The 272,780-nt window shown below is 40.9% G+C and overlaps 3 protein-coding genes across 3 annotated transcripts; 1 reads left to right on the forward strand and 2 right to left on the reverse strand.

Moving 5' to 3' along the window:
* Positions 1 to 79,506: 79,506 nt before the first annotated feature.
* Positions 79,507 to 176,218, forward strand: EFR3A (EFR3 homolog A). The gene is made up of 23 exons (XM_061171748.1): positions 79,507 to 79,758; positions 115,608 to 115,684; positions 117,880 to 118,007; positions 119,246 to 119,396; positions 124,046 to 124,167; positions 129,019 to 129,168; positions 130,855 to 130,992; positions 133,248 to 133,326; positions 135,554 to 135,689; positions 137,441 to 137,608; positions 141,623 to 141,737; positions 142,983 to 143,034; positions 144,397 to 144,569; positions 145,044 to 145,119; positions 149,676 to 149,837; positions 150,473 to 150,604; positions 151,796 to 151,863; positions 152,835 to 152,962; positions 161,088 to 161,179; positions 164,709 to 164,757; positions 168,247 to 168,350; positions 168,865 to 168,914; positions 173,464 to 176,218. The coding sequence occupies exons 1-23, from the start codon at positions 79,749 to 79,751 to the stop codon at positions 173,567 to 173,569; spliced, it is 2,466 nt and encodes an 821-aa protein (XP_061027731.1). The 5' UTR covers positions 79,507 to 79,748; the 3' UTR covers positions 173,570 to 176,218.
* Positions 176,219 to 180,574: 4,356 nt separating this feature from the next.
* OC90 (otoconin 90) lies at positions 180,575 to 212,456 on the reverse strand. The gene is made up of 17 exons (XM_061171733.1): positions 212,424 to 212,456; positions 211,993 to 212,094; positions 207,920 to 208,007; positions 202,549 to 202,614; positions 201,193 to 201,249; positions 198,784 to 198,958; positions 196,540 to 196,652; positions 194,486 to 194,614; positions 194,292 to 194,333; positions 192,982 to 193,032; positions 190,600 to 190,647; positions 188,693 to 188,746; positions 187,405 to 187,710; positions 186,908 to 187,024; positions 186,111 to 186,282; positions 183,371 to 183,477; positions 180,575 to 180,867 (listed from the first exon to the last, which is right to left on the reverse strand). The coding sequence occupies exons 1-17, from the start codon at positions 212,454 to 212,456 to the stop codon at positions 180,575 to 180,577; spliced, it is 1,953 nt and encodes a 650-aa protein (XP_061027716.1).
* A 5,120-nt stretch (positions 212,457 to 217,576) lies between these two features.
* Positions 217,577 to 244,725, reverse strand: HHLA1 (HHLA1 neighbor of OC90). Its single transcript, XM_061172257.1, has 16 exons — positions 244,647 to 244,725; positions 243,493 to 243,552; positions 240,483 to 240,542; positions 239,545 to 239,625; positions 238,953 to 239,036; positions 238,500 to 238,583; positions 233,413 to 233,496; positions 231,705 to 231,761; positions 231,508 to 231,600; positions 228,786 to 229,037; positions 226,689 to 226,937; positions 223,866 to 223,934; positions 223,458 to 223,532; positions 221,897 to 222,053; positions 219,181 to 219,263; positions 217,577 to 217,620 (listed from the first exon to the last, which is right to left on the reverse strand). Exons 1-16 carry the CDS (start codon positions 244,723 to 244,725, stop codon positions 217,577 to 217,579), a joined length of 1,611 nt encoding a protein of 536 aa, XP_061028240.1.
* Positions 244,726 to 272,780: the final 28,055 nt, after the last annotated feature.

Consider the following 272,780-nt stretch of genomic DNA (forward strand, 5'->3'; position numbering starts at 1 on the left):
GCAACCCAGAATTGCAGATGGCGCCCACCCCAAAAGCCCATGGTGGGAAGACAGAGGCAGAAGGAGGTGGCAGTTGTGCAAGGAGGTAGCCAAACAGCAACAGGTAAGAGAAGGGGGAAAAAAGTGAGACTTTAGACTCAAAATGCCCTGAATACTTCCTGTCGGTCACAGATGACACATGGATAATGGGGGGAAGCGATGAGTAAGATTGTAAGGAAAGACTGAGATCACTGTCAGGGAAATTAACAAGGTTACATTCTGTAGCCCGGAAGGTGCTGGTGATGTTGATGGTGGTGGTTGTCATAGTGATGGGGGTGGTGGTAGAGGTGGAGTGATATTCACCATTGCTAAAATATTTACTATGATCCCCGCATTGTATTAGGCCCACGATTTCACTTAATTCTCACAACAACCCAATGAAATAGGTATTATAAGTCCCATTTTACGGATGAGGGAACAGACTCAGAGAGGTCATACGACATGTCCAAGTGTACACAGGTAGTAAGTAGAAAAAGAAGAATTTAAACCCAAGAGCATCTGACCGTAAGACCAGTGTTCTTAATCACTGTGCTTCAATGCATCTTAAGCTCTCAGAAGCCATCACTCCCCACCTCTGTCCGCTGCAATGTGCTTCTCACCCCCCCCCCACCGCCCCGGGCGTGATGAACAATGTAGCACCTTGTGTTCTTCCAAGTTCACAGTGGTTTTCAACACACTGTCCCCTATACCTGTGGTTTACAGTCTTTCAAATAAGAGAAATAATTTTAACATCAAATTATTTGGCTGATCCCTATATGATTGTACTTATCTTTTGAGTATCATTAACCAGGAAAATACATGAAAAAGAGCTACTCTAATAGTACATAATTTAAACTTCATGAATAATCACAACAGCATCTACCTGTATTTGAAAATAGTCAATCGTACAGTTAAGTCAGAAACATTCCTTATCAGGCCATTAATTGGGACTTTCTGTATGCAGGAATTAGCCCATACTTTGACTTTGGAAGGATGCCAACCACTTCTGGGCATTATCTCACTAGTTCCTTGGGAACTTGCTGTGAAGACTGTGAAAGCATGTGGTGTAGACCCACCCAGGAGCACCAGTGGAGTCCATGGTGTACCAGCACAGGAAAATTCTGCTTCTCCCTTCTCGCCCCTGGAGCTTTTGAAGAGACCCTAATACTCAACAAATGTTTTGGCATGCCCAGGAATCAGCCTTTTCATCCCAGCTCGTTTATTAACAAAATATGTGTATCTGTGCTCCTGGCACCAACCCTCCCAGGAGCTCAGTTTCCTCACTTGGAAAATGAAAGCCTTGAGCCAGACCTCTATGGGTCCTTTCAAGGTACAATGTCTGATGCTATTTATACTTTTGCATCCAGTGTATTTCCCCAACCCTGCTTCCTCATAATCTCCTGCTATTTATCATCAAAAATAACCAGTATGTTAAAGTGCAATGAAAAACTTCAAAATGAGATTTTTCAAAATATAATGTTCTACCAGAGAACTCATCAATAATACCACTGTCTTATTGAATCAGTAGAAGAGTTCATCATCCCTTTCCTAAAACCAGTCTGAGTGTGAAAGAGCAGTATATTCATTTTAAGTAGCTGTTTTGACTGTTTTAATGTCATGGCCTAATTTGTCTCTCCAACTGTAAGAAGACATCTTTAAACGGCCTCTAGGATTCGGGTCAGGACCACCCTCCTGGGAATGGAATGCTTCTCTTTGCACAGAAGCCCAGGTGACGATCTGCCTCATGGGAAAAATTCACAAGATTTTCAGCTTTCCATTCTTTTTCCTCAAAACCCTCAGTCAAATAATCCAGATTCATTGTGCAATCCACCTTCAACCTAATGCTAGCCTGAGCGGGCAGTCGGATAGAGCAGAGTTGTTCAAAGACAGTCTGAATGTTAAAGACAGGCACTGAGAGTCAATATTTACAAACATTTAAAGCAATCTGATATTATCACACTATCCTAGTGTATGATCATTTCCCTAGTGATTCATTCTTTATTGTAAAGTAGAAAAGTATTGGTCCAGAGAAAATGGGAACTTAAAAACAAAAAAACGAACAAAAAACCCCACTCCTTCACTACCAGTGGTTTGGAAAGCACTGGGTAGAGGATACTCACACATAATTGTGAAACGATGGAACAATCGTTGCAAATCACATTTCACTCACTCAACGTGTTTATTGGTTGAGGGCATGCTGGGTGATAGGAGCACAGGCTCTGAAGTCAGACTGCATGGGTTCAAATCCTGGCTCTGATACTTACCAGCTAGGTAACCTTGAACAAGTTCCTTAACTATTCTTGGACTCAGTTTTCTCATCTATATAATAGGTATATTAACAGGACTTACATAATATCTCTGAAGATTAGATGAGACTTGGCACCATGTAAGAAACAATGGTTGATGGTAAGGAGGAGGAGTGAAGCATTCTGCCAGGTGCTAGCTTGGTGGCTGAATAAACCATAGCCCATGTCCTCTACAGGCAGACAGTGTAAGCAAAGAAATGCCGTGAGTGGGTAGAGAGCTGGAGGAGCTGCAGTGGGTGCATGGGGGAGTGAGAGAGAGAAGAGAAAGATAACTCTGCTTAATGGGTTCAGGGTAGGCTTTTCATAAAAGTAAATTCACCTGAGTAGGAATGAGAAAATTAAGGATAGTCTTCCAGGAAGACTGGGGGAAGTGGGTGGGGGAATTCCAGGCAGAGAGAATAGCACGTTCTAAGGTCCAGGGGTTGAAACATAATGGTGGGATCTGAGACCCTCACTAGTTCAGTGTGGCTGGATTGTAGGGGAGGGGCAGAAGTGGTGAATCCCTCTAGAAAAGGGGTCACCGGTCTTCCTTGTAGTTTTCCCAGCACTTACAACAGTCCCTGGTACATGGTACTCAATAAATGTTTATGGAATGAATGGGGCTGAATGTCAGGTGTGCCATGCTGAGAGTTTGGGCTTTGCCTTGAAGTTGATGAGAAGCCATGACAGGGTGAAGAGGGGAGTAAAAGGGATGCCCACCATGCCAATTGAAAGACAAATCAGAGGTGAGAGAGATGGGGTTCAGGGAGTCCAATCATGACAACTCTTTGAGATGGATTTGTATTTCTTTTTAGCTCCAATTTACAAATGAGGAAACAAAAGATTAGAGAATCCAATGACTTGCTAAAGGACCCATAGATTTCACAGGATCCAGGTCTGCCTGACTCCAAACCCCATGTTCACTCTCACTTAGTCCAGACAGCCCATCCCCTGTTCTTTCTGGTCATACTGACAATCCTGTTTGCAGCAAGTGGATTTAGGTCTGGTGATCTAGTCCCCAACTCACTTTCAACTCAGAGTGATATAAACACCAGAGAGAAGAAAAAAGATGGTGATGTGTTTTCAGCCCTTAGAGAGAGAGTGTGTGTGTGTGTGTGTATGTGTGTACATGTGTGTGCCTGCATAGCCTCCTGTTTGAACAGTAGCTACAACCCCCAAAACATTCCGACAATGGCAATGGCACCTGCGTGCACACATACCAACATATACACAGAGGAGGAGATTTTTTGGTTGCTCAGAGACATGCCTAAGAACAACTGAGCCTGAGTTGTTTGTTTCCCAAGTAGAACAGAAAGTCCAGTGTTCCCAGAAGGAGATGAAAAGAGGTAGAGATTTGGAAAAGGGTGAAAAGGAAACAGACTAGGACACCCTCCAATGAGAAGGAAGTTGAATAGGTTGTGACAAGGCTAATTGTCAGTCCCTGGAGGCAACAGAAAAGTGCTGAGAGCTGGAAGCCACTGGGACCCTGGCTTTCTAAGCTCAACTCTGGTCCTGACTCACTGTGTAATCTTGAAGAGGTGCCTTCATTTCTCTGGGACACTGTAGTCTTTACAGGTGAACTAGTAAGACAGGGTAGGGCTCATGGTCAACTAGTAAGCTATCTGGTCATGGCTATAGAACAGTAGAGGGATTTAGAAATGGTAGAGATCATCTGGGACTGGGCTTATCAGAGAAGACTTCCTGGAGGAGGTGGCATTTACAGAACTGGAAGGACTCAAGCACACAGAAGGGAAGAAGGATGCTCTAAATGGAGATGACTGCATAAGGAAAGCCATGGAGAGTGAAAATGTATGTGCAGAAAGCAGAGAAGAACACATATCCAATAAGGGGTTAATATCCAAAATATACAAAGAATTCATACAACTCAGTATCAAGAAAAACCCCCAAACAATCCAATTTAAATATGAGCAGAGGACCCAAAGAGACATTTTTCCAAAGACATACAAATGGCCAACAGACACGTGAAAGGATGCTCAACATCACTAACCAACAGGGAAATGCAAATCAAAACCACAATGAGCTATCACTTCACACTTGTCAGAATGGCTATCATAAAAATAACAACAAATAACAAGGCGTTGGCAAGGACGTGGAGAAAAGGGAACTCTAGTGCACTGTTGGTGGGACGGTAACTTCGTGCAGCCACTACGGAAAACGGTATGGAGGTTCCTCAAAGTTAAAAATGGGACTACCATATAATCCAGCAATTCCACTCCTGGGTACTTATCCAAAGAAAACAAAAACACTAATTCAAAAAGATATATTCACTGCAGTGTTCATTGCAGCATTATTTACAAGAGCCAAGATATAGAAGCAACCTAGGTGTCCATCAATAAATGAATAGATAAAGAAGATGTGTTATATATACACAGTGGAATATTACTCAGCCATAAAAAGGAATGAAATCTTGCCATTTGCAACAACATGGATGGACCTAAAGAGTATAATTATGCTAAGTGAAATAAGTCAGACACAGAAAGACAAATACCATACCATTTCACTTACATGTGGAATCTAAAACACAAAACAAGTGAACAAACCAAACCAAACCAAACAGACTCATAAATGTGGAGAATACAAAAGTGGTTGCCAGAGAGGAGGGGGTGGGGTATGCAACATAGGTAAGGGAATTAAAAGGCACAAACTTCCAGTTATAAAATAAATAAGTCATGGAGATGTTTGAAACAGTATAGGGAATATCGTCAGTGGTACTGTAATAGCTTTGTACGGGAACAGATGGTAACTAGGCTTACCGTGATGCTCATTTCATAATGTATTTAAATGTTGAATCACTATGTTGTATACCTGAAAGTAACATAATATTGTAGTCAACTTTATTTCAATTTAAAAAAGAAATAAAGGAAACAGAGAAGAGCTGGCTTTGCAGGAGCAAAGGGTGTGTACTGAGAAGACGCCAGAAAACAGGGAGACTAAGCACGGTGGAACCAGATGACAGGCAGCATCAAAAAGGACAGACAGAGACGTTTGGATTCCGAGGAAGTCGCACCACATTGCTCAACTCCAAAGGCAGCATCCGCATTGCAGGCTGTGACTGCCCTGTGCGCACAATGCAAGGGAGTGGCGGAATCTGCTTCCTGAAGTTGTACAGCAGAGGCCTGAATAGGAGACCCTACAGGGTCCCCATGGTTTCACTGAGCACCTACTATGCACAACATCCTGAGCTGGGCACGTGTTCCAGAACCTGGGAGAGTACAAGGCACATGCTGCTGCTGTACCACGTGCCCCTTCGTCCCAACCCTGATCCACCACTTTCACCTGGCTAGCCCTCCCCCTTCCTTCCGCTCCCAGATATGGCTTCTCTTCCCCCAGAAAGCTTTCTCTGACATCCAGGTTGGGTTTATTCATTCAGTCCCTTGACAGACTTTTGTTGCTCCCCTGCTAAGTGCCAGATGCTGTACTGGGCACACAAGAGGTGCCCCTGCTGGGGGCTCCCTCAGCATCACATGACCCCCCTGTATCATAGCACTTATCATAGCACTTATGTGTTATAATAGTGTATTCACTGCTATATCTCTTCTACTAGACTGTGAACTCCTTTAGACCAAGGACTCTATTTTATTAAACTATGCCCTTCTAGAACGTCACCTGGCATATAGTACCTGTTCATTAAATGTTAGCCAAAATGACTACTGAATGAAGGGGTGAATGAATAAAGGAATAACAGATGAGCATGAAATCTACCAAAGGACTTGCATGTACACAGCTAACAGTGGGATGGGCTGAAACAAGAGAAGGCAAGGACAAGGAGACACAGGGTCACCTTGGTCTCAAGATTCCAGATGTGAACATCCGTGATATGGGGAAGGGCCATTTTGACATCCCTCACATTACTCCAAAGATGCAAATAAGCCCGAGTCTCGATATAATGCAGTCCTTAGTCTGTGTTGGGGAACAATGGACCAAAGTTTTTAGCTATATGTTTGGGGGAGGAATTGTGTTTGTGAATCTAAACTTTTAAAAATGAATAACCTGATGTAACAGAAAAAGCAGAGCCTTACTGCTGAGGAAGGCTGAACTAGTGCCAAACTTTTTCTCTACCACTTATTACTGTGTGATCTTGAAAGATGACTTTATCTCTCTGAAGCTCCATTTCCTTATCTGCAAAAAGAAAACAATAATGGAACCTAGGAAAGAAGTTTCTTGTGAAGATGAAATGGACTCATGCCTGAAAGGCCTCAGCTTGGTGCCTGGCTCCGAGAAAGTCCTCGGTAGATGGTGGTTGCAATGGTGATGGTGAAAATTAAGACGGAAGGGGAGGGGGGGCAGAAGAAGAAGGGGGGGGTGGGGAGGAGCAGGAGTGGAGAAGGGGGAGGAAGGCCATGGAGTTGATGTGCAGACTAAGATTCCGTATTTCAACCTGCCTAGCACATGCCTGGCACGGCAAAGCATCTCAATACCTGTTAGTCATCTTTCCCTTCTTCCTCCTTACATAGGTTACAAGATATCACTCCTGAGACTGAGATCCCCAGAGCAAAGAAGAAAAAATTTGTCAAATTGTTCTTCAACCTCACAAGTTCTGAGACAGAGGCAACGCCACCACCTACTGCCTAGCAGAGGCACTGCCCTTGGTCCTCCAGAGCTGACAATAAGTGCAAGAGCAGGGGCTGTGGACAGAAGGATGCCATGCAAAACATCGCCTCCAAAATGCTCTGCCCGTTCCCTATCTCGCCACTTTCCCTCTCTCCTGAAAACATGCGTGAAGCAGACAAATGTTCCACAGATTCAGTCATCTCTACAGAATCCCACTTTCCAGATTAATATCTGCAAGGGGAGGGTCAGGAAAAGGGTGGAAGCCACATCCAATGAGATTCCTGAGCCGTGTCTCCAGTCCTGTCTCCCTGTTTCCTAACCCACAGTCGTGCTAACCACAAACACTACCTGGCTTTTAGGGGTTTCTGGGCTCTTTTCCAGGAAATCACCTGCTCACTCCCTTCCCCTATCCTTCCCTGTGGAAATTCTATTCATCTCTCCAGCTCTCATTGGCTTCCCTTCCTTTAAGACAACGCCTCAATGTCTTAATACAGCCCAGGAGGCCCCAGGAGAACTTTGCACTTGATGCTTCCCGAGCCCCCCTTTCCCGGCTTACTGATGGACTTACTCTCACTCATTCTGAGGGGTTCATTGTAGATGTCACAGCTGAAAAGCCTCTCCTGGACCACCCACCCTGATAGGGTTAGCATTACTTCTCTACTTCCACAATCATCATGTTTTGGAGTCGCTTATGCTTATTTCTCTTCCATGAGACCATGACCATGAACTGTGTGTAGCAGGGTCTCTGTATCATTCACTCTTCTATGTCACACAGAGCACAGAAGCCCTTCAATTAATATTTGTTGAAAGAGCAGAAGAATTAATCAATTAATTAAATAATCAACAAACCATCGAGTGAGTAGAATGCCTGTTCTAGTGATGTCTCTGGCGCTTACTAATGCATGACTTTTGGCCAGTCTCTTCATACCTCTTGCCTTAGTTTTCTCATCTGTGAAATTGCAGTAGTGAAATCTACTACCAGGGATACAGCAGTGAACCAAGCAAAATTCCTGCCCTTGGGAACTTACATTGTAGAATGTTGGAGAGGGACAGATAATTAACAAACAATTACAATACAAGATAATTTTGCAAGCCCACATGAGGGAATAGACCATTCTGGGATTAGGGAAGTCTTCCCGGAGGATATGACAAGCAAATATATAGAATGACAAATGATGAATGAATGCAGGGCAAGAAAATAGAGCAGGACAAGGGTCATGGTGACTGCCACACGGTGGGAGGATGTCACATCATGTCAGAAGTGGCCTCACTTGTAAGGAAGTGAGGATGCAATAATGCAATTAATTGGGGACAAGGCTTGCCAGGCAGAGGGCAGTGCAAGTGCAAGGTATTAAACCAGCCCAGGTGATGGTATCCACTGGAGTCCCTTTTATTCTTTCTCTTGCACTTTGTCTTTCATTCACTTTCCCAGGAAAGGATACAAGAAGCTCCTGCCAAAGATACAAACTGCACCCAAGAGCAACTTCTATCCTCAGACTCTGACGTCTTCCTACACAGCCAGCTTCTTGAAAATCAGGAAGATAACCTGCAAGTGCCCTTTGTCTCTTCTTACTTCACCCCTTGAGGCGGTGACCATCCAGGATTCAAGGATGACCCCTGGCTATTGCTCTGGCAACCAGCAGGTTCAGGGCTGGCAACTTAGGGCTTGGTGATGCCTCTCATTGAGATGGAGAAGAGGAGAAGAAGCAGAGTAGAGAAAAATGACGAGTCCTGTGTCCTTTTCATCTATCATGGACTGTCTTACGATTTGTTAGAAATCAATCAATAAGGATATGAAGGAATCCATTTTTTGTGTAGTTGAAAAGACAAAACTTACCTGTATAAATAATTCGAGGACATTTTGAAGCTGGACATTAGTTGCAAAAGGATATGTTTGCTATTGATGACAGGTACAAGGGATGCAAAAACACTTGAAGTTATGGGAGCAGGAGTAGTAAGGTAAAAAGATGGGACCATGAGTGAGCTTTGAAGATTTAGTTGAGTGGCAAAAAATAAGGGGATGAGAAAATTGTGACCAGGTACACTATCTAAACAAAGCCACAGCTGCAAGAATGAGGCAGATGTGCTTGAGAAGCACTCAAAGAAGTGTATAAAAATTGCCCGTAGCTGTGGTCCAGGGTGCACTGACATTGAAGAAATCATAATACTGAGTGAACATAAATTCTGGGAATAGAAGTCGTACAAGATGGGCAACATCGTTTTTCCTGCAGGGTTTGGTAGAAAGAACATGCATTTTGGAATCAGATAAGCTCATTTTCATATCCTGGGATCATTGCTAAAGAGCTTTATGATGCCAGGCAAATGAATTAACCTCTGTGAGTCTCAAATTCCCCTTGTGAAAATGAGAAAAGCAATACTTAAGTTGCAATATTCTTTGGAATGAATGAGATGGTACAGAGTAAATGCTCAATATATGTTCATTCCTTTCTGGTGCTTTTTTAAATTAATTTTTGTTGGAGTATGGTTGCTTTACAATGTTGTGTTGGCCTCCACTGCACAACAAAATGAATCAGCCATACGCATACAGATATCCCCTCACTTCTGGACTTCCCTCTCATTCAGGTTGCCACAGGGCATTAGGCAGAGTTCCCTGTGCTATACAGTATGTTCCCATCAGTTGTCTATTTTATACATAGTATCAATAATGTATATGTGTCAATCCCAGTCTCCCAATTCCTCCCACCCCACCCCTTTCCTCCTTGGTATCCATACATTTGTTCTCTACGTCTATGTCTCTATTTCTGCTTTGCAAATAAGATTATCTATACCATTTTTCTAGATTCCACATATATGTATTATTATACGATATTTGCTTTTCTTTCTGGTGCTCTTTTTGAGTCTCTATTCATCTAACTTACCCAAATGAAATATTTGAACAGGGTATCTGGATTCCATGCAATATGGAGCTGATCCCAATGTCCATTGACACTAAAGAAGTTTTTCAAGCTCAAGGGTTGTAGAAAGAAACCACGATGAAGTAATCTATATGCAGGGCTGATAGATAGATAGATAGTTAGATAGATAGACAGAGGTAAAATTGTAATCTTGAGCATGAATATGCTTTAAAAATTGCAAATAGCATATGAGAATGTGAACCTGGTATAAATCACCTGCTGGTTTCTCCTCATGAACCTGTACCCTTAGTCAGTATGAGGAGGGCACAGTCTGCCCAGGTCCACGTCCATTTCTGCTGCTGCCGCTGCCCTACATCTCCCCAACTGCTACCACGTCCAGGTGTCAGTACGGAGTCCAACTGCCTCAGAGTCAGCCCTGAAATTTACAAGCTTTCTGCAACTGCGGAAGGAAATATTTTATTGCTCTTGCCTGACTGTCATGGTTAAGTGAAATAGCCTTGCTCTTCATTTCTTTCTTTTTTCTAAATTTATTAATGTGCTTATTTAATGCATTCCCTTTGATCACTATACCTATTCATATTCACCCAACCACACGCCACCCCACCCCACGGGCAACTATGTTTTTTGTGTTTAAAAATTTTTAAACACATACTTTAGCATATGTATGTTTCATTAATGGACTACATGATGACACATTTGGTCATTTTTAGCTCTTCTGCCTCCTTCTTGACTTCTATCACTAGGCTATAAGCATCTCAGAGATGGGCCCAGGTCTTATTCATCTTTGTCTCTCCAGGATTTAGAACAGTATCTGCAGAGTAATTCTCAAAAAAGTCATATAGATTCAGATTCTACAATGTTCCAGAGACCTAAAGATTACACACCTATGAAATATTTACAGCACAATTCAAGATGATTTAATTATGCCTGCTGACACAACTTGTGAATGCATTACCCAAACTCTGTACAGCCTGGATATTAAGAATCAAGCTGGGCTCCGACAGAGGACCTCGGTACAGTGCAGTGATTATTATTCTTCTTATAAATGTTACCACTTGATTTCTTCACCCCAACCTTTGTTCCACATCAAGTCACCTAGGGTTTCAAGGCAAGAATGCTGGAGTCCTAAGACCCATGATTAAATCCCGCCTACTAGCTCTATCAGACAGCTTTCTTAACTTCTTTATGTGGCCAGACCTTAAAAAAGAGGGAGGAAGAAAAGACACAGTATTATTATAAGGATTTGTGTATAACAGAGCTGAAACATCAAAGTAAAAAGTTATTAGGGATCCCTAGAGTAAAGTGTTAGCTACTTTTCTCAACTCTCAAGGACCATGTCATGAATAAGTGTGTGTCTGGGAGTGAGTGTGGAAGGACAGGGGTGTATGAAGTATATGGGCCTGATACTCTGCTAGTACACACTGCTATGACCACACAGGTTGTAAATATTGAAAAATTTCCAGACTAGTTGATAAGTAGCCTCCAACCCACCCCATGTTCCTAGCCCAAAGTCCTTTATCTGTCCCCTGGGGTCTTCATAGGCTTTCAGGCCTTCCTGCAACTCAGCAGTGCAAGTTCTCCAGGACCTGTTCAGGTGCCAGTCTTCCTGCTTCTGTTCCAGTTAATCATGCCTCTGCTGAGCTGGCCGTTGGCTATTTTAGACACATGTGCGTGCAAGTGTGTGTGTGCACATGTCACAGTGCCTCTGTGAATCTCTCTGCCTTTCTCCCTCACTCTCTCTGCTTCTTTCTGCACAAGGATTCCATTCTTCTCTAACACAAGGATTCATGTACTTATTCTTTTCTTAAATTTTTTTAAAAAATTTTTGGCCGCTTCACACAGCATGTGGGATCTTAGTTCCCAGACCAGGGATTGAACCCTCGCCCCCTGCATTGGAAGCGCGGAGTCTTAACCACTGGACCACCAGGGAAGTCCCTTCATTTGCTTATTCTTGGTTGTTCCTCACTTACACTCTCAGCTTGCCCAGAGCCATCATAACCTCGCCATGCCCTCGCCAAATCCTGACCCATCATTTCAGCCCCTATAGCTAACTTCCAGGTTCAAATTCCTGGTGGCAGTTACCCAAACTGACCCAGTTAGGTTTTCCATTCAAAGTCACTTCACCGACTCCCAGACACCTTGACCTGGCCAGCAAGATAGCAGGGGGATGGGGGGACAATGGTTCAGGCTCCCTTGGAAGGGTATGGGGGTGGTGTTGATCTTCACAGAACGGAGAGTTTTTGTAGGCATTAATTCTGAATGAATTCGTCGGAGTTCACCTGAAAGGGTCTGGAACATGATAGAGAGCCAATAAATCATTTCTGAAACTGATTCTGTGAGAAGCTAAAAGTTAGTCGAAGACCAGTTGCACCACCTGCCACTTGGGACATTGGGTTTCATGGAGTCTCTGGGCTTTTGGATCTTACATAGCAGAGGGGAGGAGTAGAACTGCTGCTTGATGGGACTGTTGTGAGGCTGAAATAAGAAATGCCGTGTGTGTGTGTGTGTGTACGTGTGTGTGTGTGTGTGTGTACGTGTGTGTGTGTGTGTGTGCGTGTAGTGGTGAAGGATTGGGAGCAAATCACTCAACTGCTTACATCAAACCCTTCCGAAAAAGTGGAGTGGGGATTGTTGGAAAATGGAAGTAACACATAGAATCTCAGGCAAGACCAACCCTGGTATGGATTGGAGAGGGACCCTCACCTGAAGAGAGGCCTGTGAGGCTTTCTTTATTTTTATTGAACGATAGTTGGTTTACAAGGTTGTGTTAGTTTCAGGTGGACAGCAAAGTGATTCAGTTATATATTTCAGACTCTTTTCTATTATAGGTTATTACAAGATATTGAATATAGTTCCCTGTGCTGTACAGGAGGACCTTGTTGGTTATCTATTTTATATATAGCAGCGTGTATCTGTTAATCCCAAACTCCTCATTTATCCCTCCCCCCACCTTTCCCCTTTGGTAACCATGTTTGTTTTCTATGTCTGTGAGTCTGTTTCTCTTTCGTAAATAAGTTCATTTGTATCATTTTTTAGATTCCACGTATAACTGATATCACATGATACTCCTCTTTGTCTGACCTTCTTCACTCAGTATGATAATCTCTAGGTCCATCCATGTTGCTACAAATGGCATTATTTCGTTCCATTTTGTGGCTGAGTAGTAGTATTCCATTGCACATATGTATACCGCATCTTCCTTAACCATTCATCTGTCGATGGACACTTTGGAGGCTTTCTTTCAGAGCAATGCCATAAAATGTGGGTTCCACCCTAGTTTCACATTCCTATAGGAAGCACCTGATTGGCTCAGCTTTGTCTCTTTCTCTAAACCAATCGGCCATGGCCCAAAGACAGCAGTTTTGGGAGGGAAGGAGTAGGAAGATACAGCTTGATGGCTGGGGCAATTGCTGTGGATGCAGATCAAATGACATGAAATTGGCTCACTCTCTGACACGTAATAGGCATTCAATATATTATTATTGTGTGATAGTGCCATGAAAATTGTGAGGAGCTCAATATTTTCCTGTATGCCTATTACATTGCTGACCCTGTGCTACATTCCATAGGGGAGAGAGAAGTAGAAGACATACCCTATCCTCAGGGATCTTACAGTCTTGATGAAAAAAAGGATAATACATATCTAAGGGTTTGATTCTATAATACAGATCACAAGTGTCAAAAGAAATAATGGAATACCTTTGAAAAAGAGACAGGGGTGGTGGTAAATGAAAGAAAATTCCAAGAGACAAGTAGACGTTTTGTAAGAAAAATAATTTGGAAACAATTGATTTTGAGACTAGACTGGAAAGTGATTTTCTGTTCCTTTTCCTGAGAAGTCTCATACCCATAATAAAAATAGACTTATTTATAAAGCCATTGATTGCCTTGTGTATACAGCTAAGAATATAAAATAGGAGAAGGGTGCGTTCCATTTCGACAAATGCAGAAATAGTAAGGAAATGTCCTCATCATTTCTCCACTGCTCCCTCTGGATCTTTTCTGTTCTCTCTGACTCACTGCCTTGCCAAGCAATTTAGTTTTATCCCCACAAATGAAGCAATTTACATGATTTGAGTTTGGCTTTGTTTGTGTGTTACTGAAAAATCTCCTATACCTTCACCATCCATTATCTTGAACAATATCATAAGGATATTTGAAAATAAATTTAAGAAAAATATATCACAGGGGCTTCCCTGGTGGTGCAGTGGTTAAGAATCCGCCTGCCAATGCAGGGTACATGGGTTCGAGCCCTGGTCCGGGAAGATCCCACGTGCCGCAGATCAACTAAGCCCGTGTGCCACAACTACAGAGCCCGCATGACACAACTACTGAAGCCCGCGTGCCTAGAGCCCATGCTCTGCAACAAGAGAAGCCACCGCAGTGAGAAGCCCGCGGACCACAACGAAGAGCAGCCCCCACTCGCTGCAACTAGAGAAAGCCCAGGCACAGCAACGAAGACCCAATGCAGCCAAAAATGAATAAATAAAATAAATAAACTTATTTAAAAAAAGAAAAATGTTATCACACACACACACACATCCAAGATCAGACTGTAGTATTAGGAGATAAATTTACGTTCCCACTACTCTAATTCAGGCTCTTTGCCTGTTCATAAAATGGGAATAGAAATAACTCTTAATATGATAAAAGGGCTGAACTTTGATTATGCACCAGCCTGTGGATTTTTGTTAGGGCTCTGCCTCTGACCTCCACTTTATATTCTATCTCGTGCAGGCGTTTTAATATTGCTGCATCCTGCTTTCCTGCAGCAAGAGGCAATTTCATAATGAATGGTCCTGCAGTGCAGCAAGACCAAGGATGCCTTGGACATGACATCTTCAAAAGAGGTGGCTGCTGCACAGCTCAGAGGCTGGAGGGGTCTGTGTGTGTGTGTGTGTGTGTGTGTGCGTGTGTGCACGCTACACTGAGACTTATTTAAAGCTCTTTCTTCAGGGCTGGCTGGTCCAGGAAGAATAATTCTGACCCTGTCTTTCCTTTATTTTACCAAAAGAAAAATGCCCAACATTTTTCATGCCTTATCCTAGGTATTTGATACCTATTAACTCATTAAATCCTCAAATCAACTCTAAAAGGTACATATGATTGCTATCACCATTTTACAGATGAGAAAACTAAGACACAGAGAGGTTAAGAAAATTGTCCAGATAAAACAGCTGGTATGGTCTAAAGACACAATCTGAACTCAGGTAGTTTGACTCCAGAGCTCACGCTCTTAATCCCTTCACTCTCCTGGAAGAAGACATTTGGGGGGCCCGTCTACACGGACACCAGAAACCAGCAGGTTATTCTGAAAAAAAAAAAAAAAAATTCAAAATACAACCACAAATTAAAATACTCAATTTCAGATCCTTGACTCCAGACAGAATGGCTACACAGTTCAACTTGATCTGGAACTACAGCCCTACGCTCTTCTTGCCCCTCTGCCTTACTTGCTATTAATGAACTTGACTCCCATTTGCACCAATGAACTCCCTGCCATATTGACAGAAGAGCTGTTATCTCCCCGTATTCTGCAGAGAAGTGACCTCATTTAGGGCATAATGACCCTTTGTGGCTGTCATGGTTATTATTATTATTATATCTTTATGAAGTGTACATTGTGTGCCAGGCTCTATTCCAAGCACTTTACATGCATTAGGTTATTTAAACCATGCCACAACTCAATGTGGATTACTATTGCTATCCTCATAGTACAGTTGAGAAATCAAAACTCAGTGTCTGAGGATGAAATGAAATGTTGCTAGTAAAGCCCATTGCTCAGTGCCTGGTGTATGATAAGCACCCAAAATTGTAGCTGTTGTTATTCTCACCATCATTATCATTTATCGTTATTTTCTTTTTAATATTGCATTAACTGGTCTTTACATTGCACATAGGAGAACGAGTCCAGGTTAGAACTCAAATCCATGTGCTTCCCAAACCTATGCTCTTCATCATCCCATAAAGTCTGTGTCCAGAAATCAGCAGCCAAGTTGTGAGAGAGCTGAGAGCCAGTACATCTGAAGAGAGCTTAACAGATAGGGTGTGTGCAGCTGGGTGTAGATAAGAGACTCAGGGAAGTAGAAATCATCTTTTGTGTATTCTTTTTCGCACTGGAGGACCTAAATGTGACCAATGGTCAAAACTTGGGAGAGGCAGATGTTTAACTCTACTTAGGGTGCATTGTCACATCCATTCCAACCAATAATGGAATGAGATTTCCTGCACAGTAGCCTGTGCTCCTGTCCTTGGAAATCCTGAAGCAGAAGACATGCAGCCATCGTGAGAGGCTCTGGGAAGAATTTCTGGAAGGTGATGCCATGGAAGAGTGAACCTCAATTCCCCCTCATACAAATCTGAAATTCTACAATTTATAAAGACCCCTGTGCAGCCTAGGAAATTCCCCCTTCTTTGTCCCAGCTCAGGCATCAAGTCTAAAGCCTTTTCTGTTGTTCTTCTTCCATTCCAGCCCTTTCAAGTCTCAGGACCTCAGAAATTAACTAGTAAATTAATGATGTTAATGTATCTGGTTTTCAGTGGATTGATGCTACTCCTTCTAGTGAAAATAAACAAAACAATCAAAACCATAATTGAATGAATAAAATACATTTATTAAAGAAAATTAGAAAATAGAAGGAAGAGGAGAAAAAGATAATTCACCCATAATTCTTGTTAATATGTTGACACATATTTTTCCAAATCTTTTTGTAATTTCGCAATTTAGAAGACAAATTCTTGAGATACAGACATGGCTCTAAATATAGGAATAGTCTGTATCGTGACAGACTGAAGATTGTCCATACTTTCCTTGCAGTACGCCAAATGTTGAGCACTTAATTCTGTGCCAAGCGTTGTATCAGATATTAGCAACATACAACCAAATAGGTCATCAAGATCCCTTCTGCCAAGATGTTCACAGTCTAGTGCAGGAGCCCAACAAGTAAACAGAGCCCAATAAATGTATGTGTGTAATAAGAGTTGTGGTAACAATAAGCACATATAGTTTTATTCGGGCTCCTAAAAAATGTTCATGCTAACACAAATAATGCTCATAATCACAGTAACTAACAGATTTCAAACTTTTTTACACTTATTTTAGCTGGTTTCAACCTTAAAACAATGTTAGAAGTTGGTAAGCATTTTTATTTTTATCTCCATTTTAAAAAGGAAACAAGATATAGGCACCTCTATGTTCATTGCAGCATTATTGACAATAGCCAAGACATGGAAGCGACCCAAGTGTCTATCTATAGATGAATGGATAAAGGTGTGATATATAGATATGATACACACACACACACGCACACACAAAATAGAATATTACTCAGCCATAAAAAAGATGAAATCTTGCCATTCATGACAACATGGGTGGATCTAGAGGATGTTAGCCTAAGTGAAATAAATCAGACAGAGAAAGACAAATACTATATGATTTCACTTATATGCAGAATCTAAAAAGCAACAACAACAAGAAACCAAACCAGACAAAATGAAAAAAGAGAATACAGAGAAAACAGGTAGTCACCAAAGGGGAGAGACATTGTGGGGACAGAACAGGTGAAGGGGATTAACAGGTACAAACCTCCGCTTATAAAATAAATAAGCCACGAGGATATAATAAACAGCATAAGGAATATGGTCAATGATATTCTAATAACTTTATATGGAGACAGATGGTTACTAGACTTATCATGGTGATCATTTCATAACGTATGCAAGTATCAAATCGCTATGGAGTATACCTGAAATTAACATAATATTGTACATCAACTGTATTTCAATTATAAAAAAGAAAGATAATAATCTATAATGGAGAATTAGGTATTTCAGATTATTATATATATAACAATCACTTTGCAGTACACCCGAAACTAACACAATATTGTAAATCAACTATACTTCAATTAAAAAAATGAAAGGAAAGAAGGAAGAAGAAAAGAAAGAAAGAAAGGAAAAGAAAGAGAGAGAGAAGAAGGGGAGAGAAAGAAAAAAAGGAAACAGAGAAATAAAATGGAAAGATTGTGGGCTTTTGAAACAACCAGATTACATCCAACTTTAGATTCTGGTGCTGACTAGCAGTGTGGTCCTAAGCTGATCACTTAGTATATTTACCTACCTCTCAGGGTTTACAAGTAATATCTGTAATGTGCCTGACACATGGTGAGTATTCCCTAAAATACATCTTTTCTTATTGACCAAAGCTCAAAATAAGTCAGTGACTTGCCCAAGGTCACATAAGCAGGAACTCTAAATTCTCTTGATTCTAATCCCGGCTTCCTCTGGATGTGTCAATTATAGCATTTAGGTAATCGTGTATTGCTGGCAATGGACAGTGCCAAAAATAGAACAGGTACCCCATATTTATTTATATCTAAATATCTATATAGATGCATTTTGCATATTGTTCTTTGTTTTTATTCTTTGTGCCCAACCAAAAAAATTACATCAAAATTGTCTTATATTTTTCCCAGTAAAAATCTATTGCCCAAATCCTGCTTCACATTCCATGATGTCAACACTAGAGATTACAATTAGATCAGGGAATTAGAACTCATTACACCTGTGGAAAAATCCATCCAAAAACCTGCAAAGTTACTCTGCTCCTAGGACATGGCCCATTTCCCTTCCAGGCTATGAGTCTACTCTCCCATGGACTGAGCTGAAGGGCCCCCCAAAAACCTCTTAAGATACCAGTTTCACATCTGTTTCAGTTTAGTGGGCAGTGAGTCCCTTCCACAGAAGATGCTCAACTTCCTTGGCCCCTTTAAAATAAACAAAGCAGGGCTGATGTAGAAAACAAAGGCAGTGAGGGAGAGAAAACTCTCAGTGGAGCAGGGAACTGCCTGATGACCATGAGTCAGCAGGGTAACAGTGTTGTGTAACATGAAGGCATGATGCTAAAATGAGCCACAGCATCTGAGAACGACCACAGAATCTGGAGCTGCAAGGGATCTTACAGCAGTCTTTTTCAAAAAAAATTTTTTTTGATGCAATCCACAATCAGAAACACATTTTATAATTGCAACCCAATACACACACATATATAAATAAATGTACAAATAAAACTTTTATGAAATAATTACTATCCTTACCATGTGAAACATTCTAATGCTGCCTATTCTAAACCATTCTATTCTTCCTGCTTCCCAATAAATTAATTTCTCAAGATGCTAATGGATCATAACATGTAGTTTGGGAAAAAAAAAAAAACAGATTTGGAGAATATCTCATTCAACCCCCTATGCAATGCCCATGAAAATTCTGAGTCATGTCAGTATGGGGTACTCCTTAATAATGTCAAAGTCATTCAAGACACTTGAGTTTACAGATAATGATGCAACAATAATGGTATTCACCAACCGTTTTGAGCACTTTTCTACACACTAGGTCCTACACTTGTACTCCTAATCTGTACACTATTTTATCCTCACAGATGGTTCTTTATATGAGTCTATTATCACTTCCAGTTTACAAATGAGGAAACTGAGGGCGCCACCAAAAGCTAGTGACTTCTCACAAAGGGCCGTCTAACCCACTGGGAGCTCAGTTGCTTGCAGTTGAGAAGACTTTGGGCAGCAAGCCTTTTGTTGCATTTGCTTTACCCCTTAGGTGTCATTTTATCCTGGCACTTAAGCCCCTTTTGGTCTTGCCCCAGCTTTCTGTACCAGGAAGTTCATGTGCATGCGGACCCAGGGCTGGTCCTAGATGATAGCCCTGATCCAACAAAACATCCCTGGAACTGTATCTTCATGCAGTTCACTCCTCCATCTTCAGCCTGTTGGCTTTCATTATCAGGGTCAAAAATGCTACAGCAATCCCAGGCACCATAATCTGACTTGACTTGCATCTAAAGCAGAAAAAGAGGAAAGGGAAGGTAAAAGGCTTTCTCTTCATTATTTCTAAGCTGGAAGACTTTTCTCTGAACGATCTCAGAATTCATCTGTTTGCCTCTCATTGGCCAGATCCTAGTCACCAGCTCACCTAGGATCAGTCAGGTGGGCATATTGCCACTTGTCCAAAATCATGATCCTGTTGGTAAGGAAGGGGCCATGGCTGTTGGGAAGGCAGCTAATAGTGTCCGCTACAGTGACTTTTGGGGATCTGGATTGTACTCAGCTCATCTATCTCCCCACTTTCTCCCAAGGTTGAAGTCCCACTCAATCTTTACTAAACTTTTTTTTAGCTCTTTCTGTGTACCACATCTTGCTAATTTTAAGTCCTTTACTCTTGTTCTTCCCTTTGCCTGGAACATTCCTTACCCTACCCCTATCCTCTTCTGCCTTGCTCATCCCTACTCTTGTCTGAGGTCTTGAGTAAATGTCCTCTCTTTCAGGAAACCATGGCTGAGCAATGGTCTGGGTGAGGTGCCTCGCCTACCTGCTCTCTGCTCAGCTGAAATTTACTGAGTTCAGAGGTCATGTCTGCCATTACATTTCCTGTGTCCTCAGTCCCTACCAAGGTACCTGGTTTTTTATAAATATTTATTGAATGAATGAGTAAAAGTCACAGTTGTTAAGTAGAAAGGGCACTATATTTTAATAACTAATTTGAGCATGAATATCAAATATTCATAAACCACATAATGCAATTACAGGAGTATTTATCTCAATTTTATTCTATTTGAAAACAAGATTCAAAGAGATCAAGTTACATGTTCAAAGCCACATAGCTGTGAAAGGTAGAGACAGGATTCAAATCCTGGTCTGATTCTAGAATCCAGGGATATTCCACTCCACCACACTGGTGCACAGTGAGAGATACTACAACTCTAGCCCTAACTTGTGGTTGAACCTAGATAGGGGTGGACAAATATTTTCTGTAAAGGACCAGATAAAAAATATTTTAGGTTCTGAGCCACATACAGTCTTTGTTGTAACAAATCTACTCTGTTGTCATAGCTTGAAAGCAGCCATAGACATTATGAATGTGTGGTTGTGTTCCAATAAAAATTTATTTACAAAAACAAGTAACAGGCCAAATTTGGTTCACAGGCTATAATTTGGGGACCACTGACCCAGAGTAATTCAGTTCCCTTGACTTAGCTTTGGATTCTTCATAAATAAATTGATGGTTTGACTTTGATGCAACTTAGGTGACTTTCTACTCCGAAACTCAACTATTAATTATTGTTCTGAAGCCAAGAAAACATCCTGTTTTACTCACATTATTAGCAATAGGAAGGATACAGTATAAGGTTTTATTCAATTAAAATATAAACATAAAAAATTAACATGTGCTCTAAAAAATATTAAAAAGAAGTACACAAAGAGTAAAGTGAAGTGTTTGCCAACATAAACTAAAAGAACCAAGAAAGGAAAAGTTTAGCTACATATATATTTTTATGTGAGACCTTTTCTTGCTTTGGCATTTATGATCTATTGGATAACCTAACACTTCTTTAAAATACAATCTTTCTATTTTTAGCCTCTACCATCTCTTAGAATATAAGTTCCATAATTCTAGTCTTTAAACATTGATTCTTGCTTTTAGAAGTTTGTAATTCACATATTAATAAATGATTGTGAATATGGTCATTCCTTATAAATCTTTAGAAATCCATAAATAAATATTTACTTACATCATAGGATTGTTGTATTAAATAAGATGATGTACCTGGCACAAAACCCGACAGGAAGGAAATGTGTCATACATTGTGATTATTTGGGGGATTACTGACATTATTAAAGTGAGTTTTATTTGATATTGATGAAAGAGGCAACGTCTTATTCATTAGAGCTGTGGTCCTTAACCGGGGGACAATTTTGCCTCCCAGAGAATATTCAGCAATATCTAAAGACATTTTTGGTTGTCACAACGAGGGGTGCTTCTGGCATCCAGTGGGTAGAGACCAGGGATGCTGGCAAACATTCCCCAGTGCACGGAACTACACCCCACAACAAAAAAGTAGCACTATTTTCAGTAGTGCCAGGGTGCAGAAACTTTGCATTACAGTAACACCCTGTGCCTGGCACAGTTCCAAACATAACACAGAGTAGGTTGTCAGTAAATGTTTGTGACTGAGTGAATGGATAACTGAATGAGTGAATGGATAACTGAATGAGTGAATGGATAAAACCAGTCACCATCATGATAATATTTTGCTTCTGCCTTGTATCAGTACTTTGCTAAGGAAAACTGAGTCTATTGAATCCATACTATTTAATTGACATATATATACACTAGATTATACGCTTCATGTCAGCTGAGACACTGTATGTATTGTTCAAAGTTAAGCCTCCAATGCACAGCACAGTGATGACACATAATGTGTGCTCAATAGATAGCGGATGAATAAGTGAGTAATCAAAGAATAATTGAGGGTAGTTCCCTTTGCCTATTATACTAAATTCATTCATTCTACCATTACTTTTTTAAAAAATTTTTTTAAATTTTATGTTGGAGCACAGTTGATTAACAACGTTGTGTTAGTTTCAGGTGTACAGCAATCAAATAGCACAGGGAGATCAGCTTGGTGCTTTGTGACCACCTAGAGGGGTGGGAGAGGGAGGGTGGGAGGTAGACACAAGAGGGAGGAGACATGGGGATATATGTATATGTATAGCTGATTCACTTTGTTATAAAGCAGAAACTAACACACCATTGTAAAGCAATTATACTCCAATAAAGATGTTTAAAAAAAAAAGACCATTACTTATTGAACTCAGCCATGTCCCACCTCTATCCTTAGAGCTGAAATGATGGGATTTCCTTTTCACCCTCCATCCCAGCCCCATCCCCTCCTTCCAAGAGCAGCTTTGCATGTCAACATAAAATTCATGTCATTCTGTTTTTCCACAAACAGGAAAAAATATCTGTAAAGCAAACCCCAGCAGCAAAGTACAGCCCTGCTTGCTCAACACGGACAGGCTGTGTGCATTTTTATGGGGTAGAAATAAATATGGAGATAATTATGCAGAAGGAGCTGAGGCAGACAAGACAGGAAGGCCTGCTGAACACGTCAGCACACAAGAACCGGAGAATTCTGCTGAGCTCCAGGCAGCAAAGGAGACTTCAGGCCCCCGAGGGATGAAATGAGTGTTGTTCAGTGATGGAAGAGGCAGTTAACACAAAAGGTTTTTTGTTTTCTGGTTTTTGTTTTTGTTTTAAGCCATTGCCTTAAAGGAAGAAAGAGAAACATTTAGAGAATCATCCATTCTAAAATCTCCCTTCTGGGAGATTCTTTCCCAGGAAATATTAACCTTGGATTTATTAACCCTTGGTTGCCTACAGATGTCCTGGAATCCATAACGTTTATGTAAGGTTATTTTTTCAGATCTCTATTTTTCTCTGGACATCTGTTATTAGATTCATGATGAAACAAACAAAAGGGTTAGTAACCACTTAGCCACTGCTCTAGAACCCTTTAATTGTATCAATTAATGTTTTTGACTACTTAACACATGCCAAGTACCGTACTTAAGAATTGTGCATGTATTTTCTCCTTGAATTGGAAAAATAACCCTATGAGGTAGGCATTTTTATTGTCCCCATTTTCTGAGGATTAAGGAGGTGATTGGACTTGACTGAGTGTGGAGGCCAGAACCCCAGCAGTTCCAACCTCACCTCCCACATTTGCTTCAACGATAACTCGATGGTACCACTGCTGACATGGGTGGATTTCATCAGACAACTACCTACGTGGCTTTGGGTGAGTCATTTATCTCCTCTGAGCCTCAGATTCTTCATCTATAAAATGGAGTTAGGAATGATAACCATTCCATCAGGTTATCATAGAGGTTACATATAAAGAGTTTAGCACAGTGTGTGTCACATATAAAGTAGGAAATAAATGGTAACTCCAATATCCCACTACTGAATTTCCTACTACTTCGCTTTACAGATAAGGAAACCAAAGCCCGAAGAGAGATGTGACTTTCCCAAGGTCACAAGTCCAGGTGAAGACCATTCAAGGACTGAATCTCAAGTCTCCCACTAACGATTAGGGGTAATTTCTGCTGCACTTCATCTCATCCAGCATCAGGGAGAAATCCCTCTGCCCTAACGTGACAGGGGCCACGCAGAAGTAAGCAAATCCAAGGACCATCGGAAAAGGTGATCCTCAGTCCAAACATCACTATGAATATCTGCAAACCATTTAAAATGACATTAAGCAGCTACACTCTTTTTTTCTTTTTTAGTTTGTTCACTGGCGGTTGATCTGAGTGAAATAACGAAAGGGAAGAGAAGTTGGCAAGGGAGAGATTGGAGTTCTGTCTCTTTATCAGAAAAATCCTGACAAAATCACTACCTACATCATTCTTTCCACAGAATAGCATGAAAGGATCAAGCAGTCATCGGTTTTGAAAGGCAAACCCTAGCGCCAAACTGAGTGAGCGGTGTGACCTTGAGCAAGTGTCTCAGCCCCTCTGACTCTTCACGACACTCAAGTGTAAAGTGAGGTGAGGTGCTCACTTGACAGTGTTGGCAGAGGAGTTGGATGAGATCGTAAGACACTTTGAAAACAGTTAAAGTCAGGCTCTGAAGTTCAACAGGAATGAGTTCGAATCCTGACTCACCATTTCTTCGCCACGTGACTGAGAAAGGCACCTCACCCCTGTAAACCTGATAATCCTCATCTCTAAGTTATAACATTAGTATCTACATCATAGAGTTATTGTGAAGATACAGTGCACTGATATGCATGTAGAGAACTTGGTAAATTGCCTGGCAAAAGTTTAGGAGTTTGACAAATGCTAATGAATAAGTATAGTAAATTATTGTCCAGCATAATTTTTTACTGAGCAAGACTGTTGCTGACGTCCTCTGAATTGATCTGTACATTCATCCATCAAGCATACATTGAGTAACTACCCTCTGCCAGGTTTTGTGCAAGATTTTACACACTGCCTTTAAAAGTCTAGAACTCATACTTGAAAAGAAACAATACAGAATTCAGGAGGACATAAAAAGTGTCTTAAGTATTTGAAGAACTATCACATAAAAGTAGTTTTCGTTTCCACATTTCCAGAGAGGAAAATGAGGGCCAAGTCATGAAAAATTAAAAGATGGAACATTTTCATTTTGCAGAAGAAAGATTTTGCTACTGATTAGATCCATCTAACAATAGAACTGTTAGTCTTGAAAGATAGAGAGCTTCCCATTATTGGAAACAATATATTATTTATAATATAAATAATAATTTATATTTTAATATAAACAATATAATATATAAATAATAATGATATATATTATATATTACATACAAATAATATAATAATATATATAAATAATATAAAAATAATATTTCATTGTCTTCCATCCCCCGCCGATGGACATACTGGGTTTCCAAATATGTCATGCCATTTCACATGCATCTCTGGGACTTACACATACTCTTCCCTCTGCCTAGAAAGGTCTTCTCCCACCACATACACATGGTCATCTCCTAGTCAAGGTGTGAAGTTCCCCAAAGTTATCCTATTCTCTGTGATCCCGTGAGAAGTTGTGCATCCTCTACGAGAACATTTCCATTGCTCTAATTTTTGTAATCTATGCCATACTCATTTGGCTATTTGGGGAGCCAGGACTATGTCTCACTCCATTTTGTGTCATTTTAGAGGCTGATAGTCTGCCTGCACATAAGATCCTCAATCAGTTAAGTGCTGAATGATAACTGGTAAATAACTGTATCTTGAAAACATCAGAGAAGAAAGGTTTTAAATCATCTTAGACCACTTCTACATATGATCTATGTCAAATAGGCTAGCCCTTTGCTGAGAAACATACACTCCAAAATCTCAGGAGTTAAACCCTATTAGTTTATTTCTCACTCATCCAGGATTATCTGTAGGTTGGGTAACTCTACAGGGCACCTGTGCTCTGTGCTGTGACTCAGGGATCAAGGATGCTTCGTGTTGTGACTTCACCATCCCAAATCAAGGCCTCCATGATCTCCATGGCAACAAAAGAAAGATGGGAAAATCTCAAAGGTGTTTTTTTTTTCTTTCCTGCATCATATAGAACTAACAAACTTCACTTCCACTCACATTTCTAGCCAGAACTAGTTCCATGGCCTCATCTAACCTCAAGGGGAACTGGGAAATATAATTTTCCATAGGCCTAAAAGGGAGGAATAAGAAACAGGATTTGCTGAACTCAAAGTGTCATCTCTGCCACATGGTCATTGGGAGAGAGTATAACACATTTTTAGAGTGCTATTAATGTTTGCCACCGTTCAAAAATAATGAATTTGTGCAGTCAAAAGAATGTACTGAATTTATTGAAATTACAGTTTATCCATGTACTAAATATTATGTAGCAATTAAAAGTTATATTAGAAAAAAGCTTGATACAATATTAACAGAAAAGTGTTAAAAATAATATATACAGCATGTCTTCACTTTTATCAAAGAGTAATATATATGTACATATACACAAAAAAGACAGGAAGGTTACACACCAATGACATAAGTCTGGTTATCTCTAGACGGTGGTATTACATATGTTTCCATTTTCTTCCTTGGGCTTTTCTCTATTTCCTATTCTTTTAAAAGATTTTTTGATGTGGACCATTTTTAAAGACTCTATTGAATTTGCTACAATATTGCTTCTGTTTATGTTTTGGTTTTTTGGCCCCAAGGCATGTGGGATCTTAGCTCCCCGACCAGGGATTGAACCCGCACCCACTACACTGGAAGGCGAAGTCTTAACCACTGGACTGCCAGGGAGGTCCCTCTATTTTCTATTTTTTACAAGAAAGAATTATTAATTTTGTTATCAGGAAAAAAGGTTTTCCTCCTAATTTACCAAAATAAGGTACCTGCTGAGCCAAGAAACTATTAAATCACTCAAGAGTGGAATTATCTTTTAGTGCTTTTTGTCCCTATACTCCTATGGACTCATGAAATCCATCCAAAGAGAGCAGGACTTTAGCCTTCTCCTAAAATGATAGGTCTAAAAATAATACCCTGCGGAGTTAAGACTTCACATGTGAGAAATGCCAACCCTAAATCTAAGAGGAAAAATCACCAGGTTGTGAAAACAGTACAAGCACAGGCTGTGCCAGGTGCCGGGTGAGGGACCAGGGACCCAGCAGAGAGCTTGCAATGGGTGCAGCAGCCATCAATCCCACCCAAGAAGGCATGTCTAGAGCCCTGCAAAAAAGTCAGGAGCTCGGGTGTACTTTGAGACAAGGGAAAAGAATACAGGAGAAAGGCTGAGTCTACCCTCAACCACCAGTTGAGACTCTACCAAGAGAGAAGAGACTCACAGCTCATCCCCTACAGCTCCTTCAAAATGCAGATGCAAAATAAGTAAACTCAGAGAGGTGCTGTGACTTGCCCAAGGTCGCACAGCAAGTTAGTGCCTCAGCCAGAACTAGAATGTCTGTTTCTTGGCTCCCAGTTTTCTGCTTGCTTTGGTTTGTTTGTATTTTCCCATTACACTTTACTACTTTCAATACCAGTCAAAAGTTAGATGACTCGGTCCTTGTGTAGACTGCCACAAATCATCTCTGTGACCTCGGACAGAAGTCCAATCTCTCTTGGCCAGTCTAGAAATAATGACATCTGCCCTACTGGCCCAAGTTTGTTGAAGGTGAATTGAAATAATGGACCAGAAAGTACTTCTAATTGTTGAAAGAGATAGAGACAAAGAAAGGAAGAAAGAAGGAGGGAAAGAAGGAAGGAAGGAAGGAAGGAAGGAAGGGAGGGAGGGAGGAAGGAAGGGAGGGAGGAAGGGAAAGAGAAAGGGGAAAAAAAGGAATGAGAGAGGGAGAGAAAAAGGGAATGGGTTATTATTACCAGAAATATACCTATTTTCTTTTTTTATTAGCTAAATGCCAGCTGGTCAGGGTGGTATGGATACCTGAAATAACAGAATTAACAGCATCATGACCTGGATATGCTGCTAAGCTAAAGAGGTCAAAGTGCTGAATTCTACTCAAAGTAGCGAGATGCTGCTAAATTGAAATGCTTCCTCATTGTTTAGGACTTAAATTCTCATGACCTCTTGCTTCCTGTCACCACAAGTGTATTCAGCGAATACACAACTTTTAGTGCTAGAGGAAAAGGTCGGCTGTGAGAGCTCTCCCTTTGAGTGTGTGGTTGTCTTGCACAAGCTTCCCAGAAACTGTGGTTAACATTACATTTCTCAGAAAGCCCCGCCACCCGCCTCCTGCTCCGTGTAAATCACCTTCTCCTCATTAGGCGTAGCAGGAGCTTAACTAAGGTCCAGTTCACTGGGCGAAGGTTAGAATGCAGAATCGTGGTTCCTCTTAGACATCATCTTGTTAAATATGCAGGTTTTATAACTTTTATTCTCTGAATTCTAGTCCCAAATATTGTTCCATCAACTCTTTCTATAATTTAATTTTCATATACATGCTTCATACAATTTGTCTTATTCATGATGAAATCATCTCATTCATTTCTAATTTAGCAATGCAGTTTAAGTGACATTTTGGCAACACAGGAGTTACACAAATGCAGTCTGTTTTGAGCAGTATTAAAATACCATGTATAGTTTACCTAAAGAACATTATTTTACCAGCCAATCAATGTTCTTAGGTCCATAGTCACAAGCGCTATAGTTAAGAAGGTTAATATTCAGTTTGTAACGTGCGGGTGTGTTGTTTCGACCCTCCGGGAAGTCTGATAACCTCAAATCACTGAAGAGAAGAAAAAGTCTGAAATGGTCACTACTGGATCATGGTTTTCAGGCCAAATGCTCACCTGAAGCTTGGTCTCCAAAGACAGAATTATCTTTAAGATGAAGATCCAGAACCAGATAACAGGTGACTTCCTGAGTAGAATCAAAGGTTCTTCCCTGGCCAGTACACAATTCTGAACCTGTTTCCCTGGAGTCTTTGTATTACCTGCTTCTTATCATATTTACCTTTTTTCTTATCTGAAAGTGCATAGTAGGTTGCATAGTGGCCCCCAAAAAGATATGCCCATGCCCCAGCAGCTGTGAATGTGACGTTATTTGGAAAAAGGGTCTTTGTAGATGTAATTACATTAAGAATTTTGAGATGAGATCTTCCTGGGTTACCCAGGCAGGTCCTAAATCCAATGACAAGTGTCCTTATAAGAGACAGAAGAGAAGGAGACACCGAGGAGAAGAGAGAAGGCCGTGTGAAGACAGAAGCAGAGATTAGAGTGATGCTGTCACAAGCCAAGAAACACCTGCAGCCACCAGAAGCTAGAAGAAGCAAGAAGGGGTTTTTCCCTAAAGCTTTTGGAGGGAGTGTGGCCTGCTGACACCTTGATTTTGGACTTCTGGCCTCCAGAACTGTGAACACATTTCTGTTGTTTTAAACCACCCAGTCTGTGGTAACTTGTTGTGGTAGCCACAGGAAACTAGTACAGGGTGAGACCCCAGATCTGGGGGAAAACAGGACGGTGGTAAAGTCTCGTACCTGAATTAGAAAAACAGACTTGGGCAGCCTCTCTCCAAAAACTACTAAAGTGTGTCTCAAAGTCTCTTACCTCTGAATCTGGCACCCGGGATTCAGCAGGGAGCATCTATTCCATGGTCCTAAGAATGGACACAGTCACTCTGCGTCAAAGCACCAAACTGTGGTTTCTATCAGCATGAGGTCTGGAAACCAGGCAGAGGAAAATGTCTGCTACCTCTGTGCCTGGGGATGAGAGATATCTAGCAGGCAGGAGACACAGAGATTAATGAAATGTAGATTTCTTTCAAGTTCTTGGTGAAGGTACAATAAAGGTCCACAGATCTGGCTTTGAAATGAGCCGTCAAATGGACAGTTATATTAGGAGGAATGTGCTTTTTCTCTGAAAAAATAGAAAAATAAGTCCCTTAGCAAGAGCCCCAGGAAAGCTTATTACATTCATAAAATATTTTTCTTTCCTTTTCAGTGCTTGGTAAAGATTAAAATGAGAAGACAAATGGTACTTCATTGCTTGTTTTTATGTGTGTGAACCAAAAAAAAAATACTGTAAAGATTCAATTAAAAAAATAAAGTTTCTGAAAGAACTATGTAATCTGAAGTTCCCTGGTACAGACTCATAATTTGGAGGTGATACACAGAAGGCTTGCAGAATTACTAATTAAAGAAATTGGCTAAAAAGGAATCATACTTCCCTGAAATGGTTCTGAATCATCAAGTCTAGGGGCTGAAGAAGGGACGCAAGAGATCATTTTGTCATCTCCCAAATCAAACACTAAACCAGAAAGATCCTTGTCTGTTCTTTTCCATAAGCCTCCAGAAAAGGAAAGAATTTTCCTTCTCCCTTGATAGTGTAACCATTCGGTGAGTCACTGAGTCAATATTGAGCATTTATTTAGCACCCAGTTCGATATTAATTGGAAAGAATAAAATTGTTCTTGGCATGACTTGGGTAGGCAGGAGAGATGAGACATTCCGGGAATTCAGCTTAGTAAAAGTTCTCAAGCCTTAGTCCTTGTTGTTCCCATCTTTTATCGTTTTATTAGCCTCCATTCCTTCGTCAGTAAAATGGGGATAAAATATTGCCCACTTCACACAGCTGAGGAGAAGATTACAAGAAAAACACGGGCTTTGACGTCAGACAGCTTTGACCAAGATTTAGATCCTAGCTTTGCTCTTTTATTATCTGTGCCATAAGGTCACATCTCTGACTACCTCTCAGCTAGGTTTCCTCATCTGGAAAATGAATGAGCAAAGTCCTACAAAGGGCTCTTGTGAAAATCAGAGATACTTTACACAATATGGTGTACACACATCTAATACATGAGTTACAGTTGTTAATGAAAAACATTGATTGCCATATCGGTGAACAAAGGATGCTGCAGCCATCAAGCCACTGCAGCCACCTCCAACTGTGCACCCTGAGGGGATTCAGGATGGAGAAAAGCAGAATACTAGCCCTAGATAGTTAAGGTGCACATCAAAGGAATGATTTCAATGAGCCCAGACTCTTGCATCTTCCCATACATAGAAAAGTGCTAAATTCATTAACTTGAGATATCTGGTTTTCTTTAATTAACAGTTATCGTTTGATGATCTGACTACCTGACCTTTGTTGCAAAAACTGCTATATATCCAGGCTCCCCACTTTACCTCTTGAGAGTAGTCCCTCAGAGCTACCCGAGAAGCTGTGTCCTGGGCTTAAGTCCTCAGTTTTGTCCACCAAATAAAACGTAATTCTCAACTTTTAGGTTGTGCATTTTTTTTCAGTTGACAGAGTTGCTGTCGAAAGCATTTCATTAACTGAATTCTGTGTAAATTGTAGGAATCCCTGCCTCCATCCAAAGCTTCCGTTGTCATCCCATGGAATTGTTGTATTGAACAGTCCCAACTTGGTTGGATACAAACATGAGTTTTCTGGTCTCCGTTCACTGCCCCTTCCCCCCACTCCTCAGCTCTTACAACCACTGGGCACCTCAGAGCCTGTTGCTGCTGGCGTCCTCCTGCCCACCTGACAAAGCATCGGATGGGACAGCGGCAATCTGGTTGTGGTGCAAAAGAAACTCACACATCTTTGGAAGCCAAACAGTGGAAGAAGAAGGCAGCTGCACCACCACCCCTCTGACTGGAAGTTCTTTCCTCCTCTCTTTCGCCCGCTCCCATAGGCTCAGGTGAGATCAACAGGCTCACTGCCTAAGCAGACATCCAACCAGGGCATGAGATGCCACGTTCTTCCTCTCCTGCCAGCATCTCTGTTTCTACGAAGGTTCTCTGGAGCCCTGTACCATTTGGAGTGGGGAGAGGAGGGGGAGTGTAAACACTCCAGCCCCTTCAAGTCAATCCTCTTCCCCTCTGGCACTGTCTTCTAAAGGATGCTGAGGGCTCCTTCCTCCTGCCCACCATTTTTATTTATAGAGTGGGAAAATGATGGGGGTGACAAGGACAATGGCAGTGTGGCAGGTCCAATCGAGCTACCTCTTTTTTTTTTCTTTTTACCTTTATTTATGGAAGTATAGTTAATTTACAATGTTGTGTGAGCTACCTCTAAATACGCCTGAAAGAGATGTCCTGGCCCCAAATTCTGCTGGCACCTTAATGCTTTTCTTTTTTCCTATTTTCTCTTTGTTCTTGGATTTAGGTGTTAGCCAGCAATCTATTCAGGATCCTGTGATACTTGACTCACTCTTAATGCTCTCAAGAAATGTCACCTATGTCGAGTGGACCCAACCACAAGTCCTAAACATTGTGGCACTATCAATATTCTGCTTTGGAAATGGAAGAGGGATGGACATGAAGGGAAATTCATCTAAGGAGTCCTACATCTGACATGTCTATTTTTTTTTTTTTTTTTTTTTTTGGCTGCCTTGGGTCTTTGTTGCTATGCACAGGCCTTCTCTAGTTGAGGCGAGCGGGGGCTACTCTTCGTTGTGGTGCGCGGGCTTCTCTTGTTGTGGAGCACGGGCTCTAGGCATGGGGGCTTCAGTAGTTGTGGCACACGGTCTCAGTAGCTGAGGTTTGTGGGCTCTAGAGTGCAGGCTCAGTAGTTGTGGCTCGCGGGCTCTAGAGCGCAGGCTCAGTAGTTGTGGCGCATGGGCTTAGTTGCTCCGTGGCATGTGGGATCTTCCCGGACCAGGGCTCAAACCTGTGTCCCCTGCATTGGCAGGCGGATTCTTAACCACTCCAGCACCAGGGGGAAGCCCAATGACATTCCTATTTTTTACTAAAGATTCTTACATCTGAAATTCCTATTTCTTATAAGGTCAACATTATAAAGCAATTTTCTTTTTTTTTCAGCCTTTTTTTTTTTTTCAGCCCTGAAATAATACATTCAGGGCTAACCTGTATTTGGCCCCAAGTCCACAGAGACACTTAGATTCTTTCCCATTGTCTACTCTCTTTGGTCAGGTTCAACAAATTTAGGTTGAGAAAGCATTTGTTGGCAATTCAATGGACTGTATGCTTTACCAAATTTTAAGTCATTAACTCTTTCTCCTAACTTTCAAGTCCTTATTTCTTGCTCTCTGATCAAACTGCTAACAATTACTCAAGCTTTTCCTTATTTGAAGACACTTTCCTAGAACACCTCAGAAAGTTCTAGCAGCTTTAGATTTGTGCTACTATAGTACTTTGCACATAGTTGTATTAAAGCCTGTTAACCTTGATTTTTAGTTACTTGAACATGTGTCTTTCTGCCCCGACAAGAGTCTCCCTCTCTCACTGATGGAGAATGGTTGTCACGGTATACCTGTTACCTAGCATATGCACTAGGCCTTCCAAAATATCTGTTGAGTGGTCCTCCTTATTGAAGAGAAATTCTCATCAAGAAAAATTGAAATCCTTAGCAAAATCCAAACATACTGCATTTCAATTTCTCTATCACTCTGTCACAGAAAGAGAACAGACTACTTTGATGATATCGATTCTCTACAAAGCCCTGCTGGTTTTCACCCAAAACCCTGTGCTTTTATGGCTGCTTAGAAATTGATTTCTGGTGAGATATTCAGTTTGTTTGTTTTGCAGTATGACGCGTTGATGGATCCGTATCAGGCCACACTATCCTGTTTCTCCTTTTGTGAGAATGGACTTTAAATTGCTCCTTTCATTCACTTTGACCACCTACCCCAATCTTCATGAATCATTTACAATCATTGCTAGTGGTTGTGATATCCCAACTGGACCTTGGGGAAACTTAACCTTGCTGATTAAAACGCATCCCGCTTACGTAAAATGTAACCAAGATTTCCCCAGGCCATACCAGCACAGTGGTTAAATCATGGTCGTCCTAACACTAATAAAAAAGTATATTTCTGCTTCACAAACTCTGAGACTCCCATCTGATTCAAATTCCTCCCCACCCAGCACTCCTGCATATCACTTAGGATGTCTCAGATGTTTGCAGACGCATCCTCTGGGCTGCCATGGGGACCCACCAAGTTCCTCCTCTCTTGCTCTCCTGCTTTGATGTGTCCTATTGTTGCTGGTCATGAAACCATCATGAAGCTGCCTCATGTCCTCTGTGGTTCTGTTAACACCCACTAAAGAGTGGCATCGTCTACCACTCTTCCATGTGAGAAGAAAGCTAGTTTACCTGGATACCAGGTGGCTGAGTTTGCACTGTGTTTGAGAGTAACTCATGATGTGAAAATGCCCCATTCCTGTGCAGCTCTGTCACAGCAGCCACAAAGCCTTAGGGACTCCACATCTTACAGTGTTTCTGCTGAAACAACTCTTTCAGGTTTTATCCTCAGTTCCCTTTCCCTAGGTTCAGGCGAGAATGTAGTAGTTTGGCCAGGAGCAATAGCCATGGGCACTATTCAGAATGACCTTGCACTTCTTTACAAACCATTGTATTCCAGACAAAACTCTTTGTCCAAACTCTGTCTTTGCTCAGGATGATGTTGTCCCCAAGAGACCTCTAGTCTGTCATGACAACAGAATGCTTGTGGATTCATTCAATTGGCCTTTAGACATGCCCGCATATATCTGCATCATAGAATGACTATAGTTTGGGATCAAGCTCATGTCCTCCTTACATTCAATAATAGAGAACTAGCACCTACACCTCTACGTTGTGTCATCCTAGTCTCCCATACTACATGCTGCCCTGTTCGTAGATTATAGAAGACATTTAAAATTATTCTGTTTCTGGGACTGCTGTTACCTGGTCAGCTCAATCAGATTCCAAAAGAACTTATTGAGCACCTCCAACATGCCAGGCATCTGCTGGCACTAAGATTGCAGAGATAAGTAACACCAGAACCATCTACTCCGGGGTTTCCTAGTCTACTGGAAAGATATAAATAAATATTTACCATGCAGACTAAGAATTTTTATGATAGGGGTTAAGTACAGGTGCCATGAGAGCACAAAGAGAAGTGCTTTTGTTAGTCTGTGGCTCGGAGGAGGCTTCCCAAAGGGGATAATGCCCAATTGGAGTGCTGAAGGAGAAAGAGACACCCCCCCCCGCCCCCGGATCAGGATGGAGGCTGTTGAGAGTGGGGAGAACAGTGTGAACTCAGATGCTGAGGCACACAGCCTATGGTGTTCTTGGGGAAACTCCAAGTAACTGGATATGACTGAATCATAGGTGAAGGCTTAAGGGGGGTGGTAGGAGGTTGTATCTATTTGCAGCTGCTAAGGTTTTAGGACCTTATCTTTATAATTAGTTTAATCCCCAGCTCTAGACCATCAGGATTTGTATCTTCTCTATGTGGTTTTCCAAAAGGAAACAATCCAATTAATTTGTTTGTCCAAAGGTGTAGTTCCTCCAAATAACACAAATAGAGAGATGGCAATATTAAATATATTAGGATTGACTAAACATTGCAACAAAAATCAAGTTTGCTTACTCACCTCATGGTCCAATACAGTAGACAGGGAGCTCTGTTTCACAGTCATTTATGTACACAGGCTTCATCCATCTTGTGACACAACCATCTTCAATTATTTCCAAGAAAGAGAAAGAGAGCATAGAGGATTACACAGATGGAAGGTATACGGTTAAGTATGGCATATATCACTTTTGTACACATTCTGATGTGCATAACTCAGTCACATAGCCTCAATCTAATTGCAAGGGAAACTTGGAAATATAGTCACTCCTCAGTACCTGTAGGGGATTGGTCCTAGGACCCCCTAAGGATACCAAATTCCACAGATGCTCAAGTCCCTTATGTGAAATGGCATGGTATTTTCATATAGCCTGTGCACATCCTCCCGTATACTTTAAATCACCTCTAGATTACTTATAATACCTAATACAATGTAAATGCTATGTAAATAGTTGCCAGCTTGGGAAATTCAAGTTTTGCTTTTTGGAACTTTCTAGAATTTTTTTTTCTGAATGTTTTCAAGCCACCGTTGTTGTAATCTGCAGATGCAGAACCTGTGGATACAGAGGGCAGACTGTGCGGTCTTCCTCAGCACCCAAGATAAAAGTGAAATGGTTTAGGCTGAATACATAACACTATTTCAGACACATTAAGGAAGAAAGACTAGGTCTGACGACTGCCTTTTCTAAAATTGATCACTGACACAAGGGAGCAAAGAGAAACCACAGAGTTATTGCTGTGTTATATCTTTATATTGAACACGAGGCCACTTCCATGTGATGAAATCAGGATGGACACACCATCATAGGCATGGAGAATAGTAGATGACAAACTTTTGTACTTTGTACCTCGGTATTTATGTGTATGAGCTAAACATCTGAAAGAGGTCTTGCAATCTACTAGAGAAAACTAGAAAATGGAGTATGCAACTCTCTAAGCTCTAAGAGTTTGTGAGTTTTACTAACAAATACTGTAGTCTGAGAAATGGCCTTTCATATTTTCCCTTCTGAGTCTAGACTTTTAATACTGTTGTCAATTTTTTTCCATATAACAAGATGTCAAATTCCTAAGAACACTTGACAACACCCATCTCCAAGGACTCTTCCTCATTGGCCATGGTTGCAATTGAATCAAATTAAATTTGGGAGAAAAAAGTACCTGTTTATCTAGGAGCAAATATCTACCTAATAACAGAACCCATGTAACATTTACACATAGATCTAAAACGTTAGCATCTTGGGGGAAATGATAGAAAATGAAGAAGGTCATTTTGGTTCATTACATCAGATTCTTGCAAAGCTTCAGAGACTTTTGAGCTAATTCCACGTTTTTTCATGTTTACCATTTCACTTCCTAGCTACATTTTGTGTAGCCATATATCTTTTCTTTAAGACCCATTAAAAAATCACAAAACATCTTCTTATAAAGTATTACATTTTATACAGGAATATAAAGCAATTGAATAGTTGTGGAAAGGCATTAAATCTCAAGAAATACCTCTACAACGCTGGTTTGAGAGTGGTATTAAAACTCATCTTACAGTGGTCATTTTGTGTAGGAATTTTGAGTCCCAATATTCTTATTTTTTTCTGCCCTTCACCTTCTACCCTTTGATAATTATAATCATTAATATTATTATTTTGACAAACAGGTTAATACAAGTCATTTTCTTACTGTGTTGGCACAGGGATCAAATGAGATAAATACACATAATCATTTTTGAAGTAGGAAAATGTTGCAGATGTTATATTGCTTGGTCTTGTACAGGCAGGAGTGGCCCTCTATCCACTGTCCTGTGTGCATTTCTCCAGGACAGTCTTATCTTCTTGGTCTGTGATTATCACTATGATTATCTATCATATAGACAGGACTCTGTGATTGAAATGTTGTTTGTGGTTGGTTGGCAGGGGCAACAGTAAGAACACAGAGGACATGCACGGTAGGTGGGCTAGGCACCAATATGGCATCAAAATCAACCCATACACCATCTGGAGATAGAAAAGCAGTTTTCAGTATCTTCCATCTTTAGACAGGAAGACATTGAACACCTCTCAGCCAACTTTCCTACCTCAGCCCATCGGTTGACAAGGAGAATTTCACTTCTACCCCAGCTCCAGAAGTGTTGGAGAGAATACATCTGATCTGGTCTATCTCTTTATTTTTACCCACACAGGAGGCTGCGAGATTAGAAAGAGCATCATATGTTTTAGACTATAGCTACCTAGATGCCAACAGTAGCCTCCTAACTCATCTTCCTTCTTCTACAGTTGTTTCCCTACAGTCTATTCTCAGCATCCAGAAAAATCCTTTTGAAATATTAAGTTATTAGATCTTGACTCTGCTCAAATCCTCCTATGGATCCCAATTTTAGAGTTCCTTGTAATTTCTTTTTTTTTTTTTTGGCCATGCATGTGGAACCTTTTGCATGTGGGACCTTAATTCCCAGACCAGGGATCACACCAGCACCCCCTGCATTGGAAGCGCAGGTCTTAACAACTGGACCACCAGGGAAGTCCCTAGAGTTCCTTGTAATTTCTTACAGTAGCCTCTACAAGGCCCTCCATTGTCTGGGCCTCTGTTATGTCCCTGATCTTGTTTGCTCTCCCTTTTCTGGCCACCACGGCAACCTTATTCTTTTTTAAATATTCCAGACCTACTCCTACTTTACAGTCTTTGGACTAGCTGTTCCCTCCATCTGAATTATTCTCCTTCAGTTAAGTGCATAGCCCACTCCCTCATCTCCTGCAGGTCTTTACTCCAATGCCACCTTCTTCATGAGCTCTACAATGACCACCCTATCCAAAATGGTACTTGTCCCCCTCAAATGTCATATTACATTACCAAGTTCTACACTCTCTGTTTTCTGTAGCACCACCACATAACACTTTCTAAAATCTATTTCTTACCCTTATTATTCATTTTGTTTCCCTCTCCCTGGAATATAAGCTCTTAAAGGAAAATAATTTTAGTATCTTTTATTCACTGATCTATCCTAAGCACTTAAAACTGCCTGGCACGCTTGTCGAATGCAAGAATGAACTTGCAGATGCATTAATGAAAGTAAATAGGAATTTGTGGGTAATGGGAATAGCACTGAGGCAGGAAGGAGCCTGGGGAGAGAAGTGTCCAGTGAGAAATGCCTGGGAGTAGAGAAGTCAAAAGATTTTAAGAACAAAGGCACATAAAATTAAATGTCCTATTGTTTGCATCACTGCTCTATAGCCCTCTCTTTGGCGGTCAAAAAACATGGCTGCAATCTGTGTATCTTCTTTGGAGAAATGTCTATTTAGGTCTTCTGCCCATTTTTGGATTGGGTTGTTTGTTTTTCTGATATTGAGCTGCATAAGCTGCTTATATATTTTGGAGATTAATCCTTTGTCAGTTGCTTCATTTGCAAATATTTTCTCCCATTCTGAGGGTTGCCTTTTTGCCTTGTTTATGGTTTCCTTTGTTGTGCAAAAGCTTTTAAGTTTCATTAGGTCCCATTTGTTTATTTTTGTTTTTATTTCCGTTTCTCTAGGAGGTGGGTCAACACATGAAAGGATGCTCAACATCACTAATCATTAGAGAAATGCAAATCAAAACCGCAATGAGGTATCACCTCACACCGATCAGAATGGCCATCATTAAAAAATCTACAAACAATAAATGCTGGAGAGGGTGTGGAGAAAAGGGGACCCTCTTGCACGGTTGGTGGGAATGTAAATTGATAGAGACACTATGGAGAACAGTATGGAGGTTCCTTAAAAAACTAAAAATAGAACTACCATACGACCCAGCAATCCCACTACTGGGCATATACCCTGAGAAAACCATAATTCAAAAAGAGTCATGTACCACAATGTTCACTGCAGCACTATTTACAATAGCCAGGACATGGAGGCAACCTAAGTGTCCATCGACAGATGAATGGATAAAGAACATGTGGCACATATATGCAATGGAATATTACTCAGCCATAAAAAGAAACGAAATTGAGTTATTTGTAGTGAGGTGGATGGAAATAGAGTCTGTCATACAGAGTGAAGTAAGTCAGAAAGAGAAAAACAAATACCGTATGCTAACAAATATATATGGAATCTAAAAAATAATCGTTCTGATGAACCTAGGGGCAGGACAGGAATAAAGATGCAGACGTAGAGAATGGACTTGAGGACACGGGGAGGGGGAAGGGCAAGCTGGGACGAAGTGAGAGAGTGGCGTGGACATATATACACTACCAAATGTAAAATAGATAGCTAGTGGGAAACAGCCGCATAGCCCAGGGAGATCAGCTCGGTGCTTTGTGACCACCTAGAGGGGTGGGATAGGGAGGGTGGGAGGGAGACGCAAGAGGGAGGAGATATGGGGATATATGTATACGTATAGCTGATTCACTTTGTTATATAGCAGAAACTAACACAACATTGTAAAGCAATTATACTCCAATAAAGATGTTAAAAAAAAAAAATTGGCTGCAAATTCTTTAACATTTTCCCACAGAGAGGTGGGGTCTACGTTCCCTCTCCTTGAAAAAGTGCAGGCTTGTGCATGGCAGCAGTGAGGCTATGCGACTTCTGGGGCTGAATCATAGAGGATCTTGCCATTTCAGACTGGTTCTCTCAAATGTTTGCTCTGGAGATATGCCCACTTGGAATCCAGCCACCATGCTGTGAGAAGCACAAGCCACATGGAGAGGCCAAAGGGAAGGTACCCCGGGGGACCGTCCTAGCTGGGCACATGCTTTGAATCACCCATGGGAGTGAAGATGCTTCCAGATGATGTAGCCCCCATGCCCTCACCAATTGCGTCACCCCCAGTAGAGGCCTCAGATGCCCAAGCCTGGAGAAGCCATCTCTGAATTCGACAGTGCACTGTTCAAATTCTCCATTAAAATAAACCCCAATGAGCATAACAAAATGACTGTTCTTTTATATCACTAAGTTCCAGGTGGTTTGTTACTCAGTAATATAATAGTAACTGGGACAGCCTCCAGCCTCCAAAGTCACACCAATGACCTGTGTGACCGGATGCACACCTGGGGAGATTCGAGTCAGTGGGGGCAGAGAGTAATCCAACAACCACAGAAAGGGAAACTCTAATTTTGAGGCCAAGAGACTTCCCGGAACAAAACCTCAGGCAGGAGTGAATGGGCAGATTACAGAGCTCCAGAAATTAGCAGAAATTGGAGTGGGGAAGCAGAGAACTGCCCACAGGTTGTGAGGCAGGGGCTTGAGATAACCAGTGGCAGATGGACCTCACCCTGGGTGGGGGCAGGAAAGTTGAGGGCCTTTGTATATTAATGCTGATTATATTTTAGTTCTCAACTAGGACCCAAAGTATAGAATGTCACGTGATCACCCCAATACTCTAGAACTGGGTCTACCAGTGGACCTTCTGTCTCACACTGGGACTCTGGGATTCCTTCCCATTCTTCTCTCTCCCTTTCCCCCCCACATCTCCTCCTGGGGACAAAAGAGCAAAAGTAGCCAAGTGAGCAGCTTTGGACCCAGCTCTGTGGGTCTGAGTTACAGCAACTCCACTTTGCAGCTATGAATTCCTAGGCAGCTTATTTCACTTTTCTGAAACTGTTTTCCACATTGGTAAGTGGGGATTATATGAGTAGCTATTTTATGGGACTGTTCTGAGGCTGACGAGTTAACCTATGGAAAGCAATTTAAGCAAGGGCACACAGTAATTCCTCAATGAATAGTAGCTAGTCACCTCATCACTGATCAAATTCTGCTAAACATGCTTCTTTTTTTTTTTAAGAAAAAACTAGTTGTGATTTTTATTTTATGATGCCAAAATAAAACAGGATTATTTCACAGTTAGAAAACACATCTTAACAAAAACGACTATAAAACACATGTCTCAAGTGTGAGGGTGGTATATAATGAGAGAGTGAAAATGAGTTCTCCATATACTCACGTTGTTGTAGAGTCCTTCGGAACCAGCAGTACAGAGGGTATTACATTTTTTAGGATTATGTGAATTTAGCCCTGAGAATACGGAACTATTTAATCAAAGTTCCAAAGTGTGACATCTCAAATGCTCCCTAAATTCATCAAATGAGTGCTTCAAGTATAGAAATTATCTCAACATGATCATTTCAGCTCTCCCTTATATTTGAAAACCAGAACTATAAAGGTTTTAAAAAGCTATTCATGTCTGTTTCCAATAATAAGACTCTTTTTATTGTAAAACGAAAATAAAACTTAAAATATTCGTAAGGACTAATTTACACAGAGCATGGTTTTTTGTGGTATAATAATATATTCTATGGGAATGTATTATACCAGGATCATCATCAGTAATGATATAGAAATAGTTAAGATTGTGTTTATGAGCATAATTTTCAAGATCAGAAGTCAAAAATTCCCAGTGAACGAAATGATTTGGCCAGGGCCGTCTCCTGAGTCTGTGACCAGGGGAAGGCAGTATTTTGTTTCCACAAAGCCAGTCTACAAATTAACCTTTAGCAAGTAAGCCTTCCTGTAATACTTTTTTTTTCTTTTTTTTTTTTTTCACATCTTTATTGGAGTATAATTGCTTTACAATGGTGTGTTAGTTTCTACTTTATAACAAAGTGAATCAGCTGTACATATACATATATCCCCATATCTCCTCCCTCTTGCGTCTCCCTCCTACCCTCCCTATCCCAGCCCTCTAGGTGGACACAAAGCACTGAGCTGATCTCCCTGTGCTATGCAGCTGCTTCCCACTAGCTATCTGTTTTACGTTTGGTAGTGTATATATGTCCATGCCACTCTCTCACTTCGTCCCAGCTTACCATTTCCCCTCCCTGTGTCCTCAAGTCCATTCTCCACATTTGCGTCTTTATTCCTGTCCTGCCCCTAGGTTCTTCAGAAACTTTTTTTTTTTTTTTTTAGATTCCACATATATGTGTTAGCACACAGTATTTGTTTTTCTCTTTCTGACTTACTTCACCCTGTATGACAAACTCTATTTCCATCCACCTCACTACAAATAATTCAATTTCATTTTTTTTCATGGCTGAGTAATATTCCATTGTATATATGTGCCACATATTCTTTATCCATTCATCTGTCAATGGACACTAAGGTTGCTTCCATGTCCTGGCTATTGTAAATAGTGCTGCAGTGAACATTGTGGTACATGACTCTTTTTGAATTATGGTTTTCTCAGGGTATACGCCCAGTAATGGGATTGCTGGGTCATATGGTAGTTCTATTTTTAGTTTTTTAAGGAACCTTCATACTGTTCTCCATATGGCTGTATCAATTTACATTCCCACCAACAGTGGAAGAGGGTTCCCTTTTCTCCACACCCTCTCCAGCATTTACTGTTTGTAGATTTTTTCATGATGGCCATTCTGACTGGTGTGAGGTGATACCTCACTGTAGTTTTGATTTGCATTTCTCTAATGATTAGTGATGTTGAGCATCCTTTCATGAGTTCATTGGCAACCTGTATATCTTTTTGGAGAAATGTCTATTTAGGTCTTCTGCCCATTTTTGGATTGGGTTGTTTGTTTTTTTTGATATTCAGCTGCATGAGCTGATTGTAGATTTTGGAGATTAATCCTTTGTCACTTGCTTCATTTGCAAATATTTTCTCCCATTCTGAGGGTTGTCTTTTCGTCTCGTTTATGGTTTCCTTAGCTGTGCAAAAGCTTTTAAGTTTCATTAGGTCCCATTTGTTTGTTTTTATTTCCATTTCTCTAGGAGGTGGGTCAAAAAGGATCTTGCTGTGATTTATATCATAGAGTGTTCTGCCTGTGCTTTCCTCTAAGAGTTTTATAGCGTGTGGCTTTCCATTTATGTCTTTAAGCCATTTTGACTTTATTTTTGTGTATGGTGTTAAGGAGTGTTCTAATTTCATTCTTTTACATGTAGCTTTCCAGTTTTCCCAGCACCACTTATTGAAGAGATTGTCTTTTTTCCATTGTATGTTCTTGCCTCCTTTACCAAAGATAAGGTGACCATATGTGCGTGGGTTTTTCTCTGGGTTTTCTATCCTGTTCCATTGATCAATATTTCTGTTTTTGTGCCAGTACCATACTGTCTTGATTATTGTAGCTTTGTAGTATAATCTGAAGTCTGGGAGCCTGATTCCTCCAGCTCTGTTTTTCTTTCTCAAGATTGCTTTGGCTATTCGGGGTCTTTTGTGTTTCCATTAAAACTGTGAAATTTTTTTTTCTAGTTCTGTGAATAATGCCATTGGTAGTTTGATAGGGATCGCACTGAATCTGTAGATTGCTTTGGGTAGTATAGTCATTTTCACAATGTTGATTCTTCCGATCCAAATATGGTATATGTCTCCATCTGTTTGTGTCATCTTTAATTTCTTTCATCATTGTCTTATTGTTTTCTGCATACAGGTCTTTTGTCTCCTTAGGTAGGTTTATTCCTAGGTATTTTATTCTTTTTGTTGCAATGGTAAATGGGAGTGTTTCCTTAATTTCTCTTTCAGATTTTTCATCATTAGTGTATAGGAATGCAAGAGATTTCTGTGCATTACTATTGTATCCTGCAACTCTACCAAATTCATTGGTTAGCTCTAGTAGTTTTCTGGTAGCATCTTTAGGATTCTCTATGCATAGTATCATGTCATCTGCAAACAGTGACATCTTTACTTTTTCTTTTCCAATTTGGATTCCTTTTATTTCTTCTTCTTCTCTGATTGCTGTGGCTAACACTTCCAAAACTATGTTGAATAATAGTGGTGAGAGTGGGCAACCTTGTCTTGTTCCTGATCTTAGTGGAAATGGTTTCAGTTTTTCACCATTGAGAATGATGTTGGTTGTAGGTTTGTCATATATGGCCTTTATTATGTTGAGGTAAGTTCCCTCTATGCCTGCTTTCTGGAGGGTTTTTATCATAAATCGGTGTTGAATTTTGTCGAAAGCTTTTTCTGCATCTATTGAGATTATCATATGGTTTTTATCCTTCAGTTTGTTAATATGGTGTATCACATTGATTGATTTGCGTATATTGAAGAATCCTTGCAGTCCTGGGATAAACCCCACTTGATCACAGAGTATGATCCTTTTAATGTGCTGTTGGATTCTGTTTGCTAGTATTTTGTTGAGGATTTTTGCATCTATGTTCATCGGTTATATTGGCCTGTAGTTTTCTTTTTTCTATGACATCTTTGTCTGATTTTGGTATCAGGGCGACGGTGGCCTCATAGAATGAGTTTGGGAGTGTTCCTCCTGCTGCTATATTTTGGAAGAGTTTGAGAAGGATAGTTGTTACCTGTTCTGTAAATGTTTGATAGAATTCACCTGTGAAGCCATCTGGTCCTGGACTTTTTGTTGGAAGGTTTTTAATCACAGTTTCAATTTCAGTGCTTGTGATTGGTCTGTTTATAATTTCTATTTCTTCCTGGTTCAGTCTTGGAAGGTTATACCTTTCTAAGAATTTGTCCATTTCTTCCAGGTTGTCTATTTTATTGGCATATAGTTGCTTGTAGTAATCTCTCATGATCCTTTGTATTTCTGCAGTGTCAGTTGTTCCTTCTCCTTTTTCATTTCTAATTCTGTTGATTTGAGGCTTTTCCCTTCTTTTCTTGATGAATCTGGCTAATGGTTTATCAATTTTGTTTATCTTCTCAAAGCACCAGCTTTTAGTTTTATTGACCTTTGCTATTGTTTTCTTTGTTTTTATTTCATTTATTTCTGATCTGATCTTTATGATTTCTTTCCTTCTGCTGACTCTGGGGGTTTTTTGTTCTTTCTCTAATTGCTTTAGGTGTAAGGTTAGGATGTTTATTTGAGATTTTTCTTGTTTCTTGAGTTAGGATTGTATTGCTACAAACTTCCCTCTCAGAACTGCTTTTGCTGCATCCCATAGGTTTTGGGCCATGGTGTTTTCATTCTCATTTGTTTCTAGGTATTTTTTGATTTCGTCTTTGATTTCTTCAGTAACCTCTTGGTTATTTAGTAATGTATTCTTTAGCCTCCATGTGTTTGTATTTTTTACAGATTTATTTCCTGTAATTGATATCTAGTCTCATAGCATTGGGGTCAGAAAAGATATATGATACAATCTCAATTTTCTTAAATTTACCAAGACTTGATTTGTGACCCAAGATATGATCTATTCTGGAGACTGTTCCATGAGCACTTGAGAAGAAAGTGTATTCTGTTGTGTTTGGATGGAACGTCTGATAAATATCAATTAAGTCCATCTTGTTTAATGTACCATTTAAAGCTTGTGTTTCCTTATTTGTATTCATTTTGGATGATCTGTCCATTGGTGAAAGTGGAGTGTTAAAGTCCCCTAATACTATTGTGCTACTGTCAATTTCCCCTTTTATGGCTGTTAACATTTGCCTTATGTATTGAGGTGCTCCTATATTGGGTGCATAAATATTTACAATTGTTATATCTTCTTCTTGTATTGATCCCTTGATCATTATGTAGTGTCCTTCTTTGTCTCCTATAATAGTCTTTATTTTAAAGTCTATTTTGTCTGATATGAGAATTGCTACTCCAGCTTTCTTTTGATTTCCATTTGCATGGAATATCTTTTTCCATCCCTTCACTTTCAGTCTGTATGTGTCCCTAGGTCTGAAGTGGGTCTCTTATAGACAGCATATGTACAGGTCTTGTTTTTATATCCATTCAGCCAGTCTATGTCTTTTGGTTGGAGCATTTAATCCATTTACATTTAAGGTAGCTATCGATATGTATGTTCCTATTACCATTTTCTTAACTGTTTTTGGTTTGTTATTGTAGGTCTTATCCTTCTCATGTGTTTCCTGCCTAGAGAAGTTCCTTTAGCATTTGTTGTAAAGCTGGTTTGGTGGTGCTGAATTCTCTTAGCGTTTGCTTGTCTGTAAAGCTTTTAATTTCTCTGTCGAATGTGAATGAGTTCTTTGCTGGGTAGAGTAATCTTGGTTGTAGGTTTTTCCCTTTCATTACTTTAAATATGTCCTGCCACTTCCTTCTGGCTTGCAGAGTTTCTGCTGAAAGATCAGCTGTTAACCTTATGGGGATTCCCTTGTATGTTATTTGTTGCTTTGCCCTTGCTGCTTTTAATATTGTTTCTTTGTATTTAATTTTTGATAGTTTGATTAATATGTGTCTTGGCATGTTTCTCCTTGGACTTGTCCTGTATGGGACTCTCTGGGCTTCCTGGACTTGATTGGCTATTTCCTTTCCCATATTAAGGAAGTTTTCAACTATAATCTCTTCCAGTATTCTCTCAGTACTTTTATTTTTCTCTTCTTCTTCTGGGACCCCTATAATTCGAATGTTGGTGTGTTTAATATTGTCCCAGAGGTCTCTGAGGCTGTCCTCAATTCTTTTCATTCTTTTCTCTTTATTCTGCTCTGCGGTAGTTATTTCCACTATTTTGTTTTCCAGGTCACTTATCCAGGTCACTTCTGCCTCAGTTATTCTGCTATTGATTCCTTCTAGAGAATTTTAAATTTCATTTACTGTGTTGTTCATCATTGTCTGTTTGCTCTTTAGTTCTTCTAGGTCCTTGTTAAGTGTTTCTTGTATTTTCTCCATTCTATTTCTGAGATTTTGGATCATATTTACTATCATTACTCTGAATTCTTTTTCAGAGAGACTGCCTATATCCTCCTCATTTGTTTCATCTGGTGGGTTTTTTACCTTGCTCCTTCATCTGCTGTGTATTTCTCTGTCTTCTCATTTTGCTTAACTTACTGTGTTCGGGGTCTCCTTTTTGCAGGCTGCAGATTCGTAGTTCCCATTTTTTTGGTGTCTGCCCCCAGTGGCTAAGGTTGGTTCAGTGGGTTGTGTAGGCCTCCTGGTGGAGCGGACTGGTGCCTGTGTTGTGGTGAATGAGGCTGGATCTTGTCTTTCTGGTGGACAGGACCACATCCAGTGGTGTGTCTTGGGGTGTCTGTGGCCTTAGTATGATTTTAGCCAGCGTCTCTGCTAATGGGTGGGGTTGTGTTCCTCTCTTGCTAGTTGTTTGGCACAGGGTGTCCAATGCCGTAGCTTGCTGCTCGTTGAGTGGAGCTGGGACTTTGCTTTGAGTTGGAGATCTCTGGGAGAGCTTTTGCCATTTGATATTACATGGGGCTGGGAGGTCTCTGGTGGAGCAATGTCCTGAACTCGGCTCTCCCACCTCAGAGGCTCAGGCCTGACACCTGGCCTGAGCACCAAGACCCTCTCAGCCACACGGCTCAGAAGAAAAGGGAGGAAAAGAAATAAATAAATAAACAAATAAAATAAAATAAAATAAAGTTATTAAAATAATAAATTTTTTCAATATTATTAAAAATTAAAAATTAAAAAATGAAAGAAAGTAAGTAGAGAGCAACCAAACCAAAAAACAAATCCACCAATGATAACAAGTGCTAAAAACTATACCAAAAAGAAAAAGAAAAAAACAGACAGACAGAACCCTAGGACAAATGGTAAAAGCAAAGCTATACAGAAAAAAATCACACAAGGAAGCATACACATACACACTCACAAAAAGAGAAAAAGGGGAAAAATTATATATGTATATATAAAGGAAGACAGCAACCAAATCAATAAACAAATCTACCAATGATAATAAGCTCTAAATACTAAACTAAAATAAACATAAAACCAGAAACAAATTAGATGCAGAAAGCAAACCCCAAGTCTACAATTGCTCCCAAAGTCCACAGCCTCAATTTTGGGATGATTCATTGTCTATTCAGGTATTCCAGAGATGCAGGGTACATGGAGTTGACTGTGGAGATTTAATCCACTGTTCCTGAGGCTGCTGGGAGAAATTTCACTTTCTCTTCTTTGTTCGCACAGCTCCCGGGGTTCAGCTTTGGAGTTGGTTGTGCCTCTGCATGTAGGTTGCCTGAGGGCATCTGTTCCCTGCCCAGACAGGACTGGGTTAAAAGAGCAGCTGATTAGGGGGCTCTGGCTCACTCACGCAGGAGGGGAGGGAGGGGTACGGATGCGGGGCGAGCCTGCAGAGGCAGAGGCCAGCGTGACGTTGCACCAGCCTGAGGTGCGCCGTGTGTTCTCCCGGGGAAGTTGTCCCTGGATCAAGGGACCCTGGCAGTGGTGGGCTGCACAGGCTCCTGGGAGGGCAGGTGTGGATAGTGACATGTGCTTGCACACAGGCTTCTTGGTGGCGGCGGCAGCAGCAGCCTTAGCGTCTCATGCCCGTCTCTGGGGTCCGCGCTGATAGCCATGGCTCGCGCCCGTCTCTGGAGCTCATTTAGGTGGTGCTCTGAACCCCCTCTCCTCGCGCACCCCAAAACAATGGTCTCTTGCCTCTTAGGCAGGTCCAGACTTTTTCCCAGACTCCTTCCCGGCTAGCTGTGGCGCACTAGCCCCCTTCAGGCTGTGTTCACACCGCCAACCCCAGTCCTCTCTCTGTGATCCGACGTCCGAAGCCCGAGCCTCAGCTCCCAGCCCCCGCCCGCCCCGGCGGGTGAGCAGACAAGCCTCTCAGTCTGGTGAGTGCTGGTCGGCACCGCTCCTCTGTGCAGGAATCTCTCTGCTTTGCCCTCCACACCCCTGTTGCTGCGCTCTCCTCCGTGGCTCCAAAGCTTCTCCCACAGCCACCCCCCTGTCTCCACCAGTGGAGGGGCTTCCTAGTGTGTGGAAACTTTTCCTCCTTCACAGCTCCCTCCCAGAGGTGCAGGTCCCATCCCTATTCTTTTGTCTCTGTTTTTTCTTTTTTCTTTTGCCCTACCCAGGTATGTGTGGCGTTTCTTGCCTTTCGGGAAGTCTGAGGTCTTCTGCCAGCATTCACTGGGTGTTCTGTAGGAGTTGTTCCACATGTAGATATATTTCTGATGTATTTGTGGAGAGGAAGGTGATCTCCATGTCTTACTCCTCCGCTATCTTGAAGGTCTGCCAACATGCTTCTTAATAATCTTTTTTTCCAGTTTTATTGAGGTATACTCGACAAATAAAGATTGTATATATTTAGGGTGTACAACATGGTGATGTTTAACATGCATATATATTTTATTGGGAAATGATCACAATCAAGTGAATTAACAGGTATATCACCTCACATAGCTATAAGATGAATAAGTTCTGGGGATCTAATGTATGACGTGTTGACTATAGTTAATAATGCCGTATTATATACTTGCAAGTAGATCTTAAGTATTCTCACTACACACATAAAAAAGGTAATTTAATCATTTTACAGAATGTGTCCCCTCCACTCCATTATTTCCTTCCTTCTTGTCCTGTTGCAATTCACCCTCCATTATGCCTCTGGTATCATCTATCTGTAGAGCAGGTTCCCATCAAATTAAAAACAACAAAGGATCCCATGTTGTCTGAGAAGGCTACAAAGTTTTCCCAATTTTATGGCCCAACATTTCCAGTTTTCTCTCCTACCACTTTGATGCCCATGGCCTTTCTTCTAAAGACACTGACTTTCTTCCACGTATTTGTTTTCTCAGCCAACAATGCCCTTTGCCCCCACTTCCCTCACTCTTTAAAGCAGTCATCTATGAAGCCATGTTCATGATAAGGTGTGCTGAAATCTTAATGAGAACCCAGTGGCAGAAACCTCAATTCTAAGAATTTTGTTCTGTTTCATTCTGAAGTAAAAGGGGGGAAAATGACGGAAGCAAACCCACATCCAGGAAATTGCTGTTAATTAGTGTTTTCCAGGTTCTTTTTTTTTTTAAATAACTTTTATTCAGTTTAATCATTGCTGCCCAATCTCCCTCAGCACAATGAATTTTTTTAAATAAATTTATTTATTTTATTTATTTTATTTTTAGCTGCATTATGTCTTCGTTGCCACACAGGCTTTCTCTAGTTGTGGCGAGCAGGGGCTACTCTTCGTTGCTGTGCGCAGGCTTCTCATTGCAGTGGCTTCTCTTGTTGCAGAGCACAGGCTCTAGGCTTCAGTAGTTGTGGCACATGGACTCAATAGTTGTGGCTTGCAGCATCTAGAGCACAGGCTCAGTAGTTGTGGCCCATGGGCTTAGTTGCTCCGCGGCATGTGGGATCTTCCCAGACCGGGGATCAAACCCGTGTCCCCTGCATTGGCAGGTGGATTCTTAACCACTGCGCCACCAGAGAAGTCCTCCTGGTCTTTGTCTAAGAGCAGTTTACTACCTACTGCAGGGCTACCCGGACCAACCCTTGTCCTTTACCTTTACCTGCCAGCCTGCAGCTCCAGAGAAAATGTCCCTCCACAGCTTAACAACTGCATCTGTGCCTCTAATTCTCTGGAGGGTGGGGATAGGCAAGAGAGGGGAAACCAGTTTAACAAAATGCATCATGGTAATAAGGAAAATGTTGATATTACAATTGTTGGTGCACATGTGTATCTTCCCTACCCTCACCTCCTTGACAGCTGCCCAGATAACACATGCATAACAGGAGAGCACACACCCACAAACACACACACACACACACACATACACACACACACATACAAGTGGGACATTATCATTCCCTGACACACTATATATTGGTTGTTGTTGTCTACTGTCTGCCCCTATTCTCTCTCTCACTAAAATGAAATTCCCTGGGACTTGGTTTTTTGTTCACTATTATATATCCAGTGCACAGTATAGTAGTAACACATAGTAGGTTCTGGACAAATATTTAATAGATGGATGGATGACTGAATGGTGGAAACAACTCACTAAACGTATAACAGAAGTTTCCTGCTTCTTAATTACATTAGCTTAAGTCAGGACTTAAATCTTCTAATGAATGAGGGATGGATGCATGGATGCATGGATGCATGGATGGATGCATCGATGGTGGAAGACCTCACTCACTAAAAATCAGTAGAAGTTTTACTATTTCCTAACCTCAGTCTTAAGTCAGGACTTAAACCTCTGTGGACTTCAGTATTCTCATCTGTAAGAAAAGGCACGAGAGCATTTTAGAAAAAAAAAAGGTTACAAAAGAAAGAATTAACTCTCTTCATACCTCCATGCCCAGTTGTACGCCATCATCTCTGTGGAGACTTGACTCTTTCCTCTAGACAGCATCTGATGGTCCTCTAATTTCCATCTATAATTTCCATGTATTGTTATTACAAATGATCACTGAGATCCAAGAATGTGCTGTGGAAAAGAACGGAATTTAAAGACTGATTGAGAAGAGACGACCTAGAAGATTAATGGGGGCCAGAGGAGAATGCTAGAAACACACCAGGGGGCATTAGAAGAAATTTTTGACGTGATTAAGAAAATTCATAGGAAGAAAGGAAAATAGAGAGCAAAGTGGTAAATGCAGCCAAATGTCTGCACTTCTAAGGTGAACAAACTATGCAGGATGCCATGCCGGAGGTGGGTCTCAGGATTCAGCACCGTGAAGCAGAGGGACCTATAGTTGCTCACTGATGTCCTAGTTGAAGAGGAACAGTGCCACCCAGTGTTCTGAAGCTTGCACCCACCTAGCTTTCAACATTTCTCAGGACTGAACGACTCTGAGAATCTCTCAGCTAAAACATATTTGGAGCTGAAGTATAAACAGTTCATTGCCAAGTACAAATGATCCAGTGATTCATTTTCCACTTTGAGAGAGGGAAGATGGACTGGGAAAGAGAAAGAGAGGGTACGAGGAGCTTGAGCGTTCCAATTATACAGCCCTGCAGAGATGGCAAAGAGAGGCAGTCAACACAGAGAGCAGGGCTCAGAGGCTTCTAGTTTGGCAGAGGGCTGCCATTCAGCTGGGCAAGGATAAACAGAAAGCATGTATTAATCTATCAATTGTACTAAGGTGTAGGGAGCACAGGGTAGCAATCCCCACAGTAGAAGTAAACGTCAAGGTCTGTGGGAACAGAGAAGGGAGCAATTAACTTGACACTAGGAAACGATGCCGACAGCCAGGGTCCTCATCCCAGCTCTACTGTTTCCTCGCTGTGGGCCCTAAGACAAGTTACCTTAAATCTGAGTCTCAGGTTCCTCTGTGAAAATGGGGATGGAGATGATGACCACACCACATTGCAAGGATTGAAGAGCTTGATGTATCTGAAAGAGGCTAACGTGGTGCCTAATGTCTACAAATATTCTCTACATGTGATTTCCTATTACAGAAGAAACTTCAGAGAAGGTTTCATTGGAAAAGCAAACTTTGCAAAAAGAGGAAGACAAATACCATATGATATCTCTTATATATGGAATCTAAAATATGACTCAAATGAACTTATCTAAAAAACAGAAACAGACTCAGACACAGAGAACAGACTTGTGGTTGCCAAGGGGGAGGGGTGTGGGGGAAGGATGGAGTGGGAGTTTGGGGTTAGCAGATGCAAACTAGTATACATAGAATGGATACACAACAAGGTCTTATTGTATAGCTCAGGGAACTATATTCAATATCCTGTGATAAACCGTAATGGAAAGGAATATGGAAAAGAATGTATGTATTTGTATAACTGAATCACTTGGCTGTACAGTAGAAATTAATACAACATTGTCAATCAACTACACTTCAATAAAATAAATTTTTTTCAAAAGTGACCTTTGAGCTACATCCTAAAGAAGCCAGTGTTCCATTTTCTTGGGTGAAGAACTGTTATCCTCCTTAATTGAGGGAATAGCTCAAGAATAGTGAGGACCGAGGTAACTTTTCCCCCCACCAGCCAGATACGTGACTATTGCAAGAGGTCAGTAGGTGACAGCTGTCACAGGCAGGTCACCCAGACATCCCAAAGAATGAGCAGGTTACCTCCAGGTAGAGATGGCAAGCACCCTTCCCTGCAGAGCTGCAGTTAGAGATTGGAGCCTCCAATCTTGAGTCTGTGTGTCCGAGGCTATCTCATAAGCTGTGGCCAAAAACTGAAGGTCAGGGAGGTATTTATCACAGCAATAAAGGTAATTCTTGTGCTTTAGGAGGGGATCTGCTGCTTTTCGGCCTCGAAAGCATTGTTCCTGGAGAAGAGGAGGCTTATTCTATCCCAAAGATACAGCTTCTCAATAACACCTGTGTTTTCCTGGCTTGTGAGCAACACATATTTAACTATTTCTCAGCTCTAACCTTGGAATTTGCAGATTCTTCCAAGTCCGATCAACAATCACAGCGGCACTTCAGGTGAGAGGAAATAGGTATCTTCTGTGAACATGAAAAGTGTTTCTTTCCCTCCACACAGCTCAGTGGAGGAAAACGCTTCTGCGCGTCTTTATGCTTCGCTTACAGCGCCACCTAGCGTCCTGAAGCAAGTGCTTTCCTGCTTAGGAGATACTTTCCCTTTAGGAATTTTGCAAAATCCATGCATGCTCTTTCACCAACCAAGAAAAATAGAGATCAGCACTGAACTAGGCATCAGAATGTGCCAAAAGAAGTGGAGTGCAACACTCAACCTAAGAAGACTTTTATATCTAGTTAGAAGGGCAAGGGGAGAGATAGCAGAGCAAAGGAATACATTTACGAGTATGTTGTTATTAAATTTAACTCCATATGAAAATAATATTTGAGCACCAACTCTGTACCCAGCATTGCAAGGTACTGGTGATACTGCAGTGCTGAAGAGGATACAATTCTGCCTTCGAAGAGCCAACTTCAAAACAGACAATTAAAATACAGAATGACGAAATATGTGATCAGTTTATAAAGGGTGTGGGAAGGAGCCTAAAGAAGGCACACCTTTGAGAGTCTGAGAATAGGGTCAGGGGAGTCTCTGGGTTGAATATTTAAAAAGCTAGTCAGGTAAAGGCAAAAAGAGGGAAGGGGAGAGGGGTTTAGGTTGTTGGTTTAATAGGTATATTTAAGAGTATCAACCAAATCCAGGGATTGTCCAAGAGCCGCCTAAATCACAGATGAGGTGAACCCCCATGGGCACAGCTTGTGCTATACCCCTCCCCGTCGTCGCAGCCAGGGCTGAATGGACTAGGAGTGAAAGCCTTACCCAAGCTGAGCTGGGAATTTAGAACTGAGAACGGGCAGATTCCAATTGGGAAGAAACGTGATGTATCATTCAGGGAGGTTAGGGAGGTGTGGAGCAGCCATAATTTGCTGTCAATAAAGCAGCAGAGAAATAAAGTCTGCAGGAGAAGAAAGACATAGCTCCATTCCTGTTCACCACCACTCTGCTACCATCATGTGTCCCCTGGATGATTGTAGGAGCCTCCTAATAACTGTCCCTGCTTCCGCCCTTGCCGCTCTCTATTTTACAAAGGTGGGTGATCCGGTTAAAACTTGAACCAGACCATGTCACTTCTCTCTTCAATTGTCTGATAGCTTTCGATCTCAGAGTAGAGCCATAGTGTTTAAAATAGTTTTTAAAAAGCTCACATGACCTGCCCCAGGATCACCATTATGTCTCTGATCTCATCTCCTACTAAGTCTTCCCCTTTTATGCCCTCAACCAGTCTCCCTGGCCTCCCTGCTGTTGCTCAAATGTGCCGCCTCAGGGCCTTTGCATGTGCTCTTTCCCGAGCCTAGAAGCTCCTCTTCCAGAGATCCATGTAACTTACTCATTCACCTCCTTTAGAATTTACTCAAGTATCATATTTGTAGTGAAGTCTTTCCTGATTGCCCAGTTAAAAATTAAAACACTCTGTAATATTCCCTACCCCTGCTTTATTGAAGGATAAACAGAACTTGTCACCACCTGACATACTACAGATTCTCATTATTTATATTGCTTATTGTCTGACTTTGACCACCACCACCTCCCACTCTCATTACAATATGGGAAAGAGATTGCAATGAATTAATAAGCTAATTAGTTCATTAGTGGAGTACATGTGAACACTGAGAGGAGTCATAGAGAGGGAGCTCTTTCTGGGTCCTGGATGATCTTCTATCTCCTAGTTCCTCTGCACTTGACCTTGTCACATGCCCGCCACTGGCTTTTGGGAAACACACTTACATCTTTATAATTCTTCTTTTGTTGCTTAAAATAATCTCAGTTAATTTTTGTTCTATTTGCAGACTAAAAAGTCCTAACTCATTCAATGAGAGAACAGCCTTTGAACTTGCTCTATCTGGAATAACTTTTCCCTGAGATATTCTTAAGCCTGCCTCCCCTGCCTCATTTAGGTTTCTGCTCCAGTGTCTCTATGATAGAGGTCTTCTCTGACCACCTTATCTAAAACAGCGGTCTTCTAGAATAGATCTTGTGCTCTCACCACCAAAAAAAAAAAAAAAGGTAACTTTGTAAGATAATGGATATGTTAATTAGCTTGATTGTGGTAATCAAGGATCAAGGTATATGCCTATCAAAACATCACACTGTGCCACCTAAATATATACCATTTTTATTTGTCAATCATTCCTCAATAAAATTGGAAAAATTAAAATAAAATGACACCCCCATCACACTCTATTCCTACCCAGACTTGACTTCCCTTCATAGCACAGAGGGCCAGTCTGACACATATTTATGTGTTTATTACATCCCCCAGTGGAATGTAAATGCCGGGAGAACAGGGTTTTTATCACTGGATCCTCAGTGTTTAGGTTAGTCTAGGACATAGTTGACACTCAGTAAATGTGTGTTCATCTATTCCACAAATACCTTTAAAATGCCAATCCTCATCCCAGGTGCTGTGGAAATGTGTGCCTTCCAGGAAGCTACATTCTCACGGGAGATTTTTGTTGACTATGAAATGCATGAACTCCAAGGTGAGGAATGGATGGAGCCTGTGTTGACGTGTTGCTGGCCCTGAAGGCTGAGACAAGAACAGAAGTCGGAGGCTCCCTGGGAGGGCCAGGCGAGGTAGAGAGGGCTTGGGTTGTTGCTTCCCCAGCATCCACCTCCCACACACCCCAACAGGATGCAGATTTTCCATTGGCAGCAGCACAGGATTTGGGCAGGATTGACATCAGATCAAGGGGGCAGGCCTGGCTAGACCTGAGCAATCAACACGTGACCCCTCGGCCACCAACACTGGTTTTCAGAAGAGCATGTGACTCAACCTGATCCAGTAAGGCAGGAAGAGATGTTTGCTGGAGTTACTGGGAAAGAAGTTTCTCTCTTCCATGGGAGCTAAGAGAAAATTATTCTCCTTACTATGGACAGCATGGTTGAGGCTGTGTGTTCCAGAACTCTTGCAGCTAATATTGCTTCCATAAGCTAAAGGGTTAACAACAGAAGATGGCATGGAGAGGACAAAGTCACATACAGCGAATGGCAGAGTCCAGAGAAAGACCCTGATGACATCACGAACCCATAGATCAAACTATGCCTGAAGCATTTTCCTGACATTTTTTCCTGACATATTTCCTGACATTTTCTGTCTTATGAGCCAATAAACTCCCTTTATGACTTAAGCTAGTTTTAGATTTGTCAAACTATAAAAGTAATACATGCTTGTTGAAGCACAAGAAATAATAGAAAGATACATAAGACAAATTTTATAATCAACTTCTATATTCCTTCTCATCCTATCCTCTGAAATATCCAATATTAACAGATGGATGTTGCTATTGGGTTAACATGTGTCCCCCCCCCCCAAATTCATGTGTTGAAGTCCTAACCCCCCAGAACCTCTGAACGCGACTGTCTTTGGAGATAGACTCTATAAAGAGGTAATTAATTTTAAATGGGGTCACGTGGGTGGGTCCTAATCCAATATGACTGGTGTCCTTATAAGAGATTAGGACACAAACACAGAGGGGAGACCATGTGAAGACATAGGGAGAAGAAAACCATCTACAAGTTAAGGACAGAGCCCTCAGAAGAAACCAACCATGCTGACACCTTGATCTTGGACTTTCTAACCTCCAGAATGGTGAGAGAATAAATTTCTGTTGTTTAAGCCATCCAGTCTGTGACACTTTATTATGGCAGCCCTAGTAGAATCATACCTATTTCTACCTTTCCATACCTTTCTCTTTGCTTTCACATATACACCTACAACATATGTACACATAATCATGAGTTCACTGTTTTTACAAAAAGAGTCATACGATACTCGTTATTCTGCAAGATGCCTTTGCCATAAAAAACATGGATATTGCTAAAAATCAGTTGTGGTCAATCTATTTATATCTGTTTTCTAATCTTTTAATGCATGTATAATGTACATAAATATAATTTTATATAAAGTCAATCATACACATACTGGGCTGGGGGGGGGCTCGTTTGTTTGGTTGGGTTTTTTGGAGTGTTTTCTTTTCTTCTATTTTTATCTGAGGCTTGTTTCATCTTCTCTTCCTTCATGCTCAGGAGAAACCAGATCAACAACCTCAAATGTGTCCTTGGTCCCATACTTTTCTCTGAGACATGTCATCAAGTTTTGTCATCCCAACCGAACTACAGGACTCCTAAGAGCCAATGGCTGTAGCACAAAGTTGTGGCTTCCTCCCAGTCAAGTGATTCCCATCACATGGTTCACAGTGGACCCCATCATTCCCATGGCTCAGGGGTTGAAATGAGAGCCCCCCATATAGACATTGCCCAAAGCCAGGAGTGGAAGAACCATGGCTGACACTTCGTGGACAGGGAGATGATTGCATTTGTGAGCACACGAGACACCCACCAGAGAGTCTCAAGATTAGCTGGAAAAGCTAAATTGTGCAGTGGCTGCTGGACACCCTGTAATAGTAAGTCCAATGAAAACCGTTTTGTTCTCCCTCATTTTACCCTCCCTGCCCCACACTTGAATTTGGATGATAATAGAAGATCTAGGCAACTAGGAAGAGAGGTCTTTAAAAATAGCTCAGGTGCACTGAGAGCAATCAATTGGCACTGTTTTTTGTGCAAACGTGGCTTATCTCTAATGACAGCAAAATTGCAGACCCCAATGTTTGTGCCCTCATCAATCAGTAAAATATAAAGATAAGATGAGCAGCTCCCGTTGATCTTCCCTTTAAAGAGCCGAGTTATTGAACCACCTCTGCTTCACTTTGCTCAAGTGAAGCAGGCAGAGGCAACATGGATCAGAGAGATTCCAGATCGAACAAAGTACAGAGAAGAAAGCAGTGGAATTCCACACAGGGCGGCCCCAGATACATGCCATTCAGAAAACAACTCTGTTGTTTCTGTTGGTCTCTGAACTCACGCTGTTTGGTGCCACCCATCAGCATGTCAACACCATGTCGGTGCCCTACCCCAGGTTTTATTTTATTTTCAGAAATTCTGATCTTACTTCCTTTTCCAGCTGTTAGACATATGTTCATTTGGGCTCAGAAATGCTAGAAATATCATGTATTTAGGAAACAGAGCATTTTCAAATACATGAGCCTCAAGGTTTACAACTTTAAAAGGAGGTTCACATTCCCTCCCTCACGGGGTTCTTGCAGGGATTAACTGAAAGACAGCACATAAAGTGCTTTGCATAGTGCCTGGCCCTCAGGGGTAATTGTGCAATAAACAATCCTTATGTTTACACAGGTGGGTACAGACAAGAGAGCAGGGGATTTCTTGGGCCTGTGGTCAAGGGGCTAATGTCTCCATCCTGTGGTGAATGAAAAATGTGATGAGGACATCATTCTCATGCAGGTGGTCGAAGGCCATGTCTGTTGTATCCTTTTGTGTATCCTGATGAATTATAGCCATTTGTGTCTTGCCAGAAAACTGGATTGCACAAATTTGATACTTTGTTCACCCTTTGCTTCACTTTCATGCAAAGGTGATTTCATTATTACAAAGCATTTGTGTGTGTGTGTGTGTGTGTGTGTGTGTGGTGTGTGTTTATTCTTTTATTATGTGCAGGTTCTTTTCATACATTACCTCACTGAAGTGGGTAGTGAAATTCTCATTTTACAAATGAAGATAAAATGTTACAATGTTAGGGAGGTCCCTCTTTCTTTCTCTCTCCTTTTCTTTCTTTCGCTGTAATTATTAGTATCTGAAATTGTCTTATTTCATTTATATGCTTAATTTTTTACTATCTTTCTCACACACTAGACTATGAGCTCCTGCATCTCTAGTACCTAGAACAGTGTCTAGAAGATAACTGGTATTCAGTAAACAGCTGCCAAAAAGAGAAATATACAAGGAGAATACACTTTTAGGAAAAGATTTGACCAGCCTGAACCAGAGGGAGCCACCCAGGAGGCCCAGGTAATGTGCTTTTCTGAAAAATTACTAGGTTACTGGACATCTATTAAAATCTTGAACATATGCTTTCCTGGAAAATTACTTGACTCCTGGGAATATAGTAAAATCCTAATTTTTACTATAAGAAATTGATACCACTTCTGAGTGATGTGGACTCCTTCTTCCTACAAATTTTATCCCCACCACCAAGTCTCTGGCTAGAGAACAGAAAGAAATGTTTAAAAACCATCCCTGGATCCCAACGTACTCAGCAAATTCTCTTTATTCTTTTATTAAATTCTTGGAGATTTTCACTGTTTCATGCTTGTTGTTTATGGTGCAATAATATGGTGCAGTAAGATCTACAAATATATACAGAGGCAGTCTAAAAATACCCTTGTGCGTGGTTTGGAAAGATATCTTCAAGAGTATCATTTGGGATATCTTTCCGAGTAAAAATGCTGTGGGGTGGTGCTCTCATTATTGAGGTTTTATTCCTTATTCTTATTCACATGAAGGTGAGAACATATTGATGACAAAGATGCCCTTAGGCTTTTGTACTTCTACAAAGATGCTCCCATTGAGTTCAACAGCTCTCAGTGAATCATTATAAGACATTTTGTTGTTGAACTTCCTGCAGCACATGATTTTCAACATCTTTTTAGTATTCCAACCATCTCTCCTAACATTCGCAAACTGACTTTTAAGGAATACAGGAAAAGATAGCTCTAAAATCGACTTTTAAGAAGAAAAATGTTGTAAATGGCAGGGGTGATAAAAATTACTAAAGGCTCCCTTTACCACCTATAAAGTTTTAATCAGACTCAATTTTGTTGAGCCTCGAATGGGAAGAAAATAATGAGCTTCTATTTTTCAAGGTTATGATAATCAGAAATTCTGATAATACTGATTTACTGCAAGGCACAAGAAATCTGTGGCCTCATGACGTCCAGTCTATAGGGACACAGGCAGAGTTCCTGTTTTTTTCTCATCTTCTTTGGTGTTCCCAAAAAAATCTGCTTATCGATACGGTGGGAAAGAATCTCAGAGGACATGCAGTCTACATTCTTCTTTCAACCTCTGAGGAAACTAAGGCAAAGAAAGATTTTCTTAAGTTTAATTAGCAAAATGGACCCACAAGATGGCAAGGAGGCTTTTCACTTTTAGTTGTTAACGTGATTAAATAAATTAACAAATTATTTTAAAATTTCTAAATCAAATTCTCCATCCTACTCTGTAGACTAGTTTCATTCACGCATGCAAATTTTTGCAATTGGCCTGAGAAGGATGATTATTTTCGATAGAATTGATATGACTTGGTCATGAGGTTAGATGCTGGGGCAGAGGAAGATAGAGGTTGCAGACTTCCAGGAATCTGACTTGGGTGATCTGACATAGGTAAACACCTTATGAGTTCCATCAGCCCAAGAAGGAATGCAGCGTCTCATTTTCACAGCCTCCCTTTCCGCAAGACTCAGCCATGTGACCTGTGCTCCACCAATCAGATGCTCCAGTACATGATGTCTATTCAAAAGTGAGCAATGGGCCTTTATTGTCTTCAAGAAACAATAACGTTATGAATCAATTTTAGAGCTTGAGAGAGAGCTGCAACTCAGTGTAATGGCTCCCTAAAGCTTGTAAAGTACAGGCATCAGCATCAGTAAAATCACGACGACACCAAAAGAAAAGTGAGCAATGGGAGGAGGCCACCAGCACATGGAATTTAGTTTTCCAGAGACATTTGGGAGTCAGGTGGTGGAGTTTCAAGCATACAGAGGCTAGCATCCTGCAACCGTGCCCAGGCATGATAGTAGTGGGTTCTGCTATATAAGCCTTGCATTGTGGTTTGAGCACTGTTCCTGAATGTATAGCTTCCAAGCCTGATTCTTATGCTTTCCTGGGATGTCTGAATGTCACCTGTTACTTTAACACACTTTTCTGTTCAAACCTACAACAGTGGCATGGTAGCTGGTCTCCAAAGATAACTCCCCTAGAAGCTGGTGTTGTCCGTCCCCTTGAATGTGGGCTAGCCCTGTGCCTCCCCCAGAACAGAATGAGGTGGAGAGACAGTGTGACTTCCAAAGCTAGTTGTAAGAATCCTTGCAGTTTCTGCTTGCCCCGCTGGGAATGCTTGCTCTTGAGAAGGTCTGATTCGGACCATAGCTGCCATGCTGTGAGAAGCTTAAGCCACATGGAGAAGCTATATAGAGTAAGGATAAATCAAATGAAAAAGAAGAGGCTTAATTGTCCTTGTTGAAAATAAGAGTAGAGATTTCTCTTCATCCTTTCTTTTCCTTGGAGCATTTACTTTAGAAAATTAGATAGGCCTTTTGTCAGCTTTATGACCCAGGAATGTCTTTCTCAAGGACCTGGGAGCTATTTCTTTGAAACATAAACATCAAGAGAAATAGCATCTCTCTGTCTCTCTCTGTGTCTCTCTGTCTCTGTCTCTCTCTCTCAGTTTCTGTGAGAGGGTAGGATCTAACTTAAGTGAGGCTCTGAACACACCCCCCTCTTCTTGAAACTTCCTCCAAGTTGCAAGACAATCTCCTATCATGAAAATATCAGAAGTTTGTTATTCCTCCGGATGAAGCCAATTGGCTAACCCAGATGGTCACCTCAATTACCAAGTAAAGTTAGGATGAACTATACATGACAAACGGTGCCATCAAGTCCTCTTACCTGAGGACTAGTTATTGTTTATCTTGAGAACATGTGTATAATAGACTGTATCTGCTTGGCTATCTACAAGGGTGAGATTTCTTTCTATCTTTGCAATCTCTTAGCAGATTGCTTCTGATGTGTGCATCACATTCGGGTTTAATGTTTATTCGATAATAAAACTCTTTTCTTTTTCTACTACCTTTGTGGAGCAGTTTTCTGGGTTGGGAGAAGATTTTGGGTTTAATTACATTTCCCAAGAGTAGACACTCCGTCAGTCTCCGCTGAGGTCCCAGATGACAGCCAGCATCAAGTGTCAACCACAGGAGTGAGCCATCCTGGACCTCCAGCCCAGTAAGCCCATGAATAACTGCAGCCCAGCCAATGACCGTGACCGCATGACAGACTCCAAGCCACAGCCTCCTGGCTGAGCCCACTCAATCATAGAACCATGAAAGATAACAATAAGTTGTTTTAAGCCACTAAGTTTGGGGTAGCAAGAGATAACCAAAACAAATAACTTTTGTTCTTGCAACTAAGAGCTCTGAGTGATACATATAACCTCTTCTCTCCTTTCTGTGGGAGTATCTTAGAAGATGGCGGTCCATTGCATCTCTGAACCTCCTTCCTTGCAACTATTTTTCGCACAGAGGAGATACTAATACATTTTCCCATTTAAATTGCTTTTTGGACAGATTGGGGTTTAAATAAAATAAAAACAACAAATTGGATGCAATACATGTCAAATTGAACTAAATATTTTTATCTAACAACTGCTTCTAAAAAGCATTTGCTTCTGTTTGTTTACACACTCCACAGATAATTTCCCTACAGTTTAAAGCCAATACACACAAAATTATGTTTAGGGAATACCAAGACTATTTCATTTTTCCAAAACCACTTCTGAGCTCTGCTGTTGGTTCATTGGGCATTTCGCTCTTCTGTTCACTTCAGGAGACACCATTCTGTGTTCTATGCCTGCTTTTTTCCCATTTTAATGGTGTGATTAAAAGCTCTCTATTTGTTGGCCATAGGGACCTCTCACAAATATCCATAGCATATTGTCAAGACTGAAAGCAAATGATTAGGCACAAAAAGTGCTGTCTGCAGGGACCCATTGTTCCATTTCTCTGGAGCATCAGCCTGTGTGTGTAACAGTGACTGGATAATGTGTCTGCAGATACATGAGGTCTCTTGTGATTTGACTTCTCCACACTCCTGACAGATTACTGACTCACAGGTTTCAAGATAAAAGCCACCCAGACACTGCCTTCATGCTTTTTCCCGGATTGGTAAGTGCCTTTTAGTTGCGATTTAAACTGAACTTTGGAAACTTAAAGGTGCTTTCCTTAGTTGCTCTGGATCCTTTCTGACATGATTAGTCCTTGACAGAGAGGCTCTGGAAAGGTGGGCTCACAGCATCCATTTCCTGTCTTTTCCCCCATCCATTTGTAAAAGCCTCACTCAGCAGCAATGAGCAAGCCATCCATTTGCAGGGAAAGGATTGTCACAAAGGAGAGGTAGTGAGTGAAACCAGAAGACAAATTCTGTTCCAGGCAACCACTTCACATCTGATGCACTGAAATCACTGACTTCCATCTGTTTTCCTTAGAGCCTGGCATAAAGACCTGATGACAAGGGCGTCAATAGTACTTGAACAATTTGGAAAGTATAGTGAGAGAGTGAGGTCAGGGAGAATTCATTCACAGGCTCAGCAACTTCACCTGTAGAAAGATGAAATGTTAGCATGCACCTCCCCAGGTTGCTGGGAACCCTAAAAACGTAAGTCAACTTAAGAACGTGAGTAGCACCCTAAGCATTGTGCCTGGCTCCTTGTGCAATCAACGTCCCCTTGGATATTGTCATGTCCAGAGCAATACTAGGGGTGATGCATTCTGTTTGGGGCGCTATGCTTTAAGAGGGGCATTGCAAAATGTAGATAGAACTATGAGAGAAAAAGGAAGAGGAGAAAGAAGAGGAGGAAAAAGAAGCAGAAGAGAAGGAAAAGGAGAGGGTACAGGAGGGAGAGAAAGAGAAGGGAGAGGAAAGGTGACCAGGATGATGAAGGGCCTTGAAATAACATCAAACGAGGGAATACAATACAGAAAGGTCATGAGAACTGAAATGCACCACGATTTAGGAAACAGACCTTGTTCATTCAACATCACATATTTAATGCTTGTCTTGGGCCCAGGGTGCTGCTAAGCACAGGGGATGCAGACATGGTCCCTGGCCTCGTAGAACTTAGAGTAGCAGAGGCGACAGCTAATTTAAAAGGTCCCTGCTGTACAGTGGGTTATGGTATTATGACAGTGGAAGGATAGGACAGTTGGCTATGGTGGAACAGATCTGGGGCAGGTAAATAGTCTTTGGTGGGTAAGGGGGAGGTAAGGGTTGTCTGGAAAGGCTTCCACTTACCAGGTACCAGGACTAGGATACAGGATAAACTACTTAGCATTGCCAAGTCTCAGATGCTCATCTATCAAATGGGAGTAACAACGGTACTTACCTCACAGGGATGCTGTGAAGAAGAAATAAGACAATCCATGTAAAGTATTTCACCAGGACGTCCCTTGGTCTAGCAAGGGATTCAACCTGGTGGCCATGGGGCAAATTAACCTCACTACATGTTTAGTCAGTGATTCAAAAGGAAATGAGATGCCCACATTTAAAAACTGGGAAGGTTCACAGGAATTTGTATTTCTAGCTTCTCATGAAAAATAGGAAAATCCGGCACCTTTGCTCTCAGATTCCATATGGCAGCAGTTGGCTGGAACTGAGTAACAGCTGCCCTTCTGGGCAAGGGGTCTGGCCTCCAATTGGTCACGGTCCCAACAGCCCTCTTCTCTCACGTGTGTCCCCTGCCCGCCCTGCACGCTTCTGAAATGACCTCTCTTGTGCTACTGAATACAACGCAGCCTCCTTACCTCAACTTTGCCCCTCGCCCTGCCTTTGCGCTCTTCGTTTCAGCAATCCTGAATAACTTACAACTCCCCCATGATCTCTGTGCAGAAGTACCCTTTTTCCTGCTGCTCTTTCTGCCTGGAAGAGGAAGAATCAATTAACTTTTGCTGAGATGAATTTGAATTCTGTTTTCAAGCATGAAAGAATTTGCTTAGACAAAGCCATGGGACAAATGGCACATCATCCTCTGGGTAGTTATAAGCTATACGTTCAAAAGAGAAAAATTAGGCTTACCGTTATTATGAAAGGGGGAACTTTTCTGCTCAACACCTGTCGTTTTCTGCCAAGTGAAGGGAGCGCCTTCACAGTGATACACCTGGATTCTCCCATCTTGCACTTACTCTTCCCAAGGCAAGAGTGAATTTGGGTGAGTTTGGCAGAAAGAATTGGAAAGGCACAGCCCGGCTCTTTTGTCAGTCCCTTTCCCCTCCTTGCTGGTATGACTGAAGAAAGCATATGTCTTGCTCTGCCTCTGTCCTGTGGGAAAGGAACCTTCCCCAGCAAGGGAGAGTTGCAGGCTTCCAACTTCAACTGGGTCTAGATGGGTAAGCCTGGATGGTAGATTATTTGCAAAAATGGTTATAATTATTCCTTGCCTTGTACCCAGCCCTGTTAAGTAGTTCATACAACTTCCGGCATAAAGAGAGCTTGGGGGGCAAAGGGAAAGGAAACCTGGGGGTCGGGAGGTGGGGAGGATTCACAAATTATCTGGACATCACCTTTCTATTCTAAACTCCTTTATTTCTCTGCCACTTTGAAATTTTAAAGTCCTCATTCTATAGAGGACAATCTTCAGTCTTTGCCCGTCTAGCATTTGACCTCTTCACATAGGAGGCAGAATCTGTGTCCCACTCTGGAATCTGAAATCCTGGACACGTCCTTTGCCACCCTCCCCTGCAGCAAGAGGGCCCTCTCCACTCCAGAAATGCTACTTCTGGAGATTCACTGCAGAATCTGAAAATAAAAGATCATCCTGACCACAAAGCTTCTGCCAGCAGATCCGTAGAACTTCTAAATGATTTATTTATCAACAATGGTGATATAATACATTCGACATTGTTTCTGAACAAAAACCTTTTCTTTTTTTTACAGTGAGAGAAGAAAGGAGTTTAAGCCCATGGGATTCACTGCTCTTATCATATACCCCATCACCTGAGAATTCTTGGCCTTCTAGAAGAGTGAGAAGGCTTCTTGAAAACTCAGTGTTGATGCCAGTTGGACTGCCTTGCAAGGCTGAGTTGCACTTATGCATATAAAATGTAGTATATGCTCTGAGCCTGACAGTAATTCATTGGGTGTTTCTTTAATAGCCAAAATACGTTGCATTCCATGCCCACAACTCTGAACTTTAATGGTTTAGAAAATGCTGTGTCCCAGAGAAGAACGTTTCCTTTAGGAGACACAGCACGATTTCTTTGATTGGGGAGCTGAGCCACTGCCTATGCATCCAGGTGCCTCTGTTAGAGGAACAGGGGAAAGTGAGGGGTAAGTTGTTGTTTGAGATGATGAATTCTGACTAGCTAGGGAAGCTGGGGACATGGAAGGCTCTGTCTGGATCTCAGGTGATCTCCTGTGATGGCTTTTAGTATTCCTGCCTTGTCTAGTGACAAAAGTTAGTGGAAGATAACAGCAACCCCATGCAGGTGGAACACGAAGGACCCTACTCCACAGGGATGAAAATGTGGGTCACCCAACCAGGTAGAGGACCTCAAGAGACCAAGGAGCTGGCTGAAGTTAAAGGCAACAGGAAATGAATAGAAGTCATAAATTCACAAATACCAACTGTAGCCTTATGAACAATTACTGTAATTAGTGCTCAGCATCTCCTGGCATTTTCTTCCTCCTTGACTTGCACATACACAAATGTATTAACAAATTTTCTTCTTTCTTCTCTGTCCTGCTATGTTTTATAAGATGTGTTGATGGTAGTTAACTTCACAATTTATTTTCCTAGAATACTGAAGATTGAGATGGGATGGTGGTTGGACTAGAATAAGAATGGAAAATAGACACCCCAGACCTGGAGCTGGTAACAGAAATGACTTAAAAAAGAAAAAAAGAAATGACTTCGTGTTGGTTTCTTTGAGGGAGGAGATGAAAAATATTTTTGATTTTATGAAGCCTATTTGCATTATATTATTATTAGGTGAGGTTTTGTTGATTGGTTTAGTGTGTGTGTGTGTGTGTGTGTGTGTGTGTGTGTGTGTTGATACTATAAATGTGGGAAAAACAAAACAGACATGTTGATGTAGAACAGCCAAATGGCGAACATTTGTCATGATTTTTGGTTGCCCAGCATCTAACTCCCTTCCGATGTGTGGCAAGTCCACCCCTGGTAAGGCAAAACACTTCTCCTATTAGAATCTGAAAATGTCATCAATTTGTTTGCCCACCTTTTCTTGCAGCTGGGTACCCGACCTCCACCTTTCCCACCAGGTATACCCGCACGAAACTTTGAATTGGAAGGTAGCAATGAAAAAAGAAAATACGGCAGAACCTCACTGAATCTATGCTTGGGATGGGCAGTGACACCAGAGACAAAAACAGCAATGGCCAAAGTAGTGCCAAGGACAATAGTGACCAGTATTGCCAGCAGCAGTCCAGTGATACGTCAGGCTAGTTTCCTGGGATTTGGGTTCTGCTCCTGGCTGTAAACTCTGAGCCGAAACCTCAGGCTTTCCTAACTATTCTGAGTTACTCAACTATCTTTTAATGAATTCATTTTTGCTTAAATCAATCAGAATTAGTTTCTGTTGATTGAAACTTTGAGCCCTGACTGATAAATATCATTCACTCAATGACTGTTAATTGAACTCTTACCATGTACCAGACGCTGAATTAAATGCTATACTATTAGATACCAGTAGAGAGCAAATGTAGATATGGTCCCTGCCTACAGAGAACTTACAGTCTACAGAGAGAAATATTCATCAAATAATGAAAATACATTTGAGACTGATTCTCTGGTCTTTTCCACATTTACATTCCTCAGAGTCCTTGACACTATTTTCTCCTAACACTAAAGCAAAATGTTATTTCTGAGTAAGAGTGAGCTGAATGAGATTAACTGGCATTTTATTCTTTATACTTTTCTGCATCTTTTAGATTCTTTAGAATTGGTAAATATGTCTTTTAAAAACCTATCTTTTCCACCAGACAGATCGTACTTTATTCTCCAACTAGAATCATTGAAATCTGCAAAGATTTTTGGTTAATGCAATCAAAATTATTTTCACTACTTTGCATCATTATAATAGCATTTGGAAACTGTATTTGGTTTATGGGAAATTATACCAAATTAGTTAATAAAATACGTCTTAATATGATTGGAAAGATGTGCTTTATTTTATTGTGGGCACAGTTATAAAACAAGTAATGCAGGTCAGGTTGTGGTAAGAACAATTGTATTGAATATTAGAATAAATAACCATGGGGGGAAACTATTCTTAAGAGATTTGCATATAAATTAGGTTATTTAAAAACTGACTTTTTTTTTTTTTTTTTTTTTGCTGCATCGGGTCTTGGTTGAGGCATGCAGGATCATTTTTCGTTACAGCGCGCAGTCTGCTTGGGCTTCTCTCTAGTTGTGGCGTGTGGGTTTTGTCTCTCTAGTTGTGGCTCACAGGCTCAGTAGTTGTGGCACGCGGGCTTAGTTGCCCCGCAGCATATGGGATCTTAGTTCCCCGACCAGGATCGAACCCACATCCCCTGCATTGGAAGGCAGATTCTTTACCGCTGGACCACCAGGGAAGTGCCTAAAAAGTGACTTATTAAATGTCTAAACTATGGAAACCACTTAGTTATATTTTGCCACCATGGTGAATGAACAGTCATATCAACAGAAATCGATGTCATTTTTTCTTTTCCTCTCCCCCTTCCCCCCTCCCGCAAGCTCATTCTTCATGCTGTGTTTGTTTATCTGAGTCATCTGATGGTCCCTTATGTTCAGACTTCTGCATTCCACCAAGCTTTCCCTTTCAGATGCCATTTAAAAGAGTATAAACTTCACTGTGGTTTTGGACAATTAGTTTGAAACTAAGTTTAATAGCAAAAAGGGAATTCCATTTGCCGTATTTCATGAATCACTGGGGTTTCCTTTGGCTAACAAATCCCTTCTTTGGGAGAGTAGATCCCTCTTCATTTTGCTTCATCTCTTCCTGTAGCCTTGTTTCTTCCCCATCTAATTTGTTCTTCATCTATTTATAAACTTCTCAGTTAAAAATGCTCTCTCTGTTGTTACTAGTGATCGTTCCCTAATCACCCAACTCAAAGAAAGACCTACTCCTTTCCCCACTGGAGACTTCTATTAATTAGTAAGTTTGCCTTCTTCCTTAAAAAAGCAAATCCCAAATCCTCTGAGGTTAACAATCGGAGGGAAAAACTTCACGTGAAAAGAGAAGCTGGCCTTGGAAGCCCTCACCTTTGTCCTCCTGAAGCTCACCTTCCTCTTTGTAAGATGAGGACCTACAACGCGAGTCCCTTGACTCCTGGACAAGGGGGTTCACAGCTCCTGGTCATAATCACTGCAAAGCTGACAGGGTTGAGGGCAATGTTGCTCGGCTCTCAGCTCTACTACCTGACCCTTTCTTTACCTTCCCAGAACACCTCACACAGGCAGTTCATTCCTGCTTGAGTAACTAGCTTTTGGCTCTTTCCCAGTATCTACGGTTAAACTTCTGGATGAAGAGATGGACTGATCTAGGATACAGTGTTCCCAGGGTTCCTCTCTGGATGGAGGTGTTGGACTGCCCACAGGTAGGCTTTTATTGGGCAGATGCCCATCTCTGAGAGACCCAGTGGTACTTCGTGTGTCTGTCACCTGGAACAGACCCTTTTTAAAAAAAAACTTTTCCTCTATACGTCGAAAATATTTTGAGTAACCATGTCATAATAAAAATCAAATATAATATTGATTTATTTTTTACTTTTAAAGCAATTATTTTAAAAAGCATTTTTCAAATTAAAGTATCGTTTGAAACCCATAAACCAGTTCATTTAGGAACTAGAATTTGTACATCCAAGCAATATTATGTATGTTCACAGTTCGCTGTTTTAAAATTTGAGCAAATAAAAACTCCAAGTTGTCCCATAGAATGGAAGTAGTTTAAGTTCTGTTTCTCAGTTTTGATAATCACAGCACTATCATGGTTTATTTCAATTCTACTATTTAATTGCAGGGTTATGCTGCGCCACAGAACTTGCAGACGGGGATTGAACCAGAAGAGAAGCTGGAACAATTCAGAACCGCTTTCATCTGCCAGTGAGTTCAGAGTGGTTCAGAGTAGTTCTGCATTTTTAAAATTTTAAAACAGCTGTGTCCATGTGCATTGAGGCTTGGTTTTATGATTGGGAGTTCTTCAAAGTGACTTTCACAGAGAATATTATGTTTGTTAAAGGATAAATAACACAAATTACATTACATGTAAATTATTAGAACTCACAGTAACCCCGGAAATTGAGTAGAACTTAGACCAACGAAAGACTTTTTCAGATTATTTTATCACTGACATTGTTTACAATAGCCAGCACTGGTGATAATAAAAAGCAGACACACTTTTAATTGGTGTTTTAAAAATTTATTATTATTATTTTTTAAAGATTCTGTACTTTAATTCATTTTTTATTTATTTATTTTTGGCTGCATTGGGTCCTTGTTGCTGCACACGAGTTTTCTCTAGTTGGGGCGAGCAGGGGCCACTCTTTGTTGCGGTGCGCGGGCCTCTCATTGCGGTGGCCTCTCTTGTTGAGGAGCACGGGCTCTAGGCGCGCGGGCTTCAGCAGCTGTGGCACGCGCGCTCAGTAGTTGTGGCTCGCTGGCTCTAGAGCGCAGGCTTAGCAGTTGTGGCGCACGGGCTTAGTCGCTCTGTGGCATGTGGGATCTTCCCAGACCAGGGCTCGAACACGTGTCCCCTGCATTGGCAGGCGGATTCTTAACCACTGCGCCACCAGGGAAGCCCCTTTTAATTGGTTTTATTACTGTCGTTAACTTCTCTATTACGAATGCATCCCTTTAGTGTCTGCATCTGCAATGGACCACACTTAGTGCCTGGACTTTGGTAAACCAATGGAGAGGTCTTCTCCGACCCCTCTATCTAATAAGTAAATCTCCCGTCTACTCTTATTTCTCTTTATCACCAGAACCCTATTAATTTGCTTTACAGCACTTATAATTTGTAATGACATATTTGTTCATATACATATTTACTGTCTACCCTACCACATTGTTATCATCATCAATTGGTGATGGTGTGTCCCAGCACCTCGTGGATATCTGACATGTAGTAAGCACTCAGTACATTTTTTTAAATGAATGAATGCATGCATGAATGAATTAAAGTCTTGTTCATTTAGCAGTGGCCAGGGGGATGAGATCATGTAATACCAGATGGCAATTAATGCAAAAAATAGAGGTGTGAGTATGCTTTGGTATGCCCTGGCCTGCCTATTCACCTTGATTAAAATCATGAGAGGTATATATAGATCAGATGTCCACGTGATGAGAAATACAACTGTCAGAAAAGCCAGGAGTTTACATCAGCCTTATCAGTGCATTCTTTCTTATAGTAAATATAGATGAGAAATCAAATCAAGATTGCTTATATAGATGGCCAAAAAAGCACATGAAAAGATGCTCAACATCACTAATTATTAGAGAAATGCAAATCAAAACTACAATGAGGTATCACCTCACAACGGTCAGAATGACCATCATTAAAAAGTTACAAATACCAAATGCTGGAGAGGGCGTGGAGAAAAGAGAACTCTCCTACACTGTTGGCGGGAATGTAAATTGGTAGAACCACTGTGGAGAACAGTACGGAGGTTCCTTAAAAAACTAAAAGTAGAACTACCATATGATCCAGCAATCCCATTCCTGGGCATATATCTGGGGAAAACCATAATTCAAAAAGATACATGCACTCCAGTGTTCATTGCAGCACTATTTACAATAGCCAAGACATGGAAGCAACCTAAGTGTCCAATGACAGGGGAATGGGTAGAGAAGATGTGGTACATATATACAATGGAATATTACTCAACCATTAAAAAAGAATGAAATAATGTCATTTGTAGCAACATGGATGGACCTAGAGATTATCATACTAAGTGAAGTAAGTCAGACAGAGAAAGACAAATATCATATGATATTACTCATATGTGGCATCTAATTTTAAAAATGATATAAATGGATTTATTTACAAAACAGAAACAGGTTCACAGATTTCGAAAACAAACTTATGGTTACCAAAGGGGAAATGTGGAAGCGGGGGACAAATTAGGAGCTTGGGATTAATTTACACACACTATTATATATAAAATAGATAACCAACAAGGACCTACTATACAGCACATGGAACTTTACTCAATATTCTGTAATAACCTATATGGGAAAAGAATCTGAAAAAGAATGAATATATGTACATGTATAACTGAATCATTGTGCTATACACCTGAAACTAACAAAACATTGTAAATCAACTAAATAAAATTTTTTTAAAAAAGATTGCTGGGTGAACCCAAAACTGGGGCCAAGAGAATTCAGGACATGCTTCAAATGTTTGAGAGAATAGTGACTCATCTGGAAGAAGTCCCTAATTGTTGGGGAAAAGGAGGGAACGAGATAGGGGTTCAGAACCTAAAATGCTGGGTTAGGTCTAATTCTTGTTCTTTTAAAACAAACGTTGGAGTTGAAAATCCAAGATACAAAGAGACCTACAGACCATTCAAAGTGTTATCCAAAATATTGCTCCTTTATACTCTAGTAAAAACAATCTCATACACACTACATTCGGAATTACTGATATTACTGACACTGGTTTCAGCCACCTGCTCGTGAGTTTTTTTTTAATGTTTCCAAGCAGATCTGCCACTCCCTTCCCACATTTCATTGGATAGAGTAGGGTTTGTCTGCAACTGGGTTTCTCCTTCAAAGGCATAAAATATACTGGCTTTATTTCTAACCACTAACCTCCCTGCTCTCTCCCCCTACATTCATGATTCAAGGTAAATATGATTAGCAGTGATATTATCTAACCATAATGCTATTACCTTATTTGAGGCAAATTTAATAGGCAGCTCTCTCCTGCGTGTGCGATTTCTGTCTCCCTCTCCCTCTCCCTCTCCCTCTCTCTCTCTCCCTCCCTTCCTCTCAGTAGCTATATTAAAGACCATGATGGCACAATTTATGGATGAAGATTTCTCATAAGAACTCTATAAGCATTGCATATCCCATCGGATGCAATATTTTAAAAAACATTTTTCTGAGAAAGATGGACACTGACATACGTAGAACTTATTTGAAAACAATAGCTAATCATCACAATTTCTTATTTCTATCTTCTTCTCAAGTGACAGGAAACTACATGGTGACTGTCATTCAGCTCCCATCCTACAAAAAGAGAATCAGTACAAAACCTCTTGGCTTCCTTTAAGGTCATTGAAACAGATGGAAAGCACAATTCCTCCCCTGGAGGGCTTGACAATTTTTTCTGAAAAACAAACTGGAAGAGAGACCATCATTGTCTCTAACTCCACAGAGTCTAAATATGCATCTCCTACTGGGCTCTGATTTGCTCTTCAGCTGACTCTGCATTGTCTGTAGTTAAGAGCTTGGGTTTGGGGATGCACAGACCTGAGTTCAAATTCCAGGGCCATTACTTACATATGACTTTTGAGACCTATTTAATCTCTCCAAGCTTCAGTTTCCTCTATTAAATCAATGGGATACTCATACTTATCTACTCAGAGTTTCTGTGAGCATTTTGTCAGAAAATGCAGGTAAGGTACTCAGCACAGTACTTGGCACATACTGAGATCTTGATAGATTATACCCCCCATGATTAATTTTATACAACAGGGATTAGTTAGCTATAGATATAGTGATAACTATTAATAGGGATTATGGGGTTCATAACTAACCACCCTCAAATTTGGTGGCTTAAAATAACAACAAGTTATTTAGCTCATGCCACTGTGCGTTGACAATTTGGGCTGGTCTCAGCTGGGCGGTTCTTATGCTGGTCTTGGCTAGATTCACTGTTGAATCTTTGTGGAGCTGGTGGGTCAGTTGGGGCTGGCTGACTTATGATGGCCTCATCTGGGATGGTTGGGATGATTGGGGCCTCTCTCCTCCAACGGAGGCCAGGCTTCATCACATTTTCTAAGTCTCTGCTTGCACAATGTTTGTTGCTGTCCCATTGGCCAAAGCAAGTTGCAAGGCCAGTCCAGAATTAGGACTGGAGAAAGAGAGTCCCAAAGTCAACTGCAAGAGTGTGCACACAGCCAGGGGAAGAAATTGAGAACATTTTCCCAATACACCACAAACAGCCTCTTCTAATACAGCCTCATATGTGGAATTTGATTTTTTAAATGATATAAATGAACTTATTTACAAAACAGAAACAGACTCACAGATTTCGAAAACAAACTTATGGTTACCAAGGAGGAAATGTGGAAGGGGGGGACAAATTAGGAGTTTGGGATTAACTTACACACACCACTATATATAAAATAGATAAGCAACAAGGACCTACAGTATAGCACAGGGAACTTTACTCAATATTCTGTAATAACCTATATGGGAAAAGAATCATGTACTTTCGTTTTTTTGGTGTGTTTTTTTAAAATTATTTATTTATTTTATTTATTTATTTTTTTGGCTGTGTTGGGTTTTCGTTTCTGTGCTAGGGCTTTCTCTAGTTGCGGCAAGCGGAGGCCACTCTTCATCGCGGTGTGCAGGCCTCTCACTATCGCGGCCTCTCTTGTTGCGGAGCACAGGGTCCAGACGTGCAGGTTCAGTAGTTGTGGCTCACGGGCCTAGTTGCTCTGCGGCATGTGGGAATCTCCCGGACCAGGGCTCGAACCCGTGTCCCCTGCATTGGCAGGCAGATTCTCAACCACTGCGCCACCAGGGAAGCCCATGTACTTTGATTTATCTATGTTTGCTTCTTGTCTTTATGTCCTTTGTGTTTATGCTCCCCCCTTCTTTCCTCTCTTTCTCCCTCTCTTCCTCAAATGTTTATTAAGCACCTAATATGCTCCATGTAGAGGGAATACCCCAATACACAAGATGTGATTCCATTTGTCATTAAAAGTCTTGTAAAGGATCTCTCTGCCAGGAATGCCCCTGTGTTTAAGGAGCTTTTTCCTCTCTCTCCTTTTAGCAGCTCCACTACACCCTATGTTAAATGCTAAAGCTAGCTAGCATTTTAGTAAATAACAATGAGAGATAATGCTTTCCTCTAATTGTTTAAAATGATAGTGTTTCTAAGGAAGAGTTTCCAGCTGTTTTGTCTGACCTAATCAAGAACTCTTCACCTTATTATCTCAGGATTTTGCTCCCCATCCATTTGCAATTCTCTTTCTAAAGCACAGATGCCTGTGACATTTGGCTCGTGGGATCATCAGGAGTGTGTGCCTTGCATGCTGTCCTAGTTGGCACAGAGAGGGCTTAGGAATGACCTTCTGGATTAGAGGCTCATCCTTTTCCTTTGGTCTCGTGTGTTTCCAACGACTTTGGCTAGGACGGTAGTGCGAAAATTACTCTGGCATTCAGAGTGCAGTGATCTCAAACGCATGAGCTTAAATGGCAACAGAAATGGTCTGATGAGATGTATGACATGTATGATTAGAGTCTCATCATACTTCAAGTCTTTTCTAAGAGAATGGTGCTCCACTTTGGTTACAGACAGAAACATCTGGAGAGCTTTGAAATTAGGTCCACACCCAGGCCACACTGCAGACCAAACTACATCAGAATCTGGGGAGTGGGAACAGGGCATGGGTATTTTTAAAAGCTCCCCTGGTGATTCCAAAGTTCAGTCAAGTTTGAGAACTACTGCCTTGAGGGGACTCATCGAATGTTACAACACAGGAATGTCTCTTGATTTTAAAATTGAGGAAAATTAAGTCCAGAGAGGTCAAAGATTGTCAAAAGGCCAGGTAAGGGGGAAGGCAGTATTCAGACCCACGTTTTCCAAGTCCAAAGTCTGTACTTTTGATGCCTCATAAGAACCAGAAAGCCCTGAGTCACTATTAGGCAATGGTAGAAATAGAATGGAAAGAAATGAAACAAGAAGGGCATATTACTGACATAAATATTTAGTGAGAAAGAAAACTAAGCAATGAGAGCATCAAGTTGCATTATTTTGACCTTTTGGGAGAAGTAAGTAACCTTACAGTTATTTCCTATAAACTGTAAATCTGCTGGCAAATAACTTTGAACACTGTACTTCCTTGGTGGCGCAGTGGTTAAGAATCCACCTGCCAATGCAGGGGACATGGGTTTGAGTCCTGGTCCGGGAAGATCCCACGTGCTGCGGAGCAACTAAGCCTGTGCACTACAACTACTGAACCTGCACTCTAGAGCCAGTGAGCCACAACTACTGAGCCCGTGAGCCACAACTACTGAAGCCCGCGCACCTAGAGGCCGTGCTCCGCTACAAAAGAAGCCACTGCAATGAAAAGCCCGCGCACTGCAACAAGAGTAGCCCCCGCTCGCCACAACTAGAGAAAGCCCGTGCGCAGCAACGAAGACGCAACGCAGCCAAAAAAAAAAAAAATATATATATATATATATATACCTTTGAACACGAAAATGCGTGCTAATTAAAAGTGAATCGTCTCAGTGCTTGATTTGGAAATTGGAACAAATACTGGACTAAACATGAAGCAGAGCTATTTTGGGCAATTTGGGCTAAAAGCAAATACTCTGATAGGATGTTGACAATGATCTTTCTAACACCATCTTAACTGATATTATCAGGCAGGCATCCTTCCTGGAAGAGGGATCTATCTAGTGGCTCATCTTGGTGTTGGCCCTACACAGTGTGTAAGAACGAGAGCTGGGAAGTGTGCGGACACGGAGATGGATAAAGCCCAGTTCCTACCAGTTCAAATCGGGCTTTAAGAGAGAAACACTGGCACAGAGGGGATGGGAAGGGTATTCAAAAGAGGTCCAGGAGAGGCAAACACTCTTAGCTCAAGTACTAAGAAGGTGGTGGCAGAATCAGTCCTCTAGAAATTGGGGGTAAGTGGAGGGGTGATACAGAGGCAGAACTTGATCCAGAGGATTTGACAGGGAAAGGGGGTCTGTACGGTAACTGTGTTACCAAAAGCCTACGTGTACTAACTAGGAAAACACTTAGGTGTGGTATATGTGATCCAATCATCAGGATATTATTATTCCTGACTTTGACCTGTCCTTCCTTCCTTCCTCGGGATCTTTGGCTGCAGATTTTATTTCTGGCAACTGTACAAAACCAAAAGGTCAAGGGGATTAAAAAAAAAAAAAAAAAAACAGTGAAAAAACCAAACCCATTATGGGCCAAACTATCTCAGGGCCTCTGGGATTTGCATCTTTTTTGAACGATGTAAGCAGAGATGTCTGTCATTCAGCATCTTATCCTCCTTTGCCTTCCTGGGCACTGTGCCCTCTGGATCTCCTCTATCTCTGTCATTTTGGCTCCACACCCTCCCTCAGCAGGCTTTCTCTGACTCTTGCCTTCAGCTTTTGTCCCAGGGCCAAAGACTCCCAAATCTCTCTTCTTGAGATCCCTCTGCCTGCCTTCAGCCTGGTATGCCCAGCTTCCTTCAGATCTATTCTCTCGGATGTTTCTCTTGGATGTCATCTCAAGCCTAATACGTAAAAGAGAAACTCACACCTTCTCTTCACACCTCCTCCCTAAAGCAGCTTTCCTTCCCAAGTTGCCTACTGCTCTTCCAGCACATCCGTTTCCTCATTCCGTAAACTTGGAGTTTTGTAACTAACAGATGCCTGCTTTTGCTCCCAAGTCAGCAGCCAGCAAATCCCAGAGAGTCTTCTTCTGCAGTAAGATTCAGCCCTTTCCTTTTCCACAGCCACCAATACTATGCACCTAACACTCCCTTCTGTATCAAAATCGAGGTCTTCCCTCCATGGGTTTTCTGTCATGCTGTTGGCTCCATAGAACCCTGTTGTTGATAATTCAACGCTACTGTCCTTATAAAGAACCTAGAGTGGTTTCTTAAAGGACATATTCCAAGCTTGCATGTAAAGTTGTTCATTAACTAGCTCCATTGTACCTGTTTTGTTTTTACATCCAGTGAATAAATATGTACTTTATTTACATAGTTATTACATTAACATGCTCTAGTCCCCCTACTGTGTGCCAGGCAGGAATACAGAAATATGAACAGAATATGGTTTTTGCCATTTTCTGAAATGTATACAGCCCAGTGGTAGAATACAAGCACGTATGACAGTTTAATTAGGATTCAGTGGGAAAAATGCTACAGTAGAGGCAAATCAAGATGTTGTGAAAGTCTGGGGAAGAAAACTGGGAGCAGGAAAGATGTTATAGATGATAAAAATATGCAACGATGCATTGAAAGAAAACCAAGTATTTGGTAATCTGCCCCTTATACCCTTAAGCAAGAGACAGCCTCCTACATAGCATCTGTACACACTTCCCTGACTCACTCTAAATTGCCCTCCACCTTCCCCCAGCCTCTTTAAGAGCTCTCCAGGTCTTTGCTAACTCAAATTCTGCTTTCTTAGAAGTCCACCTCAAGACTAGTTTCCCTCAAGCCCTCCCGCCTCGTATCTTCACCTTCTTTTTCTTCTTCTTTCAGTACTGCACAATATCATTTCTTCACCAGAATGTTGGCACTAGGACAAAGGATCTCAAACTTAAATAGGTATTTGAATCACCCTCAAGTGTGATCCATCGGGGTTCAGCTAGGAAGGCAGGAATCTGATTTTTAACAGGTTCCCAGGTGATTCAGGAACAAGAGGATCTTGAGCCACTTTGAGAAACACCGGCTGAGACCTCTGTGGTTTCCTTCGACTTCTCCATACTGGCTGTCCACAGCCCACAGGGACTAGCTAAGCGTATGTGGGTTGTTGAAGGCTCTGGGCTCCAAGTATTCGCTTAGGTCGGTGACTATTAGATACATCAATTATCAATGACACTCAGAGAGTAAAGAAAAGTGACTCAGTCAAGTGGACAGAACCGCCCTCTCTGGAGGAAACTGACCCCTGAGGCGTGAAATCTCTCTGAAAGTCACCATCAGAACAAGAGAATATTTGCAATATTTGCAAATGAAGCAACTGACAAAGGATTAATCTCCAAGATTTACAAGCAGCTCATGCGGCTCAATAACAAAAAAACAAACAACCCAATCCAAAAATGGGCAGAAGACCTAAATAGACATTTCTCCAAAGAAGATATACAGATTGCCAACAGACACATGAAAGAATGCTCAACATCATTAATCATTAGAGAAATGCAAATCAAAACTACAATGAGATATCATCTCACACTGGTCAGATTGGCCATCATCAAAAAATCTAGAAACAATAAATGCTGGAGAGGGTGTGGAGAAAAGGGAACACTCTTGCACTGTTGGTGGGAATGTAAATTGATACAGCCACTATGGAGAACAGTATGGAGGTTCCTTAAAAAACTAAAAATAGAACTACCATATGACCCAGCAATCCCACTACTGGGCATATACCCTGAGAAAACCATAATTCAAAAAGAGTCATGTACCAAAATGTTCATTGCAGCTCTATTTACAATAGCCAGGACATGGAAGCAACCTAAGTGTCCATCATCGGATGAATGGATAAAGAAGATGTGGCACAGAACAAGAGGAAATTACACTTGCTGTCCTCTCAGAACAGGCGCAGCCGTCGCCCCGGATGACCTCCGTGCGTCTCAAATCACGTTTTCAGAGAATACAGAACACACTGCAAGTTCAAGAGCTTATAAAAGAAAAAGCCTACAGGTACTCGATGCACTCAAGGCCATCACGCGTAGCCTCACAACCACATAAACGGGTGCAGTTGCAAGAAACAAATATTGCTAATGCACCTCGCATAAGGGTTCATGAAAATGAATATGACTCAAATCAGGAGGGTCTGACAATAAAACGAAGCCCGAAGTGGCCCTACGCGCGGCCCTGTTCTCTCCAACTTCCCCAAGCCCCAGCACGCAGCCCCTCCCTGCCCGGAGCGCGGCCTCCCTGTGGAGGCGGGGCCGAGACGTCGGTGACGTGCTGACGTCAGGGCGTGCGGACGCCCAAGTCTCGTCCGGCGCGGAGCTGGGCTGGCGGCGGCCCCTGTTGCCAGCTTCCTTTGCGTGAGCCGCGGGGTCCGCGTCGGCGCCCTCCGCCGTTCGCCGTTCGCCGTTCGCCCTTCGCCCTTCGCCCTTCGCCCTTCGCCCTTCGCCCTTCGCCTCGTCCCGGTCTCCCCGGCCCGGCCCCTACCCGTCATGGTGCCGTCGGCGCGCCTGGCGAGGCCCCGCTGAGCCTCGGCCCGGCGGCGAGCGCGGCTCGGGGTCACCATGCCTACCCGTGAGTGGCCGGCCGAGGGTCGGACCGGGCGGGGAGCGTTGGGAGGCGGCGGCCCGCTGGGCGCGTACTCCGGTGTCGCCGTCCGGCGGGGCGGCGGGGCAGGCGAGGCGGGCCGGGCCGGGGAGAGCCAGGAAGTGCCGGCGACCGGCCGAGTTAGTTTCGTTTGGGCTTAGGCTTCCCCGGTGGGGTGGCGTGGGAGCCCGTTGCACAGACGGGGAAACCGAGGTCCGAGCGCTAAGGACGCACGGCTAGTAAGTGGCAGAGCTGCTAGTAAGCTTGACCTGTGGGACTTGGAAGTCCAGCTCTTTCTCCAGCAGAGCTAAATGGCACTTTATGGAAATGCTGAAAATAGCTCCGTCCCATCGCCATTGCCTCCTCACTTGCTCGAGGACCAGGCATCTCCTGGTGGGACGCTCCGGCCTGGCCCAGAGCCCTTTCTCGCGGCGCCCGAAGTCCCAGCAGCCCTGACTTTTCTCTGTGACACGTCCCGGGGGTTGAAGCAGGTGCTCTTTGGGGAACTTGTTGGACCCACCGGCTTCAGATCCAACTGGCAGCTGATTGAAAATACAGGTGTAGGGCTCCTCCCTAGACACGTTGAATAAGCTTCTGGAGCTTGGGCCCTGGAATCTGCGTGTCTTAACGTGTTACTGAGGTACCCTGAAGTTTGAAAATTGCTGGATAGTGGAGGCGTTTTGGACAAACAGGGTACTATAACACTACCAACGACAAATTTTAAAACGACTCAGAGAATCACCATGTGACTTTAAACCCGGTGACCTATCTGGATATGTGCAGACTAGGGAAGCTCCTGATTTTGGACGTAGAGCAAGCATGATGATGATTGATTTGAGATTCTTTTCAAGTAGGGCTCTTGCAAGCGTTTCATGCTGTAGAATCTTGAAACACTTGTCGGTATGTTTCCAATTAGTTCATATTTCTTAGAATTCATAACTTCCTAATTGTCCTTATTTTTGTAGACACATGGGACATTGGATTTCCAGGTCAGCCTCAAATGCATGTTTTGTCCAGTGGTGGGTAAAGAGGAATTATTTCCTGATACTAGAAAGGTTTATGTAACGTTGTTTCAACTTTTTAAACAATCTTGATGTAAAGATTGCTAATAACTCCTCATATATGTATGGGTAAGGTGGATTTTGTTCTCTTAACCCAGTCCTGTGTGTCCTAAACTTGATGTTCTTGGATTTTTGTATCCCGTATGTATGTCAGCAGTTTATATTTTAGTTTTATTCTTCTAGACTGGAGGAATATCATCATCAGTATTATTGTCAATTTATTGTTCCTAAATTTATATTCATGTTAACAAGTGAATTAGTACTGTGCTAATCTTTTACTTTCTTAGAAAGCAAAGGGGGTGGGGGAGGAACACCTTTTTTGAAAGTTAAGGCTTCAAGTGGACTTTATTGGTAAAATGGCAATTAAACAGAGATTTTTAGTTATGTTCTAAGGTTATTTAGCCCCATAGAATGGATAGAGGACTTTTTTTTCCCCTTAATTGTGTGACTTACGATGCAGAATGACACGAGGATGAGCCATGGTGTACTCTGCATAGTTAAGATTACAGGATCCGTGACCTGACTGGAGGGCAAGTGAAATATTTGAGTTATCTGTCGTTGCTGCTGATATTTATTATGGTGCAGTTTCTGTGATTACTTAAAAGTGTGGTACCGATTGGTGGTACACATGTGAAGTCAGTTGTGTTCATAATTGCCTTTTTCTCTTCTTTTGTGACCAGAACCACCAAAATAGCTGTGATAGTGTGTGGATATTAGTACTTCTCAGAAATTCTGCATGTAGAATAAGTAATTTCCAGCAAAATTATTATTTTCTTTAGGGATTTTTTTAGGAAGGAACACCCCCCCCGCCCCCCCTATAAGCGAAGCTTTTTTTCTTTCTAATGTCAAATGAGTTAGGAGGCTCATGTACATGCTCAGCCAGTTAATCCTTAAGCGTTTAGTGAAATAAACGTAATGCTTTTCTGTAAAATGAAAGTGTTGGAGATGATCACTAGGCTCTTTTCAGACTCTATAATTCTGAGAGTGACCCTTGTTCCAAGTCATAGAATTATTATACTCTTGCTATTTTGTTGCTTATTTGGAATATTGATACCCTCAGTCATTGAAACTGGAATTGGTAAGTAGAATCCAGTGGAGCATAGTACACCCCTGAAGGCTGAACGATGGCATATCTCATGAATGTTAATAGTCACTTCATTGGACTTATTTAGGAGATCCATAGACTCTTTCAGAAAACAGCTACCTGGAAGGATGTGTGACAGGAAGTTGCTGCGACACAGGAACAGTTCTGTGGTCATGTCACTGTGTATTTTCAGGCAGTAGTTTGCAATAATCACTAAGCACAGATTTCAAGACTGTTTCACTAAACGATCTTTTCAAATCTACAAACCTGTAATTTGTCACATCATTTCTCTAAAGGCCTTCATTTCATCCTCCTACACCCAAAGGATCATTAAGAAACATTTTGATTGTGAAGATTTTCCAAACTCTGTATCAGAATTTGAGTGGAAGAAACGTTAAAGCTTCTCAATCCAATCGTTTTATTTTATTTTGCATAGCAGGAGACTGAGACTTGGTGAGTTTCAGTAACTCGGCTAAGGTCACAGATGGAGTAGAACCAGGACTTGAACACAGACCTGGGATTAGGGTTTGGATTAGGGTTCCTATCCATAATCACACTGAGCATAGATAATGTTTATTTTTCCATAGCTAAGTTGATAATAGTTTATCTTTTAAAAAAATTTTCCCTGGAGTTACACTAAGGCAAAAGTGAGCTTGGCCAAAACTTACATCAGACATGTGAACTTAAAAGAATATTTAACATTTTTGCCTTTGCTTCTGTCTTGTCACAGGAATCTGAGCAGAGATTGCCGGGGATTGCGCTAGGTAGATACTTGGTTATATAGATATAGATGTAAACTTTTTAGTAAACTACTTATATGAAAGGGACTCGTTAGCTGACAGATAACTTGTCTCAAAGCAGGTCCAATAAAATGTGCCCTTTTATTATATATGAAAACATTGTATATTGGCTAAGGGAAACTGCAGCTATTAACCATTCTTTGCTGTTAACCTATACTTTCAGTAATTATTTGTGGGTAATGCTTTCTTTTCTCATTTAGATGTTGGCATTGATATCTGGCCGCATTTGTTAGGCTGTGGTAATGTGGTCCATCTGTGTGTGGATTTTTCCATTGATGAGGTTGATTATATTTGACTTATTTTTCAATCCATTCTTATGAAATAAGTGCAGAATATAGGTGAATTGTGAAGTGAGGGATGAATGCTGGTCAAAGTGTTTTCATTTAGAAACACATGACAAGTAAACTTGACCTGTTACTGGCTTGTGAACCTTTTGTGTTTGTTCGTTCTCTCTCCCTCCCTGCCCCTCACCCCCTTTTCTCCCTCTCCCACCCAGCACCTATGTACACTGCCAGAGTTATAGCTGAAGAGTTTTCTTTCTCACAGCGACCTTTGGCCTGACATGTTTTGGTTACTACCAGATCTCATCTTTCAATCTGTCCCCACTCATGGGGACACGGGGCTGCATTAAAGATGATGTAGGTCATGGGAGATGAGGCTGGAGAAGGAGAAAGGAGCCAGAATTTGAAGGATGTAAGATGCTGTGCAATTAACGTGACTAAAATTGTGTTCCAGCTGTCCCAGTCACAGTTAGTGGCTATTTTGTAGGCATGTTAGCAGTTTCCAACTTAGTGGTTACTTAAAAACTTAAAATTTGCTCTTAGTAATAGAAATTGATTATTGGATATTGATTGTGTACGAGGCAATATACTTTGTGCTTTACAGGAATGATCTTACTTAGTTGTCTCCGACATTGAGGAAGGTCCTATTTGACCAATTATAGAAATGAAGAGATTGGTTCGGGGAAGTCAAGTAACATGCCTAATGACAGTAAGTGGTGGAGCTGGGATTGGAAGTGGATAGGTGTGACTTCACGGTCCCAGTTCTTTTTTCACACTGCACTGCTCCGAGCCGGGCAGGAGTTGAATCTGCAGTCCTCAGATCCTATCAGTTTCCTTTAACACTGTCACTTTTGCTTAGCACTATGCCTGATCACATAATAGGTACTTGGTAAATGTTGAATAAAAGAATGAATTCTAACTGGAGTCAGAGAAGTTATTCTTTGGATACTATAACCTGAAATAACTTTTTTCCCATAAAAACTGTGTTATAAAAAGTTTTATAGTTTATGAGTAGATTCTTAGCAGACCTGCCTGAAATATTTGCAAGACCTGAGACAAGAATACAAATGGAGGCCCGCAAATCATAGTCTAAATTCGGGTTTCTCAATTTTTGCTCTCTTGATGTCTTGGACTGGGTCATTTTTTGTTTGGGAGGGCTAGGCCTGTGTTTTGTTTGGGCCTGTGCATTGTAGGATGTTTAGCAGCTTCTCTGGCCTCTACCCACTAGAAGCTAGTAGTAATCCTCCCCGTCCCCTACAGCCGTGACAACCAAAAATGTCTTCAGACATTGCCGAATGTCCCCTGGGGGGGGAATTGTCCCTGGGTTGAGAACCACTGGTCTAAATATTAAATCTTATAGACCAAGCTGTGGCCACAGCCTGGCCTGCTTTCCCATCCAGGGTCCCTACAATCTGCTCCCCAGAGATTACCTTCTCAACCTGGAGGTCCAAGCAGACTACAGGCCTGATCCGGTCAGCAGTGATCTGTTGGGTCAGGGTGGGGTCTTGCCTGACCCTGTCCAGCTTCTTTGGGGAGCCAGAGTGAGAAGGTCCCACCGCCCCCCGTTACTTCACTTCCGTCTCAGGAGTTTGGTACAGTTCTAAGCACCTCCCAAAGCTATACCACCTAAGTAGAGGGGCAGATGGGTGGAGGAAGCCCCGCTTTTTCGGGAAACTCCATCTGCCTGGACTCCCACTTCGGGTGATTTGGGGTGGGCAACTTCAAAGAAAAACAGCTGCCGCCATCTTTCTCTGGTTTTCTAGGATGTGATTTTCAGTATTGTCCCCTCCCCCACCCACACGTACCTCTCTAAAAGGAAAGAAAACTCTGTGTTGTGGGACGCAGAGGCCCTTTTTTCCCCCCGAGTCAAATGAAGGCACTAGTTCTTAGGAGAAAGCCGCATCTTACCGATTATATAGCTCAACTTAGGTATGGAATGACCCCAGGTCACCTGAATACGGGGTGGGTATTCACAACTACATACTTCATACTACCTTTATGGAGGATGGAAAAGTATGGTATAGAAGTATTATAAAAATCTGTGGCTAAAGATTTGAAGAAGGATTCAAAGTTAACATCAAATATAAGAGATCAATATTTGCAGTATTTATACAAATCGGAAAGCAAAAAACCACCAACCCTCCGTGGTTAAAGCACACACCTATGCTTGTCAAAGTCTAAGTACAAATGATTGATAAAGATTTGGGGGGAGATGGTTCAGTTTTACTAATAAAGAAATGCTCATTAAAAGCTGAAATCATTTTTGGTTTACCGCATTACCGAAGACTTTTTAACAGTAATAGGCAAAGGTGGTGGTAAGGTGCAGTAGAAAAGGCAGAAATTTAAATTGATACAATTCTTGGAAAGTAATTTGGCAGTATTTTATCAAGTGCTCTGATAATGCTTTTACTCATTGACCCAGTAATTTCACTTTTGGGAATCCTTAAGAAATGATTAAAAACATAAACTGCACTAGGATGTCTGCACTGAGGTGTCTGTCACCGTAATATTTGTAAAATAGTAAAAACCTAGAAACTTTAATATTCAATAATGGGGAAGTGGTGCAAATTGAATATAGAACATCCTTGCAACAAAATATCATGCAGCCATTTAAAATACTTATGAAAGCACTGGGATTATGAACTGTTTTTATTATCTTTTCTATAATTTGTGTTTTCCAGAGTTTCTACAGTTAGCATATAATCCACAATCAGAAAAAGATGCTTAAGTTTTTTTTTTTACAACTTTACCATAATTTTTCCAACATTTTCGTAATTCTTTCCAAAACCTAAATGAAACAAAATATTGCCCTGAACTGGTTCTTCCTTTAGCCCATAGAAAAGAATTTTGGGTAACTGATCAGATAGTGTTGATTGTGTGTGTATGTATATATATGGCTTAGGAAAACAGTGCATTTACTGTCTGATTGCAATTGCTGTCAGGTGATAGCAAATGCTTATCATTGGTGTTTTATTCTGAAAGGAGGAAGAAATAATTTCTGATTTATTAAGTGGCGGTTTCAGTTGTGAAAACCTGACAGGTTGAGATGAATCACTTTGGGTTTGGTTTATTGGGAATTTGTAGGCTTTTTTTTGTTTTTTTTTCCCTGAATGATTGTGTATTGTAGAATGAACACAATTCTAGGGAAGTATGATCACGAAATGAATGTTGGCAATTCCTCCTATGATTAATATGTCAAACCTGTCAAAATTCTTTCATCATTTGTGTTTGCCAGGTTTATTCCACTCTTGAAATGAGCCTGCTTTCGCATATGCTCGAAATCAAGCAGGAGCTACTATTAATTTTCCTCTTTCTGTATAGGCTGTCATATCCTCCCTTCTGCATGTTTATTTACTGCTTCCTAACTTTAGGTATTATTAGATAGCATGATTCTAATTTTTATTAAAGAAGGAATCACTACTCAGCTTTTGTCATTGTACCTCTGCATCAAGTTTGCCATATTCTAAAAAATGGGCATTAAACCTTTTGCTCTGCAGTCTTCAAGAGGACTTTCATTCTCCTCAATGCCATTATTTTTGTTTTTATTCTTAGTTGGTGAGTTCATTACCTCAACTGCGGGGTATTTCTGCTGTACTGTATCCAGTTTTCTGGATAATTCTAAGTGTTCTTCACACCCCTGCTATTTAATTGGCTTTTTGAACAGCTGTCTTGGCAATTTGCTACAAAGTTCTCTGTGCTGTGGTTGCACTTAACTTTAAATGGATCTCACTCCCGCTGGGCAGGGAAAATGAAATATAAGATGTTCAAGTTTGCTGCGGTCAATGCCTGGGGCCTCGTAAATGGCAAAAGGTACTGGCCAGGCTAAAGGACTGGCCTGGAAGTCGAAAGGAGTGGTCCGTTTATGACATCTGACATAAATTGTTTTTTGAACTTAGTTATAAGTGTTTTTATTAATTATTTGATCCATTCAATGGAAAATGGTAATACTTCTCAGGGAGATTTAGATGCAGTAGAATTTATGTAATTGTGCTTTAGAGGTAGAAATACTTTATGAACATGTGATTAGAATCAGAATCAGAATTAGAATTGCTTCTTGGATTGTTACCCTTTGCTGCAGCTGGTTCCAGAAGGGCATCTACAGAGGAGGGTAGTCCAGGCAGATGCGTAATAGCTAGGATTTGGTGTCTAAGTCCCTATGGGTTTTTCCCATTCTCTTAGCTGGCTGGACTATGTGAACTTCAGGGGTCCAGTTTCTTTTTCAGTTCACAGCCCGGATCAGAAACAGCCTTAAATAATTTGTCTACTCCATGCTGCCTTTTCCCTTGATTCCATCCTGCTTCATCACTTGGTCTTCCAAGGATGGGAGCACCTTTGGGAAGCTGCCCCAGGTTTGTCTTACTGCGCCATCTTTACGAAATGGAACAGCTCAGGTCCAGGAGATTGAAGGAAGAAACTGCCCCAGGTCAGTTCTATTTGTATTACCTTTACTAAAGCTCCATCCACTGGCACAGGATTCTCATTGGGAGTTCCTGAGCATTACATGTTGTTCTTGATCCGTATTGGAGGGTGGCACAAGGGAAGTTTGAGCTACCGCTAGACCTAAGTTTTCAGAATGTCTTCCATGGAAATATAGTAGGGACTGTTGTGTGGAGAGGGTGCTGAAGAGGCTGAGCAGGTAGGCCTCTCTACCTGACCCAGCTTCAGCCGGGCCAGCTCTGTTTTTAATCTGTCTTATGGTAAGATTCTGCATCCAATTTCAGGAGGTAAATAACATTGTTTCCTTTTTAAAAAGTTTGCAATTTATGGTCTTAGACATTAGAATATGCCTTCTGACAAGAACGTAAGATATTTTAGAATCAAAAGCTTAGGAACCTAGAGGCAAAACCAAAGCCATTTAGCTGATGGTGTCTCAGCTGCTTTTGCTCTAACAATCTCCAGGAATGGAGTTGTCTCATCTCTCCTTGTAGTCGTTTCAGTCATAGGCGCTGTCTGTGTACTCTTGGAGTCACAAACATTCTCTTTCAGTCTTTCTTATTTTCCTGTTGGATTTCTCTTAGGGATTGATTCACTCAGCAGATTATTTTAGTGCCTACATGTGCAAGGCAGTGATAGGTGGGGAATATGGAGATGAATAAAGCAGTCCCTAGCTTTAAAAAGTCTATCCAGTTTATAGAACCTTGTGTAGATGGCTATCACACAAAGAAGGAAATGGCAAGCCCCCTGAGAAAGTGCTGTGGGGTTCACAGAGAGACCGCAAGGAAAAGGTGAGTGGGAGATGGCGTCCTCAGCCTGAGTGGTTACCAGAGGTGAGAGTGCGGGTTTGGGGAAGATGTTTGAGTCACACAGGTGGAAGTAACCAACAGCTGGCGGGAGTAAGTCATTGGTGCTGGGGAGCGTGACGACTTTAAGGCCATATATATATTTGGTAATTTTGTCTTTTAAGCAACACATACTTATCAACGCCTAGTATGTGCCAGCTATTACAGGCACTGAGGACACAGCAGTACCTCATACTAGACACATGGGCATCACCCTGGACATCTTCTCTGCTCTCATGAAGCTTAATCTGGTGAGAAAGACAAGTGCTGACCAGACACTTATCTTCCTCACCAGACTAATTACAAGCACCTAATGCCTGTTTTCTTTGCCAACGTATATATAGTTTTTGATACAGTAGGTGGCTCATGGTACACATTTGGTGTATATTTGTAGAGTGACTCAAATTACTAAAGGAGAAACACAGGTTGCTATGGAAACACATGAGCGAGGTTGGAGGGAGAGCAGTTAGAGGTTATTAGAATACAGTAGTCTGAGTGGTGGGCTTTTGGACTTGGATGATAGTAGTGGGATGGATTGCAGTGTACAAATCTGAATATTGTTGAGAAAGTACAATTCATAGGATTAATTGGATGAGGGGTTGAGGGAGAAGGAGGAGTCAGGATTCACTCCCAGATTTCAGGCGTGATCGTTCGGGTGAACTGCTCTGGTATGATACAGGGACTTTTTGGAGAAGGCAGGTGAGTCCATCTCAGGGTATGATAAGTGTGTGGTGCCTTACAGGACTTTCAGGGTACATTTGTAGGAATAACAGTGGATGAAATTACTAAAGGATAGGTTGTGAAGAGAGTAAAGACGCTGAGGCAGATCCTCGAGGAACATGTTCATTTAAGGATGGAATAGGCAGAGGGAGCAGGTGCAACATTGCTAAAACAAATGCGTGCGTGACAAGAACTAGGTAAGGCTCGTGACAGTCCCTTTATTTATAGACGCACTGCAAGCATTTCAGTGTAGCGAGGGAAAGAAGCTGGACAGTCGCTTACCGTTTGATGTGAGGCTTTGACAATGATGAGTTATGAAGTGTTGTTAGGGAAAAAAAATCTTACTTTAAAACCGTAAAGATGATTGTATGTCTTAATTGTGGTATGTACTATCCTGTACTTATGTCATTAACTTGTCACTGCTTCCTAGCTGAGGGAAGAGATTGTCAAATTATACTTGGTTGAGAGAATATAAGCTGTTCTATAATTCCTGGGTAGACAAGCTAAATTGTGCAATTTGCGTGTAGAAATTAGGGAATCTCCACATATGTAATCTAAAACTTTCATATAGAACTAAACTATTAGTAACTTATCATCCCATGCTGTCTTCTTTGAGTCTCACTGTTACGTGTATTTGTGGAAGAACTGAATGATTTGCTCGTGGCAGATACAATGCTTATGTAAACTTGCTGAGGAACTGCTTTACTTCAGACAAAGAACTGAGGGGGCATTTAGAGACTGGAGCTGTCACCTGAGAGCATCAGTTAACTCTTTGGGTGTTGAGCACCACATTCTCCCCCCACACAGCTGATACTCCTCTTTTTTCCCTTCCCTATCCATTGCTTTCTGCGTATTTACTCAGTGACGTGGAGTAAACAGCCTCTCTTCTCTTTTCAGCAGCAAAGAAATATTGCTGCTCTTTTTGCTGCCTGCCCTGATAGGGTACAGCAACATGCTGGTTAAGGGCTGAATAATTTTAAAAGCTTTGTATCCAGTGGTTTCAAGAACATTAGGGAGGGGTGAGTACAATTAAGTGTGGTTTGGCTGCAGAGCTTTTGCTGGAATGGCAGTTGATTCCACCATTCTTAATTTTTTAAATCTAAAATTTCACTGTATTCAACCTTGCTAAAGAATCTGTGTATTTACACAAAAGTGAGATGATTTTCTCTTGTTCCCTTTTAATTTTCAAGAGTGAATAGTTTCTTTTTGTAGTTGTAGTAATAACATGAATACTACAAGTGTGTATAGATTTCCAGGTTCTCCCTTTGTGTATAAATGCCACAGAAAGTTGCCGTGTTTTTTATTTCTTCCATGCATTCGTTGTTATAAGTCTTACCTTTGAACTTGAGGAAGATAATAGTAATACATTGAAATCTTCGGGTAGCATCAGATTTTGGTTTATGATTCATTACAAAAGATATTAGAGAAGATTAGATTGCCTTCTTAAGAGTTTTGATTAACATAAAAGTTGTGCATGCTGTGATCATAATGTGTATAATAAATTAAAAGAATACCTAATTTAAAGAAGTCTTAGGCTTTTGACATTGTGTTACCCAAGTGAATACAAAATGTTTAGAGTCTTTATGTTTTAGCTGGAAGTTTTGGGGAGACTATGTCAAGCACTGAACCTCGAAAGTTTAAATTAGTAGCTTAATGTTTTTTAAATTAAACTTTGTACTTAGCTAGACCCACTCAGCAAGTCCTGTGTTATATTTGCCTATCTTCAAACTTTGGATAGAGATATTAAATATATATTCTGTTTAGATACATAATGAGAGTGTTCCCTATCTTTCCCTTTACTGTTTAATCAGGAAATTTAATCATCTCAATTCAAATGAAAATCTTCAACATATGGCATAGACACCGTGGGTGTTGTGAAATCTGTAAGAAGAATCAATGCCGTTGGTATATTGAATGTATTCGTTCTGAAAATAATTTTGGAAGTTACAAACACCCCAGATTTAACCCTTTTGTTACTCTGTGACTAATAAGGAAATAAGAATTTGTTAAAATTTAAGTCGTTGGGGAATTTTAATGCTGTTTTGAATTTTGCCTGAAATAACTCATATCCTACTTTTGAAATATTCAGAGAATTTTTAATTAAAAATAACTCAAACATCTGGTTCACTGAGAAAGATCCTAGTCATTGTCTGTGGTGGATTCTTTATGTTTGTAATGGTGACAAGTTAGTATCTTTTGATTTAAGGGTTTATTTTCCTGACTACAGTGCCTTAGCTCGTTTAAGCAGAAATTGGATTTGGATGTGTTGGTGGTTTTTTGTTTTTTGTTTTTTGTTTTTTTTTAAAGAACTTAGCTAGAAATCTGCAGAAAACCCCACCTTTATCTTTTTTTAATATCCAGGTTTTCATTGTGGACGGTAGGGTAGCAGTAGGGTTTTAAACTGTGACCTTGGTATTACAAATACTTATTAAGGTCACAGTAAGTATACTGATGGAAATAATTGATTTTTAAAAAGAGCTGTATTGAGATATAGAATTTGCATACCTGTATTAAGTATATGGAAAGGCTTGATTTTTATGTAAAATGAAAACTGTACAAATTACCTGAGCAGTGATTATAAATGTGAAATCCTAGATTCCCAACCTTTCCTTTCCCCCAGATTTTGATTCAGTAGGACTCACAATTCGATAAATTGCACGGTGTTAGGAGACTTGCTAAAATTAAAGATACTGAGTGGCACGATTCTGAAATTCTCGTTCTTTTTAATCTCTTTATTATAAATCAGATATTTTTTTCCTCTGGATTTTAAAACTTACACAGTACATTTTTAAATTTAAAAATCTGAAATCATCCAGTGTCAGATTACCATAATCCCAAAATGAGTGTTTTAATTTGTAGAGGGGAGAATTAACTGGACTTTTTCCTCTGCATGCCCAAATTATAATAAAGCAAAGGATTCCCACCTTACTTCTACAAAGTAAAAATGGGTTGTAGCTTCAAAACTGAAACTTGCCTTAAGTATGGATTTGCTGCTAGAGTTTTGTGAAAGTTTACATATAAATGCTTCTATTATTTTCCTTGTTAGTTTTGGGAGAATTTCGTTGTTACAAGCTGAAACTCACAGTGCACAGTGGATAGGGAAGCTTTAAGACATCCTAAACAGCGGTTGTCATTTGGCTGTGATTTTGTAAAGTAATGAGGTTCTCTCCCCCTTTTTTCAGTGGCTGAGCTCCATACAGCTCTTGTTTGTTGTCAGGTGTGCTGGGAATTCACCAGTAACTTTTTGTGGGGGCAATCTAATAGCCTAACAAAAGCTTCTCATTTTTCCGTTCATGATGTTCTTGTATTCTTAGGGATATTTTAGAGCTCAGAGTAACCTACAATAGGAAAAGAAGACATTTTCTCGAAGTGGGAAGTTTTGTAATATGACAGGTTCTCAGGCAGGGTGTCACTTCTCCATTCTCTACCATCTGACTTGATGGAGAGCTTGGTAACAAGAGTATAATCTTTGGGCAGCTGTGAAGTATTTTGACTGTGTTGCTCTACTCTCCATGTTAAACAGTTCAGCTTATTTAAAAAAAAAAAAAAAAAAGCCATCTCAGGAAGGCAGTACAGTATAGAAACTGTTAAGAGCACAGGCTCTTAAGTGGATCCACAACTTCTAGTTGTGTGACCTTGGACAAATTACTTTTATCTTTCTGATTTCCTATTTGTAACCTATAGATGTTGATACCTACCTCATACAGTTATGAGCATTAAGGAAGATAAAATCTGGAATATAGTGGATGCTCAAATATTGGTTGAATGCATTCTGAAAGAATCAGACTGGCAGATAAGGAATAGATAAGAACGGGGTATTCCTGGGGTAGATTAGGTTAGGTCTTCTGGTTTTCTACTATATTTTGCATTATATCCATGAAACCAGAATTTGTGCCACAGGGAACTTGCATTTAGTATTTGCTGTTGTATTAGTTTACTAGGGCTGCTGTAATAAAATATCACAAACTGAGTGACTTGAGCAACGAATTTATTGGCTCACAGTTTTGGAGGTCAGAAGTCTGAAATCAAGGTGTTGGCAGAGTTGGTTCCTTCTGAGGGCTGTGAGGGAAGGGTGTGTTCCAGGTCTTTTGATCTGGCTTGTAGATGGCCAATTTCATGTTCATCTGGAGTTCTCCCTGTATGCATGTCTGTCTCTTAATTTTCCCTTTTTATAAGGATACCAGATATATTGGATTAGGGCCCACTCTAATGACTTCATCCTCACTTAATTGCCTCTGCAAAACCTTATCTCTAAATAAGGTCACATTCTAACGCCCTGGGAGTTAGGACTTCAGCGTATGAATTTTGAGGGGGATACAGTTCAACCCATAATAGCTATGTGAGACATGAAAGTGAAACAGATTTTTTTACTTACAATATTTCCATTTTCTAAGCCATGCTTATTTATTAAACTTTGATGTAAACTGATGGCATAGTAACTTTTTCTTTTACTAAAACCAAATATTCATTTACTTAAACTTACGGTGAAGTATATCTAGCGCTAGAAGAAAATTGGTAGAATTGAACAAAAATTCTTTCTTTTCATGGCTCAGTTATTTGGTATGCTACTAAATTCTCTGAAGGCTGACTTATAGTCATTTTGGCATTTGAGTTGATTTCAGGAATGGTACATATCTTAATATCTAGCAAATACAGAATTTACTGGTCTACATGTTATATGAAATCTTACTTGTGTTAGTTTTTCAAAGCTGCCATATACAAGGTACCATAAGCCAAGTGGCTTAAGACAACAGAATATTCTCACAGTTCCGGAACCTAGAAGTCTGAAATAAGGTGTGGGCAGGGCCGTGCTCCCCCATAAGTTTCTAGGGAAGGATCCGTCCTTGCCTCTTCTAGCTCTGGTGGCTGCTGGCAAGCCTTAGAGTTCCGTGGTTTGTGGCAGCATGAATCTAATCTCTTCCTGTCTTCAATGTGGCCTTCTTCCCTGTGTGTCTCCTCTTTCTCTTATCCACTTGTCTTATCTTTCTCTTTATGAGGGTACCAGTCTTTGGATTAAGGGCCCACCCTAATCCAGGATGACCTCCTTTTAATTTGATTCCATGTGCAAAAACTCTGTTTCCAAATAAGGTCACATTCACAGGTACTAGGGTTAGGACTTCAACATATCTTTTTTGTGGGAACACAGTTCAACCTGCAACGTTTGTCCATTGCTTTAAAAAGTTAGCTTCTTTTAACTTCTCTAATCTTCCAAGTATTCTTGACTAGTAAGTGGACAACTTTGTTATCACAGATTAATATTCTTGAGCCTCACAATTCAGAACCCTCCCACTGTCTTGATTGTTAACCCATTACCTTGGTTTTCCAGGTAAAGAATTATGCTTCACTTTCAGCTCTTTGTCCTGTTTCAGTAGTTTGTTGCAAATTCTTTTTAAAGTGCCTTTTGTCTCATACTTTCTTTACCAACTCAGTGTTATGAGTTATGTTTGAAATTGTTGAACCTACTATTTTATAATTTACAATAGATTTCAATTCCAGGAGCCTTTTGTAACTGGAACGCTTGTTATCTTACTGTTGAGTGCATCTTATCTGTAGTACTTTTTATGAAGACAAGGTATTCTATACAGATAGAATGGTGTGAGCAGGTGCATGGGGATGAATAGGTTTGGGGCTTGATTTAAGAGCTGTGAATATTCACAGTTTTTATCTGGGAAGTAAGGCTGAAAAGTTAGAGGCTGTGCCCAGGTTCATCTCCAAAACCAGCCTAACAATGAAGTGTAAATAAATTGGGGAGATCTTTATTTTGGTAAAGTGTAACTGACTTCACTTTTTAAATCTTTAAATAAATGTGTGTGTGTGTAGCTAAAATAAACTATTAAATTTATCATATACATTTTGTAAAATAAGTGATTTGGGTTTTTGTAGGTATGCTCTGAATGAACTATCTGATAATTTGTCTAATCATGGATACTATTTTAATAACCTTTTCCATTATATTCCATTATATTCTCAATATATTTCTGACATACAATAAAATGTCTTGTAGTCATATTCTTTCTGTGTTAACTTTGCCTTATATAAACTTCACAGTCTTTTTCAAAGGCATTTGGAAAATGTCAGGGTTTTTTTTGTTTTTTTTTTTTAACTTTCACAATTGGAAATGTCACAGTCAGACAGCTTCTGAGGAGAAATAGAAGGCTTTTATTGTGAGTCAAGGTTTGAACTTTATTTATTTTTTATTATTATTTTCTTCTTATTAGTCATCCATTTTATACACATCAGTGTATACATGTCAATCCCAATTGCCCAATTCATCACACCACCACCCCCGCCCCCCCACCGCTTTCCCCCCTTGGTGTCCATACATTTCTTTTTCTACTTCTGTGTCTCAATTTCTGCTCTGCAAACCGGTTCATCTGTACCATTTTTCTAGGTTCCACATGTATGCGTTAATATACAGTATTTGTTTTTCTCTTTCTGACTTCACTCTGTGTGACAGTCTAGATGCATCCAAGTCTCTAAAAATGACCCAATTTCATTCCTTTTTATGGCTGAGTAATATTCCATCGTGTATATGTACCACATCTTCTTTATCCGTTCGTCTGTCGATGGGCATTTAGGTTGCTTCCATGACCTGGCTATTGTAAATAGTGCTGCAATGACCATTGGGGTGCATGTGTCTTTTTGAATTATGCTTTTCTCTGGGTATATGCCCAATAGTGGGATTGCTGGGTCATATGGTAATTCTATTTTTGGTTTTTAAGGAACCTCCGTACTGTTCTCCACAGTGGCTGTATCAATTTACATTCCCACCAACATTATAAGAGGGTTCCCTTTTCTCCACACCCTCTCCAGCATTTGTTGTTTGTAGATTTTCTGGTGATGCCCATTCTAACCAGTGTGAGGTGATACCTCATTGTAGTTTTGATTTGCATTTCTCTAATAATTAGTGATGTTGAGCATCTTTTCATGTGCCTCTTGGCCATCTGTATGTCTTCTTTGGAGAAATGTCTGCTTAGGTCTTCTGCCCATTTTTGGATTGGGTTGTTTGTTTTTTTGATATTGAGCTGAATGAGCTGTTTATATATTTTGAAGATTAATCCTTTGTCCATTGATTCGTTTGCAAATATTTTCTCCCATTCTGAGTGTTGTCTTTTCGTCTTCTTTATAGTTTCCTTGGCTGTGCAAAAGCTTTTAAGTTTCATTAGGTCCCATTTGTTTATTTTTGGTTTTATTTCCATTACTCCAGGAGGTGGGTCAAAAAAGAACTTGCTGTGATTTATGTCAAAGAGTGTTCTTCTTATGTTTTCCTCTAAGAGTTTTATAGTGTCCGGTCTTACATTTAGGTCTTTAATTCATTTTGAGTTTATTTTTGTGTATGGTGTTAGGGAGTGTTCCAACTTCATTCTTTTACATGTAGCTGTCCAGTTTTCCCAGCACCACTTATTGAAGAGGCTGTCTTTTCTCCTTTGTAAACTCTTGCCTCCTTTATCAAAGATAAGGTGACCATATGTGCATGGGTTTAACTCTGGTTTTTCTATCCTGTTCCATTGATCTGTATTTCATTTTTTGTGCCAGTACCATATTGTCTTGATTACTGTAGCTTTGTAGTATAGTCTGAAGTCAGCGAGTCTGATTCCTCCAGCTCCGTTTTTTCTCTCAAGACTGCTTTGGCTATTCGGGGTCTTTTGTGTCTCCATACAAATTTTAAGATTTTTTGTTCTAGTTCTGTAAAAAATACCACTGGTAATTTGATAGGGATTGCATTGAATCTGTAGATTGCTTTGGGTAGTATAGTCATTTTCACAATATTGATTTTTCCAATCCAAGAACATGGTATATCTCTCCATCTGTTGGTATCATCTTTAATTTCTTTCATCAGTGTCTTATAGTTTTCTGCATACAGGTCTTTTGTCTCCCTAGGTAGGTTTATTCCTAGGTATTTTATTCTTTTTGTTGCAATGGTAAATGGGAGTGTTTCCTTAATTTCTCTTTCAGATTTTTCATCATTAGTATATAGAAATGCAAGAGATTTCTGTGCATTAATTAATTTTGTAGCCTGCAACTTTACCAGATTCGTTGATTAGCTCTAGTAGTTTTCTGGTAGCATCTTTAGGATTCTCTATGTATAGTATCATGTCATCTGCAAACAGTGACAGTTTTACTTCTTCTTTTCCTATTTGTATTCCTTTTATTTCTTTTTCTTCTCTGAGTGCCATGGCTAGGACTTCCAAAACTATGTTGAATAATAGTGGTGAGAATGGACATCCTTGTCTTGTTCCTGATCTTAGAGGAAATGCTTTCAGTTTTTCACCATTGAGAATGATGTTTGCTGTGGGTTTGTTGTACATGACCTGTATTATGTTGAAGTAGGTTCCCTCTGTGCCCACTTTCGGGAGAGTTTTTATCATAAATGGGTGTTGAATTTTGTCAAAAGTTTTTTCTGCATCTATTGAGATGATCATATGGTTTTTATTCTTCAATTTGTTAGTATGGTGTATCACATTGATTGATTTGCATATACTGAAGAATCCTTGCATCTCTGGGATAAATCCCACTTGATCATGGTGTATGATCCTTTTAATGTGTTGTTGGATTGTGTTTGCTAGTATTTTGTTGAGGATTTTTGCATCTATATTCATCAGTGATATTGGTCTGTAATTTTCTTTTTTTGTATCTTTGTCTGGTTTTGGTATCAGGGTGATGGTGGCCTCATAGAATGAGTTTGGGAGTTTTCCTTTGTCTGCAATTTTTTGGAAGAGTTTGAGAAGGATGGGTGTTAGCTCTTCTCTAAATGTTTGATAGAATTCACCTGTGAGGCCATCTGGACTTTTGTCCTGGACTTTTGTTTGTTGGAAGATTTTTAATCAGTTTAATGAAACACTTTCATTTTCATTACTTTGTGTTTCATTACTTTGTGCTTGGTCTGTTCATATTTTCTATTTCTTCCTGGTTCAGTCTTGGAAGGTTATACCTTTCTAAGAATTTGTCCATTTCTTCCAGGTTGTCCATTTTATTGGCATAGAGTTGCTTGTAGTAGTCTCTTAGGATGCTTTGTATTTCTGCGGTGTCTATTGTAACTTTTCGTTTTTCATTTCTAATTTTATTGATTTGAGCCCTCTCCCTCTTTTTCTTGATGAGTCTGGCTAATGGTTTATCAATTTTGTTTATCTTCTCAAAGAACCAGCTTTTAGTTTTATTGATCTTTGCTATTGTTTTCTTTGTTTCTATTTTATTTATTTCTTCTCTGATCTTTATGATTTCGTTCCTTCTGATAAGTTTGGGTTTTGTTTGTTCTTTCTCTAGTTCCTCTATGTGTAACGTTAGATTGTTTATTTGAGATTTTTCTTGTTTCTTGAGGTAGGCTTGTATTGCTATAAACTTCCCTCTTAGAACTGCTTTTGCTGCATCCCATAGGTTTTGGATTGTCGTGTTTTCATTGTCATTTCTCTCTAGGTATTTTTTGATTTTCTCTTTGATTTCTTCAGTGATCTCTTGGTTCTTTAGTAACGTATTGTTTAGCCTCCATGTGTTTGTGTTTTTTACGTTTTTTCCCCTGTAATTGATTTCTAATCTCATAGCGTTGTGGTCAGAAAAGATGCTTGATATGATTTCAGTTTCCTTAAATTTACTGAGGCTTGATTTGTGACCTAAGATGTGATCTATCCTGGAGAATGTTCCGTGCGCACTTGGGAGGAAAGTGTAATCTGTTTTTGGATGGAATGTCCTATAAATATCTATTAAGTCTATCTGGTCTATTGTGTCATTTAAAGCTTGTGTTTCCTTGTTAATTTTCTGTTTGGATGATCTGTCCATTGGTGTAAGTGAGGTGTTAAAGTCCCCCACTATTATTGTGTTACTGTCGGTTTCCTCTTTTAGAGCTGTTAGCAGTTGCCTTATGTATTGAGGTGCTACTATGTTGGGTGCATATATATTTATAATTGTTATATCTTCTTCTTGGATTGATCCCTTGATCATTGTGTAGTGTCCTTCCTTGTCTCTTGTAACATTCTTTATTTTAAAGTCTATTTTATCTGATATGAGTATTGCTACTGCAGCTTTCATTTCTCCATCGAATCTGCGTAAAATCCTTGCTGGGTAGAGTAATCTTGGTTGTAGGTTCTTCCCTTTCATCACTTTAAGTATATCATGCCACTCCCTCTGGCTTGTAGAGTTTCTGCTGAGAAATCAGCTGTTAACCTTATGGGAGTTCCCTTGTATGTTATTTGTCATTTTTCCCTTGCTGCTTTCAATAATTTTTCTTTGTCTTTAATTTTTGCCAATTTGATTACTATGTGTCTTGGCGTGTTTCTCCTTGGGTTTATCCTGTATGGGACTCACTGTGCTTCCTGGACTTGGGTGGCTATTTCCTTTCCCGTGTTAGGGAAGTTTTCGACTATAATCTCTTCAGATATTTTCTCGGGTCCTTTCTCTCTCTCTTCTCCTTCTGGGACCCCTATAATGTGAATGTTGTTGTGTTTAATGTTGTCCCAGAGGTCTCTTAGGCTGTCTTCATTTCTTTTCATTCTTTTTTCTTTATTCTGTTCTGCAGCAGTGAATTCCACCATTCTGTCTTCCAGTTCACTTATCCGTTCTTCTGCCTCAGTTATTCTGCTATTGATTCCTTATAGTGTATTTTTCATTTCAGTTATTGTATTGTTCATCTCTGTTTGTTTGTTCTTTAATTCTTCTAGATCTTTGTTAAACATTTCTTGCATCTTCTCGTTCTTTGCCTCCATTCTTTTTCCGAGGTCCTGGATCATCTTCACTATCATTATTCTGCATTCTTTTTCCAGAAGATTGCCTATCTCCATTTCATTTAGTTGTTTTTCTGGGGTTTTATCTTGTTCCTTCATCTGGTACATAGCCCTCTGCCTGTTCATCTTGTCTGTCTTTCTGTGAAGGTGTCAAGGTTTGAACTTTAAACATTCATCTCATTTTAGTATAAAGTGTTTTGTTTACCAAGAAGTTAAGTAGACTTTCTTATTACCTGCATAACAAGTTAATTTAGAAGGGAAGTATCAAAGCATATGAGTCCTTGTTAAATAATAGTTTCCATTGCTGGTCTTTTCTGTATCTTCCACAATACCTTGTATAGTACTTTCCACATAATTGGTATTCATTAATATTTGTTTTGCAGCTGAGTTGGAATGTCATGTGCATTTAGAGTTAGAAGGAATCTTAGATTATTTAATCTAACCTCTCATTTGAATCTGGACAGCAACTGACAGATGATCCTGTTGGGAAGCTCTCAGAGAGTTCTCAATTATTTTGACTACTTTTATTCAAGTTCTATTCTTTGAGGGCATTACAGACTAGTCCTTTTTTTACATGATGTCTTTTAAATATTTGGGTAGTACCTGATATTTTGACATTTACTACATGATACAGTCTGTGCTAAACATTTCTTCAAACTAAAAGAATGAAAATTTTTGTTAAGAATTATGAATTGCATTTAGTAGCCTTCAAATCTACCATACCACAATCTATGTACAGTTAGTCAAATCCAACAGCAATTCATTTTTGCAGAATCCATGAAGCAGGGCAGAATTCCTTTCTGTTAACGGTAAGATACCTACTTAGCTCTTGTAAGCTGATACTTCATTGCAGTCCATTTCTAACCACTGATATGTGATGAGGAGCATCCAGAGAATTATATAGAAATGATTATAAAGAAATGATTTTGATTTGGTTTCAAAGGACGTTAAATAGAAAAACACAAAACCATAAAAATGATAAGAATATACGTACATACTTTTCCAAAAGTCTGAATGGAGAAGTTCTCAAGAACAAGTAATTTGTTTCCTGTGGCAGAATGGAGGAAGTTACTTTAAAAAACAAACAAAAAACAAAATCCTGTCTCCCTCCCCAAATTTTGCTAGAACAGAGAACAGTAATGTATACAAAATGAATACACCAGGATAATGTTGGTATTCAGCATGGCTTAAAAATTGCACATGCTTTAAAAATTATGAAACATACAGAGTGGAGTGTTAGTTCAAATATTAGTTCTAATGGCTGTTTCACTGGCTTAGTTCATTGATCACAAATGCAATGTGTTAGTCACAAAGTTTGAGAAAGTATTATGTTTTAAAAGGCCATTTGTCTCTTCTGTGATTTCAAGTTTATATAACTTCCTTTTAAATATATATGATGGTCCTATATAGTAGTTAAGATCAAATGACTACAGTATTGCTTTTTGTACTGTTACAGCAACACATTTTAAACACAAAAACCACATCAACAGTGATGAAATTTAAGAAAGAAAACATGTGTTTGTTCTTGTTTGGTTTTTTTGTATGATCATGAGATCAATAAAGCCTTAAAGCTTTATTGTGATACAGTAATGTAAAATGAAATATCATGGCATACATATGGGGCCAAATACTAAAAATTACATTTTAAGCTTTATACCTACCAGCTGCCAGCATTTACTTTCTGTATAACTTTTTATGTCTTTCATTTTAAGTGTGGGAGTCAAGTGCTCTTACTTTTCTTTTTCTATTGTAGCATTTTGACTATAACTGATTTAAACTAAGAAAAGATTGCTTTAGTCTAATATATCAAAGAGGACTCCAAATTTCAAGATTTCATTTTTCTTTCACAGAAAGGAAAAATGTACATAACTGTAGACTTTCTTTCTAGACATTTCTGGATCCTTACCCTTTCAACATCTTTTACCTGCTGAGTCTCAGAAATGAGTAAACCATAGCCCTGCCCTTGAGGATTTTATAGACCTCTAAGAGAAATAGATCACTAGGTCATTTAAACAGATGATGATGGTGGTGGTGGTGGCTGAGAAGGGTGGGCCTGGCCCAGCTTTGGGTGGTCATCAAGGACAACTTCCTTCAGCAGTAACGCTAGGCTGAGGCAGGGAGGTGAATAAGTTAGCTGAGGAAAGGAGCAGCAACAGAGAAGCCTACCCTCTTCATATACATTAGTTTGCCAGTGCCTTTGAAAATGCAACATGCAGAACATTGCCTTTTTGTTCTATGTCCAAGCTATAGGATTGTTAAGCAAAACAGCTAAATTCAGAGTTAGTGGAAATGACTAGAAGTCTTCCTCTAGGTTTGTGTTTTCCAGACTCAAGAACTCTGACTGTGACAGGGTTCTCATACCCTAGACTGAAAAATGCTGAATGAAAAATCTAATACTCTTATTTTAGGTGATTACTTGGTGCCAGTATGGCTTTAGACTCAGAAGTAAACATGGGCACCGACATCAATATGGCATTACTTGGTTATAATGTGGTTCAGCATATTCTCATATACAAAATAAAATGGCTTTTAATAAGACATATTTTTAGGTACCAGAATAGGTTTACTAAGAATTCACAAACCTTCAGTTAAGTTGTTCTATAATTTTGTTAGTAGGTGGTGTTCAGTTTATTGACTTGCACTTTCTGAGCTCCACTTACTGGAAATTGATATAAATGAACAAATAAAAATTCAATAAAAACAACAAAAATAGTGAGCACTATTAGGTAGATGAGTAGTAAGACATAGTTCTGCCTTTATGAAACTCAGACTGCTGTGTGATACATGGAAACAAAGGAACAGTTATGGATGTGATATTACAAAACTGTGAAAGCCTTGTAGATTCCCAACCTTTTAGAACTTCCTGTTCATCATAATTTCTCAAACATTACTGACTGAAGTTCTGCAACCATAATCTTAAAGTTGTCTTTGACAATGAAAAATATGGAGTGAGAACTAGAATTTTTGAATTGTGTCTTTCTAGGTTGGGAACTTCTTGAAGATACATCTTGTATTTCTGGCACTTTACATGTAGTAGACACCTTATAAACCTCTTTTGATTGGTTGACTAGTCATGAAACAGTTACAATGTTTCTTTGAATGTCTATCTTGGAAGACTTCCTCAAATGTGAAACTTCTGTTAAATTGTATCTATTATTAGAATAAGACCAGTGCCCAATTACTTACCTTGTTAGAAGAAATCTCTGTTTTTGTCCTATTTTCAACACCAAATGCCAAATGAAGGGTGGGGTTCTGCAGGCGTAACTTTTTTTCTTCCAATCTTTATTTTAGTAGAACTTTCATTTTGCGATTATCTCATTCTAATCAATTATTTTATCCTTAATTATTTACTAAAAATTATAGAACATAATCTAGTTCCGTATTTCAGATAGGAGACTTGCATCTTACTAAAAACTGATTAAAATAGTAATGAAATACATTACTAGATCCTTTTAAGGGATATTTCATATTATCCATCATTTTATGTTTAATAAGAACCTATAATCATTGTAAATTATGTGATTAGTCTCTTTATTTTTTCCCACATCAAGTGTGGAGTCTGTAAAACAGTGATTTTCATTCTGGATATTTTGAAACTGCCACTGCTTTGATTTAGTTTTGGTTAAAATATTTAACATATCTTAATTTTAGTTTATATTACTGTAAAGTCTGAGATTTTCAGTTTACTTGTTTATAAAAATGCTCTTAATTTCTTTTTCTGCCGTTTCCTCATTCTTGGAGTCTTTCTTATTTATTTTATTTTTTTGGAGTTCTTATTTTATCTATGTAATTGGTACTTTTATAGAAGGTATAGGATTTGGAAAACTCTCCTTTGTTTTCTCTAACACTACTCTTTTTGTAGTTTTCTTCCTATTTCTTTAAATATCTTCCCTTTCACTTCCTTCTCTGCCAGTCATTATTTAAATGTTTGCTTTCCCCAGGATTCTCTCCCCAATTACATCCTATTTTTCTTTGACGACCTTAGCTACTCAAACTAGTTGCTTTTGCTATCATTTATATGCTTTTGGTTCTTAAATTTATATTTCTAGTCTAGATCACTTGCCTACTACAGGATGTCCCACTTTCAGGTTTGTAACCTCAAGTTTAACATGTGCAAAATAAAATTTATTCTCTTTTTGATACTTCCTCCTACCCCCAAATTTGTCTTCCTCTGTTCCTTATTGGACACCACCATCCAACCACTTGTCCAAACTACCCTGTCTGTTCCTTTTGACTCCTCCCTCTTTGTACCTTCTAAGTTCAGTTGGTTTCCAAGTCTGCTTCCTACAAGTTTGTCTAGCCATTTCTCTCATATTGCAGAACTTTATGTTTGTTTGCAAATTAAAACGACACTCTTGTTCTTAACATGTGGCTCTCTCCACCTAGAATGATAATCCTCCCCCCTTTGCTGAATTCCTACTTCTTCTTCAAGACTTAGTTTAGTTATTAGTTCTTGCAGGAAGGTTAGGGCTGCACTACTGTTCTCCTATAGCAATCTCTTCTGTCATAGCTGTTGTCACATAGAGTTATAATTCTCTTTGTATGTGATTATCTTCTCTTATCAGACTATGAGCGCCTGAAGGCCAGGGACTGCGACCTGTATTTGTCTTCCCTGCATTTAGCCTAGTGCCTGGGGCATGGCAGGTCTCATGAAAACCTTGCTGAAAGAATTAATGTGATTGTGTATGTGTTTTTTCCAATTAGATATATTTCTGTTGATTTTAAGACTGTAGCAGTTGCACCCTTGTTCCCCTCTGAATTTGGAACCAATTGAGAGAAATATAAATATCAGGCTGATAAAAGTCAAAATATGAGCTTTATTATTAGTAAAGCTGGGTCAGAAAATATGGTTTGACTTTTGTCTATCATCAGGCTTCCCACTTACTTTCCATCCAAATCTAGACTTTCCAACGATGTGTCTAAGGGACATTCCAGGTTGGCAGAGCAAATGCACTTACCAGCCTTCTGCAAGGAAGGACACTCTGAGTTAGACTTCTGGGTAACCCCCTAGTGGCCACGTAGAGACAGCCTTCCAGGACCAAATATACTGATCACGAAGAGGCAGAAAGAGTGACTTGCAGAATGCAGATTTGAAAGAGAAACCTTTGCGAGTGCACTGTTCATTCATTCAGCAAATAGATATGCACTCTCCCTATGTGCCGGGCAGTGCGTAAGTGCTAGGGATACATATCCGGAGCTTATGTTTCAAGGCACGCTCAGTTCCCTTGTCCAGACTCACCAGTAAAATAAGTCACTCTTCCTCCTTATAATAGAAATTTTCTCTAGGAAAGGTAGGTCAGGAGAATAGAACAATTTTTCCAAACTGTAGAGCTCATTCCTTAGCTATTGCATGTAAAATAAATTCCAAGGACGGATAATTTTAAGGACAAAGTGGCATGAAATACAGAGAAGCATACCAGAGCAGTCTTTTAGGAAAAGGGGAAATTTCAAAGTTCTGGTCGTATTTTAGAAAATCATGTGCAAAGTCTGACCATGATAATTTGTTTTCCTTTGCTCCAGTACTTGATTTAGGATTTTAAAGGCCATTTAGTGCCTCACCCTGATTTGTCTCCAGCATGGGTCTGCCAAGTATTCACTTAACGTAAGTTGTTTAGAAAATCTAGTCCACAGGGAGGTATGGTGGTGGCATCTCACAGTGATGGGGAAGTTCTAGAGACCTCAGCCACGAATACTAGTGCACTGTTGGCAGTGAAGTTCTGTCAGGTCAGTATCTTCTGTGACGTTGTTTCCAAATGCCCCAGTATTTGTCATCTCTGTCATTCATTTGGTCTCATAAATGGTGCTTTATATGATTCATTTATTGTAATGTATTAGATGAACTTAAGATGCCGCCGGTATTATCATTTTGTATCCATTGCGTAAGTTAGGTAGTAAGTACAATGTCCTGCGTACCTCAAGTACACAATAAGAAAAAATCATATACGTAGTTCTTTAAATCATTATGCAAGGGGAGTGGTTCTTGAGAACTTGAATGGTCATGGTAGGAAGCGGGGGTTATTTCTAGAAATAGGAATTCTGGTATCCCATCTCTAGGGACTGACTCAGAAGGTCCTGGCTGGGGCCAGGGAGTATTCAGTTAAAAACATATATTCCAGGAGATTGTTTTTCAGATGGCTCATAGAACCCTAAGGAAAGCATTGTACTATGGAAACACAGTTTACTTAGGTAGGATTTCTTATGAGAGTCATAAACACATTCACATCGTAAAAGCAGAAGAGTTGAGAGTGTTGTTTTAGTTAGGGAAGTTGAGGGTGTTCTAATTGTTCCCTAGAGATAATGTTTGTGTTAAGAGTATGGTAGAAAAATCAGCGTAATTAGATATATATAATTCTACCCGGAGATTGAGGGTGAATTTGGTTACTTGCCATTATGGTTTTGTTTGCATATGCGTTTCGTTTTTAGTAAAGGAATAATCATCTTGTTTTCTGTAGTATTGATTTCTTACAATTTTGTTAGTAGTTTTTGTTGTTGCTTGATTTTTAAAAAAATTTTTTTAACATCTTTATTGAAGTATAATTGTTTTACAATGGTGTGTTAGTTCCTGCTTAAAACAAAGTGAATCAGCTGTACATATACATATATCCCCATATCTCCTCCCTCTTGCGTCTCCCTCCCACCCTCCCTATCCCACCCCTCTAGCTGAGCTGATTTCCCTGTGCTATGCGGCTGCTTCCCACTAGCTATCTATTTTACGTTTGGTAGTGTATATATGTTCATGCCACTCTCTCACTTTGTCCCAGCTTACCCTTCCCCCTCCCCGTGTCCTCAAGTCCATTCTGTACGTCTGCATCTTTATTCTTGTCCTGCCCCGAGGAAGAGAAAAACAAATACCGAATGCTAACACATATATATGGAATCTTAAAAAAAAAACAAAAAACAATTTTGTTATTTTTAAAGGTCTTCATGTTAGGAACCAGTTTTGTGCCTTATTCACACATCCCATCACAGTCCCTAGCTTCGTACCTTGACTGTAGTCGGCATTTTATAGAACATTAATTACAGATGTGCAGGGAATTCACCAGTTAATAACAAAAAATTATTACATCATTTGATATATTACGATTATAGTTATTATATACCAGAAAAATTAAAGCCAGGTAAACTCTGAAGTTATTATTATTTTTTTAACCAATGTTCTATGTTTCTTTTTTTTTTTCCTTACCTTTTTCTTTATCTTCCTTGGCTGGATTGTTGCTGCTTTTCCTCATTTTGTAGCTGTAACTGAAAACTTGTCTACTTTGTTTGATGCCTTTGGACATGTCCCAATACTCCGTCTAAGAGAATAAGGATAATCCTAGGTCCTAGGTTGCCTGTGACTGCCAAGATTTATATCACTGGTCCTGGCATAATTATTAATAGCATCCTGAAGTCACTCTAGAGATGCTAAATTACTAAGCATCCCTGGGCCTCAGAACCATCTGAATCAGTGATTTGCAAATGGAGTTCCTGCCTTTACTTATCCATAGAGGTCCTTCTGAGGCTCTGCAAGTTTGTCTTTGCTGTGTTAATGTTAGTGGCTCTTTCTGTATTTTGATTTCTAATGTGAGGATTCCTAGACCCTGAAGTTTTGTTGTCCTCTAACAGGTAGCACTACTAGCATCTTTATTTTTATTGAGAATTTTTGTGTTTTTTAAATGTGGAATTTTTAACTTATTTTAATCTTATTTTTGAAGTATACAATAGAAGGTTTTGGCTGTCTCAAGAAAATTTTGCCCTTTCAAAATGGATTCTAAATGGGTGAGAGAGAATTCTTGGGCCATTAGCTTATGTCTAGGCATTGATATAAGAAAAACAATTTTCAAGAACACATAAAAAAACAACATTCCATGGTGTTCCATGAACATTTGTTCATGTTAAGGGTTCTTTACAAGAAGTTCTAACTAAAGGGAAAGTTGTAAGTTCAGTTTCTTTTGTTCTTTTTCATAGTAAAGGAATTTAGATATACACTGATCTCAGTTTTTGTTTATCTTTGAAGAACACATTTTCTTCTTAATGTAAGATACTCCTGTACTCTTTGGCTAGCTTTGTCATATTACATAGTTACCAAGATTTGCTCTGAGAAGTGGAAAATAAGTTTTTGTACAAAGCTCCAAAGATTGGTTTGTTGAAATATACTACAGAGGTGGAAGCTGTTAGAGCCCTCAATTACTTTGCCAACTGTTTCCCTAGCTGGGTATTAAATCTCCTTTTGAAGATAAAGGATTTTTTGTCAGCTAGAGTTTTTGTTAGACTGTGTTTTAAATAGGACTCTTAAAACACATTTGTGCTTTAGGATTTTACCTTCTCAGTTACGTTATAAATTCTACATAGTCTGATTTGCTTATGCCCTTCTTCCTCTATCTTAATCATAATCCTTAAATTTATCTTTGACCATTACATAATTCTCTCTTCCCCCCAAACATATTAATTGTGCAAAATAATTATCAATATAATAGTCAGTACCATGGTGTGGATTCAAGAGGAAAGTTGTTGTTCACATGCTTTTTTAAACAATTACATATGGAGAAAATGTGATTCCTTTTGTAATTCTTAACAGTACTACTGACATTATCATAGAGGACCTTTAGTCAATATTTTATCTATTAAACAAAAAAGGGAATCACATACTATTTCAGTTTTCAGTTCTGCCTCATCTAATTTCTTACCTCCGGAGATGGGGACACCGGAGCGCTGTGTACTCCCTTCCAAGACCACCCCTGAGCGCACTTGAAGAAGGTCTGTGGCACGCAGAGTCTGGTCATATGGTCTTAGAAGTAGGGATGAACCATACACTATGTCCTAATGGTGGTGGGGACAGAGGTGTGAGTACTTTTTTTTTCCTGGTTGCAGCTCTGGTTTCTGCGTCATCCAGTGGATCCTTTCTTATTTGTTTTGCAAACTAAGCCAACATCAGATGAAATGAATAGAGAATTGTATTTCCTTATTTTAATGTTTGTGGTATTTTTTTTTTCCATATGAGGATTCCAAAAGGTTTTCAAATACAATCTTGCAGGATTAGATTTTCTAAAAACCATGATTATTCTGTATTTTATTGCTCTTGTCCTTGGATAACTCTACTGAGTAATATTTATTTTTTTTTCAGTTAAGTATGATAGTATACTGTAAAGTCTAGGTATAAATCTGTAAATTGACTGTAAGTAGGACAATGCCTAATATATTTTTTTCCTTTAAAATTGTGAGAGTGGGGGGAAAATGTGTTGAGTACAGACTGGTCACTAGTTGACGCAGCAAGAAGCTGTTTTTTCCCTACAGAGAGTATCTCAGAGTAGTTTTGTGAAGTGTGCAGAGTTTTGTCTATGTTATGCCTTTTGTAGAGGCAAGTATTGCAATGCAGTGGGAAGACAATCTTTTAAAAAAGAATTGGAGCTTTAATTCCATTTACTGCCTTTGTTGTCCTCTTTTCCATGAAGTTTGTGTGCCTGGGAATAAAGAACAAGTAGTGAAATTGAGAATGAAAGGAGAGAACGTATAGAATTACATGCGGAAAGAATCATGTAATAAAATACTCCTCTAATGGATTAGAATCCTTTCAAAAGGAACACTTTCCTAAAGATAAGACTATTTTGTTCCCATTTTGCTTTGACCCCTATCTAATTAGTCACCAAACCCTTTTGATGCTTCCTTTGTGCCACCTTCTATGTTCCTTCCTTTCTAAGCTCTGGGTCATTAGAAAACGCATTTTGGGTTTTCCATGCGCCGTCCTCCATAGTGAAACTTGCACTGTTCCACCTGCCTGTAATCATCCTCCACTGTCTTCAGTGTATCCTTATAGTTCAGTCTACTTGTTCTTCAGGGGGAGCCCTCAGCTCAAATCCCATGTCCTTCACAAAACCTCCCTTCATTTGACCTGGGAGTGCTTTCTCTCTTCTCTCAACTTCTGTGGCCCTATGGCCATGTGGTCCATTTGACATTAGATGTCCCTTGTCCTCCAGTGTTGTCCAAATCTTGTTTTAAATTTCAATTTTTAAACCTTTGTCTTTTCAAGTAGATAGTTACCTTTTTGATCCTCTGTGGCTCTTAACACAGTGCCTTGTACATGTGTTGAAGTGCAGGAATAACAGCCGTATTACAGGCTTTATATATGGTGTCTATATGTGTGTGTATGGTATATGTAAATCTACATATTAAGTGTTCGGTACTTGGAGGGATATGTGTGAGTGGGACTGTAATATTACTAAATCTTTTAATTGTATGAAGTGAATGTCTTGTTCTGACACTAACTGAATGAATAACTTGACTTTTAATTTTAACCTTGAAGAGACTATATGTGATGCAGACTCTTTTAAAGGGCTTTGGATACCATAGAGCTCGAGGTCTTGAAGTAATGAATTTTTTAAATCTTCTAATAGAAAAACATGCTGTCTCTTTTCACCTTGATTACTGATAGCTTCCACTAGGCCTAAAAATAAAACATGAATTGTTTAAAGTGATTCGTTTGACATTGTCAGCTATTCGTTGGAGACATTATATTGTTCTGGCATTTATTTAGTATTCTGTGGTGGACAGTGTACTTTATCATTTTGATTTTTATAGCACATATCAACAGATATTAAATTCATTTTGTTTATCAGTGAACTTTGGGTCCACATTCATTTAGTGAAGGAACATTTTTTGTGAATGTCTGCTATATTCCAGACATGCACAACAATGAACAAAACATATGGGCTTTATGTTGGAGTGACTCATTTTCTGGGGGGAAAGACAGACATGTGTATAAATAAGTACAATAATTTGTTATAGATACAATGATAGAAATATCATAAAGACCAAAATCCAGTAATCATAGCCATTCCCATTTGAAAGTATGACACTTAGTAAGCCCTAAATATGCCAGAGAATTCCTAATGCATTACATGTTAGAATTAACAGAGATAATATAATTGTTTTGTAGAAGGTATAGATACTATTAATTTCTCCTTTAATAGATCATGAGACAAACCTAATTCAAAATCATACCGTTGGTTCCCATCATAAGATCTAAACATTCTTCAACTTCAGTGACAGTAACTTATTATTTTTGTTTTAGAGGGTAGCTTTTTCCCAAGTACCCAGTGCCATGATGGTGTTTAATAATAGACATTAATAGTTTAATTATTAATAATTTAATAATGGAGATATTACTATTTCCAGTTAGATTTAAATTATCATTGGTAATATAGTTAGTTGAAAGCATAAGTAACTTATTTTAAAAGGGGTCTTAATTAATTATCCAAACCCCCAGACTTACAAAGCTGCATAGGAAAGCAAATGTCATCACAAGCTAGGAGTACTCACTGGTGGACCAACCACTTAGATTACTGGCCCCATTAAGCAGAATTCTCCCCACACCCCTGTGTGCCCATGTACCCGATCCAATCCATGGCTTCTATCAGCTCAGCCATGAGGTTTTCTGTGCAGCTACTCAAGTCCTTCTGTGAATGCCTGTTGGATCAGGACGGGTTGGAAATTATTTCTAACACCTCACCATCAAAGAAGGAGGATGATAGAGGGCGATACATTTCACTCCTGCCTGAGGTGAGGACTAGGAGACACTGGTGAATCCACATGATGTCTTGGGTGTCTTTAAAGAAGAAATGGTTAATTTAGGGGGGCAAAATTTACCAAAAAAAAAAATTTACCGAAAGATTATATATATTATTATATATATATAATGTTTTTAAAGTGGCTTCTATATTCCAGGCAATTTTTATATTGATTTAGTACTCCTAACCCTGAGACATTGGTAGGATTTTTCTGTTTCCTGACTAAGGCTCCGAGAGCATTATTGAACAGATTGCCCCGTGAGCCTGTCTGCACACCACTGTAATATGCAGCTTGGCACTTTTTTTTTGGTCATAATTTTTCTCTCCAGCTATGCCCCAGTTCCATTTTCCCATAGTTCCGTTACCTACTTGAGACTTCCTGTTTCTCCTCCTGCTGTATCATACGTAGGGTTCTAAATTCCATATGCTACAGGAGGAGAATAGTGAGTTACCTTCTCCTTTATGTGTTAGAATTAAATTTAAAGGAAGAATTCATATTTCTTAGACCTGCCAGTCGCTTGAGGCTTTCTTGTGATATGCTTAGCCCCTTTTTCCTTTGGAAAAGACGAGGTTGGGAAGCAGTTGAAAAGTGAGAAGTTTGTTGGAAGGGATCAGAAGCTAGGATGAGAAGGAATTAAAGGGATGCTTCAAGAAAAAAAATATAAGATAGGTTTATTTTCTTATTCAAACTATATGAAAATCTATATTTAGTAAACGAGCAATACAATACTTTAATAGTATCTTGTTTAAGCTGTTTGGCCTTGTCAGCAGAATTTGATAGGGATATTATCAAGTTCTCCATAGCTTTATATTTGATGTCAACTCGTTAGATAAGTTACAGTGTATTAGTGCCTTCTGCTAATTAATTACAAGTAAAGTGAGCTAGGCACTTCCTGGACAGTAGGTAAAAGGATCTAAGAGCAGGAAGATCAGCTAGAAAATCGTCTCTTACAACATGAAGGACTACGTTCAGGTACCTGCAGCTGAACTCGAAAAGCCTTATGAACTGACTTCAACAAGGGAGTCAACCACAGTTCTGTGCCTGAGTAGGTCCAATGATTTTATTTTACTTGTTCTTGTGGTGCTTATAAGTGCAGAATTGTCTTATTTAAAATAGAGTTATTTCTTTTGTGATTACTGTTACCACTCACTTTCACCTTGTATTACCTTCAGTATGTTATCATTTTATAGAAACCTGAGTAAATTGAAGCTTTCAAACCTAGTTTCATCTGTCTTCTCTATAGTTGGTAAGTTTTCATGCATAGTAAGTGGTCAAGAAGTTGTTTTTGTTTTGTTTCGTTTTGAACCTCCTGGAGAAGCTCACTGTGATTGTTTATTTCCCTCCATGGCAGTGCATTCCTCATCTGTTAGCCAGACCCATTCCTGCAGTCATGTTCATTGGTAATGGTCTGTGGAGAGCTAAAATGTTTAAAGTAATTTAGAAATTGTCTGGTACTTGAATTCAGAGTGGCAGTTACCCTTTAAAGTCATCAGATCTGGTTGGAATCTCAGCTCCTCTCCTTACCAGCTGTATGATGTGGGACAGATGGGCCTCCCTTAGCCTCTGTTTCCTCGTTTATCACACAAAGCTGGAAATAGCACCTCAGAGAGCTGCCGTAGGAGTAAATGAATGATGCTGTAAAGTACCTAGTGTGGTGCTGCACACATCACGTTCAGAAAATAGCGGTTACCCCACTGGTTCTCCTCTTGTTACTGAAGGCTTGTTGTGAACCACGTATAAAATTTGTTGGATTTTTAGATGATTAATTCGCAGCAAAGGTGTTCACGTTGTTGGCAATACTATCTCAAGGGCCCTCAAGCACCTCTGCTTACCCCGATTGTAAGTACTTACAGCGTTACTAGTAATAACTACCATTTTATTGAATGCTACTGTGTATTACACCCTTAATAAGAACTTTACATATAGTTTTATTTCATTTTCCCAATAAATATGAAGAAGGCGTTATTACACCCATTTAACTGATAAGGAAAAGTAGGTAAAATAAGAGAAGGTAACGTGCCTACCTAGCTGGACAGTGAGAGACCTTGGGTTCACCACAGTCTGTGTGACCCCAGAGCCCCTGCCCTTTAACCCCATGCTACCTATTGGGCATTTTGTCTTTTTACTCATCTGTCTCTCCCAGTACACCTAAGCTTCCTGAAAGTGGGAACTGGATATTATGTGTATTCCAAGTCCCCATTTTTGGAAGCCTCTTTAAACTAAAAGCAGTGTATAATATCAGAAAGTGTCAATGTGAGATGTAATACCTTATTAAGAATTCTTTCTTACCTATTGAAAATTACATAATTTACCATTCTGACAGGAAACTTGAAGCTTTGGGACTTGTTTTTCAGTTCCATTCTCTCTTTGCCATAATAGCAATTTGAATTTACTATATTTGGCCTTGTGTTAGTGATAGCAAAGTATTCATCCTAATCTTCTTATCAGGTTATAAGCTTCTTTCATCATTGCAATACCTAGCTCAGTGCCCTGTATAAGTTAATCACTTGATACGTATTTGATTTTAATTTATTTCAGTGTATTAATATTCATCTGAAGTATTTTTATATTAGGTATAGTTGACACAGAAATATGACTTTTGCTTACTTGGCTTTTACCCTTGTTTTTCTTTCTAGTAATCAGGCCTGTGTTTTGCTTTTGGACTTTAAAAAGAGTTCAGGTATTTTGGTGTTAGTCTGAAAAAAATTCCCTAATGGACTCTTTGGAATTTTTTCTTCTATTAAAGTAGAAAACATCCTGAACAATGTATAACATTTCACATTATCAGCATGTAGTGCCTGTCTATATATTGCTGAATTATTCACTGTTTTTTTTTAATAACAGGTTTATGAACTTCTCAAGGGCAGGGATCTTGTCTCTTACACTTTCTTGTATCTGTGGCATCTAGCCACAGATGGTGGCTAGGGACATAGCAGGTGCAGATGAAATATTTGGATCTTGATTGATTTGACCACTAATGTCTATGGGTTTGTGGAAAGAGCATGAGGTTTCAGAGTTAGACATTGGATTCTCACCCAGCCATTGCTGTTGAGTAAGTTACTTGGTCAGTTCTGCTACAGTTTCCACTCTTGTAAAGTAGTAATGATAATAATACCTAACTAATTTGCTGGAAATGTTAAATAATGTATGCACACTGATTTATGATGACTAAAGATGCTGTACATGTCTTAATTCTGTCTTGTTTTTATCAATATAATGGCTCCATTCTACGACAAATCTGGACTCAGTCTTGTATGTTTTGGCCTGTTGGGCACTTACTTGACGTGGTATATGACTGCATGCATGAGTCATGTATACTTCATGAGCAGAGTGAGGTCTGGAGAAGTTGTCTGTTGAATAACATTACTCAATAAGATAATAGAAGTCTGCTTAAGTCTGAGTTCTCTTAACTTCTAGCTTAAGTGTTCTCTCATACCATATTTTGGTTTCTAAATACATACAAGTACACACTTACACACAGACACACATACCCCAGTTTCATAAATCATGGGAAGAATTTTATAATGGCTCAAGACCAACATTCCCATTAAGTTATTAGTTTGTAGTACAAGAAAATGGATCCCTTCTACTTACATAGTCTTTCCAGAGAGCTGATGTGCCTTACCCAAGGTCATGTAGCCATTTAAGTGAAAGAATTGGAATGAACCCAGGTCTTCTAATCCAAATCCTTGACTCTTTCCAAGATGCCAACAACTGAAAATGTATAGAGCAGCCTTTGAGCATTTTTTGAAATTCCTGGACTTTCCCTCGATGTTGGTTCTCCCTCACTATTATGGTTCCTTTGTATGATGCATCATATAGATACAGGTGTTACCTGTTTTCACCAGCTATACTAGGAGCAAACTGCCATTTTAAGACCACTGTAGCTGGAGCTGAGTGGATTGGGCTGGGCAAGAAAAGTGGGGGTGAGGGAGGTAAAGGTAGGGGTAGGGGCTGCAGAGAGTAGTAGGAAATAAGACCAGAAAGGAGGCAAGGTGGGGTACCAGTTGTGTATATGCTTTATAGGATGAATTGGGTGGGTGTTACGTGGATGTGCGTGCATGCGTGCACACACACACACGCCCCAAAACAGTTTGAACGGTTTGGTTTGAAACTTTGGAATAATTCATTAGCATGTTCGTTTTGACCTGGTGTCTTTGGGGAGGGGAGGAGAAATTTAACTTTTTCACTTCTTCATTAATAATTGAATTTGCATGCCTTTTTCTATTTCTGGCGGTTTGAACTTTCCCCCTTTATTTGAAAGAACCCATAAATATTCAGCAACTAGAATTCCTAGGTCGGGTTACAGTACGATTAATCTCTGTACTTGGTGATTTTATTCTCTTTGAACAGGAGTGTGTTGCTGCTGTTCTGCTTTGCGTCCTCGCTACAAGCGCCTGGTGGACAACATCTTCCCTGAAGACCCAAAAGTAATTTGATCTGCATCTACTGCTCCTTCTCTTTGCTGGCCCATCCTCCCCCCCGCTGACCTCCCTAAAGGTTTCCCTAATTTCATTTCTCTACTTTTACTCCCAAATCTCATCATGTACACTACTATTTTTATACTACTCTCCTTTTTTTTAACCTTTAAATGATCCATGCTTACTTGTCTTGTTTTCAGATTCTTTTCTTAGATTAAGCATAAATTCAGAATGCTGGACGGATGATGTTCTTTAGTCTGTATAGTCCCTCAATTTAAGTAATACCAAAAATTTATGAACTAGTGTCAGATCATTTGTATGAAATGCCAAGAACACAGCTGTGAATACAGACGTGGTCTTCTGCTCTCACCAAGCTCCTAGACAAGTAACTTGGCAATTACAATATTGTGTGAAAGAATATGCTGTGATAGAAAAATAAGTACAGGGTACTGCTGGAGTAGGTAGGAATGATATCTAATCTGGGCTTGGGAGAAGAAAGGCCTGAAGGAAATGAAATCTAGGCTAAGATCCAAAGAATAAATAGGGTTGGCTACACAATTTTCAGAAGAGAATTGAGAAGTAAAGGGAGAATATTCCAGGCAGAGTTTGTTCTCTTTTTACTTAAGTGCTTTTAAATTTTTCATAAAAGTTACTTTATTGTGGAAGACGACTGGTTTCAAAGCAATTGTCTTTGATTGATTTTGTTTGACACTGTCTTAAATTTTCCAAGACTCCTTTAGTCTAGTGTTAAATGGATAGGAACAAAAAAATGTTACATGGGTTTGATTTCCAGAAGTTGCTTTATTTTAAAATGTAGCCAACTCTAGAAACCTTTTGGTTATCTTGATATTAATTTATGAGATACACCTCATTTTTAATCAAATCTGATTTAAATATTCAGCTATTTGTAGGAGGCCTGTCAATTAAATATTTTGGCTGCGAGATATCCTGGATAATTTATGGCATATAAATAACTCTAAGATATGGTACCTGCCTTTAAGAAGCTTTCCATCCATTTGACTGAAATAAAGCGGAAGCATACTAAATATTAAATCACAATGCATAAATCAGTAAGTAAAATGTTAAGTAAAACAGGTGGTAAAGTTTCTGCCTTTGTATCAGGGAGGTATCACATGGGTTGGCAATCTCTGTGAAGCATTCTCAGAAGAAATGCAATTTGCTGAACTTTGAAGGATGTACACCATCTGGAGAAGCAGAGATTAGTCTCTTTGTTGCCAGCAAGAGAAAAATCATGGTAAAGTAAGAGATACATTTGAGAACAAGAGCCTTCAAATGAAGGTGCCTATAGCCTAATTGAAGTGTAATGAGTGATAATTGTACACAATTCCTGATTGGAAGTTTCAGAAGTATCATTTAATAGACTGAATATTCAGATCATTTTCTTAAGGAATCTGGAACATATGATTACTGAAGATAAGGTGGAGCGCAGATTATGGAGGAATGTGAATGACAGACAAGGCATCTACTTTATGCCCTGTAACTTACAGGCAGTAAGGGAGCTTTGAACACTTTTGTTCATGGGAGTGGTGGCAGGTAAATTAGAGAATGGTTACAGAAAGAATCTTTATTTTTGCCAAGTATTTAGATAAGATTTACTTAAATAGCAATCTGTAAAATAAGGTTTAAGGAAAAGAAAAGATTTACATGAACCTTGCATACATATGGCAACCATAAACCCGATTGACTACATTTCTTATTTTTAATTTATTAAACGAGCAAATCTTGTGGTATATCCAAAACGCAGCCAACTGTAGGTTCCCACAGTGCAGAGGTCTACGTGTCATAGTCCTGCCTTCAAAGAGTGCTCGAATGAGGGGAACAAATAACCAAACCTTTTCTTATAATTACTAAAATATATTCTATGCCTTACGTACTATATGCAGTTAATTGAGCTATTTTTCTGTAAAGGAAGGTGTTAGAATAATCCATTGCTTGTGAAAGCATATTTAAATGCTTTTCCTAAATGGGGCATTTATTTAACTTTTTGAAAATTCTGCATATCCAGAATGGTGATTAGCTCTTAAGAGGCTATATCCAGGAAGGTTCAGCATAAATATGGATTAATTACCAATCCAAAAAGGGGAAATGTGATGCAGGCAACACTTAGAAATACAAAAAATAAGCATGAAAATATAGATATAAATATAACCTATTTCACTTGTTTTTTTAATTTTTATTTTTAGGATGGCCTTGTTAAAGCTGATATGGAGAAATTGACATTTTATGCTGTATCTGCTCCAGAGAAACTGGATCGAATTGGTTCTTACCTGGCAGAAAGGTTGAGCAGGGATGTTGTCAGACATCGTTCTGGGTAAGGAAACTAATTGCTGCTAATATAGTATCTTTGGAAAATTCTTCCTAGGCTAAATCATCCTATAAATTATTTTGCCATCTAGTCAGGGAAAGATAACATATGGAGAATAGAACATTGTAATATCATATAAGGAAATGTGTAATATCAAATAGATGCTGTAGCTTTTATTACTTTCCTGGTGGTCAGGTTTAAGAATAAACTCATGTTACTTAACAGAGTTGTTTAAGTATCCATTAATTTTTAAGACTTCCCTAATGGAAATAGTAGAAATTGATTCCCTTAGTCTGTCAGCACAGTACTGTAATTTAAAAATCAGTCTCAAAATTGAAAACTATCAGAAATTCTGTTAACGAACTGATTTTTATCACACCTCCAGTTTTACCTATCAGAGGAGCAATAAAACAGAGCTATGTTAGGCTTAAGGTTCAGAATACGTAAGCATGCTGATTTGACCTGTGCTAGCTATACATCTACCTATAAATAAAGGTCTACCATCTTAATCCATTCTCTGTGCTTGAACAGCAGTAACTTTGCAGTTTGGTTTATAAATACTTTTCCATATTGTCATTTTATGATACTAGTTTCTTAGAGTATTCCTTTCTCCAAGTGCTATACTGGCTTTCTCTACTTCTGCATTGTTACCATTTAGAGCATTTGATACAAATGTGAGTCTTGATACAAGTAGTTTTTATAGTTGACTGTTCAAGCAAAGTTATCTAAAGTCTGAATTTTAATTTTTAGTACAGGCTTTAAAATCTGGTGAATTATATGGTAAAATGTATGATACCTTTCCTTATAATATTGCTGATACTGTTTTATATACTCATATTTACAAATACAAATAGATTATGTTAGAAATTTAGGCACATTTCTTATAATAACTTTTGGGTTAGATGCAAAGAAATGTGGTTAAAAGCCTGGAAAATGGAGAATATCTGTGTTTACAAAAAAATTCACATGAAGGTAATGTTAAAGAAGCTCTGGAAGAGTTTTTGGTGAGCAGGAGAAAATGGGGTAGTACAGTATAGTTTCTATATACTTCCACATGAGGAATATTTTATAATCTCAAGATCATTTGTGTTGTGTGAAGATTAGGATCTCACTTAGAAGCTGCTAAATTTGCCTTTCTGTGTTCTGTGCGTTTAAATAAACTTATTTTAATTATCCCTATGAAAGTGATTAGGAGAATTAAGAGAGCTAGAGATGTGTTGACATTATTTTTCTCTTATATTTAGGTATGTTTTAATTGCTATGGAGGCATTGGACCAACTTCTTATGGCCTGCCATTCTCAAAGCATCAAGCCATTTGTAGAAAGCTTTCTTCATATGGTAGCAAAGCTGCTGGAATCAGGGGAACCAAAGCTTCAAGTTCTTGGAACAAATTCTGTGAGTAAAACTATTCTCTAATTTTAAGTTTAATTAGCATAACTTGGATTAACTCTTCTTAGAGCGTCTATCTGGTAGAAGCAGATGCTCTGGTCAGGGCATTTGGACAACCAGTACAGTGGTAGATGATTAGAACATTTTGTCTCTAGCTTTTATTGTTGCTGCTTGTGAAATCTGGGGTGTTAACCAATCATAAGGAACAACAGAAACTCAGTTGGCCATAAATAGAAGGTTTTTCTTTTCCCCCCAGGCCTTCTTACACTACTTCTGAACTATCTCTGCTAACAACATTCATTTTCTTTTATCCGGAACCATAGTTTGTTAAACATGTATGGGGTTGGGGAAGGCATATCTAATAAAGAAAATAAAATACAGTGATAACCTTTCTCCTCTTGTCTTTAGTTTCATTGTATAACCTTCAGTCATTCGGTTCCAACTTCATCTCTGAGGAAGCTTTCAGGCATTCAGCCAATCTATATGTTCCCATCCAGATTTTTATCAACAAATAACAGAGTCATGTACTACCTGCTACTGTTTATAGATAACTATTTTGTGGTTAGGAAGTGTAGGGGGTGACTGACAGCATGGATTCTAGGGTTCGACCGCCTTTCTTTGAATTATGCCTATGCCACTTTCTAGCTGTGTATCTTGGGCAAGTTACTTAACCTCTCCTTGCCTTAGTTTTTCATCTGTGAAATGAGGATAGTAATAGTACCGATCTTGGCACTCTTGTTGTGTGATATGAGTTAATATAAATAAAGTTCTTAGAGCAGTGTTTGGCACTGTTAGTTATTGTTGGTAGTAATATAATGTTTTTCTTTTTTTGAAACAAGAGTATGTAAATAAAATCCTCATTAAAAAGCCCTTAATATGATTTTGTCCATTTGTTTCAGAGGGAAAATATTGGCTATTTCCAAGTGCAGTTAGGTGGTGTGACAGGCTCCATTTCTGGCAACGTAGCTACTTATGCTTCTCCTGTTTCCTTTACATTTAGGTGAGGAAAGTTTAGGGGAAATTTTTTTTATAATTTTATTGAAGTATAGTTGATTTACAATGTTGTGTTAATTTCTGCTGTACAGCAAAGGTCTGAGTTATAGATACATATATATATATATATGTTCTTTTTCATATTCTTTTCCATTACGGTTTATCACAGGATATCAAACATAGTTCCCTGTGCTATACCGTAGGACCTTGTTGTTTATCCATCCTATATATTAGGGGAAATGTTTTAATGGCTGTGGGGGAAGGAGTTTCAGTGTATATCTCCAGATGTTTCTTTACTTCAAGCCAGCAATGCCATTAGAATTCCTTTAATGACTCATTTGGGAAAAAGACAAAATTCTCCAGTTACCTACTTTGATTTGAATGAATTGTATTAAATGAAATGCTATATTATCTTGACCAACATTATTTATATAGTATTCCCTGGAAGTCTGATTTTAATTTCTTAGTGGTGCTAAGTTGTCAAACATTGAAAATTGAATATTAAAAAAATATTGTCAAACATGACTGGTACTGATTTAGTGCTTCTGTATTTATTAGTGGTCTTTGTACATTTTATTTTAATTTGTTGACATTTGCCACTTTGTGCTGATGCTGACTCAGTGTAACAGTACATGATTTATTCAGATTCTCCTTTGTTTTAGAAATTGTGCTAGGTACTTTTTATTTTTACCCTTTTTTAAAATTGTGAACTATTTCAAATATAGAAAAGTATAGAGAATAATAGAGCATACCCGCATAAACACAGATTCAGGCAAGAAAAATGTTAAGTAGTTAATATATCAATAAATGATAATACATAATAATTATTGTTATAAATAATAATACATAATAGTAATAAATGTTAACACTCTGCAACATTGGTTCATGTTTTTTAAAAGAAATAATATAGTATACGCTAGATACTTCGTATACATTATGTCATTTAATTCTCACAAAAACCCTTCAAGCTTAGAAGTATTATTCCCATTTTACAGATGAGGAATTGAAGCTAAATAACATGTCCAAAGACATAGTGAAATAATGGTGTTATATAACAGGGATTCAGTGCTAGGCCTTTCCTACTCCAAAACTTGTGTTATATAAATACACTGTCATTTTTGTGGATTAGAATCTAGGAAAAGCAGAGGTTACTTTCCTTTTTTTCTTCCTCTTGTATTCAGTTGATCCATCTCACTTTTCTGAAGGCTATTGCTAATCTTAACCTTTTCTTTAACTACTTTTGACAGTTGTCCGTAGGGCCCAGTCATGAAACCATTCACTGCACTAAAGCAGTGATTCTCAACCGGGGACAGTTCTCCCCCCTCACTAACGCTCACTGGGCATTCGGCAGCGTCTGGAGACGTTTTTGATTTTTCACACCTGGGCTTGGGGGAGTGCTATCTAGGATGCTGGGCGTGCTGCTAAACATGCTATGCGTAAGGCACAGGACAGTCCCCGCGACAAAGCTTACTGGGTCGAAAATTTAATAGTGCTTACTGTGAGAAACTACATCTCAGATCACATTGCTGCTGCCTTTTGTTGTACCTTTTAAAACATATCTAGCTCTTCACTTAAATTTTTTTTTATTGGAGCATAATTGCTCTACGATGTTGTGTTAGTTTCTGCTGTACAGCGAAGTGAATCAGCTATACACATACATATATCCCCTCCCTCTCGGACCTCCCTCCCACTCCCGCACCTATCTGGGTCATCACAGAGCACCGAGCTGAGAGGGGGAGAAAGTAGCAAGGCCTTGTGCTAACTTTTGTTTGGTTCTCATTTGAACTTCTCAACAACCCTGTAAGTTAAATATTCCATTTCACAGGTCACATATTTTGTTAGTAAATCCAGGATCCAAATCCAGAGCCATCTAACAGAATCCATTCCTAATCTCTGCACCATACTGTCTCATTTTTTTCCACTCCTACGTATGATAAGAAGTCTATAATGATAATACCTTTCTTTTTATTGATTTATCTTAGCACAGGGTATATAGGTTTAGAATTTGTTAGAGAGCTCCCAGAGTTACAGGAATTAGAAGAGCTTTTCCATAAAATTGGGAAGGAAGATAATATTTTATGCATTGCCCTGGAACATAGCCGCACATGTTTTATCCTGTTCTTTATGCCAAAGGGCAATAGGAGAGGCTTCTGTAAATGATCACTCAGATTGTACTTGAGTATTTGTGACTTTCAACAAGTGAAAAGAGAATAAAGTGTTGCCTAAAAATTTTCTAGAACATTTAACATTTTAATGGCCAAATTTTAAAATTTCTGATTAATTTTTTTCTAATTTAATATGTGATTTTTGGTAGCAAATTTGGAAAATGTAAGAAAATATGAAAGAGTAAACAAGTTAAAGATACCTGTAATTTCAGTATCCAGAAGTAGTCCTTTAATATTTTAATTTCTTTTTAAAATATATTTTAGAAAATGGGGAACATATTGTATATACACTTGTATGTGTTTTTATCATTTACATTTTTCGAGCATTTCCTGGTGTCATTCAAAGTTTCTTTTTATGAAAAATACAAATATTTGGCTTAATATTTTCTGAAACTCTTCACATGTTCAGTGTGTAGTATGGGAATCTTGAAAATTGGAATCAAACCCCTGAACTGTAATGCCAGTTTCACCATTTACTCACAGTGTCATTTTGGGCAAGCGATTTAACCTCTGAATTTCAGTGTTCCTGTCTGTAAAATGGGGATAATGACACATTCTTTACAAGATTGTAGGAATGATTAAATAAGAAGTCATGTGAAAACACCTAGTACAGAATATGGTACAGAATAGGTAATGAATGTCAGTTTCATCTCTACCAGGTGTGGTATTTGTGGTCTTTTTCTAGATAATATGAATCATATGAAATTACAATTTAAAACAGATGACTTGGCTCTGGCTGAATTAATTTAAAATACTTTTAGTACCATAATTTTATTTTTTCAAATTTATTCTATGCTTACTTCAGTTTTGTTTCCAGGACAGCTTTAGGCTATTTTAGAAGTAATAAATTACCAAATAAATGAGAAAGCAAATAAGAAAAAAAGAGTACATATTAAGGAATCATATGGCTAGGTCTGTGACTCATGTAGGATATTTAAAATTTCCTAAACATATGGATATCTGTCTTTTTTTAATCTTTAGAAAAGAGGTAGAATAAATTTTACCATCTCAGTATTTTTTCTTCTCTATTGAGTTGGTTTTCTTCAGTTTAGGGCCCTTTTTTCTTGTCCCATCTCATTTGTATAAATATTGTTCATTCATGCGTTATGTAACAACTGTCAAGATTTCCTACCCGAGATTTAAGAAATAAAATTCCCTGAAGGTTTGGGCCTCACTGAGGTTGTCATGGAAACACTGTCAGCATCCAGGAAATGCAGAAGGGCTTTAGAATGAGAGCTCTTGAGAGAGTGAGCTCACTCAAAAGAGACTGCATCACAAAGTTATATTCGATGTTTATAATGCTATATTCTTGATTTTGTAAAGTTCATTATCAAAAACTTCCTTTCGTATATATGTGGCGTTATGATATTTCATATTTCGTTTGCTTTTTACTTGGATATTTCTTGTCGATGTATGTAACAAATAATGAATGAAAGTAAATGTGTTTGTTCCACACTTTCAAAAAGGTGATAATACATCTTATTGTTATTTTTTTAGTTTGTCAAATTTGCAAATATTGAAGAAGACACACCGTCCTATCATAGACGTTATGATTTTTTTGTATCTCGCTTCAGTGCCATGTGTCACTCCTGTGATAGTGATCCAGAAACACGAACAGAGTATGTACTGTTTTATGGTTTATAGTCTTGGAGTTATTTATTGATGAATATTGTATTTATATATTACATAATGATCACCAAAGGAGATGGGAAAATATATGCTTTATTCCTGAAGTACAACTTTTCATTGCTGTTAGAAGAACTGACTAAAGCAGCAAAATTGAGAGTGGTTTCCTAACTCAGTCAGAATAAAATGCAAAGTCTTTACTGTAACCCAGAATGCCCTTTAATGCTCACCATACCCCAGTGTTGGATCCTGTCATTTCTTCTTCCTTTCACTCTGCTCTAGTACATGGGTCTCCTCGCTTGCTTGAATACATGAGGCACACTTCTCCCCAGGGCCTTTGGACTGCACAGTGGTCTCTCGGCCTTACCTCACTTTGTTCAGATTTCTGCTCAAATGTCACCTTATCGTGAGAATCCTCCCTCAGCCACCTTTTATTTATTAATATCAACCCTTCCATCCCACTCCCAGTTAAAGCTTTATCTTCTCATATCTTGTTGTCTGTTTTCTCTCCTCTATGGAAGATGAACTCCAGGAGGGCAAGGGTTTTGTTTTGAGGACTGCTGTATCACTAGTACTTTGAATATTGCTGAGCACGTTGCCGGCTCTCAGTAAGCACGTTTTGAATGAATACATACATAAATTGAATGAATGAATGACTGTATGTTACGGGATCATTTTCTGACTGAGGTTGTCATGACAACTGATTTGGGCATTTTTAAACATTTCTTCTAGATACATCCTGGTAGTAATCTAGAATCAAATACTTATCTGCAAACACAATCGATAGATTGACATGTATATGAAAGTTAAAAATTAAATTCAAAATGACCCTGGTAAATGTAGTTTGAGCTTTACCATAATACACCTAAAAAGAAAGAAACTAACCCAAATTCAGAGTGTTGTCGTGGGCAGTCGATTGTCAAGATTTAGCATGTTTTGTGATTTTTACTTTTCTTTTAAAATAAAGGAATATACAGAAATGTAACTAGTTAGCTTTAAGTATGCAAGCTACAGTGTTGCTTTACGCAAACAAAAACAAGTGTAAAAGTTACTTAACTTGGAGAAAGAAAGCTGAGGGGTAATTTAATAGTTTTCAGATATAAGATTTATTTCTGTCTGAGATGCTGTTAGTATAATTTTTCCTTGGTATACTATAGGCTGTTTAGGATCCTGATGTTATTCCTTTATTACGAGTGTAAAGCCTTATAGAAAAATAGGGATAACTATAACTATCTTATAATAATAAATTTCCTGTTTCTCCCAATCACTGCTAAAGTCTCTTTTTCTCCCTAAAGGATATTCAAAAAATGTTTTATAAAACTGTTCCCTGTTCTCAGAAGCTGGTATTAACTTGTTAATGGGGCAAAAAGGTATAAAAATAAGCTAAATAAAATGGCAGGTTTTTTTCAAAGTTGTAACAATTTCGTTTTCTTTTAAAATACAGAAAATAATCCAGAAGATAGGGGTTTTTTGTTTCTTTGTTTAGTTTGTTCACATAGGCATTTCCCAATTTTTGGTTGAGGTGGTGAATTTCACATATAAACCAATGTATGTGAAAAGTGTTTATGATATTATAGTACCTATGAAAGGATGCATTTTAAAAATTCAAAAATTTTACATAGGTATCTGATTTTTAGGTTTTAGCGCCCTCTAGTGAAAAATCTTGTCTTTTGAACATGTATTTTCGTAACATTTTTCAATTTACAAAAAAGAAACTTGAAATCTTCTGTACACAAATGAAAGGTGGTACTTTGCCTTAATTCTTTATTATATAATATTTGATATTCCAAAATAACACTTCATTTGAATCACTGTGAAACAAATGAGTAAACTAAAATGCTTTAAGATACTTAGAGGGCTTGATTTTTTTTCCTGCTTCGTTTTTAGTAAAAGCCCTTTGGGTTTTCTTCAGGACTATTTATATTCCTTCTTAGGTTCTAACTTAGATAATTATTATAAATCCCTCTATTTTTAGCAATACACTGTCAAGTAAAACTTAGGGGGCATGGCCAGTAGGAAATGGGGCTGATAACTGTTAAGATTTTCTTAAAATATTTGACTTGCAAATACTACCTTTGTAGTAATGTTAGGCTTGCCCACTTGTGATAGCTGCAGAAGAGATTTTCAAGACTTTCTTTTTGCTGTAGAAAGCAGCATGAATAAGACACAGCTTTGTAAAAGGCAAAATTTGTCTCCTAGTTCACTTTCTCACCTGTTCAGCATCATGTTACCGCTGTATCCCATGCTCCACCTGCTACTACTGAATGCCTGCATTACTTCCCAACGGGTTTCTAAGCAGTATCACCCTCTTCCCCACATCTTCCATTCTCTAACCCTATTCGCAGCTTTTGGAAACAGTGCTGGGTAAGCTGAGTAAACTTCTAATGGTGACTATTTCAGGTAGTAACAAAAAAGGAGGGTAAGTAACAATCAAATTTGGCCAGAATGAAGGTGTTTCGGGGCAGAGGGGCTACTGTGTTAGCTCTGCTCGCAAGATTGTTCTTCCCCAGATTTTATATACCGTTTTCTAATTACTTTTCTTCTCATCCTTGAACCGAATAGATTTTATTTTTAAAGAAGAATGAGGAAGAGCTTGAAGAAGTTGAGGGCTGTGAATTGGGAAGGGAGGATAGGGCAGCATTCTCTCACAGTATGGATAAATTTTAAGTCCCATATGCACACAGTAATGTATACACATCGGGACACACGGATGTATATGTGTATATGTACATGGCTCAGGTTATCGGCACTCCATTTTGATAGTTCTCCTTTGTCATACCTTTTAAGGAACCAGCCTCATCTTCCATCTAGGTGGACTAAGGGAGGTGAGAGGTTCTCAGGGAGAAACAGTGAATGAAAAGTCTGCGGACGCATTAAGGGTGTTCAGGAACAGTGAAATAAATCCTGTTCTCACTCAGCTGCTGAGACTTCTAGGCAAGAAATGGGAGAGAATCTGGTCCACGCTGGTTTGAATTATCATCATCCTCTTAGGAAAACCTAATTCTTTTTTTTTCATTTTTTAAAAAATTTTACTGAAGTATAGTTGATTTACAATGTTGTGTTAATTTCTACTGTGCAGCCAAGTGATTCAGTTATACATATACATACATTCTTTTTCATATTCCTTTCCATCATGGTTTATCACAGGATATTGAATATAGTTCCCTGTGCTGTACAGTAGCACATTGTTTATCCATTCTATATATAATAGTTTGCATCTGTTAATCCCAAACTCCCAATCCATCCCTCCCCACCCCGCTTGACAACCACAAGTCTGTTCTCTGTATCTGTGAGTCTGTTTCTGTTTCGTAGATAAGTTCATTTGTGTTGTATTTTAGATTCCACATATAAGTGATATCATATGGTATTTGTCTTTCTCTTTCTGACTTAGTTCACTTAGTATGATAACCTCTAGGTCCGTCCATGTTGCTGCAAATGCTATTATTTCATTCTTTTTTATGGCTGAGTAGTAGTCCATGGTATGTATATACCACATCTTCTTTATCCATTCATCTGTCAATGGACATTTAGGCTGTTTCCATGTCTTGGCTATTGTAAATAGTGCTGCATTGAACATTAGGGTGCATATATCTTTTCAAATTATAGTCTTCTCCAGACACATGCCCAGAAATGGGATTGCTGGATTATATGGCAGCTCTATTTTTAGTTTTTTGAGGAGCTTCTATACTGTTTTCCATAGTGGCTGCACCAATTTACATTCCCGCCAACAGTGTAGGAGGGTTCTCTTTTCTCCACTCCCTCTCCACCATTTGTTGTTTGTAGACTTTTTAATGATGGCCATTCTGACCGGTGTGAGGTGGTTCCTCATTGTAGTTTTGATTTGCATTTCTCTAATAATTAGCAATGATGAGCATCTTTTCATGTGCCTATTGGCCATCTGTATGTCTTCTTTGGAGAAATGTCTATTTAGGTCTTTTGCCCATTTTTTGATTGGGTTGTTTTTTCATTATTGAGTTGTATGAGCTGTTTGAATATTTTGGAAATTAAGCCCTTGTTAGTTGCATCATTTGCAGATATTTTCTCCCAGTCCGTAGGTTGTCTTTTTGTTTTGTTTATGGTTTCCTTTGCTGTGCAAAAGCTTATAAGTTTGATTAGGTCCTATTTATTTATTTTTGGTTTTGTTTCTATTGCCTTGGGAGACTGACCTAAGAAAACATTGGTACAATTTATGTCAGAGAATGTAGGAGAACCTAATTCCTTTGATTAAATTATTTTTTATTGAAAACTGATACAGGCTAAATATGTCTATATTTTACAGTCTTTTTTAACTTTAAATGCTGATTGTAAAAAGATGGTATTAACAGTAAGCCTCGGGCTTCCCTGGTGGCACAGTGGTTAAGAATCCGCCTGCCAATGCAGGGGACACGGGTTCGAGCCCTGGTCCGGGAAGATCCCACATGCTGCGGAGCAACTAAGCCTGTGCGCCACAACTACTGAAGCCCGCACACCTAGGGCATGTGCTCCACAACAAGAGAAGCCACCGCAATGAGAAACCCTCACACCGCAACAAAGAGTAGCCCCCACTCGCCACAACTAGAGAAAGCCCACATGTAGCAACGAAGACCCAACGCAGCCAAAAATAAATAAATAAATAAATTTATTTATTTAAAAAAAAAAGCCTCTTTTGGAACTGCCATATCTCTGAAGATGTGGTATATACATACCATGGACTAGATTTTTGAGATTTTTATTTCTTAGACTTATTGTATGTTATTTTTATTGTCTCGAGATAACTATTTATTTGACATCCATTCTCTTAGCTAAGTAAGCAGACTTGTTTAAATAGCTTTTTTTCATGACTCATTTTTTTTTCTTTTTTATAGAATCCGAATTGCTGGAATCAGAGGTATTCAAGGTGTGGTTCGCAAAACAGTTAATGATGAACTTCGGGCTACCATTTGGGAACCCCAGCATATGGATAAAATTGTTCCATCCTTGCTGTTTAACATGCAAAAGATAGAAGAGGTTGACAGGTATTGAATAAAGATGTTAGGGCTGGGGCTGTGTTACTTTAATACGTGTGTATGTGTGCTCGCTTGCTAGGGTAAGAACGTTTGTCTTTAGTATTATGTATATAGTATTCTCATAAACTTGAGCAAGTTTAAATATGTATCCTTTCGGAAAAAGTGTCAGCTTCAGTCGTCAAATGAGACTGAGCAGACAGATTCTGACTCAGACACTTAAGCTTTTATTTCTTTTAGAATAAATTTTCACTTTACTTTCTGCTTATTATTGGGCATCCACATTGCTATTTGAATTAATACTACTTAAAGCTGCAAGTGTAAGAAATAGAGATTATAAACTGAACTTCTGTTAGTCTTTAGAGATCCAGCATGCTTTTCCATAGGGAGTTAGTACTAATAAAAATAATAATAATAATAGCAGCTACTATTCACTGTATATATATTTTTCAACAGAAATACTAGACTATTTATGTCTTATTTATTCTTCTAAGATATTTTGGCATGGAATATTGTTTTGGGGTATATGCTGATTTCTCCCCCCGCTCCCACCCCAGTAACCTGTTGAACTTGGAATTCTGTACTTTATTCTCTTTTTCCAAATGCCATAAGCATGCTTTCCTCCCAAATTTCTGTTGCCTTACACAGAGGTACTATGCAACCAAGTTTTAGAACCAGTATTCTCAGTTTGGCTTATTATGCTGATCTCCCTGATTCTAGCAGTTTAAAGAGGGAAATCCAAATCAAATTTAAAAGATATTTAATTCTGTAGTTCTAAAATTTTAACTTAATTTGTAATTTTGATGATTGCGTGTGCAATATCAAAATAAAAGTGGTCTAGAAGTGAAAAGGTGAAACTGGTAACTCTGCAAGCGCTTATATGTTTATCAAAATTTATGGCAATTACAGCAAGTATTTATGCTAGATTCCTTAGATGTGATTGTCTCCAGCTTTGGAAACCTAAAATGTGAAACGATATATTTTAACACCTTCTGTATTTTTCCTGTTCTTGGCAATGTAGCTGAGGTTAGTTTTTCTGTCTAAAATATTTATTCTTCTAAAAGTACCTGGCTAGTTGAGAATTGACTCCCCATAATTATGGCTCTTGAGGTACAGGATTAGCATAAATAAGATACAGGAATGCTGATACCATTGGTTGCCAATTTTTAAGAAGTTGTGTTTTCTCATGGTTTTATCCCAATGCTACAGATACATGCTTTTTTGAAATTATTATTGCACATGAATACATTAGTCTAAAATAAGGTTTTAAAATATGAACAAATAGCGTCTATTGAAGACATCTACTTATACAAATGTTCTAATTAACTTTTAATGTTTGCTCACTTACAGTTAAACTGGGTGATCTTTGGGCACCTCGTTCTTACTAGGATTTTGCTATAAATGTAGCGAAGTTGTAGGAAGTTAACAAAATAGCAACTACTGAGTATTTTGCCTTTAGAAAAGATATTCTATTAGTTAGAAACAAGTTATACAAGTGAATTTAGCTCTCCAATTTTGAAAGATTATGTGATTAGCTTCAAGGTGTTGAGTTCATGAAGTAGAATTAAGCTCTAAAGTTATTTTGGGATAAAAAGAAAATGTCATTCTAATATTTCCGAGAAGTAAAAATCTGTTCTGTTTAACTGTCAGAACTAGTGTCAGAATTCTCGCATTCATTTGTTTGTCTTTATTTTTCAGTCGCATAGGCCCTCCTCCTTCTCCTTCAGCAGCTGACAAAGAAGAGAATCCCGCCGTGCTGGCTGAAAACTGCTTCAGAGAACTGCTGGGCCGAGCAACCTTTGGGAATATGAATAATGCTGTGAGACCAGTCTTTGCGTAAGTAGTTGGTGTTTTCCTGGTTACTGGTGACTGTGCTATATTCATTCTGTTTTAATTTACTTACAGAGGACAAATACTCTTACCTGTGTGAGTGAGTTAGAGCCAGTGTAGCAATGTGGGAAGGGTACAGGATTGAGTCAGACAACATCCCTTTGAGCACTTGTTCAACCACTTCACTAGATTTTCCCCCTTAAATAGGAAATACAGTCATGTGCCTCATTTCACTAGAGTTTTTATTCACACCTTGAAATGTATATATCCAGTAAAATATTAAAACAAACGAATGTCCAAGTATGATGTATCTTGTTTTATTAACTTCTGGTCAGTTCGTCATATTCCCTGGCTTCTGTTTCTTGGCTTTCTTTTTGCCATGGCTGGACTGCCTTAGGTCGCATTCTCTTCTCTGAGTAAGTTTTATCTTATACCGAGTGACTGAGCAGAGCAGGAATATTAAATATCTTGTTGGTACTTATATGCTGCCTTCCAGGCAGAATACATTTGTGAGCTTTGAGTTTCTCCACATAGACATTATCTCTCAAGCCTTGTAAAGCCTCTGAGTTCTAACTCAATTGTCAGATGATAGATTTATATAACATTCTGTGTAATTTCTGGACATTTTTGCTAGTCTTTCTTTTGTTAATCATTTGCCTTGTCCTTTCCCCTTCCTGACTATAATAATGTCTTTATAGCATATATAAAGTAGTCGAAATGTAATATCCAGAATTCTTTATTTAGGGCAGATATTTGGGTTCGAAGTTGAGCTTTAGTTACAAGAATCTATAAACCGCAAAATTAAGCAACAGAGAATCATTATAGTGTTTTCAAAAGGATTCCCCCCACCCCACCCCCGACTGCTGCCACCACCAAAAAGTTGAGATTTACCGTTTAAAGACTCTGTGGGCTTATGAAAATGCTACTAAGAACTAATCAAATTATGTCAAATATAACTAAAGGCAGATTTATTTTTTCCAGACATGCTGATTTAATATCAGAATTCCAGTTTTTATCTTAATCCTCTTGTTAACCGAGAGGTAATCTATAAGGCCTTAAAAATCTAGAGAGCTAGTCTAAAAGAAAGCAACTACCGAATTAACTATACTTGATTACTTGAGTAACTTGGAAGTGGGCCATATTCTTTTCTGTGTAGAACTTAGTGGACTTACCTCCTGATCATGTGTTAATTAATCTAATTAAATGTTAATTAAATAGTTAATTATATATTAGCTATTTAGTTAATTAGTTGATTAAATATTAAATGCCCTCTGCAAGTAAGGTACCAGGTATTTTGGGGGAATATATACATGAATAAAACTGTCCTAGTCCTTAAAAACTTGATTGATAATTGACATTCATAGTGGCTTTTTACCTTGTGTGTTCTGTGAATTTTAATTTTGAGCTCATATTCATTGTAACTTTATTTGTGAGAATTCTTTGAGGCTTGGATTAACGGTGTGTACTCCATAAGAGGCTTTATTTTGCTTCTGCTGAAGGCATGGATGCAGTGTTATCCAGGCACCACTTTGAACTACATTCTTATCTTCAGTTTTTTTAAGCCACATAGATACTTGTGAATTCTGTCAACCAAGGCGAGAGCCTGAGTGCTAGGTGTATGGTTGAATTCTTCAGAGAGACTTTCATTTTTGTGATTCGTCTCAGAGCCAAGGCCAACGCAGACAAGCTTCTTGACAGTCTTCTACAACATAGAACATTCCCCCAGATTCACTGAAGGTGTCGTCTTTTACGGCTTGAATTGATGCATGTATTTCTGATCTGATAGCCACCTTTCCTGGGTGGACCCTAAGCTTTGTCTCCAGTCTCCTGTGTATACAATCCTTTAAACCACTAGCTATCAGCTACCAGAGATCTGAAGATGTGCCTAAGACAACTGCTGGCTTCAGTGTATACTTACTTCTCCAGATTCTCACCTTCTTGTGGAGTCTGGACTGAGGGACTTTTCTTCCTTGCCAGCTCATGTTGGTATTGAAAAATCATATATATATGTATATGTATGTATATGTGTGTGTGTATATATATATATATATATATATATATATATATATATATATTCTAGTCTTTTATTGTTACTGTTTTATGAAAGGATCTGGCAGTTGTTCTGGAAATGGAAACATTGACTTTCTTTTAGATAATATTCTTTTGATTGGTAGGCTTTGCATATTGTTGAGGGTTCTAGAGGAGAAAGTATAATAAAAATAAGGAATTCTTAAAGTACTTTTCTTACTGTTAATTTACAGGCATTTAGATCATCACAGACTATGGGATCCCAATGAATTTGCAGTTCACTGCTTTAAAATTATAATGTATTCCATTCAGGTAAGGATTGGTTAACTGTTATATTTATATATAAGTAATTTTAGTTCTGTGTCGATAAGCATGTCCTCAGACAGAGATAGAGAACAATGTAGGAGATAAGACATGTTCTTAATTTAGTTCTTTGTCTCATTTATTTTTATTTACCGCTTATATTCTTATTTGCCAAGATGAAAAAATATCTAATTAAAAAGAACTAAATGATTTTATGATGACAATCTTTATTGTGCATTTATTAAATACATTATTGAGCATTTATATTTTATGATAAACTGGTATTAGAATTGATATTTATTACAGCATCATATAGCTGATACATTTATTGGATATTTACTGTGCAATAGTGTAGTCTTTATAGATTGAGGCACTTGATGAGGCGCTCTCATCTACTGCAGAGGACAGCCTTGGTTTTCCTCAAAACTTGAACAGACCCAGTTAGCTCTTAATTCAAGTGGGATTTTAGGTCTTTATTATTTAACACTATCTACATTTTTAATGCCCTAAAAAGTCATCATTAATTTAAAGGAGATAAGGTAGTAAAAAGCAGTAGAGTTTTTAGTATAGGTCATACCAGGATTTGCATCCTAGATGTGCTGTTTACTAGTTGCATAGAACTTGGGCAAATTATTTAGCCTCTCTGAGCTTCAATTTCCTCATTTCTGAAAAGGAAATGTTAATGAATTCATTGAATGGTTCATTTTTATATTAAAATAGAAGGTACCATTTATCAAGTGCTGGCTATACCTCTGAATATGCTAATAACCTTATGTATATGCTTTATCTCATTAATCCTCCTTATTTTATGAAGTAGATATTGTTATTATCCCCATTTTACAGATCAGAAAACTGACCTTTAGAGAGGTCAGACACCTCACTCAAGGGTACACAGGTAGAACGTAAGGATTCAAATTCTGGTCATTCTGTTCTAGAACTTTTGGTCTAGATTAAACATTAAGTTTAGGTTACTATAGCATGCCTAGCATAATGTAGGTTTTCAATGCATGGTAGTTATTATAAAGCTGGTTTGGATGTGGAAGGATAATTTAAAAAAATTTTTTCCCAGTTTTATTGAGATTATAATTGGCATATAACATTATATAAGATTAAGGTATACAACATTGCAAAATGATTACCGTAATAAGTTTTCTCAAGATCCATCACCTCACATAGTTACACATTTTTTTTCCCCTTTGATGAGAACTTTTAAGATCTTTTAATTTAATTTTAGTTTAGTAGATGAGAAGTTGATCTGGCAATCTGTGGACATAATTAAGGCTGTTCCCCTGGTCTTCAGTTGCCTTGTATTTCTTCATTTGCCCTCCTCATTCAGATTTAGTTACTAGATGAAATTGTTATTTTTACAAAAAGTAAAGTAAATTACAAAGTTGAAGGAATCAATAAATATTTGTTGATTAAATTTCTGAGAAATGACTTCTGGTCCACAGCATTGCTTTAGAAGGAGCTTTAAGTGCACCGTATGTTTTTTGAAGTCCATTAATCAAAAATTGCATGGTAGTACCCACCAGAATGGGAGTTTCTGTTTAATAAGACTATCCTGATACAATCAAAACTTCTGACAGATTTGATTGTTTTAATTGCCATTTACTATAAAATTGATATAGGAATCATTCTTAGGTAATATTTCAACCTCTGTCCATAAAACATTAAACTAGCTGGCCCTGATCAGGAAATTTCATCAGGTACACATTGTTAAGACTTTAATTTTGGTAGTGGCTCTTGATTAGATGGGAGTTTTAACTGTTTAGCATTGTTAGATGTCCATGATAAGAAATAGTATGTATCTGGTTGGGTAAGAGAGAAGTACTATAAATGTCATAATCTGTCTATTTTTTAACAACATTTTGTCCTAGTATCAAGTTATAAGAGTGTATAAATATTCTTTGTGGAATTACAGAGAAGTACAAAGAGAGTAAAAATTTCTCATAATCTCCCTCTCAGAGATGACCAGTGTTAATATGTAGGCACATATAATTCTAGTCTTATATACTTTTTAAAAAACAGAATTTTATTTAACGTAGTATTTTACAACTTGCTTTTTTTCACTCAGGATATCGTAAATATTTTCCGGTATCCCTATTTATTCTTAAAAAGAATGGTTTCTAATGGCTACCTGTTGTTCCATTAAATGTCACATGGTTTATCATTCTTATGAATTCTGCCAGGATGCATGTAATTGTTCATATATTTTTACACTATTTTGTTCTTTTAGGCTCAGTATTCTCACCATGTGATCCAGGAGATTCTAGGACACCTTGATGCTCGTAAAAAAGATTCTCCACGAGTTCGAGCAGGTATTATTCAGGTTCTGTTAGAGGCTGTTGCCATTGCTGCTAAAGGTTCCATAGGTGAGTGCCAGCCCCCCCCCCAAAAAAAAATTCATTAATCATTTTCAGAATGTGGTTTATTTCAGTAGGAATAGCAATGTGTGGAAAACTCTTTGAAAATATTTGCAATGTTTTTAAATGTGCTCTAATTTCTCTTGAAATGTTAGGTTCACATGACTCTTGTTAGACTTCCTTAGTGTACAGTTAAACATTTCCCTCCAAATCATTCTCTTCTTCCCTTCCTCCTTTTTTCCAGTAAAGAGTTTTGAATACCAGTTATATGCTAAACATTGGGAGGGTACAGATACAAGAAAGTTATGGTTTACTTGGCGTTAGATGACTTTACCTAATACTGTAATACAAGGCAGAATTTGATCACATATCATAAGAAAACCAGGGTCCAGAGAAGGGAGGGAAAATGGATCAGCAGGAGGGAAGTATTACGTAGCCCGTTTGACCAGGACGTGTGGTGGTGGTGTGGGGGAAGCCCGAGGAGTGGCTTCAAGTTCCAGTCGTGGCCAGGTCACGGGTGTCATTCTACAGTGGACTGGCACTAGTTAGAGATTTACTGAGCTCTTCATCACAGGCGTGTTACAGGGCAGTTCATCTGGCTGCAGAGCGTAGGGCACATTGGAAGTCACAGGTGGTTGTCACCATTGGAGGCACAGAGAAAGAACTTGACCTTGATGGCAGCAGTAGGAATGGGAACGTAAAGCCAGCAGGATTTGATAACTGACTGACTAGAGAGAGGGGTAACAAGGAGAAGGGACAGGTCAGGCATCATGCTTTTTCACTCACATGTGATTAGAAGAATGGAAGGGTCCCTAATAAAATTACTGAAGTTAGGAGGAAAATCTAGTTATGGTTTCTTTGCTTCAAAATGGAAGTGGAACTGTATATTAGCTGCTGAAGTATTCTAATATTCACTTAGTGTCAAATGAGAGTGGGCATTTTGGATATGGACTTGTCATTACTCATAACTTATCTCAAAGAGATGGAAGCAGGTTATTTAATTGAGGAGTTAACTTGAAATATGAAGTGAAATACAGATGATGCATTGACTGAATCGTCTCACCTGCTAATATCTAGTATGTGTGAGGTTGCTATGTTTTAGGTTCCGTACATTCAAAGAAGCATTTGAACGTGGCTGCCTGTCCTGGAGAAAGTTGGAATCTAGAGTAGGAGGCAGAAATAAAAACACTGATTAAAGTATAGCATGATAGATGCAGTGCCAGAAACACAGGCAGAGTATTTATAGTACTAAAAACAGAGAGCATACTTAGTTTACCTGAATGTGATAAATTGGCTAGTTTCTGTCTAATAATTGAGGCAAAATTCTTTCTTCTTCAGCCTCAAAAGATGCCAAATAAATTTCTTAGGCCACAGTGAGCTATGTTATAGTTCTATGGATTCTGACCCAACAGTCAGGTTATCCCAATACTGTACACATTATTCTGAGTAGACAAGATTAGGTAGATGGAAAGTTTTTGGTAATCTTTATATGAATATACACATTTTGTGTGGTTTGTACCAAGGATTCAAACAGTGAGTTGCTCAGAGATGCCCAGTAAATGTTTGTTGGAATAGCTAGGAGACTTTCTTATTTAGGTATTTCTCATTTACTTTTTTAATGTGCTAGTTAGTTCATAAATTATGAAGTATTTCCAAGTACTTAGAAAATATGCAGAAATCTCCGTTGAGAAACACGAGGATTGGTTTTGAGTGTACGTTGCCGGAAAAATGTATCTGCTCACATCAGGGTTCATTTGCAGGACCCACAGTGCTGGAAGTCTTTAACACCCTATTGAAGCATCTGCGTCTCAGTGTTGAATTTGAAGCAAATGATTTACAGGGAGGATCTATAAGCAGTGCCAACTTAAACACAAGTTCCAAAGACAATGATGAGAAGATTGTGCAGAATGCTATCATCCAAACAATAGGTGAGTACATTTCACTTTTCAAATGATTCTGGGAAGCAGGGATTCAGAAAGCCCTCACGGAAGGTGCTTGTCTCTTACGGGACATTAGTCAAAGGTGAATGATAGCTTAGACTTTTAAAAAAACTTTCTGTTTGGAAAATAAACAAACATAAGAATACGACAAAGCACACTGTATATACCCTTCACCCAGATTCATCTATTAATATTTTATGTCATTTACTTTATCATTTCCTTTCTCTCTCTGTCTGCCTTTCTCCATCCCTTTCTCCATCCCTTTCTCCATTTCTCTGTGTGTGTATGTATATGTGTGTATATATAGATATACACACATAAGCACATATATAAATATATACATAAAGAGAGACATAGATACATACATATACACATCTACATTTTTTCCTAACCACTGGATGGTAAGTGCATGGCTCTTGACTACAGATTATTTTTCCAAAGAATAAACCAGAGTACTCTTACATAACCAGAGTACAGTTATCAAATCAGTAAATTTAACTTTGATACAGTACTTTAGTCAAACTTTCATATTTCAGTTTTGTCATTTGACCTGATAATGTCCTTTATAGCATGTTTCTCCTTAGGTCCAGGATCCAGTCTAGGATCATTTAGTTGCATTTAGTTGTGATGTTTCTTTGGTTCCTTTAGTTTGGAACATTTCTCTTATGATATGGGCAGTTTTCAAGACTGTAGGTCCCCCTGACCCCTCACTTAAAAAAAAAATATCCTCACATGGGTTTGTCTGCTCTTTCCTCATGATTAAATTCAGGTTATGGGTTCCTGGCTGGATACTACATAAGTGATAGTGTTCTTCTCAGATTATCACATTCGGAGGTACACAGTGTACACCTACTTCTCGCTGGTGATGTTAGTTTTGATCACGCAAAGTATTGTTCTATTTCTCTGCTGCACAGTTTCCATTTTTCCCCTTGCAAATAATAAGCAGTCTCTGAGAAGATACTTTTAGGCCGTGCAGATATTCTGCTCTCCATCCAAACCACCCCCTAGATGTAGCAACCATTCAAAATTCTTACCTGAACCAGTCTTTACCATGATGGTTACAAAATGATGGTTATCAACTTGGCACTCTCACTTGGCACTCAGTGTTCATTGTAAGCAAGAGCCCCTTTTTCTCCCTACTTATGTATGTAGGAATACATGTGTTTATCTATTTAAATACAGTGGTATGAGCTCATGGATTTATATTTTTATCTTCATAATTTATTCTGTACTTTTAAAATTATTATTATTATTTTGGTGGTCAAACTGTCCCAGATTTGGCCAGTGGAGCCCCTATTTTCTATATCTTTGTAATATACCCCCACATTTCTTTTAAGCACAGCCTTAGGTTCATTTTATACTTCCTGCCCCAATCCTAGAATCAGTCATTTCTCTAAGGAGCTGTGGTTCCTTTTAGTGGGGAAAGGCACTAGAGACCAGGATCTGGGTACTGATACTTAGGCTTTAATATCATATGCTTCCCCCTCCCCTCACACACACAAAGGGTAAGAGGGTAAAGCGCTTACTTAAAAAAAAAAAAAAAAAGAGAAAGAAAGCCATGGGGAATTTTTTGGGAAATTAAATGATCAGACTGTATATAAATACAAATTAAAGCAATCAAACTCTTCCTACTTTAACCCTCCTCTTCCAATATTTTCTTTAGAGTATCCAGATCATATTTTAATGTAACTGTATGATTTCTAGGATAATTTCCAAATTGAGTTGTATTCTTGGGTTTAGTACCTAATTTCTAGTGGTTACTAATAGTTTCTACTAATAATAGAGTCATATAAATTTATTCTGGAGCTCAGTTTATGCCTTTCATTTGAGTAGTATCCTACCTATGGGCCACTTGTTTATAATAGTCCTTTGGAATATTTAATACAGAGTTTTCCTTTGTTTATTTCTAAAGCTTTATGGATATGCATACATGCATTACGCATCCACATTCAGCACCTTTTTATTGAACATATTGAACTTACACCAGGCCGTATGCTTGGGCTTCTTGATGCACGCGACTCCTACCTTGTGGATGCCTTTGGTTGATCTGCCTGGGGTAGTACCTCTGTTTCACCTAATCACAATCTCATCATGTGCATAGAAATTGTCCTCATTAGGGCAAAGGCCCAGGGTGTCTGTGATATTTTAAGATGGTGTATCAAATCAGCTAGTCTTGTTTTCAGAGAATTAATTTAAATTACTTTAGTGACTTCTAGTTAATTCAGTGTTACTGTTTTACTCTAGAGTATTTAATTTATTGTTTCTCAAGTATGTTGTTATAACATGTATGTACCACAGACAAGCAATATTTCTGTGACATAACACATTCAGAATAACGTGAAAATTAAAACATGAGAGAAAAACAATGCAGTGTGGCACAGTGAATAAGACTTTTATTTGAGTCACACTTCTGCTTTCCTCAATATTTTCTTTCAGAAGTTCTCAGTATTCTTTATTTATCAGATCACATGAATATTGGTGGGACACAGAACAGGGCTGCTGTAGCTTTTGCACTTGAGGATAGGAGGCCGTTGGCCAAGCTCTTTCTTTTAAAATAATGCTCTCCTCTTTTGGGGAGGCTCATTAGCACTTCTATTCAGCAGTTCAAATACAAACAATGGGAATAGAGAATGAGTTAACTTTCTGGCTGTCCTCACAGTTGACTTGTTGGAAAATTTCTGCCTTTGTGGTTAATGACCAACTTGCTTGGAACAGAAAATCAGTGTCCAGTTTTGTACAGTGATTAGGAACATACCTAATTGGGTTCTTGGAAAGTTGAAAATACCTGATAGAGAGGAAGCAGAGAGTAATAATAACATACATAGGCTTTGGAGATGAATAGATCTCACCTCAGGTCTTAATGTTAGCTGTGTAATTTCTTGTGTGAATTCCTAACCTCTCTTATCCTAATTTCCACAAGAGGAAACTGACACAAATAATAGTACCTGGATTCATAAGGTACTATTATTTGTTGCTGTAAGGATACAAATACATAGTAGCTTCTTACCCCATAAATATGTGCTCAAGTGTTAGGTAGAATAATATACTTTATGCTGATTGAATAATGTTAAGATCATGAGATTTTTGATTGCTGGAGTATGTTATAAAGAGAAATGAGTTTTACCCCTAGATCTAATCAAAATGATAAATAGAACAATTTGAATTTATAGAAAGAGATTATTAATCTCCAGTAATACAGGCTGAAGAGTTAAGTTGAAAAACTAATTTACTCTTAAAGAAATATTTAAAATGTAGGTTTCTGTAATGATTATGTTGCATTTTAAGAAATGATCAAAAATAGCCAGGTTTTAATACCTGTTCTGATCTTTCAAAGAAACAACAGGGTTAAAAGTTTGAGTAAGTGATTATTAAGTGTCCTAAGTCTTCTGTGACCAGGAAGTAAACTCTCCAAAGCTATAACAGATAAATTCAAAATATGCACAATACCCAAGAGTTCCTTGAGAAAAATGACAAATAAGTAAATAAGTTGAATTATGTATATTGAATTAATATTGAGTTAACCCACAGTGTTAGACTGTAAACCTGGCTCATTATAATGACATTCTAGAACATTTCAACAATCCTGGGGAAGCCAAAGTAGTGGCCTAATTATTGACTTTCTTACTAGAACAGGAATTTAGGCTTACAAAATGGGAACAAGGGTTTCATCAGAAATACTACCAAAAGATTTTTTTTTTTCCTTTTTCTAAAACTCCAGTCAATTCAAATTGATGATTTGCCACTGTTAACTGTACACAAAAGACTTTCAAACATTTATCTTAATCTAAGTATTAGTCCATTAAACACATCTTATAATGTACATCATTAAATGATTTTCACCAAAGAAATTATAATATCTTTAGACTTACATGTAGCTCAAAGACATTATTTTACCACATATTGAAAGCTGTGGTTAAAATATATTATGACTTTTTATTATATGGAAAAATAAACTTTTCCATTTGCAAAATTTATCTTAAATTTATCTTAATATTTTTATAGGATTTTTTGGAAGTAACCTACCAGATTATCAGAGGTCAGAAATCATGATGTTCATTATGGGGAAAGTACCCGTCTTTGGAACATCCACCCATACTTTGGATATCAGTCAACTAGGGTATGTGTATGTAGTTGTTCTGTGTTCTCAAACTGTAAAGTTGAACTTAATCTTGTATTAAATTTTATCTTAAATCTATAAAATGTTTTGTCTTTTTACTCAGTAATAAAAGTCCTGTGGTGTTGTTATGGCACTAGATTGCTAAGCAGTGAATCAACATTGCATGCTTGGGTGGGAGGAATTGGGAGACTGGGGTTGACACATATACATTATTGATACTGTGTATAAAATAGGCAGCTGATGGGAACATACTGTATAGCACAGGGAACTCTACCTAATGCCCTGTGGTAACCTAAATGGGAGGGAGGTCCAAAAGGGAGGGGATATCTGTATATGTATGGCTGATTCATTTTGTTGTGCAGTGGAGGCCAACACAACATTGTAAAGCAACCATACTCCAATAAAAATTAAAAAACAAAGCAAAACCAAAAAAACATTGCATGCTTTTAGAATCAGTTTTCAGTACATCATAAATTCTCAAATTTTCTTATATTGGCTAGGTGGAAGGTCTATTCAGCCTGGGCATTTTCTATATATGTAGATTACTTAGGGTAAAGTTTCAAGTTTGTCACTGTGGAAGGAATGTTGACTTATTTCTAGAATTCTAGAACTGAAAGTTATTTTAAAGACCATATGTCTTGGCCACCTCCCCTCATTTTATAGATTTGCTTTGATTTTACAACATGCTAAAGCTTTAGTTTGTAAATATGTTTGTGTGTTGCTAATTTAATAAGGAAATGATAGTCTTATTTGACTTATATTTATTTGGCCATTAATTAGAGAACCCTTTCTTCATTTGTTAATTCTTTTTTGAAGAACTATTTATATAAGAATTATTTAGGCACATTCTTACCTGCTTATTAATATATGTTAAATAGATGTTATGTTTGTCAATTATATTTGCAATAGATCTATTCTCCAATTTATAGTATCTTTTAATTGAGGTTGTTTTGTTGTGTATTCATACAACTGACTTTTCATGTCATTACGTGCAGAGGTCTGTTTCCTTTGAGAGCCAATAGCTTTTTAATTTTTTTTGTTCAAATTTGATTTTTTTTTAACATATAACCCTTTAATTCATGTGAAATTTACTTTAGAGTATAAAGTGAGCCTTGACTTTAGCTAGTATGAAAATAAAATCTATATAGCTAATATGAATAGAGTTTTTAAATCAATAAATAATAATGTAAGGAAATGAAGTTAATTACTATTAATAAGATAATACCACTATTTTGTACATTTTAGGGATTTGGGAACCAGGCGGATTCAGATAATGTTGCTGAGATCTTTACTTATGGTAAGGAATTTAAGACAGGTGAAGAACACACTTAACCTTAATTTATTAAAGAGGTTAAAAGAATAGCTTCACATTATCAGTTTCTTTTTCTTGTATTATAAGATAGTATTTACGGTAAGTTTTTTTTCTGTGGTTTATATACTTGAATATTATGCTTTTCATTCTTTAAAATTTTACTTTTATTGTTTATTCCTCACTTCTCCTGTCATCTTAATTGATCTTCATAATGATGAAATATACCAAGGGCAGGAAGCATTGCCATTTTATAGACGAAGATGCCTGGGCCCAGCTAGAGCCAGATTTGTCAGTCCTTTCCTATGTGATCTTTGCTTTTTTATTTGTATCTTGTTTAAGAGCTCCTTGCCTACTCTGATGATGTAAACACACTTGTTTATATCTTCTTACAAAAGGTTTAAAATTCAGCTTTCCACATGTAGAACTTTGATCTGAGGTTTATTTTTGTATGTGGTATAAGATATGGATATATTTTTAATTTTTCTAGGTGGGTAGTAATTGTCCCACCAATTTCTGCTCACTTATAAAATCACTTTCATCCTATAATGAGTGTCCAAATGTAAATGTTAGATGTTCTATATATGCTAGTAATCCTGAATATAAATAGAGATTACCCACATGAAATTTCATTTGGTCCTAAGCCTTTTTATTAAATAAATTCCCTGAGTAAATAACCTTGTCTCTAATCCTAATTGTACTACATAGTCAACTGAATGAATTTCTATGTGGTATGGTTAAACTATTTAATAGCGTTAAAGTATATGCTAATTAAAAGCTCCAACTTTAGACATAGGGATACACTCAGAAGTGTCACATCAAATAAAGAATAAAGTACAGCTTTCCAAAATGAAAATGCTTTCCTATTAACCTAAATTGCTTAATTTAAAATAAAAGAATTATTTGCCATTTTAACATTTTCAGGTCTTACCTGTGTTATTTGCTGCCGTCTCCTTATATCCATTTAGGACTGACTACCTGTTCCATATATTCTTAGTCTCTCTGAGCCTCAGTTTTCTTTTACAAAATGGGGGTACACTAATGCCTAGCCTCATAGGAATATGGTAAGGGTGACGTTAATACACATATAGTGCTTAGATTCATGCCTGGCATATGGTAAATGTGTGCTATTATTAATTTTATTAACTCTATGAATGATGTTTTTGTAAATTCAGTAAAATCCTCATCATCTCACAAATTTCCTTTTAGTTTTTCCTTCAGGCTTGTGTCCATACTTGCTGTTTTCTCTAAGCTTATGGTTCTTATAAAACAGCTTGAGAGTTTTACCAAAGAAGGACTCATGACAAAGATTTTTTTGTTTGTTTCTTTGTTTTTCCTCCCTATAATCAGGTAACCTCTGGATACAAAGCAAAGACAATAGTTACTGCACTGCCGGGGTCTTTTCTGGATCCTTTGTTATCACCATCCCTCATGGAAGACTATGAACTGAGACAGTTAGTCTTGGAAGTAATGCATAATCTCATGGATCGCCATGACAATAGGGCAAAGCTTCGAGGGATCAGGTAATGTGCTATTTGAAAATAGGCTTAATGGTTAATGTTTTCAGATTTCTATGTTAATGTATTTAAGTATTGTAATTTTTTTAATCTAGGATTTTCAGGTTTTATTAATCCAGAATTTTATTTAATTGGTATTGTGACAATTTAATTATTAATATGTTTTAAGATAGTCAGTGTTGAAGGTCTTTTAATGTACTCTCAGAGATCTCATCTACTAGTAATCACTAGTTACATAAATTTTATTTTGGTTTTGCTTTAAACTTAGGAATGACATTAGAAGTCAAGATTACTTTATGCAATTCTACTTGATTAAACTTGGTAATTCAGTAGTATCATTACATATAGGCTTATTTAAAATGCTCATTGAAATGAGTGTTAAATAGTTCAGACTCCTAAGTATAGCTGATTCATCATATAAGATATGATATTATAACTAAATGTGCTGTTCATTAAAAATGATGCATTGATTGTCTCTAGAATAATACCAGATGTGGCTGACCTAAAAATAAAAAGAGAAAAAATTTGTAGACAAGACACAAGTTTCATGAAAAAGGTAAGATTATCTTCTGAAAAAGAATGCATGACTTAAGTTATAGCCATTTGAATTGTTAGGTAGTTTTATATTGATCGATAACCTTAAAATGAAGCCATAGCATTTTGGAGTTGAAAATCTGAAGCCATCTTCAACTCCCCACATTGCCACAACCGTCCTGATGGCGTCTCCTCCGGCCTGCATTTAAACTTTGGGTTGTCGGTCTGCTGTGATAGTTCCAAATTTCTCCCTTTAAGTAAAATGTCTCTCTGTAATTTCTGCCCTGCCCTCCTCCCCACCCCAAACACACGTACTGATTTCGCTTTTAATGGGTCTTTAATAGACAGCTTCACGTTTTTGAAAATACTTATCATCATTGATTAAATACATATAGTGAGTATTGTGTATTAGGCATTATTCTGTGCATTATTTGGGGTATAAAGGTCAGGTAGGCAGAATCTCTGCCTGTATAACTAGTATTTAGCTAGATTTTCATTATGATCACTTAAATTTTGTAGGCGTATTGGCAAATGGCTGAATTTAGAAAATTATGGCATCTAAAGTTATTTAGTATGTCAGATAAACTTTCTGTGCGGTTATTCTTCATCCAAAGCTTGAGCACCCAGTATTGCCAGACGCTGAGCTCAACATTGAGAGATACAACAGTAAACATGCCATGTGTGCTAACTGACCTCAGTATAATCACAGTTTTGGTGGATAAATCACAGTTTTGGTGAGCCTGGATCTTTAGAGGTGCAGAGAACAACAGACCTGTAGGAAGATAGGTACAGATATCTATAATCCCTGATCATCTTTGGCTCTTTGTCAGACCCCACTTTCTTCCTGTCACCATCTTTTATTTTCTTGTCCTTATCCGTTAATATCGATTGCTGTGTTTCAAGTTAATGGCCTCACAGTTTAAAAACTTCATTTGAAAAATATTTACAAACTATCACTGTTCCTAAATTAATGTGAATAAAAAGAATTCTTTAAGTTTGACTGTATTGTGTATGAAAAAAGTGGTTAATAATAGGTCAAAGGCATTAACTCTTTCCAACTTTTATTTTTTCGATACTTTATATCATCAAGTTAATCAAAGAAATTATTCCCCATAACTGAGGAACTTTTAATCGAGTGATAGAATGAATTTTAAAAATTTACTGATAGTTAATTTGGGGTTTTTTTACTTTAACATCATGACATTAAGCAAGCCTGAACTTTGGGACTGGATTGATTTTATTTTATCTAGTATGATAGAAATAATCCTTTGTGCTTAATTTTGCTAGCCAGTCAATTTGAAAGGGTATGGTTTAACTGAAAGGTTAGACTATTTATTCCTTGTTAAATTTTGAATCATTAAACTGTTCTCTGAATTAGTTTTCCTTCCATTTTATAATTTAAAATAACTTAACCTGGCTAAGCATTTGTTACCATTAGTATAACCCGTTTCTTTAGTATATTTTTCTTTAGGAACAATCTGTTCACATTTTTCCTTTATCAAATTTTATTTTTACAATTGGACACCCTTTTTCATTTACTTTCTCATTTATTTTATCAGTAAAAATGTTGTTTGGCTTTCATATGCAACTTTAACTAGCCACTTACGGAAATTTCAATGAAGACCTGAAGAAAAAAAATTGAGGTCTATAGCCAGGGGACTGTGGACTGCCCTTTGGTTAAGAGAAGCTTGCAGTTTAGAATGGACAGTACCTTTGGCTTTTCCATGCAAGCATTATGTCCAGGCAGCTGTGTCTCAGATGACTACCCAGCCTAAAACTACTCCATCTGAATGTTTCAGGGACATCTTAGACATCGGATCTAAGTTTGAAAAATTGTCCCAGGGCAAGGTGCCCTTACAAATTACGTTGGGAGGTGCCCTTTCAGCTCTAATTTCCTAATGAAGCTGTATTTCCAGATAAGAGAAAGCAGCTGTTTCCACTCAGCTGTTCCAAACAGCTGTTTCCTCACCTGCCAGGGCTACTCTCCTAGAGCTAAATTCCTGGCAGAATGTCACTGTATGAAAGAGCTCTTGTTAGTGTTTTATCAATTAAGGATTATGTAGAAAAAAAGTACTTCTTATTATGAAATGTAAAATATATAGGCATTATTGTTTTAATTACTTTTAAGTGAACAGCAGTACAGCTAAAAGCATCCCACATGCCCACCTTGTTTACAACTCCATCTTCTCCCCAAGAGGTAATCACTGTTCTTGCTTTCATGAATATTATTCCTTGGGTTTTTTTCCTACAATTTTGCCACCTAAGTGTATATCTGTATATCCCTGAACAGTACAGTGTCGTTTTATCAGTTTTTGTATTTTGTGTGAAAGGAACCATACCTTATATATTCTTTTATGTTTTCTTGCTTTCATTTAGCTTTATTTTGGTGAAATTCATTCACATGTGTAGCTTTATAGTATTTTATGACATGAATATACCACAAGTTACCCATTCTGTTGGTGGACATATGAATTGTTTGCAGTTTGGGTTTGTTATGAACAGTATGGCTATAAACGTTCTTGTCCATGTATTGTGCTGTATATAACTCTCATTTCTCTGATGCCTGTAGGAGAGAAATTACTGAGTAATAAGTTATGCATGCTTCAAATTTGCTAGACAATGCCAAACCACTTTTTGAAGTCATTATGTCTATTTGCACTATAATATTATAATACGTAATGTTAGATTTTAATTTTATCTAATATGGTAGGTATGTAGTAGGTAATTTTTTAAAAATAAACTTGAATTACGAAGGAACCCGAAGTTTAAACTCCCATGTGTGTAAGCACTGCTTTAATGGTTGTTAATGACGTTTAGAAACGTCAGATTTAAGAATAGGATTGGAGGTCATGAAGAACCTAGAGGCAAGAAGGGAATAAAGACACAGACCTACTAGAGAATGGACTTGAGGATACGGGGAGGAGGAAGGGTAAGCTGGGACAAAGTGAGAGAGTGGCATGGACATATATACACTACCAAACGTAAAATAGATAGCTAGTGGGAAGCAGCCGCATAGCACAGGGAGATCAGCTCAGTGCTTTGTGACCACCTAGAGGGGTGGGATAGGGAGGGTGGGAGGGAGGGAGACGCAAGGGGGAAGAGATATGGGGATATATGTATATGTATAGCTGATTCACTTTGTTATAAAGCAGAAACTAACACACCATTGTAAAGCAATTATACTCCAATAAAGATGTTAAAAAAAAGAAAGAGAAAGAAAAGGATTGGAGAGGGCCCAATACATAGACTGTTATACGCCAGAGTATAGAATCTTTTGAGAGAGAGACAAACTCTGGGTTCAGAAAGATGGAAACCAAAATGTCAGCTTCAAAAATAAAGAGGAATCTGTTAGGAGAGCATACATAGCTGTGTATCTGTAGCCACAAAACCCCCCACTTGCTGATACTGAACCACAGACCTAAACACTTAACCAGTCCCTGGCGCAGCTGGAGGATCGTGGCCACCCTCACCTGGGTGCGTCCATGTGCACGTTAAGTAGAGAACAGAGCAAAATGCGCACCTTTCAAGACCGGCTGGCGTCCAAAGACTGTGCTGCTGCTTCTCACTTCTTTCTCCTCCAGTGAGGAAGCAGGTGAACCTTCTGAGAAACAGGAACTGAGCTTGGAGTGTTGAGCTCAAGCCCCTCCACGTGGGAATGAGTAGGCCTTACCCTGGCTGCACATTACAATCACGGGGGGAGCTTTATGCTTTAAAAACACCGATGCCTGGGCTTCGCCACTGACGGGTTAAATCATATCGGGGGTGGGCAGTGGTGACCGGTGGGGAGGAGGCATGGTGGTCCTTCCATTTCCCAGTGATCGTAGCTTACAGTTTGCGTTGAGAACCAATGCAACACGTTGAGTTAATTACCACATAGTAACTTGAAATGGGGAAAACTCTTACTTCTGTTAGCTCTCACTTGGCAGTTAGACCTATACCCAGGAATGCTTTAGACAGCAAGGCTTTTATATTCTTTATTAACATATTTAGATGAGTTTGGTTTAGAGGGGACCCTCTCGCAGTCCCTGGGGTGTGTCTGTAACCACTCCCCATCTACAGATGGGCTTATAGATGTGCCATCGTCACTTCAGACAAAAGTGTAGCAGAACCTGGAGATGCTCTTCCCTGGACAGCTCTTAAGTCACCTCACAGAAGGTTGTTCCCTACGGCGGGAAAGCCTGAGTCCATTTCCTCTCAGCCAAATGTTCTTTATCATTGCCAAAGCTCCCATAATTCTGCCATTCATTTCAGTTTTTCTCAAATCAGTCTATAATTTGCTTGTCTTTTCAAATTAGTATTAAAAACATTTTCATTGTTTACACTGGAACTATTTCTTACTTGCTGTTTTTATTTAAGTTTGTCCTCCACTCCAATATTAGTTTGTAGTCATATATTGGTGTAGTTATTGACGTTAATAATTGGAATACAATTTGACCCTCCGATTATCAGCCTAAATCTCTTCCATGTTAAGTTATGTAATAAGATAGCTACTTTTTAAGAGGTTATATATGCATGTAAAATCTGCCTTGCTACATTTTAAGCAAAATTATCTTTTTCCTCTGTCATTCCCCTTTTCAGAATGGGCAACAACTATATCGGCACATATATTTGGGCTGTAAAGAGGAAGACAATGTTCAGAAAAACTATGAGTTACTTTATACTTCTCTTGCTCTTATAACTATTGAATTGGCCAATGAAGAAGTGGTTATTGATCTCATTCGATTAGCCATTGCTTTACAGGTATGTTTTCATAACCTTTCATTGAAGAAAGGATTCTTTCATGAATTAGACACCATCTTTAAAATATTATTGCCTTTATCCAAGGACATGAGTTTTTTAAGTGAGAGTCTAGTTTTAAATCTAGAATACTCAAGGCTACGATCCCATTCATTTATTCTTTTAACAAATGTTGAGTAAGTATTGACTGTGTGCTAACTGTTGTTCAAGGCCACAGGAATACTGTGATTAAAAAGACAACATGGTCCCTGTGCCCATCCTAGCAGGGAAGATGGTCGTTATATAATAAGAATTACATATATGTAGTTGTTTAATTGGAGTTTAAGTGTTATGCAATAACAGGACAGTTTGCAACGAGAATATATATATTTATTTTTATATATCTTATATATATTCTGCCCACGCCCACGTTTAGGAAGGGCTTTCCTAAAGAACTGTTTGAATTGAGAGATTTAAGTCTCTTATAAATGGGCATTTATTCTCTTTTTAGAATTTTCTTTTTTAAAAAGCTTCTTATAAGGGGACTTTTTTGTTAGCATTCCGAACTACCTGCAGTTTTTTAGTATAATCATGAGAAAATGCTAATGAAGCGTAAGACCTTGATCTTTCAGTGTTTGTTTTTTGGTTTTTTATTAAAGGACAGTGCAATTATCAATGAGGATAATTTGCCAATGTTCCATCGTTGTGGAATCATGGCGCTGGTTGCTGCATACCTCAACTTTGTAAGTCAGATGATAGCTGTCCCTGCGTTTTGCCAGCATGTTAGCAAGGTAATGTATTTAGAAAAGCCCTCGAATTTGATTTTTATACAAAAGTGGCGGATTTTCTTCCAGTGATGATTATTTTTAATTTTGATGATTATGTACCAAATTATTAAGATAATGCTATAAAAGTATGCATAACTTTTTCAGTAGTGACAAAATCGACACTACAGCTCTAACTATGACTAGTGTTATGTTTTCTTTGATGCCTGTTGTTATATTAGAATTTTTCTGTGTAATGGTTGAGTAGAATATATGATTTTCTTCTAAAATACTTCATGTGATTTCTTATATAATTGTTTTCCTTTTAAACCATTATGAATCTTAGTATCTAATATTTCTTTAATTATACAGTTTTTGTTGTTATTGTTTTAAACCAATCTACTTGAGTTAGATCTCAAAAGTTGAATAATTAATATGCCTCTCAGAGATTTGTCCTGTGTCATTCAACTGTGTTTAGCTTTCTCAGCAATAACTCATTAAATAGTTACTTGCATGATTTAATATACATTTCAGAGCTCCTAACTTACCTGGCAGAAAAAGTCCACTGTAGTTTTTATTCTTTAAAAACATCTTTCCGGGAGAACCTCATTTTTATGAAATTGGAAGCACATCTCTCAGTCCTTGCTAAAATGTAGGTTTTTGGAGCAGTCTAAGAAATAAAACTCATTCATTCATTAAACAAATGTTTGAGTGAATATTTGACATCTGCCATTAGAGATACAAATGCTGTGAAAGCAGTGTCCCCCTTTAAGTGGCTCCCAGGTGAGTGGAGGAGCCAGACCTCACAAGAGCGCTGAGACCACCTGCACGTGCTGCAGAGGAGGGGGGACAGCGAGGGCCTGGTGCTTGTGAAGGCATTTCCCACATGGGGCATTTGAGAAAGTACAGCTTCTAACCCCTCTGTAGTAGGTTTAATCAAATGTAATGTATCCTCTTTTTTTTTTTTTTTAACAACCTGTATTATTTTACTATCACGATTTTGTTACCTACTGACTTTTTAAAATAATAAATGTGAGAACAAAATGAACTCTGCTTTTGGGCTCTAAATGTAGTTTAAATTCCAAGATAAAATGACGGTATTTTGTATAAATGTTTAGATTCTGTTTCTGTGTTTTTAGTTTTCCAAATTTTTGTGGCAGGGTCCTGAGGAGTGAGGTTTTTGATTTTTACTTTGTTTTGTTTTTGAATATTTTTCAGGTTATTGAAATTCGAACTATGGAAGCCCCTTATTTTCTGCCAGAGCATATTTTCAGAGATAAGTGCATGTATGTTAATTCTTTACATTTTAAGGAAGGGGCACTGACTTGGGAAACCAATCAGTGATAATTACAAAGGAGTAAACTACTGTTAGAATAATTTTCTGGTGTTTTAAAATATTCATCGTTTTATGTTTCTGTCATTTAATTCATCTAACTTGTTTCTCTTGCTATAAAAGTTCTTGTACAGTATAAATGTAGACTCATGAACACATGGAATCAATCTTTGATGAAAAAAATTTATCTTACCTTTTTTTAATATGGAGGTATATCTCTTAAATATAGCATGTTCTGATATATAAGTGAACACTCCTTTAAGAGAATACAATATCCTGTTCAAGACTCAATAACTGACAACAATATTAATAAAGCTGTAGGAGAAAGAATGTATTACGGAAAATCAGTGTTATACCCTGAATTTTTTTCTTGCTGTCCAAACAAAAAAATATATATGAAAAATACTTTATTCAAACTTTTGGGCTCTAAAACCAGTTTAATATTGAAAGCATGCACATAAGATAATATTAAGCAGTTTGAAAGGAAAGTGAAATCGTAGGTCTTAGCCAAGTGCTTCCTATCACTTAGTTGGCTAATATCTTCTTCATTAACAGTCAGTGAGCTTCATTTTTATTTTCTTCTCTCAGTAGATTTTTAATTAGCATGAAAGTTAAAGCTGAATTTAGTCCTCTTCATCATTTAAGGTGTGAATACCAGTGGAATCATGTAAGGCTGGCTTCACCGTTGGGACATTACTGGGGAACGAATCAGCAGAATGCTTCATATATGGGTCCACGTACCATATGTTTTTAAAGAGCTCAAATTAGCCACCTAAAATACACTGATTTATCTATTACTAATGACAGTTTAAGTTGCATTTATATTTATATTTAGGCCTTGATCTAAAATGTTTATATGTTAATTTATTTTTGCCCAGTAATTTAAATAATACTAAATGACTTCTTTTTTGATCAACTTGACAGGCTTCCAAAATCTTTAGAGAAGCATGACAAAAATTTGTACTTTTTGACCAACAAGATTGCAGAGTCACTAGGTGGCAGTGGCTATAGTGTTGAGAGATTGTCAGTACCGTACGTACCACAAGTAACAGGTAAGAGGCAGGTAATTAGAACTCTTACTCTAGTGATTATGTGTCAGCAATTTTTCTGTTAGCCCAGTTAGAAAGTTAATTATGTTTGTATACTTACTAGCTTAAGAGAATTTACTTCTATTTTAAAATTTTGCTCTTGAAAACCTTTAGTAAATCTCTAAAAACATGTATATGATTTTATCTTGAGCATATTGAATCCTCAAGTGATTATCGTTATTATTATACTTCATATTTTATTGATATTATACTGAATAATATTATCCTTTAAACAAAGAAGCAAAATGAGATCTTTACTCTTTAAGCAATATTGTGTTTAACTTAGGGAAATTGGTGAAAATTGTTTAGTTAGTGATTTGTGACTATTGACCTTAATGAATTATGTAATTTTTGTCATTTGAAAGAGTACAGACTATTTGCTATGTAAAGAAATCTGCAAACTTTTTAAGTTAAGAATATGTTTTGCTCTGTGCATTATGTATTTCCTTCCGTTCTTTTCATTGCCTGAGATAATTCTGTTTTGTTTCAAGGCAAAATTGCATGGTGTCTTGCATTCAGTTTTTACTTTGAAAACTAAAATCGAAGAATTTTTATCTTACACCTTCATTTTCATTTGATGACTGTATAAATATTAAATTTGGTAGAAAAACTAGTTCTTTCTTTGGGGATACCTCTGTTCTATAAGAGAACTGTTTGATTTCAGTTAGGTAGTTTTCTGGATTAATCACTAGAAGTAGCACAGTCTTTGGGAATAGCTATGTTTTTATAATGTGGATCCAAAGTATATACATTTATTACAATGATGGTTGTTTATAATAGTCTGAGATGTTAATGAAAGCTTTTGCATTTTCTTTTAAATTCCATAGTATAGAAAATTCTATTCCTCATGAGTTCCTTGGGGAAATAAAAGTGCTAAGAATAAAACATGAGTAGAGCTTTGTAATTTAAAAGAATTTTTAAAACCGACTTTTAAAGTATTTCATTCTTATAACTTGGATTTAGCTCTCTTTCCTTCGGGCAAAAAACCTCATAAACCCAGGCACAAGTACAAAGGTAAATCCAAGTGTCAGTTTGGCTTGCCCTTTCCCTCACCTGTCCTCTAGGAAAATAGCTTAATACAATTTGCCTTCTAGAAAATGGAGCCAGTGGCCTGTATATTTTATATAGTTGTGAGTTCAGTTATTATTTTGCTCTACGTTCCCCATAGCTGTAGTTTATTTTCACTCCTTGTTATTTCCTTTTACCCTATTCCTTTAACTCTAAACAATTTTTAATGAAAATTATGGTACTTTTTTTAAGAGGTGGCTTGCTCTTCGCATTTCCTCCCACCCCTGAAAATGATATATTCTCTTTCTTAATGCCTCCCTATCATTGACTAGGAGAATTCTGAGTATTTCAGCATATACTTAGTTACATAACTGCACAGAAATCCCTCGGTGTAAATAAGGTTTTTCTGATTTATAAAGATTTTGATAGTTTAGAACCAGTCCGTGGCATGTGTGTCCTGCCTTAATGCAGAAAGAGTCAGAAGATACAGTGATACTTTATGGGATAATCAATTGGTTATTAAAGTTTCCTTTTGCTGTATAACCATCAGATATTCATTTTAAAAAATAAGGGATTTAAGAACAATATATCAAAAGAAAAAAAACAAAATAGTTTGTTGTGTATCATGCATATACACCCATCATCATCAAAATAGTAGCTGCCACTTATTAGGCACTAACTGTATGCCAGTCACTGTGATAAGCACTTCGTATTCATGTTCTCAGTTAATCTGTAACATAGTTTGGTGAGGAAGGTAGCACTGTCTTTGTTTACAAATGAGGATAGTGAGACTGAAATTAAATCATTTGGTTAGGTAAGACCACTAGAATTAACTGCCTTGCCTGTTCAGTTAGGTGCTTAATAAATTGATTTTTGCCAACTGTGTGCTCAAAGATTGTTCAGTCATCCATATTGATCCAAGTGTATTTTTTTATGTATTCCACAAACCTTTACTGAGAGTCTACTATATATCAAGCACTTTTCTGACTTTTGGGGGTAGAAAGATGTTAAGGTTCAGTCCCTATCCTCAAGGATTAAAATCTGGTGGAGAAGACAGACAAACGATTGAAATATAATGGTAACTAGTTCTAAAGAAAGAAGAATGGTCTGCCTAAAGCTTACTGAACCGTTGGTGACTGACATATAGTAAATGATCAATAAATGTTAGCTGATTATTGCATTTTCCTTTTATCTCAAATCAACCTAGAATTTGAGTTAATAGCGTATGTCTAGGTGTATGCTAAATGCTCCTCTGTGAGAGGGTACAGTACTTAATGAGTACTTACAGTGTGCCAGCTGCTGTGCAAACAGAAGCAAAAATGAACAAGACAGATAGAGGTTTCTGCTTTCACAAAACTTATAGTCATTCCTAACGGGTTCCTCATCTGGACCACAAAACACAGAAGATGATTTTGAGTGACGTTTTTCTCAGTTCTCCCAAGATGGCACTTCACCAGTTTTATTCGAGATGCATAGGAAAGAAGTTAATTCATTATACAATTTGTCTAACAGGACAGTTGCAATATGCCTTAAAGTCTATGATCAGAGAGGTTTGGGGTCCTCAGGCAGCACCTAGGAGAGTGTTTGGTCCAGGTTTGGTGACATGGATGTCTTCCAGAGGAAAAAGTCCCTACGCTGAGCCTGAAGCAGGTGTTAGGCAAGTGAACTGTGTTTCATGCAGAAGTAATAGCATATGTGGAGGAATGGAGGTAGGCAAGAACATGATTTTTCAAGGAATTAGTATAAAGTTAGTCTACTTGGAGGGAATTGGAAGAGTAGGGTTGGGAATTGTAAAACCGGGTTAAATAGTTTGAACTATCCTAAAAGCAATGGGGAGTCATTAAATGATTTTAAACAGGGGATGGCATGATAAGAGTTGCATTTAGAAATGTTACTCTAGTTGTAGTTTAGCAAACTGAAGACGGGACAGCCATTTAGAATACTCTTCAGTAATCTCCAGGAGAGATGGCAGTGACCTGTACTAAGGAGGTCCCAGTGCGAATACAGGAAAGTGAGTGGACTCTAGAACACTGCAAGAGAGAATCTCCAAGCAGTTGAGTGATACGGGGGGGCAGGGAGAAAGGCAAAGGTTTTGTCTAGGGCTCTACCACGGACATTTGGGTGCTTGGTACAGCACCAGGAGGAAGAGCAGACAGAGCTTGTTTGCTGCTTCATTTGCTTGCTTTTTGTTGTTTTTGTTTTAGGAGGGACGGGTGGTGTGACTGGGTTTAAGTGAAGAAAGAAAGAAGTGTGCATTTCAAATGTAACTGTCTATAAGTAGTTTTGAATCTTGGGTGATAGAAGGATGGACTTTTTATTAACAGAAATGAATAGGGAAGAGGGGGTAGTTTTGGAGTTCAGCCTTTTGTTGAGTGTCTTGGACAATGGAGCATCCAAGTACGGTAGGGGTCAGGACTGTGTTTTGTGTGAGAGATTAGAGGTTATGATGAGAATTTTGAAATTGGCAGTATAGGGAATTTTGCAAGAGCTTTCAGGAAAGATGACTTCTCAAAGTGAAGAAGTGAAGAGAGAATAGAATGGCTTTGTTCTACCCTTGCTATGTGGCCTTGGGCATAACCCCTTAATCTCTCAATGACCCCATATCCTCATGTGAAGCGAGGACCATAGCCCTGAAGCCATTTCGCTCAAGTGGGATATATACATGAAAGTACTTTTAAAAACTACAAAATGCCATATCAGTATAAGAATGTTATTAGTATTTTTTTAATGTCTTAATCTTCCAGTTGGCATTTTGAATTTTGTTAATTTGTTTTATTGATTAAAAGCACTTATAACACATGGATGCCTTTATCTGCTTTATCAAAACCTCCATTATTTTTCTACGAATATCTGCTTATAAAAGTATTTTCATGTATATATCCTATCTCTCCTTGTAGAGGTTTTGTTTTAAAGCTTGTTTTAGAAATAAAAGATTGTCTTTTATATTACACTGGCTTTTTATTCATGGTGACAATGGTTTTTTAGGTTCTTTTTATTTTATAAATATGCATTAGCTCTAGATGGAATTTTGTGTTTTTCTACAGGACTAAAAAAAGTATATCTGTATAAGTAGTATCAGCATTAAACTGACATTTTAAATTTCGTGTAGATAAATTAATCTGTGAAATTTCATTTTGCCCCAGTTAGCTTTTTCATTGAATCTGAATGGTATAGTAGCCCTAATTACATTTGTGATTTATTATATACAGTTAAGTAAGTTCCTACATCTTATTTTTTATATAGCCATAGAAAATTATATTGAGTAATTTAATGTAGTTCTGTGTTATACTTGTATTCAGACTGTTTTCTCTATTCTTTAGCCATCTGAATGCAGTTATATACATTACACACAGATACACCAGGTGGCAGCAAAATATCACTGAAGGACGTTAGGCCTCGCTCTCTCTAAGTATTACTTCTAAAACCCAGGTTCTAATTAAAAACAAAAAGAAGAAACAACGATTACCATTGTGAACGGCAGATTATAGGAAGCGGAGAGGGAGAAGGGATGGGAAAATGAAAGGGCATAGAAAGTGGTGTCTGGGACTACCCCAAACCAACTTCAGGAAGGGAAACAAGGGCCTCCTGAGGGGATGCGTACATCAGACGCTGAGATGGTGACAGGGTGGTTCTCGAACTGGCAGGACAGTGCAGTCCACGGAGGCTGCAGTGATGCTGCGTTTCAGCAGACTTTGAAAGGCAGGTCAGGAACCAATGTGGATGGCCCATGGAAACAGGAGAGTTATCTTTGGTAAGCTCTATTTTGGAAAGCTTACTTTTGTGTAGATGTACAAGATATCTGATGATAGTTGTATCTGGGCTTTTTCTGTCACCTACAAGCAGGTTGCTCTATAGGTCAAAAGAAAGAACTTTCTGAGAATATAGTATTAGAGTTTCCCACTGAATTTCATTTTCTTCCCTAATCTCTGCTCACTATACTTCCCTTCTCTTCTTGTTGATTTTTGTCACTCAGTAATCCCTCTCCTGCCTCTGTACTTCTCCTTTCCTTTTTATTTTTATCTTAGGCTTCAATTTGACTTTTCTCTGCAACCATCAGCCTTTGTATATTAACCTAGAAATTCTTGTGTGGGTGGGAAGCAGGCTATTATTTATTCCTCATTTTGAGTTCTGGTAAGACATTGAAAGTTGGCGTGATTAGAGGGTAAAAAAGCAAGTCAGCAGTGATGACCACATACTATTTTGTGGCAGTTCCATTGATGTTTGGTCATTAGCTTTGGTGATTTATATTAGTGCATATGATCATGAAGAAAAAGAAAAAGTACAGTATCTAGGCTACCTCAGTAATGGCCCTATGCAAGAGATATAACATTTCCAGCCTGAAAACTGTAGAAAAACGATAGGTAATAACTTGTCACAGATATAGGTCTGTGTTCCTCCAGCCTTCACCCAGCAGAACCTGAGTAACTGGTGTGTGCTAGATGCAGACACAAGAGTCTGCCCCTGAATTTCTTGTATACTTGGGGACATAAGACATTAATTCATATGTCTGTACTTCAAGGCCCACTAGATGAATAAAGGGTGATGATGATTGAAGAGTGACAAGGAAAGATCAGTCATAACTGAAAGTAAATTTTTGTAGCTAGAAGAAAGAGGGATAAGTAAAAATAATTAGAGTGATATTTAAGATTTAAAGGAAGCGATGTAATATTTAACCAGGGCTTGAAAGATAAGAATCTTAACAGTGGGGAGGACATAAGAAAGGGCAGGTAATAAAGGGCTTCCAGTAGGAGTTTCTGTTTGTAGACAAGCATGTAAGGCAGATGTGCCAAAGCCTGCTCAGAGGTTGGAGAATAGGCACGTTTGCCTTAAACATGAGAAAAATAAGGGAGCAGCTCTGAAGTTACTGTTGGCAAGATCTGACTGGAGAACCCAGATGCCTTTTTACTTCATCAAGCAATGGGTAGATTTGCTTGGGGGAGTGATGTGGTTAGTGTTTTAGTGTTTAAGAAGCTCATGGTGGCATAGAGGGAAAATTCTAGAAAGGTCTGTTATCAGTCAGGATAGACGGGGTCAGTGGTTCTCAACTGTGGGTGATTTTGCCCATCCCACGGAACATTTGTCAACCCTAGAGACATTTTTAGTTATCACCACTGGGGCAGGCCTACTGGCATCCGGTGGGTAGAGGTCAGGGATGCTACCGAACATCCAGTGAGGCACAGGACAGTCCCCACGGCAAGAATTACCTGGGCCAAAATGCCACTAGTGCCAAGGCTAAGAAACCCTGGCTAAGTTGTGCTGTGAGAACAAACAGTCACAGGTTCTTAGTAGTTTAAACCAGTAAAGATGTATTCATCACTCCAACTAACTGTGCATAACTTCATGTCATCCGTATTCTGGAATCCAAGCTGACGGGATAGCCGCGATCTGAAATGTTACTCTTACTTCACTGGCCAGAACTAGTTACACAGTCCCTCCTAACCACAAAGAGGCCAGGAATTGCGATCCTACTATGTCCCAGAAAGAGAGTAAATTGCCGTATTTAATTAACAACATTAATTACTGCCATGGAAGGCTACCTTGGAGTAGAGGAGTAGTCAGTAAGAAAGAAGCTAGTTTCTTTATGTTGGCCTTCTTTTAGTTCATTCTTCACCCCTTCAGAAGGATAAAATCACAGTACAGTTGATCCTTGAACAACACGGGTTTGAACTGCACGGGTCCACTTATACACAGATAATTTTCAGTAAATACATACTGCAGTACTATATGATCTTCAGTTGGTTGAATCTGTGAATGCAGAACCATGGATATGGAGGGCCGACTAAAGTTATAATGCAGATTTTTGACTGTGCAGGGGTCAGTGCCCCAAGCCCCCATGTTGTTCAAGAGTCAACTCTATATACAAAATGAGATTAGAAAGATGGAGTGTTGCCAGATTATGAAGTGACTGACTGTGCTGTTCGACTAAGATTCTAGACCTGAGCTTCCCAGTTGTTATTGGGAGCTTTACAGGTGTGTCTGGATAGTTATCTCCTTAGTTCTTCAGGTAGCTGGCTCGGGCCTGGTGTAGTCAGCTTGTGGTGCGAGCAGCCTCTTCCTTTTATCTCCATATGCCTTACACGTATTATAATTATATATATGTGCTTTGATGTGAAAAAACTTGCGAAGCTCAGCATTAGTCAGTGGGCTGGATTTGTTTTTTTGTTGTTTTTTTTTTAAATAAATTTATTTATTTATTTATTTATTTTTGGCTGCATTGGGTCTTCGTTGCTGTACGCGGGCTTTCTTTAGTTACGTCGAACGGGGGCTACTCTTTGTTGTGGTGCGCTGGCTTCTCATTGCGGTTGCGGAGCACGGGCTCTAGGTGTGCAGCTTCAGTCGTTGTGGCTCGCGGGCTCTAGAGCGCAGGCTCAGTAGTTGTGGCACACGGGCTTAGTTACTCCGCGGCATGTGGGATCTTCCCGGACCAGGGCTCAACCCCGTGTCCCCTGCATTGGCAGGCGGATTCTTAACCACTGGGCCACCAGGGGAGTCCCTGAATTTGTTTTAAAAGTATAGTTTAGTGTGAAAAAGATTTATTTTAGAACAACTCTACTGGTAGTATAGGAGGGAGTGTTGTATTAGACCAGTTAGTAAGCTATCCTCAGATCTAGGTAAGAAAAGATAAAGATTTTTGAATGATGGCACTCTTGAAAAATAAATATGGCATTGTGGAGATACAGGAGGTTTATTAGAGATGTTAAAATTGGGTTTAGAACATGTCGAATAGAATTGGTTAATAGAGAATTGGGAAATTTGAACTGGATATGGAACTGGAGATGTGGAGGGCTAACTGTAAAGTGCTGTGCTGATTTTCGACTGTGCAGGTGTCAGCACCCCTGACCTCCATGTTGTTCAAGGGTCAGCTGTATTAAACTGAGTTCAGCCATCAATTTTATTTTTTTAATCTGCTTCACGACATATAACAATCTGAGAGCGCACTGTTTCATATATTTAGTAAAAGAGCAAAAAAGGCAAAAAACGGTCTTAACTTTCTGAAAGTTTAAATCTGCAATAGGTGGAGTTTATAAGTGACATATCATTCTAACTAGCACGTAATGGGGGAAATGTTTTAAAATTTTAGATGAAGATCGACTTTCTAGAAGGAAAAGTATTGTGGACACCGTATCCATTCAGGTGGATATCCTGCCCAACAGCATTCCTTCGGATGATGTGGTAAGTTGCTGAAAGTTTATGATGAAGTACTGTCTTGAGATAGACATCAATTTAAAAGAACTTTTTTCCCCTCCACACTTTTAAACAGGATCAAATACAACTCTGATTTATCCCTAAATCAACAAAATTGTTAGTAGAAGTTAATCTGATTTAGCCTTGAACTTATTTATAATTTATTTTACTGAACTCATTTCATACACCTATAAAGATACATAAACTTAATATTGTGTGTTATGATATCACTAGATTTCACATTGCAGTAAAAGGAAGCATAAGCTAGAACTAAGTGAGTTTTTTTAATAAGTAAGAAATGCTACACAAGGCCTGTTATTAAATAAGTAGGTCCTCTAATCCTATTTATTTTTAAAGATTTATGAAACATAAGTTGTGAGAATAAATGGAATTATACACTCTCATGTGAAGCCAAATGCTCACTACTTTTAGAACGTTTCAGAATTTCACCTATGAAAGAAATTCTTTTATCTTTTTGGATAGTAAATATAATGAATTTAACGTAGGTTAAGCTGTATCAGCGACCTGTGAACTCTTTAAGGAGTTATTTGAAACATCATAGATTTAATATTCTCCTCCTGTTTCAATAGAGCACAAGAGTGTACCCAACTGAGTTATAGGAAGAAAAAGCAGCCAGTATTCTCTAGGACTTATCCACACAAATCAGCAGAGAATTTTTTGATAGTCAAGTAAAAATGCCAATGTGCCAGCATGTCAAGTCAGCCTCCTCCTTGTGGTTTATCCATTGTTTGCCTTCTTAGGTATTTCATTATTTCTCATTGGTACAATGTAAATAACTAAAAGAATATCCATGTAAGAAAAGAGGAAGGAAGTTGTCTGAATTCATGCTTTCTCAGCCTCCTTTCTCCCTCCTGCTTCCAATGCCTGCCAGTTAATTTGTCTTCAGGAATTAAAACTATTTGGTGGCCAGGGTACAGCCAATTAATTTATATCTTTCATGCTTTTAACTCCCTGTTATGTAAAATTAATCAGTTTTATCAAGGAATTATCTGCAGAGCGTCAGAGTAGTTGGAATAGGCAGTTTAGTGTTCATTTTGGAACGTGGGGCTTTAAGGTTGGTTTAGAGTTTCTTACCAGTTTAAGACTCAGGAAAAATCATCTTCCCTAAATTTCACCTCTTCAAAGCCATTTTAATTTTTACACTCCTTACTAGCAAGAAGGATATCTTGCTAGCTATATCTTTCAGTGATTATGAATTTGCTGCTATTACCTTTTGAGGGAAGAAATTCATCCAAAGCCTTAGTTTATACTTGTCAAGAGTGCAGTCTATTTTATTGACTGGTATTTTTCCATTTGCCTTTTGTTAACCATTTTTATTTCTTTTAAAAATACATATATAGCACTTTAAACGGTTGCAAAGAATCAGTCTATTTTGATAAAATGAACTGAAGAAACATTTGCATGAAGACAGTATAGGAGGAAGATTCTTGAGCATGAATTTTACATTAAAAGTTCATTAATACATTTGTTAACTTACTAAAGATCCTTTTGTTTTATCTTTGCTATAACTATAAATCCTAAGTCAAATATGCCTCACCCTGAGTATTTGAAAAGTTAAGTACAGTTTAGTATATAAGATTTACTTGAGCACATTGGAGTTTCAAACTCATTTACCATTATGGTATCTGATTTTGTGTAGTAGGAATGGTCGTTGAAACACCAGAAGACAGAATAACAGTACCTTCTAGGCTAAAACTAACTAATTTCATTGTGTGGACAGGAGAAAGTGTCATCAGTTAGGTATTCACCAGTTCGTGGTGTAACAAAATATCAAACTAAGAATAAGTATATCTGCTAACAATGAATCAAATTAAAAAATTGCTCATTTGAAAAATTGCTCATTATTTCATCAAAATTACTTGAAATTGTATATACATAATCCCACTTAGTCCTCAGATATATTTGATACCTGCTTTTAGAGCTTGTAATGTTGTTTAGATGGAGATCATAGCAAAACTTTTGTTTTCCCTAGATATAACTCAGCTTATTACTATGGTCTGTTAAAATACCTGGTCCATTTCTGAGGTATGTGAGTTCTAACATTTGCAATTCAAATTTTAGCCCACCATGAATCACTTAGTGAACTTCTCCTAAAAATTGCACTATATATGTATAAGGATACCTAAATTAAATTAAGGTATTCAAGAAGATAAATGGCTAAAACATTTATTTATTTCAGCGGCGTCTCTGCCTCCTGAAATTAAATGATCAGCTTGACTAATAGAATAAAGCACCATAGGCATGATTCTTTGATGCTGAGCGAATGCATCATCATTATCCAAATTAAGGAAAACAACAAACAGAGAAGAGTTATTAGATAAAGTACTCTAGCTTTTCACTTATCCAGGATTGAACAGGTAATAAGTAAAGATTCTACGTAATAAGAATTCTGGCCTTCTAGCTTCTCCTATGTTCTTTCTCCTATACTATAGTTGTTTCTCAAAAGTCTAAAGCTCTTAACCAGTTGTAAGAACAACTTTGAAGTACTAGATTGCTTCTAGGTACAAATAATTGACCAGCCAGAGCCTAATCTTATATATCTGCTCCAAATATCTAGAACAAAGCAACTGAAGATTCCCAAGTTTAATCTGACTTCAACTAGAAATATGAGCCCTCAGTAGAAAAACTGAGGTAGTGGAACTCTTGCTGCTTGATTTCCAGCTAAATCCTTTGTACAGAGAGCTAAGGTGCAAAGCATGAAGTCTTTTGCTTTCACTAGTCTTGCTGCCTTAGACTTAGCAAAAAGAAGCTCATGAGCTAAAATTAGGGATGACCATAGTCCAAGGCAAGTACTCATATATCATTTCTTAACTTTTATTCAGAGATACTATAGTAACTGGATATATTATTCCTTCTGAAAATGTGCTAGTGCCACAAAAAGTATTACTGACTTTTTATGTAAGCACTTGATTTCATACCTTTTACATGTCTCAAAGCAAGCGAGATTTGAAAACTTCAAGTTAAAGGGAGTTTCTGGAGAATAAGACTTGGTGGTTGACCTTAAAAGATCCAGAATATAATTATTTTTAAATGTTGGTTAACTGTACTCATTGAACACTTCCCAAAGTAGTGATTTTTTGCTTTAAAATTTTTGCATTTAAAGTTTCAGATTATTTCATTTTTGATTTTTAAACTGTATGTGGTACCAAAATTATAAAGGGTATAGAATACTTAGTTTTCATTTATTACATAGCTGAAGCTGCATTTATATATAATCTCTGCCTTGAATATTGGTTGGGTTGCCTTAAAGGTTGCTAATTCTGCCAGCCTAACATCAATCTGTAGGCTTCTTTGGGGAACCACTGTGGTAGGCCATTGTTAAAACCAATGAAAACGTGGAGATTATTTGATACTGTTGAGTGTGATCACAAATCCAGCCAACACAAAGAAGAGAAAATATTTGTCAAAGTTCTTAGATGACTTGTAACTAGGTGAAGGTATCGTTTATATTGACCGTTCTTAACTCTTTATTTTACTTAAAATCACTTTTCTCTAGGTTAGTAACACTGAAGAAATCACCTTTGAGGCGTTAAAGAAAGCAATTGGTGAGATTTTGCTTATTAACTCTCCTAGTATTTTCTAGCTTATCTATATCTTGGTACTTGTTTAAATGCCAGAATTAACAGAGGCAGCATGGCAAGTGTATATACTGTCGATTTCTATATAAATATATAATCAATTTATTAGCTTATGTTCTTTAGACTTTTGTAATTGTCCTGTCTTGTCATAGATAATTATTTTCCTCTCTATAGAATGACTTTTCTAGAATTATGAAAGCATATCGCCATGTATTTGAATGCTGCCCTTATTTGGTGGCCAACATTGAGGCTGAATGAATTTATGAGAAATAGTGAATGTATTTCCTTTTATAGGAGATGGGCAGGTGAATAATTCTGAGAGAATTACATAGAATGATTTTTAATAGGCATATAGCAGTGTAATTAGAAGCGTGTTTCTAATGGGGTAAGAGAAAGGAGCTGGCCGAAATTGTCAGCAGGCACAATAGAGTCACGCTAATCCTTGCTATTTTATCAATGAGAACACTGAGGCAGAGAAATTAGCAACTCTCCTGAGATCACATAGCTAGTAAATACCGGAGACAAATTTCATACCCAGGTCTGACTGACTCTGTTATCTTTTCACTTATCTTTGCATAAAATAATACTCTGATTTTTTTTTTCTCCTGTAGCCTTTATGGAAATAAATTTTACCTTATATAATTTGCCTCTTTTAAAAATTTTTTAAATGATTCCTTCAATTAAGTATTAATATAAATTCCTGCTAGGCTCATGATGCCTTGATCTCAATTCACTTCTAATTGGTAAAGCAATAGAGGGTGGAAATTGACTTTCACGATAGAGAGTGGAAATTGGCTCTCAATTTTTAAGAAATATTAGAATAAGAAAATCATTAACAAGGGAAGTGAAGTGCTCTAGTACCCATCATACATGAAATAAAATCTGACCTTTTTCAGCTTAATCCATTAGAGGATTTTTTTTTCTTATTGTAATATCAAATTTGCCAAAATAAAATTGAATTTAGTAAGCAATTTTTGAACACCCATTATGTACAAGATACTGTGAGACATTTAAAAATTAAAAAGACATGTTGAGGAACTTACAGTCTGGCAGTGGTTCTCAAAGTATGTCTTTGGACCCCTGGAGCTTTGGGGAAGACTCTTCCAAGGGATCCTTCAAGTCAAAAAGTATATTCAGCACAATACTAAGACATTATTTGCCTTTTTACTGCATAGATTAACATGAATGAAGGCAGTGGCGTCAAACTGTACTAGTGGTCATTGAATTCTTCAGCACCACACATCCCCAGTTATTTTTAAAAGTCAAGATTTCTCTTAAGAATGCCTTTGAAGAATCAGTATAAATGATTAATTTTATTAATCTCATCCCATGAATACATGCCTTTGGGAAGCACATATAAAGCACTTCTTTGATTGCTTTTATTTGCAAGCAGAACTAGTTGGTTTTTTTAAGGAACATCACTTTTACTTTAAAAAAAAAAAAAAAAGACAGAAAACCTGTGGTATTTGAAGGGAAGCTGTCACTTCAAGAGAAAAAAACCACCCTGACGGTATTTGCTTCCAGTGATAAAATTAGCACTTTTTAACAAAATTAGAATTTTGAAGCTTATGTTTGCCACTGCAAGTTTGACAGTTCCCCAATATTTATTTAAAGACTTCTCTAATGAGATCAGTGATAATAACTAACAAATGTGATTTTAAAGAGTATTTTACAGTGAAATATGTCTACATGTAGAGGGTCTGCATAAATCAGTGGAGCAATATTCCAAATGACCTTGCATGATGTTACAAAACCATACAGGAGTAAAGCTCTATTCAAACTGTAGAACAGACCAATAGATGTTAATATAACCAATTACAAAAAGTTCATTAATAAGGTTTCAAATTCCATATTGCAACTAACTTTTAAGAAACTACCGTTTGTCGTGCTTTGTTGTAGTGTCCAAGAAGAAATAGCTACAATTCTGTGAAAAGGCTATTTATTGAATTACTCTTTCCCAGTCCATACCTGTGTGAGTTTAGTTTTTCTTTATATACTTCAACCAAAATAACATATTGCAGTGGACTGAATGCATTTGCAGGTAGAATCCAACTGCTTCTATTAAGTCAGACATTAAAGAGATTTGCAAAAATAGAAAACAATGCCATTCTCTTCACTAAATCTTTTCATTTTAGAAAATATCATTATTTTTTCATGAAACAAATGTTATTTATGTTAACATATAGTGGTTTCATTTCTTTAATGCATTTAATGAATATTTTTAAAGTCTCATTTTTATATTGTAATATGGAAAATATCAAATGATGTAATACATAAAGAAAGCAATTTGGCTTTCTTAATAATTTTTCAGAGTAGAAAGGAGTCTTGAAACAAAAAGTTTGAGAACTACTGGACTAATGCATGGAAAAGAAACTTGCTGCCTGCAGGCCAAATTTAGGTGGAAGTATTATTTTCAGAAATTGGATTTGAATAAAGACCAGGGATGTATGCTCAGCTTGCCCAAGTCCTGTTTTTCTTACTGCTTTTAAAACATTTATGTTTCCTGCCTAGCCTCTGGCACATTTGAGCTTGTGACCCTGATCTAGTGAACACGAGAGATGTGATCATAATTCTGTATTATAGTCATCCAGAAAAAGTACATAAATTCGACAACTTTGTTAACCTGCCACAATTCCAGAGGGGGGAAAAAGAAACCTATTTCGTTTGTACCTGCTATATCCATTTTTTAAAACTAGCTAATTGTTACAGTTTGTCTACCTGAAGAGAAGCTTTGTTTTTGAAGAACCTTGAACAGATTGTGTTTCATCTTATGAAATTCTTGACCAGGAGAAAAAAAAAAGCTGAAGAGTTGCTGAGTTGTTACTGTAGACCATCAATAAATAAGCCATTAATTAGCCTTCTTTTCAGATTCTTAAGCAAATAGACATAGTTATTATATGTATCAAAATGACAGACACTTATTATTTTATTATCTCACAAACTTTGGCCAGACCACACATCATCTTAAGATTTTAAAAAATCCCTTTTCAAATTGTGGAAGATAAATGGAAAAGGCTAAAACAATATGGTTCCTCATGACCCTATCTGTATTTCAATCACGCCATTCACTATCAAGTTTAGCAAACTTTTAATTTAGTACCTCATATGTGCAAGGGCATGATTATTAATAAAAGAATCATCCTTCAGGAAGGGCCTTGAAGTTGTTTGACTTGTAGGAAGTTGTCATGCTTCTGCTTTTATTTGGTAAGAGAGACAAAGGTAGTCTTATGAAAAAGGGTTTTGTGCTGTGTAGTTTTTAAATTTTTTTATATGTGGGCTTTCTAGCCTTAACTAAGACACTTCAAGGATGTCACACCTTTTGCTTTTTTCCCTATACAAGTAGTCCTATAAATTACCCTTATTTTTTATTTATAGATCATTTGCTCTTAGGGTCATTGGCAAGGTTCTATGAAATTTTGTGTTCCTTTTAATGGGTCTTTGTAAACATTTATATAGATACCAGTGGAATGGAAGAACAGGAAAAGGAAAAGAGGCGTCTAGTAATAGAGAAATTCCAGAAAGCACCTTTTGAGGAAATAGCAGCACAGTGTGAATCCAAAGTAAGTGAACACATGGTGAAGGGGGTTGGGGGTGGAGTTTGACTTCGTGGAAGCTGTCCTGGTAATTGGTAGGTAGATTCCAAGCTCCAGGCAGATCAACAGAATCCACAAGGTAGTGGATTTGATAGGGACTGAAAACTGAAGACGTAGCTATGAAGCCTAAATAATTTTTTTGTGTAATGTCAGCTGATGGGAATGGCAGATCCCAAATTAAATGTTAACAATTGTTATTGCTTTGAAACTGTTTTTGCAGTGGTTTTCAATGATTTTGCTGTAGGTATTTTGTGTGTCTATCGATTTTGTTTTTACCAGTGAGACTAGGAAAGGAATAAAAGAGAAACTTTACATTAAATTCCAGTGTATGAGACAGATAAAACCAAAACATTAAAGCATTCTGTACCATCAGTTTAATAGTTAGAGTTATGCTTTGTCCTTTAAATCACACTTGTATTATTACATATGGGTGTTTGGAAAATAATAGATCCATTCTTAACATTTTTTTTCTCCTTTGTAGGCAAATTTGCTTCATGATAGACTTGCTCAAATATTGGAACTCACCATACGGTAAGAGTTTTGGTACTACAAGAGCAATAAAGCAACAAAATAGAAACTCTTAGATCCCTATAAACTTGTGGCTTTTTAAGTAATTGTGCTTTTCATTTAGGGTAAACACAAGATCATACAGTTCTCTGTCTCAGTGGTTATTCTGTTTACTGGATTGTCTGATACCATTTCTTGTCCAGGGGGCTTCTAGCTTTTCTAGCTTTCCTTTTTAGATCATTTATTCCTTTAAAATGGTCCTATAAGGACATTTGAGTAATTGGAAGACTCTTATTCTAATGATATGTTTAAAAAGGTAATTTCTCAGATTTAACCATTGTGACCTATAAAAACTACAGTTTTATATGGTTCAACCTCATAGTTCTTTCCAGGGCAATAATGATTCTACGTATGCAGATGGCTCACTTGAATTATTAAACTTCACTTGAGTTTTCCAAAGTCATGTCTGTTTGTGTCCTGTTTTTAGTTACTATAGTCGGCCCTCCATATCCGCAGGTTCTGCATTCGCAAATTCAACCAACTGTGGATCAGAAATATTTGGGGGAAAAAAAATTCCCAGAAAGTTCCAAAAAGTAAAACTTGAACTTGCTGCATGCTGGCAACTATTTACATAGCATTTACATTGTATTAGGTATTATAAATAATCTAGATACAATGTAAAGTACAAGGGAGGATGTGTGTAGGTCATATGCCAGTAGTGCTCCATTTTATATAAGGGACTTGAGCATCCAAGGATTTTGGTCTATGTGGAGAGGTCCAGGAACCAGTCCCCTGTGGATACCATTGAACGATTTGTATCTTATGCTCCAAAAACATAAGGTATCTAATATCGGTTTTTCTGTGGCTATTGGTTATTAAGTAATGAAGCACATGACAGAGGGAGAGAAAAACTCCAGGTTCCACCTAAGGAAAGAACCTCTGCTTATTCTTTTTTTTTAATTAATTAATTAATTATTTTTTTTTTAATTTTTGGCTGTGTTGGGTCTTCATTTCTGTGCGAGGGCTTTCTCTAGTTGCGGCAAGCGGGGGCCACGCTTCATCGCGGTGCACGGGCCTCTCACTATCGCGGCCTCTCTTGTTGCGGAGCACAGGCTCCAGACGCGCAGGCTCAGTCGTTGTGGCTCACGGGCCTAGTTGCTCCGCGACATGTGGGATCTTCCCAGACCAGGGCTCGAACCCGTGTCCCCTGCATTGGCAGGCAGATTCTCAACCACTGCGCCACCAGGGAAGCCCTCTGCATATTCTTATATTGACTTCAGTGTGGAGACTGGTCTGTGTATAATGTGGCACAGTAAAGAAGCCATAGTTAGAAATTGTGCTTCTGAAATTTTTTTTACATCGCCGTATCTTTTCAACTTGATTAACTAAATCTGTTTTGCTTCACACCCTGTATGTATCCTTATAAACAGAATAAACAGGTAGATGCTCGAGTTCACTTGCTTTTTTTTCCCCAGCCTTTTTTCTGCCTTCATACGCAAAGCATGTTTTCATCACTTTAACATCTTATTCTAGGCGTTTACCACCAATACTGCCCCCCCAAATAAGTTGAGAATCACTCATTTATAAAAGTTCAGAACAGAGAATCAGACTAAAATACGCAATATACTATATACCTTAGATTCAAAGAAAATTGCTGGGTGTGGGCATTTACGCACAACCGAAAAGTTGAGAGTTAAGTTTTATTTGGGGACCTTGCTGAGGACTGAAGCCCGGGAGACAGCCTCTCAGATAGCTCTGAGGAACTGCTCCGAAGAGGTAAGGGAGGAGCCAAGATATATAGGAGTTTTTGGCTGGAGAAAAACATGTAGTCAAACATCAAAAGATCACTGCCAATCACAAAGACCAGACATCTCAGGTTGATGATTTTAGTGCTTTTCTACGCATGGGAAGGTGCAAGGATCTGGGTGCATTGAAATTATTCCTTAGATATGCATCTTAACAGTCTAGGGCCAGTATCCAAAGAACAGAATGCTCCCTGTTTTTCTCCATCCTGAATTCCCCTCAGGGTGCACCATTGTAGGCGACTACAGTGGCTGATGGCTTGATCTTGCAGAACTGGAATGGCAGGCAACACTCCCTGTCCACAGCTTCTTTGATGCCTGTTAATTGTAACAGTAAATATCTGCCGCTTTATATCTGTGGTTTTTACTAATCCTCCCCACAGTCCTGAAAAGTTAGGTAGATCCTTTCCTCCCACCCACCCGCCCCAGGTAAAGACACTGAGGCTTAGAGAAGTAAAGTAACTTGCTGAAGTTTATCCAGCTAGTGAGTGGAAATAATCAAAATTCAAATTCGTAACTCATGTTCTTAAAAGAAATGTTGCTAGAGACCACCATGTTACATTTAATCACACTATCATAACTATGTGGGTTTAATATTTTAGAATAAGTATTGTGACTAATTCGGTTTCATTGGCACTGCAACTACTACTAATAATTTGTATTTATTAAGCCTTACTGCTAATAGTTATTTACTGAACACTTCTGGTGTTCTAGGCACTGTGCTAAGTGCATTCTTTCATTTAGTGTTTACAACAGATTTTAAAAATACGTAGTGATTATTTTTACTTTACAAGTGTAGAAACAGATGCACGTAGAAGTTTGGTAATTTATCCAAGGTCACCTAGTTAGGAAGTAGTAGTTTTGGGTACCTTACATGATACAGAGAAATGAAATAGACTTCTTAGTGTACCTTCAGGGTTTTCAGTTTCTATTTGATATATTTCCTCTTGTTAATTTGCCTCATTCTAACTACAAGATAGAGAAAAGAGTTTGTATTCTTGAGAAAAGAAACAAAATAAGCAATATTATATCTCAGTTTCCATTGTTCCTTCATTCACTTTGACCTTAGTACAATAAGAAAAAAATTACAAGAAATGCAAAGGAGCAGGAAAATACAGAAAAAGAATAAGCAGCCCCGCAGATGATTGATCCAATTATTGGAATTAGTAGACAATGACCTTAAAAGAACACACACACACATCAAAGAATTTAAAGGAAAAAATATGTATATTTTAGGAGAGAAATGGAAAGTCTAAAAAAGAACCAAATTGTAGTTCAAGAACTGAATGTTATATCTGAAAGAAAAAAAATGTTATTGGATGGGCTTAATAGTATATTGGACGTTATAGAAGAATTCGCATGTATTGCTCATAGGAGTATAAATTGGTACACTTTGCAAAACTTCGGCAGTGTCTTATAAAGTTAAACATATACCTGCTCTTGATCCTGTAATCCCATATCTCAGTATTTGCCCAGAGAAATGAAAACTTTGATTCACAAAAAGACATGTACATGAATGTTTTAGCAGCTTTTTTCATAATTACCAGATGTCCATCAACAGGAGAATGGAGAGAGAGTAGAAAAATAGTGGTACTCTTAATATAGTGAAATACTATTCAGCAGTAAAAAGGAACACATTTTGGGGGTAAATTTTCAAGAATGCATTGAGCAAAAGAAATCAAACATAAACGAGTATAGCTTGTATGGACCATTCCTATAGGCTGTATAGACCATGTGAAATTCAAGAACAAGTGACACTAACCTTCAGTGACAGCGATCAGAACATAGTTACTGTTGGATGTGGGTGTATGTGAATGGGTATGTGGGAGTAGGGAGAAATTGGTTGAGGACACAAAGGACCTTTTTTGAATGATGAAAGTGTCAGTATCTTTATCTATGGTAGAGATAAGAATGAAGTAATGAATTGAGGGAAGAACATTGGTATCATATGACAAAAGATCAGTTTCCGAAACTGATAAAAGAAAAATATCTGAGTAGAAATACAGGCGGTAGACTCAAATAGACAATTCATTTTAAAAGAAACACAGAATGGATACTAAATCTACAAAGGTATGTAGCATTAGTAGTAACCCAAAATGTGAAAATAAAAGAAAGAATGAATTCCCTTTTGCCTGCCAGAGTGCCAGAGATTAAAATAACAAGAAAGAATGATTATACCCAATATTTATAATGGTGTAAGAGGATGGGTAGACTCAGATATTGAAAGTATGAATTGCCAGTATTATGGCAGTATGTACCAGTCTCAAAAATGTAAATACACTTTGATGCAGAAATTCTGTGTGTAAGACTATAAACCAAGGAGACAGGATAAAATTATGTATAAGAATAGACCTGTCAGCATTATTTATGATAATGAAAAATGAAAATGAACCTACATCTGTCCGTTGAAGTAAATCAATTATAATATATCTATATATTGAAGTACCATGCGGTGGTCATCAAAAGAAGTTAATATATGTATATATAAGATTTTTTACTAGTGAAACAAAGTAAGCTTACATGAGTGGGTATAGCGTAATCCCACTGTAAAAATTATGTATCCATATATTCAGAGGAGAATGTCTAGTGTAGACTTAAAAACAGCTTGGTACCACTGTGATCTATGTAGCTTGTAGCTGGCCCGCAGTTCCGTCACACTGATCCCTGCGGTGAAGGAGACTCAGTCTGCTGCTGGCAGGTAGTAACGAGAGTGCTCTGTGAAGTGAACGGCTTTGCAATTCACTTGTTGACAATGCCTCGCTCTTTTACAGCCCTCCTCCCAGTCCATCAGGAACACTGACCATTACTTCTGGGCACGCCCAATACCAGTCTGTCCCGGTCTACGAGATGAAGTTTCCAGATCTGTGTGTGTACTGAGTGGCTCACGAAGACCTCAGCATAAAGCCTAAAAATTAGGGCCAAGCTGAGTTTTCGGGGTTTACTTAATGTGTGTTAACATACTTCTTGAAAATTATGATGGAATTTATCTTTAACCGAATGCTTGGCATATCAGATTAGATATTTTGCAGCTATATTATACGATTTAGAGTACTTTTGAAGATAGGTTTATGCCATGTTAATTTTTTTTTTGAGGTTCCTGATGGCTTTTAAAATTGAACGTATATTGGTCTCACATTAATTGTTAAATAGTATATTTAAAAATTTTCACAAACATGTAATTTAAAAAAAAATTAAGCCTTCAGAGGGTTGAAGATGTATGAAGTGTCTACTGTATTTCTTAGACATCTACGCAACTGCTTAAAATTAGAATTGCTGTTGTTTTTCTTTATCTGCAAAAGCAAAAACATACAAATATATTCCTAATCCTGGAGCTGCAAAACTGTTCTGTGGCTCTTTGTCCCCATGTTTTAGATGTCGTGGTGGGCATCCCTCTGTTCGTTCGCTGTAACAATATGTGACAGTCATTCCTCAACTTGTTTGTGGAAATGACATTTACTGAGTAATATTCCTAGAATATGACCCTAAAATCTCCGACTTTAAAGTGTCTAGTTCTTGTAATACTGTGTTTTCTGCCAAAAGTTTGACCGTTCTACTTGAGAGTCTTAGAGCTTGCTCTTGGAGTACTGAACTGTGCAATATTTTTTACATCATTAGATGTATTAGTTTACAGACAATGCTTTGAAATTATAGTAGTATTTTGCTGTGGCTCCATTAATTAAATGAGCTATATATTTAGTATAGGAAAAAAAGACATTTAAAACAACTACTAGTTCACCTGTGAAGAGTGTGTACGTTTTGATTTCTGTTGAGAGCATATTAATTTACATTTTAATATTGTGCGGTTTTTAAATCCTCATAGTCAAAAAATGCCCCAAATGGACTTTCAGTTTGTAAGATTTGAACTGCAAGTTGTATGCATCTCTGTTTAGGATTTGTGATATTACATTTGAAAAGAGTGCCTATGGGTTTAGCAATCAAGTGTGCTACAGATCGTCAATTTAAGCTTGTATTGATTTAAGCTACCAAGATTACATGTGCTGACAGACTTAAATTCTTAAAAATTGTGTACATTTTAGTGAATTCCATCACATGGCAAAAATGAACAATTTTCTTTGCAACTCATAAAATTCTTTTAGGACATTTTTATAAAATAATCTGTTTATAATTCTACTACCTTTTCAGATTTGATTCCCTTTTACATAAAACAATATACATATCAAAAATTGTAACCCAAAAAACAATTGCATTTTTAGCTTTAGATTTTGTTTGAAAAGTTGCAGTGAAGAAAGGCATGTTATTACTTGGTGTTTACAATTATTTGGGCACCTTTAGTAGAAACAAAAAAGTGAGGAAGTAATAATAGAACAAGCATACTCAAAATTTTTTTGAATATTTAAACCAAAGTACAACATCTTGAAACATCTTGCAGAAGATCCTAGTCTTTTTAAACCTATTAAATGATACTCAAGCATCCTGGGTGGTTTACTCACTGTAGATAAACAAGGCATTGTTTTCCAAGTGATAGTGCAGTCACCACCTGGGGGGTTAAATGGCCCCATTGCAGCTGTCACTGTAACTTTACCTCTTGACCAGGTAAAATGTTTCACCATTTAATAGGCCAAGTTTTATGTTTTTTTAATTTCCCTTTTTTTCTTCTGTATGTTTAAAGAAAGATTGTGTAAAAATCTAAGCAGGGGGACATGCAAAAACAATCATCATCCACTTGGATGTCATTTTATAGATTAACACTGTGTGCTTTTGTATGAAAAAATATATATAATTTAATAGTATAAGAAAAGAAGATATATATTCATTTGCACTCATGCAAAACAAACTTTGCTCTACAAAATTTCATGTTTCTCTGTGATTTAAAAATGCATGTATAGCATGTAAAGGAAAACCATTTCAGTTAATGTTTATCACACCTCTCTCTTGGTCTGTTTTGTAAACTGTAGATTTGGGTTTTGTGGGATTTTTTTCCTGTAGTAGTTGTTTTTAAATCACAGTAGACTTCTGTATATCCTAGATTACTGAACTGGTCTTGTTAACAACGATTCCCAAGAAATGAGGGGTCTTTTCTTAGGCTTTCTGTCCCTTCCAGGAGATTGCAGGAGATCCTGCACGTCATAGGTATGCCTACTATATTACAGCCAGTTTGGATACTGAAAGTTTAGGATGTGTTGAAATTCACTGTATTGCTATATTTTTGTAGATATTTAAAACTCTAAATAAAAACTGTTAATCATTCTCTTTTTGCTGTATACTGTTGCTTATATCATTCATTTTTTTCCTTGACATTGAATAGTTAACATTGAAATGTTCCTCCTATACTTGTGTTGTCTTTGCTTATACAGTCATTGGAGTTAACCTAAACACACACACACTTCCTTAATACTTCTGAACTCATTATCTTTTAGAATCATAATCCTGTACTTAACCAGCAGTTAACTTCCCCTTCCTCACAATATCTCTTTTCTTCCTTTCTGAAAATGGTACTAATTTGTTTTATTCATACCAATATATGTACTAAATGTAATGAATTGAGTTTTTTGAAATGTAACAATTCACTGTGCAATTCATATGTAAGCAATAAAACAAAATCAAATTACTTCTGTATAAGTACATTTTTGTAATAGCCATTGCATTTATTAAATAAACGTATTCACTATTTTGCTTTAGTTAAAAATGAAGAAATTCAGTGAAAATCAAGCTGCCAAATGGATTCATCCTCACATACATTGGAAGAATCAGAACCATAACTGCAGTCGTGGTAAGATACAGCTAAGATTAAGCTCTTAGCGTGTGCTTGCGAAAGCACGGTTTCCACCTCTGCATCAGTCTTACTGTTTGTATTTTCAACCCTACCCCTTTGCTGTATAAGTTACATGAAGCCTCTCTCTAAAAAAATAGCTCCTCTGTAGTACCCTCTGCCACCTGGTCTGCTTTCCTACCGCTGGCAGGAAAGCCCACCATAGCCAGATGGGCTTCAGGGACTTCCTTTAGGAGTTTAGCAAAGCAATGAGGAGCACGGGCTCTGGCTTCAAATCCCACCCTGCCACTTCCTGGCCAAGTAGCCTTAGGCAAGTGACTGAACTTTGAGCTTTGAAGTCTGTAAAATGAGGATAGTATGTTCTGCCCTCAGAGGTCATCTGTTGAGGGGTAAATGAATCACTTAGAAGAGGTTCCTCGTGTCATGCCTACATGGCACAGACTAGACACTGAGTCAGTGTTTGTCATTAATAATCCTTGAGTTCACTATGCATAGTGTCTTAAGCAACCTGGGCAGCTGTGTCAGTTCTGCAGTCTTAGGCCAGTCACTCCAGTTTTCTGAACCTGTTTTCTTTAGGTGTAAAATGAGCAGCCTGTGTGATACACTATCTCGTGTGTTTTCTTTTCAGCTGTAATTTGTTGCGTCCTGTTCTCTCATCTGATACATAAGTTCACATGAATGAAAAAGCATAGCCAGTGTGTAGCATCAAACTCTGCCTCTTAGTTTTGCTATATTACATTCACCTTGTACTTACACTTTGAGTCACAGGCAGACTTAGGAAGCCAGTAACTTAGCCTAGGTTCTCCCAAAGCAGAGCCTAAGACAAAGGCTTACATGTAGGAATTGCTCTGGGAAGCGATTCCAGGGAACCCCAGCAAGGAACTGGGCCAGTGAAGTGGAATGAGAAAAAGCTCATTAAGAGGGTTTATTTATGAATTGCCAGCACCATAGGTGACTGGAGATCCATCCTACTGGACAGTCTGTCTCATGAAATAATCTCAGAACTGTCCACCCAGGTGATGAAAGCTGGGGAAGCATGTATCCTCGGCTTCTGTTCTTCATGGTCAAGGGTGGCCCTGTTGACATTAACTCCCCCGCGTTTTTGGATTGTGTGCGCTTGAGTGCTGGGCAGTTTCCCAAGGTGTGCCACGCCTTTTTCTCAGAGAAGTCCTGTGTCCCATGCACGAAGTGTAGAAGTACAGAAGGCAGGCATTGTCAGATTCCACCCCCACGCATGAGGCAGGTTGAAGCCTGTGTGCAACTGGTTATCACGGCAGGATCTGGAGTAAGGTAGGGCTGGATGATGTGAAGTCAGGCAAAAGATATCCAATATAGCACCACCTAGTGTGGTATTTAAGGACAAGACTAAATCTAGGAGCATCAGATTTATAATTTCATGTTTCCACCATCTTAGTTTAATGAGTCAAGGGAGAGATTTTTTAAAGATGGGAGACTTTAGGGCATGTTTGCATGCTGATTAGAATGATACAGAAGAAGAGAGGGATGAATTGATATAGAATAAAAAGGAAATATTTGCAGGATTCAAGCCCTGGAAAAGGCAATAGGGGGGTACTGTACCCAGACCATAGGTGGAGGGATTGACCTTTGATATGGATAAGGAACACTTTTTTCATTGAAACAAGAAGGAAGACAAAGACCGCCGGTAATTTTGTAGCTTTGGTGGCTAGAAGATCAGGACATTCCCACTGGAAAACTTCAATTTTCTCAGTGGAGTATTAGGTGACGTCATTGTCGCCATGTGCCTTGCATTTCTGCATGTCTTGTGAACAGAGACACTATCTTTATTCCGGATTATCTTTTTTAAGGATATAGTACATCCTACAGACTTGGAACACAGAGATGGCATCTCCCTTTGGAGCCCAGGACAGACATGCTTCTTGTCCTGTATAATACAGATGATCTCTTTTCTGGGGTAAAAGGCAGGCTTGTGGCCAATTATAAATATTTTAGGTTCCCTATGTAATGAAACCCACCCTGTGTGTCGGTGTTACCTGACCCTCTTTGCACTGGCCCAGGGCTTGAGGAACCAGCATAAATATCATACTCGGGCTACTGCCTTTACTGTAAGTAATAAAGTCCTTTGTCTCTGACCCAAGCATCTCGTATCTTCTGCCAGCATCCATGAAATGCAGACCAACTTGTTAAGTTACAAATAAGGTAAAATCTCAGACCCTTCCGCTCTGGACAACTCTCAGCTGAGAGCAAGGGGAGGTGTGGAAGGTTTGAGGAGAGGAGGAAAGGGACCAAACAATTGTCTTGGAGAGCAGAAAACTCAGCTTACTAAGAAAAGGTTGAGCGTCCATTTGAGGTTTTTGTGGTCATGAGCTTCAAGTGCAGTGGGTCAGTTCAGTTGCTTTTGTCCTTCAGCAGCATTCAGCTGCCTCAGGTGAAGGTGTGGAGAAGGCAGGAGGTCACCATACCTGTGGGCGGCCTAGCACGGTGCCGGCCATGGGAAGCGGACACTTAGCACACACCTGCTGGGTTGAAGGAAGGGAGTGCCATCGGTGGCACGCCTCGCCTTGACCGCCGTAGTGCCTGCAGGCTGATTGCCGGCCACTCTCACCTGCATTTCTTTGCCTAAAGGCTTCCTCAGCCACCAGAGCCTCCGGCCCCCAGGTGCAGCAGGCAGGAGACATTGCCCTCCACGGGAGTAAAGACTGATCTGATAGAAGGTGATCTGTCTCCTCTCCCGGGGGTGTGTGTGTGTGTGTGTGCTATGCGTATTATACTTCCAGTGGCAACTGCCTTGATAACGCAGCTTTCACTGGCTACCATTCCTCTGCCGTCTTATCTCTTTGCTCTCCCCTCAGCGTTTCCTGCACTTTCCAAATAAACCACTTGCTCTCAAGTCCTTGTCTAAGGGTCCGCTTCTGGGAGGACCAAAATTTAAGCTGTTACTTAAAAGGTCACATTACTCAAAAGATTCCAATGTGAGGGACTTCTCTGGCAGTCCAGTGGTTAAGACTCCACGCTTCCACTGCGGGGGGCAAGGGTTAGATCCCTGGTTGGGAAACTAAGATCCCACGTGCCATGCAAAAAAAAAAAAAAAAAAAGATTCCAATGTGTTGGATTCATCAAAAGGTGCTCATCAGGTGATTTCGCTGGAAGGTAGGGAAGGGTATCAGCTGCTGGCTTGGCACCACGACCTTTTGATTTCTTAAGGTTTTCAATTCTTTAACGTCAGGATAGTTCCGCACCATGAGAAGGTCACGTACACAAACTCTTCAGAGGCTCTGCCTTCCCGCCTGTCTGAGGAGCAGGCAGGAACCCTGTATCTTCTCACTGCAGGACACGTGATTTATGGGAATAGAGAACCAAGGATGTGATGTGAACTATAGTTCGTGTCCTTATCAAATATTGCAGGGGATTCCGGAGGCACATTGCCTTTTTGCCTGATGCACAGTAAAATCTCAATAACTATCAGATGGGTGAGTGGGTGTGTGGATGGAGGGATATAATTTCCGTTTTTTTGTAATTCCCATTATATTAGTCTGTGTCCGAGTGGGCATTGGCATCCCCCAATCTTCCAGCCACTGGGATAAACCCTATCATTTTTTTTTAAATCAATTTAGTATTGACAGACCCACGACAGGGTTATCAGTGATTCTTCATGGAGGTGGCTGAGGCCATTCTAATAACACACGGGAAGGGCTGTCATCTCAGTGCTTGGCATATGTCTTTGGTGGGTTATTGGTGACCCATAGGTGATCTCATAAGATTGATTAAACATACTCCCTTCTGTATTTTTTTAATAGAAGAAAAAGTAGCTTTCAGTGATTGGGGAGTGGAGATATCTTTTCCCCCTCCATTCCTCTGCCATCTCACCTTTGCCATCTGTTCATGTACCAGTATCTTCAAAACAAAACCAGACAAAGAAACGTTGATGGGAATATTTATTGAGCCGCTACAGTGCACTCCAGGAAACGTATAACCACCCCCTCGTTTGCCTTCTCCAAAGACACATTCGGATGTGAGCTGACAAACATCACAATGCACGTGTGCAAGGGTCTTCCTGCCTCTCCCCCCTTTGAGCCTCTGCTGAGGGCAGAGAGGATGGAGATGGGCCCAGAGAGGTTACAGTAGCAGGAGGGACAGAACGACAGGGTGTGATGGTCATTTTCTCTGGGAATCTATCTGGGGCCACGTTGTGGCCTGGTCCCCAGGAGACCAAGTGACTTCCCCAGGAATCTTCTGGTTCTTCTCAGGCCCTCCCTGGGGGGCGGGGCCTCCTCGCTGTTCTCCTCAGAGCTGGAGCCAAGGGACGAAGCTGAAATGCTGCCGTCCTCGCAGGACGGCCGGTGGCCCTGGCACTCCTGTCTGCCAGGTGACTTGAGGCTTTGGTTATAGAAGGTGGAGGCCAGGCACTCAGCCGCCGTCTGGTCACAGACACAAAGCAGCTTCTCACACAGGCTCTGCCCCACACCTTGGGGGGCAAGAACAGAGTAGCAGACCTGAGACACCGCAGGATGCTTGCCCCTTCCGCCCTGTGCTCCCCGGCTCCATCTTGCACCTCTTGGTCCTGCGTCCACTGATTCCTCTACTGGGAATATTCTTAACTTTCTCCTCCTGGTTAGCACATACTCGTACATCAGGAATCCACCCGGCATCCCCCCTGTCTAGAAAGCTTCCTCCAGCCCCTCTGGCTAAAGGGAGTGTGTTCCCTGTGGGTTCCCATCGAATCCCACCCTATGGTTCTTACTATCACAGCAGAAATACATATATTTTTGCTATCTGTATTTTTATTTGCTCAGTCTGGTGACCCTACTTTATTTCTTGAAGGTTTCAATTGCATGTAGTGTGGGTTGGCGTGCAGAACACACGTGTGATTCAAAGGAAATAACGTATGTGAAGGTGCTCGGACATAGGCAAGCATTCTGCGCACGTTATCCTTGTCTGTGGTTTTCAAAGACGTATTTGGTCTGTTTAATGTTTTTTTTTCTGATCCTACCGCGAAGTATTCATCAGCCAGATCAGCCAGACCTTTTCTCATCACACTGACCCTCCACATCTCCTACCCTGGCCTTCACATCAGCCCCAGACATACTCGTTGCATCTCCACAGCAGGAAGCAGAAAGAGGAGACATAGAAGAGCAGAGTGGACCCAGACATGAGCCTGTTCCCCAGAGCAGCTCTGCGCTTGGGCCTCTGTGCCTTATGTGGGGTGGCCCGGAGCAGGCTCCGAGATGCCCTCATTTCTCACAACCCGGCACCTGCAGCTGCTACAGGACACCGTGCTCAGGGCTCACAGAGGGTCGGAAACAGTTCACAGAAGCCCTGTAGGGGTTCAAACGACACACACAACCTTCCTGGATTCAGTGAGACCAGAGGGATGAAGGCGCCTTTAGCTGAGCTGGTGGGACCTCAAGGCATGATTGCATCACAGACAACAACGATCATCTGATCCTGTCACTCATGGGTTCTAAACCCACCCCTGGCTTCTCACCCACTAGAGGACAAAATGTAAATGTTTCAGCCTTGGGTTCGTGATCTGGTACCTGTCTCGCCAGCCTCACCTTGCATCACCATGGTCCCGCGACTCCCACTATCTCTTCCCGAAATACAGAACCACGTGTCGTTCCCAAACTGCCAGGAGTTCCCCAAAGGCCACAATCTTTCTCTTCCCTTTTCTTGGAACACCCACACCCAGCGCGGCCACCTGGGAACCTGTTAACCTCTTGGAAAACCTTCACTGCCCTTCTAACTTCTCCCAAATTCTCCCATCCTGGCTGCCGTATTCCGCGGCCTCAAAACCCCTTTCACCACGGTCGCGGGCACCTGTACCACCTCTTAGCAATACTAATGATAATAGAAGAGTCCCTTGCTTGTCTCTCTTCCTTCCGGGCTGTGAGCAGTTTGAGGCAGGGATCATGTCTGTTCACTGTGTTCCTAGGTCCCGATGGAGGTTTTTTGGATAAGCAGATAATTGGGTGAATGAATGAATGAGTAAGTGACATGTAAAGCACAGAGCTCCCTCCTGGGAGGTGAGAGGCACACAGGATCCTCCAAGGCCGGGATTCCCGGAGGCCGAGGGACAAGGTAGCACTGAAGCCTCAGCCTGGGGCTTCCCCAGATAAAAAGTGAGGGTGAGACAGACCCTCTCAGGGCTCTCGAGAGATGCTATAGGGACCATTTCCTTTTAAACTGCAAAGGGTAAGGGAAATACATCCACTGATGTACATGAGGGAATGCAGCCAGAGAATGGAGACGAAGCCAGTTGTAAAGCAAGCCCAGCAGAGTGAGGCTCCTGGGAGTGGGGCTGTTTCCAAATGACCCCTCCCCCCTGCCCCCCACCCCCCAGGCCCTGAATGGCCATGGAGGCGCCTCCGGCTTCCACACCTGGGAGGAGTGGAGATGCAGGCCCACCTCTTCCTTCAGCCGGAGACACTCCCCTTTTTATGGGCTTCCTCAGGGGACCTCACTTGGGAAAAGCATTCTGCTTCTCAGGAAAAGAGACCCACTGGCACAGTGAAGACTCGGTTCTGGGTCTGAGGCTCTATGGTTTCACAGTTCCAGCCCCAGTTCTATCACCTCCTTCTACCTGTGTGGTCTTGGACCTCAGTCGCCGCCTCTGTAAAATGGGAAGTCTCGTGGTGCTACCTCATAGGATTGGTGTGAGGATGAACTCTGTTAATACACATGAAAAACTCAGAAGAGCACATGGGAAGCACTCAATAAGCATGGGTAATTTACATTATTCCCCGTCTACTCTTATTGGCTCTGTGACTTTTGTCAGCTGACTTAGCCTCTTGAACTTGAGTCTCCTCCTCAGTGGAATAGGAGTACTAATGTGTGCCTCGAAGTTAAGAAACGTTTTAAATCGCATTAGAGATGAACAAGTGCTTGGGAAAGCATCTATAAGATGAGCTGTGGTCCTGATGCTGACTTGAATGAAAGAACAACCCACTATGCTGGCTCACAGCACTTACACTTGGAGGTACCATCCACGCATACCACTGGTGACCGAGGAAGCCTCTCGAGCAGGCAGCCCAGCCTTCTCACCTGCTCCAGACAGCAGTGATGGGACAAACAGCACCTAAGAGCAAGGAAAATCGCTTACTGCCCAGAGCCCCCAGCTGTCCCCATAACTCCCTCCAGGCCTGCTTATCCCATACTCCCTATATTAATGAGAGAAGCCAGTGCCTCCTTTCCAGTGCCACTGGACTGATGTATATACATCCCAAGGGCCACCATGTATGGTTGTTCAGGTTGTGGACTGCACAAGGATGCCACATCTAAGGCAGTGTCCATCACACTGGATGTATCTTACTCTTTCTTTAAAAACTTGGTGTTTTTATTGTGACTCTGTTGACTGAAAAGCTGGGTGACTTGCATATTTATTACAATAATTTTCCAAAAGATGGAAATAAAGAGTCTTGAGGAAGGGGTACCACTTCTAGCATACCATATGGGCTAGAAATAACCCACTCCCTCCAACCTTTTACATAATAGAACAGTTAATCTCACATCCATAAGGTACCCCCTTTGTCCATAGCCTTAAAGGAGAACAGAGTAACTATCTCGAACGTAAATAAAGAACTGCATCTAGGAAAGTGTCCAGCAAAGAGCAAGACCTCAGGAAATAGATGAGAATGAATCATGTTCTTGCTTTTTAGACCCACCCGTCTGGCCTGATAAAGCCTCACAGTGTCCCCCCAGCTGATGGACGTCCCGAGGGAACTTGTGATGGCTCCAACCAATAGGGGGCTACAATTGCTCCTTAAATCCTCTCTTTTCAACTCTCCCCTGTCTTTTAATCACTCTCACTCGGTCCTGGAGACCACAGCCGGAGCTGGGATCAGGCAGACTTGTGGCTTTTTGGTAGTGCTTGTGCTTGGCCACGTATGGGCTTCACCACCCATTCTGTGGTGCCAGCAGTCAGAGGAGGAACAATCCACCTCTCACATCACATTAGCCTGCGTGGGATGAGAACTGCAGCCCCCATTCTGCTGTTATGACAGCCGAGCCACTACCTTGTGTGGCATTCGGCTGGGGTGGGTGGCGGTGGATAGTTAATATAATAGTTAAAATCTAAAGTCAGTGAATCAGAAATCATATATGATCCAACTACCCTTGAAAACCATTCAAATGTCCCAGAATATAAAGTATGCATGGTTTGGAAAAGACACTGTTGCAGAAAATAATATCATTTTGACTAACCCTTCCTTGGTCAAGGCTATGGCTTTCCATTTTTCCATTTCTTCCTAATGGATGTCAAGGAAGCCGTATCATAGCTCACTTGCCTGCCTGGTCAAATCTCATATTTTTTGTGAAATATGGTCAGTACAGGAAACCTCTTCAACAGCACCCCCATATTCTTTCCATAGGGTTCAACAGAACACAGTGACTACTGCTACCTAGATTTCTATTTTGCCTTATCTCACTGAGTGCTGTGGACTCAGGAACAATCCTTAAATGGTTCTCTGTCTTGGAGAGTAGAGGGCATGTTGTAAAGCCCCATGATGAAAACACAGTGATTCTACAGTGTGGTATACACTTTGCTAGAATAAAAACTTCTTTAGTATCACCTGGTGGGAGGTAAATTTTCTGAAGTCTGCCTGGGCAGCAGAGCCCCTGATTTCCCGGAATGCCCTGCAAAGGTTGGATGATGGGGCTGGATGTCTGTGCAGTGGAGACAGGAGAGCTATTGTGGAGGTAGGTGGGTGTGTGAGTCATACAGCCATGAAGACGCCACGTGACCTGCAGTGGACATGTTCCACGTTCCTGCCAGTACTGTATCCTTTGTGTTAACTACAATAAGACTCGTCTTTTTCACTCTCAGCTATAGTTGTTGATTCTCCCCTGGCAAGCCCAACATCGGAGGCGGGCATACACAATTTCACTAGAGCTCTAACTGGCCATGAACTGGGTGAGTCTTCACGTGCAATCAGTCTTTAAACCTGATCAGTTCTGCTCTCAGAATATTCCTCTAACTCATCTCCAGGTTGAGTTCCCCATCGTTTCCTCTGTGTCCCCACTGCATTTGTTATAGCGGGTGGTATTTTGTTGAATTGTCCATCTCTTTTACTCAGCAAGCTCCTGTGGGGCAGAGGCAGTTTGTTTTAATCTGCTTTGTTTAGGTTTAATCCTTTTTATGTCTCCAGCACCTAGCACAGTGCCCAACACAGAGCAAAAGCACAACAAATGTAGGCTGAATGCCTATATAAATGAAGGAATAAATTAATGAATGCATGAGGTCAGTGAAAATTCTTCCAAGAACAGTAGGTAAAAAAATTGACAATTACACTTAAAAGTTGTTGAGAAGCTCATTTCAGTGTGTCATCCTGCAGAGCAAATCAACTAGGGACCCCAATTCTACCTGCTGCTCATTGCAAAATAGGCAGATTTGGGGTCTTCTGAAGTGTCTTTGCAGATTGACCCTCTTAGAGCATCTGGGCGGTATTCGTGGTGGAGCTCTAGACCAAATCGAAAGATTTGGATCTGCCTGGCTCTGCCCCTTCGTGGCTGAAGGACCTCAGACAAGTCAGCCTCGGGGCCTCAACTGCTCATCAGGAAAATGGGACCATAATGGCAACAAGCCCTCCTGAGTGAAATAACGCCACTCGGCGAGCTCTCTGTGAGCCTGAAGCGATGTCCGACGTCGAGGAAGGCTATCATCTCTCGCTGCAGCATCAACACTGCCCACCCGCCATCCTCGCCCGGCCGTACCTGTCCAGAGCATCCCTTGGCTCGCCTTGTCCTTCCTGCCCACAGTAACAGCCGTAAGATTCAAATTCCTCTGGGCACCGGGATGTCAGACAAAAGAGCATCTCTCCAAGCTGTGGCATCACCCAAGTGTTGTCCCCGCTTCCCAGGTGCAGGAAGGTGAACCTGTCACAGGCTGATGAGAAACAAGGACTCTCTGTCTCTCTCTCTGCCCTCCTCCTCCTCTCCCCTCCTCCTCAGCCTGCAACTTGTGCTAAGCTAAGCAAAAGCCCACTGTGCAAACTCCATTGTCCTCAGTTCAGAGGGGGAAGAACCACGAAGCCGGAGGCCTGCGCAGGGCTCCTCCCCAGCCTCCCTCTCGAGAGCCCTGCATGCGTGGAGGGCTTGCCCAGGCATGAGCGGAGTCCTGTGTGTCCCACTGGCTGTGGCTGCTTGCCGGTGCGGGGCCTTTGCTAAGGCACCCGAGGGAGGAGAACCATCCAAACCCAAGTGTTTCATTCTTTCCAGCAAACCATGCTGCGGATGACGCCCAGCTCTTTCCTTCAGGGCCAGTAAGAGCGACAGGAGCCCTCGGTCAGGGGTTCCTTTCCCCGGCTCGGCCTCCAGCAGCTGATGGCTGCAGGCTCATCTGCCCGCTCTGAGAATCGAAGTGCTCAAGCGGCAGGAGGGATGGCGCCTTCTAGTGGCACCAAGTGGGACAGTCACAGTACGATGCGGTAGCTGAAGGGGCTTGGTTAACGACTTCACCAGAGGATCCCAAGGCCCGGAGAGGACAGACATCTCTGCCTGCTTCTGCTCACCTTTTCCAGATGTCTCCTCAGGACCACTTCTGACGGATGACACAGCCAACCCCAAAGATTTAATGCCGGCAGGGACGATGGTTACGCCTTTAGCTGTGGCAACAATCTCTGCAGACCCTGAAAACATATACCTTTATGGTCCATATTTGAAAAGTGGTTCAAGAAGAGGTTTGCAGATGGACATGTAGTCAGGGCCAAATGCAGACAAAGCATCGGGAGAGTGTCTTCAAACTGGGTCTGCAGGCATCAGGGCAGAGCCTCAGGGATCCATGGACACTACGTGAGAATTTCCAAATTTCCTACGATAACATTAAAACTGACAGGACCCCAAGCTAGACCACCTGGATGACATCTCGTGGGCTTGAAAAGTCATAGCCTCTCAGGCCCGTATTTGTGCTGTGTTTACCATCATGAGCCTGCCAAGTGAAGGTCCACGATGATGCTCATGGGTGAAGAGAGAAGAAGAATGGTGGAGCGATTAAGCCAACTCGCAGTACCCAGTAACGCAAACTCCTCAAAGCACTGCGTCAGCTTCTCCTCATACTCAGAATTAAGTGCAAGGTCCTCTCCATGGCTGTCAAGGCTGCCCGTGATGTGGCTCTGCCTGCCCCATGTGCAGGCTCCCTGGCCCTGTCTGGATCTCCCTTTGCTCTCAGACCTCAGTCCCACCAGCTCCTTTGGCTGGAGGCAGGGAGGTCTCCAGCCCACAGGCCAGATCTCCAGCCCAGTGTGGTCCAGACCAAGGGAGCCTCGGTAGGCTCCGTGCCCACTCATCTGCTGACCCAGGCTCAGCTCCCAGCGCTCTGGGTAAGACCTGGGCCTCTGACTTGCAGTCCTTCCCCAAATCCACCATACTGGTTTGCTTCATACATCTGGGCTTCTGTCTCAGCTTGCTCAACACTGGTCCTGATGGGTTAGAAGCAGCCCTTTAGTAGTCCTGTCCTAACCTCAGTCTCCTAGGTTTAGTATCCTGCCCAGCTCTCCAACCCCACAAAGGTGAATCAGAGGGAACAGTGGAAAATAATGAGCTACCTTTATTTTCTATTAAAAATGGGTACAGGTTTTTTGTTTACTTGTTTTTAAATAATAGTAGGCACTATTGGCCCCTGGCGTGTGCATATGAATGTAAATTGGTTCAATTTTTCTCCAGGGCAATTTGGCAACATATTGAGAGCCCTGAAATGATTATACCTTTTATCCAGCAATTCAACTTCTAGGCATTTATCAGAAGTGGATGGGCATAAAGAAAGTGCATGTCTATTATTTATAATAACACATGTTGGAAATAATTGGTTAAACAATTTATAGGATTCCATACAAGAAACCATTGTACAGCCTCTAAAAATCACGTTACAGAAAAATATTTCATGTCAGGGGAATATCATCTCATTGTATGAAGTGATACAACTCAGACTGCAAAACCATGGCTGCCAAGGGATCTCAAATTCGTTTTATTTATGTTCACAGATGTGCTCACTGTGGGTTGGGGCAGACTGGAAGAAAGCATCCTCAAATATTAAAAGTAGCTATTTTTGTAATGTGGATTTAAATAGACAACTAAGTACAGTTTTCTATATTTTTCTAAATGCATCTCTTTAGCAGGTAGGTTTCAACATCTTCCTACTAATGGATCTATTTTCTGATTTCACTTGTCTAATTTTGGGCTGGGGGATATAAAAGTAAATTGGCTTCAATGATTTCTTTCATTCTGGGGAACACACTTGATTTCATAAATATATGGGGGACAACAATATATACAACATATACAAAGCTGAGCATGCTTACCTGGAGAAGGTGTGGCCCTTGCATCTTCTGTGTCTTCCTGGACTTGGCCTGGTTCTGTCCCCAGAAGAAGAGAGAGGGAGTAAGCATTAACTCCAGTCTGTCCCATCTTGGTCTCCAGAGGCAGCTCCCATCCCACTGAGCCCAGGAGGCAACGTGCTCCTTGCTCTGCCCCTGGTCGCCTCCCAGGAGAGCTGGTGAGGGCAGGGTCCCTGCTGAGCTAAAAAAACCCCAGACTCAGGCTTGCTGATAAACGCAGCCGCAACTTGTCATGCTGGAAGCAGGTGAGTCTGTTGAAATACTTTGAGAAAGCAGACTTCTCCAGAATTTGAATGAAAATAAATAAACAAATAAAAATCACATGTTTTGAACAGGGGAGAATAAGGCAGCAGAACTGTGTGATTCCAGTTGCTTGTGGTGTGGCTCCAGGAAGGCTGCTGAGCCCTGGTTTCTTTGTGAAATGAATCTGTTGCTGTTTAACAGTCATTAAGCTTCTGGTATGCTACAGAATGAGTGTGTGTTTCCCCCCCCACCCAGATTCATATATTGAAACCTAACCCCCAATAGGATGGCATTTGGAGATGGGACTTTGAGAGGTGATTAGGTCATGAGGGCAGATCCCTTGTGATGGGATTAGTGTCCTTATAAAAGGGACCCCAGAGAGCTCCCTCATCCCTTCTCCCATGTGAGGACACAGTGAGAAGGTAGCCAGCCGTCCATAACTAAGCAGTGGACTCTTACCAGAACTTGACGGTGCTGGCATCTTGATCTTGGATTTCCAGAACCATGAGAAATAAACGTCTGTTGTTTATAAGCCACCCAGTCTGTGGTACTTTGTTATAGCAGCCAGAATGAACTAAGACTTACTACATGCCATAGACAGCACTAAGTGTTTCGATTACATTAACTCAATAACAACCCCATGAGTTAGTACTATGCTCACCCTCATTCACAAATGAGAAAGGGGACACACTTGCTCAAGGTCACGGAGCCAGGAAATGGTGACATGCAAACCTGGGCCACCTGGCTAAAGGTGACCCACTTAACCACTATGCTAGGCTACTATTTCCCTTCTGGCTGTACCCCAGAGAACTAGAGGTGGGAACTCCAAAATGCTTTGGAAAGGAAGGAACTGCCTTAACTTCAATGTGCCAAAGACCAAGTTTATGATGATGTTATGTGAAAATCAGGCTTTGAAATTTTCTGATGTGGACACAAATGCTCAGCAAAGAGAGAAAATCTCGGCAGTTCTAAGCTGGGGCAGATGGTTCTCGTCAAAGGCGGAATGTACAGATTCAGAACCAAAGGAATACGAAGCTGTACTACCCCGGGGAAATGACCCCACCTCTCAGAGCGCCTCCTTTATCTGTAAAATGGGGATAACAACGGGCCTCTAGGATGAGGGAGGATTAACTCAGAGAAGGTGCATAGGGGCCTAGGAACCCGCCGACACATCGGAGGTCCTCAAGAATGTCACTGCCTATTAAGCAAGGAATCCGTTTGTTTACTTAGTCACTCTTAGCATTTAGTAAACCATTATTATCCGTTATTTTTACTTATTAACGAAGGAGCCATGGTTGTTGACCACAAGCAAAGTAAATATGTTAATTCTTCTGATGACATCTCGGTCTAGATATTTTTAAGTAGGAGGTTGTTCTCTGTGAATCACTATTGTATAACAGAAAGCCTGAATGAAGTCTGGGGTTAGAAACCAGTCTACAAGTCACTGCTGAATGACAGAGCTTTTAACCTCCCAGAGCCCCAGTTTCCGATATAATCTGCAAAATGGGTATAATAATATTTCCTCCAGGCCATGTCAAAAACTGGTCACCAGAACTGAACACAAATATTTAGGTGGCATTTCTCCACTGGGTTTCTTGCTGTCCTCCTATGTAGTCCCCTCTGCTTACTTGTCCTGGAGAGAATGGTCAGTCGGGCAGCTCTGGTCTCAGCCGCCACTGTGAGAAGAAACCACCACATCTCAATTACCAACCCAGCTCAGCACCTTAGCTGGGCAGAGGAGAGAAGGCCCATGGCAATCTGATCAGACTATGTCTGGATGTTGTTGCTCCATTACTTCCCAATTCAGTGGACAAGAGGCCAGAGAAGGGCCAGTCCTGTGTTTGGCAGAGAGACCAGCAAATGACCTCTTTGGGAGAAAGGGCCATTATTTCCCCTGGTTGGAATGGCTTTGTTGGGGAAGGCAGCTGAAGAGGGAGTTTAGGTCTAGAAGTAAGGATGGAGACAGTGGCGGCCTCAAATCTCAGCCCTACCACCCAGCTCTGGGCTTGGACAACTTCCCTCTCCATCTCAATTTACCATCTCAATATGGAGGTTACAGCAATTATTTCATAGGGTTGTATGAGCATTCAATGAGATTATGTATTTTAGGCAAGTCGTCCAGTATCCTGCATGTGATTTGACATTGTGTGCGGTTTTTTATAGTCACACTAGAATTTTTGGAAGAAGATGCTGGCCCAGAATCTTCCCATGCTCTGTCTCATTCTCCAGTCACCACAACAGACCGGGATAATCATCCCTTTCCAGGGATTGGTAAACTATGGCCCGGCCCTCAGCCCGTTTTTGTAAATAAAGTTTTATTGGCACCACAGCCACACCCATCCAGTTTTTCTGCTGCAATGGCAGAGTTGGGTAGTTGCGACAGAGATCCTCTGGTCCACAAAGTCTAAAATATTTACTATCTGGCCCTTAACAAAAAAATGCTGATACCTGCTTTATGCAAAGGGGAAATTAAAGCTTAAAGAGCTTAAACCATGCTTCCCAAGTCACACAGATGAAAAATAGGAGAGCAGGGAATCCATCCCAAATCTGCCTGACTCCAAAACATAATTTCGTCCCATAATGGTGAGAACAACTACAAACCCCAGATCTTTTCCTCACAAACTGTCCCACCTGCACGTGCATGATTAATTTTTGAGCCCGCATTCAGGCTGCCCCCTCCTCTGAGGGCATTGGTGGCCACTGCCTAGGTCATGGATGTGAGGGGGAGAGTGCGTGTGCGCTGGGGAGCAAAGATGAGAGTCTATCCCCTCACCTCCTCCCATTAGACTCTAGACTCTTTGAGGAACCTTATTTACTTTGGGTCTTTTCCAGGGTTGTGCCACAAAGGGATGATGGTTCAGGCTGAAGAAAGTGGAAAATGTACGAATTTGGGGTTATTTTGTGCTTGTCTGGTGGGGCCGTGAAGCCCGTAGCTTATCCTCAGTTTAGAAGGGACGTGGCCACTGCCAGTCATGCTGGGAATGGCTGCCGGTTGGAAGCAAGGTGTATGGTGGAGCTTTGGTTTGGCGTTGGTGCCATTTCCTCTTTTCTCTGGACCTGGTCTCCAAGGCACGGGCTGTCCGGAAGCCGTTGGGGATGACATGCCCTTGGACATGGAGGATGGCTGGGGGTGAACACATGAGCCTCTGCTTTTAACCTGGCAGAAGCAGCAGCAGCAACAGCAGAGGAGAGCAATACACAAACTTGTAGGGCGGTGGGTGTGCAGCATGATCTCCCTGAGGTGAAGAGTTGCCAGAGTTAGCAAATAAAAATCCAGGATGCCCAGTTCAATTTGGATTTCGCATGAACAAAAGATACATTTTTAGTAGAAGTAAGTCCCATGCAAATCCTGGGACATACTTATATTAACAAAGTATGTGTTGTTGATCTGAAGTTCAATGTCAGATGGTCGAGGGCGGGGTCTGCGTTTTATCTGACAATTCTCCTAAGGTGGGACTAGGAGTGTGGGAGAAAGCTGAGCAAGTAGAGAAGAGATTTGGCAGTCAAAAGGAAGTAGGAGGGGTTCTAGAATGTTCCTAAGGCAGTTCCATTGTAAGCCCAGGCAGGGAGCATTTTAAGGGAGATAATCCCAGCAAGCAGGCAGCTGGCACACTCAAAACACGGCAGAAAGAGACTCACAGACTTTGAAAACAAACTTATGGTTACCAAAGGGGAAACGTGGAGGGGGGATAAATTTGGAGTTTGGGATTAACAAATACACACTGCTATATATAAAATAGATAACCAACAAGGACCTACTGTAGAGCACAAGGACCTCTACTCAATATTCTGTAATAACCTACATGGGAAAAGAATCTGAAAAAGAAGGGATACATGTATATGTATAAATGAATCACTTTGCCGTACACCTGAAACTAACACAACATTGTAAATCGACTGTACTCCAATAAAAAATAAAATTTAAAAAAAGAAAAAAAATAAAGCTACTCTACAAAAAAAAAAAAAAACCCACGGATATTTGGGTTCCATACCGGTCCCCCTGTGCTCACCTTCTCCTGAGAGGGCCGTCAGGCTGGAGTCCGTGGGCTCCACAGGAACCACTGGAAAAAGAGCCCCCAGAAGCAATGAGTGAGGGATGCAAGTGCCAAGGGTCCCCAAGGACAGGCTGGGTGGCTGCATGAGGCAGGAGGATAAGGGGGCTGTAAAAGATGTTCCAAGAAGGGCTGCTTGTCCTGCCTCGGGATACCTCTGCCTCTCGCACACCGCCCAGGACATAGGGGTGCCCAGCAAGGCCCCCCCTCGGGAAGCCCTCCAGCCAGGGCTGGGTTCTGGTGGGGAAGGCGACACCATTGGACACAGGCTGTGGACGAAAGGGCTGCAAACTCTGAAGGTTTGTGCCTATGGAGTGTGGTCCCAATTTGAGAAGACCTCTGTTCAAGGGGAAGGCAGATGGCAGAGAGAAAAGGGCGCTGACTCAAAGTCCATAGAGGTACAACCCGCGCGCACGCGCGCAGCCATACACACACGTCAGCCTATACATGCCCATACACAAACCCACGTGTGCACACACCCATGCACACTCATAGGCACGGGCACACCTGCATCCACGCACACACAGCCATATCGGCGTCCTCTTTAACAAACACTGCAGTGCTAATTCTGAGAAAGAGACCCCGGCCTCGGGAAAGGAGGGATGGTTGGCCGAGGTGCACCTCGAACTTCCCATCCCCAGGTACCCACGGTATCGGGACTGAAAGATCGTGGGAACTTTGGCAGACAAGGAATGATGGGCATAAACTTAACTCTCACTTTTTTCATAAGATGCATGTTTTAGAGTCAGAATCATCCCTTGCTTAGCTCAGTAGACAGTTATAAGGAGGCTACCCTGTCCTGAAAAGTGACACATGAGAATACAGCTTCCCCTTCAAGGGGCCTCACCTGGATCCAGGCAGCTCCTTGGGCTGCAGGCTCTGGGGGGCGGAGGAGGGGGACAGCCGGTCTGTTCCCGGGAGGCCTCAGTGGCCAGGAGCGCCCCCAGCCGGGAGGGGCCTTGCCCCATCTGAGCACTGGACCCTGTTCTGCTTACAACTATAGGCCGAGAGAAAGAACCTGGGGTCTCCTTCCTAACTGGATTAAATTCACACCTGTCTACGTAGAAAGGGCCATTTGATTTTGGATGTGAACTGAGTTTATCAGAAGTAACGGCGTCTCCGGCTGGGGGATGTGGGCACGTCTTCAGTGCCATGGGTCACTCCAGCTGTGGTGAGGCAGGCCGGGTGGAGGAGGTGTATCCACCCACTCCCATCAGTAGCCAGACCCCTGTGGTCCAAACAAGAGCAGCTTCCCGAGAAGACCTTACCTCTGGGCAGAAGTGTCAGCAGCTCTTTCCTGCTGGTTGTCTCTGAAGAGAAAGCACATTAGAGAAGTGGTTTTGGAGAATGTTAGAAGACGCTGGACTTGGCATCTGAAGAAACGCAGCAACGACTGGTCCCATACCAGCTCCCGCCACAGATCGCCAGCCCCACCGCTGGTGCAGGGCCCGGATCTTCCTACCTGGAGGCTGAGCCAGACAGAAGGACGTGTCCAGAAGGTTCAGGGAAGAGTTGATACTGGACTGAGCCAAGCACTCTATGGCAGCCTTGTCACAGGTACACAGCAGGTGCTCACAAGCGTCCCCGGACTCTGTCCACAGAGCAAGGGCAGAGCAGACCAGAAGAGCTCACTGGGAATCCCAAGAGGTGAGGCAAACTCTAAAACTGACTCCCACTTTGCCCCCAAAGCCCTGATTCTCTTGCGGTTTTCTTCATCTCATCCACGCCAGCTCCATGCCTTCAGCCGTGTGGACCCAGCCCGGGAGCCATAGGCACTCCTTTTCCCCCGCACTTACACTGATCCACCAGGCCATCCTACCGGCTACTCTCAACCTATTTGAGTCTGACATGCGTCCCCATCTCCACTCCACCCCCCATCATCCCCTGCCTGGGTGATGTGAGTGGCCTCACCGGTCCCCCCGCCTCCTTCCCGGCTGCCCAGCCTCTTCTCACTGAGGGGCCGGAACAGTCCTTTTCAAACCCAGGTCAAACTATACCTTTGTGTGTGTGTGTGTGAGTTCAGAACTTTGAGCCACTTCCGCACTCAAAGCAAACGCCACCGCCCCCTGTTCCTTCTCAGACCTCGCCTTCTTTCACTCCTCCCCCGTCTCCCCACTTCTGACCCACTGTCCCCTTGTGTCTGGAACACACCAGGCACCTGGAGCCTGGGGTCCACCACGTGCTGCTTCCAACATCTGCTCTTCTGAGTAGCCACAGGCTGGCATCCCTTCTCCTCTCAGTCTTTGCTCAACTGTCATCTTCCCAAGGAGGCTTCTCTTGACTTTCTTATTTAAATAGGAACCCACACCCCAGCCCTCCCTATGCCTTTCCTGTGATTTATTTTCTTCCGCAGATCTTAGCATTATGTAACATACCGTATGATTTGTTTCTGACATTTTCGGTGTCTGACAACCAAGAGGAAATTCCAGAAGGTCAGGGTACCCCCAACACGTAGGCGATTGTCTTACACTTGGTGTAGGTGCTCAGCGCGCATTTGTTGAGCGAGTGAATGAATGAGTCTCGTTTCTTCGTGTTCACTGTGTTCCTCACCTTGTAACTTACACCCTTCCTGGTGCTCTGAACTCCAGCCAGCCCGTGTGACCTGGACTGTGGGACCAGTCAAACCTGGGCTCAAACTCTGCCTTAGCCACTTAGCAGCTATGTGACTTTGGGCAAGTTATTTAATTTCTCTGAGCTTTCCTCGCCTTGTCTGAAAACTGGGGATAATGACCCCCATCTAATAGGGTTGTAAGGACGATCAGAGTTGCTGTGTATAACATCCGTGGCACATAACAGGCACTCAGAGAGGATGCCCTAATATACTACCCCAGCGTGCCATGGTCCTCTTCCCTCAATGCCTTTGCCTATTCTACTTCTTTTGCCGGGATTGTCCAGAGACATGAAATAAAATTCCTGGAGTCACACAGCTAGTAATGTGGAGGGCTGAGATTTGAACCGCCGTGTGTGCCTGATTCCTACAACCACAACAGCCTTATTCCTCCCTCGTGGACTCCACTTCTGTCACTGAGTTCTCAACAGATGCCAGTCACCATATTAACTGTTTTACACTTAACATTGTTTACATTTTTAAAATGTAACATTGTTTTACCTTTAAGCATTACTTAATTTTTATAACAAATCTCTGAAGCAGGTTTTCTCCTCCCCATTTTGAGGGTCCCCGTTGTTAAGTAGAAGGTCAGGGTATTCCCCCTAAATCACACAATGCATAAGTAGTAAGCTATTTGCTCTTCTCAAGCGCCCAGGCTTGGTACAAGCATAAAATTGTAGATCAAATAATCTGCTGAGCAGCCATTGTTTCAATTCAAAAAGAATTTGTTGCGCCTCTACTCCATGCAAGGTACAGATGCCATAGATCTGGCCCTTGTAGGGCTCTAAGTATACACAGTGATGTTGCCAATGGTGATGATGATGAGGGCGGACCCTGGGAGCCCGGGCCTGCGATCTCTGAACTGTCGTTTCTCAGCCCAGCCTCCTGGGACACCTGGAGATGCTCACCACAGGTGATACTCTTGCTGACACAGTTGACATCTGTGCTAAGCTTGGCGGGATCTTGCAGACAGTCCATCTCTGCAGCCTCCTCGTAACACCTGCGATGCTGGAAGCAACAGCTGTGGCAGGATGGGGAAGGGTCAGGGTGAGAGTGTGGGTTAGTGTCAGAAGAGGAGCAGGCAGCACATGGTCATTCTGTGTCTCTGGTTGGTTTCTGGCAGTGGCCTGTTCCAAATGCTTAGTGTACACACACACACACACACACACACACACACACACACGATATTTGAATTTGAATTATATTACCTATGCAGCAGGTGCTATTATGCTTATGAGCATTTACATGTGTGAAAAGTGAGACACATAAAGCCCTGTAACTTGCCAAGGTCAAGGATGATTACAGAGAGAGGCTGACACTAAACAAGGGAGTCAGGTGGCTCTTGCAGTGCATGCAATAAGCAGTGAAAACCAATGTAAAGAAGAAGACATACAGGCAGCCGTATGGGCAAGCTACTAAGTTTCTCACATTACCTAACTCGTAAGAATTTGGGGGAGTCAAGAGAATGTCTATGAAGACCCTGTCATGTGGTTGACACTCAATAAACTATGGCAATTGTTTTTGGAATCTGGCGTGCAAGTTCGAGGTGGAAATAATCTATCCTCCAGGAGTCTGGAAATCCCCACCTCCATCAACTGCAATGTGTAAAGTAATTGAAATTGGGCAGGCCCACCACTCTGCCAGTTCTGGCCATCAGTGCTTTGATCATTCAGACAGGGATGAATTACTGCTTCATTTCTTTGACTTCTAGGTTTGTGGGTGTTTTAATAACTAAAGGAAGTGGTAAGGGAGGACCTGAAAGGGAAACACATTCCCAGAAATGGTTCTGGCACTGTGCCCGGAACAGAATCAACCTCCCCCTTTCTGAATGTCAACGAGCTGGCTTATGGTCCCAGAAATGACAAACTGCCCTTTTGGTGCAGAAACAATTTACACCAATGGGAATCCTTCCCTATCTTCTGGGAGTCTGTGTAGATGAAAGCACACACTTTATCACACTGGATTTGGGCACAAATGTAATACCAGTGAGGTATAGACATGGTCCTGGAGTAGGGGTGAGATGTGGGTTCAATTTCCTGGTTCCACACTCCTGTTGCTGCTGCAGTTCCTATAGCTCCAATTACTGCTATTACTACTACGCCTACTGCTACTACTACTACTACCACCACCACCATCACAGTTTTATTAGTACTGATGCTATTACTACTAGTATTATTATTACTATTACTATTACTACAGCTACTGTGACAACTATTCTACTACTACTGTTACTACTACTACTACCACCACCACCACCATTACAGTTTTATTAGTACTGATGCTATTACTACTAGTATTATTATTACTATTACTATTACTACAGCTACTGTGACAACTATTCTACTACTACTGTTACTACTACTACTACCACCACCACCACCATTACAGTTTTATTAGTACTGATGCTATTACTACTAGTATTATTATTACTATTACTATTACTACAGCTACTGTGACAACTATTCTACTACTACTGTTACTACTACTACTAACAGCACCACCACCACCACCGGTTTACTAGTACTGCTGCTGCTGCTGTCACTACCATTATTACCACTATTACTATTAATACTACTATAGCTACCTAGACAATTGTTACTACTAATGTTGTTACTATTACTACTACTATTACAGCCTGACTATGACTCCCACAATACTATTACTACTATCACTACTACTACTACAGCCCTACTAATATTGTTATCAATCGCAACTACTCTTGAAGACTTAATAAGCCAGACAGAATCCCAATCACTTTAACTTGTATTTGGTCATGTAATCCGAAACAACTCTATGAGGTAGGTGTTATTATTACCACCAATTAATAGATGAATAAATGGAACACAAAGAAGTAAAAGAACGTGCCTAAGATCACAGAGTTCCTTAGGAACAGAGAATTGGAGTTACTGGGTTATAGGTGACATGCATAAAACTCTTAACAGATACCACCAACTTGTCCTAATTGACCCTCCTGCTACCAGTAGCTATTTGCCATATCCTTGCCAACCCCGGATGCTTCCAAGATTTTAAATTTTATTGCACACACCCACATACACCTGCACACACAAACGAAGCCAAGGGAGTTTTCCTCATCTGTGTTCTGCCCAAGCCTCAGCCGGGCCTCCGTGAGCTCACCTTTTGGTCGTGCTCACCTGTCAGACTCGTCCACAGGCAGCCCTTCCATCTCAAACCTGCAGGCACAGCCGTAGTCTTCGAAGTCCCGGGGGCAGAGACCAGCCACACACTTCATACCACTCACGAACTGAAGCATCGCGGGGAAGTTGGTGAAGACATCCTGCAGCCAGGTGAAGTGGGCGCCCAGGCAGTCTGGGGGAGGGGAGGAGGGCACACCAGGAGCCAGAGTTGAGGAGGGAGCCCCCTTCTCGGGTGGATGGTGCCTTATCACCTACTAAGCACCTACTGTGTACTTAGGACAGTTCTAGACAATTGAAGGGAAGCAGGTTTACTAGCTGTGGTCCCTGTTGGTTGCCCACGTGACAGCCATTCATCCTCTTCCTTACCAACGAAACTGAAAAGCACTCAAGGAAGGTAACCTCCTCCCCAATTCCCTGGGAATGTTTAATAGTCATTCTCAGCTCATCATGGTAATCCCATGCTTCCATGACAAGGGCTAGTCTAGGGCTGAGCATGAAACCCAAATATGGCCCCAAAACCCTAAGGGTGAGTCTGTTAGAAGCTTTTGGGAAATATTTCTTTCTTAATAAAGCATAAAGGCATGTGAGAGGGCCCTTCTGAGCTACACCTTTCTCCTTCCTTGAATATGGGGAGGATATGTTGGCTGGAATTGCAGCAACCACCTTGCAGCCATGAGGTCCCAAGCCTAAAGCTGACAAACTATTACGTCCAGGGTAGCAATGGGATAATATAGAACAAACCTGCTGGGTCTCTGATACCTGTGTTGAGCTACTGCACCAATGCTGGTGCCTTCAGATGGCTTATGTGAGATCATTAAATGTCTTTATTATTTAAGTCACTATTAGTTTGCTGAATGGATTCCTAATGATACAGTCCTGGCAATAAAGAAGTATGAATCAGTGCAGGAAGAGAAGGGGTACAGACACTAATAATTTGCAGGCACCTGCTATGTGCCAGAAACTGTGTTAAGTGCTTTATTTTATTTTATTTTTTATTTTATTTTTAACATCTTTATTGAAGTATAATTGCTTTACAATGGTGTGTTAGTGCTTTAAATAGCACAATAGTTAAAACTGATCGAGTGAGTAATGCTTTATAAAGCTTTCATTTGGTCTATGATCCCATAAACTTCTTGGGTTTTTTGTTTGTTTGTTTGCTTTGCTTTGGTTTTTTTTTGGCAGCACCATGGGGCATGCCAGATCAGTGGAGTCCTAACCACTGGACCACCAGGGAATTCCCCCCCATAAACTTCTTGTTAATCCTGTAAGGCAGATGCTATTCTGTCACCTCCCTTTCATGGGTAAAGAAATAGAAGGTCAGAGACATGCCCGAGGTATCCACCAGCAACGATGACTTATCCTAAACAAAAAGGCTCTTGCAAACAAAATTGGCAAGAAAACAGTATCCACCTTTTTGACTCTACAACTCATGGTCGCCCTCTCTGCTCTCTGCCTTTCTGATTGGATGATCGTCAGGTGCTTAATGCGGTGACCCCATAGCACTGATTTAAACGCACAGGGTCGTCGTAGGGAGCTTGGGGAGGATCCAAAGTTGTTTGTGAGGACCACGTCCCCCTCTACTGTTCACTGCTCTTCTAGTTTCTTCCTACCTCATTCAAACTTCCCTTCCCACCTTTCGTTTCCACACAGCCTAATCAGAAACATGAATAAATGGTTCTACGCTGATGGAAAAAGCCACCCTAAGGTTTATGTGTATGTGTATGTGTTTATAGAAACATGCATTTTCATTCAAGAGCTTCCAGGGCACCTGCACTTAGTCATACATACATTTTAAGTGCAGTTTTACGTGCAGCATTGTCTAATCCCATAGCAGTTCAGAGTCACCTTGCTCATGTCCATCTTGCTATAATCTTATTTTGGGTACTTTTAGTCATCAGTGATGGGAATCATCGTAATGTCGTGCGATTAACAGTCAAATAATAGATATATAACTGATCAATGGAATGCTTCTTAAACTTTATGTATATTCAGTAGTTGAGAAGGAAAAATAAAACCACTTTTGTGGAAGGGGACCAAGCTCTGGACTCAGAGGAGACCTTGTCCCTTCTAGCTGTGTGGCTTTGGGCAAGTCCCTAACTCCTTTGGCTCAGTTTTCTTGCCTGTAAAGTAGGGATGCCATTCCCCTCCTGGCCAGGTTGAGGTCAGGATGAATGAAGGAAGGACAGCGAAGCCACCTGGCCACTCAGTGGCTCACCCTGCGATAAAGGGCCCCGCTACTCTCATCAGGACCCGGATCACATTGTTCGGAGTTGCTGACGAGGCTGCGGGAGCTCAGAGGGCAGAGCCCAAGGCCCTGGTCATTTCCTTAGATTTCCCACACCACCACCACCCCCCCCCCAATGCCCTGACACCTGGGGGATAAAGGCAAGTTCAGATTTAACTTACCAAAAATTTCGGCCACTCCTCCCACATTTTTAAACACCCCATTGAAGAAAGTCATGTCTAAGTGGAAGGAAGAGAAAATAAATTAGAGAGGCTTGAGGTCTACCCCTTTCCCTTCCCGGTCCACCCCCTGTGGGAAGAGTGAGTAAAACCCCTTCTCTAAGGATAGATTTGACCTTGGGCTAACTTTCTAGTAACACAGGTTACCATGGAAACCTGATAAGATAAAAACCGTGAACTGTGTTGCTAGACAACGCTGCTCAATGGTAAAAGAAGGGCCCGTGGATGGTGAGGTGTATCTGGACTGCAGGAACTGCGGATGAACTACAAACACCTGGTGGGAGGCCATCATTTTGGGTCTCCATCAGTGTGACGACTCACTCAGCTGGGCATGTCCATTCTGGCATCCTAGAAATTATACCTATGCGGTGGTTACTAGGGATACTGACTCCTATGGAGAGTGAAGCTTCTAGGCCAGGGCGGGTCCTGGGGCTGCTCCACGTGAGCCCCGTTCCCTTGTACCTGAGTCGTTACCTAGGGGCTCCTGGACTACTGCGTAGGTTGCTGCCAGGGCTCCTCTTGATAAAGAAGAATGGCTGGCATGGCCTGCTCACACACAGTGCTTCCTGGCCTTGATCCTTCTAAAAGCCAAGTGTGGCCTGTGGGTCTAAATATCTACCTGAAGAAGACCTCCTAGTGGGCACTGCACTTCCCATGGGGGTGATGCCATTTGGAGAGAGGCCACTAACATTTGTGTCTGGATGGGACTGATCACTTAGCTTGCGTGGGCTCATGCACAAATAGTTTGGCTGACTCAGCTCGCCTCTCTGAAAGGTCAGAAACGAACCCTTAACTCAGGGTTAACCTCGTCAGCTAGTTCACGATGTATTCTATTCTTCAGCGATGCCTGTATAAGAACCCACCTGAGAAATATTTACAATCCATCACCAGGAAAACCTTCCGTTCCCCAAGGAACAATTACGGATCCCTCCCTTCGAATAACCAGAGGACTGAAATACATCATAGTTTTCTTTTCGTCCTGCCTTTTAATGCAGTTACTACATAACCCTCATTCATCAGCCCATTTACTTCCCTCTTTTAGTTTCCCCTTTCAGCTGACCTGTGTCTTTGATGAGAGTTTTTAGTGCTTTATCTCAAAGGAGAGACCAACAGTGGGTCAGACACCAGAGTAAACTGTGAGAGAGAAGCTTCTGAGTCTTATTCAAATCACTTTACCTACAAATGCCACAGCAGTAAATGGCTCTAGGGTATATTCAGAAGGGATCAATTTCTCTGCCGATATCCTAGACAGCTTTCTACCCAGCTAGGTCTCCTAAGAAAAGATCAAAGGATGCTTACTGATATTTTCTGAGAGTCCTGGAGGCAGCTCCCATGGAAGATGTGGGGTGTCCAGAGGGTGGGCCCCTACAATCGAGGAGGAGAGTAGGGTTACCACCCACACTGCCGCCGCCCACGTGCTGGGCTAGAGCTGGGAAGTGGTGGCCGGGATAGCAATGAGGATGCACAGAAATTCAATTCTAGACAGATTTTTCTCGTGCCTGCTATGCGCCAGATCTCTGTGGTCACCTCTTGAAGAAAATAAAGGAGTGGCTGGGTAACCCAGTGTTTTATATTAGTTGGCCTTAAGGGAGTGACTTTCTGGTTTGGGATGGGGAGATTTGGGGACTTATCTTGAAGCTGTTGTTGCATATGAATCATACAATTTTAACTTATATTGCATGTTTGTTTGGAGTTACTTGAGATGAAGGATTGGTGGACATAAAAGCAGACATGGAAAGGACCCCAAACTCCAAGTAGTTTATAACTGAGGACAGGGGTTTCCCCCAGACTATCAGCATCAAACTCACCTGGGATGCAGCCTCCGTAAAAAGTACCATCCTCGTGCCCTCACTCAAGTCTGATCCAGCAGGTCTGGAGTAAGGCTCAGAAATAGATATTTTTAACAAGCTCCCCAGCTGGTTTTAAAGTTGATGGCCTAGAAACTGCACTTTGAGATATGTTGCTTGGGGAAAAAATGATGATTTCTACAGTACCCAAATATTACCACCAACTTCAGTTAGTGTTTCATCGAGGTGGGAGGATGGGGATGCAGCCTAGGGCAATGGGGGCAAATGGGTGGGAACTGGAATCTTAGTTCAACCAGGGACCAGCTCCCTAGAGGCTCAGAGGGCTTACAGACTTGTCCACGCTCACATTGCTTCCCCCCCCCGCCCCCAGTTATATGCAGCATGTGAGTAGCCCGAAATGTTGAAAGATTTTTGCCTTTCTTCACAAAGTGGTCAATTTAGTCAGGCCCATAAGTTTGACATTGTTTGGAAACCTGCAAATCTGAAAGCCACAAAGGGTTGGCCTTCAAAGAAGCATGTTAGATTAAATTTATTCAGGAAGATGCCCCCAGTTGGCCCTGTTTGGCTTAGAGCAGGTTTCACGGCCTAAGACTATTGACATTTGGGCTGGATAATTTTCTGTTGTGGCTGTCCTGTGCATTTTGTACCCCTGGTTGATATCTGGGGGACTGCAGTGAGCTGGGACAGCTGGGATCAATCCCTCTTGGATGCCACACTCCAACCATCCAGAATTGCTCTCAGTTCCATGAGTGTGCCCTGACCCCTGGGCCTTTGCACAGACCATGTCCTCTGCTGGAGTACTTTGTCCATGACTCAGCCTGGCTGATCCCTACTCACCATTTAAGCTTAGTTTTAACAATACCATGTGGAAGTCTTTCCTCTCTCCCTCCCTCCATGCTGGAAGACTCTGGCTAGTTGCCTGCCCTCTGAGCTCTCATGCCCACTCCCACCTTCTGGTGACCTCTGCCATGGTACTATTCATGCTGATTCTCAGGGTCTCCTTACCTGTGGGTCTCTGGCATTAGACTTTGAACACCTGAGGGCAGGAACCTCATCATAGTTCCAAAGCCTAGCACCTCCCTTGGCGTACTGTTTGCTGAGTGGATTAAAGGAAACCATGAAGAATGACTTGGAAGGGCTGAGATGGGAGGCCCAGAGCCCAGTAAGGTTTAGACTGACTGTACTGGTCCAGGACAGAGAAAACAGGGGTCTTTCTTAAGACTCAAGACTGCAAACCCCCATCTCTCCAGGGGTCAGGCAGACGATGCAAACAAGAGAAGTGGTCCAGTGCTGGGAAACAATAAGGATTGGTGGAGACTGTGGAGAACTTGAGAGCCCCAGGTCACAGTGGGAGGGACAGCTGTCACTCAGCCCCAGGCCTTGGGGAAGGAGTCCCACAATCCAGATTTTAAAAAATTTGTTGGAAGTCTGAATTTTTTGTAAAATCTTCCCATTTTAAACTCTTGGCTCAAATTTTAAATTAAAACAGCAAGAGAAGCAGGTTGCAGGCTGATTTTAGTTTGAGGGTGAAAGGAAGATACTTTGGGTGTGTGCAGAGGGGCTTGGTAGGGTCAGTACTCCACCTAGGCCAGCCAGGCAGGGCTTGCGCTGACGTACATGTCTCAGCTTTTGGTTCCAACCACGGCTCCTCTCTGCCAGGTTCTCGGAATGGTTCCCAGGGAGAGGGGTTCCCTCCTGACTGAGCGCCATGGGCTGTACGGCCACAGTGCTCTGCACGGTGCAGACTTTCAGACCAGGAGGGAGACTCACAACTTCAGTTCTGTTCGAGCCCTTATCACAGAGCCCATGTAACTGCTCTGGCGCTTTCTACATTGGGCACAACTGCCTCAGGAACTGTTTAATTAGCATACCAGCCAACAGCTAAGAATATCTACTGCCCACTTAAGCAGCGATTGTAAAATATGGCCTGCTCCTTTGTCATTACTGCACTGGTATTTCCTTTGTGCAACTGATAATAAAATTTCTGCTCTGGAGGGTGGGGAATGATCTTATTACTGACATGGGCTAATCAGGTATGTTTGCTCCCCTACACTCCCACCTACTTTCGGGATATCAGTGCCCACGCATTTTCATGAGCAGCTAAAAAAAGTCACCCTGGATTTTATTTTACTATATTTCGTTTTATTTTTTCTTTACATGCTGCAATATTTATTCCAAAAATCTTTAAGAAAACCCTACTTTCTGCAGGGCATTGTTTTAACCAGTGAACATAATGGAGAGAGATGTTTTCTCTGAGCTAATAGGAAACTGGCCCAGAAGTGACCTATAGCAAGAAGCTTGATTTGGCACTTAGAAAAGCAACTTTCTAGACCTAAATAGACATTTCTCCAAAGAAGACATACAGACGGCCAAGAGGCACATGAAAAGGTGCTCAACATCGCTAATCATTAGAGAAATGCAAATCACAACTGCAATGAGGTATCACCTCACACCGGTCAGAATGGCCATCACCAAAAAATCCACAAACAATAAATGCTGGAGAGGGTGTGGAGAGAAGGCAACCCTTCTGCACTGTTGGTGGGAATGTAAATTGGTGCAGCCACTATGGAGTACAGTATGGAGGCTCCTTAAGAAACTCCAACTCCAGCAAGTGCAGTGCTGTGCCCTGAAGCCTAAGGCAGTGTTTGCACAGAAGCCACAACCCGCATCCCTCACGGCTGCTCCTAGCCAACGGCTCAGCACGGGCAGGTATTCATGGTGGGCTGGGCTCCTGGGGGACGCGGGACTCTTCTGATGGACTCCTCCCTGGGGGCCTTGCCAAATTTCCTTAGACACACCTGTGTCTGTCTAGGATGCGTTCACCACCACCCCTCCCTGGTCTCTCCTTCACTTGCAGAGCTGTATAACCTCTCCCAGACTTTTCTGGTTGACACTCCATTTTTTTAATCACAGTTGAAACCTTTCCACACTTAAACCTGTCCTGTCATCAGAGAAGACCCAGACTTCTTTGAGAGTAGCGTGCAGGCAGAGGCCTCAAAAACAGACCTTTCCCCCTACAATGTCACGACCAAGAATTGGCGAGTTGGGGAGGTGGGCAGCCTCTATGGTGGCCACACACTCACCCCTGCAAAACTAAAGCTGTAGGCATGGCACATCTAAACCCATATATAAAAGGGTATGTTTGCACTTAAACTTTCTATGGTTATACTTTTTTTTTTAACTCTAGGTGTTTGTGTTTGAAAATAAAATCTCTCAGGACAAACACAAATGTCTGTGACAGGTTATCATAACAGGATATCATGATCATTTTTAGTATCACAATGTAGTAGTAAACTAAGGGGAAACAGAGATAAAGCAAGGAGGACAGATAGAAAAATGTATAGTGGCCTCAATTTTATAAAGAAATTAAAAATTTTAAAAGGCATGTAAGTGGGGATGGGAGGATGTAAAAGGACAATTTTGATCAAAGGGAAATGTATCATTTTGGAAGAAGAAAATGTTAGACAAGAAAAGAAGTTTAAAAATTATAAATATGGGTTTTGGTAAATGAGATTTCATTTAAAAGGAAAAAAATTAGGGAAAAACTGTAGAACATTTCACAGTTTTGTCACCAAAGATGAGGTGAGTCAAGATCATAGCTGGGATCTTTTTTTTTTTTTTTTGCCACGCCACGCGGCATGCGGGATCTTACTTCCCCGACCAGGGAACGAACCTGTGCCCCTTGCATCGGGAGCAAGTAGTCCTAACCACTGGACCGCCAGGGATGTCCCATAGTTGGTATTTGATCAAGACCACTTAAGTTCTTGAGAAAGGTTGAGGGGCTGATACATCAGCCCCAGTTGCACTAGCAATGGGACCCCAGTCACGACCAAAAACTTTTAATAAGAAAAAAGCCACATATGAAGGAAGTAAATAATCAATAGAAGCCCAGCACATTCTGGAAGTGGTTGACCCACTCTGTCTCAGAGGAAAGGTCCGAGGTGGTGTTTGGAAGGATTTGAACTTGAAGGGAAGACTTTGCATCTTATGAAAAGTGGTTATATTCTAATTTCAACCTACAAGCTTCTGGACGACATGCAAACCTCTTGAATTATCTCCTAACTCAGGTCCTGGTCAAGATAAACAATCAATAATATTGTGGGTTCCCTTTGCTTCACTGTCACTATTGGGATTGGAAGGGAACCATAGAGAGGGGAGGGTCAGTGGGTTGGTCCAGAGTTTACCTGAATATAGGAAAAGAAGGAGAAAAATGACAAGATAAATGAGTGATCTCAGTAACGACAGTGCCCAAGCAGTTGCAGAAAGGAAAGAAGTGATTTGGGATGTTTAGCTGCATAAATATGCAAATAAGAAAGAGCATAGGAAGCAGCCGGAAGACTCAGATTCACAGCTAAGATCCCAAGTGAACTCGGGAATTATTACCCTGGCTGCCAAGGAGCTTACTTAGATGGCTTTCGGGTTTGGTGGCATGGGCCCCAACTTTCGAATGTGGGGTTGGAAGTGTTTGCTTTTACACCAGAGATGCCTCCAGAAGGGGCAAGGGAGCTGTTGCATGTCAGGAAGGCCAACACACTCCAAGGGAATCAGCAAAGCAAGGGACAGCAGCCCCTGAGCAGCGGGGGAGGAGATGCGCTACCGGGTGGAGAGGACCTTGCTAACCCTTGCCCTTTGCTCTCTTTGGTGCCCACTCACCCCCATCCCACATGTCCATGGTCAAAATATCAACTTTAATATCAGTATTAACCCTTGAGCTTATCATTCATGTTTTATTTCCACCACTCATTAGGCAAGGTGATAAAACTACTAGTAAGCAAATCGGATGGAATTTGACAAGACAGCCCAGGGTTCATTGTATGTAAGTATATACTAAGCCAGAAATACAGTAAAATACCGTTACTCACTGCCATGTGAGGCCATCAGCATTCCTACGAGCAGAAGCACGATCATGGTAGCAAACAGTGGGATCCTGGCATCAGCTGGAACAGCGTCCTGGGAGAGAAGTCAGCGGAATATGGCAAGTGTGCTTTCAGAAACCATGACACGAGACCCCACAGGAGCTGTTTGTCCCGTAATGCAGTGCAGGAAAAAGAGAAAGCCCCGAAAGTGTCTCTGTCCCAGGTTTGCCAGCGGCTTTATTAGCAACACGACAGTAAGGAGATTATGTTCCCTCTTTGAGACTCAGTTTATCCATCTGTAAAATGGACACCTCACCGTGCGCTCCTTGAGGACATAGTTCTGGTCTCATTTATTTATTCACTAAATCAATGGTCATTTATTATGGGTCAGGCACATTGCAAGGATCCAGGAAAGCGAAGTGAGGAAAACACACCTTACCTGTGAGTGGTTCACAGACGAATGGGAAAGGGTGGTAATTTAACAAGCACTATAGTTTGACTTTTGTAAATTGAATTTTGAGCAACCCATACGTTATGACCCACCAGCATTCCGAGCAGCGTTCTTTTCTCAAAATTTTTTAAACCATTTTTTAATTGAAGTATAGTTAATTTACAATGTTGTATTAGTTTTGAGTGTGCAGCAAAGTGATTCAGATATATATGTGTGCGTGTGTGTGTATATATATATATATATACTTTTACAGATTCTTTTTCATTATAGGGTATTACAAGATACTGAGTATAGTTCCCTGTATTATACAGTAGGTCCTTGTTGTTTAGCTATTTTATACATAGTATGTATCTGTTAATCCCAAACTCTTAATTTATTTCCCCCCATCCCCTTTGGAAACCACAAGGTTTTTCTCTATATCTGTGAGTTGATTTCTGTTTTGTAAATAAGTTCATTTATATCATTTTTTTAGATTCCACCCATAAGTGATATCATAGCGGGCTGGCTCTGAACTTTTGTACCAACATCACAGAATAAATCTGGCCATCGCGTGGCAGCGCTGCCTGCTAGCAAACAATGCTTTTGCATACTTTGTGGCAGTCCTAGCGGTTCAAGGAATGTGCCTTTGGAAGGGCCTTGGGGGAAGGGGTGAGGTGGGTGGGGTCAGGAACCTGCCACATTTCAACTGTAGCTGCCCTGGGATCTGAGCAGTCAATATTGAACTTCAACAGTCACTTATGGTCTATTGACTCAAGCAGGTCAACCATGTATTTAATAGGGAAGGAACAATTTAAAGACCAGAGGGATTTAGAATAGAATAGTTTAAGCTCCCTGGGAATCTAACTCCCAAAGGAATGTGAGACGGATGATTGACTTATACATATTCTGTTTTAGACCATGTTTTTAGGACACAGTTTGAATGATAATACAGAGTGATTATGCCACCCCAGCGGCACACACAGGGCTGCTGAATACGGTTGTATATGTTGTGCACTTTGCAAAGGTGTTGTGCTGAGTGGGCAAGTAGGGGCTGAAATGCAGCCAGTGCTCAGCTCCCACGCATGCCCTCTGCAGGGCTGTGTCAACCTGGAGGAAGGGGCAATTTCTGCAATTTGTTCTACCAGAGGCAAAGGCTGCCCTGTGTCCTGGTGGCCCAGCATAGGTACCCAGGTCCGTGGTGGGCCGCTCTGCAAGTGAACAGTGCTTGGTACTGGGGAAGGTGTCCCAGGGGAGAAGACATTTGTAGGTTGTAGGCTCTCTATTCTGTGAACTTGCTCCAGGGCCCAGCACACCTCTGCTGGCTGGAAGATACCTGTTCGTTGAATGAATACGCAAGAAGAGGGTGTGAGATCTTTGAGATTCACGCTCAGCTCAAGCATTCTCTAATACCCTGCTTATTATCTGCCAGACATGAGGCTCTGCTTATAACAATTTTTAACCACATAAATTCTTACAGCAGGTTAACTTTCAAGGTTAGGCAAGCTCTCTGATGGCACAGGCTCTCCCGCTGGAAAGTGGCATGGCCTGGGAACTCCGTGGGTGGCAGCTAAAGGCATTTCAGGGGACCCTATTGAAGTCGTACCCTCATGACCGAGACCGGTGGCAGTACCTGGCACTTACTGAGTCAGAGGTTTAATTGTTACCATCACATGGCGAGAGGATGCCAACTGCTTGAGCTCAGAAGAGGCAGAAGAGTCACCTGGTCCAAAGTCTCTTTGTACGAATGAGATCAGTGAGGCTCAGAGACTAGCAATTTACGGTAAAAAATGCCCCACTCCCAGATCCAGTGCTCATGATATTAACAATATAAATTAGGAGGTGTTGTGAGGACTGAATGAGTTAATCCATGCAGGGCACATACAAGTGCCTGATGGAGAGAAATGACTCAGAATCAGCAGTAATTACAATGATAGCGTCCGGCACCAGGAAAGGCTCAAGAAAAAGCAGCTATTACAATGAAGGCTCCAATTCCCTGTTGGAGTAGAAGCCCCTGTTTGATGAAATGCAGGAGAGGATCCAGTTGAGCACCACGGATGTTGTTCTTTTTCTCTTGTGATACGCATTTCAGGGAGATGTTCCCTTGGGTCATCCTGATGCTCAGGGAAGAACAGGCTGAGGGTGGTGTTTATAGGAATCGCAAATATGTTTCTTGGACTTTCAAGCATATATTTTATTAGAATGCAAATGAGCAGAAGTGACCTTATTACAGACATAATCTTGACTTGGGTCTAATATTTTTTTAAAGTAGGTTATAGGGGGACTTCCCTGGTGGCACAGTGGTTAAGAATCCACCTGCCAATGCAGGGGACACAGGTTCAATCCCTGGTCCGGGAAAATCCCACATGCCGCGGAGCAACTAAGCCTGTGTGCCACAACTACTGAGCCCGTGTGCCGCAACTACTGAAGCCCACACGCCTAGGGCCCGTGCTCTGCAACAAGAGAAGCCATTGCAATGAAAAGCCCGAGCGCCGCAACGAAGAGTAGCCCCCGCTCGCCGCGGCTAGAGAAAGCCTGCACGCAGCAACGAAGACCCAACGCAACCAAAAATAAAAAAACAAATAAAATTGATTCTTTAAAAAAATAAATAAATAAAAAGTAAGTTATAGGGACGGGGGCGGGGCGATGGGGAGTTCGCGTTTAACGGGACAGAGTTTCAGTTGGGGAAAATGAAAAAGTTTTAGAGATGATGGAGGTAATGTTAGCACAAGTGTGAATGCACTTAACGCTACTGGACTGCTCACTTAAAAATGGTTTAAATGGTAACTTTTATGTTATGTATATTTTACCACAATTAAAAGAGATGTTATAAACTCCAGGACCTCATTCATTTAAACACTACCTTTCAGTGATTGGGTCATTCTTTGTCTTGGGTCTTCACCAAGCATCTCCCTATACTGGCTCATAAGGGCACACTAGAACTTTCTAGGTGGGGAGCCAAGGCGCAGAGAGGTCCAGTAACTTGCAAGGCCACCTTTGCCAAAAGGCACCACGGCACGAGGACCATGGCAGCACCAGGCACAAGATTCAAACTGCGGTCAGCCAGTCCGACTTAAGTCTTTGGTCCAGGTTGTAACAGGGAAGAGACCAATCTGACTACATGCTGGATCTGTTTCTTTTACTTTAACCTTTGCTTTCCACTGCTTTTGTTCACTAGAAGGATACTGTGTATACATAATGGCCTGCCTCGGGGAACCCTGCCCCTCTGCCTGAATGTTAAACCAAAGTGCCTTTGTTCAGGGAAACATCCGGACCCTGTCCACGTGTGGATGGCTACAAGAGAGAAGAAATTAACACATCCCCTGCCCGAGGCTGGCCATTCCAGGGGATATTTGCAAATGTCATGGCCTTCTTACTTTACTTCCTCATCTCCTCCCCCTCTCTGTGCTATAAGAGAAATTGGCATCCAAACCCCAATAAGATGGTTTTTCGGAGACACTAGTCTGTCATCTTCTCAGTCTGACGGCTTTCCGAATAAGGTCGTCTTCCCTGCCTCAACACCTCGCCTCCCGATTCATTGGCCTGTCCTGCAGAGAGCAGAGCGAGCTTGGACTCGGTAACAAGATGTTTTACCCTCAACTGCGATGCTGATCGTTAAATCTCAAACAAGCAGCCTAGTAATTTTATTCACTGTATAACTGTCGAGAGTTTTGGCAATACTTGCTTGAGAGGCCCCCAGGGTGGCCAGCCACTCGCTGGGGTGCGGTGTGGCACTGCAGTTGACAATCCCCAGCTGGGAGCCAAGAAAAGGGAAATTGCGGCGCCAGCCAGAGGTGGCAACATGCGCTCAGCCTTGAACAGTGGGGAAAGAGACTTGAAGCGGGGGGGACATGCACATTAGGATCTGGGGGTGGGAGGGCTCAGGGCTGCTGCCGAAATCCAGCATCCTTCTGCTGGCAGAGTCAGGTGCCCTTGGGGCTGGGGCTGTGTCCACCTGGAGGAGAACTGCCTTTTCCCAAGGAGGCCTCCAGGGCTGTCAGGGACCCTGCGGCAGTGCCATCTTGTGGGACTGAGGGTCCCCAAGCCTCGCCTTGGTCTGCGTGCACTGGAGGCCTGGCTCACCAAGATGTTCCCTGAAGACTGATTCCGCCTCATCTAGGACGTTTCTAAAAGCAAGGTCTTTCTAGCTGGACAGACCTGGGGTGGAGTCGGGTTGGGGGGGTGGATGGAGCAGGGCAGGGGGCTCAGGCTCCGCCTTTCCCTTGATGAGTGCCCTGAGCCAGACACTGAAGCTGTCTTGTACTCATTTTCCTGGGCAGTAAGATGCCCATTTATCTTCCTCAGGGTGTCATGAGGATTGAATGGAGTAATCCTTCAAGGTGGGGCCTGCCTAGCATGAACTAGGTGCTTAGTAAGGCCGGCCCATGACTAATGATGGTTATATTTCCACACCAGGTGCCCTAGGGAGAGACACTGGCCCACACAGGTTTGTAGGACTCTCATTGATGTGTCGTGCTGGATTTTTTCCCCAGGTAGATGCACCAGATGTTGTCCTCTGGCACTGCATCTCTTTGTACAAGAGCTCAGAGTGCCTTTGAGTTTCTAGCTACATCTTGGAGTAGCATCCTGGTCTCAGGCACCCCTTGAGAGCATCCTCCCTCCCTCCCTTTGTTCCTCCCACCTTTACCATCCCTCCATCCTTTCCTCCCTCTTTTTCTCCCTCCCTCCCCCTTCCTCCATTCTTAACCCTCTCCCTCCATCCCTCCCTTCCTTCCTCTTTGGCCCCCTCCACAATCAGGAGAAGGGGGTGCCTACCGTGAAGGTCCCACTCGAAAGCTTCTGGATGAACGATGCTTGGCTTTGAACAAGATGGGGACTGAGCCCTTTATACCCCAGGGAAAACCCTTAGTCATGCGGTCCCCCTCCCCCTCTTCACATCAAGAGGACAGCCTTTCATGAATTTGGCAGGTGGGCTGCCTCTGAGGGGGAGGAGGCATCATAACGCTCTGGTTTGGAGCAGGTTAAGACTCCATATTAAGAGGCCCATCCTGAGCCTCAGAGGAGACCCAGGCTCTAATTAGAGAACAATGGCTCCCCTGTTCCACACACCCCACCTCATCTCAAAGGCTTGGAGGCCCAGAGATTATGTCTCGGGGTCATCAGGGGAGCGCCAATGAAATTCACAAGAGCTCTCCCTCCAGGAAAAGGGCTGGCTTTGTCTAGTCTAGTTAATTTTCCAGCAAGAGGGTCTCTGGGGTGATCCTTCTTATATGTGCCTGGCCTCAGGCCTGGGAATTTGATACCTCTTTCCTTTAGGGGTTTTCTGCCCAAGCTGGGGGGTAGGGCGAGACGGGGCTTTGAAATCAGACACCCTAGGTTCCAGTGCCCATCCTGCTTACTCATTGCCAGAGGGATATGGAGCTTGGAGCTTGTCACTGCTCAGCCTTGACTCCACAGCCATGGGGAGTAATCCCACGAGGACCGTGAGAATGAGGTGAGCCAGGTAAAGTGCCTGGATGGTAGCAGGGCCCATTAAATCCTAGTTCTTCCTCTTTCCTTGATAGCCCCCTCGGGAATTGTTTCCTTTGCAGATTTAACAAGGAGAGACAACATTTATTGAAAGCCTATTGCGCGCCACAGATGTTTTGACAGGATTTTGTCCTTATCATCCTGACAGTGGTAGGATGCAGCACTAGCTCCATTTTACAGATGAGACAAACAGGGGTCGTCAAGGTTTGAGGAGTGAGTCCGAGCTCACGTGTGATGGGACCATTCTTGGCTTACAGGTGAACCTGGCTGTGAGCTGTTCCCTCCACCACTGCCTCCTGGAGAACCAGGGCTCATCCAGTGATCAAATCCGGGAAGAGCTGAGCCTTTACAGAGCCCAGTGAAGGGTTTCTTCAAATCATTAGTTGTCCTTATGCATCGAAGCTTTGTTTACAGATCATTAATTATTGTTCAGTATCTCAGGTGCACAGAGGAATGAAGCTATGCCGTGCCTATCCTTTCTCACTAATACAGAAGACGCACCATCTCTAAAACGATTACGTCAAGGGGGGTAGATGGATCAATGTGGCAAAATTCATCTTTTCAGCATCTCCAGAGCCTAAGTTCTGCTCAATGCCAAGGGGTAATAACAATTCTGCATAGGTGTGTTGTTCTAGACATTTCTGCGGATTTGAGAAGCTCATCTTCTTCCCATAGCCAACAACAGGGTATCTCAACCTTAGCACTATTGATATTTTTGTCCAAATAAGTTTTCGCTGTTGGGGTCTCCTGTGCATTGTAAGGTGTTTAGCGGCGTCTTGGGGCTCTACCCACTAGATACCAATAGCAGTCCCCCTCCCCAAGTTGTGACAAACAAAAATGTCTCTAGATATTGCCAAACAAACATCCCTGGGGGTCCAGATCACCTCTAATTGAGAACCACTGGCCTATAATATCCTTGGAAACTTGGCCTTTTCCTTCTCTGTTGATGGAACAGGGTGAGAATCAAAGTTTTCACAAGAACTCTGACATAAGAGAAAAAAGGCTGTTGTATGGGAGTTTAAAATTTAAGATTGCATTATGATAGCACCCTATTTCTTCACTCACACGAGCCCCCAACACAGGGCACCTATTCAGAATAGGTGGACATCGCAACATGCACACACGAACTCATAGAGACACGCAACGGGACTAGGAAACACACACGGAATCCCTTTTGCTCCCTTTTCCCCTCCCCCTCTCCTTCCCCCTTCCTTTCTCTTGCTAGTTTAGCTAGTCTTTTGGACTTGAGTGAAATAGACAGAAATGCACCTGTGCTTTGCCTCCAGGAAGAATCCTGGTTAATGATGTTACCTGTGTAGCTGCATGGTCCCCTTCATTGGCTGGGGCACCATAACTGTCCTATCTCTTTACTGATAGCCACTATCAGTAGCTATCTCTTTACTGATAGTGGTTTACTGATGGCCACATATGCACAAATGAGTAGGAACGCCAGGGTGGAAGCACCCCCTGAGGCCTCCTCATTGCCCTAGGCATCCGCCACATCTGGACTTATTCAGCCCAGGAGGGGTCAACCTCCCCTTACACTCCAGGAGACCGTGGATTCCAGGCTCCGGTCAGTTTTCCTTGGGCCCTATTTACTTCCCGCCATGGCTGCTGTTGGGATAGTGTGACCCTAGTAACCGGTCCCATGTGGTGCTCTGAGCCTTTGTCCCCGCTGCGTGGGCCTCAGACGTCCCTCACACTCGGGCTTTTAAAAGTTGTGGTCGTGCGTAATCATTATCCCTAAAGGATGGTTGGCGGGTTCCACACAAGCGGATAGCCAGGGGTCGGGACCAAGTCATTCATCAGTCCATCCTCTACTTTCCCTGATGATAAATTACTCTCTGTGGAACCTCAGGGATCATTTCCTGCCAAAGGTCCCTAACTAATATCAATTTGATCCATCGCAGAGGGTCGGGTCAGATTAACCCACACTTAATGAATGATGCTGTTTTCTTGAATCCTATCCAGGTACGAATCCCTTTGCCTTAGCAAATTTACTGTATCCTCCTCAGCTTTGCAAACAAGGGGCCCTTTGCAGGCCCTAGGAGGCCCGACCACAGCTGTTTATGAGCTTGACATTTGCGTAACTTTGAGGGCCCCTCAAGTGTCCTGGGGATTAACAATAAATCTTTCTGTGTTTGACCAGACAGGGAAGCATCGGGCTACTTCCCTCACGAAAGAACCTGATGTTCACTGGTCGTGCAAGGACACTCAGGGTCTTCAGATGGGGGAAAACTGTCTCCACTTGGATGCTACTTGGAAAGTGGCGGGCATAGATCATAAAGGAGGGAAAGCGTGCAAAGTGCGTTTGGCAGCGTGCAAAGTGAGTGAGTGGAGGGAAGCTGTCCCTGCAGTGAGGAACGAGGGGGTCCAGGCGGGGCCGCTGGAAGAGAGCTTAGTAACGCTCTGCATAGACACTCGACATTTACAGAGATACTGGAGCAACCACAGACATGGAAATAGCATACAGGGACCTGATCCCATAAAGGGGATGACTCATTGTGTGAGTGGGCAGTAGAGGGTTGACTCAGGAGGGCATTCAAACCATGCAACTGCCAAAGAAAGGTCTGGTCCTTCAACAGTTCCTAGGACATAACCTCTAAACCCTTGGAATATATTGCTTGATAAGTGTCTCTGTATACCTGGGGCTTTGGACCATGCCAGGTAGTCTAAGCTAACAAGGTGATTTGTAGTGGGCGCCACGAGTCACACAGTGTCAGCTTGACCTCTGGAGGGGCTGGAGCCTGAGTAACTAAGCTCAGCCATGTGGGCACTTCATGTCCCCACATGGCTGACCCCCAATAAAACCCCTGGACTCCATGGCTCGGATGAGTTTCCTGGTTGACAATACTCCATACACACTGTCACACATCACTGCTGGAGGAATTCAGTGCTGTCCACGTGAGTCCGCTTGGAGAAGATAACCAGAAGCTTGTGCCTGGGCTCTGCCCTCTGCACCTTCTCCCTTGGCCGACCTTAATCTCTATGTTTTTGCTGCCGTCAATGGTAAAGGTGACTATAAGAACTTCTCTGAATTCTGTGAGTCCTATGAGTACATCATCAAACCTGAGAGTGCCCTTGGGGACCCCCAAATACAGTGGGACACACAGAAGAGAAATCAAGACCAGACATCAACAAAACAACACTCTCTACCTCCTCGTGAGGGAAGGTTCTCATCGCCTCCTGTTTAGGGGGCTTGGAAGGTTATCTGGATCGATAGTACAGCAAGTCTGATGAGTTGTAGATAAGCAAGTTTGAATAAACTGTATAGAGAAATCATATGTGACTCTCTCCAGAGGATGCGTTCAGCTTTCCTCATTTATCCTTGTGTTGTCTTCCTGAAGTCCCAAGTTTAAGCCACTTCAGGGACTAGGTCAGAGTCTCAGTGCCTGGACTGGTTTGTTCATGCTAGCATGACACCCCACATCCCATTTCTTCAGTCTCAGTCATCATGGGAGTCCCTCGAGCAGAGCTACTAGGTTTCCATGACCTTGGAGCAGGCAAGGGAGTCAGCATCACTGCATTGATTGTGAGAGCTCTAACATGTGGTCTTCCACATTCAATACCTTTCACAGATTCACAGGAGAGAAAGAATTGCTACTTCCAAAAAGACCCACATTCAATTAATTGATGATCTGGCTGCAGCCTGGGTGAATTCTGCAAATGCAGCCAACTTGGGCCAGGGCCCAGGGTGAACAGATGTTGCCCAACTTACTGTTAGGTCCCATTGCTTTTTCAAGACCTCAAACAGACTTGCAGATATTCTCGAGGCATTTTTGTTTTAAGGCTGGAAAAAAAAAAGAGAGGGAACTCATGGTATGGAGAAGGAAATGCTACAGAGACATAAATTCTGACAGCACCAGCGATGGCTCAGGCTCTTCCCAGGGGGCCAGTATATGGCAGTGCACAGGACAGGGTGTTACTCAGAGTCAACGTCAGAGAATGAAGGAACTTGTGCAAGACTCCCTTGCTAGTTAGCAGAAAAGTCGTGTTGAGAGCAAGCTTCATTTCGCCAGTCTCTGCCCAGTGATGTTTTTCTAACACCCAGCTGTACCAACCTCATCTCCTCAGTTTGCACAATGCTAATCTGAACTCATTATGATGTTCCGTAAATGTAAAATGCTGTTTGTGTGGAGATTTTAATGTGGTGAGGACAATAGAAGAGCTAGTCAATAAGCAGTTTGCAAGATTTCCTATTCCCTCTCCCCACACCAGGTAAATAGATTTCTATTTTTGACTACTGAGCGCCTCCAACACCCCCAGTCCAAATGCTTGGTTTTTATGATGCAGAATAAAGGTGATGGTGGAAGGAAAAGACAGCGGAAGTGGGGTGATGGATTTGTATAAGAAATAAGGGAGCTGTGTTTGAGAGATAAAAAAGTGAAAGGCAAAAGGAAAAGAAAATAATCAGAGGAGATATATGGAAACAGAGAAAGAGCCAGAAAGCTTGATTTTAGGAAAGTTATTGAGTGATACGTTGGAAAATAAAGCCTAAAGAGAGGTTTTGAGATGGTAGCTTGTGGGAAGTGAGAGATAATGGAGGGGCAAAAAGAATAAGAAGAGTTTCTAAGAAGTGTTATCATGGATCTCATTTGATATTCTTCAAAAGCCACAAGGAAGGACTGGGCAGCTGAATTGTTTTTTGTTTGATTGTTTGTTGTTACGTAAAGCATGGCCATGTGACCACCTGGCTTATATTTGGGTTATACTTAGAAAGGATTTTTCACAGACTTCAACCTGGTTCCGTGCTTTTCAGAAAGCCAGAGTCCTTGACCAGACAGTTCAGGAAGATGGCACAATAAAATGGCCAAACTATTGGTTTTGGGAACGGACAGACTATGTCAGCCACTTTTGTCAGCAGGAGTAGAAGAAAAAAAGATGTCTGGCATCTCTGAGAATAAATGGGGCTCAGATGCCATGAGGACAAGGACAGAGGTACCATACACATCCACTTCTAGCACTTCAAGCTGCCTTCTTCTTCTTAAATTATTTGTATACGTTTTGCTTTGGTCAGGAATTTGAGTGCTTACATGGTGATTGTCTCCTGTTTCATTTGTCTTTGTCTTTTTAGCTTACATGGGGACTCAGAGAGGGTAAGAAGCTTGCCCAAGAGCACAGAGAAAGCAACAGTGTTTGGCTGGGCTGACTCCTGCTTTTTTTTTTTTTTTTCAAACTGTTAGGTGAAAAGGACTCAGAAATACCCTAGACTCTTTTTGTCTAGGATTCATGATCACTAAGTGAGTTATACTTCCTCCTACTGACCCCGTGCTAAGGCAGGAACATCACTCAGAGTTCTAGAACTTTTCCATAGAACGCGATTTACAATACAGTCCGGCTGTGTACTTACTGTGTGAGTGGAACACCCTTTTCACCCTCTGACAGATGTATGTTGCATTCTTTAGAAACCAGGAATAGTATTCAAGACAATACCTAAAGATTTAAATCAGGGTTGAACGCAATTACTATCCTTTGTGGCTATAAGAAGAGAACCATACTAAAAAAAAAAAAAAAAAATCATAATGGCTAATTATTCATAGCAAGGAACTCCCTCTCCATCTTTATAGGCTGTGGGAGGAGAGGTAGAGAATGAGTCTGAGTAGGAAAAAGCTTAGACTTCAGAGTCAGAAAGACTTATTTTTAGTTCTACCATCATTACTTACTAGAATGTATGACTTTCAGGCTGATGACTTAATTCTCTGGGCCTTGCTTTTTCATATGTAAACGAGAGGCAATAATAGAATCTACAGTCATAGGGTATCCTGAGGATGACATGAGATAACATTTGCAAAGTTCCCCAGCGGTGCTGGGCTTATCATAGGTGCTGGATCAATGATGTTCATTTGTTTATTTTTGTGTGAGGTGGAGTAAGAGTGCAGGGCTGTTATAGCTAACAATGCAGCAAATACTTAGCAAAATAATATCCTGCTCTTGGCTGGTGGTCCCAGGGGTTGCTTCAAAAGGCTTCAGTGAAAAGGCCACGCATGTCATTAGGAAGAAGAGTTTTCAGGACAGGCTGTGTCACTGGCTTCACATAGGACTCTTGGGAACCCAATTCCCTTTCAATCCTTTGCCTGAGCTATGAGGAGGTTGGGCTAAATATTCTCTAACTTCTCTTCCATCTGTATCATTCTGTGATTCTCGCATATTCTGGGGAGCAACCAATTGCTCATGTAAAGCTGGCTGTAAAGATTTCCCAGGTTCTGTCACCCTCAATTTACAGGACACTATAAAACTCTGGAAACCGAGGCACAGAGATGTTGCTGCTGGAACTCTGGGAAAAGTCAAAACTCATTTGCAAGACCCAAGTAGATGTTGGGAAGGGCAAGGTTTCCTGAATAGGGACATATGCTGGGACAGTGGCCTCCCATTTTTGCTGTAGCCACATGGAACTCTCCGTGGTCCTGAGATGTTGCAGTCTGCCTCTCACTCTCCACCTTTTGCCTGGAGTGGCCTCTCCCATTTTTTGCCTAACAAACTCCTATTCCTCCATAAGCCCTATTAGCTATTTCCTCTGGGGTCCCATGGCTCGTATTCTGCTATACAACCTTGTATAGCAGAGCTTGTATCTGCTATAGCATCTGTCACACTTCTTTGTAATTTGTCTCTTTACATGGCCAACTGCCCCACGAAACCACGATTCTTTTTTGACCACAGGGGCTGTCCTATTCAACAAGCACGCTGAGTAATGCCAGCCTCCTACTCTGTTACTCTTATCCCATATTCAATGCTTACTATACGATTATAGAACAATTCACTATTAACTTAAAGGGAAAAGAAGGGATACGCTCAGTTTTACAGATGCTTCATTTCTCTAAATTTAAACTCAAATTTCTTTCTGGAAACGTCTGCCTTCCTCATTATCCTTCCAGCAAATATGCAATATAGATTGTTCAAATCTGACGTTCTTCCAAGGGTGTGAGATTAATAGGTTTTGCCTGTGTGCGTGACTTGATTTTGTCACTTACTATATCATATTTTAATGTGTGTTTATGACCATTTATTCCCCCCAACTATGAAATCCTCAGTTTCTGGGTTTATTTCTGATTCGTCTCTATATCCTGCTGGCTCGGCTCGGTGTTAAATTGATACATAGTGGAGACTTGACACTTGTTATTGATACAAAGAGCTCGATAGAGAAAGAAGGAAGGAATAGTGGGCTGATCAAGTAGGAAAGTATTGTTGCAAAATGTCCTCTTCTTTAGGATCAGCCTGTGCTGTGGAGAAATGCCTCCACCTTGCTGGCTAACACCTTCAGGTCTACGAATCTTGCTTATTTCCCTCTCTGGGTGGAAGAAGCATCCACTCTGATTGAGAGATCCAAGACCAGGGCCAGAAAAGAGTGATGGAAAAAGGCTGCCAACCTGAACTTGGGGCTCAGAGCCCGTGGATAATGGGCATTTAAAAAGCTGAAAGATCTCGTAAGTAGACTTTGAAAATAACTTTAAAGATCTGAGAGACTGGCCTCCTACTATTGGAGCAGAAATATTCATCTACCTTGTCTGGCTCTGGGCTTACAGCCAAGGATAAATCCCAGAAGAAAGGACAGTGTGTCAGCTTTCCTGGGCAGGAAAACGTCCACACCTAGTCCTTCTTAATATAAGATGGGATCTGCCTTCTAATTTTCCTTTTACATCTTTATTATTGAGTCAGCAAATGACTGCTTAGGGATTTATGAAAAAACTGGAATTTAGGTGGACATAACCTCTGATCAGTCTCTTCTGGCAAATCGTGCCAGGCTGAGGGCATTGGGGTTCCGGGACCACTCAAAATCCTCTGTAATTATTCCAGCAGATGTGACACAACACAAGTCAACCTGACAACATTGACTGTGTCGTGGCCCGCCCTTGGCTCTGGGGACCCAGAAATGAATGAGGTTTCATCCTGGTTCTCAAGGAGGTGACAGTGCAATAGAGGACTCACTGGCGTGTGCATTCCTTGAAGTACCCCTGTCATCTGTGTGTGGATTACTTAATGCCTCATCACTTAGTGGCCTGCAGAGGAGCCAAGCAGAATCAGAAGCCTGTAAATACTGGATGTAAAAAGCAGTGAGTGGCTCAGGTTACCTCGCTGCCTCCATCCTGGGGTCTCTCTTCTGGCTCATGCAGAGGCATTGCTGGAAAAGGCGGCACAGCTCCATCAGGCAAGGGTTGAGCTTCTGGATGGCCAGCGTGAGAGGAGCAGGGGTCATGGCCCCCTCCTTGAGGAGCGGCTCAGGACACCCTAGAAGATGCAATCCCAGACCATTCATATCAACAAGAATTTAGCAAGCATCTTCCCTTTGTCAGGGACTGTGCTGAGTGAATACTGTCTTGCCCCTGATCTCAGGCAGCTCGAGACCAACAGGTACACATGGCCTTGCTTCACCATGTCTGGTAAAGCTGCTGTGAGACTTCCTAGAGATAGGTAGAGAAAGGAGGGGGTCTGCTTCCTGGAAGAAATCAGAGATGGTCTCACTGAAGTTTTATTAAAAATAAAAGTTCTAATGAGAAATTTTATATTTCTCATTAGATGGATGGAACGATGGATGGATGGATGGAGCCATACAGAGATAGATATATAGATATAGATACAGATAAAGATATAGATAAAGATACAGATAAATATAGTCAACTTGTTTTCTAAAACTCAGTCTGACGACTGCCCCCATCTGCACCACTCCTGTGTTTCTTTAGAACCTGGAGAAAACAGGGCTATAATTTCCTATGGTAGCATAATCACGTCTTTGTGTCTGAAAGGCCCATTCACCATTCACTGCAGGTTGAGAGTGGGGCTGAGGCAGATCTTAGGTGATATGAAAAAGGAGACGGTGCAGGGTCCAGCAATTTAATAATGCCCCGTTGACATATGACTAGAACATTCAGGTCCAGGAACATTCAGGAAAATCATATTGAAAGGCATCTAGGAGTGGGAGGGACCTGAGGACTCAACCAGCTTTGAAGGACTCACTTTGTGTCAATTTCTCTCTCATGGAAACTGGCTCCACAGGAAAAAAGGAGAGTTTGACAACCAAAAATTGGAAAAATGCAGCGTAAACCACAGAAACTCCAAGTCCTGAGCCTCTGTCAGGAGTCCTGAAAACACACGTCCAAGCCCAGGAGAGGGATTCCCCTAGAATTCTGTAAGAATGAAGTGTACAGGAATGTCCTTTCACAGGGAATAGAAGTAAATGGCACCCAGTGGCTGGGGGTGGACTTTTGGAGTCATCTTTTTTTCCTTCCCCTCTTTCTGCTAACATCATGCTCATTGTAAGAACAGCTTCCGTTTACAGAGTGTACAGCACATTCTCAACGGGTGTCCATTCAATAAAAGTTGATTGAATTAAGTTATATGGAGCTCTCCAGTTCCAAATCACTTCCACACACATTATCTTACCTAATACAAAACCCTGCAGAGATAAGACATTTTTAGTGCCCACGATAATTGTTATTATTCTTGCTTTACAGCGGAGGAAACTGAATTCTGGAATTTGAGCGCAGGAGGTAACCTCACCAGTAAATAGCAGAGCTAGGATTTAATCCCAGCAGTCTGAATCTAAATTTATCAAACAAACCTCTTTTTATTATACTACACAACTTCGTCCAAAACAAACAAAAGCTATAGGAGCGACAGGGCACTGGTACGTACTTGAAACCTGGTGGGGTCCTGGGACGAGGGCTGGCTCTTCTCCAGGCGTAAAGGGCCACGCAGCAGGGAGATCACCTGCAAGGACAACAGTGGCCTCGCAAAGGTCAAAATGAAATGGACCTGGGGTATACACACAAGCAGAGAATCATGGCATCTTAAAGATAAAGAGTTCTATAAATCCATAGGGAAATTGTAGTCAAGAAAGAGAAAGTGATTTATGCAAGATCATAGGGTGATTTAATAGGACAGCAAGACTTAATTCTCCTGCCTCTCCTCCTGCTAGAACCAATAAAATACAATAACAAGCTTAGTCTGCCTACAGGCACCCCTGTCCCGTCACGCCCCTGCCCCTAAACAATATTTTCCACCTGGGGAATTGGGTTCCTCTTTCCAGGGCCACATTCTTACCTGCCTGTGGATATCTGGGGGCCGGAGCCTTGGTAGGGCTTGGAGTCTGTGTGCCAGGGGTGAATGGGCCTGGGATGAGAGGAGAGAGAGGTGAGCTTGAGTTTCTTCTAAGGATGCATGAGCAGAAGAGGCCCCCTGCCACCAGTCCTGCCCTGTTCATCCACTGCTGCTTATCAAGCCAGGTAGCTGGGGGTTGCTGAGGATGCAGAAATGAGTAAGAAATAGACTCTACAATGGAGGCACCCCCAGTGTTGAGGAGGAAATGGGCAAGTCCCATCAGTAACTGTGATACAGTGTGTTGGTGCCATTGGAAACCCGCTAACACTGGTATGAAATGGGAGAGGAGTGGACTTGCGTGGGCCATGTCCGAGCACGGTGCTCCTAGGCAAAGAGGACACGAGATGCTCTTCATTCACCTGAGTCTGTTGTGCACACTTACTCCATCCCCACCCCTATACACTGCCCAGCATCATCATCATAGAATGTAGGCTCATCTCAACAATTCTTTTGATCCTGTTCATGAAGTCCTGATTTAAGGACCACTTTGGCAAGTGATCCGGCTGTCAAGATGCATGCCTCTGGCAAAACCAGAAAAGCAGCCTTCTTATAGAAAATGAGGGAGAGGAAGAGGAAACAGGCACTTTCACTCGTGTGGTTAAGCGGAAGGAAAGGGGTGAGGCTGGGGGTGCAACAGGAGCACGGGGATGGGGGATGGGGCAGGTGACATCTTCTCTGGGATGGAGAAGCATAGCCATAGGTGAGGGGAACAGGCCTTCCAAGCAGAGGAAAGCGCGTAATAAGCAAAGACTCAGAGAAGTGAGTGGAAGGCCGTTTGCTATGGCTGGAGTCTGAAGGAAGATGTGGAGGGGTGGGGTGAGGTCTCAGAGCCTGGGCTGGACTCAGTACAGTGTTGCAATCCTGCTTGTTCCTTATTAGGCTCCTCTGCTAGGATGGTGGGTGTGGCAGCGTTGAATTCAACTGCCTCAGTAGCAGAGATGGGCAGCATGACACATTTACAAACAGATAACTATGGGCAGAAGGTCCAACTCCAGGGGGCAACCTGGTGATTTCCTCAGAGCCGGTCAGCATCCTCTTTGGTTTTTTTTGTTTTTTGTTATTTATTTATTTATTTATTATTTATTTTTGGCTGTGTTGGGTCTTTGTTGCTGTGTGCGGGATTTTCTCTAGTTGCGGCGAGCGGGGGCTACCCTTTGTTGCGGTGCGCAGGCTTCTCACTGCGGTGGCTTCTCTTGTTGCCGGAGCACGGGCTCTAGGTGCGCAGGCTTCAGTAGTTGTGGCACATGGGCTCAGTAGTTGTGGCTCACAGGCTCTAGGCACGCGGGCTTCAGTAGTTGTGGCGCACGGGCTTTGTTGCTCCACGGCATGTGGGATCTTCCCTGACCAGGGCTCGTACCTGTGTCCCCTGCATTGGCTGGTGGATTCTTAACCACTGCGCCACCAGGGAAGTCCTCAGCATCCTCTCTGGATTCCCCTCCAGGCACTGACTGTAAGCCCCTGAATACAGAAGGCACCGCTGACGCTTGCTGCCTGGGTGTGTTTCTATGTAGTTCTGGAAGATGAGCAGCCTTAACCCTAACCCAAACACAGAGCTGACTTGTCTGTGGTCACTGTTCACAGTTTAACTAAATGACTGCAGAATCGCAGAGGATTAGAGCTGCAAGCGGCCAAGGGCAAAAGCAGACACATGCTCTCCTCTGGTTGACATCCGCTTTGCTGCTACCCTCCTGACCGTCTGTCGTGAAGCTGGCTGCTACGCTGTCGCCCTGGGGGCAGTAGGACAGGGCAGTACGCGTTGCCATTGATTGAGTGATTCCAAGGTGCTCCGTGTGGAGCCGAACACCTTACAGTCATCACTTAACTGAATCAGCACAGCCACTCTGAAAAGTAAGCATCACCTTCCCCATTTCGAAGATGAGAAAACCAGCACTCAGAGAAATCAAAAGAACTGCCTAAGGAGACAGCAGTGGTGGAGTCAAGATTTCAACGCTACTGTGTCTGAAATAAAGGCCGGAGCTCAAAGCCCCAGGGCTCTGCTGGCTGCTGTTGCCTGTTGGCCAAACCCAAGTATGTTAGCCTGTATTTTTCCCGATGCCATTATGTCAGGTGTTTCTCCGATTTAAGCTATCAGCTGCATTCCCAGACCTGTTTGTGCAATTGAGATTTTGCACCTAAAGTTAAGACTGTACATTTGCACCCTTTGAAATTCATTTACTTCTTCCTCTCTACTTCTTCAGAAATTCAGGTAATTCAGCAAGCTTTTACTGAATGTCTGCTGTGTTTCATGGGAACTGGAGAGTAAAGACACAGGCCTTTAAAGAGAGCATGGTCCAGAGGGGAGAAAGGTCAAGTTCATGGCCCCTAACAGCACAGCAGTGATGAATGTTACGATCCATTGAAGACACAAGCATAGAAGAAGGGCCTCTGGCTGCAGAGATCAGAGGAAGTGATTTTAAAAACACGTAAACCATTTTTGTCTGATTATAGGAGTAGAAAATATGGAAAATTCATGACACTGAAGTGAAGAAAAATCAAATCTTATCTATTGATACTTCCCAGATATAGTCAAGGTTAACATGTTGTGAATTTCTTTTCAGTCTTATTTTGGTTTATTTTTTATTTTCTGTGTATCTGTATCACACACGCACACGCATACACACATAAATACATAGACAAACACAAAATTGGAATCACACAGTTTTTCAGAGCTCAGGCCTTCCTCATATTATATGATTACATTTTAATGTGCATATCACTATATTTGTATATGTAATTAGTGGAGTAGGAGTGAGCATCCTCTCTTACCTGAGGTTGGGCTGGTCCCTGATGGGCTGCCAGGCGTGGCCGCTGTCTTGGCAGGAGTCTCGGAAAAGCTCCGCGTGTTCATGGCCTCCTCGGCCTCTGCAGGAGATGTCGGCGAGGAGGAAAGTGTTTCCCAGGGAAGCCCTCCAGGTGTTTTCTCACTGGTGGCCTGAGCCCAGGGCACAGGTAGTGTGGAAGCCCATGCCTGCCTGTGGGCTGTCACCCATGGAGTTCCAGCCACCTTCCTGGTAACTGCACAAGTGACGGTAACAGGGCACTTACATGCTTGACCGCTTTGATTCAGATGTAAAATTGACAAGACATTGACATATAATCAAAGGGTACATGCAATGCGCGTGCATAATATAGATAATCCAGGGACTTCAACCCTACCCTGAATTGGAATAAGGGGACCACACTAAACTTTGTTTTCCTAACTACTAATTTTAAAAAATTCTCCAAATTCCTAGGACGCTGAACAATCAGCTAGGGTGTGTGTCCAGAGGACAGTGGACACTGTCAAATTTAAGAAATACGATTCTAATCATGTGATACAATGGAAAGGTTTCAGGTAAGGGGACCTGGAGGTGTAAGTTCTGCCCCCACCTCCTCCATGCTGTGAACTCTGGGGCAAGTTACTAAACTCTTTTCAGCTTTACCATTGAAATGGCAGTGATGATCATGATGATGCCTGACTGACAATATCACAGGATGGTTATTAAGACAAGTCTTCCCTCACTGGTCTTTTAAACAATTGCCAGATGTTTTCACTCGTTCATTCCCATGTTAAGAATTAAAATAAATTTTTTTCAGGTTGTACAAAACTCATCCCCTGGGAGGATTTTAAATCTATAAGTTAAGTTGGGAACAGTTGCCATTTTAAAACTATTCCGATTTCTCATCCAGAACATGGTATAACCCTTTATTTATTTAAATATGCTTTTATTACTCTCTTGAAAGTTTTGTAGTTTTTCTCATGCAAAACTAGCACTTTCCCTCTCAGAGTGATAGCTAGATATTTTATGACTTTTCTTGCCACTAGCAATCACATCTTTTTTCATATTATACTGGAAAGCTTTCTAATTTTGTATAGTTGTCTTGATGCGGATATATTACTAAAAAATTTCTAGTTAGTGAATCTGCTTCCTTTTCCTCGTTCTTGTTTCCCTGTCTGCTTGACTGTTATCAGTTCTCAACCTCCTCAGGGGAGCCCCCTCTCTGGGCTTTCCAGGACAATAGCTCTTTGTAGGCTGGATAATAAACTATCAGTTTACTTGTCTATGTCTCTCTCCCAGATCTGAGAGCTCAGGAAGGAAAGGGAACATTGATAGAGCTGTGTTTTTTGACAGCTAGCCTGGGGTCTGATATTAAATATACGTATTGATGAGTGAATGAATGAATGAATGTATTCTGATGACTGTGGTCCATTGTTGGAACTCATTGAGACATAATCGTCTTTTAATGAAAGAGTTATCTCAGTTGTCTCTTATTGCAAATAGGGTAAGCGTGCCTTTTACATCTTCAGTGACAACACCACTGATCAGTGTTCACAAAAATGATGGGAAAAGAAGAACTTCTCAGCAGGTCAGCAGCAGCAGCTTTTTACACTGGCATCAAGTCATTAACGTATTCTTGGCAACATTATCCAGCCAGCTACAAATTAACCTAACCCTGCCTGCCATAAAATGTTGACTGCATTTCACCATTTAGTGTGAATTTCAGGAGAGATATTGCTACCTGCTCTGTTAAAATAAAAATACCTGATGTCACCGTATACCACATTTATATTACTATTGTGGGATGCTGGGTGAAGGGTATGAGGGAATTTTGTACTATTTTGCAGCTTCCTGTGAGTCTTAAACTATTTCAAAATAAAAAATTATAAAATTAAATGTTAGAAAGACATTATGCCAGTGACATTTGTTGCCTTTGCTTATAGGTATCACACCCATACTGGTTCACATCTATCTCTTATTAAAGGGCTGCTGAACAAAGAGGTTGGTGGAGAAGGGATAAAGGAAGGATTTCACTTATTTATCTGAGCCTAGAGGGAAGTGCGGGGAGAAACAGGACGGGAGAGGAAGGGGTGAGAAATCTCACCCCAGGCTGGGAGGGTGGGAGAGGCGCTGTCCAGGGTGGCGGTAGCTCTGGCCGGGGCTCTGCTGTGACCCTCAGGACGCTTGTTTGTGCTCATGGTCTGCTCTCCCTCTGAAGGAGGGGTTGACTCTGTCCAGGGAGAGCTTCTCAGAGCAGACACTCCCGCGTTCTGGGATCCACGTGGGGGGCTTGTCCTTGGTAGTGTTTGCTGGCTTGCGGGTGTGAGCTGTGAAGTCAGGGCCGTCCCCCTGGTAGCTGCACATTCAAGGAGACAGTCAATGACAGCTTTACTATGCTTGACACTTTGCACACAGGGAACTGTCGAGCCACTGAAAGGTCACTGGACAGCAAATACACAGAATGCAGATTCCAACCTTACTCGGCGCAGTACGTTACGTCACCAAGAGGAGGGTTTGTCCTTGAATGACAGATCAAGCTAAAATATCGAGGGGTGAAAATGCCACGGGCAAAAGCAATGTGCACAGAACGCAAAGCTGCCAGGCCAAAACGCATCAGACACTTGAGGTGTTTCCTGAACAGAACCTGGATCCTGTCAGGGTCCTTGCCCACTTCGCAACCCTCAACCCCTCCACAGCTCTGCCACTGGTCCCAGGAAGAGGGATGAGCTTTGCTCATGTGCCCTGTGGGTATGACTAAGGGCCAGAGGTGAAATTTGGGGGAACTAGGGGCTGCCTGTAAGAAACCCACTTGAAAGATGGGTCCCCACAGAGACAGAAGGAAGGCTTAATTCAGAAGGAGATCTACACAGTGCTCTTGGATGCTCCATGAGGAAAAGGAGGAAGAGGTCCAAGTGTTCATTAAGCCTACCTCGGGAAGGCTTAGGGGATGGAGGCTGCATGTTAGGATAGGACAGGCTCTCACTAGTCCATTAGGTCCCCTCCTCTGGGTGGACAAAGCCTGGCCTGCAGACAGGTGGGATTTCGGCCCCTACTTGCCCCTTTGGCAGGTAACTGTGTCGGGCACAACCAGTGCAATTGCAGAAGGTGGCCCTGCAGCCTCATTTCCTCTCTCCTGCCTTACTTCTGAGCTCAATATCACCCCACATGCACCAGAAGCCCGGTCCTTGCTCTCAGATTAATGGACGTGGGACTGAGTGCCTGCCAATCAAACTATCACTCAGCCAGGTGACTGGCTATCAAGCACATCACCTTTGTGTCAACTTGTTCATATGTTCTCTCTTCTCAAGCAGTTGTTGCTGGGAAAACTTTACAGGAGCACAAAAGGGGAGACATAATTGAGACTGGGGGTCAGAAAGTCATGAAAGGACTCTCTGAAGAAGTGAGATTGACTCAACCTTCAGATCTGTCCTCAGAATTGGGTAGGTGAGGGGAACCCACCAAATGCCCATTTCATCTCCTTATCAAGCAGCCTTATTCCATACAGTTGAAGTTCCTTCCTCAGCATAACTAAGAGATGCCCTACAATAAATACCAACCAAGGCAGCCCTCTGGAGTGGAATTGGAGGTTGATTGTAAACTTCATTTCACTCCAATAAACACGGATAAAGAACCTACTATGTGCAAAGTACTGTGTGAGGCACTGAGGGGAAAGCAGACTATGGAGATGAAGGAGACGGTCTCTGCCTTCAAGTATGATTCAGTGAGGAGACACACAGATAAAGTCATCTGTGATACAACCTGGAGTAACAGTCCAAATGACTTATAAGTGTGTGTTGTAGAATCATAGAAGACAGAAGACTAATTTTGACTGGGGGATTTTTTGGAAAGAAGAGGCAGCAGCTGAGCTGGCCATTGACAGACAAATTGGATTCTGAAATATGGAAAAGTAGGGAAGTTCCATTCTGGTATAATAGCATGAGCAAGGTTGCAGGGGCATGGAGATGTATGCCGTCTGCAAGAAGGGCAGGGATTTCAGTGGAGTTTTAGCAGAAGATTTATGTAAAAGAGAGTAGGTAGGGTGGGTTTGATGACAGACAAATGTATACTCGATGCTAAGGACTTCAGACCCCCTGCTGCTGACTTAGGAGTTCTGAGCAATGAAGAGACATAACCTAATTATTTTATCACTCTTATGACAATGGATGGGTATTTCAGAGAAATAAGAGACTAGGTCAAAGGAGATTGGTTCAGAGGCTATTATAGTAAAGATAGATGACAAGGACTTGAACTAAGATAATCATAGCAACAGATGATGATCTTGGAAGACCAGCCAGATTCCAGAAACTTTATTCAGCTAGAAATGACACATAAGTATAGGGGAGAAAGATGGCCTTAAGGCAGTTCCAAAAAATGCCACCTGATGCCGGAGAAAAGGCAGGAAGACGGGTAGATGTGTGTGGAGGGGTAGAGGATGGTTGGGTACGGTCTGAGTATTATGGAGTGGCAACGTCTACAACAGGGTCACAAATTCAAATACCTACAAAAACCAGGTAGTTTATACGAAAAAAATGTGCAAGGCAACAGGGAGAAGTGAGGGCTATGGAAAAGAGGAGAAATGTGTCTCTCCTAATGGGGAAGATGGCAACTCAACCCCAGTTGCCATGGGGAAGGGGGAGGGTCCAGGGCTGCCAGATCTTTTGCAAAAAAAAAAAAAAATCTATAAATTCAAAAAATTTTAATGACGAAATCCTCTGATTTTAACAACAGTACAGCTAAATAAAATACCTGAGGGCAGCATTCAGTCTTCAGCTTGCTAGCTGGGACCCTGGTCTGGAGACTCTATGGTAGGAGTTTGGGAGGGTTACACTCACCCAGAACACCAGACATGCTGCTGGTAAATGTGTAATTGATAACAGGAGATTTTTCCGCCATCTCCCAGAAGTCAGAAAGATTCCTTCCTGCAAGAACCACACCAACAAGGTCAAATCTTGGGCTCACCTGCTGGAGGGCTGTGTTTAATTCTCAGCTCAGAGAGCTTGTCAAAGAATGGCTGGTGGTTCACCTGACTTTCCTGACATCACACAGATGAAGATGCAGTCAGATTCATTCGCTTGACTCACTGCAAGACAGACCAGAATACAACAGGACTTAGCAATGGGTCTGAAGCTGTTAAGTCTTTGGTTGAAATGAAAATTAAGCTGGAAATCTCTAGCTCTGGATGCTATAGGAAAATAAGGCTAACTCTTTATTTAGGAGCCCTGATTTTCAGTCAGCCCCGAGTTTCTGGTTTTAATTTTTTTGATGGAGGGAAGGTGCAGTATAATGTAATGGCTAAGGGCAGAGCCTCTGGGGTCAGCGTCCAGGATTACAACATTAGCTCTGGCACTGATTAGTTAAGTGAGCATAAATGAACTGCTTGACCTCTCTAAGACTCAGTTCACCTGTCTGTAAAATGGTGAAAATTCAAATCCCACAGTACCTTATTTGCACTTTCCAAATCTCCAAATCTCCGTAAGATGGAAGGTTTTTGTGTGAGTTTGGTACCGACTCATTCAGTGGCAAAACCTGAATTGACAGATGTGAGGCTATTGTAGTTTATCTATCCTTCTTAGTGTAAAGGGTCAACCATTTTGCTAAATGAATATGAGTGTGTTTGATTTACAACAGGCTGTCCTGGATGCTGCTGGAGGTGTTCTGTCAGGTATAGTGTAGACACCCTATTACACCATCAAAAATCCGAAAACTTCAGAGTTCCTAAGCATACTTGTCCCCGAAGATGCTGCCTAAAGGACTGTGGTTGTGTGGTTGGACATCTCTGGTAGGATGGCTATGATGAGCCAATGAGACAATGTATGTGAAACTCTAAGTATGGTGCTTGGCAGATAGAAGAGCTCAGTAGATAGGCATAATAGTAATAATGGTTCTTGTTAATGTGGTCCTATTACTATATGTATTAATAGTGACCAAGAGCATGGACTTCAGAGCCAGATCACCTGGGTTAGAATTCTATCTCTGCAGAATGATCTTGGGCTAGTTCCTTAACCTCTCAGTGCCACAGTTTCCTCACCTGTAAAGTGGAGATAAATATAGTAGCTACCCCATATGGTTGTGGTGAGGATCCAATGAGGGAAGCCCTTAGAAGAGTCCCGGGCACCTGAATATATCTATTATTTCTCTTTCTTCCTCCCCCACTGCTCCTAAAACAGTAGTTGCTCCACAGTATAGGACACCACCTTTCTGATGAGACCAAGAGTTGGGCTATTGACTGGATCTGTGCTTTTCAAAGTAGGTCCCCAGGGGAATGTGAATTGCCTGGGGGTTATATGAAGCCACCTTATAACTGAAACGTATCTTTCTCAATTGTATGTCAGACATGAGTTTAGGCTCCATAGAGATCTAAATCTGGATTCTGAACCAACCTTGAGCAAAATATTCAACCTCTCTGAATCTCAGTTTTCTCATCTTTAAAATGGGAGTATAGCTGTCCAATAGAAGCTGTTTTTTTGAGTCTGCCTAACTACCCCCAGTGTTGAGCTTTGGATTCTTCCTCCAACTTTTTGGACCCCAGGAATAGCTTTGATAGGAAGATGGAAGCTTCAAATACTGTATGGTGGTTGAAACTGTACCACGCTGATTGTCTAAATAAAACTTACATTAAAGTTCCTGGCAGCCCGGCCTATGGTAGGGATCGGGGTGGGAAGTTGACTAGGTTTTATTCCATGATGAATGCCAAGTCTCAAATTTGCCAAGCATTTTCAAGAAGAGCACACCTGAGAGGATGGAGGTTGACTTAAAAATCTCTGTGAGGTAGCTGGTAGAATTTCCAACGATGTCCACCAGTAGGGCTGTGAAATCTGTAAGACAGATTGAGGAGGTTTAAATTTCTGAGACTTGGTTTAAATTTCAGAGACTTGAAGGGAAATGTATATTGTATTTGGATTTTTCAGAGTAGATTTTACAAGTTTGATTTAGTTCGGTGTATTGGGGATTATTAACAATCATAAAAAGAAATACTACTAGTTATTTTTCAAGTCTTAATTTCAGGCAGGCAGAAAACTTTTGGATCCACCATCATAATCTCCCTTCTCCTCCATTTCCCTCCCCCCACCCCACATCCTTCTCTGCCAGCACCAAAGAGCTCTGCAAAACCATAGTGTTGAATAATGGTTTTTCTGATTTGTCCCCCCCCCAATTATTTCATCTAATTGATTTAGAATACCAAATTCATTGGATAGGAAGCAGCCCTGCAGACATGGGATGTAAATTTACATAACTTCAGATTTTCAAAATGATATCAAATTTAGTGGTGGATTATAAACTATGAACTATCAAAGGAGACAAGGGCTTTACACAAAATAGAACAAGGAAGCTCTTCTCCTGCCCTCCATGTTCAGAAGTCTGATGGGAGGAGATTGAGATAATTTTACAACATTTCAAGCTATAAAATCTTTGAGAACTGTCTCTCTGAGCATGTTCTGAACAGGTCTTGCCATGATGGGTGCCATTGACCAATGAAAGTTCCTAATGCACTTCCTACCCAGACAGCTGCTGCCTCTTCTGCTGTTCGGTTATGGTTTTCCAGGACCCAGCAAGTTCTTGGCTTCTAAAACAAGGAGTACTTATTCTAGGAGCCCCAAACTGTGGATTTCTAAAGAAGCTTCTGAGGTCCCATGGATAGTTTCCCGTCATGCCTTGTCTAAATGCTTCTTTTGCTCGGTAATGGGGTTATGAGCTGGGGTCAGGGGCAAGCTGACTTGAAAATATAGAACCCAGAGAGGTGAAAACGTGATGTGACAACCAGTGGGATGTATAGCATGCAAGGCCAACAGGAGGTGGGCGCTACCCTATGTGAGCCGGAGCCATGGTGACATGCCATCTTACCACACTTGCACGGGTGCGTGGTTAGTCTCCTAGAGGAAGTTGTGGTGGGCCACCTGTACAGGTGTGGACACATGGCCATGCAGAAGGTAAGCATCCTTCTTTATGTCTCTTTAGACCAATCTGTTTATAGTCACATTGTAGAAACTGAAGAGGGGTAGTATTTCATTACTTATGCCATCTATTTTCTTTCTAATTCTCAAAAGTCTCCTTTGTTTATTAATTCATTCCTCTAATAAACATTCATGGAGTGTTGGAGTGTGCCAGACGTCTTTTAGGCACTGGAGGACTAAGACACCATCTCTGCCTACCTGAAGCTGAGATTAGTGAGAGAGAGAGAGATTCATAGATAGACCAAGAAACTGCAATCCACTATTTATATTACATAGAAGCTATGCGCATGGCTTTGCAGCCCAGACACCAAGCATGGAGTCCAGATTCTGCCCAAGCTTCAGAGAAATGATGGAACTTTCCCAAGGTCCCAGAGCATGTGGCAGGGCTTGAATTTGAGCTGAGGTCTGCCTTGTGCTAAAGCTCCTATTCTTCCCAAAATTTCCACCACTGCTCATACAAATCTCATACTCAATATATTTGTCAACTCTCCTTTTAGAACTGCTTTCACAATCAGGTCCTAGGCTTGGAAGAAAATCAGTTATCACTGCCTCAAAGATATTCTTTGTTTTGATGAAAATCTGAACTATCTAATTTACTAGCAACACACAGATGAATGATTTCTGACTACTTTCATATATAAATAGAAAATAGGGAAAAAACCCTTTTTGTCTGTCTTAATTGGTAATGATTTAAGAATGTCTCTTGGTACTCAGTGTTGGCAAGGGTGTGGAAAAACACACACTTTCAAACATTACTGGTAAGAGTGTAAACTTATGCAAGACTTCTAGAGGAAATTTTAGCAATTTGAAGCCTCACAAAATCCTCTTCCTGTCAGACAACAGTTCTATTTCGAGAACTTTATCCTACAGTGATAATTGGGCAAATACTGCGAGTGATTTTACACAGGTACTCATCACAGCATTGCTGATAATTGTAAAAAAAAACGTTTCCATCAGGAGGAGATAAATTATATTATGGTACATTCTTTCAATGAATACTATGAATTCATATGAAGGATGAAGCATATTTATATCGTTGAATGGAATGTTTTTTAAGACATGCTGATTAGTTGAAAATGGAATACCAAATTTCATAGAAAACATGGTAGATACTGACAGCTGTCTCCCAATATCCATCGTCTCATTTTCCTTTAGTAAGAAAACATGAAATTTCAGTTGGGCACATGGTAGTTTAACGTAATTGAAAATTACATTTTCAAGCCTGCTTTGCAGGTGGGTGTGGCCATGTGACTCAGTTCTAGACAATAGAACGTGAAAAGAAGCAATGTGAAAGGTTTCCACAATATATTCACAATATATCAACATCACAATATATTTTATCATCACAAATATATTATTTTTTAAATCAAGAAAATTTAAGGGCTTCCCTGGTGGTGCAGTGGTTGAGAATCTGCCTGCCAATGCAGGGGACACGGGTTTGAGCCCTGGTCTGGGAAGATCCCACATGCCGTGGAGCGGCTGTGCCCATGAGCCACAACTACTGAGCCTGCGCATCTGGAGCCTGTGCTCCGCAACAAGAGAGGCCGCGATAGTGAGAGGCCCGCGCACTGCAATGAAGAGTGGCCCACACTTGCCGCAACTAGAGAAAGCCCTCATACAGAAACGAAGACCCAACACAGCCAAAAATAAATAAATAAATAAATAAAAATTAAAAAAAAAAAGAAAATTTAAGCTATTTTCATTAAGGAAAAACACACTCAGAGGAAGGCTATATATCAGAGTTGAGAATATTCAGAAAACAATCCATGTCTGAAGATTATCCACAAACACATCTTCCCCAAAGGTTTTGAACCATGGCAAGATGTTGGCCGAAGTGTACAGCCTCTCATGGTAGCCATTTGAGGGGAATCAGCATTAGGCACGTTGGGACATGTTAAACCTTGTGAAAATCTCTGTGGTTTACCAGGGGAGCAAGATGCTATTTTATCAGTGGTAACGATCCATGGATCAATTCTTTTCAAATAAGCATTGCATGTGTATGAAAATACACTTCAGCTCACCAAACAGAATTACAAAATTCCCCAGCAGATGTGACTCCAATTTTTAAATTTTATTTTTATCTTTCACACAATCAGGGCAGGGACTCAACACCAGACAAAACTTGGCCTCTAGCCGAGGCTAATGAGATGGTGAGAAAGATGTGATTATGAAGAACATTTTCCCTCCCAAATGTAATTTGTTGATGAGATTCAGAGGGTGAGTTAAATAAGAAGATGGTACTTATTGCAGAGTCTGGCATCCAGTATTTATTAAACAATAATCATTATCCTCTTTAAAAGGTGCACAATATTTGGTCCATAAATTCCACCTTGGGGAATCTATCCCCAGAAAGTAATCTAAAACAGGGAAACGTTTTAGACACGAAGATGTCTAATACAGGATTTTTTTATATTAAGAAAAACCTAGAATCCACCCAAAAGTTCAACAGCATACTAGCTAAGAAAATGCTCACATTCATAGGTTATATAACCATTACACATGTTTGCAAAGAGTTTGTAATATCATGGAAAATATTTTTAATATTAGGTTAAGCAAGGGGAAAAAAAAGCAGGAGACTTTTTCACCTTGAGTCTTTGCTTCCCTTACAGACTATTCTTTAACAAGCAGCCAAAGGGATCCTTTTAAAATGTAAGTTAGATCACGTCACTCCTCTGTGTGGACAATCACAATGGTTTCCTTCTTATTCATAGTAAAAGTGGAAATCCTTGTGGCAGACTATAAACTTCTACATGATCTGCAACACCCTTCCTGCCTTGCCCCCACAATTCTGAGCTCATTTCTCACGGCTCTCTGGCTCACTTGCTGGCCTTTCTGGTCCTCACTCTGCCTTTGCCTGGAACACTCTGTCTCCAGGTACCACAAGGCTGTCTCTCAGGTTGCCTGCAGGTAGCCCCTCAACCCTCACCTCACTAGAGAAGACTTCCCTGACCACCCTGCACACAGCAGCCACCTCCACCATCACCCTGTCCCCTGATTTATTGTTCTCACAGTCATGCCATTAGCAACATACTGTGTGTTTTCAGTTTATTCGTGTACTCCCTCTCCCTTCCAACAGAATCTAAGTCCATGAGAGCAGGGGGTGTGTCCACTTCAGTGTGGGTGATACCCTCACACCTAGAAGAGTATCCGGCTAATAGTATGTGCTCAACAAAGAGCTGCTGAATGGATGAATCAGTGGTGAGAGAGTAATTTTCACTTTTATTTTTCAGGATTCTCTAAATATAAGGAATATGTTGTACTTTTAATTTTTAATTATAAAAGTAATACACGAATATACTGTCTTTGAAAAAAAATCAGATAATACCAGGTCCCCTTAATCATCACCCTTCTATTTCACATGCAGACTCCAATCTTCTTTTCAGAGGTAATCGCCTACCCGGTGTTCAAGTATGTATATATTTTTTCGTCAATGCCATTTTACTCTATTTATTTTTGAACTCACTTTTTCTAATTGAAAATGTCATGGAAATATTTCCATACATAGACCAAACCTGGCCACACGCATGCATTTATGTACTCTCTATGGCTGTCTTCCAAGATTTGACTGTACAGTAGACTATTCAGCCATTTTCCTAATGATGGATATTTAGGTTGTTCTCAGCTTTTGCTCTCAAACAATGCTACCTTTTGTTCTTGCCCCTTTGCGCAGATGTAACTATTTCTCTAGGGTAGAAAACCAAGAAAGGAAATTTCCAGGACAATGGATGTGCACATATTTAAGCATAATAGATATCATTACATTTTCTGATCTTAGTCTAAGGAGAAAAAAAAACAATTCAACCTTATTTAAAAGGGCACAAGCAAAATCAGGGCAGCCTGCAAGCCTCAAAGTGAGTTCTACCCACCTGATAAATCGTTGGTCCGGTTGTTTAAGCAGTAACAGTACCGTGTGGGGAATTTGGCCGGGTCCACAGTCTTCAGGTTAGAAACTGTGAAGAGAAACGAAGCACATAGCAACCCTGACACATAGCCTGGCCTGCCTACCCATCGCTTACCATTCTTGCCACCAAGAAAAGCTGGAGGAGGGGGCATGGGAGAGGGATGGATTGGGAATTTGGGATTAGCAGATGCAAACTATTATATTTAGACTGGATAAACAGCAAGGCCCTACTGTATAGCACAGGGAACTCTATTCAATATCCTGTGATAAACCATAACGGAAAAGAATATGAAAAAGAATGTATATATGTATAACTGAGTCACTTCGCTGTACAGCAGAAATTAACACAATATTGTAAGTCAACTATACTTCAATCAAATAAATTTAAAAAAAAAAAAGAAGGAGAGCCAGCACTTACTGTTGTAAATGGCCACAGAAAACTTGTGGAAGGCAAAGGAGCTATAGGAAGTAACACTCAGCAAGGAAAAAAATTTCTTGCTATCTGTCAAAGACATTGAGATAAAGAAACAGTAAATGCCCACTAACAATAATAACAGTAATAGAAATTAGCAAACTGATCATGGAAATTAATAATACGATGAACAAATAAAAATATAATAAACACTGAAAATAATAAACAAAAATCAAATCAAAGCAAACCGAAAACAAACAAACAAAAAAGGCAAAAGTACATGTCCCTTGGCTATATTTCCTAATCTGTCCTTAAACTCTTGCAATTGTCTCACAATATAGTTATGAGTAGAGGTGCCTACACAGATGCTGTGTTTGGAGCGCAGCTTGCTCTCAAAATGCTGGCAAACCTCCTACTTCATCTGGATGTTTTCAATCTCATCATGAGTTAGGTAGGACACACATCCTCTGCTCTGAACACAGAGGAGCTGAGACACACAGAGACGTGATGGGTCTTGCCCACGTCATGGAGAGTCCAGAGGCGAAGCAAGAACAAGATAAAAATGGGCCTGGATTGTGCTTTTAAAAAAATTGGTTACCTTTTAAAGCTCTGATCAGCATTCCGTTCACCAGCTCTGTCAGGTTAAGTGCAGACAGATCAACCGACATTGCAGGCAGCTCTGAAAGAGATTCAAAGATAACGTCATCAGCAGGCCTTTCTTGGCAAGAGGAAAAGTTCCTCATTTCCGACATTCAGGCAGATATGCCTCCTCTTTGGACATGAACTCACACCCTGTGCTGGGCACAAGGATTTGGAAGATAAAAGGCAGTTCCTGTCCTCAGGAGGTGACAGCTAATGGCATATACTGTGACAAGCAAGAGTAGGTAGAAGAAGTTCGGGTGAAACACAAGGAATGCTTATTTTAGGGAATATTTTATCTCTGCATTTGGTGAGAGTAGAGATTGGTGGGAGATGCTTATATATAATATACAATATAAGCCCTAGGAAATTGCAGGAGTTCTCAACCTGCTGTCTAATATAAATAATGACATTGTCTAACAGAGGAGCTCGGATCCTGGCTGGCCCTTGGCATCACTGGAAAGATTTTTTTTCCAGTTCCACAATTCTGTTGCTTGGGCTCCATCCTCAGAGATTCAGATTTAATAGGTCTGGGATGTGTCACAGACATTACTACCTAAATCCATCCATCCATCCATCCATCCAATTGCCCAGATACTGGTAGTGTGCAGCCAAGTGGAGAGACGCTGCTTCTCCCAGCTATTCCCCAAAGACTTGGAAACAACAGTTGACAAAGGGGACATAAGAGCTTGATGCTGCTCTTCATATTTTTGCAAACACTGTCTTTTTCATCTCTTACTTAATGTTCAGATAATTGTGGCTAAAGCGATCTGAGGATTGGAGGGATGCTGTTGCCCCACTGCGGGGGTGAGAATGGAGGTCCAAAGAGGTGGGAGAAGTAATCTCAGCGGCCCAGGCCACCCATGGAGCACTGGGGGTGGGGTGGGCGGTACTCACCTGTGGTATCCAGAAAAGCGACCCCCTTTTCTCTACTCTCTTCTCCTCGGAGGCCAGACACTGGGAAGAGAAAAGGCTTCAGGAGAGAAGTAGAGCCTTCGACCCCAGCCCCACGTTGCTGGAGGGGCCTTGAGGTCTGTACTGCAGCTGCCCTCCGGTTTAGTGAAGGTCAGCATCACCGGGGGCACTGTGACCCCTCCCCCTGAGAGTCTAGTCTCCTTGAACTGGACGTGGTCTAGAAATGCATATTTTAATAAATAGACAAGGTGATTCCCCTGCAGGGGGTCTAATCCACCCCATCTCTTTACTGGGTTGGGAAACCAAGGCTCAGAGAGGAGAAGAAACTTGCCTAAACTTGCACAACTGAGTCCTGGTAATGAAGGACCAGAACCTACTTCCAAAATATCAGGCCACTTGCCCACTCAGCAAATTTCATGCTGCCAAAGAAGACAATGTCAAAGGAAATTTTGAAATACCAAAGGCGTTCATTCATATTTTATTCATTCGATAAATACTCACCTAGGGCTAAGCAGTATGGTAGGTGTTTGGTATAAAGAGGTCAACAGGAAGGGACTGGGTATCCACGGCCGCAGAGCCTACTGTCTGTGGCTCAGAGGGAGGAGGGAGATTCACGTGTAATCCCACGAGAAGAGTGTCAAACAGGGACCAGCAGGATGCTGGGAGCACCTCTATCAGAGAACCCAACCTGGTCTAGGGGGATGGAGGAGACCTCACTGCGGAAGTGACGGAAAGCCAAGACCTGAAAAGTCAGCTCTTTTGGTTTAGATGCCATTTACTCATACTGCATCCGTTACTATTATTGTTGCAATGATTATTTTTTCATGTCACATTCCAATGGAGAAGGTGATTTATGTCCATTTTATAGATGGAAAAACCAAGGCACAGAGAGGCTGAAAAATGTGTTATAGTGTCACAGAGTAAGTCAGGATTTAGGACTGGTCTAGTTACTGTTGCACCAAGGAAAGCCTCATCTTTTTCCTTCTTAACTTCTTTATTTCCAGACACTGAAATAAAAGTTTTCATGAATAAAATAGTACTGTGGAAGCAGAGCCTCAGCAATTTATAATATCCTTAAGACTCATCTTATCCAATACTACCTTTGAAGGATGAGAAACTGAGACCCAGAATGTTACGTGATGTATCTAAATCCCACATCTGGCCAGTCTCCCTGTGTCCACCTCCTCCCAGACCCTGGCAACCACCTTTCTTCTCTCTGCTTCTATGAGTTTGACAATTTTAGATTCCTCATAGAAGCAGCATCATGTGGTATTTGTCCTTCTGTGACTGTTTATCTCACTTAGCAGAAGGTTTATCCACATTGTGGCAAATGGCAGGATTCCCTTCTTTTTTAAGGCTGCATAATATTCTACTGTATGTATATACTACATTTTCTTTATCCATTCATCCATGGATGAACATTTAGGTTGTTCCCTCTGCTTTTTATGTACCCTGTTGGAACTTAGGTTCAGTCAACCGTTGTCAGCCAATTTGGCCTTTCACAGATGATCGGGCTTTTTTGGTTAAATATCAGAGCTTTGGGGTTAGAGGTAGGGCGAGTCTGTGGATGCCCTTCTTTACAACACAACACGGCTACTGGAGGTGGCTGTTATGTTCTTGATACAATTAAAGGAAGTCTGAGACAGATGTTTATTACCAAGCAGGCCTGAAGCTGTCAAACAACCCCCCCACTCTGGCTTGGGAGAGTCCGTCCGGCTCTCCCCTCTCAGGGACCCTGAGGGGCCCTTGACGCCCACAATCTACTCTGAAGCAGCTGCAGTGAGATCTGTAGGAGATACCAGCCGACCTCGCCTGTTACCTGACCAGGAAGCAGAGCCCTCTGTCAGGGTGAGGGACCGGAATCATCTGGGCTCTGGATTGCCAGGCTCCAGGGATGCTATAAGCTGCTGGCTTTGTGGGATTCTTACACCTGTCAAATCCGAATGATGAGCCCTGGGCTGCAGTCTTCCTAACCAAGAACCTTTCTTAACACTGCTCATTTCATTAAGGAAAAATTATTTCCACCACTTCTTTTTATAATTACAAACCCATGGGTGGATTTTGGTAACAATATTTGAAGTGTGAGCTAAATACCCCAGAAGCAGGGATTTCTGAATAGGATGCTATAGACATTTTTCCAATAAATTGCTGGGCAGATAACATAAAGCTATTGTTCTCTTTTTGGATAAAATGACCACCATAGTAGTATCTTTAAGGTAGATGGTATTAGCACTCTTCATACTTAGTTATGCTTAGTATTTTATCTCTTTTCCTGGTTTATGATTACCTGTGAAACAGGAATTGTTCCCACTTAAAGAGAAAATTAAAGACCCAAACAGGGGAAATATTTACTGAAAATTACCCTGCTTATAGAGAAGAAATTGGTACAACTGGTGTCTTCTGGAGAAGGGAAGTGGCTGACTGGTGGAGCATGTAACTTTTACACCTTTGTACCTTCTGCATTTTGAATTATATGAATGTACTAACTAATTAAAAGTAAATAAAAAATTTAGCATAAAGAGTGATTCCTGCTACCACTCCCATCCCCAAATTCAAAAGTATTAAAAAAATTATCCTGCTTGTTTGCCAAAACGTTAGGAACAGAAACCCAGCGCCTGACTCCTCTGTGTCTTTTACCTTGTCATGCATTCATTGTCTTGCTTTACAACCAAATTCATACCATCAGAAAAAAAAGTCAAAGAAAGGTGGGATTATTACAAAAGTGATGATGTCAAATAACAATATCTCCCTTTATGAAATCTTCTATTGCTAATAGAAGGTCACAGTTTTTGTGGATTTAGTAAGGTCATGAGAATCCGGGGGTACCGTGAACCATAAAGCAAAGAGCAGCTCATGGGAACGATTACTATGACCGTTAGAGCTGGAGGTACAGGTACAATCTCCATCTTACAGACAGAGAAAGTGAGGCTCAGAGAAGCCAAGGAATTTACCCAAGACAGAGTAAACTAAGAAGGACCACCTGCCCATTTACGTGCTGTAAGTAGGAAGGTCATGAAATTTTCCTTCTTGGCGTCCCCTTTAAAGGCAGACTCTAAAGGAAGAAAAAGTTTCATCAGAGAAATTATAACCCAGAGATAACATCAGAGAAAATTTAACCCCAAATAATCCTTTTAAAGATGAGAAAATTGTGATGTGGACTTGCTTAAAATCCCACATGTAGTTTGCTCATTCATTCAATCATTTAGTCACTAAATATTTATTGACTAACTATAATAATACTAATAGTTGATCATGTTACTAAGCCTCTAGACTTTAATAGGCATTGTGTGTGTTAGATGCTGGTATAATATGAGCAGATAGATACAGATTCCATCCTTATGGAGCTTATAGTCTAGTTGGGAAGGCAAACATGAAGGAAATTAAGACCCATGGATATTATTACAAACAATGTTAGGTACTTTAAAAACGTTTTGACTGTATGGAACAGGGAGCCTGATCTAATCTCAGGGATCTGAAAGCCGTCCCTGGGAGGTGACTTTCAGCTGAGATCTGAAAGACGAGTAGTGTGTGAGCAGGACATAACTGGCTGAGGGGGTATTCTGTGTACAGGTAACAGCCTGAGCCCGGGGTCTGAGATAGGCATGAGTATTATTTTATGAACTGAAAGAAGGCCAATGTGATGGAGCATAAGGAATGAAGGATATGAGGGATTGTAGACGATGGGGAGGTGGGCTGGGTCATGTAGAGCACATAAAGGACTTAGGAGACTATCCAAAGAAAAGTAGAAAGTCATTGAATACTTTTGGGGAGGAGGAGGGAGAAATGAGGGAGGACTGGGAGGGTGGCTTAATGAAATGTATGAAAAGATGGCTCAGGCTGGTGAGTGGAGAATGGATCATTGAGAGACAAGAGGAGAAGCAAGGAGCTGCTTTGGGAAGCTCTCCTGGTGGTCCACCAAAGAGAAGATGATGCTTTGGATAAGGATGGTAACAGTGGAGGTGAAGATAATTCTGTTGCATAAATGGGACTCGACTGCAACAGAATAAATGGGGAATTTATTATTGCCATTTTTATCAAACTCGTTTGGATTCTGGGCTGAAACGCTGGCTGCTACAATTCTCTAAAGCACAATGAATACCCAAACATAGTATACAGAACAGACACTTGAACTTCGACCAGACCCACCTGTGTTGTAAAGGGACAGGACACATGCGAGGCCCACGCACAGCCTTACCAGTGGACCATGTAGCAGGAAGCCTGGCATGTCTTGGATACTCTGGCCCACCTGGAAGCAAGCAAGCAAGTACTTGGAGGAAACCAGCTGGATTACTAACCACATTGATGCAGAATATCCTTGAGAATACGGCATGGGGAGTCATTAGAAATACAATTGATAAAAGCCATTGTATAGTTAGGATAGGTTAGGTTATGCTGAGGTAACAAATTAACTCCACAATCTCACTGGCTTAATTCAACCATAAAAGTCGATTTCTTGTTGATAGTCTGTACTCTCTACGCATTGGTGGGGAACTGTTCTTCACGCTCACTCAGGGGCCCTGGATAATGGACGTTCTACCTTCTTGTAGTTCTCCATCCCTGTGGCCTCCTTAGTCATTGACTCATAGTGGCAGCGGAAGGGAGAGACCTGGAGGATTATGCACCAACTCTTAAACGCTCTGGCAGGAAGTGACACGCTTACATTCATTTACAGCCTCCACCAGAATTACTCATGTGGTCCTGAATAACTGCAGGAAGTCTGGGAATATGGGAGGGGTGCATGCATATGCAGGGAGAATCAGTGTCTCTTCCATGGGTTTTCCCGCTGTTTAGATGGAAAATACCCTTCAAATACAGCATCGCTGCTGCTTATAAATAAGAAAATAATATTAATACACATGTACATTTGAGTGTTCACACTCTCTTTCCTTCACTGCAGCACTGTGTGCCAGGCTTTCCCTTGGGCATTTGCTGCGCAGAGTCAGTATGACAGTTAAAAGCCGCAAAGCTGAGACTAATAGGAAGGATGGTGAAAATTTATTGAGTGCTTTCTGTGTGCCAGACACCACACAGACTGCTGCCTGACGCACACTGTCACATCATAACTACACAATCTTGATGTGTAGGTATTAATGTATTACCCATTTAATACGGGCTGCGCAGACTTGATTTGAAAAGAGTAGAAATTTGCCAGTGGTAGAGAATGGAATAGATCTGGAAGGTGACTTGGGGAAGAGGAGAAATGTCAAGAGAAAGTGCACTGGGGTGAAAATTGTCTCAGGAATTGAGCATATTCATGGAATATTATATTTTAGGAAGTTTTGCTACCCATTAGGGATAGAACCACCTTTGGAATTTTCTTGAAAGAGCCTCGTGAACATTTAAATTGCTTTTTAATTATTGGTAGATACTTAAGTGGTGTTTCTTCTGGATGTCACCCTGGACAGAGATAGGCCTCACAAAGCTGGGGGTGGGGGGGGGGCTTTCTTGGAGTCCTCTTATTCTCATAAATCTGTCTACTCTTTGAAGCTTGGTTTTCCTCATCAGCAAAATGGGGATAAAAGAACCTAGCTCATAAGGTCTTTGTGAGGATTTAAGATAATGAATCTAAAGTACTTAACCCAGTGCCTGGCACGTATAGGTGCTCGGTACATACACCAGTCATCATGGGCAGGCAAAGTCCCCCTTAAGAGCCTGGGCCACCGTGGGACACTCTAGGGCAGAGGGAGGAGCAGGGGTTAAGGTCCCACAGACTTGATTTGCATTTTGACAAGTGCCGTCTGGGTCAAGATACTTAACTTGCATTCACTCAAAAAATCTTTGTTGAGCTCATGGCATTGGTGTTACAAGCACAGACCCTGGAGCCCAGCTGCCTGGCTTTGCTCCTTGGTTTGGTCACTCCTGCTGTGCAAGTTATTAAACCTCTCTCTGCCTTAGTTTCCTCACCCAAGGCTGTTATATTCATAAAATACAGCGAATGGTATATGGTGCAGAGCAAAGGCTATGTAAATTCTTAACAAATAAATAAAAGTGTTGGTACTGAAAAAGATGGTGGTACTCTAATAGTAAGAAAGAGGAACAATATTCCCCGTACGGATGGAATTACAATCTTCAAAGTTATATTTTACAAAGACTGGATCAGACGTCCAAAAACTTACCCTGAAACGGAGTCATCAATATTTCACTGCATTTCCCATGGCCATTTTTTTATTCTTTTTTTTTTTAAGTATAGTTGATTTACAATATTGTGTTAATTTCTGCTGTACGGCAAAGTGATTCAGTTATACATATACATATTCTTTTCCATTATGGTTTATCACAGGAGTTTGAATATAGTTCCCTGTGCTATACAGTAGGACCTTGTTGTTTCCCATGGCTATTTTTGAATAAACAGCCAGTGACACTGGCATAAAAGCTAGTCATGTAATGACATGATGACAATAATAACGTACTCAGTGGGGTCAAAATATGCTGCCCCCCAATATACCACTTTGGCATATGGATTATTTTGATCTAAAGCCCGTTGAGAATCAACAGGTACAGAAAGAAGCCTTCTTGGAGCCTCGTCTCTCTGACTAAGAGCAGAAGGTCTGCCATAAATTCTTCTTCCTGGCGGGAGGGGGAGCCTTATGGCCATGAAGGGAATGGAAAGTTGGCACCAAGATGGGACTGCACAAACGAACCTTACTAAAATAACCCTTATCTTCCACTAGTTTCCCCATATATTAACCTTCCCACGATTCAGCACCCTAGAAACTCAAAACCCTTTTTATTTCTTGTCACTTCCCCACAAACTAAACATCCTTCTGTTAAAATGCTATAGAAGCTTCAGGGTCTGACCACCTTTCTGAGGTGTTCACTTATTTCTATGATGCTCCCATCCCATATGTATATGAAATAAACCCTTTTTCCTGTTAATCTTTTTGTCATTTCAATTTGCAGGGCCCCAGATACTGAACCTAAGAGGGTGGAGGAAACAGTTATTTTTTCCTCTCCAACAGTATAATTTATTGAGCCTCTACTTTTGGCTATTATCTCTGTTATTTTGCCTTCTCAAGCATCCCATGAGAGAGACACTGATATTTCAATTATACAAGAGAGGGCCCCGGGGATCAGTGGGAGAGCCCCCTACTCATGGTCACGTGGCTCTAAGTGGGAGAACTGGGGTTTGAACCATGGTCTCCCAGATACTAAAGTTTGTGTCCTTTTTTTTACCATGTTCTGCTCTGTTCTCCCGCCCTTCAGAATACCAGCCCAGAGTGCCACAAAAGGGCCTGAGGTTGGAAACAAACAGAATTGATGATTATTTCAAAGCATTTTGGTGGGTGGAAGGGTAAGAAGTCCAATCACACTCCCAGGAGAAGCGCTGAGAAGTGTCGTTGGGACCCATGATCCGTGAATCAGCCCAAGAGGCTTGTGAAATGAATTCACAGTCTGTCTGTGTCTGATTGGCAGTACCCCTGGAGCTGGAAATGTGAGTGGTCAGAACAAAGCTGCTGGAGCCTTAATTAAACATTGTATTACTTCCAATTAATGGGAATCACCAATCAACAAAGACTAGTCTAGCCTGCCAAGGAAACCTACCTTTCTCACTGGACTTTGCAGCCAAAAGATGGCCAGTCAGATACAGAATAATGATAATGTCAGTGTCAGGGTGAAAACTCACACTGAAGTCCATCTCGTATGGACCAGCCACAGTCAGAGCAGCATATGTTCTCAGTACATTGTAACGGCGCATTTGAGACAGGAAGACAAGAGTACAGCCATTTTGAAAAAGGACCAGGGAACGACCTTGGGCCAAACAGGCCTTGGAAGCTAAAGAACAAATGTTCTGGGGTCCTGAGTCCCAGAGACAAAAACCAGGCTCACAGGAGTACAAGATTACCTTTATCTCTGTTACACTAAGGAGTATACCTAGTGGCCACAAGACAAGAAGCTCAACTATCAATTTTAACCTTATCTGTTCCGGTGTCTTCTTGCAGCAAATCCTCATGCACTCCTTTTCCCTCACCAGAGCACTCCCTATTCCCAACAGCCACCATGCAGCTACCTGGTGCTGATCAAAGAAGTTTGATGATTTCTGGAAATTAACCAGTGATCATGAGACAAACCCTCCCTATTGTTATAAAAGCAACTCGCCCCTTCTCAGGGAGCTGGCACTTTTTCCCACCTTCTCCCTTGTGCACAAGCTGTCTCTTTTAATAAAAGAGAGAGCTTTGCTTACCTAAGAGTCTTGTGGAAGTGACATTCATGTCTATGGTATTGCATCCAAGAATCTGGAGAGGGCCCAGTAACGCTTGCACTCAGCAACCTTCCTAGTGAGGACCAGCTCCCTCTCTGTGAGGAGGACCCAGAAGCCTAAGGCTGTCAGACAACTGGCCTTCACACCCCGGCAGTCGGCTCCACTGCCCGGGAGACACTGAAAGGGGAGGTTCTGGCTTTTCAAAAATAGTTCATTCAGGGGCTTCCCTGGTGGCACAGTGGTTGAGAATCCGCCTGCCAATGCAGGGGACACAGGTTCAAGCCCTGGTCTGGGAAGATCCCACATGCCGCGGAGCGACTAAGCCCGTGAGCCACAACTACTGAGCCTGCGCGTCTGGAGCCTGTGCTCCGCAACAGGGGAGGCCGCGATAGTGAGAGGCCCGCGCACCGCGATGAGGAGGGGCCCCCGCTTGCCGCAACTGGAGAAGGCCCTCGCACAGAAACGAAGACCCAACACAGCCAAAAATAAATTAAAAAAAAAAAAAAAAGTTCATGCAGAAAAAGAAGCAAAGAATCTGTTATTTCTTGACTATCTGAGGTGCCAGGAATTTTACATATGATATCCACTGGTCCTGGAAGTAACCCTAATTAGGGGTTATCATCCTTATTTTATAGTTGGAGGAAAGCAAGACCCAGGCAAGCAACCGGCCCCCGGGAACGCAGCTGAAGAGCCAGGAGTGGAATCCCAGTCTGTTTGCCGCCAAAATCCGTGATGGATTGGCCTCGGAGAAAGTATAGTTTCTGAGCTGTTGCCTTGCTGCCAGCCATTTTTCAGGGCATTCTTTTCTTCTCATTCCAATTCTTTGGATTAAAGATCATGTTTCCTTTATCACAGATGTGAGGACAAGCCATCCCCCCCGGCTGAGGGCTGCATTAAGATGCTAATCGATAGCTTAAGGGGAAAAATAGAAAGAAACAGACTGTGATCAAGGGGTGAGTCTTAGCTTAAGTGCAGTGTAGGGATTGGGTGATAGAAACTCCTCTCCTATCATTCGGCAACCAGGAGCCCAGAGCTTGGGAATTAGAGCAGATGCATTCCTTATCTGGCTTCATGCTTTGGGGAGTAGAGGGAACCGAAGGGTTTGCAAATCTCTACGGTATGTGACTTACCTGTCTCCCGAGCAGGATAAATGACTTCAAAGAATTTAAGCAGCCTGAAAGATTAACAGCTAAGTCAGAGCTGTGGGGTTTATATGAGTTCTTAGTGAAAGATACAGAGGGTGGAGGTGGGGAAAGGCTTGATAACTTTGCTTTAAGTCCTCTGGAAAAAAAAAATGGAATAATAATCTTACCAAGAAGTCACAGCGGTGAAACAGGAGCAGAGAAACAGAGAAAAATGCCTTTGCTATGAACTGAATAGCATCCGTGAACAGAATGACAAAGCACTGATTCAGCGTGGGATGGGAAACCTCTTCTGACAGTAATTACATGTATTGAAGGAGCAGAACAGGATCACAAGGTGATGATTTCCCCTTCCTGCTGTAAAGGTCTGTGAGCCAAGCATCACCTGTCCTGTGAGCCAGTGGAAGTCTTCTGAAGAACCGGCTAGGGGTGGCTTGTGAATTTTAGCAGGGTGGGCAAGCCTGGCCCCATTGCCTGTTCTTATAAAGCCGAAAATGGTTCTACATTTTTAAACAGGTGTAAAAAAGCAAAAGAAGAAGAGTATTTCATGATGTGTAAAAATGATATAAATTTGAATTTCATTATCCACATGTGAAGATCTCTTTGGCTGTGATATGCTCCCTTCAGCTACCCACACCCCAAACTTTACCTCATCCTTTTTATTCTCACCTCAGACCTCCCCGTCACCAGGAAGCCTTCTCTGATACCCTCCCATCCCATTAAGGGTAATATTTTTGTATTTGTCTTATTGTGCTGTATCGGGATGATCTCTTTGCTTGTCTGTCTCCCTCAGTAGGTTGTGTGTATGTGTGTACCTTCAGGACAGGTACCCTTGTACCTCAAGCATCCTGCATCCCCAGCACCCACAATGGTTCAGGCCGGCTGGGACCCACGCAGAAGGTGCGGGGCAGTGAGGATATTGTCGGAAGAGGAGGCAGGGGCCAAACACTGTCTCCGGGAATGGTAGAGGAGAGCCATTTGTGTGCCAGACCTTTTCAGGGTGCTGGGGACTCAGCTCCAAATAGGCCAGTCAGGATCCCTGCCCTCCTGGCCTGTACATTTCAGTTTAGGGAGATCAGTTACCTCATCGTTACTTTTCTCATCTACGAAATGAAGATCGCAAGAGTAGCCACCGCAGAAGGCTGTCAGAAGGAAAGAATGGTCATAAGGAAAGGGCTTACAGCGCCTGGTTCAAGGTAGACATTTGAGAATTGTTACCCATTGTCTGCCTAGAAAGATTGCATTTCTGAACTTTTGGTTGACTCTTGTGAAATATACCTATTGTGCTAACAGTAACATTTCTGGATGAAGCAGCAGGAACAAAAGCCACAGCCCTGGTTCTGCTTCAGTGACTGGCTAGCTGTGTGGCCTTGGACAAACTGCTTGACCTCTCTGAGGCTCATTTTCCTTGTACTTAAAAATGCAGGTACAAAAAGACAAATGCTACAGGCTTCCACTTGTACGAGGTACCTAATAGTCAAAATCATAGAGACAGAAAGTAGAATGGTAGTTGCCAGGGATTGGGGGGAAGGGAGAATGGGGAGTTACTCTTGAATGGGTGGTGCAGAGTTTCAATTTTACAAGAAGGAAAGAGTTATGGAGATGGAAGTTAGGGATAGTTGCACACTGTTATGAATTTATTCAGTACCATGGAACTGTATGCTTAAGATGGTCACTATGAGTTTCCCTACTCAGTGCCCCCAATTCCTCTCCTCTCCTCTCTCTCAAGGCCACTCCAATCAGGCATCACAGCAGCAGCCCACCCAAACCGCCTCTGTCAAGGTCTCCATGACTCCCAGGTGGCTAACTGCTCCGCTCACTCGACCTCTCAGTAGCACTCCGTGCCTGCAATAGGTCACTCGCTCCATGAGATGAGGTCTGCACTTGGCATCCCCAACGCCATACTCTTCTGATTGTCTTCTATTTCATCAACTGCTTCTGCTTAGCCTCTTTTGCTGGTTCCTCCTCGTCTCCTTGACCTCTTGAGGTTGCTGGGTATAGTCCTTAGGTGTCTCCTCTTTTTTCTCTATACTTGTTCACTTGGAGATCGCATCTTGTCTCATGGTTTTAAAGGTTATCTATAACTTGTCAAATCCATAGATAGATAGACAGATAGATAGGTACCTTCAGCCCTAAATAATCTTAACTCCACATTCAACTATCTACAGAACATTTCCACTAGATGCCTCATATGCATCTCAGATTTAACATTTAAAAAGCCAAATTCACATCCTTCTGCAAAAACTTGCCCCTTCCCTAATCTACTCCCATCTCAATTAATGATACCTTCATTCTTCCAGGTACTCAAATAAAATACTGCATAATCTTCCTGGATTCTTCTCCTTCTTCCACATCTCACATTCAACCTATCAGAAAATCCTGTCATTTCTACTATTTTTTTTTTTTAATTGTCTGTGGCTGGGTTCTTTTTTTTAATTATTTTTATTGGGATATAGTTGCTTTACAGTGTCGTGTTAGTTTCTGCTGTACAATGAAGTGAATCAGTACCATGTGTAAAACAGATAGCTAGTGGGAACCTGCTGTATAGCTCAGGGAGCTCAGCTCGGTGCTCTGTGGTGACTTATATGGGTGGGAGGGGGCAGCAGAGGGGGAGATCCAAGAGGGAGGGGATATATGTATACCTATCGCTGTCATTTCTACTCTTAAAAGGTATCTAGATTCTAAATATTAAGATTTCTCACCACCTCCATCACCCTGGTCCAAGCCACTCTTGGCTCTCACCTGGATTATTGCTAATGCAGTAGTGTTCCTGATTAATCGCCTTGCCTCTGCCTTTGCCTCCTTCAGTGTATTCTCAATCCAGCAGCTAGAGAACCCCTTGTTAGCATCCATCAGATCCTCTCACCTCTCTACTCAAAGCCCTGCATGACTTCCTGTCTGACTGAGAGTAAAAGCAAATGTCCTTATCATGACCCAGGAGGCTGTTCATGACCTGACCTCTGTTACTTCTCTAATTTCATTTCTGCTTCTCTCTGCTAACTCCACCTGCCCTGCACTGGCCTGGGGCTGACCTGCCCAGAACCAGAAGATAAATTGCTGGGAATGTTTTCACATTTGATGTGGAGGCAGGATACAAGGACAATTGGGCTTTTCTCAGGGGAGACACCTTACACGTCTTCAGTGTGGGGAAGCCACAGGGTCTCAGGTCAACTGGATGCCCGAGCTCATTGTTGGAAGCCGACATTGTTAGGAACAATAACTGGCTCCCAGGAGGATCTGGGATGCGAGGTTATGAATGGGCTTTTGCTCCATTTGTGCAGATGGAAAGGGATTTTCTCAGGGATATAATTTTTAGGCTCTTTTTCTGTCTGTCAGGCAGTCATCTGAGACCGGAGGTGGGTATGTTTTATTGGGGGAGGGACATATGTTTGCTGAGTGGATGCTCTTCTCACCTGTCAGCCACAGGCCTTCACAATGACAAATGTGGGCCTGATCTTCTAGCAGACTTTCTACCCTGCTTCCTAGTGGTTACAGGCACTGTTTTAATAACGAACAAGTTCATGGGCACCACGACCAGCTTGCCCAGTGTTGGCCAACTTTGTCCTTTGACTTACAGAGTGATTTGTGGCAACCTGGCTGGGTTTTTGCTTCCCTGTGTGTATGCAGGGTTTTCAAGTGGGCTTATGTACCAGATGCTGATTTTTCTCCATGCTGTTTTCCCTCTGCCCAGCTGTGAGCTCACCTGTGGTCACAGTACACAGGTCACAGCAGGCAGACAGCTCCTCTGGCCACGTCTCTCTGCTTCTCTGCCTTAGAGCTTTTGCACCTGGGAGCTTGCTCAGCTGTAGCACAGGAAAACTGACAGAGGAGGGAATTTATATCCCAGGGGCAACTCTCAACCAGGGAAGAACAGGGCTCCGTGGATGAATGCCCCAGATGCCTGTCCCAAAGTGGAATGATTCTCTGGTGTATTTCACATGGGTTCTCGGGGGGTTCCTGGTGGAATTGAGCCCAGTTACCCACAAGGATTAGCTCATTCTTTACTGGCTTTTCTCCCTCCCTCTTCCAGTCTCTCCACTCTTTCTCAGCTGTGTTTTCTGGGATCACTTTCCAAATATACTACCTGCATCCAACATTCTGTCTCTATTCCTGCAGAAACCCAAATTAAGGCAGCCAGGCACATGGGCACAGGATAGAGTCAAAAGCTGTCATTCACTGAACATTCGCTGAGTGCCAGATCCTTGGCTAGGATAATGACCCTTCAAGGCACACATTTTTCTCCCCACTTTACAGATGATAAACCAAGACAGAAAAAGGTTAACTCTCCCAAGGTTCCCTGCTCCAACTCCCTCTTTCTCATGAGAAAACATCCCTTCCTGCTGTACTGACAACGGAGAGAGGCCATCTGATATGAGCTTTACTAATTTCCTCTCCGTTGACTTACATTCTCTCTGAGTCACCCACGTGGTCTTCCCCCCAACGTGGTCTAGGAGGGGAAGCTTCTCCAAAGAAAGTAACATGAGTCTTGGGGGTAGATGGTCCTGGGCCCTACTTGTGACTGTTCACTTATTAATGTCTGTCCTTGGGCAGGTCTCTTATGTTTCTGGGTCTGAATTTTCTCACCTATAAAAATGGAGTAATACCGTCTTAAAACTGTAACGATTAGGTAACGTTTTACTAAACTCTGTACATCTACAACCTGTATAGTGGCTGTTTCAAAGGAAGTGTGCAATCCACATTATGCACTTTGTAGCTATGAAAACATTGAATTATGTTTTCTTTCTTGTGTCTTTATTCTCTGCCTCTCAACCACTTCTTACAAACCTACTCAAATCCCCTCCTATGCCTCCTGCCCGCAACTGATAATGAACTGTCTTTCCTTGTCACTCTGTGTTGTTAATGAAGCAAAGAACATTTTGCCACACAATCATTGAAATGTCTATTTATTAATAAGTGGTGCGGTATTTATTTGTTTTAAGATAGAACATAAAAAATCAGGTAAGAATTGTTTGCATAATATATATGGAAATCAACTTATTAAAGTTGTTCAAATATTGGACAGAGCCAGAATATAAATTACACATACAGTTTAAAAATTACAGGAAATCATATTATAAAGAGCACTAAAGGCCACTTGTGGAAGAGTTGTGTTCCCATGTAAGCCAGAATGTGAAGAAAGCCTACTGTAGCAAGGAGACAAATTCAGGGAGCAAGGCACCAGAATTCTATGCCGCAAAAGGGGGTTAAAGAAAATACAATCCCAAATCAGATACAACGGATTCATGTCACTGGAAACCTCAGTATGCTGTTCAGATTGGTGTTTTCCATCACTGCTACATCACAAAGAGAAAAAAGAAAAAGAAGAATAGCCATACCCCATTGGAAGCAATGTGGAAAGCCTTTTCCTCTTTAAAACAGGGAATGATTGACAAATCTGATGAAGTTGGTGCATCTTTCTAAGGTGATTTTCAAGATGAGGCAGGGCCCACCTCACATCTCCAACAGCAAAGCCTCTGACACTTGACAACAAGGTGGCTGCCAGTCTTGGAACTTGGCCTCCCACCTGGACTCTCTGAACCCTCACAGGAACTTTGGAGGGTGGAGCTGCGCTCCCCTCCCTTGGAAAAGGATTCGGAGGGAAAAGAAGAGCCCAATTATCAGATCAGGTTGGCTTCCACTGGGAACCTCGATCTTTTCATATCGAGAAAGAGAAAACACAACTGTTCTGAGCCTTTGGCCTCCCAGAGAATGTTTTTGAAGACTCACCTGTTTCTGCAGGATCTCGAAGCTCTGAAATAAAGGTACAGTCTAGAGACGAAAGACTAGTCAGGAGCGACATTTGAACTTGTTTGGTTAAAACAATGAAAGGAAATCCTTGGGGGCAAAGAACAAGGGGCACTTGTGGGATAATCTGTAGCCACACCAAACTCCCAGAGCTGATGGGTTCCAACATGAACCAGATGGACAATTTAGGTGGCATTATTCTCTGCCACCGACAGCTGGATCGTGAAACCACGCAAAGGAACAGGCAGGACCCGCCGAATAGCAAGGGGAACAGTCAATGCAAGAATCACTCTTCTCTCCAGGGAACAGACAGGACTGTGACCATTTTACTTAAAGGTGATGGGGTGTGGGAGGGCAAGGCTTTGTGGAAGCCCACAAGGCATGATTTGGGAGCATTTCCATTGACCTGGGAGACTTGCGGTGGGGAGGAAGAATGGGCTTTGGAGGTACATGGGTTTTGGTTAACGGCTTCTCCCTCTCAGCATCAGCTTTCTATAAGATGGAAACAGTAATACCTTCTCGGTGGGGTTGTGAGGAGGATTGCATGAAGTCGAGGGAGAGAACTATGATGTCACATGCTGCTCATAAAGAGAGCTTAGGGTGAGTTCTCCTCCCCTTCCCTGACCTCGGTCTTGTGGACAGAGGAAGAGAATAGAACACTGAAGGAAAACATGCTCTCATCTTGCGTTACTCTTAGGCAACAAATTGTAGAGTCCATTTGACAAGTCTAAGAGGAATTACAAATATATTCCTAACCCCTGGGCAAGGCTTTTGACCGCTTAATTATAAGTCACACTCAGGTTATTCTTACATAGACCCCATTTTTGACTTATTTCCTTCTGAAACTTATTTTAACCTTAGAACGGTGCTATGTGAAGGCTGACAGAATGACGGTCATTAAAGTCACTGGGTCACCTATTACCGTCCAAGAACTTGACCACCTTTCTTTCTATCTCTTAGGAGCTCCTGACTCAGGAGAACTGAACATCCTGCTACTGGCTTTAACAAGGGGAGCCCTGCCAAATTCTGGAAAATCTATCCCCAGCACAATATAAGTGGAAACCAACTATGGAAATCCTCATTTGAGCCAATGGAGGCCTGTTGACTTCCTAAAATAATTTTCTAGTTACAGGAACATAAGATATCTTCAGTTGAATCCTGTTTGCTTCTTTGTAGCTTTTGGTGAAGACTAGAATACCTGGCTGTGATATGACCAAGACAGACGTTCTCTGGGACAAAGCAGGAGGAGCCAGGCTGTGCCCAGGTGGGACCCAGAGATCCCAGGGCAAAGGGACAACTTCAGTAGACCTGCTGACTTGGGGTCATATACTTCCCCAAAGAAATCACATCCCATTTCCTAAAATCAAGCCCATACATTTTTTTCAAGGAGAAATCCTGGTAAATTGGCTTAGAGGTAAGGATATAACCTGAGGCATCACTCTGGAGCTGAATGAGTCCAAGTGATGGACCACAGAGCTGAAACAGTCTAAGCTTGGGGGAGAGGTCAGGGGAGCGGAGGGGAGGAGTGCTCTTCTTCATTCCTTTTCTCAACCACACACAGCAGCAGTGGTATGTCTACAGCTTTGGAACACAGCAGGATTTTGGAAGAAAGAGCGATGTCATCTTTCAAGGCATGGGATCATCAATCATATTCCAGAGATGGGAAGATGTCCCGACACATGTGTCTGGTTTCGCAGTTTCTCCAGTGGACCAGGAAGTTCTCCCTCATCTCCTGGGCTCAACAGAAATACTTTATTCTCACTGGGTATTTTACTTTTAGTTTTTGATCTCCAACATCTGGTCCAGGAGTTAGGAGACCTGAGTTCTAGATTCTGCTACACAATCACTCATTTTATCACTGATCGACTAAGTGTGACTCCCTTTGCTCTGAGCCTCTGCTTCCTGATATAAAAAGAGAGGTGGTCTGGGTGATTAAGGTCTCTTCTTTCTCTGAGCATCTAAGAATCTATGAAATTATACCTCCCTGTGTCTATGATAATAAAGCAAAACACTAGTCACAGTTTTCCTACAGGAATGTCAGAGTTGAGGCTGTTCAAAGCTGGGAACAAATTCCCCTGAGGAGGGTTTCAGCAAACTTAAACTCTTTCTTGGAAGTTCTCCACTCATTGCTAGCATCTGTCTGACAGACATCATGGCACGGTTGAATTTCCTCGTTGAAAACACTCATTTCTTTATATTTAATTATTCCTTCTATTTGGCTTTACCTCCTACAAATCATCCTTCGAGACAACGGTGCAGTATCTGGTACAGTGTGTCCCATGGAACTGCCGCAGCCCAACCACTGAGATCCAACAGTCCTGCTCTCCTCATTCCGACATTCCTGCTCTTCCTTATTTTGATGGAAAAAGTAAGCATTTCTATTTCTAGAGATGTCCTTATTTAAATAGCAATTGTGAAAGTGCCTGATTTTGTCGTGTAAAAATTGGGATTGTATCTTCACCACTCTTTTTCTGAAAAAGATTTTCTAGTGTAAATTTAGAGTTCATGAGTTATACCAAGACTCAGGCAATGGAGTCCATACATACTGTAAAAAAAAGGACATGAATAACAGTACCCCGGATATGGCAGTCATTGTAGTAGGGGCTTTATCTATATGGATTGTGTCTTTGAAAATCAAAACACGTCAGAAAAGTCAAAGACGTTTGAATATAACTCAAATTTTCATCCAGGGCATCTCTATAGCCTTCCGAGCTCTTTGGTATTTTTCATTACTGGTTTCCTAAAGCACTAAAGCTATGCAGATAGGCTGGTTCCTAACATGTTCTGACCTGCGCATCGTGATACTTGCTACCTGATTTAGGGGACTGTTGGCTCAGTTTTAAATAGTGTAGTATCAGTAACACAAGAACGTTGGGTTGATTTGACTACAAAGAAGGGACTTACAGTCTGTTTAAAAGTTCATCCTGAAACAAGCAAGCCTTCAAAGACAAGTGAGGACATGGGAAGATTCCTCAAGATGCCCAGGGTTCAGAAAGCAAAGATAATCCTTGGGGTTCTAGGTGCCCTGGATATGTATTCAAGGAAAATGAAGAGTAGCTATGGGGCATCTTCTGGAGGAAGCCTGGGGTGCACTTTCCAAAATGCAGTTGGCTTCTTAGGACGCTGGACACATTTATTCTCTTGCCCCAGGAGAATCTGATGTGCAGGTTTCCAGAAGCAGAGTGACACTTTTCTCAATAGATGCTGTATATGGGTCTTTACTATAAGCTTCTCTTGGTCAACACAATGAAATGGAAGTAGCTCAGCTCCTTGCCTGGTCTCAATCATGGTAGGGATTTGGAGGGGAAGAGAAAGCTGATTTCTCCAAGAACCTTCTCAGATACTCCAGAAACTCCTTCCTCCACAGCTTGTCTGGAGCTATAATGTCTAAAGCATTGAACCCAAACTCAAAGTCCCCATACAACCCAATCAGCCTTCCCTGAGCTGATGGGGTCATTATGATTTTGATGCAGAAGTTTTGCTTTCACTTTCTTCCACTTTCAGTCTCTCACTGATTCCAACCTAGGAAGCATTCCTGTCTGTATAGTTGTCTGCAGGGATGAAATCAGGTTCTTTCCACTTCTGGTAGACATAATTTAAAGGGACCTTTAATAATTCAAGGCCACCAGATTCCTAGCTTTTTGATAGCAGTCTGTATTTTTCTTATCTCTGAATTTCTGGTGCATTGTGCAGTGCCTAGAAGACAGTGGTGCTTAATAAATCTCGTAAATGAGTAAACAAAGGAACGTTTTTATCACGCTCATTAGAGTGGCATGGAATTATGACAATGATCTTGGCCAGTTATGAGTAGCTCCTGTTACGTTAACATTTTCTATAAGTAATTATTCTTTCAACTTACAGTGTCTAGGAACTGTCTTGCACAAAATAGGCATTAAATGCATACTGTTGATTAATGAGCTCATTTGATGTACAGTATATACCTTGGGGTTTTCTGGCTATGTTTTCATGACAACTAGAGCTTTATAATATCAACGCCATGTCTAATAAGTCCAATCTCTCAGTTTCCAGAACAAACAGTTAGTGAATAGAACTTTCTCAATTTGATTTTTTTTTTCCTCTCACAATAAAAAAAAACAAAAAATACTTTCAGTATTTGCTTGTGTGCTAGTCTCTGATAGTCAAAACTCAAAATTGATCTCAAGTATTTTCTTCTCAGCCCAGTAGGATCACCCTTCACCTAACATTTGGAAAGTGTATTTATCTCATTAATGTTGATCCTGCTAAAAGACGACCTCTTCAATTTTGCATATATCATGTTGTGACACAGAGACTGAATACATATATCATAGTTTCCCTTGAGAAAATCATCCTTCATTTGCCATTATTTCATGGAGTTCTGCTGAAACTATTGCAATTTCCTGGGCAAGCTTCAGAACCACTGGTTTATCTGAAGTAGAATAATCTTGGGCTGTGTTATTTACCAATTCTGCTGGATTATTTCATCATGCTGTTTTTTTTTTGTTTGTTTGAGAAAAAGATGTTTGTGGAAGCACACACTGTTTCTCCTAATAACTTATGTTTAATCCCAGATTCTGAATTTCTACTTCATCAATGCCAGCCATGTTGATGATGTCGTCTGTGGGCAGGCAACTTGAGTAGGTTTGGTTTGCATTTCTGGAATGTGGTTTTTTTTTTTTAAAGGAATATCAAAGCAGAATATTCTAGATGATTTTTCTTTTTTGTTTTCTTAGATGGGAAAGAACAGCTCTCAAGATTCTTATCATTTATTCATTCATGAAGATGTAGTTTGCCTTTGTCTACACTGATAAAGACAACATACTGCATTGGAGGTACGTAATCGACACAAACCCAGTTCCTGCCGTTCTGGCCTTATGATCCAGCAGGGAAGCTAGACTGTCCTCTTATGGTTTGGAAAATAATACAGACTCCAATTCTTCATCAGTTACTAAAAGAACCTAAGGTAATCCTCTAACTTTGGAGCCATGGTAACTATTTTTAACCTGAGGATGAGAAAGTCTCACTCTTCCAGCTGGGAACTCCATTGAGTTCTTGGAAAATGCCTCTATTTCTAAGATACTGAGGCCAGTAGGTTCTGCAAGAATATTAATAAGTTAGAAAAATAATTGGTATGTTAGATGGCTCAATCATTTTTGACAAAAGATTCCAGGAAGGTCAGAATCAAGAACCAAACTCTAAGGAAGGGGCATAAGGTTTCTTAGGTCATCAACTCCAGTGGCACTTGCAGCCATATTGAAGGGAGTCAGGAGGATCACACGCCCTTTGCCCTTCAGAGAGCCAGAAAGTCAAATGGCAAACCATGGGGGAGGGGGTTTCACGTCTGATGTACGTGCGCACTCCTGTATTTCCTACCTCGGACTTCAAAGTCAACACCCATCCATTCGTGGGACTCTCCAAGTAAAACTCCTTTTTTACCACTCACAAAGCCAAGGACTTCAGGCTTTGGTTGCAATTTCCTAAAGTCAGGGGCTGACCCTTCATTATTACTGTACTCTGAGCCTTTTACATGGTACCTGTTGACACATAGGTTGAAAGAAGCCAATCTCTGAGGAAGGAGCTTCTCTCTCCAATATAGTGCAAGATCCCTGCATTAGGTAACGATGAAACCATCAGCCATCATGTCTGCCACAGCCATTATGGCTCTTGACAAGACCGCGAGGGAGAACATCGGTGGGATGTGGACACTCGCTTAGGCCGTTTCAAACATCCTGATTGTCATCAAGGCAACCATCCACAACCTGTGCTTAGACGTATGAAAAGAGTGAGACAATAACACTGCAGTGTAGTCATTTAGCTAATTACCTCAAGCCTAACGGAAACCTTTTCCATCAGTGTGTTTCAGAGAGTAGCAACGTCTCCTAGCAGGATGGCTTCTGCTTCATATTAATGCTTATATAGTAGGACGGTGAGCTCAGCTAGTCTTACGGCTATGTGTGGTTTAAAAAATCTAGAGTAGAAAAATGGATGGTTCTGGAAATTTTGTCTATTTGCATATTAATGAATGTTGTAGCTCACTTGTATTATTACTTTTTTTGGATCCAAAATGCAAAGCATCTGACAAACTTGTTTTGCAATAAAAGCAGACATCCTCCGCCCGCTGGATAAACAGTGTCACGAGTGCTTTCCACACAACAGAGTACAGGCATCTCGGTCCTGTTGTGTAAACTGTAGAGTGGTGTGGCAGGAGGGACCGGGGCCTGGAGTGAGTCAGCTGACCGGGCTTTGAGTCCCAGTTCTCCGGGGAACAATGGAGTGGCCCTGGGCGTATGTCTTTCCCTGGGCCTAAGCATTCTCATTTTTACAAGGAAGGACGTGGACTGGATAACTTCTGTGTGCCCTCTTGACTCTAGTTCCTATTTGAGATGGATATTTTATACAAGTATCACGGGGAAGAATGTGAATTGGAACCTCATTTTGAAGGCACTGAACTCCTGCCCTGAGGGGCACCCCGCTGCTGATAAATCTTGTTATCTTTGGCTACATAATTTGGGAAATATCTTGATGTGCATGTGTGTGTGTTTTCTCCCTGCCTGGTCACAACTCATCCGACATGTTACACCTGCTACCACCCTTCACAGATGAGGAAACCGGGGCATGATAGTTGACAACGACAGACTAAGTGAGGTCCCTTTGAGAGCTTTTGGAAGGTTTTCTCAGCCTTTCCTTAATAAAATAATGTTTTAAATTCTTGGTTTTGAAGATGTGATGACTATCTCGTTCCTGCCCTCACGTTTTTAGATCAGGAGGCAACCTCATTGGTACGCAATGTATTTTTGTTGAGAGAATTATTTGCTTGCTTTAGAAAACGGTTCATTGTTGGACTGTTTTACACAAAGGGGCAGTGATGCAAGAAACAACGTAGACGACTTTCTCTGCTCACCCAGCCAAAACCCAGCCAGCCAACCACACAGACACATAGCACGGCTCACCAGTCATTTCTCCCTGTACTGGTCCAGTCATGATTCAAAGTAAGAACAGCGGATAAATGTGTATCCTAAAGAGGTTAGCGGTACCATTTATATAGTGTAAGGTCATGCAAACCATGCTTGAAAGGAAGCGGCTTCACTGTGGTGACCTGGAGAAGAAAAAGGCCACGAGAAGCCCCAGCCCAGGTGGGGCTACCACGCACATGCATGCGTTTGATGCAGCCGCTGGGGATCTCACAGGTACATGGCGGGTGTGAGAGCAAGTGAGCTATACAAAGTCTGTCTACATTACAAGGAGGAGCCAGCCCACGACCCCTTTTAAGTGGGCTTGTTGGAAGGGGTCCATATCGAATCAGAGATACCATCCCCCGTGGACGACAAAGGCATGGAGCCACTGGGCGTGAAGGGGTCTGTGTCCGTGTCTGTCTCACCCTCGGCGAGGTACCGCTTCTCCCTCATCCAGCTTGACCCCCCGCTCGGGCCAAACACATAATCGTCTCTGTCTTGGGAGATGCTGAAGCCACTTGGAGAGCGTTCCAGCTCCTCGTGGTTGACGGACATCAGGGACAGGGGCGTGTCACTGTCCCGGGTGATGCTGCGTCTCTGCTGGGGGGAGAGCCGGTCCGAGCAGGGACTGTGCAGTTCAGCCTGGGAGTGGTAGCTCCCTCGGGAGTCGAGAAGAGTCAAGATAGGCAGGACGGTGGGCCTTTCCGCATAGGTGGTCGCCGAGGAGGAAAGGGTGGCGTGAACCTTGCCAGAACTGGGCGCCCCTCGGGACAGGTTCACGGGGTCGTGGGCAAAAAACCCATAGGGGCCGGCTTTGTCAATGGGCACCTGGTGGAAGCTGTAGGGAGCGTTGGGGGCGCCGGTCTCGGAGTAGTTACAGATGATGGTTTTCAAATCCGAATCCCTGTGGTCCTCTTCCTTCTCCACCTCAGCTGGCGAGGAGGTCCCCTTGGTCGGGCAGAAGTCGGTGACGTGCACCTGCAGCCGCTGCACGTGCTGCATATGCATATCCACCAGGAAATCCAGTTTCTTCCCCATGTCGTGAACCTGGAAAATACAAGGAACCGTGAATCACTGCTTTCTCCGGACCTGCGGGTAGTTTTATTGGTCGGGAGGAAAAACTATAGCATTTACTTTTCAGAAAGGAAGAGGGTTCTTGCAAGTCGTAATCATCATAACAGCTAATTATTTCGTGCCTCTTGATTTTGAGCCTTGCGCATGGATTCGTGCTAATCTAAAAAAAAAAAAAACACACAGGGCAAGGACTTTCCAGGAAGCCGGAAGCAGAGAGGTGGGTGGAGGACAAGTTTTACCCGAGGAGGAGGTGGCCTTGCTGCTGCTGTTTGGGTCTAGGAGCGGGAGTTCTTGATTTGCAAACATCCCCTTACAGAAGCATCTAGACTGTTTGTGCACATTTTCCCCTACCTGGTGATGTAAGCCCCGAAGATACAAGGGCAGTGGTTAGCAAGAATTGAGCTTCTCAGAACTGGAGACCCTGCCTAGGGGTCTTGGAGGCCAGTGGAAGATACACTGAGATAAGCTGCATCTATCTGTTCTTACCTACAAAATTGAGAACGTATCAAAATCTTTGAGTGCACAGACACAAGTGTGCATTCATGTGTGCACGGGATGTTCTTTCCCTGACAGTTCATAAACTCACCAGGAAGCACTGCAGGCAGGTCTACCATCCTCTCTTACAGATGAAGACACAAAGCGTAGAACTAGGTAATGGCTGAGTTGGTACCCAAGCCTTAACAATAACTAATACTTCTCTAGCAGTTAGTATGCACTTTAAAGATATTAACTTATTTAATTTTCATAACAGCCCTATGAGGGATACTATTATTCTATTTTCCAGGTGAGGAAACAGAGGCACAGAGAGATGAAGTAACTCATCAAACATCACAGAGCAGGTAAATGGAAGAGCTGAGATGACAAATTAAAAATTTTAAATGGAAAAGGATATTCTTGATATACCAAAAAAGAATAATCATTCAAATTTTCTCTTGCTTCTTCTGCACAGATCCAATTTTAGGTTCTGAATAAAATAAAAGGATTGATAGGAATCCTAAAGGAAAGTGACAGTGCTATTTATCTAGTGTAAGGTTGGGCAAACGATCCTGAAATATAAGCTGCTTTACTGCAGAAATGAGAGGTGGGCTACCTAGGGTGCTATGACTGAATGGGTTTCTTTCTGTCCTGAATGAACCCCACCCATAGCCTGCCCTCCTCCAGGCCCCTTCACACAGGCCACACACTGACCCAAACTTTCAGGGAAGGAGGATTACGAATAAATGTGGAGAAGGTCACCAACATTCCTTAAACACCATGAAGTTCATGATAACAGTAGCTACCATTTGTTGAGTGTTTATTGTGTGCCAGCTACTATTGTAGATAATTTACAGGTATCAATTGATTTAATCCTCATGGCAATCTTATGAGGTATTAAAATCCCCATTTTACATACAGGGAAACTAAGACTCAGAACAATTTATTCACTTGCATGTGATCACCCAACCAGTAAAGTGCTAAATCGGCGATTTCATTTCCAGATCCTTTTATGAATGGTAGATTCTCAAGTATGTTATCTCCCTATGAAAAAAATGACATTTGAAAATAAATTTCACATACTTGTTTTTTGGTGAGAGAAAGGAAGGACCTACCTGCCTTTCGACTTTCACAAACTTCCCCATCATGCTTTGGTCTTCAGTTTCGGATGTGGATGGTCTGGCCACATATGGTTCATTCCTAGGAAAGAGCCCATAATGCTGTAAGATCGTGATATCTATTTTTGCCTTGCAAGGTCATTTCAGCTAGGTGGGCTGTGGCCCCCGGAACTATCCTTCTCGTGTTCAGGCTGACATAGTCTGGAAGAGGCCACGCCACTCTGGAGGCAAATGGGTATCAGGAAAGGCCAGCATTTTCCTGTCTTCAACAGGGACATCTCATGCTTACCATGTTTACTGCAGGAAAGTGTGAAGTTTAACCAGTGGACCGCCAGGGAAGTCCTGAAGCTGAATATTAAGCTGCTCTTAGGAAGCTTTGTGTCAAGGTTAATAACTGTGCCCAGAGTGTTTGATTCCTTTAAATTATGCTCCTCGGCTTTTCCGTCTCAGACGACTGGTTGAGGATGGAGTGGGGGAGGGGTTGTCTCATCTCTGAAATTCTACACAGTGGGGACCAATATTCCAATATTTCATCTGTTCCATTTAGTTAAGACTGGAAAACAGATGTGAAATCTGGAAAATGATGCAAAAGATGATATTCGTAGGTAACAGGATTGAGACGTGTGCTGCATTTGCTCCTTGGCCAGGCACAGTTCATATCTGCCTAAATTCCAGTTAGTTTCAATACTGTTCTATGTAGAAGAGACCTTTCAGGGCACCTAGCTATTGCTTGAAACCATTCATGACTGGCACTTTCTAGGCAGTTGGTTTTTCTCTCTAGGCTGCTGACTCCTGCTAAGACCCTGGACTGTCTTGGGCTGAGCAAACTTGAATTAAAGCAGATGTCAAAAACTGGTGGCCTGTGTGCTGAATCCAAGCCCACCAGTGTTTTCCTTGGCTTGCACAGGGTTCTAAACATTTAAGCCATCTCAAAAATGGGGAATTGTACATCAAATCTGGATATGTAGCTTTTCTTGAGAAATCAGACTCTCTGGAAACAGAGATTTTCATTGGTAAAATTAGCAACAGCAGAACAAAGTAACAATTACCTCCTAGGGATGGGGCACGTTCACCCCTTGCTATTCTATCCCCAGGATTGAGGCCAAAGATTAGATGCTGTATATTATCCTCCTTACGTTCTTCCTTCTTTAATAATAAGGAGCCTTATTATGATAAGGTGCATAATATTTCTTATGCCTACCTCCCTTCACTCATGTTACCTGCCTTGAAGACATTTGGGAATAAAGAAGTGTACATTTCTTTTACAGTGGACTTTCTAAAGCAGGGATCCCCAACCCCCGGGCCATGGACCGCTACTGTTAGGAACTGGGCAGCACAGCAGGAGGTGAGCGGCTGGCAAGCAAGCGAAGCTTCGTCTGTATTTACAGCCACTCCCCATCGCTCGCATTACCACCTGAGCTCCGTCTCCTGTCAGCCTTATGGTGAGTTGTATAATTATTTCATTATGTATTACAATGAAATAATAATAGAAATAAAGTGCACAATAAATGTAATGTGTTTGAATCATCCCGAAACCATCCCCCCCAACCCCCAGTCCGTGGAAAAGTTGTCTTCCGTGAAACCGGTCCCTGGTGCCAAAAAGGTTGGGGACCGCTGTTCTAAAGGACTGCTCCTTGTTCATGAGCACCTAGCAAAGGACAATTCTCAAACATATTTTGAGGGAGAGCAGAGCTGCTCTGTTGAGGGACACAGCTCTACCTGTTACAATGTTGTCAGGGACCTGACATCTGATTTCCTTCTTGGGCTCTGTGGGTGATGATGCAGGAAAAGCCAAGACAGCTGACCAGGAATGCCTTGGGCTCTGCTAACATGACGTATTCTTTCGGTTCCAATAAAGCTCATAAGTCTCCTCTTATTTTATAACTAGGAAACCATTACTTTCATTTTCAATAGCCATAAAAAGCAGTGTCACCTATAGGGTCTGGGTGGAAGGGCTGCAAGTCTTTTGTACAGAAACCTCTCAAATGGCCACAGGCCGGAATAGGCTTCAAACTCTTTCTCTTCATCTGGTTTAGGGAATGGCAACCTCACTCCACTGTGAAGGAACCCAGCTGAGATTTGGGGATGCTCCGTGGGCTTTGGCACCACACAGCCTGTCAGCCCATGACCACAGGCCCCACCTGGGAGATTGCTGGGATGGGTAGGTGAATGCTGCCCCTTTCTGAGACTTCTTATGTTTTGGAGTAGATGGAGGTCCAGGGGTGAAAATCATATCTATTCTGAAAGAGAGCACACAAAGAGAGGGGATTAAATTAAAAACAGCTTTACAAGAAAAGAGAGGAAAGCAATTCATTCTCTTCCCTCTGTAGTCAGCTGTGGGTTTGGAATATAAAGGAGAAGAGAAACAAGAGAGAGGAAGGGGGAAAGGGAAAGGAAGAGGTGAGGAGAGGGAGAGAGAGAGAGAGGGAGGGAGAGACAGAGAGACAGAAAGAGAGAAAGAATTTATAATCTCAATGTATCATTATCTTTTTTCGGTCCAGGGGTACCGAGAGCATCTCTCTATCCCAGGGGAGAGAGGAAGCCAAACCACTGAGACAGGTGACAGTTGTGTCTTGTTATTTCTACCAGGAAATGTCATGTGTGCTACAGCCTATCTGGTCTTCCAGCTCTTTTATTCCACCCAAAACATCTAGTTAGGGAGTTTTTCGTTCTAAACCCTAGGCTCTGTTTTCAGCTGTGCTCTCTTTTCTCTGCTGCTTTGCAGGCTTCTCCGACCATTAGAGGGATGGATCCAACACTAGCTCCCACATCTTGCTTCCATTTCTGCTCAAGCCACTAGCTCCCTATCTGCGCCACCCTGAGCACAACAGGAGACAAACGCCCCCCCACCCCCTCCCCTCATCAAGTTGCAGGGCTAGGGCAGGGGCAGGGTGTGGGAGCAGCCTTGAAGGCTTATCACAGGCCTAGGACCGCTAAGACCATGCACCCAGAAGAAGCCATGCCTCACTCTGTCTCTCTGCAAACCCAACCGCTCCTCCAGTGACCCCACCATGTACTAAATCACCTTTCCTTTCTCTCCGGCCTCCTGCAGTATCAGCATGGCTGGGGGTATGTGATTAGCCCACTTAGGCAGTCAACCTCCTGCTAAGACTCACAAACTCATGTGCCTGATAAATACCAAACATGATGACTGTGCAAAGGTCCACCCAATGCACATTAAGATGGGCTGATATTTTTGGAGGCTGGTATGTCCTAGACATCATGCTCCCTCCTTCCATCTCTCAGAGAGACATATTTGCATAAATAACAGCATGTCAGGCTCAGAACTTGTTCACACATCCTTTTGTTCGGCAGGCATTGAGCGCCGATCGTGTGCCCGCCACTATGCTGGGCCGTCACAGTTGGTATTCCATGTATGGATAAAGGAAGGTCACAAATAAGCATTCTTTCAACCCAACAGCATCGTTAATGGCCAATTCATTCAACACGACGGTCGTATAAACTCTGCAGGACAACCCAATGGTGAAATATTCAGATGAGAAAACTGAGGTCCAGAGAGGACCTGACTCATGTCAATCTGAAATCTCACACAGGTCTGAGAATGAGCCTCAGACAGGGCTTTGGCTTCCTGATGTCAGTTCTATGACTTGACATCAAAGTGTCCTTTAGTTGTTTTAAATGATTTTCTTTTTAAAAGGATATTTTTACAATTCATTGAAGATTTGATAAATTTAAAAAGTAGAAAAAAAATCACACATGGACTCAGCACATCAGTAGAGCTACTGTAACCCCTTGGGGGAAGTCTTATTTCTTTTCTTTAGGCCCCTGTAAGGGAGAGTGTGTAGGTGTTGTGTATATATCTGAATAAACGAACGTGTGTACATTTTTGTAATCATAGTATACAAATAACATAGTTAATATCATCACAAGGTCTAGGTTGACTATATATAAATATAATCATATGTATGTCCATATAAGTATCTAAGTGTACTATTAGTAATCATATTATGCATATATATATTCACTAATCACAGAAATTTTTATCTCACTATATACATTTTTCTTTTTAAAGATAGTAGTCATCTTTTCTTTTTTAAATTTATTTATTTTATTATTTATTTATTTTTGGCTGTGTTGGGTCCTCGTTTCTGTGCGAGGGCTTTCTCTAGTTGCGGCAAGCGGGGGCCACTCTTCATCGCGGTGCGCGGGCCTCTCACTATCGCGGCCTCTCTTGTTGCGGAGCACAGGCTCCAGACGCGCAGGCTCAGTAGTTGTGGCTCACGGGCCCAGTTGCTCCGCGGCATGTGGGATCTTCCCAGACCAGGGCTCGAACCTGTGTCCCCTGCATTGGCAGGCGGATTCTCAACCACTGCACCACCAGGGAAGCCCACTATATAGATTTTTAACATGTCATTTGATGGCTGCATAACTTTTTAATGAGAGCAGGTACCATTATTTTCTTAATCACTATTTATAGAATTGAGGCAGTGTGGTATGTTACAGAGAATGGGAGTTTTGTAACCAGTTGGATGTGGTTTGACTTCCAGCTCTGCCACCTACTAGCTGGGTAGTTTTGGGCAAATCCATTGTCCTCTGATCTTCAGTTTTCTCACTGGTAAAATGGCAGCTATAATGCAATACTTAGGGGGTTATAAGGGATTAGAGACATAAATGTAGAGCACCCAGGTGCTTAACAAAAATGGAGGCAATTATTGGGAATTGGGAATCAATGCTGTTTCCATATTTTCACTAGTATAAATAACACTTGATGAACTTTTAATTGGGTGAAAATTTACATTTAGAATTAGTCCACAGGACTCATTTTAGGTAATCCCAATTTTGTTGGCAACATCCAAAGCAGCACAGTCAGGGGCCAGTAGCACAGATGCCTTTTTTCTCCCTGAGGTCTGATCAGGGTGCTGATCTTGGCCGTGTCAATGTCATAGAAATTCTTCCCAGCCTGTCTGATCTGGTGTTGGTTGGCCTTGACATCCATGTTTGATGAATATGTTTGTTCTTAAAATTTCTTCCCTGCATTGTGGATTAGTGAATGCCTTTCACCCTCAGCTCTAAGGTCTACCTGGCTCTAATTCCTTAGCAGTCAGGAGAGCACCATCCTTCCAGGTGTGCTGTCTTACCTCGTCTGAAGGTACTTTATCCTGGAAAGCATGTCAAGATGTCCGGCGGAATACTGCTCAATCACATCCTTCACGTCATAAGGCCTCAAAGTCTCCTTGAATTTTTTTTTATAGAGACGGAATTGTAGAATTCTGCAAGGCAGAGTAGAGACATTTGTACGTCAAGAGTGGAGCGTAAAGGAAATTATGATACAAGATGAGCAAACTCTGGGGCAGGGGAGGGGGGAGGATAAAAGAACCAAAGAGAAACAACTTGATGAGAAGTTTCAACTCTTGGTTCTGGTTCTACCTCTTGGAAACACACTGAATTAGGCTGGCTGGCGTCTCTCCTTCATGACTACCTCCTTTTACTCATTTGAATAATAAATTCATAGTAACAATAAGAGCTAACATTTATTTCACATTCATTACATGCCAGACACTGAGCTAAGTGCATTTTTAACAATTTGCTAATAGATCAATTCACAGATGATGCAACTGTGGCCGAGAGAGCTTCAGCATCCTCCCAGGGCCATCTAGCTCATAACGTCAGAGTTTCCTTCAAACCCAGGTTTGTATGTGGACAAGGCTCACGGTCCTAATCCTGTGTCACACTGCTTTCTATTTGAGGACAGCTGACATATCTCTTCCTCAATAGCCTCCTTAGTCTTTTGGCTTATGAGCTCCTGGAAGAGAGAAGCTAGCTTCTGTTCCCCGAGTTTTCTCAGGTTCTCAATTAAGTGGGGCACCCAGAACTTGGAGATGCTGAACCCTCCCATCTTCCTGGGAACCAATAAAGCCATCCTAGGTGATTAATGCTCCTTGAAATTCCCATCACGAGCTCAACTCTTGCTGAACATAGTGTCAATTAAAACCTTTAATCATAGGCCAGGTAGGAAACACAGCTACCCAGGTCTTCCCATCTCATACTTGTACAGGTCTTTTATTTTTTGGCTGCGTCGGGTCTTAGTTGTGGCACGTGGGATCTTTGTTGAGGCATGAGGGATCTTTCATTGTGGCAACGGGTTTCTCTCTAGTTGTGGCATTCGGGTTTCTCTCTAGTTGTGGCGTTCGGGTTTTCTCTTTCTTCTACTTGTGGCGTTCGGGTTTCTCTCTAGTTGTGGCATTTGGGTTTCTCTCTAGCTGTGGCGTTCAGGTTTCTCTCTAGTTGTGGCGTTCGGGTTTCTCTCTAGTTGTGGCGTTCGGGTTTCTCTCTAGTTGTGGCGTTCGGGTTTTCTCTTTCTTCTAGTTGTGGCGTTCGGGTTTCTCTCTAGTTGTGGCGTTCGGGTTTTCTCTTTCTTCTAGTTGTGGCGTTCGGGTTTCTCTCTAGTTGTGGCGTTCGGGTTTTCTCTTTCTTTTCTCTTCTCGCTCGAGCTCAGTGGCATGTGGGATCTTAGTTCCCTGACCAGGGATCGAACCTGAGTCCCCTTCACTGTAAGGAGGGTTCTTTACCTCTGGACCACCAGGGAAGTCCCATGTACAGGCCTTTTTTATAGTGCATTCGAGGCTCATTTTGTTTGTCACAGCCCATGGCGTCAGCCCCTAAACACTATTTTTGCCTATTGATTGTATATCCAACTCGCCATCCTTTCCAATTGTATGTCATTTTCTAAGGCTGCCCTTTACATAGCTCCATCTAAGGGAGGTATCAGGAACTATGGCTTGCAGGCCAAATCTGGCCCACTGCCTGTTTTTGAAAGTAAAGTTATGTTGGAGCACGGTCCCAGTCATTCATTTCTAGACTGTTTACAGTTGCTTTTGCACTACAAAATCAAGGGTGAATACAGTGGAGACCTATGGATCATAAATCCTGACATATTTACTACCCGGCTCTTTACAGAAAAAGTTTGCCAACCCCTGAACTAAGGCATCAAGGACAATGCTAAAAAGGATGGGGCAGAAGCCAGACCATGAAGCATCCCAGCAGAGACCTCCCTCGAGCTTGACGCAGATTCATTCATTGGTTTTCTTTGAATAAGACCATTCAACCAGTTATGAATCCCGGTAGTTGTGTTTTTATCCAGCCTCGTTTCTGGGACATTGTACAGGATGTGATCATGAGGAACCAGGTCAGCGGCTTTGCTGAGGGCCACATATTATAAACTATTGTGCTCCCTGATCCATTGGACTGGGAATCTTCTGAAAATATCACGACTAGTTCTCAGAGACTCTGACTTAGTTTCTAGAATTCACTGCCACTATGGTGGAGTGCTTATAAGCCCATATCCTGGTCAAGGTTTTCTTGAAGTAGTAGCATATTTTTATTTTCTTGTGGAATTCAAAACAAAACAGAAATAGCCAGGGTGAATTACAGTCTTGCTTGAAGCAGACAAAAAAATCCTATCCTTGATTATCTTCTTGAAAATGCTAATTAAAAAAGAACTAGATGGATGAAGACAGACGGAAGAAAAGCTATTTTGAGTAAGAAGCCTATAAAAGAAAACTCCATGTCAATACACCCCTGCCTCCCCAACATCCTTTAAAATAAATGGTGGCCGAAGCCAGACAAGAGGGTGA

Source organism: Eubalaena glacialis, chromosome 17, assembly GCF_028564815.1.
Source record: "Eubalaena glacialis isolate mEubGla1 chromosome 17, mEubGla1.1.hap2.+ XY, whole genome shotgun sequence".
NCBI classification, from domain to species: domain Eukaryota; kingdom Metazoa; phylum Chordata; class Mammalia; order Artiodactyla; family Balaenidae; genus Eubalaena; species Eubalaena glacialis.

Coding starts and splice junctions, on each gene's coding strand:
- HHLA1 (XM_061172257.1), bottom strand. CDS start 244,725: ATGCCAGGCTTCCTGCTACATGGTCCACTGGTAAGGCTGTGCGTGGGC. Junction 243,553..244,646: donor CCTGTCCCTTTACAACACAG/GTGGGTCTGGTC, acceptor TTCTTCCTTTAG/AGTCTGCCTTTAAAGGGGAC. Junction 222,054..223,457: donor AGGACCCCACCAGGTTTCAA/GTACGTACCAGT, acceptor TGCATCTTCTAG/GGTGTCCTGAGCCGCTCCTC.
- EFR3A (XM_061171748.1), top strand. Junction 151,864..152,834: donor ATTTTCAGAGATAAGTGCAT/GTATGTTAATTC, acceptor TCAACTTGACAG/GCTTCCAAAATCTTTAGAGA. Junction 152,963..161,087: donor GTACGTACCACAAGTAACAG/GTAAGAGGCAGG, acceptor TTAAAATTTTAG/ATGAAGATCGACTTTCTAGA.
- OC90 (XM_061171733.1), bottom strand. CDS start 212,456: ATGAGGCGGAATCAGTCTTCAGGGAACATCTTG. Junction 194,334..194,485: donor CTGTCTGGCTCAGCCTCCAG/GTAGGAAGATCC, acceptor CTTTCTCTTCAG/AGACAACCAGCAGGAAAGAG. Junction 183,478..186,110: donor CCAAGGGATGCTCTGGACAG/GTACGGCCGGGC, acceptor CCTTGCTCTTAG/GTGCTGTTTGTCCCATCACT.